General features: G+C 41.3%; 4 protein-coding genes across 7 annotated transcripts in view; 1 reads left to right on the top strand and 3 right to left on the bottom strand.

Moving 5' to 3' along the window:
• Positions 1-73,655: 73,655 nt before the first annotated feature.
• Positions 73,656-211,246, bottom strand: adck1 (aarF domain containing kinase 1). Its single transcript, XM_070978870.1, has 11 exons — positions 211,128-211,246; positions 209,128-209,267; positions 206,964-207,047; positions 154,393-154,596; positions 130,593-130,751; positions 128,498-128,656; positions 125,842-125,958; positions 103,424-103,573; positions 102,506-102,703; positions 81,969-82,162; positions 73,656-75,848 (listed from the first exon to the last, which is right to left on the bottom strand). Exons 2-11 carry the CDS (start codon positions 209,257-209,259, stop codon positions 75,689-75,691), a joined length of 1,557 nt encoding a protein of 518 aa, XP_070834971.1. The 5' UTR covers positions 209,260-209,267; positions 211,128-211,246; the 3' UTR covers positions 73,656-75,688.
• Positions 211,247-233,114: 21,868 nt separating this feature from the next.
• On the bottom strand, positions 233,115-237,673 carry slirp (SRA stem-loop interacting RNA binding protein). The gene is made up of 4 exons (XM_070979376.1): positions 237,569-237,673; positions 236,981-237,039; positions 233,745-233,852; positions 233,115-233,247 (listed from the first exon to the last, which is right to left on the bottom strand). Exons 1-4 carry the CDS (start codon positions 237,633-237,635, stop codon positions 233,179-233,181), a joined length of 303 nt encoding a protein of 100 aa, XP_070835477.1. The 5' UTR covers positions 237,636-237,673; the 3' UTR covers positions 233,115-233,178.
• A 185-nt stretch (positions 237,674-237,858) lies between these two features.
• alkbh1 (alkB homolog 1, histone H2A dioxygenase) overlaps positions 237,859-288,358 on the top strand; it is a 246,835-nt gene continuing 196,335 nt past the window's right edge. Inside the window, exons 1-7 of one of the 3 annotated variants that reach the window (XM_070978876.1) lie at positions 237,867-238,004; positions 239,986-240,094; positions 240,462-240,624; positions 248,364-248,454; positions 252,524-252,717; positions 252,931-253,347; positions 274,047-274,059. In XM_070978876.1, coding sequence (XP_070834977.1) covers positions 237,867-238,004; positions 239,986-240,094; positions 240,462-240,624; positions 248,364-248,454; positions 252,524-252,717; positions 252,931-253,345 — 1,110 coding nt within the window. In that variant the 3' untranslated portion in view covers positions 253,346-253,347; positions 274,047-274,059. Of the gene's footprint in view, positions 238,005-239,985; positions 240,095-240,461; positions 240,625-248,363; positions 248,455-252,523; positions 252,718-252,930; positions 255,349-274,046; positions 274,060-288,358 lie in introns of those variants that run through there. The other 2 variants (XR_011603029.1, XM_070978875.1) reach the window with 2 other exon arrangements.
• On the bottom strand, positions 268,935-280,772 carry ldah (lipid droplet associated hydrolase). 2 transcript variants are annotated; one of them, XM_070978877.1, is made up of 7 exons: positions 280,651-280,748; positions 279,587-279,733; positions 278,597-278,731; positions 278,018-278,187; positions 277,152-277,392; positions 270,317-270,399; positions 268,935-270,081 (listed from the first exon to the last, which is right to left on the bottom strand). In XM_070978877.1, exons 2-7 carry the CDS (start codon positions 279,723-279,725, stop codon positions 269,893-269,895), a joined length of 957 nt encoding a protein of 318 aa, XP_070834978.1. In that variant the 5' UTR covers positions 279,726-279,733; positions 280,651-280,748; the 3' UTR covers positions 268,935-269,892. The 2 variants fall into 2 exon arrangements, with proteins under 2 accessions (XP_070834978.1, XP_070834979.1); XM_070978878.1 differs by having other exon boundaries at positions 269,023-270,081; positions 280,684-280,772.

The following is a 288,358-nucleotide window of genomic DNA, read 5'->3' as shown; positions in this document are numbered from 1 at the left end:
CGACAACACCCCCCCCAAACTATAATAACCAACTAACCCTCTCTTCTTTCTGTCTCTTGCTGTTCTCTCTTCTTCACACTTTTTATTTTCTCACTCCCTTGAACAGCTTATTGCTCTGGCCCTTTTCTCTCCCCTCATACTTATGTTTCTTCCCCTCCCTCCATTAGTCTGTTTCACATTTTTATATTTTATCAGTGACGTTGTGTTGCTAAATTTTTGTTTGTCTGTTTGTTTTACAGGCACTATTCATGGGGATGGGAATACCAGCCAAAAGTCAAGTACTTTCACTGTATTTCTCCTTCTCGTCTCTTTCTCTGTCTAGACTTTCACTGTTTCACAGTTTCACAGTTTCACTGTTCACAAGCTAGACTGTTCTTCCAATGAGATGACCTTTTATTTTTGTAATCCAAATGTTTTAATGAATGTTAGTCTGCTGATGTTTTTATTAAAATGCAGTAATGTTATGGAATACATATTCTCTTGTGTTTTATACCTGGGGTTCTCAAAGCTAGTCTGATCTGATATTTATTCAAGCTCAGAGTTCAGGAATGATTGGCAATAACATTTAATCAACATTAAATCAGTTCACTTATGATTTTTCTGGGAAATGGTGTTAGTGTGAGCGCTCTGTACTCTGTCAGTTCTTGATTCTTGAAAACAGCATCAGAGTGAGTGGTCGTTGCACTATGTGTTACTCTCCTCAGTCTCCTCCACTAGCTTAACCTGCTACTTTTCTTCAGTTGGCACAGACAGACGAATAGTGGTGGATGCATGTTGCTGGATGCGTTTGTGATAGGCTAAAGGTAGAAGCACAAACACAAGAAGGTACACAATTTAAAGAAAATACAAGAAAAGTCATGTCTTGCACGTTAATAGTACTTGTGGATGTTACCTGCTGTCATGATAAACATGAGGTATGGATGGACATGGGTCCAGATTGACTTGCTGTTCAGTCCAGAATTTCAAAAGCCCTGTATGATGTTAAGCTACTTTTGCTAAGCTAATTAAGCTAATTTGTGGGGATTTATAGTAATTAAATGCAAAATAGCAGATTTAATATCCTTTGAGAATAAACTGGTGTATACTGTAAAATTACCATAACACAGTTATCCTACTGTCTTGTACTGTAATCCAAAATACAGTAGTATACTGTTAAAATAAATAACAGTAGATGTGCTGTAAAATTACAACACTGTTATCCTACGGTAATGTACTGTAATTCAATATACAGTACTATACTGTTAAAATAAATTACAGTAGGTGCACTGTAAAATAACAGTAAATTACTGGCGTCCCTGCTGCCAGTAATTTACTGTTATTTTACAGTGAAATTCTTTACAGTGTAGATAGATAGATAGATAGATAGATAGATAGATAGATAGATAGATAGATAGATAGATAGATAGATAGATAGATAGATAGATAGATAGATAGATATCTTTGTTCTGCTTTTCATTTTATGTTAATACTAAAGTTCTATTGCTGAAAAAAAAGTCTTTTTTTTTTTTTTTTTTTTACTTTCTTGAAGTAAATACGTACAGGTCGAAATTGACCTGTAACACCATAGATGTTACTATAGTTAATAATATTAAAATGAAAAAATAAATAAAACAAATTTAATTAAGAAATATGTTCTAAATCCCCTCAATGATAGGCAGGTAACACAACAACCTTTTATTTATTTATATGATTCTCTTGAGATTCATTTTACCATTTTTTAAAATTGAAATTACTACTACTAAATTACTTGAATACTGACAAAAAAAAAAAGGCCCAGAGACCCACACCAAAAATATTAAAACTCTCCAGCTCTCCTCACCAGTTTGTTCAGTCTTTTTCTGTCGCTCTCAGAACTTCCACAACCCCAGCAGACCACTGCATGGAAAACTGTAGATGCCACTGCAGAATCATAAAACGTTTTTAACAGTGTCCTATAGGGCTGGAGGATATGGCTGAAAACTGTATCACGATATAAGTGTTTTATATCAGTCAATATCGATAATTATTGATATTTTGTATTACCTATTTAAAATAAGGTCCAGGAGAAAAATACATTCAATTTAAACATTTTTATTTAAAATCTAACGTTCCTCTGATTATAATCCCCTCAGCTATCAAGGCAGAAAGGAAAGGAAATGTCAACACAACCATGGAAAACACTCAAATAATAAATGTAAAAAAAAGTGTAAAAATGTAAACAGAGAGAAACCTGAGAACTTTTTTTCTGCAGGTTTAGTGCAGAAAGTTCATAAGCTGATTCACCCTCTGGTGAATAAAATGTTTTCAAATATTTGCAGTGTTTTGGAAACATAGCAGAAACTGAGGTGGACTTAACATCTGTAACATACAAACAAACAAACAAACATGATAGACAGTACAGTAACACTGACTGAACTATAAAACCAGCCTAGACATATGAACAACTTCAGTCACTCTTCTTACTCTAAACATACAAGAACTATTCAATTATATTTTTATTGCAAGTGTGTTTAAAAAGAAAAAAAAAAGCACATGTAAGAGATTTTTAGAGCCTGGCTTCTCCTCACTGCTCAGCGGAAGCATGTCTTTAGCTATATGATATGCCACTGCCTCCGTTATATCTTTGCGCCTTTTAGATGATTTGTCATCAGGCACTGAAGCAGATACCTCTGCATGGTGGTCTGCTGCTTGTGCGGTGGTGCTGCGGTTGCAGATGTTGTTGGACCTTGGTGAATATGGCTGCGCTCCAAAGAGTGAGCGCGGCTAAGGTGGTTAAACAAGTTTGTGGTGTTACCGTTCTTGGTGAGGACGACAGTCTTGCATAAGTTACAGTCCACATTGGCCTGACTACGGTCTGATTTATAAAATTCAAAAAACTCCATACTGGCGAGCTGACTTTCCCTGTGTTATAGACAATTTCTTCACCTGCTGCAGGACTCACTCTCTATTTCTCATCTTACTCCTCCCGAAGAATCAAACATGAGACAACAAGATGGCGCAACCGAACTTGATGTTGTTATGTGATTGGCGTGTTAGCGTGTCACTCCCACTGATCAGCAATTACCCCCTATCTTGCTCGGTTACCTGAGAGCGAGTGCCTTTGTTCATGCAACCAACCTTGCTTCGCAACTGTTTCTTCTGACGAAGAAAAAAAATATTGAATGTTTTATCGAATGCATGTTTTATTGATCTTGATTACGTGTCTATCGCGAGACATATCGTTATCGTTTTATCGCCCAGCCCTAGTGTCCTACACACTTCAAAGAACCTCAGTTATCTTAGCAGGTGCAGACAACTTTGGGCCCTCCTGTACAGGACATCTGTGTTGTTTGTGCATTTTGTTGTTGAGATTACTTGTGGTTCCTAAAATTGTCCAAAAGAGTTGACATGATACCCTGAGCTATATAAAGTGATGAGTGGTAAAACAAAGATATATTTATGCAACTGAATGTATGTACACTCAAAAAAGTGAATGAGGTGGGTTGTGCACTGTATATAATTTTTATGTTTTCAGTTTACTTAAAATACATTTGTTAAGTTAACCACCACCACCACCACCACTGTCATCGGCCATGGGAGATGATGAAGGCCCCTGCCATGGCAAACATATTAGAAATCTTTGCGCATTTGGCACATTGGTTTGAAGAGCCAGCTTCTTCTTGTCTCACAGTTTTTCTGCACCTCCTCTTTCTCTCCACCTCCTTTTCTCTCCATTTTCGAAGATCCAAACAGATTATGTTACCGACATAAAAGAAGGGAAGTGTTTCATGATACGATTAGACGAGATGAGCCCCGTCACGTGTCAGTGAAGAAAGTAACCTATGGGCTGCAGACCAGCGTGTGTTGAGGGTGGAAACTCTTGCGCTGACTTTTTTTTGCCGAATGCATTACGGCGGCAGGACCAAAGTGAAAGGGGTTGGTGTTTAACGATGTGATTGGGCCGGCCCAATTGAGATTGGGCCGCTGATCAACTGTCTGGTATTATGGGCTGGTCAGACCAATCTTTAAAATAAAAAAAAAGTGGCCGACTGTCGGCCCAAATAGCATGTCGGCCCACTGGGAAAATGCCCGGTATGCCAAATGGTCAGTCCGTCCCTGCCTTTGACGCTACGTTAACGTTAGGTTGGTCTGCTTTTATCCCGCCGAGCCCCGCCAATCTGTGAACACATTAACATGTGAAACCAAAGCTTTATTCGATATGTAAATATCACTATCTAACTTAAGTCAGTTAACGTAAATGTTATAGTCTGCAGGCGATAGCAGTAATGGCAACATAACTGTTTAAAGGCAGCTCAAGTCTGCTGGTGACCACAGAGAAAGATGTTTTTTTTTTTTTTTCCCTTTTTGTGTCATAATATATTAGCTCTAAATGGGCTGCTTTTGTAACCAGGTCAGTGCGGTTTGGTGAGTTATTTTACTGTCGTGTTCCTGTCTGAATTTTCAGATATCAAGCTTTAATTTTACCGATGACTGATCCCATTATTCCTTCTAACGTCACTGATTCATATTATATATGATATGATATTATATATCATATGATCAAAGTTTCTGCTACATCATCTAATTGTGTAGAGGTAGGGTATCCTGCTGTGTACTTCATTATTTCAGAAGCCAAGGCCTGCAAAATGTCCGACCTGACTTTGTGACAAGTTAAAAATATTACATATTCATGTCTTGTTATAAATATTGTAATTCATGTTCTTTCATAATGTTAAAATGTATAGTGAGGATAAAGGCATACAGTCAAAAGCAAGAGTCACAAAGAGTGACTAGAAACCATAAAAGTCATTAAAAACAGTTAAAATCTGTTACATGGTTAAAGAAAAAAAAATGCTAAAAGCATAGTAGTTTTAAATTGTTTGCTTTCGTCTTATTGTGAAATTGAGCTAGGAGTGATCCGTTATCTACACCGTGGTCTTGATCTGTTACTCTGAGATCGATTGCTTATGGCTCCACCCACTGCCCAGGGAAATTCGCGGTATAATCCTCATTCCAGTAAAAGACTTACTGAGGAAAAGCCGTACAATCACTCTCATTATTATTTCATCCCTTCACATCTGCTGTTGAAGTCAGGTTCACAAACTGGTCAAAATCACTGTCCATGTACTGCAGTCTGAACTCTCCTTCAATTCCACTCAGATTTTGAATCTCAAATTTAAGAGAGTCCGGTATTCCAGAAGGCAAAATTAGCTTCACACAGTTATCTTGTCCTAGGACAATCAGAAGCTTTGCTGGAGTAGACATCATGTGTACCTTTGCATCCAATTCTTACCCTGAAAGAGAGAGAACATTACTGTAAAATAAAGCAGAGCACCACTACTAACAGGTATCATGACATCTTTACAAACTATACTAATTCATGAAAAACTAAGAGTAAGTAAACTAAGTTTGTGTTTCCTGTGTTGCGCTACATGAACAATAAAAAAAATGTCTTTGTTCTGCCTCCACTACTGTACAACTAAATCAACCAAAGGCTAAAAACTTTCATTAAACACTCTGATCAGGTAGATCTTTTTCAGTCCTTGCAATTTCTAAATACACACAATACACTGTAAATAAGATAACTTTAAAAACTGAGATTTATTTTTTTTACTTTGACAGAGGTATGCTACTGCCACCTATAGATTTAATGACTTTATGCCAAGCTACACAAAATCACTACGTTTACATGCAGTCAAGTAACCCTTTCATAACCGAAATATCAGCAATAACCCGGTTGCACACAGCCATGTAAACACCAATAACCCTTTTGAAAAAGGTTTTTAAAAACCTGAATATGACCCCTGGGTTACTCCTTTTCTAACCCGAATTTTTGGTCATGTATACACCTATTGGAATATCTCCATCGAACGGAACATTAATTTGTGTTCTGCACATGTTCTATTCACAAGGAATCTTGGTCTTTTGAGTGCAGGTAGCATGGATATGGATGGCACAGCTCCGGCTCAATTTCCTATTTCTTCACGTTCTCGCCTTCCATGAATGAAGAAAGTGAGACAGAATAGTGTCAAGTACTGGTGGTGGGTCAGCACCAGCCCCGGGCTGTTCATTATCTGCCGTGCTGCTGTTGTTGTTTTTGGATACAGGAAGAAGAAGCTGAAATGACGCGCATTGCGTCATGACGTTCTCTGTGTGTCGACACGTTGTCTGTGCGTCGCTGTTTTGATCGGGATATCCCAATTGATAACCCTGTTTGCTCACGCATGTAAACAGGTTATTCTGAATGTTTCAGAAACCGGAATATTTACCATAACTGGAATATTGACTGCATGTAAACGTAGTGAGTGTCAACCAGTATCAAAAGATCCAGTGGATGTAGAGAGGAGAAATGGTATCTAAACATACTGTGAAAGTTTGGGGTAGTCAGAAAAACTACATATTGCCAAAAACACCCAAGGATTCCTTTAATATTACCTGAAGAATGTAAGTATCTTTTCAATGTAACCATCCGTAGAGAGCCAACTTTGTAATCACAGAGGGGGTAACGATACACAAGTTGACTCAGTTCAATCACACAAACATCCCTTGGAGAAGGATCCAACTTGAAGGATCTGTAGTGTTCTCTGTACCATCAGCCTAATTTTTTTTTTTACGATGAAGGCAAGTCCATCTTTCAAAACACACGTGCACAATTTTGGCAAAGTCTGGCAGTCCACCAACAAATCCATGCACTACTATCATGCCACTTCTGAAGTTGATGCCATTAGCAGATACATTCTGTGCTAGATTAACAACAGTAAGATCAGGGTACTTCTGATGGAGGCTAACTGCTACCTCCTCTTTAAAGACATCAAGATGGACTGTTGAGACTTGTGCAACCTCGAGAGAGTTTTTTTCACAGCTTGATGAAAACATGCTATGGCCAATCATGAGCTGATTTTTAGTGGCAAAAGACAGTGTTATGTTTTTAAAACAATTGGTATGCCTCACAACTTGTTTAAAATAACTGTGTTTGGATTCAAACCTCTGAGTCGAGAAAGAAACAAGTGGACCATAAAGAAGGGTCAGTGCTGGATAATGCTCCAGATAGTGGTGCTTTGGTAGCTGTTAGGGATGAGCGAGTACATCACTATCTGTATCTGTATCTGTTCTTGGAGTGGGTGTGGTTTAACCTGAAATGGGTGGGGCTTAAATCGGTACATTATTTTAAGCCTGAAATTGATATGGATTGATCAGAAGTTGTTATATTTATTGTTTATTTGAAAACTATTTACAGAACAGCCTCAAAATTGAGATTCAAATCAGTGTTTTTGATCACAAAAGTAAGAGAACTATTTACAGAACAAGTTTTTTTTAAATCAGAACATGCATATTTTTAAGTGCATGAATGAATACAACACATGCAGTAGGAAACTATGAACTACTAAGTATGCATGAACAAGAGTTGTCATACTCAACACAACTTTCTTATAAGATATATATATATATATAATTTGTATGATCAAACTGTGATTTTTTTTCGATTATTTATTTATTTTTACTACCTAACGTTCTTGGCATTTTTTTTTTCCACACAAAGTTAAACAGTGTTGATTAAGGTGTGTGCATGCGTGCGTGCGTGTGTGTGTGTGAGTGTGTATGCATGCTATGTAACAGTTAAAAATATCTACTGTATTCAAAGCCTATAAAAAGCCTATATACAACGGTATATAAAGCTGAATTTGTAATATTTATAATATTATATTTATTTTTATGAACTGCAGTGAGAAAGTGTCACTGCATGCAGCCATATACAATAACAATATTAATATAGGCTACTTTGTGTGTTCCGCTATATGTGTGTACGTGTTTAAGTGGTCTGTAAGACTGCTCATTTTTTAATGATCTATGTGAACTTGGTGAGTTATGCAAACATTCAGTGATGGCAAACAGGGAAATAATAATAAAGTCAGCCTTTTTCACTGTATTCTTCTCAAAAGTACCGCGTTCAGTACGAGCAAATTTTTCCAACTGACTTAATATCGCCAGCCAAACTAAGAGCAAGCAGATAGTAATAATTAAAAAAACAAAACAAAACAAAAAAACGACCGGAGTGGAGGCAGTGACCGACGCGACACGAGCCGTTTTCAGCTCTGTCTTGTCAGATGCACCGTGTATGTTACGGAACAAGTTCACCAAGTAACTTTAAATATCATACAAAACGAAACAGAGGAGAGCTAAAGAAAACCAAAGGAGTACTAAAGAGGACAACATGAGCTAGAGTCAAGCCAAGCACTGGGAGATCAGACACTGTCCATGTGCGCGACAGTGGGGGTGTTTGTGTAGGGAGGGGCGGGTGCTGTGTATGACTGGCCAATCACAGAGCGTGAAGACAGTCAGTTACCCGATCGTACTCGTCAAAAATGCTTGACCTGATACTCGTCTGGAACGAATAGTCGGCTCAACCCTAACATTCAAGGTCGCGCTCTTGGAATTTCTCGTGAGACAATTTTTGTTGCATAGAAAGAAACACATGCTGTGATTTTGCTAGGTATTTTGATTTTCTAGTTTTGTACCTGCATATTTTATAAAACATGTAAACTTCTTTAAACTGACATCATCGAAAATTAAAAAAAGAAAAGTTACTTTGGTGTGTTCCCTTTTTATTCCTACTTAAAGAATCATCAGTGGACTTACCCTGCTGGAATTTTGCAAGCTAATCACGGAAACCATTTTTCATCTGGTGTTGTGGTGGCAAAATGCGAACTGTGACGTGTGATTTGATTTAGTGGATTTAAGTGGAAAATGAAAGGCTTCTGAGAGTCAGGACACAAATCTTTGTCTGTATTCTGTAGACAAAGAACACACACACACACACACACACACACACACACACACACACACACACACACACACACCACCCACACTCCACGGTCACAGGGGCTGAGAGAGAACTTTCACGGCAATATACAGTGACGATAATTGACAGAAATGCTACTTTTCATGCAGTGAACAAGAAACAACAGAACGGGGTTAAATAAAAAACTTACATAAAAGGACTCCTCTGTCCACACCATCCATGTCTGGACTCTCCTGTTCCTCCTCCTCCTCCTCCTCCTCTGGTAGCTGGTTTCTGTCTGGGCTCGTGATTTCCCATCTTGTTTTCTGTATTTATCTTAATTTTCCTGAAACTTGAAAGTTTTAATTTTTGGCTGAATTGGACATCTAAAGACATATTTTATGGACAAATATTTAAAAGTTGTTGATGACTCTTGCGACCTCTGATATTTCACGGATACACTCTGCACTGGCCTACTGACAGAAAAAGCCTGCTTCGGCCTACCAACAGAAAAAGCCTGCTGGCAGCTAAAGCTAATTAGCATCAAGATGCCTCTTTTCTCCACAGATGACCTCTACAAACTTCTGCAGCAGGTTGCAGTGTTGGAAACTAAGGTTCAGCGTCTGGAAATAAACGCTGAAGTGAACAGACATTGTGGAAATGACAGCACTTTGCCACTGACTCAAAACAGCGGACTGGAGAATGCTAACATCCAGCTAATTAGCTCTGATACAGCTCCCTCGAAACTAAAGGGCTGTGTACTGGGCAATAAATCTGCCAGTATTAGTCCTCCCTGGAATGCTCTCGGGGCAAAGCCCAAGAGTAAATCAGCTGATATGGGGAGACGTCCAACAGGTAGAACGCAGCGCCCAGAGATCTGTGATGCGACAGGCTGGCCTGCATTATCATCCTCCTCAACACCTGTGCAGAGTAAGACACAGCCGTGGATAAAAGCTAAAGGGAAGTTGAGCAACAAAGCTCCCAAATCAGCTAGTGTGCAGTTACAAAATCGGTTTGCTCCACTACTGCAGGACCCCGGATCTCCAACTGAAAACCTGGATAACTTCTCGGACTCACAGAGAAGGGTAAGGCCTGACAGGAAGTCAGATGATAGAAAGCTAGAAGGAAAGCTACTGACTGGTCCTGAGACTCTGGTTGTTGGTGATTCTGCTATTAAAGCTGTGGGAAGAATGTACAGCAGAAACACAAAAGTGTTGTGCTTTCCTGATGATACAGTCTCCAACATGACCGACAAAATCCTCAGTATTGTTGCAGAAATTCCAACTCTGAAATACCTTGTACTGCACACAGGGGCAAATGATATTGCGAAACGACAATCTGAAGAGAGAGAGATTTAGGTAAACTGCTAAATACAGTGAGCTCTCTGAATGCTGAAGTCTTATTCAGTGGGCCTTTACCACCAGTCAGAGGAGGAGGAGAGAGATTCAGCAGATTGTTGGCAGGAAACAGATGGCTTTCAACTGCATGTGATGTCCACTCAGTGCATTTTATTGACAATTTCAACTTTTTCTGGGACCGCAGGCATTTTTTTCAAAAGAGACGGACTTTCCCTAAACAAGTCAGGAGTAAAACTTTTTGCCTCCAACCTATCTTTCTTCCTGCGTCAGACTGTTCCCACTCCCAAGGACAAGAGACAAGAGGAATCCAAACAAAAGCAGCAAACACCAAAACATGAAGGAGAACCGACTCATCCCCCGCCTGTATGCTCTAACCATGAGGGATACCAGAGCAAAAAAGGGGATGCCTCATGTCCTCCACCAGGGGCCACTGCTCGTGAGGATTCACCGACTCCAACCACTAAAACTCCACCTAGGTCACCATCTCCAACCACTAAAACTCCACCTAGGTCACCATCTCCAACTGCCCAAACTCTATCTAGCTCATCATCTTCACTGGGTATCCCATCACCCTCCTCCCCCCTGCTGGAGTTCACTGACCAAATGAACAAACTTGTCAATGCTGGTATCAGGCTTACTCCTCACCCATCTGGGATCCTGTCCCCCCAAACCCCCCCCCCCCCCCCCCCCCCCCCCCACAACCACCACCCTGTCCCCCTCCACCACCACAGTGCCGACATCACATCATCGAATGTAACACGTATTCCATGTCAGCCACAGTATGTTCTAAAACATGGGGATGTTGGACTTTTTAGCATATTTAACTCAGCTCTTTTAAATGTTAGGTCTTTGGCAGGCAACTCATTCTTAATCAATGACTTTATCATCAAGCATAAGCTTGATTTTATGTTTTTAACTGAAACTTGGTTAGGACAAGATAACAGCACAGGAGTTCTCAATGAGTCAGCCCCTCCAAATTTCAGCTTCATAAGTGAAGTAAGAATGCATAAGAGAGGAGGTGGAGTCACCATTTTGTTTAATGATAGCATTCAATGCAAGAGAGTCTCTTATGGTCAGTTTGAAACAGAAACTGTAATAATGCCCGCACTTTGTTTTCTGCTGTGGACTGACAAACCCCACAGCATCAGTCCCTCCTGAGCTGCTATCCAACAACTCATGCGATGATTTTTGCAGCCTTTTTTACATATAAAATTTCAAGGATAAGACAGTGTGCAGTGTAACCAGGAGAAAGCCATTACTTAACGGTTATTTTATGTTCATTATTAATATAATAAAGTCCGTCAGGTTCTCGAGTGTATAACTTCTGGTCACGTAGAGCTGCATCATCACGCACGTACCTATCCCGCAGCTGTCCAATCACATCGCTTGTAGCCCCTGTTACAAGCGCTCCGCTCTGTCTCTCATTCAGAAGGTTAGGCGAGGCACGCGGAGTAGCTGCTACAGGTTGGTCTCTACAAACATATACTATCTTCACTCGTAAATTCTTGTTTATATTATTCTGAATGTCTCCGTTACATCATTCAACCCATGAGACATCAACCCGTGCCGGTGAGGGATAATTTGGTCGCGTGGTGCGGCGGATATATTTCGGGATTGGTGAGTCTGCCTGTTTGCTGTTAGCATTAGCATTAGTCATCGTCAATGCACTTATATGGATTGGCTACTGCACACCTAGCTTTTAAATGCTAAGGCTGGCTTTTGAATTCCTAATAATGGGTGTTCTGAGATTACCGTGCCACTACAGCACAATTATAGGATGTTTATTTTGATTTATGAAATGGATTATTTTGTGAATGGTTGACATGTTAATTATGAAATGATGATTGGCAGTAAGTTGGGAAAATTTGTCATGATTTATGAACTGAATTGATAATATGTTTAAGCCAAATGCACTTTATTGAGAATTGAATTTTTGAATTATGTATTAATCATTGTGTACACAGAATATAAGTAGTTGATGAAATGTTTATTGAGATATAGTCCTGCTTGCATTATACAGGCCAGGGTTCCTGTATGGACGCAGAATCGAAATGATGGCGAGCTAAGACATTGACTTGGAACCGAACAATCCCAGTTACGAGCCTCTCCTCGTTTGGTAGGAGGCTCTGGCAGCCTTGGTCCCCCTCACCTTCTTTTACACCAACACCCATGCACGCACTTGCACTTTAAGGCTTTTAGCCTATGGATAAATAACAACCTGGACTCTGCATTTGCAGTGCACATGCTGGGCCGATCTATGTGCATTTCATTCTCTATGAACCTTGTGCTGTGCGTTACTCTGCTCTCGGTGTGGACCTACTGCCATATTGAAACTGGACTCAGTTGAGGTTGAGTTTTGAATGTTGTTGATGTGTTTGAATTGTTAAGTGCACTTTAACACCTAGGTTAATTCACTCTGCAGACTGCAAATATTGGGTTTCACTGTATATACTGTCACAATCTAATATATGGTACCAATCGCATCTGCAGTACTGTTTGTGTGTTTTATTGTACCACTAGCTCAAGAACCGAACCTGCCTTCTGTAGAACTAGTCCCAACCGCTAGCTTGATGTTAATATCTTTGAAGCCATAATTTAGCTTGTGTACTTGTTACAGCAGCTTCAGCTCAGGCAAAATGATAAGTCCATCTGTGCCTTCTTGTTCTCCAGTTAATCTAGCACATTTCAACCTTTTAGATCATACAAGGCTGACAGAAACTGTATCAGTTAAAATCCACAACATGCTGCCTTGATACTCTGCCAACAAACTTTTTAAAAAATGTTTTTAATTGCATAGCTCCAGATGTGTTGCAGATAATAAATAATTCTCTTCAGTCTGGTCAGTTTCAGTAATAAAACCTCTCCTAAAAAAGACTAATCTGGATGCTTCAGTAATAAGTAACTACAGGCCAATATCAAATCTTCCCTTTCTAGGAAAAGTTATTGAAAGGGTTCTTTTTCAACAAACGCATGCTTTCATGATGCAGAGCAATCTTTTTAATGCATTTCAGTCTGGATTTCGTCCATACCACAGCACTGAGATGTACTTATCAAAGTTTTAAATGACATACATCTGAATAATGATGCTTCCAAAACCTCAGTCTTAGTATTATTAGATCTCAGTGCTGCCTTTGATACGGTTGATCATGACATACTTCTTGACAGACTGGAAAAGTGGGTGGGACTTACTGGCACTGTACTACACTGGTTCAAATCCTATTTACAAGATAGAGACTACTTTGTGTCAATTGGTGAGCATGTGTCTGAACGAAAGAAGATGATGTGTAGGGTGCCACAAGGGTCCTTTCTCGGACCACTTCTTTTCAATATCTACATGTTGCCCCTAGCTCAGATTATGGAGCATCATAATATTTCTTATCGTACTTACGCAAATTCAATTCAGTTCAGTTCAATTTAATTTTATTTGTATAGCGCCAAATCACAACAGAAGTTGTCTCAGGACACTTTCCATATAGAGCTGGTACAGACCAAGCTCTTTTATCTACAGAGAACCAACAATTCCCCCATGAGCAAGCACTTGGCGACAGTGGCGAGGAAAAACTTCCTTTTAACAGGCAGAAACCTCAGACAGAACCAGACTCTGGGTGGGCGGCCATCTGCCTCGACCGGTTGGGTGAGAGAGGGAGAGCAAGAGAGGGAGAGGGAGACAGACACAGACAGACAGACAGACAGACAGACAGACAGACAGAAATGCAGTCAGAGAGAGAGACAGAGAGACAGACATGCAATCACAGTAATAGTGACAGTGGATGTAATAATAGCAGTAGCAGTTGCAGTGGATGTCAGGCAGGGCCAAGGCAGGAGACGCAGCTGTAATCCACAATCCAGATTCAACCGCTGTGGAACCTGCAAGACGACCAAGCACAGAGACTCCGGGGAAGGAGCTAAGTTAGTAACACGCCGTGGTAGGACATGAAAGTGTGCAGATGGAGAGGGACAGAAGGACAGAGGAGCTCGGTGTATCTTTGGTGGTCCCCCGACAGTCTAATCCTATAGCAGCATAACTAGGGGCTGGTCCAGGACAAGCCTGAGCCAGCCCTAACTATAAGCTTTATCAAAAAGGAAAGTTTTAAGCCTACTCTAAAATGTAGAGACAGTGTCTGCCTCCCGGACAAAGACTGGAAGAAGCCTGCATTCTGGGAACGCAGTGTTCGAGTGGGGCAATAAGGTACTATGAGCTCTTTAAGATAAGAAGGTGCCTGGCCATTTATGGCTTTGTAAGTAAGGAGGAGAATTTTAAATTCTTATCTAAACTTTACAGGGAGCCAGTGCAGAGTGGCTACTATTGGAGAAACGTGCTGCAGCGTTCTGGAGCAACTGGAGAATATTCAGCAACGAATTTGGGCAGCCTGATAGTAAGGAATTGCAATAATCTAGCCTGGAAGTTACGAATGCATGGACTAGTTTTTCTGCATCATTTTGAGACAAAATATGCCTGATTTTTTTCAAAAACCAGGAAGAGAGATCATATTTCTCCAATACTAGCCGCTCTGCACTGGCTCCCTGTAAAGTTTAGAATAGAGTTTAAAATTCTCCTCCTTACTTACAAAGCCATAAATGGCCAGGCACCTTCTTATCTTAAAGAGCTAATAGTACCTTATTGCCCCACTCGAACACTGTGTTCCCAGAATGCAGGTCTACTTATGGTTCCTAAAGTCTCAAAAAGCAGAACAGTAGTCAGAGCATTTAGCTATCAAGCTCCTCTCCTGTGGAACCATCTTCCAGTCTTTGTCCAGGAGGCAGACACTGTCTCTACATTTAAGAGTAGGCTTAAAACTTTCCTTTTTGATAAAGCTTATAGTTAGGGCTGGCTCAGGCTTGTCCTGGACCAGCCCCTAGTTATGCTGCTATAGGATTAGACTGTCGGGGGACCTCCAAAGATACACCGAGCTCCTCTGTCCTTCTGTCCCTCTCCATCTGCACGCTTTCATGTCCTACCACGGCGTGTTACTAACTTAGCTCCTTCCCTGGAGTCTCTGTGCTTGGTCGTCTTGCAGGTTACACAGTGGCTGAATCTGGATTGTGGATTGCAACTGCGTCTCCTGCCTTGGCCCTGCCTGACATCCACTGCAACTGCTACTGCTATTATTACATCCACTGTCACTGTTACTGTGATTGCATGTCTGTCTCTCTGTCTCTCTGTCTCTCTCTCTCTCTGTCTCTCTCTCTCTCTCTCTCTGACTGCATTTCTGTCTGTCTGTCTGTCTGTCTGTCTGTCTGTCTGTCTGTCTGTCTGTCTGTCTGTCTGTCTCACTCTCCCTCTCTTGCTCTCACTTGATAAAAGAGCTTGGTTTGTACCAGCTCTATATGGAAAGTGTCCTGAGACAACTTCTGTTGTGATTTGGCACTATACAAATAAAACTGAATTGAATTGAATTAATATGAATTCAAAAGTTATTAAATGATGGTCCGATAGAAGAGGATTCTGTGAGGAGACTATTAAGTCTTCGATTTCAATGCCATATGTCAGAACAAGGTCGAGGGTGTGGTTAAGTCACAGTGAGTCGGTTCATGTACATTCTGATGGAAGCCAATTGAGTCTAATACTGAAATAAACACAGTGCTAAGGCTGTCATTATCAACGTCAACATGTACCTTAAAGTCACCTACAATAATTACTTTATCTGCTTTAAGGACTAAACCTGAAACTTAAAACTAAACTCCAAGAACTCAGCTATAAATTCGGAGTAAGGACCAGGAGAGTGGTATACTATAACAAATAAAACTGGCTGCACTGTTTTACATTTTTCATGAGAGAGTGAGAACAAGGCTTTCAAATGATTTATAGTCGAGTTTAGGTTTAGGGTTGATCAAAAGGCTTGAGTCAAAAATCCACCTCCTCTGCCGCTGCCTCGAGGAATGTGAGTATTAATATGGCTTGGAGGAGTAGCTTCATTTAGGCTCACATACTCTTCAGGACACAGCCAGGCTTCAGTCAGACAAAATAAATCAATATTATGGTCTGATATTAACTCATTTACTAGAACAGCTTTAGAGGACAGAGATCTGATGTTAAGGAGTCCACATTTAATTCTCCTATCTTGTTGTACTATTGCAGAGATTGTTTTAATTTTAATTAGATTCTTATGTTTAACTCCTCTTCTCTGTACTTTTGGTTTACTTAGTTTATGTGGTCGGGGGGCAGACACAGTCTCTATGGAGTGTTGGGTGGGTAACTGCTCTAATGGAGGCACAGAGAAGCGTGTAGGCCTGCAGCTCTGCCTCCTGGTCTCAACTCTGAGTTGTCAGGGGTTAGGTTCATAAATAAAATCGGTCAGATTTCTAGAGATGAGAGCTGCTCCCGCCAAAGTGGGATGGATGCCGTCTCTCCTAATCAGACCAGGTCTTCCCCAGAAAGTTTGCCAATTATCAATGAAGCCCACACCGTTTGCTGGACACCACCTTGACAGCCAGCGATTGAATGATGACATGCGGCTAAACATGTCATCACTGGTCAGATTGAAATGATACACAACTCTATATTTCTGTGTCATCACATGACTACAGTCACTTACTTTCACTGAGTGTATTCATCAAATCAGTGAGTGGATGTGCCAGAATTTTCTTCAGATTAATGCAGATAAGACAGAAGTGATTATATTTGGCCCCAAAATGAAAGGTCAAAGATCAGTGCTCACCTTAACTCCATGTCACTGAACAACAGATACAGCCAGTAATCTTGATGTAATTATTGATTCTGACCTGAATTTTAACAACCATTTAAAGCTGATTACCAAATCAGCCTACTACCACCTGAAAAATATAACCAGAATTAAGGGATGTCTGTCCAAAGAGGACATGGAAAAACTTGTTCATGCATTCATTTTCAGTAGGTTGGACTATTGCAATGGAGTCTTTACTGGCTTAAACAAAAATCAATTAGGCAACTACAGCTGATTCAAAATGCTGCTGCACGAGTCCTTGCAAACACCAGAAAAATGGACCATATCACACCAGTCCTCAGATCACTACTTTGGCTTCCTGTGAGTAAAAGAATAGACTTTAAAATCTTACTTTTGATCTACAAAGCATTAAATGGTCAAAGGACCAAAATATATTCTAGATTTATTAACTCCATATGAAGTATCCAGACCTCTCAGGTCATCACGGACAGGTCTATTGTGTGTTCCCAGAATCAGAACCAAAGTGAAGCAGCTTTCAATTATGCTCCTCACCTGTGGAACATTCTCCCTGCACACCTGAGGTCTGCCAGCCACTGTCAGCTCATTTAAATCAGGGTTGAAAACATTATTATTTGCTACAGCTTTTACTATATTTGCTCAATGATTTTAATCATTCTAAATGCTAAATTACTGTCTTTTATTGGCTTCTGTTTTTAATTTTCCTTTAATTGTATTTTATTTTTATTTTTCAATTCTCTTCTAATCTCTTTCTTTCTTTGAAATGTATTATTTTAATGTATTTTTATGTTTCTGTAAAGCACTTTGAATTGCAAATAAATTTGCCTTGCCTTGCCTTAAAGTGGCCATCAAATGTGACATCACCGCTTCGTTATGGGACAAGTTCAGTCTGTAAAACACAAAAAATAGGTCATGCAGAGGACTCCTCACAGAGGAGTGCCTTCTAGGGTGAACTGAAGACGACGTCCGGCCATTGTATGAAAGTTTAGCAGGACCCTAACCTAACTTTTCTGATCCATACTCCATTGATAAAATAGCGTTTCTATGCTCATAATAATACATTTTAGAGAGTTCCTGGTCACAATGTTCACAAACGCGCCGAGGTCGTTTTCTGCCGACGTCATTGCGTCAGAGGAGGCGTCCAATCATATGCGAGGTCACGCTCTCGGAATTTCTCGCAAGACACTTGTTGTTGTGTAGAAAGAAAAAAAGCTGTGATTTTGCTAGGTATTTTGATTTTCTATTTTTGTACCTGCATATTTTACAAAACGTAAACTTCTTTAAACTGTTTGACGGAGCGGAAAATGAAAAGCTTTTGAGAGTCAGGACACTTATCCTGTAATCCTGTATGTAACCTATAAAAGTATTTAAACACACTTTTAAATCCTCATGAAAAAAAATCTTTGTCTGTATTCTATAGGCACAGAACACACACACACACACACACACACACACACACACACACACACACACACACACACACACACACACACAATCCCAATTTACATTTGTATAGCTTGCAGCATTTACATTTGCATTTTAACACCTCACAGTCACAGGGGCTGAGAGAGAACTTTCAATTCAATTCAGTTTTATTTGTATAGCGCCAAATCACAACAAAAGTTGTCTCAGGACACTTTCCATACAGAGCTGGTACAGGCAGAGCTCTTTTATCTACAGATACCCAACAATTCCCTCATCAGCAACTTAGCGACAGTGGCGAGGAAAAACTTCTTTTAACAGGCAGAAACCTCAGGCAGAACCAGGCTCTGGGTGGGTGGCCATCTGCCTCGACCGGTTGGGTGAGAGAGGGAGACAAAATATGCCTTATTTTTGCAATATTACGTAGGTGAAAAAAGGCAGTCCTTGAAATTTGTTTTACATGGAAGTGAAAGGACATGTCCTGGTCAAAGATAACTCCCAGATTCTTTACAGTGGTGTTGGAGGCCAGCGCAATGCCATCCATAGCTGCTATGTCATCAGAAAGTGACTTTCTAAGATGTTTTGGGCCCACTACTATAACTTCAGTTTTGTCTGAGTTTAGCATCAGAAAATTGCAGGTCATCCAGGTCTTTATGTCATGAAGACATGCTTGTAGTCTAGTTAACTGACTGGTTTCTTCCGCCTTCATTGATAAATATAGCTGGGTATCATCTGCATAGCAATGAAAATTTGATTGCTTCCTGATAATCTTACCTAAAGGATGCATATATATGGTGAATAGAATTGGTCCAAGCACAGAACCCTGCGGAACTCCAAAGCTGACTTTAGCGCGCACAGAGGAGTCATCATTAATGTGTACAAACTGAGAGCGATCTGACAAGTAGGATTTAAACCAACTTAGCAAAGTTCCCTTAATGCCAATGAAGTGTTCCAGTCTCTGCAATAGGATGCCATGGTCAATGGTGTCAAATGCAGCACTAAGATCCAATAAGACTAGTACAGAGACAAATCCTTTATCAGATGCAATTAGAAGGTCATTTGTAACTTTAACCAGTGCTGTCTCTGTGCTATGATGCACTCTAAATCCTGACTGGAAATCCTCAAATAAACTATTATTGTTTAGGAAGTCGTAAAACTGATTGGCAGTTTTTGAGAGAAAGGGAAGGTTGGATATCGGTCTATAGTTGGCTAAAACCCCTGGATCAAGAGTAGGCTTTTTAAGTGGCGGTTCCACGGCAATATACAGTTGACAGAAATTGTACTTTTCATGCAGTGTTTGTAGGAGTTGATCTTTTAACCATTTTCAGGAGTTAAAACTGAACTCCTGTGGAGCTAAAACTATATCCCATATAGAGTAAAATAGAACTCTCACCTTGAGTTAATTCTAATGTGAACTCTTTTAAGTGTTAAGATTCAACACTCAACATTCAACATTCAAGGTATTTTTTATTTAACACTAACGTTAATATTACAAAACACTAAAAATGTTTTCGGAGAAAATGGCTGCAAAAACACAGCATAATGTTTAGTACAAATTTTTATTTCACAAATTTGCATACAGTGTGTTCAACAATCCATGCTGCATACTTACTGGTGTAACAAATCACATTTTCAAGTGCAAACAAGTGTAAACATACATTACAGCAGTGTTTCGCAATACCGGTCCTCGGGCCCCACTGCCCTGCATGTTTTAGATGTTTCCTGCTCCAACACACCTGATTCAAATGATCGTCATCAAGCTCTGCAGTGGCTTGATAATCAGCCACTCACAAGTCCAAGCCTAAACTTGTGGGCGCGGCAACAAAACTGTAGATCACTAAACACCTGAGAAGTGTTGAATCCAGCCCCTCAATACCCAGAGAATGAATCCCGAAATGTTACACTAGCAAAGAGTATCCCCAACACAAACTGTAGTTTAACTTAGAAAATAAACTCCAAAAATCTTACTCTTTCACACTTTTTTGTCTAACTCCAGATTATTCCACTCCAGAAATTTGCTGTATGCATGGTTCATGTTCCAAAGAAGAAATCTCCATCTGGCCCCAACGACTACAGACCTATTTCCCTTACATCGCTCATGATGAAGGTGCTGGAGAGGCTGGTCTTGGCCCATCTCCGACTGCAGGTGAAATCATCATTGGACCCTCTACAGTTCGCCTACCAACCCCATCTGAGTGTGGACGACACCATCATACACCTGCTCCAACATGGTCACTCCCACTTGGATTGTAGCGGCAGCACTGTGAGGATCACTTTCTTTTATTTCTCCAGTGCATTTAATACCATTCAGCCACTGTTCCTGGGTGCGAAGATGTGAGTGATGGGAGTCGATGTGCCCACAATCTCCTGGATTACTGACTACCTGACAGACAGACTGCAGTTTGTCTGACTGGGCAACGTTCTGTCTGAGACCGTGAAAAGTAGTACAGGAGCACCACAGAGGACTGTTCTGTCTCCCTTTCTCTTCACCTTGTACACATCAGACTTTCAGTACAACTCTTCATCCTGCTACCTACAGAAGTTTTCGGACAACTCAGCAGTGGTGGGGTGTATAAAGGATGGATGAGAGGAAGAATACAGAGTAGGACTGCTTCAGGAAATCATTCCTGCCACGAGCCATTACACTGTACATATATATATATATATATATATGTATTAGTGCTGTCAGGCGATTAAAAAAATTAATTAATCTAATTAATCGCATTTAAATCTCATATCTGCTAAAGGTCCCCAAATAAATAATTTGAATTCTAGGATATTACAATTCACTGACATTCACATTACAGCTGGTGAATTCTTTTCATCACTGTAGTTCTCGATGGTAGCTGGAAATTAGAGTCAGATGACGCTATCTGAAATGCCTCTTTTAGGCCCTCGTCTTCCACGATTGAAATCGGCCTGCAATCAGCAGCAACCCACTTTGCGATTGAGTTTGTCAGTTTTTCTGTCGTGGCTTTGCTCATTCGTTTTCCTAACTCAGCAAGTGTGGGTTGGCGGAGTGAGCTCACGGTAGCACTAGCGGCACTAGCAGCAACTACATGTTTACATGTAGCGTGTAAATGATAATTCAGGCTGGAGCTGCTACGGTGATAGGAAAATTCTTTTTTACACAAGGTACAAATCACTGTGTCCTTGTTAATAGTCCCGTCTTTGTTCTTTTTATAAATAAACTTGCCGTTCAAAGGTCCAAGTAGGCTTGCCTCGCTCTCCGGTGTCGCATCCATGTCTGTTGTCACCCTGCTTTTGACTAGTGGCGCAGGTAGGATGCATGCAGCCTAGGGGTCACTCAAAGGGCCAAATTTAAAATGCTTGCGCATTGACTTGCCACTCATGATTAATTGCGTTAATTTTTATAGCGCGTTAATTTGCAGCGTAATTAATTAATCTAATTAACGCGTTAAACTGACAGCCCTAATATGTATATATTTTTATTTTTATTCCTGTTTATATTTTTTGTTACTTTTTTCTAAATAATTATGTATACATTCTGTGTTTGCCTGTATGTTTAATTGCTACTGCAACAAAATAATTTCCCAAATTGGAATCAATTAGAAGCAGTCCAATCTTTCTACTGCTTCTAATTGACTTTAGACTCTAAAGTCTAAAGTCTTATTTAGCTTTGTACATGCATGAATCTTTAATTTTTGTGCAGATAACATACCACTGCAGATACTCACCCTACGGATTTCTTGCTTGGAGACCCTAGCAACGCCACTGCAGCTATGGGGGATAGAGCACTGAGCTTCATCTATAATAACCTACTTAACTTCACTGTTCATACACCATAATAAATGTAGATATAGTCAGCCAATCCCACAAATTCAGATCATATTTTCTCTTGAACATATAGCCAAGTTTTTCCTAAGCAATTACTGTATATTACACATTTATTTGCATGAAACATTTTACAGATATGCAGTAAAAATTTATTGACCGCAGTCATGAATATTTGTACATGGAAATACAGTGCTAGTGAAGGATTCACTGAATCCAATTTAGAAAATGTGAAAACAGATGTTGACATTATAGAACCTGCTGACTAATATAATGTTCAATTTTCTCAGTCATTGCAGGTTTTTAGCTTATAAGAGCTGGTGCTGGGGCTTCCTTGGGCGAAAGATCCATGTAGTCATCCCATCATGCGTAGTACTTCGGATAAGTCAGGAGTTTCCTGACGCCCAGGGAAGATACGGAGGCTTCAACCCCCCTGGCTGAATTATCTTCGGAATCTCAGCTCTGTACGATGATGTGTCGTGAGTCACCAGTATTATTTACTAGATTATTCAACAACTGTTAATATAGTGACATTTTGACTTTTGTAGTGTAAGTGTGAAGCCACACAAAAGAACACATAGACCCAAAATAACACCCCAAATCCCAGAAAAACTAAGTTTTTCATAATATGGGACCTTTAACACACACACACACACACACACACACACACACACACACACACACACACACACACACACACACACACTAAAATAATTCGCAGATTGAAAAGCATTTTGCAATTTTTTTCTCATATGTTGAAGAAGTAGTCACTGGAGGTAAGGATGTTCTTGGAACTGTCTATTTCTTTGAAAGGGCTCACTGATCCAATTTTAGCATACTCAATTAAGATTTAATTGCTTTAGTATCTGTGATGGCACTGATGGTTTTGTGTATGCTTTCATATATAATGCATGTGACAGTGTTGGTGTAGTAGCCTTTACTCTCACACCTTTGCCATGCTGTTAAAATATGGCCTCTGGGTGTCACACTGCCATGAGGTCAAAGAAAAACAGGTCAATTTTTTAACATGGCAATTCTACTTCACTTCATGTTGACTGCTTTCTACAGGTGTTAGAAAAGCAATAAAGCTGTGGACCCAATAGATGCAAATGAGTCTTGAGATGCATGTACTCTGAGAAGTGTGAGGGTCATTAGTTTCTCTTTCCTCCACAGTGACAAAATAATCTGTGGTAACCACTGAAAGACTACCAAGAATAGATTTAGTAGGATTGAGTTCCATTACTGGCCTCAAATACAATAAATGTATGCAAAATGGTCTTTGCAGCACGGACATGAAGACCTGTTGTGTAACATATTGCATTTTTTAGGGGGTGATAAGTTATATTGTGGAACACAAAACCGTGCAGATTCTTCACAATTTTACTGTTTAAAGTAAGTTCCTATTTTAAGAATACAGGGGAAAATATATCTATCATATCATCAGACTGGGAGACTGTCTTCCCATGAAAAACAACAACATCTTTTCTGCTGACGGCATCAGATCAGATGAGATCAGTTTAAAGGTCCAATATTATGAAAAACTATTTTTTCTGGGATTTAGGGTGTTATTTTTAGTCTCTGGTGCTGCCACACGCACACAAACTGTGAAATAAGACCGTCCATGTTTGTTTGAGTGAGATACGGATTTCTGAAAGTACCCTGTCTGCAGCTTCCAAACGAAGCTGCAGACAAATTCAACGCCTACACTGATGTAACAAGCAGTCACATTTGCATATTCCCACCCACCAGCCACCAGCCAACACCCCATTCCCCATCTCCCCTCCCACCAAGGTATAAGAATGGTGTCTCTCCACCTACCAGACACAGTGTTACCTTCTCAGAGATCGACTGTTTCGTTATCGAAAGCACCATGTTGAATCATCATGTCGAGGCGCCACACACAGTGTTCTGTTGGCTGTAAAGACGAGCACAAATCACTCCACGACTCCGAGCCACAGAGGACTGAAGAACCTCTGTGTCTTCGCTGGGCATCAGGAAACTCCTGGCGTGTCTGTTCTGGCAATTTTGTGTTAAAAAGCATAGTCATTCATTGTCTTTCTGGGAGTTTATTCTTACGCCTGCAGACGGACTCCTCCTTGCCGCCTCGAGTGAGATGGCAAGAAGAGAGCCCAGAACAGGGGGAGTTGTCAGGTTATATACAATACATTATCTTGTAAATGGGATGACATTACCATCAGAACAATGTGCTGATTAGTCAGGACAATGATCAATCAGCAGCTTTGATCATGCAGGATGTTCCCTTAATCAGTTCATGATTGAGGAACAGAGAAGGCGAATAATAAGAAATCGAGAAATGTTTGTGAATAAATGTGTAATATACAGTAATTGCTTAGGAAAAATTTGGCTGTATGTTCAAGAGAAAATATGATCTGAATTTGTGGCATTGGCTGACTATATTTAGTTTATTATGGTGTATGAACAGTGACGTTAAGTAGGTTATTATAGATGAAACTCACTGCTCTATCCCCCGTAGCTGTGAAGGACCGTAGTCAGCCCTGTAAATGTTGCATGTGTTCTGCAGCATGAACACATTTAGGCAAACGGGTTCTAAACCTGGATGGTCGATCATGCATGAAGGCCTTTCATCCAGCTGCTGTAGCCACCTTGTAACCTATTATGCATAACATAAGGTGAGTATCTGCAGTGGCATGTTATCTGCACAAAAATTGCATGCAATTCATACATGTAAGAAAGCTAAAGAAATAAGAAACCTTGCATACCAGTATTTGCAACCACTAATGATGACCCAGAAGGAAGTAACCCCAGAGACAGTTTATTGCATGAATAGCGATTCCAGAAACTCCTTCCTCTTTATGTAAAAAACCAGGACCTTCGGACTCTGCTTACATATGATACCAGGTTTGTGTGTTTTGCGTGACATGGTGAAATCAGCAGACGCACTAAAGTGGACATACGCTATTTTCATGTTTTGTTACACACCCATATAATTTCTTGGGGTATGAATAATGTTTCTTTTGGGTGGCAATGCTTGGTAGAGGCTTTTAGCTGAGTTTCTCCCCGTCATTCTGGTGTGCTACAAGTTAGGATTGGTGCTTCCTAGCGTGAGTATTGGCCATCTGAAATGTGCGCATCTCACGCTGCCCCCTGTACAGGCAGCGCTCGTATTGAAAAAAAAAAAAATAGAAAGACATTTTTTGACTAAGCATTCAGAAGCATCCTGCTGAATTCTCTGAGTCTGAGGTTCTGTAGGAGCCTCCACTCCTTCAGGATCAGGTTCGAACATGTATGGTTGAACTACTGAAGCACTCGATCTGTTGAGTGCCGCCATGCCTGCTACTTTCACACGGATAGCGCTACGTTAGAGTCTAAGCTCTCCCTGTTACCACACGAACACTTTATGGGTGGGGCAGCAGCAACTCATTTGCATTTAAAGCTACAGACACCAGAAACAGTGAATTCTTTTATGGAACTCATAGACCTATGTAACTTTATGTTATACTTTATAAGAGCTTTATGATATGGGACCTTTAACCCGAGTATACTCCTTACTGACATTAAAAATGGGGTATTTTCAAAACATTCTTGCTGTATCTGTACACATTTTCTCTACATGCTGACAGCAGACAATAAATGAAATTCTCTGAAAAAAACAAGAAAAAAACTTGCTATCTGTGGCTGTCGCACTGCTGTAAAAAGTCCATCCAATTCAGGCAGAATGACATGATTGGATTCAATTCAATTCAATATTCCTTTATTCGTCCCGCGAGGGGAAATTCCGATTCACAGCAGCACCAATAAAGTGGATAGAATAGTACAAGTGCATGCAAGTTAAAACACAACAATTATATACAAAAGGGTGGATAGAAAGAAAATGTCATCCTAAAAAAATTGTGAATAGTATTTACAGACTGTTGTGTACCGGTAGTATTGCACAGATTATTGCACAGGTTATTGCACATATTATTGTACTGATTACTTGGAGCAGTTTCTGTTGTACAGTCTGACGGCTGCAGGAAGGAATGACCTGCGATACTGCTCCTTCACACATTTCGGATGTAGCATCCTATCACTGATGGAACTCCTCAGTGCAATGAGTGTGTGTTGGAGGGGGTGGGAGTAATTGACTGTCATTGAGGGCAGCTTGGGTGTCATCCTCCTCTCCCTCACCTCCTCCACCTGTTCCAGAGGGCATCCCAGGACAGAGCTGGCCTTCCTGATGAGTTTGTCCAGCCTCTTCCTGTCAGCTGCTGTGATGCTGCTCCCCCAGAAGACTACACCACAGAAAATGGTAGAGGCCACATGATGGATGATTGGTCTGGATTATTGGTCTACCTGCCTGTCTACCTACGTACCTGCTTGTGCACTCTTTATGCATGACTGGAGTCTTCTACAGGGCTAGGCAGATATATTGTTCAAGCTATAACAAGCTTGTCGCACAAGAATGGCAGAGAACGTGCAGCAAAACTTTCATAATACTGACACGGCTTGACAGCTGTGAGAAATAGCAATAGCCATGTTCATTGTTTACATTCATTATGATAACCTTCAGTGGTATTATACACCCAACTGTTATCAGCATCATATAATTTCTGGACAATAGCATCCCCAGCCTGGCACCAAGCAGCAATCCATTCCAGATCTACCACTATCCATCCATCCATCTATCCATCTTCTCCAGCCAGGTCGAGGGGGCAGCAGTCTGAGAAGGGACACCCAAACTTCTCTCTCCCCGGACACTTCCTCTAGCTCTTCTGGGGGGATCCTGAGGCGTTCCCAGGTCAGCTGAGCGACATAGTCACTCCAGCGTGTCCTGGGTCTTCCTTGGGGCCTCCTCTTGGTGGGGCATGCCTGGAACACCTCTCACAAACTCACATGAACCCTCAAGCACCCTGTGGAGGGTATAGAGCTCGTCCAGTGTTCCACAGCCAGGACATAAACCGCATTGTTGCTTCTGAATCCAAGGTTCGACTATCGGCCGGATTCTCCTCTCCAGTACCCTGGAATAGACTTTTCCAAGGAGGCTGAGGAGTGTGATCCCCTGATAGTTGGAACACACCCTACGGTCCCCCTTTTTAAAAAGAGGGACCACCACCCCAGTCTGCCAGTCCAGAGGCACCGTCCCCGACTGCCACGCGAAGTTGCAGAGGCGTGTCAACCAGGACAGCCCTACAACATCCAGAGACTTGAGGTACTAAGGGCGGATCTCATCCACCCATGTACCACTATATTTTATCTATACTCTTTGGATATTAAGACAAATCATTTTCTTAAAAATACAATTTCACTTCAGCATGCACAGAAACAAACTGTCTTGCCTCAATTTACTCTTTTTGGAATAACAAACCTTTTTTTTTTAAAGGTTTTAGTATCTTCATGTAGATGGAGTTCTGCTTTCTTATGATGAATTACGTCAGAGATATCAAATCCCTAAAAACCACTTCTTTTAAAGCATTATTAAACAGTTGAAAAGTTGACATGTCATCAAGATTTGAACAGATAAGGTATATGTCACCTTTATCAGAACTTGAGAAAATACCAGCTGTAAATTTAGTGGGGAAAGGCTATATATCTAAATATTGTAGCATATTGGTTGCATGTGGTACTGAATCAACACTATATAAATTAAATGCTTGGAAAATAGATATAAAAGAAGACACTGACAAGACAGAGTGGAATGATGCCGGTTCAAAAATAGACAATAAATGCAAGGTTGAAATTACTTGAACATAAGAGGTTAATGAGAATGCACATAATTGCTGTTCATCATATGTCTCCCAATATTTCAGATCTCTGTACCAAAATGTTTGAAAAGATTTAAAAAAATGTTTGTCAAATATATTTAAGGCCAGAGTCCCTTTAAATGCCAAGCTCTGTATGTTTGGAATATATCCAAAGGACTTTATACAAACATCAAAACAGACTAAATTTCTGGGGCTGTATGTGTCAAACAATAGTGTGGGGTTCTTAGTTTTACCAGCAAAAAAAGAGAAGGTAATTCCACTATTTAAGAAACTGGACCACAGCTGCACAGATTTAAAGTATTTATTGACCCATGAACACAGGATTAGAAATAATGCACTGAGCTAAAAATAAATGAATAAATAAAAGACAGCCACTTAAAACATAATCAAATGTAATAACAGGTTAAAAAAGGGATAGATAGATAGATAGATAGATAGATAGATAGATAGATAGATAGATAGATAGATAGATAGATAGATAGATAGATAGATAGATGCTTTATTCATCCCCATGGGAAATTCACATATTCCAGCATTTTCCACAAATTTTAAGTAAAAGGCATGCAATAAATAATCTAAAAGCACAGCAAACAAAGAATTAAAAGTTAAAAGTAAAAATGTCCAAATGTCCGGTGCAAACAGAAGTAAAAGTAAAAATGTCCAGTGCAAACAGAAATAAAAGTAAAAATGTCCAGTGCAGACAGAAATAAAGTAAAAATGTTCAAAAACAGAATGCAAGTTAAGGTGCATGTTTAACAAAGTGTTGTACAGATTCCGTTCAGATACAGATTCCATTCAGAATACTTAAATAAATTGCACATACAAAAATGCTACAGAGAATGTTCAAGGATATCTAACAAATAAAGACTCAACAGCTGCTGTTTGTTACACAATTGCATTTGGTAATTTCTATCATCCTATCGTATAGTTGCATTGTACAAATACATTTTATCTGACCATGTTACTTGTGGCAGATAAATTACAACTACCACCACTACTATTATTAGGCTGTTACAAGGTGAAATAATACTACTGATTAATATTAGTAGTGTTAATGTGATGTGATTATAAAAGCAATAATTGCTAATAATCATAACAAAAACAGCAACAATAGTATTAGTTGTACTTAAAAAGTTCAGAGGGAGGCGAACATGAAGGATCTGGCGTCCTTTCTCTACCAGGTGCCGGCCTCTGCAAATATTGCCTGAGTGCATCTGGCCAATTTAAAAAACAGACAAACAAAAAAAAAACATATAGGTATATTAGTATATTCCTGGAGGGGAACTTTACAGAAGTGGGAACACCACCACCACTATCACCAAAAAAAAAAAAACCCCCACTGTGTTGCTAGTTGAGAACTCACTAAACAGAATGCCTTTTAACTATAATGAATGTGGAGACTGTAGCCTACTTTTCATAACTATTCTGAGGGTTTTCGAAACCAGAAGGCGGGGCAAAATGCAAAATGGAAGAAGGGGTCGAAGCACTGGAGATATTACTGACAGCACATTAGCTGGCAATCTAGGCTATGATTTTTTTTGGATTGTGGAAGTTGTGGAATAAGCTAAGGAGTCCACTGCCCAGAGCCATGGCTAAACTCAGGCGCAGTAACCTGCTTATGCTGGCAAAAATAGAGTTCATGTTCATGTATCTGAAACATCCTATGTGTAAGAGATAATTAAAATGAACGTTACAATGCAATCTCTCTGACTACCTGCACTATTCAAAGCATACATTATCCAGATACTTGTCTTATGGCATTTACATCTACATAGGTTATCAGTGAAGTTATGTTTGCTAACTATACGTAGCACGCTAGCAAAGTAACAGTCGCTAGCTAGCCACAGCTTAGTGACAGCAATGAAACCTTCAATATTAGGTGATGCACAATACTAACTTTATTTCGTTTGACACTTTAATGGCTGAGATGAGAAGACTTTTTATCTTCTTCCTTCTTCCATTTTCAATTCAATTTTTATTATTATTATTATTATTTATTATTATTTTATTATTTTTTCGACCCTGTGCACCAGAAAGTTTAGACTGCCAGTGGTGAAGCTTGATCAAGGCAGCAGCTGAGTGCTTGCCTAATGTAACGCAATGCAACTAGAGCGCGCACACGAACTACCCTCCACAGGAATGATTACATTGACAAGTGCGGCTGAGGGGCGCCCTACGATAGTCATGTTTCATAAACATGTTTTATTTTGCTTGTCGTTCTAATTCCATGAGTAATGGTTAAGGGTGACAAAAAGCAAGGGCGACACTTGAGGGCGCTGCCAACACATTTGTCTCTCTAGGCAATTGCCTAGATCTTTTGCCTAGTTTTTTTTTTTTTTTTTCCGTTTCTGGCGCTGTGTTAAGCGGCAGCCTGCAACAGTTGCTCTCTCTCTTTTCCGCACTTTTAGCTATTTTTTTTATTTATTTATTGTTTTGTTTAGTGTGTCTAAGTTGTGTCTAAGGTGTTGTTTTAATCGGGACAACAATGGTTAGGAACTTTATTCCGTGTTTTTTGTCAGTGTGTCTCATTCTTGGGACAATTTTTCCTGACCGCGTCGCAGTCTGGGCTCAACAATGCGGCGCATCTATTGTTTACACCCGCGATCAGCTGTTGTCGCTACAACCAGCCGCGCTGTTACGGGAGAGGCCTGAAATTCCCAGAGAACTGAGGAGGAAGTACAGGGGACGTAAGGCTGGACGAAAACACCGGGAGAAGAAGCGGAGATATAAACCATCTCTCCCTTCAATCATCATGGGGAACGTGAGGTCGCTATCTAACAAGATGGATGAGCTGGCGGGCCTGGTGAGGACTCAGCAGGTGTATCGTGAGAGCAGTGTGCTGTGTTTCAGTGAGACGTGGCTACACGAGGACATCCCGGACTCTAATGTAACAGTGGACGGCTTTCAGACTGTTCGGGCGGACAGGAGTCACCGTGAGAGTGGCAAGAGGAAAGGTGGGGGACTTGCTATTTTTATTAACAACAAGTGGTGTCATCCTGGTCATGTTACTGTGAAGGAGCGTGTGTGCAGCCCGGACATTGAACTGCTCGTCGTGAGTCTGAGGCCATATTGAGTTGAGCCGCGTGAGTTCTCACATGTGATCATCCTGGTTGTTTACATTCCTCCGGCTGCTAACGCGGCGCTCCCGAGTGACGTCATCCACACCGTCGTCGCGGGGCTCCAGACACGGCACCCAGACGCATTCATCGCGATATCTGGGGACTTCAATCACGTCACTCTGGCTGCGACACTGCCCACTTTCAAGCAGTATGTGGACTGTTCCACCAGGGAAAATAAGACACTGGACCTGCTGTATGCCAATGCTAAGGAGGCCTACAGCTCCACTGCCCTTCCTCCACTTGGAAGATCGGATCACAACCTCATCCATCTGCAGCCTCTGTATAAGCCCCAAGTCCAGCGGCTTCCTGTGACCACCAGGACTGTGAGGAGATGGTCACAGGAGACTGATGAAGCTTTGCAGGGCTGCTTCGAACTGACAGACTGGGAGCTGCTCTGTGATTCGCATGGAGAGGACCTTGATGATCTCACGGACTGCATAACAGGGTACATCAACTTGTGTGTTGTCCCTACAGTGACTGTACGCTGTTTTCCTAACAACAAGCCATGGGTCACCAGAGACATCAAGGTCCTGCTGAATGAGAAGAAGAAGGCCTTCAGAGGTGGGGACAAGGACCAGATGAGGCGGGTCCAGAGGGAGCTTAAGGAGAGGATCCAGGAGGGGAAAGACAGCTACAGGAGGAAGCTGGAGCACAAACTCCAGCAGAACAATTCAAAGGATGTTTGGAGTGGCATGAGGAGCATCACTGGCTACAAAACATCTGGCAGCCAGACAACAAGGGGCAGTACTGAACGAGCCAATGAGCTGAATCTGTTTTTCAACAGATTTGATGAAAGACTGCCCCTCCCCCAGCTCCTCAGCAACCATCCACCTCCAAACCTCCGGCCCTGCTGTCCCCCACCGACCCCCGACCCCCACCCCCACTAACACCCTCAACAACACACACAGCGCACAGACCTTCACTAAAGAGCAGGTGAGGAAGGAGCTGCGCAGACTCCGCCCAGGCAAGGCAGCAGGTCCCGACGGTGTCAGCCCGAGGGTCCTCAAAACATGTGCAGCCCAGCTGAGTGGAGTCCTGCAGTACATCTTCAACCTGAGCCTGAGTCTACAGAGGGTCCCTGTGCTGTGGAAGACATCCTGCCTGGTTCCAGAACCGAAGAAGGCGTGTCCCAGCACCCCCAACGACTACAGACCGGTGGCGCTGACATCCCACCTAATGAAGTCCTTGGAGAGGCTCGTCCTGTCACTTCTTCGGCCCCTGGTCAGCTCATCACTGGACCCTCTTCAGTTTGCCTACCAGCCGAAACTACGAGTGGAGGACGCAATCATCTTCCTGCTCCATCGCGCCGGCGCCCACCTGGACAGACCGGGAAGCACTGTGAGAATCTTGTTCTTTGACTTCTCCAGTGCATTCAACACCATCCGGCCTGCCCTGCTGGGGAGAAAGCTGGAGGCGATGCTGGTGGACCCTCCCCTGGTTTCCTGGATTACAAACTATTTGACAGATCAACCACAGTATGTCAGACTGCAGGACTGTGTGTCTGACCCTGTGGTCAGCAGCACTGGGGCTCCCCAGGGAACTGTTCTTTCGCCCTTTCTGTTCACCCTGTACACCTCGGACTTTCAGTTCCTCTCTGAGTCCTGCCACCTGCAGAAGTTTTCGGACGATTCTGCAATTGTTGGCTGTGTCAGTGAGGGGAAGGAGGAGGAGTACAGGGGCGTTGTGGACTCCTTCGTCGAGTGGTGCAAGACTAACCATCTGCATCTCAACGCCACCAAGACAAAGGAGCTGGTGGTGGATTTCCGCAGGAGGAAATCGGCCCCCACACCCATTTCCATCAACGGTGTGCCTGTGGATGTTGTGCAGGATTACAAATACCTCGGAGTACACCTGGACAATAAACTGGACTGGGCCAAGAACACTGAGGCTGTCTACAAGAAGGGCCAGAGTCGACTATTTCCTGAGGAGGCTCCGGTCATTCAATGTGTGTAACATCATGCTGAGGATGTTCTACCAGTCGGTGGTAGCCAGTGCCATCTTCTATGGTGTTGTGTGCTGGGGCAGCAGGACACCAACAGGATCAGCAGGATCATAAGGAAGGCTGGCTCTGTCTTGGGGGTACAATTGGACTCCTTGGCAGTGGTGTCTGAGAGGAGGATGCTATGTAAACTGCATAGTATCCTGGATAACAATGCTCACCCTCTCCACAAGGTGCAAACTTTGAGCAGAAGCACCTTCAGCAACAGACTCATTCCCCCCCGATGTAACACTGAACGCCAGAGGAAGTCTTTCATTCCTATGGCCATCAGTCTGTTCAACTCATCTACCTCTGGCTGCGAGAGGGACTGTGGAGACTCTGTGTCCTGAGCCAATGCAGAGACTCTGTGTCACCTGTCACCTTACCATTATCTTCACTGTCACTTTATTCAGAGACTGGGTTCATTATTGAGAATAATGACATTCTGTCTTATTGCTGCTGTATTTTATTTTTATTTATTTTTATCTACTACCATATTTATCACTGTCATCACTTTAAACAATCACTCACTCACTTTAATTCTTGCTCATCACATTACTTTATCACTTAATTTTATTCTACTGTATTTAGACTGTACTTGTTATATTTCATTTATATTCAATTCTCATATTTCAGTTTATATTTCAATTCATGCAACTACCGTCGCAGTGCGTATTGTTGTATATTATATATACCTACGTTAACTGTCTTTTGTTGCATTCAGTGTTGCATTTTAGTGTGTTTAGTTACTCCGTTATTCTTCACCTTATTCATGCTATATTATTCTAATTGTGCCTTGCACTTTGTTGCATTTAGTTGTGTGTTTTATCTATCCTCCTCTGTACTACTTCTACACTTTGTATCGCAACTGCTGCACAGCATTTTCCCTCGGGATAAATAAAGCTTCTTGAATCTTGAATCTTGAAGATCACCTATAGCAATCGCCAGCCCTGCATCTGCGTGTTCCAAAATGTCAGAGTGGGACAGTCTTTTTTAGCTTTAAGTTTTATCCACTTGATCCTATATTTGCATGTTTGTTTTACAGTTTGGGTTTTTATCTGTATCTATATTTTATACTTTGTTTATTCAGTGTGTTGCATTGTTTTATTATATGGTTTTATGGATTTGCTGTTTTTGCATTGCATGTTAAAACTAAGAATGAAGGTATGGATAAACAACTGTGGGTAATTGGACCACGCTCAGCTTTGATCAATTTCTGTGATTGCTGGCCAGCTTATATGAGTAGCTGCGTTAATTGACACAGCTCTACCGTTAACATGACTGTCCCATCAATGCAACCAACAACATAGGGGAAGCCCACTATGTCCATGAATGCCCTTTTGTGAGCCTACAAGGTGCAGACATCCAGTGGAAATTAGATGAACTGCACCACAATATGAGGCTGTGAAAGCGCTATAATTGTGTGTGTGATCACACTCACTGATGGAAGGTTGCAACAGAACTCATCAAAGAAGTCATCACTGCTGCACTGCCAAATATCTTGAAGTTGTGATTACTTTCATTTTTGTCGTTACAGTATCATTGCATTGGGTCTCTGCTCAAGACACTCTAAAGTTCCTAACAGTTTGTTATGGCCACCAATGTCCCCCCCCCCCCCTTTTTTTTTTTGTCTAACACGCCATGCTTCTGAGGAGTGTGTGTGTGCGGAGCAGGCAGAGCGGACCTCGGCGCGGCACTCCAGGCTATAAGCGGCATAGAAAATGGATGGATGGATGGATGGATGGATGGATGGGTGCTGATCTGCTGTTTTTGTTAAACTTTCGTTAAGCAGAGAGGGTTTTGTTTCTGGATTGTTTTTTTGTGTAGTTCCAGAGAGTCCTCTTTTGGTTTTGATTGTTTTTTGATTTATCAGCACTCGTAGGCCCATTTCCTTTAGAGTTGCCTCTGGTTTTTGTTTGTACATATCATTTTCCTTACCTTTAAAATAAATAACTTTGCTTTAACCAGTTACATCTGGTTTATGTTGCTTCCCTTCTTCCATCACGAGCTAGGCGTCGTAACACAGTTTCTTACCATAAAAGCTCTCTTAAGGCCTAAGACATTGAATAATTTTTATCTGTACCATGATCTAGTCTTTCCTCTAATGGGAAATTCTCATAAAACATCATAATTCTAAGAATTTTCCCCTTGTCCCCTTCCCCCTTGTCTTCCAGAAGATCCCATCTTTGTCGTCAGAGGGATGTCATCCCTTCCCGATGCCTCTCTCTACTAGAGTCTAGTACTTGAGTATTTAAGGGTTTACCATGTCACCAGGTCTGCGCCAGTGCCAATTCATCACACCGCATCCCATGGCTGAAGAAGCACAGCCTTGCACAGCTATCTCATCCTCCACCTATTTTTCTTTAAACTTCAAAAAAAAAACTTGAAGATATGCGTTCCTCCGTCCCAGCATTCTTTCCTCTTCTCTTGCATCTACCTTTCCAATCCCAATAATATTTATTCATAACATCCCAATCAATGTTTTTGTGCTCCTCTGTATATACTGCACATAGCCTCTATGGTTGATTTTATTTTGTATATTTTTTTTATTGTCTATTTCTTCTTTTTCTACCTCTCCTTTTAACAGTCACTCCCTGCCAGTTCCATAGAACTAACAGCAGTTGAATTCAAACATTAGAACATTTAGTCAGAGGCCATGCTCAACAGCTTAGCTCTGTAAACACTCTCATCATCATCATTTCCACGCCTCTCTCAGCCTTTCATTCCCTTCTCTTGATGTCCTGACTTTCTCAAGCTTCAACATACTTGCCCATTCCATTCTCCAGATTGAATCTTCCACCATACATGAGCTGAATTAACTTCATTTCACTTGTCCCTCACATCAGCATGTTAATCAATGCAAGGCCAAACCGTGTCTTACGCCAAAGTCTTTGAATCCATGTTCCTTCTGGCATTCTTTGGCTTTCTACACTGTTCAGAGGTCACCGTTACAACCCTCAACTACCAACCAACTTTTCATCCTTTCTTCTGACTCCCTTATTGACCATCTCAAATGCAGCAAGACTAACCAATCTGGTCTATGTCGACCATCTACCTCCATCAATTGGATTCTTTCTCATCCCTTGATCTTCATCCTTTCATTCCACTAACCATAATAAATAATAACTCCCTTAGTGCTGATTGCACAAGAGTGACACATTGTAATGGCAAGATGTAGTTCAGATGCTTTATTGATTTCACAGATGGAGATGCCAGGGTAACACAGGGGATTTTAAGCAATACTAAAGACTAATTGACGGACAAGCTGTTCTCTCACAGAAAGTAGAGTCTGGACAAAAACTAGACTTAAATAAAGCTGCAACAGCAATGATTGGGGTCCAAGCAGATTGCAACCATTTAGATTCTTGTTGACATGGAACACTTGAAACCACATCACATGCATGAATTGCCACATCGTTGGTAGGTATGACATGGCCAGCTGGGGATTCAAACCCTGGACCTTTGCATTCCCAGAAAAGGTGACTTGGTGACTCTGTCACTGAGAACACATGGTTTTCCATACACTTTGTCTCAAGTTGAGGCAGTGATATCACATTCAAAATTGGGTATTTTTGTTTCTTGCATTGAAAAGTGGTAGTTCATGCATCTGACAAGGATGCTTCCTGGACACCTCCATTTAGAGGTTCTTCAGGCACATTGAACAGGGACAAAACCCCAGGGCAGGCCCAGAACATGCTGCAAGGATCACATATCATACGTGGCCTGTGAAGATATTGTGATACCCCAGGAGAAGCTTGAGGGTGCAGCTGGGGGAAAAGGCATCTGGGCTACCTTGTTTAGTTTGCTGCCACAGCAGTTCATACCCAGATAAGTGGCCAAAAACAGATAGATAGATAGATAGATAGATAGATAGATAGATAGATAGATAGATAGATAGATAGATAGATAGATAGATAGATAGATAGATAGATGGGAAGTTGGGGTGCTGACCTATGGTAAAAGACCCCCTTGTAAGAGGTCTGTACACTATGTGGCTCCTTGCTCCAAGCTCATCTGGCAGTCTCCTCTCTCCTCACTTATTTTAACAATGACAGCAGAAGGAAAGCAATTGTGGTGCTGATGGATGAAGAATCTTTTACTTTAGGCACCAGATGTCAGCTTTGCAGACAAACAGTCTTGACAGTTTGAATGTGCTGAGCGCCTTCATAATCCAGACCCCACGTCTTTACCTCTTCCACCACCAACAGTACAAATCCTGATTTGAATCCCAATTAGTAAGACTCCAAGAGTAGCAAAATTATCAGAATGTTGTTTGTTCCATTCATCACAATCCACAAAATGTTTTTTGTGTGATGGTCTTAGTCCTGTGATAGACTGACAGCCTGTGCAAGTTGTTGCTTCTTTGCAAGGAATAGTTGCCATTAGAGAGAAAAATATTTTACAGCAGGAAATGGAACACAGAGACAGCAATGGTAATAAAAATAAGGTGAAATAAAGAGAGAGAAAGGGAAAGGGTGAATCTATTAGGATTTTTACTGCCCTCAAACAGTATATATCCTGAGGGCACAGGGGCACGGAGTAGTTGCCACCAAAGTGCTATTGATCACAACACTCACATCACTGTGTTATCTTCTGCACTTCAGAGTATATAAGTCATCCCTGCCTGCAGGAAGCATTTGTTTGTTTGTGTGTGTGTGTGTGTGTGTGTGTGTGTGTGTGTGTGTGTGTGTGTGTGTGTGTGTGTGTGTTATAATGGATATCAGCTGCTTGCATGTGATGGTGGTAAAACACATATTGACAGAAGCAGCTTGACTGTCAATGACCTGCAGTTTCAAGTTATTGAGCTGGTCCATAATGCAGAGTGATTACACAGCAACGTTAATTCACTTCAGTATGTCCAGTACAAACAGTGTCACCCTGGACACCTACACACACGACCTTACAATTTTTTTCCCAGTTAGCTCACTAAAGTCAAATAAGGGGGGCTGAGGCCTCAAATGCAAAATGCAGAATGTTTGGGGGTCTCCTGAAAAATCCTCATAAAATTAGTAGCTTATTATGTTCAGTATTCATTATTCAAATTGCAAAACATAAATTCACAGTGAAAATATTGTAATGTTTCCTCTTACATTGCCATTGAATACCTGGTTGTTTCTGGTAAGGCCTCCTCCCATACGTGGTGCTGTTGCAATTGGTCCTCTATTGTTCCTCCACGGTAGAAAATCTATGATTATGTTGGTCTGTGTCTTGGTCGGGTGACTAGCAGGACTGACCAATAATGGCAAGTCTTATTTCAAACATTTTATATTTTCCAAAAAAAAAAAAAAAAATGCTGTGGATGCACTCCTGGGTGGCACAGAGACATTATGGACAACAAACATTTCCTTGCCCCACCTGACAGCAGCAACGTCAGCATTCCTCCTCCTCTTTGCAATGTTTATTACCTGACTGCACTTGATTGGTTAATGCTTATGATAAACATGTTTATGTTTATCACAGTTTCTGAAATAATGTTCATGGGCCAAATCATTTATGCTTTGTTTTTTCCTAGATATAATGGAACTTACAGATGGGGTTGATGCTGAATCAATTTAGAACTCTATAATGGTGAGTCTACATAAAGGAATGGATGATGAGTTTTTGAAATATAGCCACCAATGGGGCTGGCGCAAAGAATTGGCGGTCAAAGATGTTATTAAAGAAATGAATGGCTGGAATCATTTTGAATTATTTATTTCAAAGATAAAAAAAAAAAAATAGGGCTTGACAAGCAAGTAACCGTCTCTTTGTGGAAAATTTGGCTTTCAGACTCTGTCTCTGAAGCTGCAGAGAAGAGAAATGACAATGGCAAGCATGCTGTGTGGACTCTGTTGCAAGGCATGATTGTTGCATGTTTGTGTAGTTGTGTGAGTGGTGTTACACTGGATATGTCATAGTACAGACAGAAAACATGACAGCAGCAGCATCACAGACTGTATAAAACACTGGATGTACTCTGCCTGACTCCTGGCTAATCCAAAAATAAGCAAAGAGGTGGAATGTTGCTGAGGCAGGCAGAATGATGCCCAGTTGCTGAAAACCTTGGGGGTAGCTGTCCCTCAAAGCAGTTAATTATGCCTTAAGATAATTTAATGGAGCAACTTTTCAAAAAATTCCCTCCCCAACAGGTGGAAATGGTGTCCCATGTTCTTTCAGATGTTGTGAGACAGGTTCATGGAGACAAAGGTGGATGTGTTTGCCTTGCTGGAGAATGTGCACTGTGGTTCTCCATCAATGCATTATAATTAATAATCAAAAAATGCCTGGAGAAGCTTGTTCTCAACATCACCCTTCCAACCGTCAAACCATGCTTGGACCCAAACCAGTTCGCCTACAAGGCCAAAAGACTGAAGAAAAAACTGAGGATGCAGCAGCATGTCTCCTCCGTCCCCTTCTACAACACTGGGTACACAGCTCACTCAGTGAAAGAACACAATTCGTCAAAATGGGCAGTATAACATCTTCATCCTCCATCACCAGCACTGGAGCCCCACAAGGTTTTGTCCCTCTACAGCAATGACTGTGTCAGTCACTCACCCATCATCACATACCTCAACACTGCAGTAACAGTACTCACTCTACTCAACAGTAATAACTCGGTTGCAAGCTTCCATGACTCCATTTCCCATCTCATACAGTGGTGCATGGACAGTCACCTACAGTAAAATGTCTGAACTGGTATTTAACTCCTGGAGAAGCCTACAAACCAGACTGTCTTTCCCCTGCAGTAAAACATGGGGGTGGATCGGTGATGATCTGGGGTTGTTTCAGTATGGGTAGAACAGGGCAAATGCAATTGTGTGAAGGGCGAATGAACCAGGTCATGCACAGGGCTAATCTTGAAAACAGTCTTCTTCCATCAGCTGATAAACTCTTTCCTGCCTCGAATGACTGGATTTTCCAACAAGACAATGCCCCTTGCCACACAGCAAGGTCAGTTAAAGCCTGGATGGAGAACCAGAACATTTGAACCATGCCTTGGCTTGCTTAATCACCTGGGGTCTCATTTATAAAACTTGCTTACGCACAAAACGGGGCATAAAAGTTGCGTATGCAACATCCTACGCAAAGGTTGTGATTTATAAAAATAAACTTAGCGTGAGAATGTGCGCACCGGTACACCAACTTTGATGCTTGCGTACGAACATTTTGGAGACAGGGGGAACTGGCGGTGCAGATGGTGAGGTGGTGAATCGAAGCCCTCATACATTTAATGTCATCACATATCAGACTTATAGACCCGCGTAATCATAAACACCCAAGTCTGCAGTGTTATACATGTGTTCCTTTAGTGAGCCGTTAGGCCTACTACTGTATGCACAATGTTCATATATCATACTTCCATCTTCAAATGATACAGAGCGGTGGATGGCACTGATTGATTAGTAGTAATTGTGACAAGGTGTGTAACAATCATTCAATTTGCTGAGTAAGCATATAAATAGTGCGGTGACACTCGTGCGTAATGCTGCACAATGGATGCGCTGGCACTGCTGGAAGATCACGCAAATGGTAGGATCAGGATGGAGAGAAGTTTTAGGGGCCATGGAGATTTCCTGGCCCATGATGATGACTGGCTAATAAGCCGATTTAGATTCCCTAGAGCGGTGCTCTTGGATCTATGTGCTGAACTGGGCCCAGTGTTAAATAGACCCACCCGCCGGAACCGCGCCATCCCGGTGCATATCCAGGTGCTGACCACTCTGGGGTTCCTGGCAACTGGCTCCTTTCAGCGGGAATTAGCCGACAGGTAAGTGTTTGATATGATTAATATTATATAATGTTACACTGTTTGTCTAAAGCCCCTTTTGGGTATGATATAATTCAGTTAAATTATGTCTTTAGGTCTGGGATATCGCAGCCATCCCTCAGCGCCATAATGCCAGCCGTTTTGGATGGCATTATAAAAATGACCAGTCGATACATCAGGTTTCCTTACACTGTGGGTGAACAGGCCGACATTAAAAGGCAATTTGCAGCAATGTCCGGTTTCCCAAATGTAATCGGCGCAATTGACTGTACTCACATTGCTATAAGGGCTCCGAGTGAAAATTAATTTGCTTATGTGAACCGAAAAAAGGGGCATTCACTCAATGTACAAATTATTTGTACCTCGGACATGATCTTGACGAATGTAGTGGCACGGTGGCCTGGTTCAACACATGACTCATTCATCCTGATGCACCGTAGTGTAGGGAGCAGGCTGCAGGCAGGCGCTGCGCGTGATGGCTGGCTCCTGGGTAAGTACATAAACACCATTGTATAGATTCTACCCATTAAAGCCTGATGTATAATTACTCTTCTGTTATACCTTGCAGGTGACAGTGGCTACCCCCTAAAGTGCTGGCTCCTCACCCCCTTCACCAACCCACAGAGCGCAGAGGAGGTGTGCTTCAATGTGGCACACTCTCGCGCGCGCTCCATCGTGGAGAGAGCCATCGGTCTCCTCAAAGCTCGGTGGAGGTGTTTGATGCCTCGGGGGGCAGACTGCTTTATCACCCTACAAAGGTGTGTAAAATAATACCGGCTTGTGGAGTTCTGCACAATGTGGCACTGGGGAATACTGTTCCCCTCCCGCATGGCCTCCCTCCTCCACACCACGAGGACCCGGATCCACAACCACCTCCCCAACATGAGGAATTTCAGCAGGGAGCAAGGCTCCGTGAAGGTGTCATGCGGCGTTTTAAATAAGACGGCAAGTATGTTTCATTTTTTAACAAGATCTTTAATGGAGCTGGCAATGTCAGACATGACCTCACACATGTTGCCCATCACTGTGCGTATTTGCTGGAGCTCATCACGGACTTCATTAATGGCACTGATGGTGTCCCTTTGTGTTTGAAGGACAGCGTCTGTCAGGATCCGACCACTTCTAGGTGCGCCATGCGGTCGGGACGCACTGGTGCTGGGGACAGCCAGGCCTTCAGCCACGGTGCCAGGACACGCCGTGCCCGGAACCTCCTCGTCACCCACCGCTTCCAACTCCACAATGACTGGGGACACAAGAAGAAGAAGAAGAGGAAGAAACGTACTTTATTAATCACATTGCACAAGGTGTTAGTTGCACTAGTTGCACTACACGCCATGCTTTCCGTGAAATTAGTTTTTTCCGCATTTGACCCATCCTCGATCTGTCGATCCTCCGCAGCAGACCAGGAGCAGTGGGCTGCCAGCTGCCAGGCAACGCTGACGCCCGCGCCCGGGGACCAGTACTTCTTTGTCACCATTGGTCAAGTGGTGATCTTCTTGCATGTTTTTAGTGGGGGTTATTACGGAGGAAACCCCGGGTGAACACGGGGAGAACATACAAACTCCACACAGAAAGGCCCCTTTTTCCTCGAGCAGCAGGCACCAAGGCATGGTGGAGGACACGCCACCAGCACCCACAGAGGGATTCGAAACGGGGATCTTCTAGCTGTGAGGCGACAATGTTACCACTTGTGCCACCGTGCTGACAAAGAAGTCAACTACCTTTTCACAAATCTTAAAATATTTACTTTAATAAACAGATAAAACTGTACTTTACCAGTCTCCTCTGTGGTCTCTGCTAAATCGGTGTCTCCTTCCTTCTCTGACACTATGCCATACACGCTGGCTGTACCAAGGATCGAGGCTATCTTGGTGTCCAGCAGTGTGGGCTCGGGTGCGCCCTTGTCCCCACCAGTAGCAGATGCGCTTCGACGGTGCCATGCCACTTTCTTCTTGGCCTCCACCTTCAAATCCGACCACTTCTTTTTAATTTCTGCCACAGAACGCTCTGTGGCACTGTAACTGTTCACTGCGGTGACGACGTGCTGTCACTCATTTCTTTTTATTTTATTCGTGACGCCATTACTGTGACCACCAAACAAAATATCTTTTCTGGCCTCCACCTCACCCACAAGCACCTTGATTTCACCCTCCGTAAAATTTCTTTTTCTTTTTTCTGCCATGATTGTACGTAAAATGCCATTGATCAGCAGGCATATTTATATGCAAAGACATTCATGAGGTACTTTGCATTGACCATTCATGGTAAAATGTGGGTCTGTCGGGGGCAGGATGTGAGGTCAATCCACCTGCGCAATCTTCCAGGTGGAGTGTGATTTATAAAGGGAAAATTGCGTGCAGGTGTGAGTACGCATGGTTTTATAAATCTGAATATTTTTTTGGCGTATGCCATTTCCAGCTTTTGGGCGTACGCACACTTTTAGTATGGATTCCACGCAATGTTTTATTAATGAGACCCCAGATTTAAATCCAATTGAAAACCTGTGGAACATCATCAAACTCAAAATGGAGAAACACAAGCCCAAAAACAAAGCAAATTTGTTTGAATCTTTGCAACAAGAATGGGCTGCTGTGACAGCAGAACAATGTCAGAAGCTGGTGGGGATCATGCCAAGACGCATGGCTGCAGTCATCAAAAGCAATGGTTAGGCAATCAAGTACTAACTCCTGTGTGTGTCATGTGACTAACAGACAGAAAAGAAAACATGGAATGCCTAAAGGCACTGTTTTCGGCAGTACAATGCCATAGCTATTGATGTAAGAACTTATGGTTATTATCAAGAAAATTATGGAAAATGGCTAGATATCAGCTCTTAAATTAAACTCTTATGAGCTATTGTTGTTGTTATTATTATATTTGTCCAAACAAATGTAGCTTTAATTGTACCAGGCATTAAAATGAACAAGAAATTGAAGAAAACAAGGGTGGTCTAATATTTTTTCCATGACTGTATATACATTGTACATTGTGTCCTCTGCCTCTCATCTTAACCTACCTTCAGATGTTGGTAGATAATGGTTTTGTGGAGATCTGCAGTCTCCCCTTCTTTTTCCCCTTTGTGCTCCTCTGTTTTGCCTCTCCTCTTGTCTCCTGTCTGTTTCTCCCCTGTCTGTCTTGTCTTCATCTGTGTCACAGAAGGGCACAGCCAACACGTTGGGCCAAGCCGTCTCTCTTCCTGAGCACAGCTGCGATCAATCAAGCAATCAAGACTCACCTGCCGACACAGTATATAAGCACCAGGTTTCCAGCCAGTATTCGTTGTATCGTCTGCCTACCTGCATGGTAATGACCTGGACCAAAAACAATCTCTAAGTATCTTTTTGTCCCATAAACCACAAGCAGCTTCAACGCTTCCTGGGGTTTGCCAATCTTTACCAGTGCTTTATCAGAGACTACAGCAGGGAAGTGGAGCCCTCTCCTTCATTCCTGTTTTGCTGGCTCCCAGTGGCGGATGCAGCAATCATTAAACTCAAGGCTTCACATCTCCCGCCATTCTCATCCTACCTGATCACACTCTATAATTCATAGTAGAGGTAGATGCTTTCTATAACAACATACTGGCTCAAATCAAAAACCTCATCCCTGTGCTTTCTTCTCCAGGAAATTAACCTCAGCAGAGAGAAACTTTGATGTTAGTGACAGAACTACTGGCCATTAAGTGAGCGCTAGAGGAGTGGCATCAATGGCTGGAAGGTTCTTAGCAATTGTTAGTGGTCTTGACCAAAACTAAAAATATTTGCCTACACCCAGTCAGCTAAATGGCTAAACTCCCACCAGCCACAGTGGTCAGATGTGAGAGACTGCTTAGTGGTTACAGAAGACGTTTGGTTGAAGTAATGGCTGCAAAAGGAGGAGCCACAAGCTACTAATAAAAGGGTTCACATATTTTTTGCCCAAATTTTCTATTTTTGTGAAATAAACCACCTTTGTTGAATTGAATTGTTGTGTGTGTGTGTGTGTGTGTGTGTGTGTGTGTGTGTGTGTGTGTGTGTGTGTGTGTGTGTGTGTGTGTGTGTGTGTGTGCGTGTGCTTTAAATGTCTTTGAACCAAACTGCTGGACTGACAGAGGCATGGGACCAACAGTCACTGCTGTTTGCATGGTAAACAGTAATGAACATTGATGAAAGGTTTTCAATTCAGCTGGCTTCCCAACAAGTGTCTTATTGATCAATCCTACTATAAATTTCAAATCAAACAGACTGCATCACATCTATCATGCTGTAGACCACAGTGACTGGTGTACTGGATTTTTAATGAAAGGAAAATGTCAATGTCAGTGTAATTAAGAAAACATTACATTATCAAGGCTCGAGTGAGTGAGTGAAGTTGCTGTCAAGAAAATAAAAAGGAGAAAGCCTGAGGGAGAGAGACAGGAGGAAGGATGGACCGAGGAAAAGAAACACTTACCCTGTACTTACCCCAGCAGCGAGTGTGGCAGAATGTGGTTCAGGCTGTGTCGTGAACAGCGTGGGCCAATCCACTGTGACACCTCATTTTTTATCTTGAACACACTAGAACAGAGTTACAGTGAAATTGCCGTTGCCCATGTTGCATTACAGGACACTGGCATCTTTCTTCAATACACACAGTACAACCAGATTTGGCCACTTGTTACCTGAACACTGAAAAAGAGTGATTCAACGTCACAAATACATAGACTTTGTAGTTTAACCAGAAACTTCATGTCCCACTGTTAATTAACAAAACAAATTTATTGTGAAAATATTAATCTACTGGGCATGAAAAACATAGTTTTTGTCTCTATGCTTAGAAGTGATTTATAAATCCCCTTGGGGGAGACTTTTTTCATTCCCTTATACATTTTACTCACACAGGCCCAAAATACAGAGACGCACACACAGGACCTATAGATATGCAAATGTGAAAAGAGACCTTAGAGTGATAGGCCACACAATGCCCCCCCAGGCTTGCTCAAGGGCACCTCGGCAAAGCCCAGGAGGTGTACTCTACAACCACCAGTCCACATTTGGTATTGTGGACCAAGCTGGACATAAGCTATGCACCCTCCAGTTCCCAAGACAAGTCCCCACAGACTGAACTCCTGCCACCCTAGTGACTACATCAGGGGTGCAGCCACACCCAGGCACAGGACAATTTAAATTTCTGATCAGTTCAAAAGATGTGCAACAACAGAGAGAAAAAAAAGGATGACAACATTATGGTCATGGTTAACACTATTATACCTCGACATGGGCATAAAAAACAAAACAAAGCAAAAGATTTCCCCGATTGAATGCACTAACTGGGAAGAACACCAGGTGACCCTCATTGTTGCATTGGGACTTGCCTAGCTAAAATGCTCATGTTGGATTATCCAGCCTGGACTTGTGATGTGCATGGCTTTTCTGCAATTAAAAAAAAATCCTGTCACAGTTGTGACCGCCAGCTACTATTCTCAGCTCAAAATTATAATGAGTGGATGGATCCAATTATGCACTTACTATGAAAGAGCAGAGCAGTCAGACCTAGGGCAGATTGTGGAAAAATTTATCAAGTAATTGTAAAAGAAAAAAAAAATCAAAGACCATTTGATTTATGTATCTTAATATTGCATATTGCATTCGCTGGTGTGTCCATGTTACTTTTTATTAATTGTTGGCCATTTTTATTCAGTTGCATGGGTTTTGTCCTATATTCTAGTAAGTTGTAGTATGGCTATACTCCACCATAAATGTTTGTCTAAACACATTTATGGTGGTCACTAAATTTAATGTGGAATCGGTGTGTACATATGCTAAAACGATGTCGGACTCCGTAGTTTTCTCTGGACCCCTGCCAAATCTGACCAGTGATGATATGTTTAGCCGCATGTCATCGTTCAATCGCTGGCTGTCGAGGTGGTGTCCAGCAAACGGTGTGGGCTTCATTGATAATTGGCAGACTTTCTGGGGAAGACCTGGTCTGATTAGGAGAGACGGCATCCATCCCACTTTGGAGGGAGCAGCTCTCATCTCTAGAAATCTGACCGATTTGATTTATGAACCTAACCCCTGACAACTCAGAGTTGAGACCAGGAGGCAGAGCTGCAGTCCTACACGCTTCTCTGCGCCTCCATTAGAGCAGTTACCCACCCAACACTCCATAGAGACTGTGTCTGCCCCCCGACCACGTAAACTAAGTAAACCAAAAGTACAGAGAAGAGGAGTTAAACATAAGAATCTAATTAAAATTAGAACAACCTCTGCAATAGTACAACAAGATAGGAGAATTAAATGTGGACTCCTTAACATCAGATCTCTGTCCTCTAAAGCTGTTCTAGTAAATGAGTTAATATCAGACCATATTGTTGATTTATTTTGTCTGACTGAAACCTGGCTGTGTCCTGAAGAGTATGTGAGCCTAAATGAAGCTACTCCTCCGAGCCATATTAATACCCACATTCCTCGAGGCAGCGGCAGAGGAGGTGGAGTTGCAGCCATTTTTGACTCAAGCCTTTTGATCAACCCTAAACCTAAACTCGACTATAACTCATTTGAAAGCCTTGTTCTCACTCTTTCTCATGAGAAATGGAAAACAGTGCAGCCACTTTTATTTGTTGTAGTATACCGCTCTCCTGGTCCTTACTCCGAATTTATAGCTGAGTTCTCTGAGTTTCTATCAAGTTTAGTTCTTGAAGCAGATAAAGTAATTATTGTAGGTGACTTAAATGTACATGTCGACGTTGATAATGACAGCCTTAGCACTGCGTTTATCTCAGTATTAGACTCAGTTGGCTTCCGCCAGAATGTACATGAACCGACTCACTGTTTTAACCACACCCTCGACCTTGTTCTGACATATGGCATTGAAATCGAAGACTTAATAGTCTCCTCACAGAATCCTCTTTTATCAGACCATCATTTAATAATTTTCGAATTCATATTACCAGACTACCAGCCAGTAGGCAAAAATTCTTATACCAGACTCCTGTCTGATAGTGCTGTAGCTAAATTTAAGGATATGATCCCATCAGTATTTAATTCAATGCCATGTCTCAATACAACAGAGGAGTCTTATGCTAACGTTAGTCCCTCCCAGATTGACTACCTGGTTGATGGTGCTACAGGATCGTTGCGTATGACACTTGACTCTGTTGCTCCCCTAAAAAAGAAGAAAATTAAACATAGGAGGTTAGCTCCATGGTATACTCCTCAAACCCGCAAATTAAAGCAAACTTCACGGAAAATAGAAAGGAAATGGCGTTCTACCAATTTGGAAGAATTTCGGTCCGCCTGGCAAGACAGTCTTAAAATATACAGGAAAGCCCTCCGCAGTGCCAGGGCAGCCTATTACTCTGCACTAATAGAGGAAAATAAGAACAATCCCAGGTTTCTCTTCAGCACTGTAGCCAGGCTGACAGAGAGCCATAATTCTGTTGAACCATGTATTCCTTTAGCTCTGAACAGTAATGACTTCATGAGCTTCTTTAATGATAAAATTCTAACTATTAGAGACAGAATTCATCGACTCCTGCCGTTAACAGGTACTGTTTTGTCTTCAAACGCAGAAATCGTAGAAACTGTTACTCAGTCTGTCGCAGTTTTAGACTGTTTTACTCCTGTTGACCTTCACCAACTAATTTCAATAATTTCATCATCAAAATCATCTACCTGTATTTTAGATCCTATCCCGACTAAGCTGTTTAAAGAAGTATTACCTCTAATTGACTCTTCAGTTTTAGACATGATCAATCTCTCTTTATCAACAGGCTACGTACCACAGTCCTTTAAAGTAGCTGTGATAAAACCGCTACTGAAAAAGCCTACTCTTGATCCAGGGGTTTTAGCCAACTATAGACCGATATCCAACCTTCCCTTTCTCTCAAAAACTCTTGAGAAAGCAGTTGCCAATCAGCTGTGCGACTTTCTAAACAATAATAGTTTATTCGAGGATTTCCAGTCAGGATTTAGAGTGCATCATAGCACAGAGACAGCACTGGTTAAAGTTACAAATGACCTTCTAATTGCATCTGATAAAGGATTTGTCTCTGTACTAGTCTTACTGGATCTTAGTGCTGCATTTGACACCATTGACCATGGCATCCTATTGCAGACACTGGAGCATTTCATTGGCATTAAGGGAACTGCGCTAAGCTGGTTTAAATCCTACTTGTCAGATCGCTCTCAGTTTGTACGCGTTAATGACGACTCCTCTGTGCTCACTAAAGTCAGCCATGGAGTTCCGCAGGGTTCTGTGCTTGGACCAATTCTATTCACCTTATATATGCTTCCTTTAGGTAAGATTATCAGGAAGCACTCAATAAATTTTCATTGCTATGCAGATGATACCCAGCTATATTTATCAATGAAACCGGAAGAAACCAGTCAGTTAACTAGACTACAAGCATGTCTTCATGACATAAAGACCTGGATGACCTGCAATTTTCTGATGATAAACTCGGACAAAACTGAAGTTATAGTAGTAGGCCCTAAACATCTTAGAAAGTCACTTTCTGATGACATAGCAGTTATGGATGGCATTGCGCTGGCCTCCAGCACCACTGTAAAGAATCTGGGAGTTATCTTTGACCAAGACATGTCCTTTCACTCCCATGTAAAACAAATTTCAAGGACTGCCTTTTTTCACCTACGTAATATCGCAAAAATCAGGCATATTTTGTCTCAAAATTCGTAACTTCCAGGCTGGATTATTGCAATTCTTTACTATCAGGCTGCCCAAATTCGTTGCTGAATATTCTCCAGTTGCTCCAGAACGCTGCAGCACGTGTTCTGACAAAAACCAGGAAGCGAGATCATATTTCTCCAATACTCGCCACTTTGCACTGGCTCCCTGTAAAGTTTAGAATAGAGTTTAAAATTCTCCTCCTTACTTACAAAGCCATAAATGGCCAGGCACCTTCTTATCTTAAAGAGCTCATAGTACCTTATTGCCCTACTCGAACACTGCGTTCCCAGAATGCAGGTCTACTTATGGTTCCTAAAGTCTCAAAAAGCAGAACAGGAGTCAGAGCATTTAGCTATCAAGCTCCTCTCCTGTGGAACCATCTTCCAGTCTTTGTCCGGGAGGCAGACACTGTCTCTACATTTAAGAGTAGGCTTAAAACTTTCCTTTTTGATAAAGCTTATAGTTAGGGCTGGACCAGGCTGGTCCTAGACCAGCCCCTAGTTATGCTGCTATAGGATTAGACTGTCGGGGGACATCCAAAGATACACCGAGCTCCTCCGTCCTTCTGTCCCTCTCCATCCGCACGCTCTCATGTCCTACCACGGCGTGTTACTAACTTAGCTCCTTCCCCGGAGTCTCTGTGCTTTGTCGTCTTGCAGGTTCCCATGGACAGTAGCTGAATCTGGATTGTGGATTTCAGCTGCATCTCCTGCCTTGGCCCTGTCTGACATCCACTGCAACTGCTACTGCTGTTATTACATCCACTGTCACTGTTACTGTGACTGCATGTCTGTCTCTCTCTCTCTCTCTCTGTCTGTCTCTCTCTCTGACTGCTTTTCTGTCTGTCTGTCTGTCTGTCTGTCTGTCTGTCTGTCTGTCTGTCTGTCTGTCTGTCTGTCTCACTCTCCCTCTCTTGCTCTTCCTCTCTCACCCAACCGGTCGAGGCAGATGGCCGCCCACCCAGAGTCTGGTTCTGCTCGAGGTTTCTGCCTGTTAAAAGGAAGTTTTTCCTCGCCACTGTCGCCAAGTGCTTGCTCATGGGGGAATTGTTGGTTTCTTTGTAGATAAAAGAGCTTGGTCTGTACCAGCTCTATATGGAAAGTGTCCTGAGACAACTTCTGTTGTGATTTGGCGCTATACAAATAAAATTGAATTGAATTGAATTGAATTTTTTGAAGATACTTTGACATAACATGTGAGTGTGTGACCTTTCATCCTCCTCCAGACAATTTCCCCAGAAGGAGGGTGGAGAGAGAGTTTGTCAAAGTCTTCACTCTTTCTCTTTCTGAGAGAGAAGGAGTTAGGGGCAGAAACATAGAGCTGCTCTTATTAGCCATGCCAGCCCTAGGTGGCTTTGTGTGATAAAGATGGATGGTCCTCCTGTGGCTAGTATACACAGGCACATGGGTGTATGCACTCACTAAGACTTTTCTACACTTCTGCTGCTATCACAGGCTTCATCAGACACACATATATACACACACACACACACACACACACACACACACACACACACACACACACACACACACACACACACGCCATGCTGAGAAAATACTTATTACTCTGGCAGACAGTGGAAGCCTGTTGTGTGTTGATGATGAAGAAAATGTATATTTTATCACCAAAACAGATGTAAAAAAAAAAAAAGGAAAAAGAAAAAAAAAGAAAGAAAGAAAAAACAGAAAAAACAGTAACCGTGTGTATTTTCAGTAAGCATGTAGCTTGTGCAAACCTGGTGCCGAATACACATTCACAGATTCACAACATGGTTGTCGAAAATGTGTCCCTGACATATAGAAGATAAGCCAACAAAACTGAAACTAATTTCAACTCACCTGACAGGGCATTGCAAATCCCTGTTAAAATACACTGACTCAGGTGTCCAACTTGTGTTCAAGAAATACTTTCCTCCTTTTGGTCATTTTTGCAATTATGCACCCGACTGGATGAACTGCACAGAGAGGCAAATTATCAACAGCCTGACTTGTGAGTGTGTCTGTGAGATTGGCTGCTAGGGATTATACTGTAGCATGTGAGGTTGGATACTCAAGGTCAGGGCTGAAATCCAGAAAACAAAAAGAAAGAGCACATGTTAAAAGCCATTGGTTTTATTTTGTTTATGTTTAGGTTGTCCAGAGGTTCAAATAAACTGTTTCACATTCAGTTGCAAAATCTTAAGATGGCAATGTTGGTTGCTTGAGCCTGCAGTTGAGTTCAGATTGATATATCTCAACAACAACAGCAACAACAACCCACACACAGAGTTCATGTTTTCCTCAGGATGAACTGTCATAACTTTGGTGACCCCATTTACTTACTCTGCCATCATCATGACCAAATTTTGATTTGTGCAGTATTTTTTTCTTGACCACATTCAACAAAAATATAAGTGCAAGGCCTTTGTTTCTGCTCTCATTCTTTATGAGTTGAAATAAGAGTTCTAAGACCTTTTCTGTGCACACAAAAGGCTTATTTCTCTCAAGGTTTGCCGACAAATTTGTTAAATACATTTAAGTAACCTTTTCTTCTTTGCCAAGATAATCCATCAGTTCCTGTGTGGCATATCAAGATGCTGATTAAACAGCATGATTATTACACAGGTGTGTCTTGAAAAAACACTTCAAAATGTGCATTTTTATTCATACATTCATCGTACAAAAAGACATTTGTTTGGCACTGAATTATGGATTTATGGAGCTAAACGGAGGGCCAAGGCATAGACATACACCCTGCCCGCTACGGTGATCATCACGGGGAACATGAGGTCTTTGGCAAATAGGATGGATGAGCTCGTCACGCTGGTCAGGAATCAGTGGGAATATCAACAGTGCAGTCTAATGGCCTTTACCGAGTTATGGCTTCACTCACACATCCCAGACCAGAGTGTGGAGGTACCCGGCTTCAGCTGTGCGCGGGCAGAGAAGAAAGTAGGAAGAATTGCACTATTTGTGAATGAGAAGTGGTGTTATCCTGGACATGTTAGCATTAAGAAACGTTTCTGTAGCCTGCACATTGAGCTGCTAGCTGTGCAGATGGTCTTATTATTTGCCTAAGGAGATCAAGTCCGCAATCATGATCACTGTTTACATCCCTCTGAAGGCTGATGGATAAGCAGCGCATGATATCATCCACTCCTTCAATCACAACACTTAAGACAAAACTCTGCTAACATTCCACCAATTTATTAGGACATCAACAGCCTGACAGAGTGTATCACAGAGTATATCAAATTCTGTGAACAGACCATACTGCCAACCTGGACTGTACGCTGCTTTCCCAACAACCAGCCCTGGATCACCAGTGACCTGAAAAGTCTGCTAAATAGGAAGAAACAAGCCTCCAGGTCAGGGAACAAAAAAGAACTGAGGATTGTTCAGCATGAGCTGAGGGAGAAGCTGAGATGTCTACAGGAGGAAGCTGGAAGCCATATTCCAGCAGAACAGAGTGAAGGATGTGTGGACAGGAATGAAGGCGATCACAGGGCTCAAGGCAAGAGACAGACCAGCAGCCAGCAGCCTCAAGAGGGCCAATAACCTAAACAATTTTTTAAACAGGTTTAGCTCACAGCCAGGTGTAACTTTATATTCCCCCACCCCCTCACACCTCACCACTGCCCACAACGGCCTCCATAACCCCCCTCTGCCCAAGCTTTCTTTTCTCTCTCCAACCCTCAACCTCCTCTGGTGATCCCTCCCTTAGACTCAAGTCCCACACACCTATCATCCTCCACTAGCACCATCCCCTGCCTGGCTGTGACAAGGCTGCTGGCCTTAATGGCATTAGTTCCAGAGTCCTGATGACTTTTGCCAGCCAGCTGTTTGTGATCCTGGGACACCTCTTCAACCTGAGCCTGAGCCTGCAGAGAGTCACGGTGCTGTGGAAGACATCCTGCATGGTTCCTGTTCCGAAGAAGAAGTCTCCATCTGGCCCCAACGACTACCAACCCATTGTCAATCACTCATGATGAAGGTGCCGGAGAGGCTGGTCCTGGTCCACCTACAACCACAGGTGAAATCATCACTGGACCCTCTACAGTTCACCTACCAACTCCTCATTGTGCCACCTACAGAATTTGGATGACTCAGCAGTGGTGTATAAAGGATGGACAAGAGGAGGAATACAGAGCAGTGGTAGATGATTTTGTGGAATAGTCTGGCAGAAATCACCTGCTGCTTAACGTGGCCAAGACCAAGGAGATGGTGATTGATTTCAGAAGGAACAGGACGACCATACAACCACTGTGTATTCTAGGGGAGAATGTCAAAGTGGTGGAGGATTACAAATACCTCGGAGTGCAACTTCACAACAGACTAAACTGGTAAACCAACATCAACGATGTCTACAAGAAGGGTTAGTTTTGTTCTCATCCTTATTCTTCATTATTGTATATATTTCATGTTTATGTGTATGTTTAACCTGCTGCTGCAACAAAAGAATTTCCTAAATTGGGAACAATATAGTAAAGTCTAAGTCTATGAAGAACTAAATATAAATGTGCGCACTACAAATAAAAACTATTGTACTGTCAACATATGAAAAATAAATATCTATATTTTGTATGAAAATAAAAGCTATGTGTCGTCCTTTATGAGTTTGCTGTCTGCATGTGCAATGTGGATGTCATGAGGTCACACACATGAATAATTAAATATAAACAAAACTAAGATCAGTGTAAGAGGGTTACCGACACTCGTGCAAGCTGTGTGGCAGCAGTTGCATACATCTAACTATTGCACATTAGATAAACAATATGTAACACAGTTTCTAAAAAGAAAAATATGGTTATGCATAGATTTCATATATATAAAAAAGAAACATCTAAAATTGAAGAAAATAAGTGATATTGAAGAGGATATTGCATGGATGTAATGGCAAGATGATGAAACATAAAATTCACATGGTAGTGCAAAACAGTAAGTATGTAAACACAGTGCTACATTAAACAATATTAATGTTGATCTGATCACGGTTGGGAGGAATGACCTGCGGTAGCATTCCCTCCTTACAGATTGAATGCAGCAGTCTGCTGCTGAAGGTGCTGCTTATGATGTGGGTTGTCAGGGATTGCTTGGCCAACATCCTCCTCTCATTCACCTCCTTGATGGAGTCCAGAGGGCAGTCCAGGACTGAAGCAGCTCTCCTGAGCATTTTGTTCAATCTTTGTATGTCTCTCTCAGTGTTTCTGCAGCTTCAGCATACCACAGCATAGAAAATTGCAGATGCCACCACAGAGTCATAAAATGTTTTTAGCAGTGTCCTACATACTCCAAAGGACCTCAGTCTTCTTAGCAGGTGGAGACAACTTTGGCCCTTCCTAAACAGGACATCTGTGTGGACATCTTTGTCCAGTCCAATTTGTGGTTGAGGTGAGCACCCAGGTATATACTCAGGTACCCTGCAGAGCTCCTGTGCTGCAAATTATCACATCGGACACACAGTTGTGGAGCCTCACATACTGTGGTCTGTTGGTGAGGTGTTTATGGTCCACACAGTAAGATGCCAGTCTACTCCAGCTCCTTCTAGCTTCCCCCTGAGCAATGATGGTTGAATTGTGTTGTAAGCAATAGAGAAGTCAAAAAACATGACCCTCACCATGCTCCCAGTGTTCTCCAGATGAGAAAGAGATTGGTGGAGCAAGTAGATGACTGTGTCTTCCACACCAATACCTGATTGATATGCAAACTGTAGGGGGCCCAGCTAACTGCTCACCAGGTGATGGAGGTGGTTCAGTATAATCTCCTCCATTCGTCTTCATCAGATGGAATGTTGGGGTTACCAGCCACAGTATCTGGGCTTGCTGGGATGCGCAGTCTTTGGGACTGGAACTACACAGAGTTTTCCACAGGGCTGGTACTTTCTCCAGACTGAGGCTCAATGTGAAGATGTGCAGAATGACCTCACACAGCTGATCTGCACAGTCCCTGAGCATTCTGGAGCTGATGCCATCCGGGCCTGTAGCCTTCCTCAACTTCATCCTCCTGGGGTCCTTCCTCACCTGATCTGCTGTTATGGAGAGGCTAGGGTGGGGACTGGGGGGTGGTTCCTGTAGACTGATGTGGGGGGAGGTGAATGCAGTCAAACCCCCTGCAGTCAGGGGGTTTGGAGAGGTAATGCTCTCAGGTCTGGTCTCTGGTAGGGTCGGGGGAGGAAGAGGGCTAGAATCAAATCCGTTGAAAAACAGATTCATTTAATTTGCCCATTCCCCATCTCCATATTCTGGGGCCCTCCCGTAGTTACTGCTGTGGTCTGAGATGGTTTTCAGGCCCCTCCAAACCTCTCTGGCATTGTTCCCCTGAAGGCATTACTCCAGCTTCCTTCTAGAGCTGTCTTTGTGTCTCCTTATCGCCCATTTCAGCTCCCTCTGCACTTTCCTCAGCTCATTTTTGTCCCGTGATTTAAAGACCCTCTTCTTCTCGTTCAATATGGCTCTCAGTTCCAGGGGCACCAAGGGTTTGTTGTTTTTGGAAACACCATACCTTCCTGGTAGGCACAGAGTTTTCTACAAAGAAAATGATGCTGCCCGTGATGCAGGTTGTTGTAATTAGTATTTTATTGAGTTTTGCATTTTTAAACATACATAACTTAAAAATTGGCAGACCAATGATACTAACATAAATAATAATAATAATAATAATAATAATAATAATAATAATAATAATAATAAAAATATTACTAAAAATAGCAAAAGGGAAAAAAAAAATCACTTTCACTTTTCACTTTTTTTTTTTCTTTTTTTTTTCACTTTTATAGTACACCACATCTGTCTTCGGTTCAGGTCAGGAGAGTTCATCATGTGCATATAGCATATACATATATTACTTCAGGGTCCATTCATGTTTCCAATATATTCAAGATAATCCCTCCACTTTGCCATATATTTCTCTGTTCTGTCTTTAATACTAAAGGAAATTTGCTCATAAGATGCCACTTTTGCCAATTCTGTGAGCCATTCCTTGAAGGAGGGTCCCTCTGACTTTCTCCAGTTCCTCATGATGATCTGTTTCCCGACCATTATACTGGTATGAATAAAGTCCTTGGCTTGGTCCTGAGATGTCATTCCTGGATCATTAAGAATGTAGAGCCTTGGGCTGAAATCATAGTTAGATCCGGTGATAGTCTTTATGCAATCATGAACCTTCAACCAATAGTTCTTTATCAAGGGACAGTCCCAAAGTAGATGAGTCAGCGTCCCCTCAGAGGTGCAGCATTTCCAACAATCAGACTTGTCTCTGAGTCTAAGCCTAAACATTCTAGAGGGGGTCCAGTAAAAACGATTAAGAATCTTAAACTGTATTAGTCTAATTTTAATATCTTGTGATACTTTTGTAATATTTTCATATATTTTGTCCCATTCTTTATCTGTAATATTTATATTCAAGTCAGTTGACCAAGTTGACTTAAGTGCGTAGGAAGGCTTAATTTTTTGTTTAAAGATCATTGCATAATAAATAGATGCCTCATGACCCATCCCCATTACTTTAGCAGTCTGAAGAAGATGATCTGACTGTAAGGGTGGGGTTTCTCTCCCTATAACATTAATAAGCAGATGTTGAAGTTGCAAATATTTCCATAAATTACTTCTGGACAGGTTATATTCAAGAGCCAGACTCTCAAATGTCTTCACCTTCTTCCCCTCATACAGATCTGCTAATGTTGTAATTCCTTTTTCCAGCCAATTCCTCCATACAAATGAATGTCCAGCAATTTTTAACTTTGGATTATTCCAGATACACGATTCAGAGTTCAAATGAACATTCAGATGAAACATTTGGGATATCTTCTTCCATACATTATACAGGTTGGCTATAATAAGATGAGATTGTAGTTTTGAGGATAATTTGCAAGACAGTGCATTTATAGGGGCAAGTGGGGAAAACATACTATACTCCATCTTAAACCAGGGAGGGGCCCTCTCAGGTGGCAGCATCCATTGAGCTATATGCCTTAAACAAAACGCATAATGATATAGTACTAGTTTTGGAAGGCCCATTCCACCCTTTTTAACTGGCATTTGAATCTTTTCTAACTTTAATCTAGCTCGTTTCCCATTCCATAAAAAAGTTTTACAAATATGGTCGAACTTATCAAAATATTTATGAGATATAGCAATGGGAAGACATTGAAGCAAATAATTTAACCTTGGAATTACATTCATCTTCAGAGCATTAACTTTGCCCCATAATGACAAAGACAATGATGACCATCGCTGTGTATCTAATGAGATTTTCTTTAATAAAGGGTCCAAATTTCTTTCAATTATTTTACTAATTTGATGTGGGAAAAGAATACCTAGATATCTTATACCTTCAACTGGCCGCTGAAATAAACCTGCTTGAAATAAAGTTTTTGGACAGTATGATGTCAGTGGGAGAGCCTCTGGACCAGTTAACCTTGTAACCCGATAGTTTTGAGAATGATTCAATATTGTCCAAAAGTGCTGGAACAGATCTAACTGGGTCTGATGCAATCCACAATATATCATCTGCATATAACATAAGCTTATTTATACAATCATTGATTTTAATTCCTTGAATATATGCGTTTTTGCGGATAGCCACAGCTAGAGGTTCGAGAGCTAAACAAAATAGCCCCAGTGACAATGCAGATCCTTGTCTAGTGCCTCTGCCTAGTGTAAAATAAGATGAAATAAGACCATTAGTTTGCACTGCTGCCTCTGGGTCTTTGTAAAGGATTTCTATCCATCTCATAAATGTTTGTCCAATCCCAAAAGCTCTGAGCGTATGAAACATGTACCTCCATTCTATCCTATCAAATGCCTTCTCGGTGTCAAGCGAGATGACGGCTGTTGGATCATTTGAGTCTCGTACATACCACATAATATTTATAAGCCGTCTAACATTATCGGAAGAATTTCTCTTTCTAATAAAACCTACTTGATCCGAATGAATAACTGATCCAAGTATGTTATCCAGTCTATTCAAAAGTAGTCGACAATCTACTGAGATCAAACTTATAGGTCGGTAGCTTTTACATTCAATCGGGTCTTTATCTTTTTTGAGAATCAATGTAATAATAGCTTGATTTAAGGAAGGAGGTAGTCTACCAACTTCAAATGCTTCTACCAACATCTTTTCAAATAAGGGCAATAAATCTTCGCCATAACATTTAAAGAATTCAGCTGCAAAGCCATCCTGTCCAGGAGATTTTCCTGTTGGTAGAGCCCTGATTGCATCTAATATCTCCTGAGAGCTAATAGGTGAGTCGAGGCTATCTTTTTGTGTCCTGCTGATCTTTGGAAGATTTAATTCCTCTAGAAATGTTATGATCCTGCAATCGGCTGGCAACCGGTTCAGGGTGTACCCCGCCTCTCGCCCATTGTCGCTGGGATAGGCTCCAGCCCCCCGCAACACCGAAAGGGATAGGCGGTATAGATAATGGATGGATGGATGTTATGATCTCTTGATCGGTGGCTTTGCTTTCAGATGTGTATAATTTTATATAAAATTCCCTGAATGCATCATTTATCTCCTGAGGTTTGGTTATTAAATTCCCATCTATATTCCTAACTGCTGCTACACATGTTTTAGACTCTTTCTGTTTAATATATCTCGCAAGAAATTTACCAGCTTTATCTCCTGATTCAAATATAGTTTGCCTTGCCCTAAACAGAAGAAACTCGGTTTTCTTAGAGATTATAGTATTGTACTCATACTTAAGTTGAGTTAATTCCTTTAGAACCACTTCAGATATGTTTCTTTTCAATTTGAACTCAGTGTTTTTAATTCTTCTTTCCAGATCTATAAACTTAGCAGCATTATCCTTTTTTTTTATGAGAGGCATATTGTATGACAAATCCCCTCAGAAAGGCCTTCATAGCCTCCCATGCCACTATTGCAGAGGGAGCTGTAGGTACATTAGTCTCTAAATATAATCTAATTTGTGCCCTAAGTTCCTCTTTAAACCCTGTGTCTCTTAACTTACTTACTATCAATGCAACAGGACACTGCAGCTGATATTAAAGCTCTAGAAATAAGAAAATAGTCAATTCTGGAAAAGACTTTATGAGCCGCTGAATAGAAAGTGTAATCCCTGCTGGTTGGATGGTTCAACCTCCATACATCTGTAAGGCCCAAAGAGGTGCGCATTCTCTTAAGTATCAAGGTAGAGTCAGGCACTCTAGTGAGTGTTAGCTTACTACGATCCAGGACATTATCAAGCACAATATTGAAATCCCCGCCAAGAATTATAGGATATTGACCCATGCCATGCAACTTACTTTCCAAATCTGCAAAGAATTTTGGACAATCTACATTGGGTGCATATATACTTGCCAAAATCAGGGTTTGTCTTTGTATTTCTGCCAGAATTATAATGACTCTACCCTCATCATCCTTTACCTCTTTCCTGACTTTAAACTGTAAACGTTTATTGGTTAATATAGCCACTCCCCTACTCTTAGTTGAGCCAGCACTAAAGGAAACATGTCCTACCCAATCCCTACATAATTTGGATGATTCCTGAGTAGACATATGTGTCTCCTGTAAAAACACAATATGTTGATTTTTAGCTTTTAAATGCCTCAAAATCTTTTCCCTTTTAATTGCACTCCCCAGCCCATTCACATTCCAGGTGGAATAACATAATGTCCTCCCATCGCTATTCATGGAAAATGACCGGATATTTGACCATAGGATATTTATACATCCTTCTTTTGTGATTAAGGACCCTTGGTGTACTAATGAAGTGCATAAGCAAAATCACTAAGTGACCTAGTGCAATATAAAACACATACTAAAACAACTTCAATATGAACCAAAATAAATAAATAAATAACTGAGGCCTGTACCATAAAGCTGGATTACAGCTTAGCGAGATAACTTCAGGTTTAACCCTGGCTTTTCGGTACCATAAAGGTGGCTTACTTTCTATCGGGCTACGTTGCCGTGGTAACCTATGCTGAACACCTAACCTGCTCAGTTCAGGATAAGAGCTCAGCAGGTATAAAAGCCCCACCTACTGACCAATCAGTTCTCTTGGAAAATGGCCTGTCCGTTTTATGAGAACCCGGTGGATCTTGGTGCACAGCTTGTGCGAAGAGCACTCAGGCGCAAGACAATATTTAGAGATCGCTGTAATCGGCTCAAATTGTCTGAACAATCACTGTACGAAAGGTACAGGTTTTCGGGAGAGGGGTTACAATACATCTGTCAGCTGCTGGAGCCTTACATCAGTAATGTAACGCACTGCAACCACGCCCTGACAGTGCCGCAGGCAGTGTGCATTGCACTGAGGTTTTTTGCCACAGGTAATATATTTCTTAGTGATGTTTGTAATTATTATGATGTCTTTAAATCCCTCGTTGGATGGGTTACAAGCAAGCCACAGATAAAATGCCATTAATCAATTATTTGTTTAAGTAAATCATGGATTGATTCATTCATTCATAGGTACTTTTATGTATTCTGTTGGCGATGCCGAAAACCTCGGGAAAAACACAGTATGTAGAGCTATTCATAAAGTCGTGGGGGCCCTGACTGAGCTTGTCGATGCATTCGTGGTGTTTCCCCGCCACCTGCCCACGCAATGCATCAAAGAGGGCTTTTATGACATCGCAGGTAAGCAAGGTTGATGTGTAATTTGCATAATGTAGACTAAGCCCTGGGATGTTTGCCGTTGTATATTGTATTGTATATGGCCTCCAACATGTAGGCCCACATATACATATGCTACATGTATAAGATATAGTAAGCATACTGACCACTTTGAAGTATATTTTTATACTTATGTTTGATTTGCTCCCATGTTCTCTTTGCTCCACTCGGGCTGCATCTGAAATAATAAGGCTACAATTACATGCCATAAGGAAAAATTTCATACACACATACATTTATGGAACACACAAATGCGTAGTCAGATATACAAGTGCAGTCATAGTGGGGAAGTAATATTATAATGGCACTAACTTACGCATTGACACAGTCGGCGATTTTTTGCCAGCAATCCTTGCGCCGTTTGGCAGCTGCAACTGTGTTGCTTTTTGCCTGGGTTATTGATTTGTATTCCTCGTATTTATTAATTATTATTGTTTGCTCCTCCGTAGTGAAATATGCGGCTCGGGCTTTATGGTACAGGCCTCTGGTCTGCCATGGTCAAACTAATACCCAGAAGATGTATCCTGGTATAACTTCACACTAAACCTCGTAGGTCCGTGACTCAGAGAACAAAGGGTGCCCAACAGCTGTCTGCTCTGGTTATTTATACAGGCTACTCGTTCATTTCAATTTAGGAGCCATCATCAGTACATAGAAAGCCAAACAAATAGAAGCTCCAGGTATTTAAATAAAAAAAAAAAAAAAACTTCAACTTTCATTCAAACTTTATAAACATGAGTCTTAATGCAGGGTTATGATAGAGACAATATTGTAACAAACCATAGTCCTGGTAAGGGAATAATGAAGAAGCTCCTTAATCCTGCTACATCTTACCTCCTCATCTGGAGTAATCATCTAATAGTTATCAGAGTACATCTTTCAGAGTGAAGTTGATATACCTCAGCATCCCTGAATGAAGTCCATTGCATGTTCTGGGTTATCAAACAAATGTGAGGAGTCTCCTCCAGTGGAAATCCTCAACCGTGCAGGATACAACATGCTGAATTTCATCTTACGTTGATGGAGCGCCCTCTTAAAGTCAATGAATGCCTCTCGCTTCTTCTGCGTCTCCCTGGAGTAATCTGGAAAAATCATCACTTGTTTGCCGCTCCATACCACCCGCTTCTTCTTCCGTGCTATCTCCATTACATTTTGGCAATCTTTATATCGCAGGAAGCGGGCAATAATCGTCCGGCTTCTTTGATCCCCAGCTGTTGGTCGTGTCCCGATCCTGTGGGCCCGGTCCATCTCAATTCCCCCGGGGGGTGGATCGATGTCCAGGGCTGTTGAAATAAGTTCGTTTAAGAAGGCAATAGTGTCGCCTTTCTCTGCCCCTTCTGGTATACCGACAAATCTTAGATTATTGCGCCTGGACCTGTCTTCAGCTGTAGCCAGTCTGTCAGTCAGTGTCTGTATGTCTGCTTTTGTGGCTCCAGGGTTAACCTTCATGCTAGCTTGCTCGTCTTCCAGCCTACTCACACGGTCCTCGACCTCAGTCATATGTGAAATGCGTGAGGACAATTTGGTATCCACTGAGCACAATGAGCGTCGTATTTCTTTCAGATCTGCGGTATCCTCTAATATTTTAGTCAGCATCCCGTGAATCTGAGTCATATCGTGCTCAGTGGCTTTACCTGTTGCAGGCTATTTGCTCGCTGTAGCCCCCTCTTCTTTAGCACATGCGGACACCTGGAGCTGAGTTTGTGTGGCAGAGCGGAGTTTTCTTTGTTCCATGGTACTACACGCAGCGGCACTTTTTGAATCCTCCAACATATCTTCTTGGCTCGTCTCAGCCTTTGCCCATAAAAAGAATGTTGGCTGAACGCGTTTAAGGATTATTTAAGGATATTACCGGTAGAGCAGCGTGAGCGTAATTTTCAGGCAGCCATCTTCCTCCCCTGGATCACGTGACTCTCCCATGATGCAGGTTGTTAAACTGTCATGACATTTGGACTACATAGCACTTCTCAGTCAGTGGGTTCCAAGCAGTCCCTCAGTGCTGTACTGGACTCCTTTGACCTTCTTCTCACCTACCTGATGGTTGGTGGTTGTTCATTTACCAAAGGTATGTATGCAGGGAGCAAATAAACCAGATTGTGATTGAAGTGCCTACAGTTTGGACTGTCTACAGTTCCTTCTCCTTTTATTTGCATACAGTAGGTCCAGCTTTCTATTGTCTCTGGTGTGGCATTTAACATATTGAGTCAAAGTGGCAAGCAAAACATCGCAATGCCCCCACCTTTCCTCTTACTGCTCTCTGTCACTCTCTGGTCCTGTCTCTCTGCAACTGAAGTCTGTTCAAAGCAACATGTGTCCGGCATGAATATGTTTAGCCAAGTCTCTGTGAAGCAAAAGAGACTACGCTACCAGCACTCCCTCTGCAGTCTGGTTCACGCCACTAGCTCTCCCATCTTACTGGAGACAGCTCTTACATTCCCCATAATAAGAAATGTTATGGACAGTTTGTACGGTCTTTTCTTGTCCCGGCACTTTGCCCCAGCTCTGCATCCCCTTGTCCTTCTCCTTATTTCCATGTGTAACAAGTGTAGAGTGAACCCAATTGCAGCACAAATGAACCAGGTATCAGTTTTAACAGTCTTTATTAAGCAGGTAAATGCAGGACACAGTTAACCACAAGATGCATAAGCGTAGAGCAGGCGGGTATGGCAGGATTCGAACCCAGGTCTCCCGTGTGGCAGGCAGGCAAGTTACCATGCAGTAGGAAGTTTTCCTGGAAGGTGGTTCAGATGAGATGGCACCAGAGGAGAGGGGCTGGTGAGGTGAAGCTGACGCAGTGGTTCTACAGGCTGAGCAGGAACAGGCTGAGTGCCAACCAGCCACAGGCAGACGAGGAACAGAAAGCAGGCAGGCAAAACTCGTAGTCGGGGACAGAAGGCTAGTGGATTTACTGGGGCTGAGACGTGAAGCAAAGGTTGGAGGCGAGGTGAGTCGATACCAGGTAAGCAGTCCGGGTAGAAGTGCTGGAGAGTCAGGCATGAGAGCGAAGACAATCTGGCAAAGAGTGAAGTGAAGCTGCATATAAACTGGCTTGATTGGAGATGGTGAGCAGGTGACAGCAGCAGGTGGAAGCAGTAAAGCTGATGAGGGGTGTGGCTGAGCAGCAGAGCAGGAGAGGGGGAGAGCAGACTGTGACACTGTGGGCATCTCCAGTTTTTCCACTGGGAGCATGGTCATGTTACACAGTGCTAACAGCTGTTCCCAAGTGTAAACAATAGAGCTGTGGCTGAATGGATCACTAGTCTCACCAGTTGTACATCCATAAGTGCACATGATTGACCGAGACTAGTGACGGAAAAAAGAAATCTACTAAAAGAAATCAACAAAAAAAAAACTAACACTAACATTAAACAAAGAAAGATGGTCAGAATTGCTATAACAAGCAGCCACTTGTGCTGTGCCATCTTAGACATGTTAAAGACATGATAAACTGTGGTGAGTATACAGTAGTTTTCGCATGTATGTTTAGTCTTGTGGAACTGATATGAAACCTGATACTCAACCATAAATCAAATCTTGAAGCTATCTATGGTTATGTGGAATTTGCATGTTCTCCTTGTGTTTCGTCTGGGTTCTCCAGTTGGTACTGGCCTAGAACTTGGAGTTACAAGAAGTCGGTCCCTGGGACCTGCACAATGGCTGCCCACTACTTCTAATACTTAGGACAGGTGAAATGCAAAGAATGGGTTCAGTCAATGCTCTACTGTGTATGATTGTGAATGTGACCTTAAAAGTAGATTTGATTTAATGATTAAACTTAACCAAACCGTAACCATCAGAAAACACTGAATTGTTTCCTGTAGTGGTCATATGAAATTTGGGAGGCATTGTTGCCATTTCCAGAATTGCACTGATTAACTAAAGAGAGGCACCACTGTTGCAGGTAAAAATAATCAAAGCCTGCAACCAACTTGTCAAATGACTTGATGCTACAAAACGTCAAGTTATACCAACTATCTTATTATTTGTCTTTAAACAACTATTTGATTAAAAACGAAAACTATGGAAATCATATACAATAAAAATGTAATCTGTGAGGCAGTCCTAATATCAACAGCTGTCACCCAAAGTCTGACGCCAGAAAGATGTAATAAACTGGATCACTGGTTACATGGTTAACTAACTGCATATTAGTGATGTACTATAAAGCCTCCTCTTAGGACCACTAAACCATGCCCCTATAAAGTAGGCCTGTCCATACTGTACATTGAGAATAAAAGCTGTGACCTGACAGGAAGGGAGTCATAATCCTGTCCTTTTAGAATATGAGTAAAATTAAAACATCACTAGGATTGCTTATTGCCTTTTTAAAATAATATACAGGTGATGGGTGAATAACACAGTTAGCCTCAAACATAATTGAGGCTGTACTTTTCAGTAAGAAAATACAGACCTTGGGTCTGTATTTTCTTACTGAAGTCTGCAAGTACAGTAACAGCAAATCATCAATGCCCATTACCCACAATAAAAAACAAGCCATGACAAAATGTTGCAGCTGATTCTTGGTGTGAACAGAATTGAACAAGGTAGAACATTTTAAAGAAATTCAATAGCTGATCTAAGCAGGACAAAGAGAGGACTGAAACACACTGTATATTCAGTCAAACCTGTTCCATGGATCAGCACTCTGTTCAGCTGACCAGGGAGGTCCTGATCCAGCTGTTTCCTGAAAATAACCTGCCACTCTGTTGCTTTCTTATTACTTCACTACTTTAATTTCAAAGCGAAAGTGTCCAGAAACTGGATACAATCTTTAGATGTTTAGTTTCAAACCACTCGTACTCTTCTTTGTGTTCACCTCCATATTGTTTTTGATTCTTTTTGCCTCTCTTTCATTTCCTCTCTTTCCAAGGTTTTAAAGATTAAACTTTCCTCATTATTTTCTTTCTCTGCTTCATCCCAAATCCATTCTACATACTAATTCTATAAGGTACACATACATATAGTAGGTATTCAACTGTTCTGATATGGCAGCACTAAAAAAAAGTGTCAACTTAGATTACAAGCAGAGTTTTCCCTCTGTGAGAAACAGCACTGGGATATTCTAAAATGACAAAACTCTGTCCAACAGTGAACTTCTGAGCAGCATGACTTCTCGATCATATCGGTGGATGACAACAGGGGTGCAATAAATGACACTGTACACATGATTTCTTCCGTTTTTACTTCATTTAAATGAATTCATATAAAATTATGAAACTTGCTTCCATTTTGTTTCTACCTGCTTATTCTAACACAAAGAAATAAAACAAAAGAAATAATACAGTAGAAATTATAACATGTCATCATCTTAGCAAATGTTAAAGGTAAATTGTACTATGGGAAATAAAATGAAAATAAATAAAAGCTTTTGAGTCACATCTGTGCACTCATACAGCATTTATTCCACAAGGAGAAGAGATATGGCCTCTCAGATTAGTCAAGTGTTGAACTACCTGGCACACCCAGTCATCTTTGATCATATTTATCTAGAACAACTGCTGTTGTTAAGACATGTGTGTTTTGTAGTTTCATTACACAAGATTGCACAAATTGTGTTTAGCCAAGCTTCACTAAAGACTGGAAGCAGCAGAAGAAATATTCATCTTAGTCAACAAGTAGCTTCAGCATGCAACTAAATCACAACATCCCTGTTCTTTTTCTCTTCTTTTTTTAATGACATAGTCCTGAAATGGTGCAAACAAATACATAACACACTTTTCCTGACTGAATAGACAAAACAAGTACTGAGGTATACGTACGGCTGAGGAGTAGAATCCACAGTGAATTGTCATCAAGGCAGGAACACTATCAGGACTTAAAAAAACGTCTTCTCATATTTCATCTAATTCTACTTCATATGAGGGTAGTATCTGTTTTTAGGGAGAATTTATCACCTAGTAAGCAGTGTGCCTGAATTTGACTCTTCGGTCATGAGATGGAGGTGAATTGCAACCTGTGACCACCTGTACCCCTGCCATGCTTATCAGTGTACAATGTCCCTGGACTGGACATCTGTCTTATGGCCGGATCTACTAAGATTCCAATTTGTGTGTACTAATTTGCTTGTGCAATCTAGAATTTTGCACGTGGGACTAAACCGCGGTTTGCAGGTGATTTACTGAGTGATTGCGTAAATGTCAACAGGTGCAAATGTGTTGGAGACACCCTATTTAAATGAGGGTTTTGCATATTTTATGTTTCATGGCAGCATGGCGAGTTTGGAGAGAAGAAAGCGCAAAGTGAAATTCAACCCTATGGAATTAGAAGTGTTGGTAGATGAAGCCAATAAACACTTAAATGAGCTACAGCAAAGAAATCTGACTGTCGGGCAAAGGAACGCTATATGGGAAGGAATTTGTGAAAAAGTAAATGCTGTTGGCAAAACGATGCGAACAGTGGATCAAGTGAAAAGAAGATATCAAGATATCAGAAGACGAACAAAAGAAAAATTGGCAAACAATAAAACGTCTGCAAACAAAACAGGTGGGGGCACAGTGGATGAGATGCCACTGACTAGCATTGAGGAACAGGTGCAGTACCTCCTGTGGTTATATTTTGCTGTCTTTCAAATCAAATCCCTAAACCTTAACAAAAAACATTTCTTTTTTAAATGTAGAATCTTTATCAGAAGTCCAGCCATCCCCCTCAAATCCCCCCAGAGCAGCCGCCACCCCTGCAGAACCTCGAAAGGGCCCAGAGGACATTGATCTGGAATTGCTGCAGGAACAAAAGAAACAGTCTGCAGCTCTCCAGACAATTGCACGTGAGATATGAGCAGCGTCATTGTTAGGAAAGGCGGTAAGGCGCGGCACTCTGGCCATTGCCACGCACTGCAGACAGATGGTCAGCACAGTATCTGCCCTGATGATGGCCGTCAATTCTGTGGCAAGAGGACTACGGGAATGGATGCAGGCAATGACTGCCCTAATCCAGGTGGAGAAGTGGGCTGACCAAGTCCCACAGCAACAGCTAGGCAGCCAGGGACCGGAGAGGGAGGAGAGGTGCACACGGCGGGCAAGCTCCACCTGCGTAAAAGGAAACCCAAATAATACATTCAACCATCACGTTTAAGTTGTCTTATATTGGCTGTGAATATTTATTTTGTGTAAAATGGGCTATATGATGAAGAGCTGTTTTGTTTTCATTTTTTTTTAACACCACAAATGGTATAACTATATCCTAATACATTTTCTGATTGAAGCAATGTGTCTTTAATATGATTTTGCATGGCTTAACATAATTAGACGTTAATGAGACTGAGTATTTCCATCCATCCATTTTCTATACCACCTATCCCTTTTGGGGTTGCGGGGGGGCTGGAGCCTATCCCAGCTGTCAACGGGTGAGAGGTGGGGGTACACCCTGGACTGGTCGCCAGCCAATCGCAGGGCAACATGCAAAGACAGACAACCATTCACGCTCACACTCACACCTCGGGGCAATTTTTAGTCACCAATTAACCTAATGAGCATGTTTCCTCTGTGGGAGGAAGCCAGAGTGCCCGGAGAGAACCCATGCATGCACGGGAAGAACATGCAAACTTCACACAGAAAGAAATAATATTTTGAATTTAGAAAGTCATTTCAATCATCTTTTTTTCAATAAATGTTGATTTGCTTAACTTTGCAATGCTCTGCTCTTCATTTTGTTGGGTCACACTAACCAGAGGGAATGGTTTCGCATTTGTAGTCCAATCTACCCCATGTGTTCTTGGGAACGCTTTCGTCCATTTTTTGGCCATAACTTTTACTGTTTCAGCAAATTGAATGGTTTTGAGGGAGATATCTTACTTCAACGCAAACTTTGGAAATGCGATTTAGAATTTTTCTAAAAGTCAATAATACAGCTTTGGCAAATTTACTACCCTAATATGTTTTTTTGTTTTGTTTTGTTTTTTTGGTTAAATCTGTTAATCCACTTCAGTTCTGATCGAAACTACGAAATCTTAAAAAACAAACAAACAAAAAAAACACATCAGGGGCCCGTTGCGGCCGGTGCAGTTAAGTTTATGCCTCGTGCATTACAGGCAATTATGTTTTAATTTTCTGTAATATTGTTGTCACTTTACAATCTTCCAGTATAATGTTATGTTTGTTACATGCGGTGCAGTTCATGTTCTACAATATCTGGCACTGACTGGTTGATTTGTGTTGATAGTGTGTGCTTGTTTGGTTGGATACTGGGGATGTTGTTGGGCTTAAGTTCTGTATAGCCCTAGGTTTTCTCCTGGTTGCGGACTATTTTGTTCATTGGGGAAAGGAGGGGGGCGTTGTTGAATATGTGTAATTTTTTTTTTTTTTTTGGTCCTTTTCTTTTTACCTTTGGGATTATGGCGGGTGGTTGGGTGGGACGGGCTCCTCTAGAACTTTATTGCTGCTTATTCCAGTTATTACAAACCAGATACATACTTTTATTGTTGACATCAGTTTATGACTAGATAATACACTGGTTTGGAACACAGATGGCCTTAACGCTCCACATAAACGCACTAGTGTCCTTGGCTTACTGAGGAGAAAAAAGGTAGATATAGCACTACTGAGTGAAACTCACCTGCTGAAGGCTGATGTTAAGAGACTGGCTGACAAATTCTATCATATCATAGCATCCTCCTCTGGTAGTACCAAGGTACGGGGTGTGGCCATAGTGGCTAAGCGTAGTTAAAATATTACAGTTCAGGACATATGGGCAGACTCATCAGGGAGGATAACCACTGCCAAAATTGAATTTTCTAACAGGATACCTTGATGTCACTTTATACACCTAACCAATTCGATGCAGATTTCTATAGTGTGCTCACTGACACTATGCTACAGCTTGCAGACTATATGTTTATAGTAGGGTCAGAGTTTAATGCTGTATGGGATCCAGCCATAGACAGATCAGGTACTACAGAAACACCGGCCCAGAGACAGATATCAGCGGCTTTGCAATCTTGGGCTCGCGATACTGGTCTTGTTGACATGTGGCGCATGGTCAACCCCTCTCTTAGAGATATTTCCGTCTTTTCTTCAAGACATAAGACCTTTTCTAGAATCGACTACTTATTTGCCCCCCCCCATCTTTTTGATAGCCTTGATGTGTCCATGTTACCCATTGCTTTATCTGACCATAAAGCCACCTTTCTGACTGCTTCAATTAAAAAGCTCTCCTCTCGTGCTTCTAGATGGCAATTTAATACAACATGACTGAAAAATGAGGACTTCTGCCTGAAAGTAGTTAAAAAAGAAATGAATTCTATTCTTAGACAACACTCAGAATTTTTGTTGCACAGAACAAGACAACATTATTATTTTCATGGTTATAGATCTAGCCACTTGCTGGCTATGCAAATTTATATTAATGAATAATTTGCAGATATTCCAGCCATTAAGACCCAGCAGAGGCAGATGACCACTGACCCCAAAAAGCTTAATGATACATTGAGATCTTTTTACTCTGATCTATATAGATCTGAAGTAAGTTTTAATAAAACTAAATATGAGGCATTTCTCAATGGGGTTGAATTACCATGTGTAACAGAAGACGATTCCACACAACTGGCTGAGCCTATTACTTTAGAAGAACTCAAAGCTGTGACCCTCACTACGCAGAGGGGCAAGGCACCTGGATGGGACGGCATTCCCCCTGAGGTCTATTTAACCTTCTGGGACATTCTGGGCCCTCTATTGCTCTCTATGATCCAATACTCGATTGAGCAGGGCAGATTTTCCAGGGATGTCAATATGGCTCTCATTTCCTTACTACTAAAAAAGAATAAAGAATCAACTGACTGCAGCATTTACAGACCTTCAAGCCTACTAGGTGCTGATGTTAAAATCTACGCCAAAGTCCTGGCTCGCCAATTACAGACCTGTATGACATCGTTAGTTCATTGTAACCAGAGTGGTTTTATAAAAGGTCGCTAGCCACTGATAACCTCAGATGCTTATTACACATTATTGATGCTAGCAAAGATGATGACACACCAGCAGCAGTCATGTCTTTGGATGCAATGAAAGCCTCTGACAGACTGGAATGGTCTTATTTGTGGGCTGTCATGGAGAGAATGGGACTAGGAAATGGGTTTATTCGTATGGTTAAGGTCCTTTACGCTGCTCCTTCGGCTATGATCTGGACAGGTAAAATCACCTTTTCTGGTTTGGAGATCTTCTAGACAGGGCTGCCCCTTGAGCCTGGGGCTTTTTGCCCTTTCCCTTGAACCATTAGCTCAATTTATAAGACAGTTGCAGAATATTATTCCCATACCCATCTGTGACACATCTCACCATATCTCCCTTTATGCGGATGATGTACTGATTTATATGTGTAACCCTTCCTCGTCTGTGCCTCATTTACTTAGAGTGTTTGAAAATTTTGGTTTCAGGATTAAGGATTAATTGGCTGAAATCTGTATTTCTACTTCTTAATGAGGCCGCCAAATTGGCTCATCTTCCAGCAGACATTTCCATTGTTGAACATTTCGCATATCTCGAGGTAGAAATATTCCCGACTTTAAACCGGACTGTGAAGCATAATTACACAAACACATACAATAAGGTTCTACAGGACCTTAATAGATGGTCTCGCCTGCCCAACTCTCTACAAACTCGTGTTTCAATCATCAAAATGAAAATATTACAGTGAGTTCATTTTGTCAGCTCAATGCTCTCTTTACCTCCCCCTAATGGGTACTGGAAGAAAGTCGATTCGACTATCTCTAAATTTCTTTGGAACAATAACCGGCCAAGACTTAAAATGGCTACTATTCAACAGAGGAGACTGGATGGGGGGCTGGCGGTCCCAAATTTTAAATTGTACTTTTGGTCTTTTTCATTGAGACCTTTGATTAACTGGCTCAACCCAAAGGCTGTGGTCTCCTGGCGTATGCTAGAGGAACAGCTGGTCTCCCCTTGGAGACTCCAGAATGTTATATTCACAAACATTTCTATCAAACAATGTCAGCTGAGGTTTGGTCCTCAGCTCTCACATGTAATTCAGATTTGGCGTAACTCTGAGATATCTTGTGCTATTCTTTGTCCATGGCATCTTGAGTCCCCAATATTTAATAACAGCAAAATCCTGGTAGGACGGAGGCCCATTACTTTTTCCCAGTGGGAGAAAAAAGGCATTCACACCTTAGGGGATGTTTATAATGACACTGGTCTTCGCTCATTTCAGGATCTGAAAGACTGTTATGTCCTGCCAGACTCATCTTTCTTTTTTTATCTCCAGCTTAGGGCGGCACTCAAGGCCTTCGGAGTCCCGTGGGGTCAGCCACTGAAACAACACCCCTTTTACAAACTTATTACAAGTAGAGGTATTTCCAGGGGCTTCGTTTCTACTTTTTATACTTTTCTACTGAAGTCCTCTTACAAGGACCTGTTCCTAGACAAACAGTGGAGAAGTGATGTTGCAGAACTTAGACCCGATTTTGATTGGGACACAGTCTGGTCTGACATTTTGTTGACTTAATCCAAACAACCAACAAATCCACCTGAACTATGCTCATAGAACTTACCTGACACCATGAAGACTGCACCTGATGGGTCTGGTGGCTGACTCCCAATGTAAACTGTGTTCCCTCGGGGCTCTTGGTACATTCCTTTACATGTTTTGGCAATGCCCGCCTGTTGTTTGTTTTCGGAACATTGTATCTTCTCACTTGTCAAATATATTTTCTTTGACAATTCCGGTATCAGTAACTCCTTTGCTCTTGAATGATTTATCTCAGTTTTTGATCCGTAGACACCACCAAATTAATAGCTATGAGGTGGAAACATCCCGATAAGCTGTCAGTGAACAGTTGGATCCTCACATTTCTTGATATTATTTACCTGGAGCTGTCTAATGCTCCTGTGATTGAAGTCAAGGAATCCAAGATTGACTCATGGGTCTCACTGGCAGGGAAACTAAAGGAGCGGATCTAGCCACCTAATTTTAATTTGCTTTTGGTAGCTTTTGCTTGCATTCATATCCTTTCACTTTTTCGTTTCAGGTCGGCGTTCTCCTCCGGCGTGGTGTCATGCTGCAGCCCGTGTTGCTTGACGATGTTATGTAGCGTGCAGCAGGTCACTACAATCTGGGTCACTTTTTCTGGCCTGTACAGCGGTGCTCCACCAGGGCTATCCAAACAACGGAACCTGCTCTTCAGGATTCCAAAGGTGCGCTCCACAATATTCTGTGTGTGGGTATGGGCCTCATTGTACCTTCTTTCTCTGGCAGTGGTCGGGTTGAGAACAGGTGTCAGGAGGAAGGCGTGTAGGGGGTATGCACTGCCACCTTAACAAATATATGCATCAATATGAAACATGCTCTTGTTTTTAATGTAATAAATTATTTTACAAAAGATTTTACAAATTGACTCACCTAGATGCCAGCCATCTCCCAACTCGCCATCTCACAACTTGAATAACAGAAAACTGTTTGCACATGCTCAGTATCTGCAGGGGGCACAAGCTGTACATGGGTGCAGTCAATCACTCCTATAACTCTGGGAAATCCAACTACTGCAAAAAAAAAGTCGTTTTCTTGTTTGGTCTCATTCAATGAGTGCAGAGTGCGTGGAAACCTAATGAACTCGGCCATCCAGCGCGACATGGCATTTAAGACTTCAGACAGCACATCTGAAAAACGGGAGAGCCCAGCTGTAATAGCCACCGTACGCTGGAATGACCCAGATGCAAAAAAAAAAAAAAGGTAAACTTGCAAGGAGTTTTGTCATTGCAGGTATTCCATGACTCCTTCTCGTGGCTAGTTCCAAATCCACTCTGAGTTCCACCGACAGCTCCAAAATGGCAATTGTGGATAGGCAATATGTTTTAATGAGTGTTTCCTTGTTCATTCCAAAAATGTTCACGCGAGGGTGAAAAATGCGTTCTCTGCATCTGCTTTCATTGTTTTAATGTCTCCTCCTTGCAACAATAACCGCAGCCATGTGTGCGCAATTACACATACAAACCGTTTGCACCTCTTTTTCACACGTGTTAAATACAGATACAGTTTCTATTAGCAAAATTGCTCTCAGGTTTGATAAATCACATTGCAGGTGCTAAATTAATATATTTATATTTTTTCCTCCCAACACACACAAAATAGTGTGTAAATGCCCCAAATTGCATATTCATTGGGGCAGACGTACTAACTGGGTGCAGACGCACTATTTTGCACCTTTGAAAGACGCAACCCTTAGTGCGCACTGTTAGTAAATCAGTTTGTACTGATTACTGTTTTTTTGTTTTTTTTGTTTTTTTTTATACACCCAAAATTTTAGTAGATCAGGCCCCAAGTGTATGACTTACTTACCTGTCCAGCTGTCTTACTAACTGATCTAGTATCTAGCTGCTTCACTGCTACAGTTCTGCTTGTTAACATTTATTTTTCTCTACAGGTTTATTTCAACCTCCATTGGTGCGTCAGTGTTTTTTCTGTGTTGGAGTGAATTGTATGATGGTATTTATGAGGCTAAGGAGGTAGAGCGGCTGTCCACTTATCATAAGGATATTGGTTTGATCCCTTAGCAGTCTATGTGTCGAAGTATCCTTGGACAAGATGCTGAGCCCTAAATCACTCCCGATGCTGTGTCGGTGTTAAAAGCTCGTAATGTGCAGGCCTAACTACCATTGTATGATGTGTGAGTGTGTGAGTGTGTGGGTGAATGCTAACTTGTGTTGTGAAAGCGCTTTGAGTAGTCGTCGGACTAGAAAAGCGCTACATAAAAACAGACTACAGTCCATTTATTTAGAGACGCCTAATACACCATTATGTTTAAGATTATGTTTATTATTATGTTTATAGCTGTCAAATTTTTGAAATCTATAGCCTTGGTTAAAGTTTGCACATGATAATTTGAGACCCTATTATCTCAAGGTCATGAATCTCTGAACTCCTTATAGCATTACTTTAGAGACCATGGTCCCTGGACCCTTCTCAAGTAATAATAATATGATTTAACTAAATTTAATCTGTTTGTATCTCAAATATGTTATGTCACTAAATCTGGGATATCAAACACTGTCTCCTCATGATTGTGACTAAAAGGAACAGTTCCAAATATGGGAGTTGGAATGCTTTACTTTTTTCAGAAAGTCAGATGAGAATATTACAATTACAATTAGTCATTTGGCAGACACATTTATCCAAAGTGACATACATATGAATTCACACACCGATGGCACAGCATCAGGGGCAGTTTTGGGGTTCAGTATCTTGCCCAAGGATAGGGCCATAAGGCCAGGGATCGAACCACAACCTCGTGATTGGCAGATGACTGCTCTAACACCTGAGCCAGAGCTGTCCCTGCGCCTTAGGTACAGAGCTGGAATCAGGACGTGGTTGTCTTAAATAAGAGTGAAAGCAGGGGAAACAGCTAGCCTGACTCTATCCTCTGCTTCTTTAAAATATGTCCACCATCACCTCTAAAACTCACAAATAAAAATATACCTGATTGATTTGAAACACAGTCTGTGATTCCAGAGTTATGTGCTGGAACTATTTCTTGACAATCTATAGTGTTGGTTTTTTTTTGTTTTTTTATCTGCTCAGTATTTCTCTATTGCATTTACATACAGTTATGTGAAAACTGTGAGAAAAAAGTCAAAAAGTCTATAGTTAATCTCAACACTGCCGACCGCACAAAAGGTAAAAACTGTGATTGCTAACAGGTAAAAAAAAAAAGACCAGCAGCCATATCTGCTTCTGCATATCTGCACATCAGCATATTGTGTTCTTGTATGTATCCATAGAGTTACAAATTAGATAAGTGGAACTCTTATTATTCTTATTCATGCGTGTGTTGGTGTATGGGCACATATTCAAAATGTGTTAATATGCAGTGTATTGTAAACCCCTTTAGAGCCAACAGCTGCAGCCTGTCATTCATGTTCCAGTGTAATGTCCAGATATTTCTCAGTGTAGAAATGATGACAGATCAGTGAGCCAGTGTACCAACTTGGAGCCCTTCACCCACAGAAGAAGTTCATAAATTGTGAGTCTCCACAGGTTGAAAGACTCAGCCAGCGTGATCTGCAGACGCTTCCTCCCTGACTGAGCCTTACTCCTCTTGTGCCTGTCAGCCAGAGCAGCAGAAATAAAAGGAGAGAGTCAAGGGTCAGGCACAATTTGAAGGTACTGACTTGCATCATCAATATTTCTTACAATGTTCTTAAGTTCTCCCAACAATTTGCTAATGATCCAAAACACATACAGTATGACTTTGCCACATGCTCATGAGTTTGAACAAATAACAAATTTATCACAATTTTGGAAAAGTTAAGAAGACCTGGATAGCAGAGAGCACAAAGCACAGAGCTGCTGTGAGTACAGGATGCTGAGTTGAAGGGTGAGAATGAGATAGCATTGCAGGGTCTCTTGATACTTGTAGTTGTAGGAGAACTACCTTAATTTGATGTTGCATTCGTTGATAAAATGACGGGGCACCACCTTCCTCAGCTAAGAAGGACTGCAGAAATTAACTGCTATAACGCTGATAAAATACTAACGAATGGACTAACAATAAACCAGTCCAATAATCTGAAGTGTAAACTCTGGATACAGGGATCGTATATATTCAGCTCAAAAGGACACCGTCTAACCAGGACTTAAATCAAAATCTCATTTATTAAGCAGAATTATGGATAATGAATGATATATCATGAATGGTACGACAGAAGATATGAGGTGATATGACAGAACACAAAAGAAACTTATGGCAACGCGATGACAAACAAGTTTGGCGATAGTGAGAAGTAGTTGTAAGGGGATAATAGGGACGCGAACGTAAAGTTAAGGGATTAAACGAGCAGTTGAGAGAATTTGGATAAATTAGCAGTATCTTAATCTCATGGACCAACTCTTATTCAAACCCCCTGAGCATGCCTACTGGATTGATGGCGTCCCGGTGAGTTCTGCTCCGAACTAACTCGAAGATGCCCAGGTGCTCGTCCGTGGCTCGATCTGCTCGGTGGTCCGGTGGAAGGCCCAGGCACACCAAGGTGAAGAGCTGATGTTGGACGGTGATGTCTCTCGAACTGGGTTCTACGGTGTCGGTTACAGATAAGGGACGGTTCCGGATGGTTGTTAACCCAGACCAAGGATCAACAGCTGGCTGCAGGGTTTTGGTTCGGTTGAGTCCGTGAAGGATTATTTTAGACAGATAGTAACAAAATTGATAGTCTCTTCGATGGCCGACCGAAAAGGGTCTACAAAATTATTATTAAAATCACTATTATTATTTGACTAAAATTTACAGACTAAAACAAAACGTGTGGCTTAGGAAAATGAAAGTTTACGGCAAAACTATAGAAACACGTCTTCGGAAAATTAAATCACGCTACTCGGTATGGCTTTTGCGTAGCTCGAAGACAGGAAAAACTTAAAGAGCAAAACGACTGTACAAGACTAAGACAACTAAGAAGTAACAAACAAAACTAAAACATAACATAACTTAAGACAAGACTGAGTAACGCGCACTGGATTCATGCTGCAGCTGCAGACATTTAAATCTCGCTCCGGGGCGTGTCTAATGGGCAGGCCGTCACACACGTGAGACAGTTTGTGACGCGCAATGTAATCTCGCCTCATGGAACTGGAATTAATTAGTGATTCATACGAGGGGCTCATCTGCTTCTCACTATGGTCAATCACATATATTTTGAATGGACGATTTCCAATGACATTTCAACATTGTTCACAACATGCGTTTGGCAATTCCTATGATTGGATGACAACATTAAACGATAATCATGGTGACAATTTATAATACTCGTCCTAATATGAATGATGACTCAAGGTATAACTAACACAAAATAAAGAAATAAAGAGAGGCAGACTATATTTGCCCTAGATGACTATCACTATTATGGTTACTTATTAATAAATGCATCACATCAAGCGTATTGTTATAAACCTCTAGATGGCAGTATGGTTCCATGAGAAAAATTCAGACAAACTTTATAAAACAGTTAAAACCACAACTTTGTCATACTTCAGGTCAGAGATACTGGGAAAACACCAATATTATGCGTACAATGAGTCCTGTAGGATGGAAACATCAAAAGTTAAGTTTAACATAGAAGTTTGGTTATCCTAGAGTATTGAGAAAAAGCACACAAGCACAGTTGCTTCAGGAATGTCCAATTTACAACCCATCAGCATTTGCTGATTTTTGTGGATTCCTCTGAGGCATGTCATTTGTCTCTCCAGACAGTTTTATTGTCTTGAGCCCTTAGGGCTATTGAGGAAGAATTAGCCTTAGCATGGGACATCCTGGGTAGGAGATGCCCATGAGGTAAAGGCGTTATGACCTGACCTTTCCACTCTCCCCTCTGAAAGAGTGTTGAGGAGAGTTCACTGAACCGGACATCCTGTCTCTCTCCGAAATCACATCTCCTTATAAGCAAACCAGATGGTCTATAATTCAATCGGTTAGACTGGTTTACAACTCTGTTTCTCATGAGAAGTCAGAGAGGGTAAGAGAAGGTCAGTTAGAGGCCAGTTCTGCTACATAGTACATTACTACACATGCTACTACAGTTGGTTAATATTTTATAAGATGTGCTTATTAAGACAAGCTTTACCACTGCTGGCAATATGGCACCAGGCAAGGCAGAGACCCTGTGTGTGTCCACAGTCCTGTCCTTCAGCTGAAAGCTGAAGTGACAACCCACATCTCTCCTCTCCCAACCTCTAGTATCAAAATTCAATTTCCCTTCTAAAGCCACTTTCTTGTCAGCTTAGTTTGTCTCAGTTCTGCTTAGTTCTGACACATCTCCTGGCTCACCATTCCACTATGTATGCATACATCTCAAAATCCGAAGGATAATATTCACAGTTCCTCAAGGAGGCTTGTGAAAGTATTTTATGCTTTAGTATAGACTGGAACATCATGTAATGTGTCTATAACTGTAGCACAATGATAAATTAACAATGGTCGAAAGACTATGATAAGACAAAACTACTGCCTTTTTCTGATACAATTACCACTGGTCAGACATTCAGTCAGACAAGAATGTGACTTTAACTGTTACAGTAGAAATAAAAACAATAGGTCTGCCATACACCTTAGTTTATATCCAATTTGTAAATCCACAGTCTCCAACAGGGACATGTGCAGTAGGTTGATGCATTATCCTTTGCAATTACTAATAGATTGCTTGTTTCCTCTATAGTCACCATTCAGGTTCTGAATCTCCTACTCCTGCTGACTGAAATTCATTTACAAAAATCTTTGAAGGCCTACATTTCCACAGTTTCCATAAAAAGTTTTGGTGTGGGGAAAAAAATAAAATAAAATACTGCATACCGTTTTTGTTCATTATTTTGGTTTCATTATTTTGGTTTCATTTCATTTGGTAGCATTTCTGCAAAGCAGTTTCCAGGCCACGCTCATTGCAAACAAATTCTCCTCCTAGACCAGTAATTGTAAACTGCCAGCCCATGGGCCACATCAAGGCCACCAAAGCTTCCCTTCCAGTCTGCAGAATAGGACTGAATTCAGAAAATCTGCAGATCAACAGTGTTGACTCACCAGTGGAAGAGGCCCAGTGCATCCTGAGAATAATTTGTGATTAACTTGCTAACTCTTGACAATAAACCAAAAGGTCCACAATGCATACTTTTCCCATTCCAGAAAAATCAGATTCTCCAACTCCATCCCTTTACTCTGTGGATCCACTATCAAAATGCCCAGCTTCGATGTTGGCCATTCCCTGGAGCCAACAGTAGCGCACTGGCTGGACTATGGGAGGAAACTCTGGAGTTGTCTGAGAATCACTAAGCTTGTCTATTTGAGGAGACATCTGCATTTACAGTGGTGGAAAAAAGTTTTTTGGACACCCTTAAAATTTTACACAATCTCAAATATTATCATGGGATATTTGTGGAAAAATCTTTTTTGTGTTTCAAAAGGTGTGGCTGCATTAGACAGAAACAAACAAATACAAATGATATTTTTTTTGGTTATTGTTTACAAGAAAAACTAACAAAACTAAATTCTTGACAGTTTCAATATGTCAGTTCTCAACATTGTCGGTATCAAAGTCAACAAATAACAGAGAATGTGTTCAAAACTGAACAAAAAATAAGTAAACCATCACATCATCAAATAAATATTTAGTAGTCTTGCCATTAGCACGCAGTAGAGCTCTCATCCTGGCTGGCATGTTCCCCACGAGCCTTTCACACTGTTGAGGGGTAATCTTGTCCCATTCTTCTTGAATTACTGCTTTTAATTCTTCTAAATTCTTTGGTTTACGCTTTGAAACAGACCTTTTGATAATCCACCACAGATTTTCAATGGGGCTCATGTCCGGGGATTGAGCTGGCCATTCTAAAACCTGGATACTGTGCAGCCAAGTTCTACTGGCCCTGGATGTGTGGCAAGGGGCATTATCTTGTTGAAACATCCAGTTTTAACCTCAATGGAACAGTGCACATGCAGAAGAGAACATGTGGGTTTCGAGAATGGCACAGTACTTGGCAGAGTTCAATGTGCCATCACAGACAGTGAGATGACCAACACCAGCAGCACTCATGCATCCCCAAACCATGATACTGCCTCCACCATGCTTGACAGGTACTGTACATGCTGGAGATAATGCCTCGCCTGGCCTTCTGCATATCCTCACATTAGCAGGAGGAAGATAAAGCTGGAAACTGGACTCATCTGACCACAGAATCTTCTTCCAGTTCCTGGCTGTCCACTTCTTGTGTGCTTGGGCCCAAAGACGCCGGGCTAACCCCTGTCTCTCATTGATCAGGGGCTTCTTGACAGCCTTGTAGGACCTTAAGCCATGATCTAAAAGTCGGCCACATACAGTGTGGGTGGAACACTGGACACCAATTTGGTTTGACCACTGCTGCTGAAGCTCCTGTGATGTCATTCGGTGGTTTTCCCTGCACATGCGGATCAGGATGCGGCCATTTCTTGCTGAAGAAACCCTTGGACGCCCAGATATTGGTTTGTCTTCCAAGCTGTTGGTTTGTCTGTATTTCTGCAGAGTGTATCCAACGGCTGAAGGACTGCATCTGCACTTCCTGGCTATCTGGCGGCAGCTGTACCCTTCCAGGCTGAGAATCTGTATCTTCAGGCATGTTTCCTGAATTAGGTTCGTTGTTTTAGCCACTTTTGTCTCTGAAGAACTTTCAAATATGCTGGCTTTATATAGACATGAAGCACGGCAACAAAAATTGTGTCTTTTAATAAAAAGCACGACCTTCATTAGTGGATCACTGGCACCAAAATGGCCCAATACTCAAAATTGCTTTTGTATTTTTATGGAACTATTCAATTTTTAGTTTTTAATGGCTTTTTAGGATTTGTTTAGTATTTTGGCTGTGACTGTACTAAAAGAAATTGCACTTGAAGACCTAAGAGTGATTCTTAATACAATATTTCACAAATGCATGGGGTGTCCGAAAACTTTTTTTCACCACTGTATTGTCGTTGACCAACTATTGTATTGAGTCTAAAATTGAGTATTTTTGTTTGCCTCCTGGGATTCCGAAAAGGATATTTTTTTGAGAGATAAGTAGAGATAAGTTGTTAGTTGAACTCTAGGTTTTGTATTAAGCACTGACTGCCTCCTTGGCGACTGTCTGAGAGTATTTTCTAGTAAAGTATCTAGTTATCTTTATGGATTTTCCAAGTATTTTAGGAGTCTGCCCACACAGATATATGCTTAATATTCATTTTATAAGAAAGAACACAATAGTCTAATTCTGGCATTTGGACAATCATAGTTAAGGACCCTGTCCTAGACCAACAATATGCAGATTCAAACTAAAAGCTCATATGATTATTGAAACTGGAACAATTGATCTTTCCCTACAAGGCTTACTTGGATGGCACTCCAAGTAAGCTTTGTACTTAGATTTGTTAGATTTGTACTTGAAGTTACAATCTTTAGTGCCTTTCAATGTTATGTCTGGTGTGAAATAAGAGTAGATGCTTAGTCTGGCCACACTTCCTCAATTTACAAGGTGGGTTCACCATATGTAAAGACACTAGACTAAAGTTCACTTTGCATTTTGTGAAATTGTTGTCGTAATCCACAGCAACATCTGTAATATTTTCTTCACACTGCATTTTCATGGTGAATAATATAATAAAATGTCTCATGAAGTTTGAAAAAGACAAATGAAAAAAAACCTCTAGCAACTACAGGAAAAAGACTACAATCTGTCTGACCTGGCTATGGTGCGTATGCAGCAGCGGGACATGCTGATGAAGGACGAGGAGGAGGCTCTGGTCTGTAGGGTGGTTTCAATGCCCCTCAGCAAGTCATTGGTCTTCAGCAGCAGTAGCATCTGACGGGGCACTTGGTTCAGCAGCTCACTGATTTGGGGCAGATAGAGAGCTGCATTGGTCCGTATCTCAACGTCCTGCCAAGGGACACAGACAGCAAGATATTTCTTTACTGGTTAAATTATGTACAAGTCAAAGGCCATGTACACAAACAGTGACATTTTCACTAATTTTGACTGATTACATGTTTTGTGGGTGAATGAACAGACTCAACTTCCTTTTTTAAGTCTGTTGGGCAAGACAAAATACTATGCAACTTTATTATTTTTATTAATGTATGAGGAGGAGTTTGCGCACCTCAAATAAAAGGTAAAACTTAGATAAAAGTGCTAAAACGATTCTTTACAGACAGATTTTTTTGGGGGGGGGGGTTAGCCTTTACAACAGTACAGAGTGGAAACAGGGGAGAGAGAGATGGGACAACATGCAGCAAAGTGCCACAGGTTGTATGGAAGTATGTGGAGTGAAAAAAAAATCCCACCACCCACAATAAAGATTAAATATCTGTATTTGTGAGTGAGATCTGATGCTTATTGTGATGTGCATGCATGAAAGTATAACAGACAGAGAGAGAGAGAGAGAGAGAGAGAGAGAGAGTGTGTGTGTGTGTGTGTGTGTGTGTGTGTGTGTGTGTGTGTGTGTGTGTGTGTGTGTGTGTGTGTGTGAGACCAGGTGTTTATCACATTGTGGGGACTCACCTGCCTACCTGCCTTATGGGGACAAAATGCAGGTCCCCTTAATGTAAATCAATAAATTTTAGGGTGAAGGCTGAGGATAGGGTTATGGGTTAGGTAAGGTTAGGTTAGGTATAGGGTTAGGAATAGGCAAATAGTGGTTATGGTTAGGTTTGGGTAAGAGCGCAGTGGTCCTGGGGGAGTACTGCGAGGGGCACAGGCTCTCGGGGGCTCTGGGGATCCAAGGGATTTTGGGACCCTTTTTATTTTTGGGATCAATAAATCTTTGATCTTTAAAAATTACTTAAAAGCCTGGCCGAGTGTAATGTTTAAAAGTGCCTGGTGGATTGGGCAACAGTGCGGGCCCGCAGCAGGAACTTGTATGTTTATCAACGTACCCCCTCTTTCCAGGGTCTCTGCTGTAACATTTAGGGCTGTCATTACTGAAAAAAGAGCAAGCTTTATACAATATAATAAGAGAATAAATAATAAGTGCTAGGATGTGAATGTAAGGAGTTAGACATAAAACAAGAGGGATTAGTAAAACATAAGTGCTAAAAACATGTAATAATAATTTAAAAAAGTGCCTACAAACAAGTGCTGGTAAAAATCACAATATATAAAAATATATACAAGTGCTGAAGATAAGTTAAATAAGAGAAAAGCACACAGGGTTAAAATCAGGTCATGCATAGTGTGTTGTTTTTTGTCTAAAACCTTACATTTGCAAAAATCCGATTTCAAAGTAAAAAAGCTTGTTCTTGCTAAAAAATTGTTAATAATAATAATAATGACACCAACTTCCTACAGGTTTTTTATAAAATACATTTTATTAAAAGCAAGGATTAATTGGGGCTCCGGCTGCGGTGAGAGGCCTCTTGTGAGGAAATGATAGTTTTATAAATTTATATATTATATATAATAAAGAAATAATAAAAATATATATAAAGGAAAATTAAAGCTATAATAAATGCAGAAAAAATATATATATATATACACATACACACATACATACATATATACACACATACATATGTGTGTGTATATATATACACACACACACACACACACACACACACACACACACACACACACATACACGCACACGTACACACATGTATACATACACACATATACATACATATAAATAGAATAAATATATTAATAATAAGTGATAAATAATTGAAGAGCTTAAGAGTGATTCAGGAAGTGTCTGAGAGCAACTCTGGGCAAGAAGGGTACAGAAACTTTTATCTTAGTGAGGAGGTGTGGTTGACCCCATTGCCAGGTATGACGCAGTCTTCTAAAAGCTGTGATTGGTTGTTATAAAAAGGGAAAAAGACAAAAAAAAAAGAAAAAAAAAAAGCGCTCCCCGCTCCTAGTAATGAATGGACAGTAAAATCAACCGATCATATAACTTGGACTGTATTAAGAAATGTGTAATCATGACATTAATTTTATGTCATGCTGATGAAACTCAGTAAAATTAAATTAATTGTGACAGCTTCAAAATGTTTAATTGGCATGTGTATCTTATTCACATGCCAGTTATAATGATTTGCTTATTGTCATGTTTACTGTCCATGCTGGTAATTTTACTACTTAATGTATTTGATATTAATGGTGGATGCAGACTGTCAGCAATTCCTGTGATTGCTGGCGTCCTTATAAAAAGCGGTTTGATTTGGCAGGATGACCAAAACAATGAACGAAATGGATAAAAAGAGAACAAGAAAGCCAACCTGGACACAAGAGCAGTGCCCGCTGTTGGCAGTATTAAGAGGGAAATTGGGTCCTGGGATCCCAGCCCAAGGGAAGAGGCAGACTCGGGAGCACATTGCCCAGCAGATCAATGCGTTGTTCCCTCTCCTTTTACGCACGAGCGACGAGTCTGAGAAGCCCTGGTACGTGCTGCAATCTGTTTGTTTAAGACACTCGTAGGCTTCTTAAAAGTCCTCCTCCCTCCTCCTAACAGTTTTCACCTTAGGAGCTCCTTTAAGGTCTAAGACACTTTGTGAATAACTTTTATCTTGCCAAGGGAAATTTCTAAGAAAAATCTTAGAATTCGAGGAATTCTAAGATTTTTCTAAGAATGCCGTCACTAGGAGCTTTTTTTAGCCTTAGGATGCTTTGTGAATACGGGCCCAGGGTTTCAGTCAGTCCACCTGAGATTGCTAAATACTTTTGTGTCTGATTTTTGCCTTCTGCTACCTGCCTTCCTGACTTTCCTTTTTGTGTCTGTGCTCAGGTGCCCAATCCTCACCTGTCCTCATCTGCCCCATCAGTCTGTTCTCACCAAAGAAACTGGACATTTCACTTCCCGGACTCAGTTTATTGTGGACTCTCTGCCTCATTTGGATTCATTGGTTTGCACATTCTTTGAATATCCATTAAAACTGTTACCTTTTCATCTGTCTCCTGTCTTCTCTGTTCGAGAGTGGCATTTTTGGCCCTTTAAACTCTAAAACATAACAATGCTTGTCTATTGTATGTCCTTCTCAGTAATTCTAAGCGAAAGAAAAGAATAATAATGAAGTACAGTTGTGGGATAAAGGGATTAAAGGAAGAGAATTGCCTCAGCAGAACTGACAACAAACTATAAATGCATAGAAAAAAGAAATGATAAACATGATAAACATGATAAAATGATAAACAACAGCATGAGAAAGAGAGAGATGACTATTTGTTGTCTTTGATATTGAAGACAACTGCTCGACTTTCCATGAGAGTGCCCGGTAAGAAGGTAGGAACAATACTGACTGTATGTTTTGAAGTGTTGGGCAAAAAGGAAGAAAAGGATCATGCTGGCCAGTAACACTAACAGACTTGGGGTGCTGTAGGCAGAGCATTTTTCACCATTGAACTGACCAAACTCTGCTGTAAAGTCCTTCTCAAGATCATGTGGGTATATTTCCTACAGATTTTTTTGTCATTTCTTTTCTCAAATGTAAATTGATTTGGCAAGCAGTCACAGATGACAATGCATGTCAGTCAGGAATGCATCACATCCTGAGCATCGCACCTCTGGACCTGCAGACTCACTGAACATTACTTTCTTCACTTCACTCTTTGGCTATCTGCCCTGTATACCTTGCCATGAGAGCTTTTTTCTCTGCTTTGGAGGCTTCAAAATCATTTCTGGCCTCGCCTATGATTTGTACAAGGAAATTGTAATTAATTATTTTGAAAAGGTCATCCCGCACAGCTTTGAGTGTTCCATGATCAACTGCATTGTGTCAGCTCTTGTAGATCACCTTGTGTCAAAAAGGCTCTTTAGCACATCCACATCATGAGGTGAGTTGTTAAAATCACTCACTGCCCTGTTGAAGCTGAGAAAAAGTTGTATAGACTATGAAAGAAGGCAAAACAAATTAACTGCTTCTAGGAAGACCATAGGACCTTTTCAGCGATCAACTAAATGAACTTGTTAACTGTGAACAGCACACAACATATAACTGGTATTTCCCTTGTCCTTGTTTCCATATTGGCTCGATGTTCTTAAAGCAACTAAGTAGATCCAACCAGCCCAAAAAGTTCCCATTGTGGGGAGATCCCAGAGGCTTTTCGTTGCCATGGAGGGGCAGTCCTCAGGAAGAAAGAAACTGGGTAGTCTCCACCATGTGTTTTAGAATGTTAGGCCAGTATGCTCTCTCACTTTACACTTACTATACTAAATTTGAATGTACAACCCTGATTCCAAAAATTGGGTTGTTGGGATACTATATAAAACATAAATAAAACAAGAATGTCATCATTTGCTAACCCTTTTTAACATTCATTTTTATCACTCAATTGAAAACAGCACAAAGACAATATATTTATTGTTTTACCTCATCAACGTCATTGATTTTTGTAAATATTATTCTGAATTTGATGCCAGCAACACATTTCAAACAAGTTGGGACTGGGAAAGTTGTGGAATGCTTCAAAAAACACCTGTTTGGAACATTCCACAGGTAAACAAGTTTATTCACTGCATGAAAAGTCACATTTCCGTCAATTTCCATCACTGTAAATTGCCGTGGAAGTTCTCTCTCAGCCCCTGTGACCATGAGGTGTTAAAATGCAAATGTAAATGCTGCAAAGCTATACAAATGCAAATTGGGATTTTGTGTGTGTGTGTGTGTGTGTGTGTGTGTGTGTGTGTGTGTGTGTGTGTGTGTGTGTGTGTGTGTGTGTGTGTGTGTGTTCTGTGCCTACAGAATACAAAGATTTTTTTTTTTTTTTTCATGAGGATTTAAAAGTGTGTTTAAATAATTTTATAGGTTACATACAGGATAAGTATCCTGACTCTCAAAGGTCTTTCATTTTCCACTTAAATTGCTAAATCTAATTGTGAAAATTAAAGCATCTACAGTTCTTGGACACGTCACAATTTTTCGCATTTTGCCACCACAACACCAGATGAAAAATGGTTGCGTGATTAGCTTGCAAAATTCCAGCAGGGTAAGTCCACTGATGATTCTTTAAGTAGGAATAAAAAGGGAACACACCAAAGTAACTTTTCTTTTTTTTTATTTTCAATGATGTCACTTTAAAGAAGTTTACATGTTTTATAAAATATTCAGGTACAAAAACAGAAAATCAAAGTACCTAACAAAATCACAGCATGTTTTTCATTTACACAACAAAAATGGTCTCGCGAGAAATTCCGAGAGCACGACCTCGCATATGATTGGATGCCTCCTCTGATGCAATGACGTCGGCAGAAAACGACCTCGGCGCGTCTGTGAATGCGAATCGAGCTTGGATTAGAACAGTTATGTCTCGCGTCCTGCTAAACTTTAACTCTGTTCATGCAATGGCCGGACGTTGTCTTCAGTTCATCCCAGAAGGCACTCCTCTACGACGAGTGGACGGCCTGGCTGCGGAGCGACCATATTCAGAAAATCCAAACAATTTAGAGAAAAAACTGCTGAGCGCCTTCAGTGGATTGTCTCGGCTACTAACGCAGCTGATCGCGCAGTTGGCCAGGAGAATGACCGTGATAAAAGCCAGACAGCTCGCTCTGGAGGAGCAGCCCCGACCGAACTGCAGCTGCGGAGACGAAGAGACGGGTGCATAAGTTACGTAAGTAACGTTAGCATTTAGTACCACATTGTGCAGTTTTTAAGGCGCCAAACCTTTATTATTCTTAGTGCACTACGTTCGGAATGTTTGGTAATTGTTCACGTTACATTTAACATTACAATGTATTTTGTATTTTAAAGGAAAAGGTGCGACGTCTGCACAATAGTGACGGAAACGACAGGCGATATGAACCTGAGCAGGGATAAGTTAATAAAATACACAGAAATACACAGGATACATTCTGCAGTAAATGTAAACGTTGCATGACCTACTTGTACTTTTTGTGTTTTACAGACTAAACTCGCACCACAACGAAACGGTGACGTCATATTTGATGGCGACTGTAACTGGGAGTCCAGACATGGATGGTGTGGACAGCAGTCTTTTTATGTAAGGTTTTTTTTTTTAAACCCTTTCTGTTGTTTCTTGTTGTTGTTTTTACTGAAACCTGTCTTAATTATTTCAAACGAATATATATTTTCTTCCAGCGGCCTGTAAGACATATTATGAGATGGTGTGGAGGAGCTTCAGGTATGCCCAGCCAGCTCTTTCAGACAGAGAAGGAAGCGGGTAAGAGTTACATGAATGCCGCTTTATTTTCACAACAATGTAAAAATGGGCTGAATTTTATTTATTAGCTGCATTGTTTTTGACAAACATGCTAACATATGTTATCATGTGTTATTGTTTCTTAGCAGTACTAATATTATATTCATACCTGTATTTACAGCTGCTGGAAGCAAGAAGGAGTGTCCTAGCTCTCCAAACTCTGCCAGACACTGCAAGATCGGCTGGAGAGCGACCCAAAGTATGTGGCGACACACCACAAGAGGCTTCACATCAAGTCCCCTTCAAAGCGACAGGCGCCAACTCAGTATGACCCAGAGGCAGCAACGAAGCATTTCCATAGGCCTTAGACTCTTTTTCATGCACCATGGACCAGCAGCATGGCCCAACACAGAGACTCTTATCAGTGAACCCCTCTGCACATTTCCTTGCTTTTTTTCCCCAGTAGTCACTGATTTTTCTTGGTTGATCCTTGTTAATGTGTGTGTCACGATTTCATTAAAGCCTTTTTTTCAAAATGTTTCTGTCAACTGTGTTCTTTGTGTTCTACTGTGTGGTAGTGTAGAAGGTGGATCGCCAAATAAATCAATGAATCATCAATTAAATAATATATATATATCATTTATATTTTATATATACATAAATATAACAATATAATAAATATTTTTAAATATAATAATTTCTTATATAGTATTTAATTTAATATGTATTTATTATTACTATTATTATTATTATTTGTGGTGCAAATATGATGACCAATAGCAGCAGAGTTGTCATCCAGTCACATGATCACTCACTCATGTGATTGGAGTTGCTATCCAATCACATGATGGTTTCCTTTTAAAATGCCTGTGGAATCATCCAATGGTTGTTTGTGAAGTCAGCAGGCCAGCCTGAGTAGATCAACGTCGGTAGCATTCATGTATTTAGAGCTATTAGAGCTATTAGAGCTATTAGAGCTATTAGAGCTATTAGAGCTATTCGCACCTTCGCGAAGGCGCGATTAACCACGCCCCCCGCCGACAAATGGTTCGTTTCCGACGATATTCGGAGCCGGCGAAGTTCCCCGTAAACTTGCCGTAAATCGCCGAAAATCAACGAACTTCGCGGGGATTTACGGGTCGAAAATGTGTTTTTTCATGCAGTGATTGGTAACAGGTGATTATGATTGGGTATGAAAAGGGCATCCTTGAAAGGCTCAGTTGTTCACAAGGATGCAGCAAGGATAATATTATGTGGACATGGGAACTTGGGGACCATTGCTGGTGAACACAGTTCATTTGCAAATTGGCATTGGTTTTCTTTGCTTTTTTTTCCCCGAGCATCCCAACTTTTTTGGAGTCTGGGTTGTTCACACATGAGCATCTTTATTTCCAAACTGAGCATAGCACTGTGATGGTCATAGACTTTTCATGTAAGCGACTAGAACTGTTTTTCTATTCATTAAATCCGTTGGTAAAGGCAGTGTCCCCTTTTGTGTACAACTTGCAGCGATGACAGAACACAGAGCCAGTAGACAGCAAGTATACAAAATTGGGGTGGTGGTCCCCTTGTTTAAAAAAGGGGACCAGAGAGTGTGTGCCAACTACAGGGGCATCACACTACTCATTCTCCCTGGTAAAGTCTACTCCAAGGTATTGGAAAGGAGGGTTCGGCCGATAGTCAAACCTCAGATTGAAGAGGAACAATGCAGATTCCGTCCTGGCCGTGGAAAAACGGACAAGCTCTTTACTCTTGCAAGGATCCTGGAGGGGGCCTGGGAGTATGCCCATCCGGTTTACATGTGTTTTGTGGACTTGGAGAAGGCATATGCCCGGGTCCCACGGGAGATATTGTGGGAGGTGCTGCGGGCGTAGGGGGTGAGGGGGTCACTTCTCAGGGCCATCCAATCTTTATATGCCCAAAGCAATACCTGTGTTCGGGTACTCGGCAGTAAGTCGGACTTGTTTCCGGTGGGGTTGGCCTCCGTCGGGGCTGTGCCTTGTCACCAATCTCAAGGGGATATCAAGGCGTAGTTGGGGGGAGGAGGGTCTACAGTTCGGTGTGCTGAGGGTCTCATCACTGCTTTTTGCAGATGATGTGTTCCTGTTGGCATCATCGGTCTGTGACCACCTCACTGGATTGGTTCGCAGTCGAGTGTGAAGTGGCTGGGATGAGGATCAGCACCTCTAAATCTGAAGCCATAGTTCCCAGGAGGAAACCGATGGATTGCCTACTCCGGGTAGGGAATGAGTCCTTGCCCCTAGTGAAATAGTTCAGGTACCTTGGGTCTTGTTCACGAGTGAGGGGGACAATGGAATGAGATTGGTCGGAGAATCGGAGTAGCGGGGGCAGTAGTGCATTCGCTCTATCGCACCGTTGTGACAATAAGAGAGCTGAGCCAGAAGGCAAAGCTCTTGATCTACTGGTCAATCTTCGTTCCAACTCTCATTTATGGTCATGAGGGTTGGATCACGACCGAAAGATCTAGATCGCGGGTACAAGCGGCCGAAATGGGTTTCCTCAGGAGGGTGGCTGACATCTCCCTTAGAGAAAGGGTGAGAAGCTCAGTCATCCGTGAGGGACTTGGAGTAGAGCTGCTACTCCTTTGCATTGAAAGGAGCCAGTTGAGGTGGTTCAGGCATCTGGTCCAGGCACGTCCAGCTGGGGGGAGACCACGGGGAAGACCCAGGACTAGGTGGAGAGACTATATCTCCACACTGGCCTAGGAACGCCTCGGGATCCCCCAGTCAGAGCTGGTTAATGTGGCCCGGGCAAGGGAAGTTTGGGGTCCCCTGCTGAAGCTGCTGCCCCCCTACCTGTAAGCGGTTAAGGATGAGATGAGATGAGATGAGATGAGATGAGATGAGATGAGATGAGATGAGATCACAGAGTGGTTAGGGGGTAACAGATGGATGACTTCGTAACCTTACTGCACACAGATGGTAGAATCAAGTCACGTGACTCAACTCAAGGAGAAAACTGGGAAAGATGGTGGCACATGCACAATGCGAGGCTCAGCATCTCACGAGACTTTGAGTCATAGTTGTTATTTTCCTACTGAATTCGAGTCTGTTCACTCAGTACAGCTTTGAGAACACTTCCTATAGCAGACGACAACTTTTGGATTTAAGATTTCGAAGCACAAGCAGTATATTTGACAAAATTCAGCTCCGATCACCAGAACAACAAGGCCGACCCAGCTATTCCGACCGGAAGCAACCATCAGCGACGTCGAGAAGGGAAGCACGGAGGTCTATGGACTAAGCTATGGCTAACCTCACACCGGCTATCACTACCCAGTATCTTCCTCGCCAATGTTCGGTCCTTGGTGAACAAAATGGATGAGCAACAACTTTGGATCACCCCACAGAGAGTGCTTATGGACTGCAATGTTTTTTCACTGAAATGTGGCTTAACAACAGCATCCCAGACAACGTGATAGAGTTGTAGGGACACCATGTCTTCAAAGCGGACAGAACGGCAGAGCACTCCGGTAAGACCAGGGGCGGAGGACTGTGTGTCTATGTGAATAAAACTTGGTGTACAGACTCTGTTATAACCGGGAGCCATTTTTCTGCTGATCTGGAAAATCTGATGATTAGTAGCAGGCCTTTTTTATCTGCCTAGAGAGTTTACATCCACTGTAATAACTGTAGTTTATATCCCCCTGGATGCTAATGCTAAACTACCAATGAAAGAACTGTATGCTGCTATCCACAAACAACAAACTGCACAACCTGATGGAGCCTTTACTGTTGCTGGAGACTTCAACCACTCCAACCTGAGGATTGTTCTCCCCAAATTTCACCAGATTCACCACATTTCAAAGGTTTACAAAGCCACCCCCTCTCCTATCTGGGACAGTCTGATCACCTCTCACTGTTCCCTCGGCAGCATCCCCTCCAACCCCCACCACCCTCCCATTGACATTGACACCACCTCTTATCACCTTGTGGCCCTGACTCAGGACCCAAGGGACTATAAACAAAGATGAACATTACAACTCAGCCCATGTCATACTGCACATATCACTTTATATTTTATATACACTCTATATTTCTTATACTGTTCACTTATACTTTTTACTGCACTGCCAGTTGCAAATCTAATCTAATCTAATCTAATCTAATCTAATCTAATCTAATCTAATCTAATCTAATCTAATCGATGATAAAGTTTGGGGACTTGAGACTCGCTTGACTAACACTGATAAAAGACGACTTTAATTTGTTATTCATGACTTGAGACTTGAATTCGACTTGAGACAGATGATTCAAAAAGACAAGACTATTTTTTTGATTAAATACTTGCATTTTTCTATATATTGAGAAGTTATGTTTTGTTTTTGAAACATGATTGGGTAATTTCTACTGCAATGTGCACAAACCTGGTAACCTGCAGACCAGCAGAGGCCAACACAGGAGGGAGCAATCATCATCACTTGAATGTGGATTCAACCTTTGACGGCAGAAGACAATAGCGGTTTGCAGCTCCAAAAGTATCAGGTGTCAGTCAGGTGTGGTGTGCCCAACTTAATCTGTCATGACAAACCTCATAAAGAAAGGTCAATACTAGCTGGTCAAACATTAGCTAAAGCTACTATTAAGTTTAAGATATGTTAGACTTGGCTTTGAACTGACTGCGCATTCTGTTGAGAAAATGCATTATTGCATTATGCATTATTGCATTATGCATTATAATGTCAGAGACCCATTCTCCATTGTTTGAGTGGAGTGTGATGAGCCAGCATGTTGCACTGTAGACAGTAGTTGTCACTGCAGTTTTCAATGTTGGAGATATATCCAAGTGTATAACAACAACAGTTCCTGTGGTTTAGGTTGATATATATCCATGATTTGGTCATAGTAATAGTCAATGGTGGTCATAGTAATAATCAATGGTGGAATAAGTATTCAGAACCTTTTTTTAATTAAAAGTAGCTATACCACTGTGAAAATACTCTAATACAAGTAAGATTTCTGCTTTCATACCATCTCATACCACTCATATGCTGACAATACCCAGCTCCTCCGTTCGTTCCCGCCAAATGACCCCACAGTCTCGGCTCGGATATCGGCATGCCTCGCCAATATCTCAGCATGGATGAAGGAACGACACCTTCAGCTTAACCTGTCAAAGACTGAGCTCCTTGTCATCCCAGCCAGTCCCTCTATACAACAACAGATCAGTATCTAGCTTGTCTGCTCACTCCCGCAAAATCTGCCAGAAATTTGGGTGTCTTGATTGATGACCAGCTAACTTTTAAAGAGCATGTGACCTCTATTGCTTGGTCATGCTGATTTTCCCTGTACAACATCAGGAAGATCAGACCCTACCTGTCTGAGCATGCAACACAACTCCTAGTACAAGCGCTGGTACTATCACACCTCGAATATTGTAATTCCTTACTGGCAGAGTTCCCAACATGCTTATTAAAACCTTTGCAGATGATACAGAATGCGGCGGCTCACCTGGTATTTAACCAGCCCAAATGAGTGCATGTCACTCCAATGTTCATATCCCTCCACTGGCTCCCAGTAGCTGCCCGCTTCAAGTATAAGTCCTTGATGCTTGCATACAAAATTGCCTCCGACCTACCTGAACTCCCTCATTCAGGTTTATGCTCCCTCCTGCTCACTATGCTCTGCCCAGGAACGGCACCTGGTGCTGCCACCTCCAAAAGGCCCTAAGTCTCTAGCTACTCTTTTTTTCTGTGGTTCCCAGGTGGTGAAACAAGTTACCAAACTCCATTCGTTCTGCAGAGTACCTTGCAATGTTTAGAAGAAGACTAAAGACCAAGTTCTTTACTGAACACCTTGTTCTTTAATAAAAAAAAACAACAACACTTGGTCGACTCTATGCACTTTTTGCACTACTTCGTAGCACTGTCTTGTGGTACCTATGTCCAGTTGGACCAGAAAGTTACGTACCAGAAAGGGCACTTATTCTTGTTGTTCTCTCCCATCTAGAACCTTGCCTGTGTTGTATGAAAATCTCATATGTACATCACTTTGGATAAAAGCATCTGCCAAATGACAAATTGTAATTGTAATTGTCAAAGTCTTACTTAAACAAAAGAATCTAAGTATTATCAGCAAAATTTACTCAAAAGCATCAACATTGAAGTACTTTTTATGCAGTAAAATGGTTCATGTTAGTGTTTTACTATTATGTATGATGTTTTTGGATTTATATTACTGCTGCATTTTTGTGTTGCATTTTACTTCTGTAGATGTTCATCCACCACCCTGTCCTTTACACTCTTAGTCCCACCTGGAATAGGCCTTTTTCATTCAAGACATTTTGACATGTCAAAGTAGGAAAAGCTCAGGTGTTACTAATTTCTAGAGTCTCAGTAAGTCTTGACACTGTGACAGTGAAACAGGATGCACAATACACCTACAACAATGACAAACATAATTTCCACAATACAGTAACGCAAACTGTTGGTGAAATAGTATTTGACAGACACATCCGGAGCAAAAACTGAACCGAAGAGCCGAGGGCAACTTCAGCTGCAACCTAATGCAAGGAAAAGAAATGAGTCTGGTAACAGCCATGAACTTGTCACTTATGAGCAAAATGAAAAGATCTCTAACCAGATGCTAATGTGTTGTGTATATACAGACTAGAGGCAACCACAGTAGAACTCTCTGAAAAAAATGTACTGTGCACAGCCATGGCCAAAAGATTTGAGAATGACACAAAGTCTGCTGCCTCAGTTTTTATGATGGCAATTTACATATACTACAGATTGTTATGAAGAGTGATCAGATGAATTGTAATTGATTGCAAAGCCCCTCTTTGCCATGAAAATGAACCTAATCCCCCCCCCCCCCCCCCCCCCCCCAAAAAAAAACCATTTACACTGCATTTCAGCCCTGCCACAAAAGGAATAGCTGATATGATGTCAGTGATTCTCTTGTTAATACAGGTGAGAGTGCTGATGAGGACAAGGCTGGAGATCACTCTGTCATGCTCACTGAGTTAGAATAACAGACTGGAAGCTTTCAAAGGAGGGTGGTGCTTGAAATCATTGTTCTTCCTCCGTTAACCATGTTTACCTGCAACGAAACACAAGCAATCATCACTGCTTTGCACAAAAAAGGGCTTCACAGGCAAATATATAGCTGCTAGTAAGATTGCACCTAAATCAACCATTTAACAGATCATCAAGAACTTCAAGGAGTTCAGTTGTTGTGAAGAAGGCTTCAGGGTCCCAAAGAAAGTCCAGCAAGCACCAGGACCATCTCCTAAAGTCGATTCAGCTGCGGGATTGGGGCACCATCAGTGCAGAGCTTGCTCAGGAATGGCAGCAGGCAGGTGTGAGTGCATCTGCACACATAGTGAGGGCAAGACTTTTGGAGGATGGCCTGGTGTCAAAAAGGGCCGCAAAAGAGCCACTTCTCTCCAGGAAAACATCAGGAACAGACTGGTATTCTGCAAAAGATACAGGGATTGGACTGCTAAGGACTGGGGTAAAGTCATTTGAATCCCCTTTCCAATTATTTGGGGCATCCAGAAAAAAGCTTGTCCAGAGAAGGTGAGCACTACCAGCAGTCCTGTGTCATGCTAACAGTAAAGCATCCTGAGACCATTCATGCATGGTGTTGCTTCTCAGCCAAGGGAGTGGGCTCACTCACAATTTTGCCAAAGAACACAGTCATGAATAAAGAATGGTACCAAAACATCCTCCGAGAGGAACTTCTCCCAACCATCCAAGAACAGTTAGGGGATGAAATATGCCTTTTCCAACATGATGGAGTACCTTGGATTAAGGCAAAAGTGGTAACTAAGTGGCTCTGGGAACAAAACAAAACAAAACAAAATTTTGGGTCCATGGGCAGGAAACTCCCCAGACCTTAATCCCATTGAGAACTTGTGGTCAGCTCCCAAGTGGCGAGTGGACAAACAAAAACCCACAAATTCTGACAAACTCCAAGCATTGATTATGCAGGCTGGGCTGCCATGAGTGCTGATGTGGCCTAATAGTTTACTGACAGCATGCCAGGGCGAATTGCAGAGGTCAGAAGGATTGACACTGCAAATAATGACTCTTTGCTTAAACTTAATGTAATTGTCAATAAAAACTTTTGACACTTGTGAAATACTTGCAATTATACTTCAGTATATCAAAGTAACCTCAGACAAAAAGGTCTAAAAACACTGAACCGGCAAACTTTGTGAAAACCAATACTTTTGTCATTCACAAAACTTTTGGCCATGGCTGTATGTAGAAGCTGAAAGTCTGCGTCATTGTAAGACCAAGTTTTTTCCCACTGGAAGCTTCATGATATTGAAAACTCAGGATGATCACCAGTGATTGAGACCATTGGGGAAAAAAGGGCTTACCTTATCTTAAGATGATGCTTTTTGAATGTGAGTAAACTGGAGCCCAGATTTGTTGGAGCCAGCATCTAATGGACGTTAGTAGTATTGCACATTACTGCACTTAAGCAACTGGCTTCAGCCTCCAACCACGCTGCCACTTGATTTTACTGTAAACTGCTCAGTATAAATGAGACAGTACTTCCTCTATTGGCAGTGAGTACTGCCCTTTAAAACTGCTGTCATAATTAGCTCATGCAGAACAGTTGTACCCAACATATCTTGTAGCAGACTGGGTTGTAACATAATTCCTTCCTTGCTCATTTTCCATGAATAATTTCACGCAAAAAATTCTATCTACCTTCCCAAGTCAGTTACTTCTCACTTCTCAGTTTCTTCATTTACTTTAAAAGAGTCAAAAACGAGACATAAATCCACAATATAATACCCCATCACGAACCAGTAGCCTCTCGAGTCCAATTGACAGGGGGCTGGGTGGTCTGAAGTGCTCTGCTGAGTCCTGCTTGGGGAATAACAATTAGTAGCAATTACAGGAGGTTGGTTAGCAGGCCTCGCATCTGTCAGCAGGGCACAGAGAAGGCAGCAGTGCTCTCATTTGCATCTGAAAGCTTCAATAAGGACATATTGTATTGTGAATGAGTGTGATAATAAGCCGTGCAAAAGGCAAAGGGAATGCAGTTGGGGGGAGGTGGAATCTGTGCTGGTGATTTTTCTTCCTCCCCAGGGTTGTCGGCAGGATGATTTCATACAGAAGGCATTAGAAAATGGTGGGCAGCGACACAGTGATTGAGGAGGCATGTCAGAATCAACTGCAAGATCTGCAATTATTGATACCATTTTTACTCTGCAGAGTAGGATAATGCAACTGTACTCAGAGAAGTACTAGTGATTACTAGTGATTACTTGATTACTAAGTAGTAATTTTAAGGTTTTGCTTCACTCAGAAACGTGTTGAGGTGATGTTAATAAACTGAATGTGTCCTTTGGGTAAGGTATAAGGTTGCAGGGGTTGAGGATGTTCAGCCCCATTACCGGTGTGTTGATTTTCTCAGGTAAGAATATTAACTTGCAGGGCAACATTAAACAAACATAGCTGCAGCTTGTTGGCTATGTGGTGTGCATGTGCGACAGAGACACATAGATGATATGTCATAGGCAGATGTAAGATTGTATAGTAGGTCAAGTCGGTGATCAGTACATCCATCGGTTCAATCTACAGTCTAATCATCACTGGGCTGCCCTGAGTTTTACTTTTTAACACACATACCTTATTTCATTCACTAATAAATTCCACTTGTTTCTACTTTGCATTGGAGGAAGTCTTGATGGCAGGTCAACGACTATGAAAACAAGCTGTAAAGTAAGAGAGACTGAAACTTGTGAATGACCACAGTATTTCTTTTGAAAAGAGAGCAGCAGTGTGGTGCAGAGGTCATGACACTGTTCTCGTGTTGATGTAATTAGTGCTGTGGAAATTTCCATTATTTTGAATTTTTCAAGACAACAAGGTGTGATGAGGTTGGATTAACAACAAAGGAGCACCTCAGAAAATATATGACAAAATACACTTGACTTGTGGAAGTACCACAGAGTTAAATTTATGACTAATTACTTTGTTTTCAATGTTTGGAAGAGAAACATTCATTCAAATAATAAATGTTCCTGCATGTGAGAAAAGCAGCAAAAAGCCACAGCTCTAAAAGCACTCAACATTTGCTTTGTGCATGTGATTGCATTAACACTAATGGAATGCATCATCAGTTGTTAGAAGCAGGACTTAAAAACGATGCATGCATAAGAGAGTGGATAGAGAGGAAAAATGAGGAAAGAGAGAACAAGATGGGACAGAAGAGAGAAGATGTCAGAAAGGATAAAAGATAAGCAGATGAGTGGTTGTGGCCACAGAAATGTCTCAAAATGTCTTCTTAACTGCAGAGTGCTACACAATCAAAAAATGTGTTCAAATAGGCTAGAGTGCAGTCTGCCTAATGTGTGTGTGTGTGTGTGTGTGTGTGTGTGTGTGTGTGTGTGTGTGTGTGTGTGTGTGTGTGTGTGTGTGTGTGTGTGTGCGTGCGTGCGTGTGTGTGCGTGCGTGTGTGTATGCAAAATATGGAATATAAATGACACAGACACATGGCCTAGATTGAAGGCAGTGCTTTTATCTCAGGTAAAGTCAGAGACAGAGGAACAGAGAAGAGAACACCTTACACACACACTCTCACACTGGAATTCACACACACACACAATCTTGGTCTGTTCCCTAAATAATGTACAACCCGGCAAATGAATGAGCACAAATCTACCCAGTCCTCAAAACTGTCCAGTTTCTTTGCAAAGACATGATATAATTTCTTTTTCATCTGAAGCCAAATTTTTAAGCCATTTGTCCACAGACCTGGATTTTAATATGCAGTGCCATGTCAAACCATGAACGCGTGTGTCAGTGAGCTGTGAGATGAAGAGCTGTGTCTGTGCAAACCAGCACACCCCCAGCACATCATCAAGGTAATCAAATTTTTTATCTCGCTATGCTTTCCTGTGGAAAACATTGTTACTGCACGTGCTAAATAGCAGTTACACACTGTTAAGGGATAACTCAGCCACTCATATGTACCTGAAATGGAAGTCCTCCAAATTAAACAACAAAATGCATTGTTTGTGCACGCGATCCAGGGAAACACATATGGATAGAAGTGTTTTTAATCTGATGCCACTATCAGCAGGATGATATCATTTGTCAGTGCCTTTAAAAGCAGGTAAATCACATCTCATCTGCACATCTATGGTTACACTTGGCACAAACAGCATTGGGGAAATACTGTTGTTTACATTAGATGTATCATTATTCTTCCAAGTTTAGGGACCTTCAAGGTCATGGTTAAAATAATAATCCCTTGTTTAAGGTTAGGTAATGATTATTATATCATCACCCTATTTCCTCTGCCTTGTCACGTGAACGTAAATATACGTATGTTGTTCTTTGATGTTTTCAGAAAACAATGTTGCTTTTGGTGGGACAATTTCCTTTTTGCACAAAAACTGCAGATCAATTTTACTCCTTTATCTTGCCTGGAGTTTTTAACTGCTGATTTGCAATTCTGACAACAATTTATCACTGAAACTAAAAACAATGCTGCTAATGATCACAGCCAGTACATACAATTAACTGTCTGGATATTTCATCCATTCCTACATGCCCGTGACAGACAGACAGACAGACAGACAGACAGACAGACAGACAGACAGACAGACAGATAGACAGATAGATAGATAGATAGATAGATAGATAGATAGATAGATAGATAGATAGATAGATAGATAGATAGATAGATAGATAGATAGATGGGGAAAATGGGAAATTTTGTCGTTACAGCCAGCAGGTTACAGAAACGAGGCACAGTGGCATACAAGGTCAAAAAAATAAAAAATAAAGTTTACAAGATACAGAAGAGAAAAAAACAGCTATGCATATGAACATTTTTACAGATTATAAAAAATAGTAAATGCCAAACAATCCCACTGCCATAGAGAAGTACTGTTGCTAGTAGTCTTGTGAGAAAAACTACTGACATGACATGTATTGTATTGCACTTGAGAATACTACTGTACTTGAGAAAAATACTGTTTTGCTTGAGAAATACTGGGTTTATGTATATGCACAATATATACAGTTTCTAAAAATACAATTGCCAACATTCAATTATTCGGTGCAAATTTTACTGTGTGGGACAGTAAAATGCTAAACTGAGGCTAAAGTGTCAATTTGAGATAGCTCATAGGCAAATGCCTTTGGCAGGCAGTCATTAAATGTGCTCATCACATTCCTGCTCCTCAGAAGATGAATCATTTTGATTTTAGTTTCAATGACTCCATGGCCTGTTCTCTTTCACCACACATTAGTATATTGTTTGTTCTCGTCCAACACTGTAGGCTGCAGGGGATACTAAATGGTACTTTCAACTTGAAGGCTTATAGAGACATGCTCAGAATTTACATGTTTAGCATTGAAAGTGTGATACTATGTAATGTATATGTGGTTTAATGGACTACTGTTGAATTTTGTGCCAGGTTCAGACATAGACATTTCTGTCTGAATGTAAGGTAACTTAACTTTATGATTCCCCAAAATATACTTTTCATTTTCAGACATACAAAAAAAAAGAGAATTATTTATGTATTGGTCCTAAATTCTGACTTGTATTCCCTGTCATGTGTGAGGGGGTGGCTCACTGTAGCAGATTGTTGTGTAGTACTTTTGCCAGCTTCAGAATTTTGCATAAGAGAGGTATAAATAAACTCTCTCTTGAGCACAGATGGCATTGTGGGACCCCTGTGGGTAATGGGACACTTACAAACACACAAAAACCCAGGTCCATGCTGGTGGATTCTAAAAACAATCTTATCTTGAAGAAAAGCTTAATAACTCGAATTAAAGTCATTTTAATGAGTGTTGGAGTTATTTACTAAAATAACTTTTTAAACTACATGACCAAAAGTATACAGACATTCCAAGCACATGGGCATTAACATTCTGTTACAACAGCCTCTACTCTTCAGGTTTCAGCCTTTCCAGCAGATGTTGAATCTGAATATGTTGAAAAGTGAGGTCCATCTGGCTCATAGTTGGTGAAGTTCTTCCATGCCAAACTGGGAAAACATTTCTTTATGGACCTGGCTTTGTGCACAGGGGAATTGTCATGTTGTTCACTGGGTGCATACTTTGAAAAAATCTCTGCAGGCTTCCTTATGCTTCCATGTGTTTGGGCCCATACAGCATACTCAGCAGAGTCCTTCTCCTGCTGATCCAACTAAGAGTATGTACGTCCGTGACTTCCACTGGCTGATCTAGCTAACTTCCTGTTGGCTCCCCACATTCATAAATGGGATACAATATTTGGATCATACCTCCCATATGTTACTGGACTGTGTGGATTGAATTCTGATAATAAAGAGTCATTTTGTGGGGTTTGTAATTCTCATTAAGAGTTTTACAGTTGCTTGCTTTTACAATAATTGTGTATAGGGAAGCTGATTTTTGTGTGCATCATGTGATGAATGTGGAAGATTCAACACAGAGTCCATAAATCCTAAAATTTGTCTTCCAAATGCCATTGAAACGTAAAGGGTCACTTCAACAAATTCACAAAAAATGTTTTTCCTACATTGCTGTCATAATATTTGACCATGCCGAATTTTGTTTTATAAACAGTTTTGCAGATGTTCTGCAACAGCCACCAGAAATCCTGTTTGATCACTCTGTCTACATTGGATGCATTTCAGTCGGTATGTTTCAGTCATCATCTTATGTGTGTTTGATGGAACTGATACACTTGAGTTTGAATCCGCACACGTCACTACCAGCCCTCTAGTGGCTAGTGTTGCATGTGAACTTAGTAAGTAGGTAGGTAAGTAAGTAGCTTGTAAATGTAACTGCCATCCAAAGTGTATTTTTACTGTTAAAGTTTGTTTTCTTTCAAATTGTACACATACTATAACTACATTCATCATTTTGATTGCTATGTTGATGACTTGCTGGTTTCACAAATGTAACTTGATCGTATGTTCATCAGTTCACCTTTATATAATGTGGTGACCATTCCAGGCTCTAGAGTTCTAGGCTTTAACCTTTTCTCTTAGCTTTTTTGTTTTGCTCTTTTAATGTTGCTTTTTTTATTTAGATTTTGGTGTTTTTTGCACTGCCTGCACTCTATGAACCTCTGTAAAGCTTTTAACTAAAGTTTGAATAAATACTATACAAATGTGTGTGTAAGCTCATACCTCAGAGTGTGTGACAGGCACAGAACTGATGCCAGCATTGATGGCAGTCCAGGAGCGAGCGGTGAGCACACAGGCAAACAGCGGGTACAGAGCTCCAGCTCCCAGTCTGCGGCTATAACGCTCCACCCCAGGCATGTCACCTTTAATCAGAGCCTGCCACAGCTGACAATAGTCCAACCTGAAGTCTGGCTTCAGGACCTGGAGGGGAGAGGAGGGGAGGAGAAAAAGAGTGATTAAGTGTCTTTTGTTAGGATTTTATCTACTTTACTGTGCGAATTTCCTTCATGTCACACCCTCGTGGTGTAGATCGTCACCACATATTTCAAAGATTAGAGGCACAGATGTAAAGCACAATATAAGGTGCACTAGTGTTAGGCACTAGGTTACAGTACATACTATTACCTACTAACTTCTTAACTTCTTACTAACCTTGTAATAATTTATCATAAATTTTACCTGTAATATAAATACATTTACAGTTATATGAATATATGTTCATTTGCAAGCAAAACATGAAACCAGCAGTAGAGAGAAAATCACAGTGTTTGTAGGATCAAGTGTGTTAACAATCAATGAGCATCTGTGTGTGCATTTGTGTGTCTGTGAGTGAGTAAAACATTAGAGTGCACATATGCACCCATGATTTAGGCTATGATGCACTAATCCAAACCCAGCACCCTGCACTCTGGATCAAATGAGTTGTTTATCAAAAAGCTTTTATCCTGCTGTAGCTCTACTGAAATTGTGTGTCTGCCTGTGAAAGTGTGTGTGGCAACCATGTTTTTTATGTGCATCTTGATGGTGTGTTTGTTACTCTACCTATTTGCTCAAGGCCTCAGCCAGCAGCAAGAAAAATGAACTGCAATATTCAAACAAATGGTATTTTCTTTATGTGTGGGCAACCTGGAGATTTCCCACCTGATAAAGGCCATGATCAAGCAGGACAATCTCTGTCTTCTTGCTCTGGGGACACTTTCGGACCAACACATTTCCCGGGTGCGGGTCACAGTGAACAAATCCGTGGACAAAGATCATTTCACTGTACATCTTACCTAAGTTCTCAGAGATCTGTTGAGAACACAATGGAGAAGTGTGCAGTTAAATCCAAATACATTTCACAAATGTGATGAAAAAAGATGAAAGAAAATACAAAAATTAACAATAAAATGTAGACGACCGCAGAGCTTGTTAATATCAATAAACCACTGCATATCATGAATGGTTGTTCTAATTGCAATGGTCTCAGCTTTAATAACACAATACTGGTTTATTAATGTTTTATCCACATAGTGCTGAGTATGGCCACCTCAAACAAATTTTTGTGTGGGAAAAGAATGTTACCTGTCAGCCAACCATCTCAGAGAACAAACACACTTAATTCTTTAAAAATATCAATACACGCTGACACACTTTTTGTGTACTGAAGTGTAATCGTCGTAGATGCGCATTCAAATCACTCAAATCCCCTACTGTCTACAGGTTGAGAACCTATTAACCATTAAGGCTGTCACTTATCATTTAAAATGTGTACTACTGTTCGACTGTGGGAAAAGTGAAATATTTGATCTATAATGATCTGTTTGCATTCAATGCCCTATTGTGGTATCAGTAAAAGAGACTGTTCTCTTTGGTAGCGCAAATGGCAAAAAATAGCGAGCCAAGCTGAACAGATAATAATGACAATAAAATGAGAAGAACGGTGTGGAAATATTTTGGATTCAACACCATAGATGGAAATATCATGGATAAAAGTAAGGCTTTTTCTGGTTTTATAAAATTCAACTCTTTTAGAAATTAGGTGCCAGTGGTTGCATGCATTGGGCCTCCTGGAACGTGATTGTCTGCTGCAAGGTATGTTTGTAATAAGCATTTCATTGACTGTGACATGACTGCATGGCACTAATGTTATATGGTAAGAAACAGCTTTAGCAAGATTAGCCTACTTTGCTAAATCTAGTATTAATTTGTTGCCTTGATAGCTAACCCAGGATGCTGTTGTGTCACATTACTACAGTGTCTAAATCCATATGTGCACCCAATGCCCATTGCCTAACATTTTCTAGCTGCCCAATGAGATCAGCTGGTAACATGAATATTGTGAGAATTAGGCTATGGTGAAATCCCTAGAGTGGGTAATATGGCAAAAGTTTTTGAAACATTAGCTTATACCTTTATTCAGATCTGTTGTGTTTTATGTGAATTCTCGGTTGGAATGTCGCTTTGATTAATAGTCAGCACAAAACATATACTGCTGGACAGGCTAACATGAAACCTAACAGGAAAAGAATTGTGAGTCATAATATTAGACACAATCAGGGTCTGAAAGAGAGTTTTTGTGGTCTATGCTCCTATATGAGGACAGACAATATAGGCAGCCTTCAGAATATGATGTGCTATTCCACCCATAAGTTCGCACCAAGTATGCACCTGCCATAGCCTTTCCATATCCCTTCACTCTCAGAATTTCTTTCTCATACCTTTTAACATTCTTTATAAGATTTATCAGACCACTGTGTTTTAAATGTGTTTACAAATTCACAATACAGTCAAGACTGTATACTTCCTTTACGCCTGATGTGATTTTTGCAGATGTGACTTTCAGACCATAGCCAATTGTTTCAAATAAGCAACACCAATATATTTGTGGCATATGTAATCAAACCATTTTGCGGAATTGATTGGTTGCAATTAGCCTACTTTAACAGAACTTCAGCTGATACTCCCACATTTTACTTTGTGCTGCTAGCTTTGCTGCACATTGGAAAAAAGTCTACTGTAGAAGCTTCTCTATGTGCACAGCTATTTCAGGCCGAATAACACAATCCTTTTAGGATTGTGTTATTCGGCAAAAGCACTTTTGGGGCCATTCCTGAGGATCTGGCGACCCCTGAGGTCCCAAGGGCAAGCTCCACACTACTCAAAAGGACAAGGTGTGAGGTGTCAACTGATAAGCACCATAAATTGTGCAAAGTACAAGATTTAGTTCATAATACTACTGCTGTTTCTGCTATGGTTCACAGTTTCAGACGGTGGTATACAGCAGTGGATGTCAACTGGTCTGGTTTCAGGACACACCATCATCCCTTAATGACAAGCTGTGACCAAAGCAGCTACACAAATAAACCGCACTCCACTGCATAAAAAATACCCTTCAAAGTAAAGAACACAAAATTTTTTCTTAACAGTTTTTTTTTTCCCCCACTAAAAACAGGTCGCTCACAACCCACCAGTTGAGAATCACTGCTAACAGGATGATCTCAATGTCTAAACCCTGAATGTTCACCGGTGTAGTCTGTGGCACCATCCTGTGGAAGTGTATGATCATTTCCTTTGTCCTGCTGGCGTTGATGTGCAAGTGGTTCAGTTCACACCATTTGACAAAGTTGGTGATGACTTCCCTATATTCCAGTTTGTTTCCCTGTAATACATGTCCGACAATGTCTGTATCATCAAAGAATGTATTAATGTGACAGCTGTCTGTGTTTTGTCTGAAGTCTGATGTGTAGAGGGTGAAGAAGACAGAAGAGAGCATTGTACCCTGTGGAGCCCCCACGCTGCAAACTACCACATCAGATACATAGTTGTGAAGCCTTGGTGAGGTCATTGATGGTCCATGCAGCCAGGTGGCAGTCTACTGCAGCTCCTTCCAACTTCACTCTGAGAAGTGATGTTTGGATTGTGTGAAAAGTACTGGAGTCAAAAAAAGACTTTAGAATTTAGACTTTAGACTGCTTCTTTATTGATATCCAATTTGGGAAATTATTTTGTTGTAATAACAATTAAACATACAGACAAACACAGAATGTATTGTTTAAAAAAGTAACAAAAAATATAAACAGGAATAACAGTAGTTTGTTAAAAATACAAATATAACTAAGTACAACTAAATATATAGTTATATGATATGTATTATAATGTATAATATATATTATATAATATTATAACAACATTAAAAAACAATATAATATAATAATATACCTAAGTATATAAACAAGTATTTACAGCAAACAATTTGTGCAGTTTCAGATGATAAACAAATGTAAACAGTAGACCGTATGTGCAGTATTGCAGTAGTGGAGATAATATGTAAAAGCAATATGTAAAACACAAGAGGTTGTGAGGTTGGTGGGTTAACTGTTTAAGTTGCTATTGTACAGTGTGATGCCTCGTGGCAGGAATGATTTCCTGAAGCAGTCCTTGTGACAGCGGAGCTGGAACAGTCTATTGGAGAAGGAGCTCCGCTGTCTGTCCACGAGGTGGTGAAGAAGATGTTTATGGTTATCCACCACCACCTTCTCAAAAGTGTCTAGTTTGAAGCCAATAACAGAGCCGGCCTTCCTGATCAGTTTGTTCAGTCTGTTGGTGTCGCCGGCTCTGATGCTGCTCCCCCAGCACACTGCAGTGCTGACGTGCTGACGTGCTGAGGTAAGCGTATCGTCTCACTTCCTGTTTCTGGTTGCTGCCTTACGAGTAGTGTGCGTTTGTCGCTCTTGTTCCTCTGAGTGTAATTTGCTCTGTGTTTTGTTACAGCGGCCTTTTATCCGCACTCTAGAGTAACATTAGTTCTGCTCAAGCACCCATAAGTCTGTTTATTTAGCGACCGTCAATTTTATTTGTCTACGCGCTTGTCTGCTCTGCTAGCTATACCAACTTAGCCTAGCAGCTAGCGATGGCTTCTCTCTGTCCCTCTCCAGCTCTCTCCTGCTTGGTGTGTCACATGTTTAGCTACTCCTCTGCCTCCTTTAGTGATACTGGTACGTGTAATAAATGTAGTTTATTTGGTGAGTTGGAGGCGAGGCTTAGTGAATTGGAAGCTCGGCTCCGCACCATGGAAACAAAACCATTAGCTATAGTTAGCCAGGCCCCCGTAGTCGGTGTGGACCGACCAAGTGCAGCTCTGGCTAGCCGTCCCTTGACAGCTCCCGAGCAGCCGGGAAACCAGGGAGGCTGGGTGACTATTCGAAGGAAGCATAGTCCCAAGCTGAAGCCCACGGGTCACTACCAACCGCTTCATGTTTCTAACAGGTTCTCCCCACTCGGCGACACACCCGCTGAGAAACCAACTCTGATAATTGGCAGCTCCATTTTGAGAAATGTGAAGTTAGCGACACCAGCGACCATAGTCAAATGCCTGCCGGGGGCCAGAGCGGGCGACGTCGAATCAAATTTGAAACTGCTGGCTAAGGATAAGCGTAAATACCGTAAGATTGTTATTCACGTCGGCGGTAATGACACCCGGTTACGCCAATCGGAGGTCACTAAAATTAATGTGGAATCGGTGTGTACATATGCTAAAACGATGTCGGACTCCGTAGTTTTCTCCGGACCCCTGCCAAATCTGACCAGTGATGACATGTTTAGCCGCATGTCATCGTTCAATCGCTGGCTGTCGAGGTGGTGTCCAGCAAACGGTGTGGGCTTCATTGATAATTGGCAGACTTTCTGGGGAAGACCTGGTCTGATTAGGAGAGATGGCATCCATCCCACTTTGGAGGGAGCAGCTCTCATCTCTAGAAATCTGACCGATTTTATTTATGAACCTAACCCCTGACAACTCAGAGTTGAGACCAGGAGGCAGAGCTGCAGTCCTACACGCTTCTCTGCGCCTCCATTAGAGCAGTTACCCACCCAACACTCCATAGAGACTGTGTCTGCCCCCCGACCACGTAAACTAAGTAAACCAAAAGTACAGAGAAGAGGAGTTAAACATAAGAATCTAATTAAAATTAGAACAACCTCTGCAATAGTACAACAAGATAGGAGAATTAAATGTGGACTCCTTAACATCAGATCTTTGTCCTCTAAAGCTGTTCTAGTAAATGAGTTAATATCAGACCATAATGTTGATTTATTTTGTCTGACTGAAACCTGGCTGTGTCCTGAAGAGTATGTGAGCCTAAATGAAGCTACTCCTCCGAGCCATATTAATACTCACATTCCTCGAGGCAGCGGCAGAGGAGGTGGAGTTGCAGCCATTTTTGACTCAAGCCTTTTGATCAACCCTAAACCTAAACTCGACTACAACTCATTTGAAAGCCTTGTTCTCACTCTTTCTCATGAGAAATGGAAAACAGTGCAGCCACTTTTATTTGTTGTAGTATACCGCTCTCCTGGTCCTTACTCCGAATTTATAGCTGAGTTCTCGGAGTTTCTATCAAGCTTAGTTCTTGAAGCAGATAAAGTAATTATTGTAGGTGACTTTAATGTACATGTCGACGTTGATAATGACAGCCTTAGCACTGCGTTTATCTCAGTATTAGACTCAGTTGGCTTCCGCCAGAATGTACATGAACCGACTCACTGTTTTAACCACACCCTCGACCTTGTTCTGACATATGGCATTGAAATCGAAGACTTAATAGTCTCCTCACAGAATCCTCTTTTATCAGACCATCATTTAATAACTTTCGAATTCATATTACCAGACTACCAGCCAGTAGGCAAAAATTCTTATACCAGACTCCTGTCTGATAGTGCTGTAGCTAAATTTAAGGATATGATCCCATCAGTATTTAATTCAATGCCATGTCTCAATACAACAGAGGAGTCTTATGCTAACGTTAGTCCCTCCCAGATTGACTTCCTGGTTGATAGTGCTACAGGATCGTTGCGTATGACACTTGACTCTGTTGCTCCCCTAAAAAAGAAGAAAATTAAACAGAGGAGGTTAGCTCCATGGTATACTCCTCAAACCCGCAAATTAAAGCAAACTTCACGGAAAATAGAAAGGAAATGGCGTTCTACCAAATTGGAAGAATTTCGGTCCGCCTGGCAAGACAGTCTTAAAATATACAGGAAAGCCCTCCGCAGTGCCAGGGCAGCCTATTACTCTGCACTAATAGAGGAAAATAAGAACAATCCCAGGTTTCTCTTCAGCACTGTAGCCAGGCTGACAGAGAGCCATAATTCTTGTGAACCATGTATTCCTTTAGCTCTGAACAGTAATGACTTCATGAGCTTCTTTAATGATAAAATTCTAACTATTAGAGACAGAATTCATCGACTCCTGCCGTTAACAGGTACTGTTTTGTCTTCAAACGCAGAAATCGTAGAAACTGTTACTCAGTCTGTCGCAGTTTTAGACTGTTTTACTCCTGTTGACCTTCACCAACTAATTTCAATAATTTCATCATCAAAATCATCTACCTGTATTTTAGATCCTATCCCGACTAAGCTGTTTAAAGAAGTATTACCTCTAATTGACTCTTCAGTTTTAGACATGATCAATCTCTCTTTATCAACAGGCTACGTACCACAGTCCTTTAAAGTAGCTGTGATAAAACCGCTACTGAAAAAGCCTACTCTTGATCCAGGGGTTTTAGCCAACTATAGACCGATATCCAACCTTCCCTTTCTCTCAAAAACTCTTGAGAAAGCAGTTGCCAATCAGCTGTGCGACTTTCTAAACAATAATAGTTTATTCGAGGATTTCCAGTCAGGATTTAGAGTGCATCATAGCACAGAGACAGCACTGGTTAAAGTTAAAAATGACCTTCTAATTGCATCTGATAAAGGATTTGTCTCTGTACTAGTCTTACTGGATCTTAGTGCTGCATTTGACACCATTGACCATGGCATCCTATTGCAGACACTGGAACATTTCATTGGCATTAAGGGAACTGCGCTAAGCTGGTTTAAATCCTACTTGTCAGATCGCTCTCAGTTTGTACGCGTTAATGACGACTCCTCTGTGCTCACTAAAGTCAGCTATGGAGTTCCGCAGGGTTCTGTGCTTGGACCAATTCTATTCACCTTATATATGCTTCCTTTAGGTAAGATTATCAGGAAGCACTCAATAAATTTTCATTGCTATGCAGATGATACCCAGCTATATTTATCAATGAAACCGGAAGAAACCAGTCAGTTAACTAGACTACAAGCATGTCTTCATGACATAAAGACCTGGATGACCTGCAATTTTCTGATGTTAAACTCGGACAAAACTGAAGTTATAGTAGTAGGCCCTAAACATCTTAGAAGGTCACTTTCTGATGACATAGCAGTTATGGATGGCATTGCGCTGGCCTCCAGCACCACTGTAAAGAATCTGGGAGTTATCTTTGACCAAGACATGTCCTTTCACTCCCATGTAAAACAAATTTCAAGGACTGCCTTTTTTCACCTACGTAATATCGCAAAAATCAGGCATATTTTGTCTCAAAATGATGCAGAAAAACTAGTCCATGCATTCGTAACTTCCAGGTTGGATTATTGCAATTCTTTACTATCAGGCTGCCCAAATTCGCTGCTGAATATTCTCCAGTTGCTCCAGAACGCTGCAGCACGTGTTCTGACAAAAACCAGGAAGCGAGATCATATTTCTCCAATACTCGCCACTTTGCACTGGCTCCCTGTAAAGTTTAGAATAGAGTTTAAAATTCTCCTCCTTACTTACAAAGCCATAAGTGGCCAGGCACCTTCTTATCTTAAAGAGCTCATAGTACCTTATTGCCCTACTCGAACACTGCGTTCCAAGAATGCAGGTCTACTTATGATTCCTAAAGTCTCAAAAAGCAGAACAGGAGTCAGAGCATTTAGCTATCAAGCTCCTCTCCTGTGGAACCATCTTCCAGTCTTTGTCCGGGAGGCAGACACTGTCTCTACATTTAAGAGTAGGCTTAAAACTTTCCTTTTTGATAAAGCTTATAGTTAGGGCTGGCTCAGCCTGGTCCTGGACCAGCCCCTAGTTATGCTGCTATAGGATTAGACTGTTGGGGGACATCCAAAGATACACCGAGCTCCTCCGTCCTTCTGTCCCTCTCCATCCGCACGCTCTCATGTCCTACCACGGCGTGTTACTAACTTAGCTCCTTCCCCGGAGTCTCTGTGCTTTGTCGTCTTGCAGGTTCCCATGGACAGTGGCTGAATCTGGATTGTGGATTTCAGCTGTGTCTCCTGCCTTGGCCCTGCCTGACATCCACTGCAACTGCTACTGCTATTATTACATCCACTGTCACTGTTACTGTGACTGCATGTCTGTCTCTCTGTCTCTGTCTCTCTCTCTCTCTCTCTCTCTCTGACTGCTTTTCTTTCTTTCTGTCTGTCTGTCTGTCTGTCTGTCTGTCTGTCTGTCTGTCTGTCTCACTCTCTCTCTCTTGCTCTTCCTCTCTCACCCAACCGGTCGAGGCAGATGGCCGCCCACCCAGAGTCTGGTTCTGCTCGAGGTTTCTGCCTGTTAAAAGGAAGTTTTTCCTCGCCACTGTCGCCAAGTGCTTGCTCATGGGGGAATTGTTGGTTTCTTTGTAGATAAAAGAGCTTGGTCTGTACCAGCTCTATATGGAAAGTGTCCTGAGACAACTTCTGTTGTGATTTGGCGCTATACAAATAAAATTGAATTGAAAATTAAATTGAATTGCAGCAAAGAGTGCACTGGCAACAACAGACTGGTAAAAGATCTCCAACATCTTGCTGCACACATTGAGCTCTTCAGGAAATAGAGTCTGCTCATCCCCTTCTTGCAAACAGTGTTGATGTTAGTTTACCAGTTCAGTCTGTTGTCAAGGTGCACTCTGAGGTATTTGTAATTCTCCCCCACCACTGCGACATTCTCCCCCAGAATACACAGTGGTTGTGTGGTCATCCTGTTCCTTCTGAAATCAATAACCATCTCCTTGGTCTTGACCACATTAAGCAGCAGGTGATTTCGACCAGACCATTCCACAAAATCATCCACCATTATTCTGTATTCCTCCCCTCGTCCTTCCTTTATACACCCCCCCCCCCCCCCACTGCTGAGTCGTCCAACAATGTCTGTAGGTGGCACAATGAAGAGTTGTACTGAAAGTCTGAGGTGTACAAGGTGAAGCGAAAAGGAGGTAGAATAGTCCCCTGTGGTGCTCCTGTACTACTTTCCACGGTCTCAGACAGAATGTTGCCAAGTCGGACAAACTGCCACCTGTCTATCAGGTAGTAAGTAATCCAGGAGATTGTGGGGGTGTCAACTCCCATCACTCGCAGCTTCTCACCCAGGAACAGTGGCTGAATGGTATTAAATGCACTGGAGAAATAAAAGAAAGTGACCCTCCCAGTGCTGGCGTACAATCCAGGTGGGAGTGAGCATGCTGCAGCAGGTGCATGATGGCATCATCCACACCTAGATGGTAGGCAAACTGTAGCTTTTAGTTTTTAGGTGTCCCTGCAGCTTTTAGCTGCAGCTTTTAGCTGCAGGGACACCTGGGTTTGTTATTTGGGAAACAACATACCTTCCTGTTAGGCACAGTGTTGTCCTTACAGAAGTTTATGTCGTCTGTGAAGCAGGTTCTTAAACTGTCAGTGTTCTCCCCAAGTGGACTGAACAACACTCAGTGCATGAAAAGTAGCATTTCCGTCAATCATCATCACTGTATATTGCCATGAAAGTTCTCTCTCAGTCCAGGTGACTGTGAGGTGTTAATTGCAAATGTAAATGCTGCAAGCTATGCAAATGTAAATTGGGATTGTGTGTGTGTGTGCGTGTGTGTATGCATGTGCGTGCATGTGTGTGTGTGTGTGTGTGTGTGTGTGTGTGTTCTGTGCCTACAGAATACAGACAAAGATTTTTTTTTTTCATGAGGATTTAAAAGTGTGTTTAAATAATTTTATAGGTTACATACAGGATAAGTATCCTGACTCTCAAAAACCTTTCATTTTCCACTTAAATTGCTAAATCAAATTGTGAAAATTAAAGCATCTACAATTCAATACAAGTCATAATTTTTCGCATTTTGCCACCACAACACCAGATGAAAAATGGTTGCGTGATTAGCTTGCAAAATTCCAGCAGGGTAAGTCCACTGATGATTCTTTAAGTAGGAATAAAAAGGGAATACACCAAAGTAACTTTTCTTTTTAAAAATTTCGATGATGTCAGTTTAAAGAAGTTTACATGTTTTATAAAATATGCAGGTACAAAAATAGAAAATCAAAATACCTAGCAAAATCACAGCATGTTTTTCTTTCTATGTAACAAAAATTGTCTTGCGAGAAATTCCGAGAGCCGGACCTCGCATATTATTGGACACCTCCTCTGATGCAATGACGTCGGCAGAAAACAACCTTGGCGCGTCTGTGAACGCGAATGGAGTTTGGATCAGAAAAGCTACGTTTCGGGTCCTGCTTAACTTTAACTCTGTTCATACAATGGCCGGACGTCGTCTTCAGTTCACCCCAGAAGGCACTCCTCTGCGACGAGTGGACAGCCTGGCTGCGGAGCGACCATATCCAGAAAGTCCAAACAATTTAGAGAAGAAACTGCTGAGCGCCTTCAGTGGATTGTCTTGGCTGGTGACGCAGCTGATTGCGCAATTGGCAAGGAGAATGGCCGAGATAAAAGCCAGACAGCTCGCTCTGGAGGAGCAGCCCCGACCGAACGGCAGGTGTGGAGACGAAGAGACGGGTGCATAAGTTGCAGTAAGTAACGCATTTAATACTACATTGTAATAATCATAATAATAATACATTTTATTTGAAAGCGCCTTTCAGGACACCCAAGGTCGCTGTACAGAAAATATACAGACAGTGATATAAAATACAAGATAAAAACAAGATACAATCAATAGGGACGGGGGACCGTGTGAAGCAGTTTATAGAGAGTGGGCAAGTCTGAATAAATGAGTTTTGAGTTTGGATTTGAAGATGGGCAGGGTGGCAGAGTTACGGAGGTCAGGTGGCAGTGAGTTCCAGAGTTGGGGAGCAGAGCGGCTGAAAGCTCTGCTCCCCATAGAGCTAAGACGGGCAGCGGGTACAGTGAGATGGAGGGAGGAGGAAGATCTGAGGGCACGGGATGGAGTGACAACGTGCAGGAGGTCGGAGAGGTAAGGAGGTGCGAGGTTATGGATAGCCTTGTAGGTGTACAGAAGGATTTTGTAAGTGATGAGACGGAGACAATTGATGGAGCGAAGGTGAAAGTAAGCAGACCGGGTGGTGTTATTAATGTGGGATTGAAAGGAGAGTGTACTATCGAGGATGACACCCAGACTCTTAACCTGGGGGGAGGGGAAGACTAAGGAGCTGTCGATGGAGAGAGAGAAGGTGTCAACTTTAGATAGGGTGGATTTGGTGCCAATGAGTAGGAATTCAGTTTTATTGCTATAGGATTTTATTGTGCAGTTTTTAGGCCGCCAAACCTTTATTATTCTTATTGCACTACGTTCCGGACGTTTGGTAACCGTTCACGTTACATTTAACATTAAAATGTATTTTGTATTTTAAAGGAAAAGGTGCGGCGTCTGCACAATAATGACGGAAAGGACAGGCGATATGAAGCTGAGCAGGGGTAAGTTAAAAAAATACACAGAAATACGCAGAAAATATTCTGCAGAATGTAAGTAAATGTAAACGTTGCATGACCTGTTTGTACTTTTTGTGTTTTACAGACTGAACTCGTCCCACAACGAAGCGGTGACGTCATACTTGATGGCCACTTTAACTGGGAGTCCAGACATGGATGGTGTGGACAGAGGAGTCCTTTTATGTAAGTTTTTTTTTTTTTTTAACCCCTTTCTGTTGTTTCTTGTTGTTGTTTTTACTGAAGCCTGTCTTAATTATTTCAAACGAATATATATTTTCTTCCGGCTGCCTGTAAGACATATTATGAGACGGTGCGGAGAAGCTTCAGGTATGCCCAGCCAGCTCTTTCAGGCAGCAGCTGTGAAGATTTCAGCTCGCAGCAAAGAAGGAAGCAGGTAAGAGTTACATGAATGCCGCTTTATTTTCACAACAATGTAAAAATGGGCTGAATTTTATTCATTAGCTGCATTGTTTTTGACAAACATGGTCACATACACACATGGACAAAATTGTTGGTACCCTTCGGTTAATGAAAGAAAAGCTCACAATGGTCACAGAATCTGACAAAAGTAATAATAAATAAAAAATCTATGAAATTTAACCAATGAAAGTCAGACATTGCTTTTTAACCATGCTTCAACAGAATTATTTTAAAAAAATAAACTCATGAAACAGGCCTGGACAAAAATGATGGTACCCCTAGAAAAGACTGAAAATAATGTGACCAAAGGGACATGTTAATCCAAGGTGTGTCCACTAATTAGCATCACAGGTGTCTACAATCTTGTAATCAGTCAGTGGGCCTATATATAGGGCTACAGGTAGTCACTGTGCTGTTTGGTGACATGGTGTGTATCACACTCAACATGGACCAGAGGAAGCAAAGGAAAGAATTGTCTCAGGAGATTAGAAAGAAAATTATAGACAAGCATGTTAAAGGTAAAGGCTATAAGACCATCTCCAAGCAACTTGATGTTCCTGTGACTACAGTTGCACATATTATCCAGAAATTTAAGATCCATGGGACTGTAGCCAACCTCCATGGACGTGGCCGCAGGGAGATGACCAAGGAGGACACCATTGTTGAAAACAAATCATAAAAAAGCCAGACTGGAATTTGCCAAACTACATGTTGACAAGCCACAAAGCTTCTGGGAGAATGTCCTATAGACAGATGAGACAAAAATGGAACTTTTTGCCAAGGCACATCAGCTCTATGTTCACAGACGGAAAAATGAAGCATATCAAGAAAAGAACACTGTCCCTACTGTGAAACTTGGAGGAGGCTTTGTTATGTTCTGGGGCTGCTTTGCTGCATCTGGCACAGGGTGTCTTGAATCTGTGCGGGGTACAATGAAATCTCAAGACTATCAAGGGATTCTAGCGAGAGTGCTGGCCAGTGTCAGAAAGCTTGGTCTCAGTCACAGGTAATGGGTCTTGCAACAGGACAATGACCCAAAACACACAGCTAAAAACACCCAAGAATGGCTAAGAGGAAAACATTGGGCTATTCTAAAGTGGCCTTCTATGAGCCCTGACCTAAATCCTATTGAGCATCTTTGAAAGGAGCTGAAACATGCCGTCTGGAAAAGGCACCCTTCAAACCTGAGACAACTGGAGCAGTTTGCTCATGAGGAGTGGGCCAAAATACCTGCTGAGAGGTGCAGAAGTCTTATTGACAGTTACAGGAATCGTTTGATTGCAGTGATTGCCTCAAAAGGTTGTGCAACAAGATATTAAGTTAAGGGTACCATCATTTTTGCCCAGGCCTCTTTCACGAGTTTATTTTTTAAAATAATTCTTTTGAAGCATGGTTGAAAAGCATTGTCTGACTTTCATTGGTTAAATTTCATAGAATTTTTATTTATTATTACTTTTGTCAGATTCAAGTTATTTCTGTGACCATTGTGAGTTTTTCTTTCATTAACCGAAGGGTACCAACAATTTTGTCCACGTGTGTATGTTATCATGTGTTACTGTTTCTTGGCAGTCCTAATATTATATTAATAACTGTATTTACAGCTGCTGGAAGCAAGAAGGAGCGTCCTACCTCTCCCAACTCTGCCAGACACTGCAAGAGCAGCTGGAGAGCGACCCAAAGTATGTGGCAACACACCACATGAGGCTTTGCATCGAGTCCCCTTCAAAGCGACAGGTGCCAACTCAGTATGACCCAGAGGCAGCAAAGAAGCGTTTCCAGAGGCCTTAGAACCTTTTTTCCATGCACCATGGACCAGCGGCATGGCCCAACCCAGAGACTCTTATCAGTGAACCCCTCATTTCCTTGCTTTTTTCCCCAGTATTCACTGATTTTATTTGGTTGATCCTTGTTGATGTGTGATTTCATTAAAGACTTTTTCAAAATATTTCTGTCAACTGTGTTCTTTGTGTTCTACTGTGTGGTAGTATAGTTTTCAGAAGGTGGATAGTCAAATAAATGAATCATTAAAATAAAATATATTTAGTTTTTGGGTTTTTTTGGTGCACGGATGACCAATAACAGCAGAGTTGCCATCCAATCGCATGATCACTCACTCATGTGATTGGAGTTGCTATCGAATCACATGAGGGTTTCCTTTTAAAATGCCTGAGGAATCATCCAATGGTTGTTTGTGAAGCCAGCAGGCCAGCCTGAGTAGATCAACGTCGGTAGCATTCATGTGCTAATTAGAGCTATTCACACCTTCACGGAGGCGCGAATAACCACGCCCCCCCGTCGACAGAGGGTCCATTTCCGATTTTCTGGTGTGTGCATCCAATATAAGTTCATTTTATTGCCATATTTAGTCCATCTACATCAATAAATATTAGATGAGACAGCTAATACTATACATTTTCCATTCATACTTAACTTTGAATAATGCCTGAAATAAAATAACTCAAAAGAAACATTTAGTATTGCATGCCATTCCCCAAGACAATAAACCTTCTACTTTTGGCTAACATCTAGTTTATTTAGTTTACTTGTTAGCATAAAGTGCATATTTCCTCTAAAAATAATACGGCTTTCCATTTCTTTCACACCAACTACCATCTCATACAGTGACAAGATAATGTAGTTATTCAAAAGACACCTGTGCTGTGAGATTTCTAAAACAGTCATTGGGACACACCTCTAAGAGAAACCCTCATCCATGCCTTCATCACCTCTCATCTGGACTACTGCAACAGTCTCTTCTATGGTTCATCTTCAGAAATTCTCAATAAGCTCCAATATATACAAAACTCTGCCACCAACTTGCTCACCCACTCTCGGAACTCATGACCATATCATCCCCGTCCACTACAAGCTCCACTGGCTCCCCATCCCCCAGAGAATCCATTTCAAAATCATCCTAATGAGCTACAAAGCCCTCTATAACCTGGCCCCACCCTACTTGATTGAGCTCCTCAACGAAACATTCCCACTCACACACTCCAGTCCGCTGATGTAAACCTCCTTTTCCCCTCCATCTGGACCTAGTACAAATCCTGGAGTGACAGGGCATTCTCTGTCAGCCAGTGCACTCAACGGCTATCTACTAGAATAGGGACTGTTACCTACCAGACAATGCAGTTTCTCATCCCGAAGTCATCACTCATTCCTCTCATCCTGTGGTGTCCGTGGTTACAATGTCATAACCCCCATAGATTGGACTACAGGAGTCATCCTGGGATGGAGTGCTTAATGTCACAAGATCTGCCAAGAATGCCACAACTTCTCAGCGCTTTCTCACCCCAAGCTTCATTCCTGATCTGACAGCAGTGCCACCCAAGAATCATGACTACATGGAGGTTTTCAATAAGGCTACGGCTACCTCTCTGCCTCCTCATCACCCTTATGACTGCGCCATTAACCTGCAGCCTGGCACATCTCCACCCGAGAAGTCCGTACTCCCTGTCTGCTCCAGAGAGAGAAACCATGAAAATTAATGACTCATTGCCGGATGGCATTCGTCCATCATCTTTGCCCACTGGAAGGCGGGATGGGACTCTGAGACCTTGATTACAGGGGTCTAAAGGCAATCACGGGTCGAGCTCCTCCAGGGGGCCACCGTCTTCACGAAGCTCGACATCCACAATGCATACTATCTGGATTGAATTCAGGAAGCGGTTGAGTAGACAGTCTTCAACACCCCCACCGGACACTGCGAGTATTTAGTGATGCCATGCCACTCTCACCGATGCCCCAGCGTTCCTCCAGGCGGATGAATGATGTACTTGCAGACATGCTGAACCAGTTTGTGTTTGTGTATTTGGATGACATTCTCATATTGTCCTGGTTCCGAAAGGAGCATGCCCTTCACATCCAAGCCATCCTGCAACACCTCCTAGAAAACTTACTCTTTGTCAAAGTAGAGAAATGTGAGTTCCACGCCGCTTTGGTATCTTTCCTGGAATACACCGTGACAACAGGAAACAGCCAGATGGACTCCAGCAAGGTTTCCACCATCACTTCCTGGCCCGTTCCCGATACCCACAAGAGGTTGGTGCGGTTCACAAACTTTTACAGATGCTTCATCTGCAATTACAGCACCATAGCTGCTCCCCTCACTGCTCTCACCCAAGGCAGCTTTCCGGTGGTCCACGGTGGTGGAAGAGGCTTTTCAGACTCTCAGTCCTGGTTCACATCTGCCATTCTCCAGTTGCCCAATCCTGACCATCAGTTCGTCATGGAGATGGATGCCTCAGGCATTGGGGTAGGAGCTGTTCTGTCGCAGCACTCAGTCACAGACCAGAAGATCCACCCCTCTGATTTCTTCTGACGACAACTATCACCTGCGGAGAGGAACTATGACATTGGCGAACCAGGAGCTACTGGCGGTAAAATTACCTTTGGAGGAGGTAACAAAGACACAGTTCCAGGTATGGACTGATCACTAAAACCTGGAACACATCTGCCAGCTCAGAGATTGAACTCCAGGCAAGCCAGTCTCTCTTCTTCACTTGGTTCAACTTCTCTCTTTCATATTGACCTGGATCCCACAACATCAAGCCAGACATTTTGTCAGTGCCAGGAGAGGGAGGAGAAAGCTTTGAGCTCCACACCCATCCTACCCACCTCCTTTCTAATAGCTCCTATCACCTAGGAGATTGAGGAGAGGGTAAAAGTCTGCCGTGGAGGGTTAACCTGGTCCCACCACCTGCCCCCCAGACCGGCTATGTCTTCCTTCTGCTCTGTGGTCCAATTTCCTCCAGTGGGCCTGGGCCTCCAAGCTCACCTGTCACCCCAGAATCCAGAGAACCCAAGACGTCCTTGATCAACATTGTTAATGGTCCACTATAGAGCACTATCTACCATATTTTCCAGACTATAAGTCGCACTTATTTTCAAAGTTTGGCGGATCCTGCGACTTATAGTCAGGTTAGGTCACAGTTTACGGATTACTGTCTACAGCTGCGTGAGGGCGCTCTAGGCTTGTGACAACTATATGCTGTATCTGTACCACTCCTGCACCACAAATACTGGAAAAAAAGACAACTGAGAAAGACTGAACACAAACAAAATGCCCCCCAAAAAACATCCTATACTGCATACTATGATCTAATAAATGACACATAAATTCGTGACCGACATATCACTAATTCCTCTACCTGTTCCAGTGTTATAAATGTTAGTGGCGCAACTTGGTGGGTGCTATCCCGGTAATTTATTCTTAATTCAATTTATTATTCATAATTTATTATGAATTTTTATTATTAGTATTTACAAATACAAGGTGTGGTGTGTGAGTGTGTTAACGAGTTGAAATGCGTGTGAAAGCCCTGGGCTTTCCTCTTCATGACGCATTTTTTGACTGATGCAACCGAAAAATATGGTACTCTGTGTATCTATAATATGGTAATCTCCTTGAAGCCATCGTGTTTCCATCCCAGATGGCTGTTTATAAGTGTCAAGCACATGTTAAAGTTGCCGATGCTGTGCCTAAAGACAATTCTGCTGCTAAATCTGCTGCTGTCTTACTCACTTCAGATGGACATTGACCCTACGATGCAGCCATCTTTTCTACACATTTATACTTTTTTTTACATTTATTATTTGAGTGTTTTCCATGGTTGTGTTGACATTTCCTTTCTGCCTTGATAGCTGAGGGGATTATAATCAGAGGAAGGTTAAATTTAAAATAAAAATGTTTAAATTGAATGTATTTTTCTCCTGGTCTTTATTTTAAATAGGTCATAAAAAATATCAATAATTATCGATATCGACCGATATAAAACACTTATGCCGTGATAGACTTTTCAGCCATATCGCCCAGCCCTAAAAAAAAGGATCACTCATTAATAAACTCCAGAGAAATAAACACTTGGAGTGTAAATTGTGCTGGGATATAGCAGTCTCAACCATACACTCGTTTAGAAAACATTTCCAAATGCATTATTTTCTCAAATTCCCAAAGCTTAGACCCTGCAGAGTGTCTGTGTATGTATCGCTTGACCGACCGGTTCGCTGGGTTTGCATATTCGAGACTGTGGGGACTGTGCTGATTGCTAACTAGAAGCTAGCGGTTAGCGTTAGCTTGTGCTGTGTGGCAAAACACTTTTTGCTTCGTGTAAAACTGCAAAATGAACACAGCTTAATATTTGTGAATGCTGGCATCTCCCTTGAACATGTATTAAATCATTTGCAAGATCAGAAACGTGATGTGATGTGATGTACCAAAAGCTACGGTAGCAGTGAGCTAACGTTTGATGGCTGTGGTCTCGAAGCTAGCGATTAGCCTTACATCGTTCTCAATGGCAAAACACACCAGCTACAACACGCAAGAATTCGCACTGATCTACAAAAGAAACACACAGCTAATTATTTGTATACTTACAGGTCCCTCCTCTGCAGGTATTCCATGCAAAGCTGGAAGTGAGCCCTCTTTTAGAGAAAGTCTCCAGGCTAATCCTTCCTCATAATGACCGAAGATGGAGAAACAGTCAGCCTCAAAGTGGTTAGCACACTTAAACAGGCTTTTGCCAAATGTAGTGGGGACGTTGCCTTCAAAAAATTCAATTCAAGCCTTTCTTCTGTCCTCTGCGGCTGGGAGCCGATGGAGCGATTTTTGCTCGTATTTACAGCCAACAACAGAACACTGGGTGTGGCAGCTCAACATGATGAATCCTAACATGGTGCTTTCAATAGCGGAGTGGCGGATCCGTGAGAAGGTGGCGCTGTATCTGGTGGGTGGAGAGACACCAGGGAGAGGAGTAGGGGGTGGTGGCTGGTGGGTGGGAGCATGCAAAGGTCCGGGCTTGTTGTGTAACAGTACTCCCTGAATTCGATCGGCTGGTTTGGATGGGTGCCTTCAGAAATCCGGATCAAAACAGCACGGATGGTCTTATTTCACACTTTCTATGTGTGTGGTAGCACCAAAGACACAAAATAACACCCCAAATCCCAGAAAAAGTGGGTTTTTCATAATATGGGACCTTTAAGTAATTTATGAAGCACTGAATTTCAGTCTGTCATTCAGACAAAATTTCCAATCAAATCTATTCTCCTATTTTGTTGAATAAATCATGTATTAACTAATAAGGTTATTAATAGCTAATAAATTATTAGAGACAGAATTCATCGGCTCCTGCCGTCAACAGGTACTGTTTTGTCTTCAAACACAGAAACCGTAGAAACTGTTACTCAGTCTGTCGCAGTTTTAGACTGTTTTACTCCTGTTGACCTTCACCAACTAATTTCAATAATTTCATCATCAAAATCATCAACGTGTATTTTAGATCCAATCCCAACTAAGCTGTTTAAAGAAGTATTACCTCTAATTGACTCTTCAGTATTAGACATGATCAATCTGTCTTTATCAACAGGCTACTTACCACAGTCCTTTAAAGTAGCTGTGATAAAACCGCTACTTAAAAAGCCTACTCTTGATCCAGGGGTTTTAGCCAACTATAGATCGATATCCAACCTTCCCTTTCTCTCAAAAACTCTTGAGAAAGCAGTTGCCAATCAGCTGTGTGACTTTCTAAACAATAATAGTTTATTTGAGGATTTCCAGTCAGGATTTAGAGTACATCATACAGTAGCACAGAGACAGCACTGGTTAAAGTTAAAAATGACCTTCTAATTGCATCTGATAAAGGATTTGTCTCTGTACTAGTCTTATTGGATCTTAGTGCTGCATTTGACACCATTGACCATGGCATCCTATTGCAGACACTGGAACACTTCATTGGCATTAAGGGAACTGCGCTAAGCTGGTTTAAATCCTACTTGTCAGATCGCTCTCAGTTTGTACGCGTTAATGACGACTCCTCTGTGCTCACTAAAGTCAGCTATGGAGTTCCGCAGGGTTCTGTGCTTGGACCAATTCTATTCACCTTATATATGCTTCCTTTAGGTAAGATTATCATGAAGCACTCAATAAATTTTCATTGCTATGCAGATGATACCCAGCTATATTTATCAATGAAGCCGGAAGAAACCAGTCAGTTAACTAGACTACAAGCATGTCTTCATGACATAAAGACCTGGATGACCTGCAATTTTCTGATGCTAAACTCAGACAAAACTGAAGTTATAGTAGTAGGCCCTAAACATCTTAGAAAGTCACTTTCTGATGACATAGCAGCTATGGATGGCATTGCACTGGCCTCCAGCACCACTGTAAAGAATCTGGGAGTCAACTTTGACCAAGACATGTCCTTTCACTCCCATTTAAAACAAATTTCAAGGACTGCCTTTTTTTCACCTACGTAATATCGCAAAAATCAGGCATATTTTGTCTCAAAATGATGCAGAAAAACTAGTCCATGCATTCGTAACTTCCCGGCTGGATTATTGCAATTCTTTACTATCAGGCTGCCCAAATTCGTTGTTGAATATTCTCCAGTTGCTCCAGAACGCTGCAGCACGTGTTCTGACAAAAACCAGGAGGAGAGATCATATTTCTCCAATACTAGCCACTCTGCACTGGCTCCCTGTAAAGTTTAGAATAGAGTTTAAAATTCTCCTCCTTACTTACAAAGCCATAAATGGCCAGGCATCTTCTTATCTTAAAGAGCTCATAGTACCTTATTGCCCTACTCAAACACTGCGTTTGCAGAATGCAGGTCTACTTATGGTTCCTAAAGTCTCAAAAAGCAGAACAGGAGTCAGAGCATTTAGCTATCCAGCTCCTCTCCTGTGGAACCATCTTCCAGTCTTTGTCCGGGAGGCAGACACTGTCTCTACATTTAAGAGTAGGCTTAAAGCTTTCCTTTTTGATAAAGCTTATAGTTAGGGCTGGCTCAGGCTTGTCCTGGACCAGCCCCTAGTTATGCTGCTATAGGATTAGACTGTTGGGGGACCTCCAAAGATACACCGAGCTCCTCTGTCCTTCTGTCCCTCTCCATCTGCATGCTTTCATGTCCTACCACGGCGTGTTACTAACTTAGTGCCTTCCCCGGAGTCTCTGCGCTTTGTCGTCTTGCAGGTTACACAGTGGCTGAATCTGGATTGTGGATTGCAGCTGCGTCTCCTGCCTTGGCCCTGCCTGACATCCACTGCAACTGCTACTGCTGTTATTACATCCACTGTCACTGTTACTGTGATTGCATGTCTGTCTCTCTGTCTCTCTGTCTCTCTCTCTCTGTCTCTCTCTCTCTCTGTCTCTCTCTCTCTCTCTCTCTGACTGAATTTCTGTCTGTCTGTCTGTCTGTCTGTCTGTCTGTCTGTCTGTCTGTCTGTCTGTCTGTCTGTCTGTCTGTGTCTGTCTCCCTCTCCCTCTCTTGCTCTCCCTCTCTCCCAACCGGTCGAGGTAGATGGCCGCCCACCCAGAGTCTGGTTCTGTTTGAGGTTTCTGCCTGTTAAAAGGAAGTTTTTCCTCGCCACTGTCGCCAAGTGCTTGCTCATGGGGGAATTGTTAGTTCTCTGTCGATAAAAGAGCTTGGTCTGCACCAGCTCTATATGGAAAGTGTCCTGAGACAACTTCTGTTGTGATTTGGCGCTATACAAATAAAATTGAAATTGAAATTAATAACTTAAGGAAAATGTAATTTTAAATGAAATTTTAAGTGATAACGAAAACAATCTTTTGTTGCATCCCTACCAAAAAAGCCAAACTGGGCAAATAAATAAACACAAATTTGAGTCAGTCTGTGGTTGCTACAGGTTGCAGGGCTGCATTTTAATTCCAACACTTTGGTAAAAAGTAGTGTTTAGGCAGTCAGTTACTGGCTGATTGTACTTTCTGAAGCAAAGATTCGTAAGGTCAGACAGCTACAATGCATTCATCAATTGTTTTGGCCCATATCTGGGGGCAGGCACTCCCACAGTATCTGACAGACACAGAGCCATTAGATATTATATCATTGCTTTGATTAATTATTAACTGACTGATTGTCATTCAAACTTCAGCTGCTTTATATCTTAATCGTAAAATCTTAAAATAAATATAATATTATTAGCAATTTTACTTATTAGGTAACAGAGGGAGTGATACTACAGCACAACAAAAAAAAGAAAAAAGTGCAGCTCTCAGTTTTAATGTGGATCTTTCTCTCCCTCCCACATACATGCACGTACACACACGCACACTCACACACACACAAGCTTTTAATTATTCAAAGGCTATGTGCCACAAGAACACTGAGGCATAAAACAGAAAAGGGATGAAAGAGTAGAGATTACACCTTGTGAGGACATTAGCTAGCACATAGTGGAAAAAGTTTGTGTCATTAAACCATACCTACACAGGAGGCCTTTCAGCTCCACTTTTCAGTTGTCCATCTCACAGGCATGTGATGGAACAGATAGCTTCTATTTTCGACAATACAGATGTCTCAGACTGCTTAGCAGCTTGCATTTCACTTTATGTGTGTAAATTAGACCAGGAGCATATTTTTAGGCATCAAGTTTATTTTCCTCCATTTTGTGCAAGGAATGGATGGTGTTTTGTACTCTGAGCACTGCTAATATGTTAACCTACACTCAATTCTGTGGCTGAATGCACAGCACTAATATGCGGTTTTCACTAGGTGAGCTGTGTAGACAAGATGTTAGTGTGATGGCACCTGGACTATGAGTCAAAAAAAACTTTTGGCTTCTGTATCCTAAACAAAGCCTTACAGAGAGCAGGCTGGGCAGCAGGCAGAGCAGCAGACAGTACCTCATTGACACTGATGCCCTGTTTCTTCATGTAATCCCTGTCATTGACCTGCCCTCCCTCAACAAACTCCATGGTCAGGATCCTCTTTGTGCACAGGTGCCAGTGAATAATGGGGACCTGTTGAGAGAGAGGGAGACAGTTTGAGATCATCATCATTTCTTCACTAAATTTCATTCCCCTGAGCACATGGGTGTACATTAGATTGTATGATTGGGTTCAAATATCCGGTTCTATTTTGGATCTGTTTCCATGCTGGTAAAACAAATAGATTACAGTCTATCGAATCTCTATCAAAGCTTTTATCTTCCTCTTTTTTAAAAGCAGAGCAGTAGTATACAATACTTTGAGGTAGCCTTAGCTGACTTAGGTAGAAAATATGCAAAGTATTTGGAAAAAAATTAACATTAGTATGAATTTGGTATACAACCTTAAACTGTTTTAGTTAGGAATTGAAAGTGATTTGAATTTGATTAACAGGCTGGATACTAGGTATTGATTTCATATAATGCCATTGAACCCCAAACTCATTAGACCAAATAAACTGTTAAAAAAAACGAAAGGATACAAATATAGTGCTCAAAAAAATTCCTTCTTGCACCTATGGATGTGCTCTCCTGGAGGAGCTGGACTACCTGTGCAACCTGACTGGGCTGCAGGTACTGCCTCATGCTACCAGTAGTGACAAGAACACTAACAGAATTTAAACCTAGAGAAGAATCAGTCAGGAAGGATAAGGAGAGAGCAATTGTCTATGGCCACCACATGCAAAATCGTTCCCTTTTGGGGGGTTGTATTGCTTTTGCCTCCCCATTGCACCTGTTGTCACTTTCATCTGTACCAAAGCAGGGGTAATTGAGTCACAATCACTTATGGTAAATGGACAGATTGATATCCCTGAAGTTTAACTGACTTCCTGTGTTATATAGTGATGATTAAGTGTTCCCTTAATTTTTTTGAGCAGTATAATGATAGAAATGCAAGCCAACAAGAAATTTAATGTGTGCCTTTCAACAAAAATGTTCACACACAACTATGCTCAATGATGACTTAATAACTGATTATCAGTTACCCAGACCAGTCAGATGATCTGGCAGTGAATAATTGTGAATAAAATGTAAATGTAGCAAAGGGGGTTTAAATCGATATGGCTGCAGCCTGTCAGATACCGTAAGTCTTGCCCCTCATCTCACCTCTGTTAAAGTGGGCTTCAAACAATCTTCCTCTCTCTCTGGAACTCTGATTAGTTTTTATCCACAACTCTCAGATAAGTATGTATATGGGTGTGTGTGTGTGTGTGTGTGTGTGTGTGTGTGTGTGTGTGTGTGTGTGTGTGTGTGTGTGTGTGTGTGTGTGTGTGCACCCATGTATTACTCATGTTGTGGGGACATAAATCTGGTTCACATTACAATTACAATTACAATTTGGCAGACGCTTTTATCCAAAGCGACGTATATATGAATTCACATACTGTTGGTACATTGGGGGCAGTTTTGGGGTTCAGTGTTTTGCCCAAGGATACTTTGGCATGTGGACTACCGAGGCCAGGGATGGAACCACCGACCTCCTGATTGGTGGACGACCGCTCTGCTTCCTGAGCCACAGCCGCCCCACATTGTGTGTGTGCAATAGCATCTGGATTATCATACATTCAAGACTGCCTTTTGGTATAACACTCAGACTTTCATATTCCAGTTTTACCTTTGTATTTTGTCTTCCTTTACAGTTTCACTGTTACTATTGTTCATTGTGCCTCCATCACTAGGACATACAGTCACAAGCAAATTCAAATTACTTGAATTTCATAGGGTCACCATATGCTATTGAATGATAAATAAATAAATGAACCTTTTGATAGAATTGTATTTCATATATTAACCCATAAGATAACATAACCCATAAAAATCTCTTGTCTCTCTTGATCACAGCACCTGATTAAATTGGTAAAAGACAGCTGATCTGATTTCTACATGCTCATTCTAGATGAACCGGCAATTATTTAGTAAGTAAAGATGAACAAGGGTACATCTTTACTTACTAAATGTAATGCTGATTGATGGAACAATACAAAGGTAAAAGAAAATCTAAGGTCATTAAATCTTGAAAAAAAAGAAAGTAAAAGAAAAAAATGTGGGGTTTTTTTGTCAGTACAATGCAGCAGTTATGGTCCATCAAAACTCTGGAAATCTGACTTTTTACTTATGTTAATTTTAAACTTTACTCAAGTTTTACTGGATGTACTGGAAGGCATTTGCACACAATTATTTTTCCAATATATGCCAATATATACAGTGAAAAAATGCGGAATAAAAAGAAACAAATGATAGAAAGAATACAAACCCAAAAACATTTTTGCTCTGTGTTTGAACAACGAAAAGGCTAGGAGCTAGGAAAAGTTCTCAAACCAGCTTACAGTATTAAGAAAAAGGACATGAGGAAATTAAATGATAATGGACATGAAGTCCAAGTCTGTCTAGCTAAGGAATTATGAGCATTCTGCTAACCCTTAAATTGAAGACCATTCAAGACCATGTGGGATTATTACCTGCTGCTTACTAGTATGCGTGCACACATGGGACCAACAGGATGAAAACTAAATCACATTATAAATCCCATAGGTCTGTTATTGAGAATGGAAGTGGAAAAAGTTACAACTTACCTTGAGAAAGGAGAAGTAGGCCAACATTTTGGCCACCCTCTCAGCGTTGTGTCCCTCATTAAGGAAGTCCAGCTCCAGTGGCATGTTCTTCTTAGCCTCCTCCACCAGCCACATGAAGGCAAAGCCCGGAAAGAGCCAATGGACCGCCCTCAACAACACCTTCAAATTACAAATCAAAATCAAGCTCACTTTCAAGTACAATAAAACAGGCATAAACATATAAAGTGACATTCTGTCAACGGCAGAAACACGCCAGTATAAGGGCAGCTGATGAGATTCTGTGCGGTCTTTACTGGGTAAGTCAAGTCTGAGGCTGTTAAACAGTTATATATACAGTTGATAAAAACCATCTATCAGTTATGTTCAGTTCTAGCCTGCTTCTATCAGCAACAACAAAATAGATATATTTTACTATCTGTAGAAGAAGCACTCCCAAATTGAGACCTGGATGACCTGCAATTTTCTGATGCTAAACTTGGACAAAACTGAAGTTATAGTAGTAGGCCCTAAACATCTTAGAAAGTCACTTTCTGATGACATAGCAGTTATGGATGGCATTGCGCTGGCCTCCAGCACCACTGTAAAGAATCTTGGAGTCATCTTTGACCAGGACATGTTCGTTCACTCCCATGTAAAACAAATTTCAAGGACTGCCTTTTTTCACCTACGTAATATTGCAAAATCAAGCATATTTTGTCTCAAAATGATGCAGAAAAACTAGTCCATGCATTCGTAACTTCCAGGTTGGATTATTGCAATTCTTTACTATCAGGCTGCCCAAATTCGTTGCTGAATATTCTCCAGTTGCTCCAGAACGCTGCAGCACGTGTTCTGACAAAAACCAGGAAGCGAGATCATATTTCTCCAATACTTGCCACTTTGCACTGGCTCCCTGTAAAGTTTAGAATAGAGTTTAAAATTCTCCTCCTTACTTACAAAGCCATAAAAGGCCAGGCACCTTCTTATCTTAAAGAGCTCATAGTACCTTATTGCCCTACTCGAACACTGCGTTCCCAGAATGCAGGTCTACTTATGGTTCCTAAAGTCTCAAAAAGCAGAACAGGAGTCAGAGCATTTAGCTATCAAGCTCCTCTCCTGTGGAACCATCTTCCAGTCTTTGTCCGGGAGGCAGACACTGTCTCTACATTTAAGAGTAGGCTTAAAACTTTCCTTTTTGATAAAGCTTATAGTTAGGGCTGGCTCAGGCTTGTCCTGGACCAGCCCCTAGTTATGCTGCTATAGGATTAGACTGTCGGGGGACCTCCAAAGATACACCGAGCTCCTCTGTCCTTCTGTCCCTCTCCATCTGCACACTTTCATGTCCTACCACGGCGTGTTACTAACTTAGTGCCTTCCCTGGAGTCTCTGCGCTTTGTCGTCTCGCAGGTTCCACAGTGGCTGAATCTGGATTGTAGATTGCAGCTGCGTCTCCTGCCTTGGCCCTGCCTGACATCCAGTGTCACTGTTACTGTGACTGCATGTCTGTCTGTCTCTCTGTCTCTCTCTCTCTCTCTGACTGCATTTCTGTCTCTCTCTCTCTCTGTCTGTCTGTCTCACTCTCCCTCTCTTGCTCTTCCTCTCTCACTCAACCGGTCGAGGCAGATGGCCGCCCACCCAGAGTCTGGTTCTGCTCGAGGTTTCTGCCTGTTAAAAGGAAGTTTTTCCTCGCCACTGTCGCCAAGTGCTTGCTCATGGGGGAACTATTGGATCTCTGTAGATAAAAGAGCTCGGCCTGTACCAACTCTGTATGGAAAGTGGAAAGTGACAACTTCTGTTGTGATTTACAACGCTATACAAACAAAATTGAATTGAATTGATTGTATAAAGGATATTACTACATGGGCTCTGTAACACTTCATAAAACCCCTGTCTGTAAACACAGTTTGCAAATGATTGCATTCTCTTTTTATTTATGTTTTACATCGTGTCTCACCTTCTTTGGAACTGTCATTGCGGCTAAATGTCTGTCTTCTATGTCCATGGCTGATATAGAAACCTTGTTCATACTTTTGTTTCATCCAGACTTGATCACTATAAAGTTTTGCTGTCAGTCCTGCCGCATGCTTATTTCAAAGTAGTTTACAGATAGACTCACCTCCATTACAACTATGTCCTTGGAGCTCTGTCTCTGTACTTTGGGGTGTTGGACTTTGACAGCCACTGTCTTCCCATCATGCAGCACTGCCTTGTGGACCTGGGCTAAGGACGCTGCACCCTGAGGCTTCTCCTCAAAGGAGACAAATAACTCTGACAGCTGCAGGAGAGAAATATGAATTCAAAGATCAGAGGGGAAATGAGGGACAGAGAATGATAAAGAAGACATGAAAGAAGGCGTGAAAGGTGTGGAGTTGTAAGTGGGAGAGAAGTGTTAATCATCAATCTCATCGACTCGATTTACAAGTTATTATAAGATAGTGTACAGCTGAAGGAGGCTAAAGAAATTACAGACACAGGTGTACATGTAGGTATCAATGTGATTTATTCTCTCAATTTTACTGGCAAAGTATAGATTTGTTGTATTGCATTGTGTCATGGCAATAACACCAAATCAAATGAAATGAGGTAAACTGATGTGCAATGATGTAATGAGGATGGTTGGTGTGAATCTCAGACAGAGCAGGTCAGAAAATATTGAGAAACAATCTAACACATTGTTCATTTTGGTCTTGTCATGTGATCTGGTGACAGCAACAAAATAATAAAACACTGAAAGCCATCCATCCATCCATTATCTATACCGCCTATCCCTTTCGGGGTTGCGGGGGGCTGGAGCCTATCCCAGCTACAATGGGCGAGAGGCAGGGTACACCCTGAACCGGTTGCCAGCCGATTGCAGGGCCACATGTAATGACAAACAAACATTCACACTCACACTCACACCTATGGACAATTTAGAGTCATCAATTAACCTAATGAGCATGTTTTTGGTCTGTGGGAGGAAGCCGGAGTACCCGGAGAGAACCCACGCATGCACGGGAAGAACATGCAAACTTCACACAGAAAGGCCCCGCCTGACCCGGGGACCTTCTTGCTGTGAGGCACACGCACTACCTGCTGCGCCACCGTGCAGCCACACTGAAAGCCTTATCTGTTAAACATACCGACCATTCTAAACAATCAATTGTCCTAAACTCCAATGTTCTTTTATAATGCAGAGTCTGAAAACTGTGTTGAAACCTCTTATCATCAGAAACCTTACCCAATGCAGTGTACTGACACCTACGTGCTAAATTTATGTATTATGTTGACTTTCAGGAACATTCTAATTGAATTCAATATAGAGAAACAAACCACAGAAAAATACCAGGCACAGATCGTAAGGACTGTGTGCTGTTTTTAAAGAACTGGTTTAATGACATCAGTCTCGGTACTGACAACTAAGACAACCAGAGGCTTTGATGCTGCTACTGTACAGATACTGGTTCACTGCCTTTTGTTATGCTCTGCCCAACCACAAATATTTTATCACAGGACTGACCATTTAGCACCCAGTGTGCCCTTTGAGCAGAGGTAGTCCCTCATTAGCTTCCTCTCATTTCTGTGGACACACAGAACACACACAAAAATTAGTGTGTGGGTTTGAAGGTTAAATAGGCTTCCCAAGGGACCTGGAGTCATTACAACAGACTTATCATATGCTTTGGAACCTCCACACTCCCCTGAGGCTTCCCTGCCTCACGGATGCAAACCTGTTAACTGAACAAGAGAACCAAGAGACAGTGTGCAGCATAAAGAACACAGCTTCTGCTTAGGCACAAACACCTTTAAGTGCATGAAGTAGTTGGTGTTATTCTAAGCACCAAAATGCTGTGCTAGGGCTTTCACCACACAACCTGCACAAGGGGCTCATTATTAAACACTAATGCACTACACCTCCAGAGATGCCAGAAGAATGACAGTGAGCATGGAAGCAATCCTGCAAAGGTGACTTATTTGATCAGTTTTGGACTGCGTAGCAATCTCAAACATCCACCTTTTACCACTAAAATAAAACCTAAACTACTATGAAGATAAGGGCAGATCAAAGTCAGAAGTTTGAACTGCTACCACCACCAGCATCGTATGAGAATGTCACACTGGGTGGGTTCAGTCCTGCAGCGAAAAATTACAGCAATAAAACTGTGGATCAGACAGTTCCACTTATTATCAATGTTGCCGTCTTGCTCATAGAAGACCAAAAGATGGAAAACCCATATGAAGTGTACAGAAGTGGGTGTCATGCTGAAAATTTGCCTGTTTCATGCGGCCAGCACAGCTTAGCCTGCTCCTTGTAGAATAAATAACTGGAAATAAGATGACTATATGCAAAACTCGTTGTACCTGTCGTAATTTGTATCTGGATGCAACCCACAACATTTATAAATAATGGCTAAATGGGCCGACATTTACACCACCTCCTGCGTTAGCTTTAAAGTTCATCATCTCTACCCCCCCTGAGAAGAGCTGTCAGACTCAAATACCTGGTTCTGGGGAATGACTGGGTGTCTCCACTTGGTTTTTGTTGTTATTCCTATTTAATAAATCCAAAATTAGCAATTAATGAACATTGACATATTTTTTTGAGTTGATGTGTACTGAGTCTGTAGTTTTTATCGGGGTGTAACCATGTCAAAGCAGTCAAAAATCCATTGCTTTTCAGGTTATACAGCATGTAACCTTAGGTCTTCTATACCACACAACATTTGGAACCTGTACTAACCAGAAAAAATGACAGCATAGTTCATATGAGTTGTTCTTGTAATGGCCATCTGGTTAATTTCTGAAGCACTCATAAACTACTTTATCATTGGAGGAGCTCCTGTCCACCACCATATGAAGGGTTTGTATTCATTCAATTCATGAAAAGCCAAATGTGTACAGCTTGGTGTTTACATGTGTCTTTGGAGTTATCATGCAATAAATGGCCTTCAAATATTTGATCCCACGCAGTGGACACAGGTTTATATATCTACTTGTTTATATTGACAAAACAATTCCCAGGGAATTTACATGCTCAAGCAAATGCAATTTCTGTAATATCTGAAAGCCTGACATTTTTGTTCAACATTGTCAATATATTTGCCAATGTTCAAATAAGAAAGATTCTTGCTATTTTTACTCAGCAGTGTCATGTGTGCATTGTTCAATTAAGAACTGGGGTATTCCCCTGCAGTTTGTAGCTAGTGATACATAAAAAGGGGCTAATTTGTACAGGATGTTAGCCCATCAGGTAGAGCCTGTATATGAGCCCTGTAGAAGATGCCATCGGATGCTAAATTATGTAAGCCGCATGGGATCCTGTATGAGACAAGGGTTATTTATTCATTATGCAAGTATGCTAAATGGAATGAAATTATCTGCACCCACCAGTGTCTACCCACTATGGTAATGAGCATCCACTGGGATCTGACATGCAAAGAATGCTTTTTTAAAGGGTTAAGGAAATGTGAAATTTCTCAGGTGGGTCACAAATCTGAGAAATTAAACAATTGGATTATTTTTGATCCAAATGTAAAAAAAAAGGAGGTTGGCAGTGATGGTCCAACCCCTTTCTCATGTTTGCAGTGTTCACAGTTCTAGTTTTATCACCACTGCCTGTAGAATAAGGTACAAACACGGCCTTACCACTCATTGACTGCGTATGTTAATCTCAGCTGTGAAGTTAATAAACATGGTAATGTAAGCACGTGGGACACCCTCCCAGAGGGCAGACCCGCAGAGGCCCCTTAGGCCTCATAGTTGGATAGCAACACATAAGTGTCTATGTGAACATGGCAAGGTGGCCATTTGGCTGGCCGCAAACCCCAAATGAATGAAGCAACACCAACCATTACAACACGGGGGGGGGGGGGGGGGGGGGGGGGGGGTCTGTGTATACAGACTGTAAATTCTCAGTTTCATTCACTTCAACTGCATAGGGAACTAGGCCTATTCTACAGATTCTACAGACAGACCTTTACTCACAATTTCTGCTGCTTTACACATATTCGATGATATTTTATCAATAGGCTTACTTTTTTTCTGTTATCCTGTTTTGATTTGCTGTCAATGCAAATCATGTCATACTCGGTTTTCTGAAATACTGTTTTCATTTACTATTTCCAATCTTCCATTCAAACCACATGCATTAAAACGACATTCATCAGGGGACCGGCTTGCTGTTCCTAGAGCTATAATTTGTATTTAACATTCTGATCATTTACAATCAACAACAGTAAAAAAAAAAATGTATTTCAAAATAGAAAACATTAAAATAATGTATTGTAGCCTATTCATGACACAAGAAAGTAACAGTTTATGTGATTTACCCATCCATCCCTCAATGATGAAAAATGTAAGAAATAGCTATGTGAAAAGGGAGCCAAACAATAACGTTTGGGGCTTTGACTGATTTGCCAGAGGGTATGCATTATTCCCATTTAGCTTCTGGCTGTAACACAGTGGCCCGATTAGTTATTTTTAAATTAATACTCCTAGTTGGAGGCCAGCTGGTTTCAGCTGTTACTAGAAAGGCTTCTCAGAGTTCCAAGTTGTTGACAAAGATGTAGCCAACACAAAGATTCGTGAAAAAGTTTGAAAAACATAAAGAGTCAATTATAAAATCCCATTGCCCACAAATATGAATAAAACAAGACTAATAATTTGAGCAGAATAGTCCACAAAACATAACACCATTAGCAGAATGGTTCCTACCTGATTGCCCACAGATGTCCCTACACTCATGCCACTCTGCCTTGACAAGACCCAAGTAAGTACCCATGATGCACTGTTTTCTCTTGTTACGGCTCAGCACCAACTAAGTGTAATATTCAGCCTGGGAGCAGATTCTGTTTGATAAAACAACATATTGCACAAGCTGTCCTTTCAGCAGTTTTGCTGTGGAGGGGAAATGACAGCCAGAACTAAGACAAGGCTCTCCAAATCCACGCACAGTGGGAATGCACGTCACCACCAACGGTGCTGAAAAGAGCACAGTACCACACACGCTTCTATACTCACTACTTGTATCTGAGATTATCCAACAGACGAGAGAATACATACACGTTGAAAATAAAGCACATGGAGAAATGATGCTGAAGCTGCTCCCCTGACTCCACAGCAGCCTGGCACTGCTCATCAGTGTCACTTCTTCTCCTGCCACTCCAAAAGAGAGGAGGGCTGATTCATTCTGCTGTCGCCTTTGGAGGCAGAGGAGCTATATTACTGTCTTTTCAGGGATAATGACGTGCCATACAGATACAGGAAGAAATCAAACTGAATGCACACCTAAACTGAAAAAAAAAAGAAAAAAAAAACATGAAAAAGAAAAAAGGATAGGAGAGCAATTTGAGGTTGCTATGACTGCTGCTTATACTAATTTTATTAGCACATTCCACTGGTTTCTAATTGTTTCACCAGATATAAGATGAAAATTATTTTGTAAACTTTTCAGATCATTTATGCTTTCGGTTACTTCTTTTCCCAAGAATTGTTGCAGTGTTTCACATTTTAGCATATGTTTTGCATATCCTTATCATGATCTTCCCAGTTACATTGTAGCCATGGCTTGTCCGGTTGCTGTCTGTTGGCAAAACATACCTATTTGCTGTGGGAATTGGTTAAACTGCTATTCTATTATTGTATATTTCTCTCATCATCAACAAATCCCATGAAAAGATGCAAGATGCATAAAGAACTGATGCCACTATCAAGTATTAGTTTAAGTCTTTTCATGGCATTTACTGCCAATAAAAAAATATGGAATAACACAAGGCATATAGTTGCTGAGAACCACTTAAATCCTAAAAAAATAAGGAATGTTTTCCAGCGCCTAGCCCTGGTCCAGACACCCCTTACATTCAGACAACAGCAAACACAGTGAATCCTAAAATCACCACTAGGAAACCACTTACTTTGAAATATCAGAGTAACAAGGACTGGGCCAAATCATTTGTATATTTATTGACTGCAATTAGGTATCTCCTCCCATTCGGAGAGATACTTGCACAAACTTTTAGCCTTTTTGGCAGGTACTCCATCCCTCTGTGGTTCATCCTTCTTGTTGTTGCTCAACTTCTTGTTCACTGGCAGGTGCCGTATGAGTCAAGGACTTCTCGTTACTTGATGTTAGAGTTAATGTTCTACATACTGTCACCTGCTGTACTGGAGGGGAATATAGCAAACACTTCAAATAGGAAGTTATGCATCCTGTCAACATTACAGCCAACCTTTTTTTTTTTTTTTTGAAAGTTAAAAATACAGGCACATGCGCCTTTATGGCGCATTTCCATTACACAGTTCCAGCTCTACTTGACTCGGTTCTACTCTACTCTAATTGGTTTAGTTGAGTTTCCATTACAATTGAGTACTTCATAGTACCTCCTCAACGTAGGCGGGGTCGTCATATCACGGCTGTGCGAAACTGCCATGACGTCAATTTGTACGCGATGCAAACAGAGCCGACAAACAATGGAGGACATCGAGGCGATGTATTTGCTGCTCGGTTTGTGGCTATAAAGAATAAAGTCAGCAGTTGCTGTTGCCCGGCATTACAATGGAGGGGGCAGGATTGTTTTTCCGGTGTTGGACGTCGCAGACCAATCAGTGGCCGACAGGCTGTTGACGTCACACATATAGTATCGCTTCTACTCGCTTGGAACCTCGCCAGAGCAGGTACTAAAAATAGTATGGGGTACCAGGTACTATCCCTAATGGAAACACAAAACAACCGGGTAGAGTAGAGTCGAGTCGAGTCGAGCCGCGCTAGTGGAAATGTGGCATTACAGGGAAATGTTTAAATGGGAGGACAGTGGGAGAGAAGGGTAAAAAACTGAAGAATCCCTGGGAAAAAAAATGGAGGGTTAAGAGGTCTGCACGAGTGAATCAAAATGTCTGGGAGCTGCAGTGCGATAACCATCTCTGATCATCTAAGTGAGAGCTATTTATTTTTCCATTTTATTATGAAAATGCGCCCTATCAGATATGGAGAATCACAAGCTGCTGGCGGACAGAACAGCTGAGTAGCTGAACAGCTGTACACTGAACTAAATGGCATATCAGAGAATTTAAATTACACACTGACATGACAACACAGCAGTCAATTCTGGTCTGAATGACCAAGGAGATGGTCATTGATTTCAGAAGGAACAGGACGACCACACAAACACTGTGTATTCTGGGGGAGAATGTCACAGTGGTGAAGAATTACAAATACCATGGATTGCACCTTGACAACAGACTGAACTGGAAAACTAGCATCAACGCTGTCTACAAGAAGGGGATGAGCAGACTCTATTTCCTGACGAGGCTCAGACTGTTCAACGTGTGCAGCAATGTCAATGTCAATGTCAACTTTATTTGTATAGCACATTTAAACGGCCAGTGGCCTACCAAAGTGCTTTACAGTAACGAAGCAGAAGCAATAAAAGCAATACCTTGCAATACAATAACAAACAACAACAAAAGAGACATGTAGCATATAAATATAAACAAAGTAAATATAGACCCAATAAAACTCCACCAAAAGCTAAAGTGAACAAGTGCATCTTCAGTCGGGCTTTAAAAGAGACTGTTTGCAGTGCGCACACTGAGGGGTAGTGCATTCCACCAAGTGGGAGCTGCAACCGCAAACGCTCGGTCACCTCTGGATTTTAAAAAAGTACGAGGAACATCTAAAACAACTAGGTTAGCAGACCTAAGGGCTCTGGAGGGTTGGTGTAGTTTAACAAGGTCAGCCATGTACTCCGGGGCCAGCCCATTCAGAGATTTAAAAACAAATAAAAGAATCTTAAAATCGATCCTGTACTTAACTGGAAGCCAGTGTAGAGAAGAGAGCACTGGAGTTATGTGCTCGCGTTTCTTAGAGCCAGTAAGGAGGCGAGCTGCCGCGTTCTGAACGAGCTGCAGGCAGTTAAGCTCAGACTGGTCAATGCCAAAGTATAGTGAATTACAGTAATCTAAACGAGAAGTAATAAAGGAATGGATTACTATTTCAAGGTCTCTCTTGTTGAGATATGGTTTAATCTTAGCCAAAAGCCTCAGTTGAAAGAAGCTCGCCTTGACCACAGCACTGACCTGCTTGTCCAGTTTGAAAGCACCATCAATAATAATACCAAGATTCCTGGCATGGGGTTGTATGCACGGTGCTAATGGGTGAAGGGAGCTGGCAAGGACCTGTACCAGGTCAGGACGACCTCTGTTTTGTTTTCATTTAATTTCAACAAGTTTAGGTCCATCCATGTTTTCACATCATTTAAGCAGTTCAACACAGCCTGCAGTAGGTGCTTTCACTGGCAAATACACCTGTACGTCATCCGCAAAACAATGAAAGGGCATACCGTGCTTCCTAAAAATGGACCCCAGGAGTAGCATATAGAGAGAGAACAGTAGAGGGCCCAGTACTGACCCCTGGGGGACACCGCATGTCAGAGGGGCCACGGAGGAGGAAAACTGCCCCATGTGTACAGAGAAGGATCTCCCAGAGAGGTATGATCTGAACCAACTCAGGGCAGTGCCTTTTATGCCTACACAGTGTTCAAGGCGTGATAGGAGGATTGAGTGATCCACCGTAACAAATGCCGCTGTTAGGTCGAGGAGAATTAAAACGACACAGCTACCAGAGTCAAGATTTAACAAAAGATCGTTAAAAACCTTTAAAAGAGCAGTTTCGGTGCTGTGAAGAGACTTAAAACCAGACTGAAACAATTCAGACACATTGGTCCTCTGTAAAAATTCTTGGAGTTGGTTAAAAACGACTTTCTCTAAAACCTTGGAAATAAAAGGAAGCTTAGAAATAGGCCTAAAATTAGACAAGACCAAGGGATCCAGATTTTTCTTTTTCAGGAGGGGCTGCACCATAGCATGTTTAAAAGAAGATGGAACACACCCAGAGCTGAGACACTGATTTAACAGAAGCAAAATAAAAGACTGAACTGAGGTGAAAACCTCCTTAAACAAACGTGATGGAATACTGTCAGAGGGGCAGTTAGCAGGACGTAAGTGTTCCACTATCTCAGTGATTGTGGAGAGAGTAAGAGGCTCAAACTGCTGAAAGACCGCAGAGCCTGCTGTAGGAACTGAGGGATCCTGAACAGACAGAGATAACGGGGACCGAAGAACAGCAATCTTATTAATAAAAAACTGCAGGAAATCCTCACACAGCAATGAAGAAGGCTCAACACAGGCAGCATCACACGGATTGACAAGAGCATCAAATACATTAAAAAGAACCTGTGGTTTGTGCGCATTAGCAGAAACAAGTGTGGAAAAATATTCAGCTTTTGCAGCTTTCACCGCATGCTGATAGGTTAAGAGACAGTCACGGAGGAGATCCCAATCAATTTGTAACCTGTTCTTCTTCCACTTTCTTTCTGCCTGTCTACATGCGCGTCTGAGCGCACGGGTGGACTCATTCAGCCAAGGCTCAGTCTGTGGCTTAGCACGCCTAAAAGTCATGGGAGCGATAGAGTCCAAAATCTCATTGTAGAGTGAATCAAACATAGACATACAGACATCAACACTACGATCACCAAGATCATCAAAGCAAGATGTTGGAGATCTTCTACCAGTCTGCTGTTGCCAGTGTACTCTTCTTTGCTGCAGTGTGCTGGGGGAGCAGCATCAGAGCCAGCAGACTGAACAAACTGATCAGGAATGCCAGCTCCATTATTGGCTGCAAACTAGATACTTTTGAGGAGGTGCTGGAGAGGAGGACACTGGACAGACTGTTATCCATTATGGATAACCCTGAACATCCTCTTCACCACCTCATGGACAGACAGCAGAGCTTCTTCTCCAATAGACTGCTCCAGCTCCACTGTCACAAGGACCGCTTCAGGAAATCATTCCTGCCACGAGCCATCACACTGTACAATAGTAATTTAAACAGTTAATCCACCAACCTCACAAACTCTAATATTTCAATGTTTTCATATTATTTGCACTACTGCAATATTGCTCATTACTGTTTATTGTTTACATTTATTTATCAGTTGCAACTTGCCCATATTTTTTCCAGAAATTTTCATAGTTTATAGCTGTGGCTCTCTCTCTCTTTAAGAACTGCTGTTAATCTCGACTTATATACTTAGTTCTATTGTATTTAATTATATTATATTATTATAATATATTCTATAATTTGGATTCTATATTATATAACTGTATACTTAGATTAGATTAGATTTTTTAAAGAACATTCTTTCTCTTAGTTTTATTCTCATCAAATCAAATCAAACTTTATTTATATGGCACTTTTCATACTTAAAAGAAACAAAAAACACAAAGTGCCTCACAGAGGCTAAAAACAGTAAAAAAGAAAAGGAAAAAAGAAAAGAAAAGAAAACCCAGCCCTCCCGCCCCATAAATACATAGAGACATAGATAGAGAGTCACAGACAAGGACGTATGCACACACACACCTGTATGCCCATATGGACAAGGCAGTGAATAAGCCACCTTAGGGGGCCATCCACAATGAGAGGGCCCCCAGTTCATGACTAGGGAGCGCCACCCGAGACCACCCCGACCCAGGCAGACAGGAGGCCCCACACCGAGGTGCAGAAACCTCCAGCCATCCAGGCCAGAGTCGACCCCTCGGCAGCGCCCCCATCAGTAGACCAAGAGCAGCTCCCAGTGTGGGGGGCCCCCATGAGGAAACGCCGCGGCTAAAAACCAAGGGACTAAGACATAAACATTGAATGAAATAAAATGAGTAAATGAAATAAATAGTAATTAACATGTTGTTAAAACATGCAACTAAATTAAGATACTAATAAAGATTAAATATGATATGATAAGAAGCCTGATTAAAGGAATGAGATAAATCAAACAAATCAAGTAAAAGCCTGATTAAAAAGGTGGGTCTTGAGCCTCTTTTTAAAAACATCAACGGTCTCTGCGGCCCTGATGTTCTCCGGCAGGCTGTTCCACAATCAGGGGCCATAATAATTTAAAGCCGCCTCCCCGTGTGTTTTAGTTCTTACTTTTGGTATGGTCAAGAGGCCAGTGCCGGAGGACCTCAGAGTCTGCGAGGGTTGATAGGGTAAAAGTAGGTAAGATAAATAAGAAGGCCCGAGACCGTTAAGACATTTGAAAACTAATAAAAGAACCTTAAAATCTATCCTGAAATGCACGGGGAGCCAATGCAGCGTTTTTAAAACTGGTGTAATGTGCTCCCACCCTCTGGTCCTCGTCAGCACTCGTGCGGCTGAATTCTGTAGTAGTTGAAAATTTGAGGTACTCTTTTTGGGAAGACCAGAGAGCAGGGCATTGCAGTAATTTAAGCAACAAGAGATAAAAGCATGCATCAGCACCTCCGTGCTGGCCTGAGAGAAAAACGGGCGGACTCTGGCTATATTCTTGAGATGGTAAAAACCTATCTTTGTTATGTTTTTGATATGTGGAATAAAAGTAAGCTCAGAGTCAAAATTCACGCTCAGAGTGTGATGGTTTAAGATCTTGTAGTTTTGGTAAAAGTTTCTCTCTCTGGCCTTCAGGACCAATGACTAAGACCTCTGTTTTGTCCTGATTGAGCTGAAGGAAATTTTCTGCCATCCATGACTTAATGTCTGAAATGCAGTTAAAAAGGGCATCAATTGGCCCTGTGTCATCAGGAGACACGGCAATGTACAGTTGCGTATCATCAGCATAACTATGGAAGCTGATGCCGTGCCTCCTGATGACGTCCCCAAGGGGTAGCATGTAAAGATTAAAAAAAGCTGGACCTAAAATTGACCTCTGGGGAGCCCCACACTTGATCTCACTTACAAAGAAGTGTCGGTCAGTGAGGTATGAGACGAACCAGTTAAAAGCAGTACCTGAGAGGCCGACCAGGTGCCTCAGTCTGTTTAATAAAATGTGATGGTCTACTGTATCAAAGGCAGCTGTTAGATCCAGTAGTACCAAGACTGTGAGCTTGTTTTTATCTAAGTTGTACCTGATATCATTTAGAATCTTTAATAGGGCTGTCTCTGTACTGTGGTTAATCCTAAAACCAGACTGATACCTTTCTAAAATGTTCTTTTTGTTTTTAAAAATCGTTTACTTGGTTAAAAAACAGTTTTTCTAAAATTTTACTTAAAAAAGGTAAGTTGGATACAGGTCGGTAATTACTAAGAATATTGGGGTCTAAATTGCTCTTCTTCAGAAGGGGCTTCACCACCGCCGTTTTAAAGGAGGCGGGGAAGACACCCGTCTGAAGAGAGCAATTCACCATGTATAACAGCTGTTCCTCAAAGAACCCATAGAGTGTTTTAAAAAACGGTGTGGGAATTGGATCTAAAAGGCAGGTTGTAGGGTTTACCTGGGAGAAAACTCAACCAAGTGTCCTTGCATCAACCAGGGCAAAACTCTCCAGTGTTTCCTCAGGGAAAACCTGTGATCCAGACGTATCGGTGGTTAAAACCTGTTGCGATAAAAGACTGGATCTGATGTTATCAATTTTGCGCCTGAAGTGGTCTGCAAAGTCTTTACACAGGGTATTTGTTATTGTCTTATGAGATCTGTTAAAATTACTGTTTATTAAAATCAATTGTGGAGAAGAGAAATTTGGGATTGTTTTTGTGGTCAGAGATTAGTGTTTTTGAAGTGAGAAATTCTTGCCTGTTTAATGGTGTTATTTTAAGTTTTGAGGTGATGACGTAAAATTTCATAATGGACTGTTAGTTTTGATTTACTCCATTTCCTCTCAGCACTCCTGCAATTTCCTTTCAGTTGCTTAATTTCTTAATTTCTCCACGGAGGTGTAGGTTTTTTCTTAATTGTTTTTGTTAAAAGAGGACCCACTGAGTCCAGCGTTGACTTCAGATTACTGTTAAAATTGTCAATGATAAAATCACAGGGTGCAGGTAAAATCTCTGCAGTGCTCTGTAAAATCTGGATAAAATTTGCAGCCACTTCAGGAGTTAGGGAGCATTTCCTCACTGTTCTCACTGGTGCCTCCGGCTGATTAAAATTGGTGACGTTAAAAATCACACAGAAGTGATCGGACACAGCCAGATCCACAACAGAGGACACCCCCACAGACAGGCCATAAGTTATGACCGAGTCCAGGGTGTGCCCCCTGTTGTGGGTCAGCTGCGTAACGTGCTGTTTAAAATCCAGACAGTTTAAGAGGTTTAAAAATTCTCTGGATACTGGGTCCGAGTCGTTGTCAATGTGTATATTAAAATCAGCAGTTATTAAAATCCTGTTGTAGGCGGTGTGAATGATTGATAAGAATTCAGAGAATTTGCTGATAAAAGAGGATGAATATTGGAGTGGTCTGTAGACCGTTATGCAAAAAATAGGAAGGCTGCTAAGAACAAAGGCATGGTGCTCAAATGATGTAAAACTGTTAAAAGGAACTGCATTTGCAGACATTGTAGTTCTAGTGATAGATGCAGTTCCGTCTCCTTTTTTGCCCCCCCCCCCAGTAGAGAATAAAAAGTTAAAATTGGTGGGGAAGCCTCAGTGAGAACAACAGGTGCATCAGTGCCGAGCCATGTCTCTGTAAGGAGAATACCATCTAGGTTTTTGTCTAAAATTAAATCATTTATGTTAGATTTGTTTAAAAGAGAGCGCACATTCAGCACAGCTAATTTGATAGCTGTGCTGAACGTGCACTCATCATGGTGTTTTAAAGGAATGTTAAAAAACTGTCTGTGTGAAATGATGGTTGTAATGGTGTGAATGTCCTGAGGTTTTGGTGGAGGAGAGGGGGTTACTGATGGAAATGTGTGTATTGTGTGGGTGAAACATGTAGCGGGTGAGGGTGAGTGTGGAGCAGATTGCTTGTGTGCATGAGTCATACCAGTTAGTCAGGAGGTGGCTGAAGTGCAGGACCAGACAGTGAGGTCAGTGTTGACTGATAAAAGCTGTGAACCCTCCTGGTTGGGGTGTAGATTGTCCTGTTTAAAAAGGCAGGGCCTGTTTAAAAATGCTATAAAACTGTCCACATATGGGATGTTTCTTGTCAGGCAGTACCCCTTTAACCACAGGTGCAGCTGGCGAAGCCTGCTGGTGATGACGTCACCCTAGCGTGGTGGGGGAAGCGGGCCGGAGATAATTAGTCGCTTCCCCGTGTCCAGCAGGCAGTCAATCAGCGACAGGAAATCCTTCTTCAGGACCTCCGACTGCTGATTTTTGAGATCGTTGATACCCGCCTCTAAGACCAGTGTGGAGGCTGGGCTGTGCTGCGCACACAGCTGAAGAGCGGCGGATGCAACCTCTGTGCCGCGGGCTCCAGGGTGGCAGAAGGTCCGGCCGCCAAGCACTGCCACGTGCCTGACCATGGAGGTCCCCACCACCAGCACCGAGGGGACAGTTTGCTGCACCACTGGCTCCATGAGGGTGCGGCGGGGGCAAGGTGGAGCCTGCTGGCATCGCGACGTGGTTGCTCCAGGCCGAGCTGGAGGGGAGGGACCATGCTGGACTGGCAGATCCCGGGTCTTGGACTGGTGAGAGCTACGGTCAGTTGGGTGGACAGGTCCTGGAGGCAAGCTGGGCCCGGCACCGAGAGGAGGGAAATCCTGCAGGCTTAGGATGTCGACGTCCTCCCCGGTGAAGCAGTGCGGCTCCTCAAGGCGAAGGCAGGAAGTGGAAGGTGCCGATGACTTGGGCTTGGCTCCCTGTCAGTGCCAGCGGTTCCGGTGGTGATCGAGCCGGTCCACAGCAGGGTGGTGTTGTTTGTGGCCGTCATGTTATGGTCACCAGCGCCGGATTGTCCCAGGTAGGCGATATGTTTTGCCTGGGTCGTGGCAACAGTGGAGAAATCCAGGAGGATCTTGTCTTTCTCCTTGAGGTCGGCCCACAGACCAGAGATGCTCTCCCTCAGTTTCAAGAGGGTGGGGAGGCAAGATTCACACACCGCCATCATACCTAAAGCCTCTGTAGGCTCAGACACCCCAGAACGCAGTACCACCACAGAGAGGTGAGTTTTGTTTTTTTTTCTCATCCTTATTCTTATTTATTGTGCATATTTTATGTTTATGTGTATGTTTAACCTGCTGCTGCTACAAAAAAAAATTCCCAAAATGGGATCAATAAAGTTAAGTCTAAGTCTATATTTTACCACACCATAAAGGGAAATGTCTTACACAGTCATTGAGAGAGGGTGTTCAGATCCTGTTTTATTTCAGTAGCCTTGTTCCTGTTTTATTTTGGTTGCCCTCCCTTGTGTGTCTTAGTTTTCTTTACTTCCTGTATGTTTCCCACCTTTGTTATTGTGATTGTGTCCACCTGTGTCTGATTAGTTCCCCCCACTATTTAAGTCTGTGTGTTTCTTTTGTCTTTGTGGGATCATCCCTTTGAGTGTGGTTTTCTTGTTCTCCTTGACTACAGTGGGTATTCCTGGTCTTGTCTTGGTTTCCCCATTAGTTATTAGTTTGTGGTTTTTCTAGTATCGCTTTTGGTTTTGGATTTTTGTACTTGTGGATTTTTGGTTGCCTTCTTTTGTTAATAAAGCACCTTGGAATGTTTTTGCTCAGCTTCTTTTGTCAGTCTGAACTTTTGGGTTCACACCTTGTTTTTCGTTATGACCACCATCGCAACAGAGGGACTGTCTATCATACACACATCTTTCTTTGGGAAGGCCTTAGCAGACACCAGGCTATTTAGCCAATATAACAATTTGCCAGTTACACTGACAATACGCAATATATCAATACATAAAACTGATTTAATTATTAAATCATTAATTGATTTAGTGAATTAGAAGTTTGATTTCACTAATGATAGAAATGTAGCCACTTTGTCATGCCTCTTGGCATCTCATACAGATGTACAAGGTACCCTTTAGTGCCTGTATGAGACGCATCAGCTTTCAACTAACTCCAATGTAAAGCTTTCCGTAGCAATATTAGACATCCAGTGCAACTGCTCCAGCCATCCAACTCATTCTCATTCCAGCAACACACAAAGCCATTCTGCCAAAAAGCAAAAAAAACCCACGAGTAATGTTATAAAACGGCTGGATTAGGTTTAGGCACCAAAACTGCTTGGTCAGATTTAGGCATCAAAAGTACCTGGTTACGTATAGGAAAAGATCATTTACTCCTGGTTTCACACAGTACAACCCTGGGGCCTCACATACAAAGACTTGCATGGATTTCCTACTGAGACATGGCAAACGCTCAAATCCAGAAAACGTTGTACGCACAAAAATATCCAGATGTATGAATCTGTGCGCATGCACAAATCCAAGCACATTTCCTTTGTACATCCCAATCAACGTGGAATTGAGCGCACATGTTGGAGTACCCGACCCCTCCCTGTCCACGCCCCTATTTAAATACACAAATCATATTTAAATGAGCCCTGCACCTGGGATTCCCCTCTCTGCACGATCAGAAAATCAAAAATGAATTTGACCGTAAGCGAATTGGAGGCGCTACTCGCTAAAGTGGAGGTGCGCAAAAATGTGCTCTTTGGCCTGCTGTCCTCCGGCATAAGCAACAAACGGAAGAGGAGTGAGTGGGAGAGTGTGTGAGAGACTGTCAATGGTCTTGGTCAATTGGTCAGTCTGAGGGTTGGTGAGAGGGGTCATCAGCCAGCTTTTAAGTGGGTGGCCACGGTCGCGGTCGGTTAAGACATTTCACACTTAACGTACGGGGTTATTAACATGAATACTTTGCACACAGAGACAATCAGGGGTTTGTTTGAAAGATCTTAAGCTGTAGTTTAACCAGCAAGAAACAGCAAGTCACTAACTTTAACCACTGACTAGTAATGAGGCTGTGAAGACGGGATAGAATTTGGGGGCGCACATGCTGAATGCGCATCAGGGGATTAATATTAGGACATTTACACAAATAAATTTACTCACCAAGAAGCCACCCATCGTGCACAGAGCCAGCTTGCAGTCTGTTCCCAACCATGCTGTTAATACTCAGAATGTATCGTGCGTTGAACCAGGCCACCTCGCTACGATATTGGTTAATTGCATTTGCGCATCACATATGATCTGTACATTGATTGAATGAAAATGTTTCCTGTTGACATATACAAATTCATCATGTGATGGCGCTTTTATAGCAATGTGTGTGCAGTCGATAGTTCCGATTACATTTGGAAAACCGGCTCTCGCTGCAAATTGTACTTTAATGTTGACCTGTTCAGCTGCATTGTATGGGAATTTGATATACCTGGCTGATGTAAGGGATAATGCCCGATGAGGTGTCCATTATTAGAAATGAATGGACGACGCAGAGGCGTGAACCGTCCGACGCATGGTCACTTACGAAAGAAATAACTATTAAATCAATTATTAATACGTTAATGTTGTTTTTTTACCGTTAAAATCGTAAGTTTTTCACAAGAAGCGGCTGAGTGGACTATTTAATATCTCTCATTGTGACGCGTTGCCAAGGTAACCGGCTCTGGCCACAGAACCTGCAGCTCCGTCGGCCACAGCTGTTATATTAGGCCTAATCAGTGGAGGGAAGTGAGATGATTGCTTAACGTTATGTTACATGATACATTTCAGAGGGCAAGTGTACCTCTTACCACTTGTGTGTGTCCAGAGGATGATGCGAAATTTTGTCTCAAAGAATCAAAGTCAACAGATAGTTTCCTAAATCGTTTTTATTACAAGAAATATTATCCACCATTCACTCTGATCATTAAATGTGTATCCTAAAGTCTATCCTAAATCTGTTGCCACGGTTACCAACTAACGTTTGAGCCAGCGCAATAATTTAGAACAATCAGGCTATTTGACCGGAACTTTTTTATAGGTGTCCTACAACACTTCTTAATGGACACCCTGCAGCCAATCAGAATCGAGTATTCACCCAGACCAAGGTATAAATGCGGATAATTCCGTCCCACACGGCTGGCATGGCTCAGGGTCGGCTGGCACAGTCCCGATCGGTCGGCCAGCTCCCTCTGGAATGCCCCGGTTGCTAGGAGCCGCAGTGTGGTCAGCACCGTTATGGGCACAGGCAGCACATGGCTCCTCTCTGTGTTGCGCTCCAAGGCCGGCCGCAGCTCTGCACACAGTTCCAGGAGGATTGCCCTCGGGAACCTAAAGCGGCTGATGAACCAGTTGTCATCATGTGCCAGTAAATCCTCTCTGTCTCTGAACACACGCTCTCTTCGTATTGCACCATTTGCAATATCTTCTAATACTGTTAAAGCAGCCATTGTTTTTAACGGTATTTTTTGCACCACTTTGCGCATGCTTTTATATCCACTCATGTAATTGCAGACACATGTGTTAATTGTTTATCAGTGTTACTGTAATTGTTCATGTGTCTCTGATGTGCACATCCCAGCATCACCTCTAAGTGTCGCCAAAGGATCCACAGCTGTAGAAACGTGCGTACGCCAGCCATGAAGTTGGCGTGAGGCACCGCACATTTCCATGGTCATTTCACTCTTGATACATCTGAACTTTGCCATGAAGAAGTGCGTACACCACGTTTTTGTGCGTACGCACCCTTTGTACATGAGGCCCCTGGTCTCCTGGGTCAAAGTCGTGTGTTTGTTTGGCCCGTCTATCCACCCAGCCCTCCTCCATTCATTGATTTTCTTGCTCTTTATAGTATAATATTGCCAAAAATGGCAATGGCAATGTTCATGGAGTTACCTGAAAGTCCAAGGAATCTCATACAGATGCTGAAGGGTACCTTGTGTTTCTGTATGAGGCACCACATTTGATGCATCCGTCTGTGTGCCTGTGCACATGTCAAGCAGCTCATCTCGGTCACGTGATATGGTAGGAAAAAAGTAAACCCACAAGCTAGCAAAAATGAGTAATAAACAAACCTCTTTGGAGAGCTTCTTTGGAAAGGGTCCGGCAAAACATTGCCTTTCCGCGAAACCAGTCTGTGGCACAAAAAAAGTTGGGGACCTCTGTTTTAAAAGACATTTTAAATGTTAAAATTGTAGATTTGAACTTAGTACCTGGTTTAGCGGGGATTTGTAAAGTTCTGTCTTAACTTGTCTTAAAGTTACTGAATCCAAACTGACATAAAACAAATATTCCTTTACTGATGACCTTTACACCACTATCATATCAAAGCCTTTTGACCAGTCTAAGATACAATGCACTTATTATTGAGCCTGTCTACTAGAAAAAGTCTCATGTATGTTCTTACTTCACACAGTTTCAAATGAGACAAGAGAGGTAACAAGGTACATAAATCAGAAGAAACGCACAAGAAAATGTGTGCTGGGAATGTGGCCTGCAGGCTGCCAGATGAGTATCACCTTGCTCCAGTCTGTTTTGGTGGTTTGAAACTAAAGTTGTCACATAAATCTTTCTCATTTTGGAATCGTACTCAGCAGTTATTCATATCTAATCTGGTCACTTCCTGCTTTGATCAGTGACTCTTCTCTATGCACCTTCAGTTACACACAGATGGCCTATATTCCATATCATCAAAATCTGTGATTTCCATCACTATCCAAAATGACCAATACACCCAGATGCTAAGCAGATGGAAAAATCCTGGTTGACAAATGTATTTCATCTCATGGTGTATCAACATATCACTCAAGCCTAGAATGTGTCTGTGTTATGTGGGGAGCAACATGTACACTGTTCCTGTATTTGCTAATGCTAGGTACTCAACTACCAAAGCCATTTCCTTAACACACACACACACACACACACACACACACACACACACACACAGAGAAGTGTGCAGTTGAGGGAGAAGACCAATGTACTGTATCTGAGAATAGCATTACAATTGCCTCCCCTCCAACATGCCTTATTAGGCTGCCATAACAACTAGTCTGAGAGCAAAATCTGCGCTCTGGACTAACAGCTGCATCATTGTTGTGAAATTAAATGAGACCAGAATGCCAGACATGTCCACTTCTCCTTTATTTGCCCCTTTTATATTTCCTGCAAAGTGCACATGCTGGGACAAGAAAGTGCCCTTACCTTCAGAGAGTAAGTTAGGCAATAAACTCTATCAAACAATTCAACAATTAACAGTAATTAACAATTAAACTATGAATCCAAAGAAATACATTGTAGGAAAACCCAGACCTCTAACTGACCTTTCTCCCTCGCATTCCTTCAGCAGAGCTGGGGTTGGAAAAAGATTCCAGCCACAGAGAGTAACCTATCATTTTGACTGCAGAAAGGTGCTGATGCAGAGAGACAAGATGTCTGGCCCTGAAGCTTTCCTCCCCCCCATTCCTTCAGGAGGACTGAAGACGACAGACACTCGACTACAAAGGGTTACCTATCAGTTACACTGTTTTCATTGAGAGGCTAATTCTTTCTTCATAGCTCCACACCAGACGAAGGCGTTAAAACCGTCTGAATGGACAATCCGCAGGCCTTGAGAGACCTCAAGAATCAGATAGTACTGACAAGTTGTAAATCAGACATTCCTGTAGCAAACTGTTTTGTTTGTCTGTGTGCCTTCTTTTCTACCACATCAGGATAATGCAAACGATATGTTTGATTCAACTTTGGATGTTCCCACAGCACTAAACTCATAATTTTTATAGTATCAATGCTTTTCCCGTGTTTCTAGCTTGTAATATGACAAAACTACAGTCATGAAAAAAATTATTAGACCACTCTTGTTTTCTTCAATTTCTTGTTCATTTTAATGTCTGATACCACTAAAGTTATATTACCTGAAGAATACAATGAACACAACAAAAAATGCAGCTGATTCCATAACACTTTATGTCCTATTTGACATGCTTAAGCTTAATTGTATTCCCAAGGTATATAAGAGGCCATTTCAGGTCATAAGCAGCACTGTATGCAAAGGCCTAGATGTTTTACCTGCTTACATTCAAGCCGTAGCACAACTCAGAAGTTGTCAGCTCTCACATAATGCCTAAAACAAAAGAATTATGTGAAGCCACAAAGACAGCCATCTTGGCACTACTGGAAATTGGCATGAGTGAGAGACAGGTAGCCAAAAAGATGATCTCCAGCCGTTCATTACACCAAGAAAAAGCAAGCCGAACATGGTACTACCAAATTGCTAGCTGGTCGAGGCAGGAAACGTCTTTCTACCCCACGAGAGGACCGTGCACTCATCCGTTTCTGTGTCAGGAATCATCGTCAGACCTCCAGGGACCTTAAAAATGAGTGGGCACTGTTCAGAAATGTGACTTGTTCAGCAAGGACAGTTCAAAACCGACTTCTTAGCTGGTCTGAAGTCACACAGGGCACAGAAGAAGCCCTTCATCAACGAAAGGCAGAGGAATACCCGGTTACTCTTTGCTAGGGATCACAAAGATTGGACTGTTGATGATTGGGCTAAGGTTCACTTCAGTGATCAATCCAATTTTGAGTTGATGCCCACTCCAGCCAACTTACTGGTTAGGAGGAAGCCTGGAGAAGCCTATAAACCAGACTGTCTTTCCCCTGCAGTAAAACATGGGGGTGGATCGGTGATGATCTGGGGTTGTTTCGGTATGGGTGGAACAGGGCAAATGCAATTGTGTGAAGGGCAAATGAACCAGGTCATGTACAGGGCTACTCTTGAAAACAGTCTTCTTCCATCAGCTGATAAACTCTTTCCTGCCTCGAATGACTGGACTTTCCAACAAGACAATGCCACTAACTCCTGTGTGTATCATGTGACTAACACACAGAAAAGAAAACATGGAATGCCTAAAAGCACTGTTTCTGGCAGTACAATGCCATAGCTATTGATGTAAGAAAATAAGTGATTTTGGTTATTATCAAAAAAAACGTGGGAAATGGCTAGATATCAGCTCTTAAATTAAACTCATATGAGCTATTTTTGCTGTTATCATTATATTTGTCCAAACAAATGTACCTTTAGTTGTACCAGGCATTAAAATGAACAAGAAATTGAAGAAAACAAGGGTGGTCTAATAATTTTTTCCATGACTGTATAATCTTAACTCTCGTAATCATTTTGGTCCGGGTTTTTATCATGGAACCATATTGTCATCTAGAGACTAGAAGCGGTTAGGTTTCAGATACTTGACATGAGACAATTATAATTATTAGTGCTTAATTTGGCAAATATAATCTGCCTGTCCTTGTTTCTTTGTTCTATTAGTTAGTTATACTATTAGTTATCATATACGTTAGTATTCCTGAAGAATGTTGTCATTAATCAACAAAATGTGTCTGATGTATATATATCAGTGTCAACATACCTGTTGTGAGTAATGTCGAAATGTGATTGAAAATTGAACATTTAGACTAAGTGATTGACCATAGTGAGAAGCAGATGAGTCCATCACACGGAATCATTAGTTCATGTTTTCTCTCTATAGGATAAAATCACAGCGCTCCCCTGTAAATCATTCCAAGTTCGCAAAGGTCTGTTCGTCACAGACATGCCCCAGAGCACCGGCACGTATACACCCCGCAGCGTGCGGCAAGCGCTCACTTCTTTGTCACTTCTTCACTTAAACTTCTTCTTCGACTACTTCTTTGTTTGACTTCTTTGTTACTTCTTCTTTGCTCTAGACACACTCTTGTTTTTTACTCAGGCCATTTCTTCAGCATTTTAGTTTTTCATTAGTTTTTGCAACTTCAATTTTTGCTCGTCATTGTCTTTTGCCCACATATTGCCATGTTATTTTAATCTTTTGTCTACTTTTACTCGCCATGTTAAACAGCATAACTTTTTCTACGTTAAAGCCGAACTCTTCTTTTCTTCATCCATCCAACACTGGCTCTCCACCGCGGTCAGATTGGTTCCACGCGTTGGACCACAGCGCAGATTGGAGCTGACAGTCTGGGGCCCCCCTCCCTTCGTGGCAGATCGAGACAGGCAGCCATCGGAGCGCTGCTGGCACAGATGTAGGCATTTTCCATGCTGCTTTGAATCAAGAGTTGGTGTGGTAGGCTATAACAATCTCAATTTTCATTAGACTCGTTTCAAGAAACCAACACTACATTTGCGTCCTCATTTTTCCTCAAAACTACTTCTCACAAACTCATTCCTCTTATTATTTTGCTATAGCTTCTTCATCCAGTTGTTTGTGTTACATCACATAATCTATATAATTTGTCATATTATTCATATCCATTCTCATTATTGTGTCAAATAAATAATACTTTTCATTTACCTAAGTCCTTGTCAGACAGTGTCCTTTTGAGCTGGAAATAGACAATCACCGTATCAAGAGCTTATGCTTCAGATGATGAGACTGATCTAACATTAATTCATTAATTGTTATTACATCAGCATAAAAGAAAAAAATAAATAAAATCCTTCTGATCTGATGAAGGTTGGTGCCCCTTTTACATTAACGAGTGCAAATATTAAACCCAAAGGTTTAATGACCTAATTCTCCTACAACATCAATAGATTGATTGAATAAATACAAAAAATTAAGAATTACAAATTAATGTGATGTTACAGCATATGTTTTGTCTTAGCTACAGTGGTATGGAAAAGCATCCTCTTCAAAATTTTTAGCAAGATTAAGCAAATTTTACAGGAAAGAAAGGAAAGGAGCACTATGCAAAAGTTTGGGCACCCCAGAGATTTAAGTTCTCATAACTTTTACCAAGGTCTCTTCAAATTTCAAAGGTTCCTAAATACTGTGATTCTTCAAACCTTGTCCCAACAATCAACGGTATGCGTTCCTCTGAGCTGCTGCCAAGCACTCTGGAAATTAAAATATTTGATGTCCACAAAGCAGGAGAAGGCTATAAGACATAGCAAAGCGAAAGAGAACTGCTCATAGGATTGCTAGAAAGGCTAATCAAACCACTGTTTAACTGCAAAAGACCTTCATGAAGATTTAACAGACTCTGGAGTGGTGGTACACTGTTCTGCGTGCAGCATTTGACTGGTAGTGGAAAGAATATTTAGTGAAAATTCACGTTGACAGATCTTCTTTTCTTGTAAATTAAGCCAAACATCATTCATGAATCCATGTTAATATTTTATCTTATTGTTTTTATTTATTTACTTATTTTGTGGTCACCTGAATAACAAAATGTAATCCATTAACATTATGTCAGAGATCCTGTCCATTCTGACTTACCTCCTTTCCAAGGTCCTCTCTGATGACTTGCCGAATCTCCTCCATGCTGCTCTGAGGAGCCCGGCTGTGGAGCACCTTCAGTGTGGATGTGTACTCCTCAGGGAGCAGATAGTCCAGAGCTCCGAGGTGCTGACCAACCTTAATGAAAGTACCCCGGTTGGCACAACACAGATCACGAAGACGCTCTGCCGACCGCAGATGCACCTGGTGATGGAACAGAGAAAAAAAACAAAGAAACAGTCAGAAACAGGATACAAAGTCTCAAGAACTGCATGGAAAAGCTGTGTGTGTCATTACAATCAAAACAGTTTATTTTCTGAGTGCACTGAGAAAATGTAGAGATATCTGATGTGCAATGTTCACGTTCAGATTGAACCATGGAGTCAAGCAGTGTGTCTACAAGGGTTCATCATCTTTGGATGACAGTAACTTTGACTTCAGGTTATATCTATTCAACAACCACATATCACTGGTTTCTCTCAGATGAAAACATTTTTCCTCCTATTCTTACATGGTGGCGATCTTCTCCAGACATTAACACATTTATTTTATGTGCCTAAACTGACCACATCATTCATTTTTTAGGGTGGCAGATCAGTAAGCACTTTTATCTTTAATAGCTCAACTATTCCAGTACTAACCGAGGACTAATTGTCATGTTACCAGGTCACAGACTAAAACAGTGGTCAATAGCAAAAAACAAAACAATTGTGACCTCATTGATTTTAACAACGAAAGTAATACAAACAATATAATATGTATGAAAACTAAACTAAATGAAAATAAGTAATCAGAACAGAGGTTCATAATCAAGTGAGTGACTATTTTAAATAAGGGCCCTGAATGTGGTCTGGGGTGTGTGTCTGTGTGTGTGTGTGTGTGTGTGTGTGTGTGTGTGTGTGTGTGTGTGTGTGTGTGTGTGTGTGTGTGTGTGTGGTGGTCCCATCCCGTCTGTTCCTTTTGAACCAGCTGGAAGTGATAATGCTTATAGAGAGCTCCTCTCCTGAGACCAGTGCAAATAAAAAGCCGTGAAATTAGCTCTCCTTAACCTCTGTAATCCCCACTACACACACCATGAATACAGACCAGCACACACAGACACACACGAGGGTGCACGGGCACATAAATATGTGCGCACACACACACGCACGCATGCATGCACACGCACGCACACACACACACACACACACACACACACACACACACACACACACACAGAGTCATAATCCCACAGGACCATTTGACATGAGTGTCATCTGGGCAATTATGACAAAGCAATGACAGAAACAAGTCAACAGAGATTACCAGATGAGCCTTTCTGCTGAAATTGCACAATGATATCTTTTCATATAAAAAAACATCACTACACCATCAGAACCACCTACACATGTCTGACTGCATGGAACAGTAAAGGTAAAAGCTTTAACACACAATAGGTAGTATTATTGATGTGGTTTATCACAAAAAAAAAATCACAAAGTTTTCTAAACAAACTGGATTGTTGGATTTAGTCTATAATTTCAATATAAAATTAAATGTATATATGTCTCCTCAAGCAAAACAAATGTATCTATTTTAAACTTGTTAATCCTAATATTTGAAGGATTAATATATATATATTTTTTTTTTCATTAGGGCCATGTTGGGAAAATTACTTCTTTGAGATGAATAGCTGTGATTAAATTCTAATTTCAAAATAAATCTCACAATGGTATGAATGTATAAACTTTATAAACTAAAGGAAAATGTCTCAGGACTTTAACAAATAATAAAATAATAATAATACAGACTGTTCATTCCTTTTGACTGACTTTCTATCTGACTGAATAAAATCCATTATTTGACAACAGAGATGAAATATTTTTGTAAATTCTTAATAAGATTAAGACCTGACAAAAACATTTCATTTAGCACTGATGGTCATATTATCCAAAATTGTGTTTTCCCTGTGTATTCCCCTATTCATGTATTTCTAGAAAAAAAATGAAAAGAAAGAAAGAAAGAAAGAAAGAAAGAAAGAAAGAAAGAAAGAAAGAAAGAAATGAAATGAAATGAAATGAAAAAATGAAATTGGACAAAAACTGTCTAAAAAGGCTATATAAAAAGATTTTTCATACAGACCTTTCATTTGAAAATATGCTTAAATTAAAGCTTGATATCTCATTGGTGGTCAGTGTTATATCATTTTGCTGTTAAACACTGGCTTGTTGTGCAAATAGTTCAAATCAAAGTGTAATTCAAACCAACAAAATCAGTTAGTTGTTTTTATTGTCTTCTTTAAGTAGTGTACAACAGCAGAACATAGTTTATTGCTCTGGCCATCAAGTGTTGTTTTTTTTTACATGATTTCTTGTACATTTGCCATATTGACTTAGTGACAATGAGGTCACTATAATACTTAATAGAATTAATGACAATGAGACAATGAGACCAAAATTCCATCCAAATTACACACTCTCTCTCTCTCTCTCTCTCTCTCTCTCTCTCTCTCTCTCTCTCTCTCTCTCTCTGCAGATGCACAAAAACAAAACACAGGCCTTCAGTTTGACCTTCAGATCCTTCAGTTTGAAATTTTGATGCTGCATGTTTGTTTAGAAGTGCAGAGACATCTTGAGGCTCTTAAGACTTTTTTACTCCACTGTCATGCACATGAAAGGCATGCTTGAGTACTGGTTTGTCATGTACAGGTTTTCAAAATAACATATTTTATCAATATTACTGTGCGCTTAATGTTTCACATTTCCACCGCCTTCAAACAGCCAGATCACCTGAAGTCATGTTTAAGCTATTTCTGTCAGAATGCGTTTGGAAGCTGATTTGGAGGGCAGATCAGAATCAAAATCTGGCATTAGTTTGCCCACGGCTCCGAGCCTAATCATCAGATTCATCATCACTCCTCTCTCTCAGTAATCAGTTTGCTTTGTCCAGTGGAGGTGGGCTCACAGCTAAAGGATGACATCACCATGGCAATGCTACTCACTGACAGTCTGTTACGCTGCTCAGGGATAGGCTTGTGCTGGCCTCCGCCCACCATCTCCACACATCCACCATCCAATCAAATGGACCGTTAGCGAATTAGACACATGGGTTAATTTGTGGGAAAACACAGAGACACAGGAGCTCAGTGCAGAATGCCTTTGGGTATCTCTACACTCATCCTCTTCACACAGTTGGCAAGGACAGTAAATAAAAGGCTGGAGGGTCATGTGTGTGTGTCTGTGTGTCTGCATGTGTGCGTGTGTGTGTGTGTGTGTGTGTGTGTGTGTGTGTGTGTGTGTGTGTGTGTGTGTGTGTGTGTGTGTGTGTGCGTGTGCGTGTGTGTGAGGAAATAAAGGAACTTTAAAATGCTTTTACTGAGGTATTTTAACAGGATCAACTTTTCATCAGCAGCAGTTTCTTTAACTTTCATGCTAGAATAGCAGTTATCAGTTCAGATTGAAGAATTGTGGAATTGCGTGAAGAACAATATAAGAAAAACACATAAATATAAACAGGCAACAGCAGACTTAATCAATCAATGGTGGCACAATTTGATTCAATTTTAGTCAATTACTGATTCAAAATATATCTGTAATTAAATGACAAGAAAAGGGGCACTATTTTCAGGCTCTCAAGATGAATTCTTGAATTGGGGAAAAGCAGCTTTTGAGGGCAACCATTGGCTGAAGACTAATGGGTGTACTGTAATTAAAGATGGAGGGAAAATTAAAAAAAAGTCTGTCTCTGAGTGCATCCATACAATAACAAATCATCATCATCAAGACAAAACGAAACAGAGAAAGAATGCTGGGCAAAATGCCAAAAAAGGCTATTTGAGTTTCAGTAGTGATTCAATGTCTGTAAACATCCACACTGTAGCGTGCAGGTCTTTGAAAAAAGACTTTTACCTGGTGATCAGAAATGATTTTGATCAGTATTTAGACATGAATATTAAATATTTGCAAATTGCTGTTTACCAGAAAGTTAACTGAACAAACTCCTCCAAGAATCCTTCACAGTGTAAAGCAGCATGACCAGTCTTGATTTTCTGAGCTCCACAATGAAACAAAACTGTCAGTGACCCCAACTTCATGAAGATCACTGAATGTCTGCCTGAATAAGTAAAAAAGAGACATGAACTGCAATCATTTGCAAATAACAGTCTCTGTGAGAATGATGAAATGACAGTGTACTTCACTGGCTGAAGTACAGGAAAGGCAAATGGGCAAATTCATGCCTCCCAACCATCGAAGGAGAAATCTGGTCTGGGACCATGGTTGGTTGGTGCTGCAAACCAAATGTAAACAGTCTGCCCTTGATGCAAAGCATTACTAGAGCAAGTTGTTGTACCACGTCAGTCTTCATTTGTTAACATCTGGTTCCCTATGAGATCACATGAGCCGGTACTCTGCTCCCTCTGGCACAATAATCTTAATCACATCCTGTAGTGTCTGATGTGTCATTATTTTGAAATTTATACTGTATGCAGGTTTGAGATTAGAAAGAAGAACATCAGTGAAATTTCTCCTTATCTGCATTAGGCAAAACAATTTCAAAATTGGTTTTTGAAATTCCCGTAGTGATAATTAACAACCTTTTTCCCCAACCGAGATGAGATGAAGAGAAGATGGCACCAATGTCATTAAACACTAACTGTGGTGATATAGGCTTGCAATATTTTTGACAAAAAAAACGACTAAATTGTAGTCTCAAAAAATACCTTACTAAAATCTCTCTTTGTTTTCATTGACAAAATAAAGAGGCTCTTTTCTCTTTTTTAATGCAGCAGTTCCATTTTCCGTGTTGCGTGCATACCAGGACTACACCGACACAGAACAGTCAGGACTTGCTGTGTCTGTGTAGTCCTGGTATGCACGCAACACAGAAAATGTCTGTGTGCATGTGTCTGTTGGCTGGTCAGTGTTGCAAGTATCGGATATATATTCAGAGAGTTGGTGAGGTGAAACTGTAGCAGTGCAAACTGAATGGGAAATGCTGATGCTTCAGGTAAATTGCAAGTTTATTTCAAGCAGCAGTAGCTTCAGTAGTAGCAGGAGCTTCAGTCTAAAACTTGCAAGCTGACTCATTAAGCCACATACCTTGCAATCAAAAACAACAGCCTACATGCACCAAACACCTGAGTGATGTATTTGGTAACATAACAATGCTGCTTATTTATCTTTCACATAATCATCAGTTCATTCAGTTTTGGAAAAGTGCTAATGTTCTGCTAAGGACTCTTTCAAATAGTGCTTGGCTTCTTGTTCTTTTTGTTTCTTCGGAACTGTCTCTCTTTATGTACGAATTTAAGTGTTGGCCATGTGGCCAGTTCTCTGTAGTGCAAATCTGTGGATCGCCTTCTGACGCCATTAAGCACACATAACGAATCTAATCTTTCTAGGAATCACTCATACACTCCCTTTGTGCTCTCTAATGTGTGCAAGACTTTTTTTTTTTTTTTCAATATTATTCATCAATTCTACAACACACCTGAAATTAATCTACATCATCTGCACAGTACCACAGGGGTGGCCAACAATTACTTGAAAATATCCAATTCTCAATAACTCATTATATGTAAGAAAACTAAGGCCAACTGTGACTCAAATGAGTGTAAAAGCATATTTGCTGTTGTTGTTACACCTTTATTTATAAACTTAGAATTGTGATGGAAGATAAAAAGCTTGTTATAAATCTGGAACAGTTTTATAAAAGACACAATGAAGACAATAAAGGAGAAACAGAAATTGAGATAAAGGTCATTCATTTAATACAATTTAGAAGGCATACAGTAGTGATTTAGCATCTCATTTCCATTAGATTAGGGGACTCACAAGTGACAGACTCTAAAAAAGATGGTCAAAATATGTACAGTAGAGGGAAAGATATTCCAATGTTTTGTCTCTGTGTGCGTTAAGTTATTAAAACAATGGATTTGACAATTTCCATAATGCAACTGAGTAGCATTATTAATTATATGCCACATTCACGTCATGAGGGACGAATGACAGAAATGGGAAAGATGCTCATTTTATGACTTGTGAGTGACAGAAATTACGTGAATGAAGACACAACATGTCCATTCATATTATTAAACAAATAAGTCAAAATTTTGCTAAATTTTGGGCCCTAGAAATACCAGTTAGATTATCAGATGGATACCACTCTCATGCTTTGCCACTCGCAGGTTATGCCTGGACGTTCACGTGGCACACTGTAAAGAATGAACTCTTCCCCTCATTCAGTTTTTTCCCACATTCAATTGCTTTAACTTGGTAGGATTGCTGTCAACAATATGGAAGCTGATAAAATCAGAAATGCTTAAGGTAAAGTGATCATAAGGTCAGAAAAACATTAAGAAATGTGCCATGGGGTGTAATAAGGTTGCTAAACTGCCTAGGTCTTATGGACTAACCATACTAACCAAAGTTAGCTTGCTGGATAGTATACATGCCAGCCATGTCATCACATGGTTTATTCTGAGGTTGATTGAGCTGACCCCTTTTCCATACACTAAGAGAAGGACTTGATTGAATTTTGAGACGAGATTAACCAGGCCATGGACAATATCAGAGATGACTTGACTGCAGAGTAGTGTGGAAGTGGAGCACCGTGTTGCCAAAGAGGAATGCAACCTTTAACTTAAAGAGGGACTCAGACAAACTAAACAGGCACAGGAAAATATGCAAGTAATAACAATAGACCTGGAATCATGATCTCAACAAAGTAACTGACAATACATTGGAATTTGTGGGCAAACTTCTAAAATCAGAGCTACACTGAACAACACTGATGAAAATATGAAATTGTCACAGATCTCTGGGCCTGTGGCCACTCTGGGATGTATCTGGATAGCTGTCCTAAGATCTACATTAAGAAATGGAAGAGAAGCTGCAGACAATCTGCAAAAGACCCTAGTTGCCCCCAAAGTAACAAAAACACTTGCCTTTGACAGGTGGTACCTGTTACCAATAGGCATGTCAAACTGAACTGAAACAATAAAAATGAATGTACTGCCATTGTTGCATTGTTGTTCCATTGTTGCAATTCCTTCTAAAGAATTCAGTGAATGGTGATCTCCAGATTTGTGTGGAATACTAAGAGGTACCAGATAAAATTTGAGACCCTACAACTACCTAAAGATATGGGTGGGCTTTCACTGCCATACACTGAGGACCATTACACTGCCACCCGGCTAAGACCTCTGGTATGTCAGTGCAATCCAGATCATTCAACTAAGTGGAAAGGTTTAAAATTAATAAAAAAAATGTATTTACCTGTGCCATCTCCTTTATATTTTCTAATTACAAACACCAGGATTATTATCTAAATAAACCAAATCACTTGACCAAGGGAGCTCTGAGGGTATGCTCTTAGATTGATTTCACAAGATTGCACCTTGAAATGCATGTAAGAATACTCCAATGGTTGGTTTGTGATGAAGAACTGAAGCCCTCTGAGTCCTCAGGTGACGCCAAGTCTCAGATTGCATTTGTAAAGAAATGGAGGACAGTGAACTTAATTTGGTCAATATATTCATTGATGCATATAAGATTACACATGACAAACATTAAATATCACAAATATTCAATAGAATACAAAACTTCATAAACACCACTGTCTATATCAAACAGACATGGGAGAAGGAACCAGGCCTGTAGATATCTGAAGATGATTGGAATGATACATGTTAAAGCCAGGCTAAGACTACCAACTCAAGTTCCTGGAGAGAGGTCTGCTGGAAGCATAATGCAATATTCTGCAAAACTGAAATTTATTCAAAGAGGTTAAGAGAACAGGATGAATGCTGGAGGTGATGTGGTACAAAAAAAAAAAAAAAAAGGCCGACCACTCCAATACATTTTGAGCTTGCTCTTTATTTATTTATTTTAATGCTGTCAATCGATTAAAATATTTAATCGCGATTAATCGCATAAATGTCATAGTTAACTCTGATTAATCGCAAATTAATCACACATTTTTATCTATTCTAAATGTCCCATTTATCATTTTAATAATGTTATCAACATGGAAAAGTGGATAGGCTTGCTTTGTGCAAATGTTTTTTATTGAAAACAATGTGTAGTGTTTTATTTCACACTAACATTCTCACTTTGAGCAGTCATTCACATTGGCCACAGCTTATAAAAAACTACAAGTTCACTAGGTCACAAAGAACGTTAATCGCACGAATCGATTTGCATTAATGCCTTAATAACGCGATATTTTTGACAGCACTAATTTATTTATTTTTTTTTTTTTTTTCCAATTGGCAAGAGGTTACTCAAACAAATAATGAAATTATTTACAAAAGAAATTGACTGCTCTTTTGTCGCATCATACCTGGGCAAAAATTCCAGGATAATATTTCAGGATGAATATCTGCTTAAAATACTCTGCTCGGAAGAAAGTCATCACATCACATTCTAAATTGAATGAAGAAACCGACCTCCACCTTAAGACCATGACATAATCAATTTCAAAAGACTGGAAAAAAATGTACTACACATACAGTATGTGCCTGTAATATGTATTACATTACATATGTAATTGAAAGACCCTTTTTCTGTACAAGTATGATTTTGCCTATGTCGACCCCCTCCGTCCCCCAGGTTTATGTGTGGTGAGCATTCTGGCACAAAATGGCTGGCATGAATCACCCAGGTGGGTGCTACACATTGGTGGTGGTTAAGGTGAGCTTCCTCAATTATTGAAGCACTGGTATCATGACAAGTGATATACAAATATAATCCATTTTTATTGTTTTTTCTTTGGCCCGGACACAACAGTAAAATTAAAATTACAAAAGCAAAGCAGGTTTCTCTGGTAATATTCATTCCGTCTGTTCATAATGGCATTCAATTTTATCCTTAAAAATATATATATCAAGCATCACTTCAAACAAAAAAAGAAGATTTTGAGCTAATGTGCAGTGTGTTTTTGATTCTATCATTTCTTAAGTTAATTGATATTTCAAATATACAAAAACAGATGATTAATTGTCTTATTGTGTAGCAGGACTCATAGGGGTGAGTGTGTTGTGTGCAGCTGGACGGCAGAGTGGGAACTGGGAACCCAGCTGCAGTAATTGATTTCTGCTGCCACACCAGGGCTAAATGACTGGGATTAGTGGACTATGAACAAGGCCTATTTTTTATTGGGATGCTCATGATTAGCTCGTTACTCAGCTCACTGAGGCTCATCCTGCAGCCTGTCACAGGAGGAACTGTGTGAGGATGTGTGTGTTTGTGTGCAGATTTAAGTCCATGTAGTAAATAGGCCTCGCCTCCACGTATAATAGCAGCAAAGCCTGGGGAGTTAGCAAAGACAAGAAATCCTTCAGCATTTAATACAGTGATACAGAATGTATAGTATTTCTCCTGGTCCATGTATTAAAAATGTCATTTATTTGAACAGAGCCCAACAGCAACACAACAAGGTAGGAAAAATACAAGCTATTTGTTATCTCTTACAGCCAAGTGTATATGTAAGCCTTGCCTGTGCCTCTATGATGGTGCTGTTTTCTCACACTGTGATATGAGAGGAATAGCAAAAATATGGGACTCAATGTCAAATGAGGAAAAAAAAAAAAAAAAAGAAAGAGAGAGAGAGAGAGAGAGAGAAAGAGAGGTGGTGATGATTTTTCACTGAAGGCCAAAGTTAATTTCATACACATTTTATTGTTGTGCTTCAGTAATTATGCCTCAGTGCCACATGAATAGCAGAAACACTCTGCCGCAAGCCTGTGGATACTCAGTATCAATAAGGATCAGCAGAGCTACTGTGCACTTAAGTACACAATATGCCACATGTGCACGCTTGCAAAAGTAAAGCAAATGACACTGAATCATTAGACAGGTTCAACACAAAATCTTTATATTTTTCAAAACTCAAAACCTACTTCTTGATATTCGGACAAAATCATGTAGAACCCCGATTCCAAAAAGTTGGGACACTCATTTGGAAATGATTTGAACTTACAGAGTTTACGAACATATAGAATGCAGTTTTATGAATATCCTTTATACAATCACGTTTCACAAAGTTGTGAACCTCACTCCATCCTTCTGACTTTCATACCCAATCATGATTCTATCACCTGTAACCCATGAACCTGTTTATCTGTAGAATGTTCCAAAGGCAGAAAAGGTGATTTCCTTAATGTGATCAATAGACTTCCCCAGTCTTTTGTTGCTCCTGTCCCAACTTGTTTGAAAAGTGTTGCATCAAATTCAGAATAAGCATGTATTTAGAAATATCATTGAAGTCGATGAGGTAAAACATCAAATATATTGTCTTTGTTCTGATTTCAAATGAGTATATGTCAAAAAGGAGCAGCAAATAATCACATTCTGTTTTCTTTATCTATTTAGATGCATAGATCCAACTTTCTCTCACCATAAAATGTAGATATCTCATCCTCAGTACCAATCCGATACCACTGTTGTCATTGTCACAAATCCACATAATGTTACCTCATTGTATGAAACTCACTGTGGTGATTCTGATGTAAGTTATGAGGTGTTAACTGCAACAATGAACTTCTTTACTACAAGTATTTACATTCAACTTTTTCTGCATCATATAATCATTTTGTTGACAGTTCACGACATTGTGTTGTTATAATGCATCAACAGTGAAGTGATACTTTTACCATATCCTGACCTGAGAGCAAACCAAACATCACTTAAATTTATTTAACATGTGAAACAGACTAGTAATCACAAACTAGTAATCTTAGTAAACTGAGTATGACAGTGTCACCACTTCCGGTTTTACAGTTAAGGCCTATACAGCCATCCTAGGACATGGAAGAAGTGATCAGCAGTGGTATTATGCAGCAACGTGAGCTCAGTGTAACAAATGATTGGAGCAGACAAGGAAAAAAAAAATAAAAATTTAATAAGGTTAGCATTGTGTCCAATTTATGTATCCCCATCCCCATTTAAAACAGTGACCCACAACTTAACAGTAGGGATGTCCCAATCATGTTTTTTTGCCCCCGAGTCCGAATCATTTGATTTTGAGTATCTGCCGATACCGAGTCCCGATCCGATACTCCGACGCGAATGAATGGACTTCGCTTTCATTTCTGATAATGGACACCTCAAGGGGCATTATCCTGCTTATACCATGGTCACTTACGAAATAAATAAATATTAAATCAATTATTAATATGTTAATGTTGTTTTTACCGTTAAAATCATAAGTTTTTCACAAGAAGCGGCTGAGTGGACTATTTAATATCTCTCGTTGTGACACGTTGCCAAGGTAACTGGCTCTGGCCACAGAACCTGTAGCTCGGTCGGCCGCAGCTGTTACATTAGGCCTAATCAGTGGAGGGAAGATGTGAGATGATTGCTTAACGTTTTGTTACGTGATACAAAGTATCATTTCAGAGGGCAAGTGCACCTCTTACCGCTTGTTTGTGTCCTCTACTGTGTTGCCGTTGGGAAAAATAAACGGTGAAACAACATATGTTAACGTAGTTAGTTTCTGTTGCCATTTTTATAGGTGTCCACAACACTTTTTAACGGACACCCTGCAGCCAATCAGAATCGAGCATTCACCCAGACCATGGTATAAAGACTCAATAGTCTAGTATTAAAACAAATAGCTGCTTAACTTAAAATAGGCATCAAAATATCAAATGCAAACAAATGAGCAAATAAAAGTGACTGTTATCAAGTAGCCTAAGGCCAGTATTGTGCTTTTTGGAACTGCACTCCTAACTCGTATTCTCAGTGCAGTGTATTGTAAACTGCAGTGCAGTGGATTGAGGTGTCGTATCAAGTTTGTGGTGTTAAAAGCAGCTTTGTCCTTCCCACCTCTCAAGATCCTGAGCTTCAAAACAAACTGCTGCGTGCTGTCGTGTTCCGCGCATGCGCTGTTCAGTGGCATCTGTCACAGACACAGATCGGCCTGTAAACATTGATAGTAATACATACTATTTTATTCTCATTTATTTTTAATCACTATCCCATATATTGTAAATGTGATTAAAAATAACAATAAATATACATATGTATATATATTATTTATCCCATACCTGATTGGGACAGAACGTCCAATCCGATCGAGTCTGCAGTCACGCGATCGGCCCCGATTTCCGATCACGTGATCGGATTGGGACAACCCTACTGAACAAACATGTTGACTTTCATGAATAAATAACACTGTGTTACAGTTGCATCAAGATAATACTGTGTGTATTAATATCAAAGGAATTATTTTAATATGTCTGAATTACAAATAGTTTACAGCTAACATTCCTGCCCTTTGTTTTCAAAGCACGTTGTGTTTAAAGGAGTGAATTTAGATGTGTACACAAACTGTTGGCAGAACAGTAGTGTTATCTTCCACGCCGAATTGCAATTTCATTGTTCATGGTAAATATGTGGAGGCCACAAATTGGTCACAAGCTAATCAGAGGGACAGGATGTCCTTATCTCTACATATCCCAACATCATGTGACAATCAGAGTGGACAGATTTTGGCATGACAGACTAGTATTCTAGTTAAAAGTCAAAGGGAGAAAACTGGCATGGCCTTGCAAAATTCCAATGGGATCTGAAACAAACTTTCCTGCTTACCCCAGGCTGTCAGCTCCTGAGTAGAAGCAGTAGAAGTGTCACTATGACAAACCCAAAAGCCCTATGTTGAAGCTTCAGCCCATTTGGAAAGCTATGTGTCATTGTCCTGTAACAAGATTAAATGTGGATTAGGAGTCATTAACACTTTCTTTTATTCATCTGGACACAAAACCACAGGCAAGAGACCAATAATCAAAGGATTATTTATTCACCTGGAACAAAAACTGGTGTCTTACCTTAAAGACTAAATAAACAAAGAATAAAATACAAAATCTCTCTCACTCTCTTTCCTCTTCTCTATCTGTAACCTACAGACAACCACTCCTTTGCCTCTTCCTCTCACTGATGAGAACAGATAAGAAAGGAAAGGCCTGAATCAATATAAATGAGTTGCTTAATCAGTCGGCAAACCAGTTAACATGATTCAACACATTTATCTTTATGATTAATATAACATTGATGTCCGTGCTATGTAATCTTTTTTTTTTTTTTTTTTTTTCAATTTTGAATACAATCCCTGTTATCATTACTTTAATACATTTAGTCAGAATATTGGATAATCAGCCTGAATGTGTTTAACCTGTTATCCCTTTCCTTAAAGCTGCAGTAGGTAAGATCGAGAAGAGAGCAGACTTAGCCTGAAAATTTGAACCAACACAAGTTCCACGACACTCCACCTCCCTCTCCACTGCACTCATGCCCTGCCTCCATGCCCCTCCTCCCTGCAGCATCTGCGCGGCTGCCGTGACAACCAGTAACGTACGCACTGCTGAGTGTTACTGTAACAATCACTATATTAGCTTTATGGTTATTTGTTGTCTTAGCCGTATATGCTGTTGTTGGCAGCGGCGGTATGGGCAGTTTCTGCTTTGCGGTGGCTGTTGCTCCGCCATAGCTTTCACTAGCCTCCTGACACCGATCACAGAGCTGCTTGACTGAGCGGCAGCTGGCAGCATGAGCAGAGGGAGGGGGCAGTTCGCAGCGTGTGTGAGTAATGATTGACAGATGTCAGACACTCCCTCAGATGCTCCTCTGGCTCTGATTGGTTGTTTTGTGTCGGGCATGGTGGATTCTTGCAAATCGCTGTAGGAGCAGTAGGTGGGACCAATGGAGCCGTTTTTTTCCCACATATTGCATGTTTCATGTACTGCTGTCTGAGCATAGGGACAGTTTTTTTGTACAAGTTACACACTGCAGCTTTAATTAGTAGTGGTTTTATGTTTCTGTTAGCAATAAGTGGTTGAAGATCCCCTCCAGACATGCTTTAAGATGTACACTGCTGCTCAAAAGTTTGGGATCACTTGCAAATCTCTTTGTTTTCCAAAGAAAAACACATTTTCATGCATTTCACAAACAATTTTTTCCATTTCACAAACAATTAAAATTAATCAGATGATTTTCAAAGAATGATCTACATTTTTGCATAGAGGCCTACTATCAACAACTGTCAGTCCTCTGCATCAATCTCCTGGTATGGCTGCTAATCCAAGTTAATCATTTTATAAGGCTAATTGATTATTAGAAAACCCTTTTGCAATTGTGTTGCACAGCTGAAAACCGTTGAACTAATAAGGGAGCACAAAAGGGAGCATGGCATTCTTTAGGTTAGTTTATTGTCTGAAGCATCAGCAGTTGTTTGTTTGTTTACAGGCTCGAAATGGCCAGGAAGAAAGAACTTCCTTTAGAGACCCGTCAGTCTATTGTTGTGTTTAGAAAGGAAGGCTATTCAATGCGAGAAACTGCAAAAAAACTTAAAATCTCTTACCATGCTGTTAACTACTCCCTTCAGAGAGCAGCACAAACTGGGTCTAACAAGGACAGAAAAAGGAGTGGGAGGCCCCGATGCACAACTGTGCAAGAAGACAAATATCTGAGAGTGTGTAGTTTAAGACAAAGACGCCTCACAGGTCGTCAACTGGCAGCAGCACTAAATAGTACCCGTCAAACACCAGTGTCAGTATCAACAGTGAAGCGGCGACTTCAGGATGCTGGACTTCATGGCAGGATTGCCAAGAAAAAGCCATATCTCAGACTGGCCAATAAAAAGAAAAGACTGAGATGGGCAAAAGAGCACAGGCATTGGACACTGGAAGAGTGGAAGAAGGTGTTGTGGACAGATGAGTCCAAGTTTGTGGTCTTTGGATCAAACAGAAGAACATTTGTGAGACGCAGAACAAGTGAAAAGATGCAAGAACAGTGCTTAATACCATCGGTCAAGCATGGTGGAGGCAGTGTGATGGTCTGGGGGTGCTTTGGAGGTGGTAAAATAGGAGATTTGTACAGGGTGGAAGGGACCTTGAGGAAGGAAAGCTATCACAAGATTCTGCAAAGCCATGCCATATCCTGTGGACAGCACTTGATTGGGGCCAATTTCATCCTACAACAGGATAATGACCCAAAACACACCTCCAAAATGTGTCAGCAATATTTAAAGAATAAGCAGTCAGCCAGAATTCTGACTGTAATGGAGTGGCCAGCACAGTCTCCAGATCTGAACCCTATTGAGCTGTTGTGGGAGCAGCTTGACCGTAAGGTACGGATGAAGACCCCATCAAGCCAATCCATCTTGTGGGAGATGTTCCAAGAAGCATGGGGTGAAATCTCAACAGATTACCTTGAAAAAATGACAGCTAGAATGCCTAAGGTCTGCCAGGCTGTAATTGCTGCAAAAGGTGTTTTTTTTTTTTTTGATGAAAGCAAAGTCTGAAGTACACATTCATCATTTACATTAAAATCATTATTTCTAACTCTGACAATGTCATCATGTCCTGTTCATTTGTTATATTTCCTATTCAGACTAATCTCATGTATGTTTCCATGGAAAACAAGAAAATTTCCAAGTGATCCCAAACTTTTAAGCGGTAATGTATATGGAATGGACAGTCAAATTTCAGCAGATAAATGTAAGAACAGTCTTCTAGTGTCAACCTCTGGACATACGTCACTCTGCACAGTGAAGTTCAAACATTGAACAACATGTAAGAACTAGAAAACAAATACATTTTTGAAAAAAGGGGGACTTTAAACAGTGTCTTTCATGAATGCTTTGTGTAAGCTTTGGAACATCTAATTTGATGTTTACATTTTTGTTGATTGACCACAGTGATGACAGTATGTGTCAGTTCTCTAAATAACTATCTGAACAACAATGACAGCAATGTGGTAACAGTGGAATCACTGTAGAACAAGTTCTCAAACACCAGTACAATAATAACTCAAGAGATTTATATTCAGCGAATGCTGGGAGGTTTGGGATGCTACAATATAAACGCATGCAAGCTATTAATTTCAGGTTGACTAAAATTTAAAGGAATACTTGCCCACTTGTTAGCAAACCAAAAGTAGTTAGCAAAGGAGGTACTGTGCAAAAATAGTCATGCTTTCACAATATAACACAAATATTATGAGGAAGAGCAACTGTTGTAGCGGATAAGATTGAGCCACACTATGATGAGGAGGAAATGGTGCTGAGGAAAGCTGAGTGAGGCAAGGAATAAACTAGAAGAGGGGACACAGTCGCTACATCATTGGATGAACCAGATCACCAGCCTCTGGAACCAACAGATGACAGCTGCTGGCATAACTAAGCAAGAGTGCTTTTGCCACAATGAATGGGGGATTTTGGAATTATTGTGTTTTGTAAATGGACTTATTTTTGCATATTGTACTTTAAACATGTACGTTTTCTTTTTTTTTTCAGGTCTGCAGAGCAGGAGCAGAAATGTTTAGTTTTCACGTATTAACTGATTGCACAACTATAACTCGCAGTCAGGTATGTCAGCAGCTGCATCACCAATATAAATCAGCTGTCTGTTCAGTCTACCATTAACTACATATTTGTGTGATGTATATTCATATTTGTGTTGTGTATTTGTATCGTGGCATTTCAGGGGCATCCCAGAGTTTTTTGTCTCTTGAAGACCTCAGCTACTCTCCCTGTTTCACTTTGGGATGAGTAAAGTATCTATCTATCTATCTATCTATCTATCTATCTATCTATCTATCTATCTATCTATCTATCTATCTATCCATCCATCCATCCATCCATCCATCCATCCATCCATCCATCCATCCATCCATCCATCCAACGGAATTGAAGTGCAGACTTTACGATTTAATTCAAGGGGTTGAACAAAAATATATGATTAAACATTTAGAAATTGTAGCTATTTTTATACAAACACTCCTCATTTCAGGGGCTCAAAAGTAATTAGACAAATAAACATAACCCTAAGTAAAATGTTACTTTTCAATATTTTGTTGAGAATCCTTTGCAGGCAATGACTGCCTGAAGTCTGGAACCCATGGACATCACCAAACGCTGGGTTTCTTTCTTTGTGATGCTTTGCCAGGCCTTTACTGCAGCTGTATTCAGTTGTTGCTTGCTTGTGGGTCTTTCTGCCTTAAGTTTTAAGTTTCTTGAGCAAGTGAAATGCATGCTCGATTGGGTTGAGATCTGGTGATTGACTCGGCCATTGCAGAATATTCCACTTTACTTTAAAAAACTCCTGGGTTGCTTTTGAAATATGTTTTGGATCATTGTCCATCTGTACTGTGAAGCGCCATCCAATCAACTTTGCTGCATTTGGCTGAATCTGAGCAGAAAGTATATCCCTATACACTTCAGAATTCATCCGATTGCTTCTGTCTTTTGTCACATCATCAATAAACACAAGTGACCCAGTGCCATTGGAAGCAATGCATACTCATGCCATCACACTGCCTCCACCATGTTTTACAGAAGATGTGGTGTGCTTTGGCTCATGAGCTGTTCCAATTCTTCTCCAAACTTTCTTCTTCCCATTATTCTGGTACAGCTTGATCTTAGTCTCATCTGTCCAAAGAATGCTGTTCCAGAACTGGGCTGGCTTCTTCAGGTGTTTTTTGGCAAAGTCAATTCTGGCCTTTTTATTTTTGAGGCTGATTAATGGTTTGCTCCTTGTGGTGAATCCTTTGTATTTACTCTCATGAAGTCTTCTCTTTATGGTAGACTTAGATACTTATACACCTACTTCCTGGAGAGTGTTCTTCACTTGAGTGGATGTTGTGAAGGGATTCTGTGATCATCCACCACTGTTGTCTTCCGTGGACGTCCAGGCCTTTTTGAGTTCCCAAGCTCACCAGTGCACTCTTTTTTTCTCAGAATGTACCAAACTGTTGATTTGGCCAATCCTAACATTTCTGCTATCCGGATGGATTTCTTCTTGTTTTTCAGCCTCAGGATGGTCTGTTTCACCTCCATTGAGAGCTCCTTTGACCGCATGTTGTGTGTTCAGAGCAACAGCTTCCAAATGCAAACGCCACACCTGGAATCAACTCCAGACCTTTTAACTGCTTAATTGATGACAGGTTAATGAGGGAAGAGCCCATGCAGCCTTGTTAATTTTTTTTGCAGCCCTCTGAGTCAATTGTCCAATTACTTTTGGTCTCTTGAAAAAGAGGCGGCTACATATTACAGAGCTGTAATTCCTAAACCCTTGCTCCAATTTGGATGTGAATACTCTCAAATTACAGCTGAGAGTCTGCACTTTAAGCCCATATTGATTATATAATTGTATCTTGAATATGTTTTCGTAAACAGCTAAAATAACAAAACTTGTGTCACTGTCCAAATATTTTTGGGCCTAACTCTCTCTCTCTCTCTCTATCTATCTATCTATCTATCTATCTATCTATCTATCTATCTATCTATCTATCTATCTATCTATCTATCTATCTATCTATCTGTGTCCCTCCTACTAATATGTCCTCATCCATCTGTGTTCATGCCTGGAGATCTTGCACCTGTGTTCGCACCCTGTTTCAGAAAAATAGAGCCCTGTGTGTTTCCTTCCTTTCAGACAGACACTGAATCTAATCACAGAGACTTGATACCTGCTGGAGCTTATAATACATCACACTGGACACTTCACAGACGAACCCTCATACACAGCTTTACTCCAGAACGTACTTATTGTTTTAATGATTTGGTTTGTTCAAGTAAGACATACCCATTGTCTTTGAAACTGCTGAAGCTGTCATGTTTTACGTCATGAATCCAAACAGTCAGGATTTTTCCTGCTTTTTATTTTGTTCTCCTACAGTAGTTAGGTTGGCTTACTTTTTCTTATGAAGAGCCTCAACAAATGTAAATCTGGTGATTTCACTAACCTCTGAAATTGAAAAACACACCCAGGGGTCTGTTTGTCACACACTTGGAATAATTATCTGCAAACATTTTAATTATCTACCCAAACGCCAGGCTAACTCCACGCCTACAGTATGTTCACTTTATAATGTGGGAAGTTACACTGGCTGCTGTATGCTGTGTGCTTTTTAAACACAGTTTGGCTCTGTAGACATTTATGGGGCCAGTTTCCCCACACAGAAAATCAGATGAATCCTTGATTAAAATAAAAGTCAAAGATGATCGAGAGTGGAAAATGTATTCAGTCATTAAGCCTAATTCCTTTTCTGGACATCAGTCTTCTGTGTGTTGTTTTGGCCATCTAAATATAGTCTGCAAAACTAATAGAGTGGAAAAATATTCCATGCCTGGTGCAATTGTTCTGGAATTCCTGAGAAAGGTAGAGACTGCAGACTGATGCCAGAGCTTATGGAAGCATGTTAAAGATTTTGTGCTGCAGTACAGTGATTGCCTGGTTCAGCAGTTAACATATATGTTGTGGAGGGGCACAGTGTTGGCTTGTTGCTGACACAGCTAAATAGATTAATAGGCTGAAGTGTTTATTTAATTTCATGTCAATTATTTTTCCCGAAGTATCTGTTTCACTGTACTTGTGGAAAATGTACTATGGTCAGAGTACTACTTCACTTCAACTATCCATTTTTGTCTTATGCATTCATGAAAACGTATGAGAAATATGACAGCATAGTTATTCCACTGGGAGCTGGGTGGTGCAGATAAAGCAAGGCATGGTTTCAAAATGTTATTCTTCTGCATCAGTAACTGCAGCTCAATACGTTTCACATTTTTCAAAAGCACTTCAAGTGATTGTCAGAACTGATGACAAAATGATACACAGGGCAATAGTTACAGTGTATCATACTGTAGGGTTAGAAAAACTGTGCATTAAAACTGTACTGAGTGGGGAAATGTCAAAACTATTTCAATCCCTGTGTAAGATTTTAATTTTAATAATATTCCTTTGGAGAATTGCAACCATCTGGTAGCTTCAGAATACAGTAAACCTAATGTGCTTTATACTCTTATTTAGAATTTCCAGCTTCTTCTACAATATTGCAAAAGTACGCAATGACTTATATGTCTGTTATCAATATTGCCTTTATACATTGTGAATTTCTTGTCTTTGTCTTTTTAATTCTTTTTTAATTGCTTTAATTGATATTTGTAATAACATAAATTCTACTCTAGATACTTGTGACTTTGTTAATTTTCTCATATCAGTAGGATATGGTTGTGACTGTCACACTTTGTGTCTTATGTGAGGCTCTTCTGCAAAAGGAAAGAGATTTGCAGCAATAGAACACAGTAGCCACAATATTCATAAAACATCCACACCAGGATCCACACACCCAATCCAGCACGGTGTGTCAGCACGGGAGAAAACACACCACCTCAAATTGGCGCTACTGTCAGTTTAAAACCACACTAGAGGCCTGCCACTACTACAGAGGCTCACTGCATGGAGAGAGACTGGGGTTGCACCCAAATATAGAATTGAGGTGCCTACAAGTGGTTTTGGAGAAATTGCACAACACAGTAATGTAACTCACAGGGCTCATATAACACACACAAGAGATAGTTCATATCATCACTCAGAAAGCACCGTTATTGATGTATTAAAAGTTTTGGTGGTATCTGAACCACAGTGCATGCAGGAACTCTCAGAGCTGCCCATTTCAAATATTCCTCCCATTAACCACTATCTGGTCCCCCTGGTTTCCCCTTCAGCAACACTTTACTTTCACCTTTTTCAGATGCTGGCTGTTGAGTTTCGGGCCAGACTTTGTGTTTGGGGAGAGGAGAAAAAAAAAAAAAACTACAGAAAGGATTTCTTTAGGACATTGAACATTTTAAGTCTGTTTCCAGCCACACCATGCTGGATATTTAGACTCCAATTTCATTTCAGTCAGTATGCCTCATCCAACCACAGTCTTAGGAACAACTGAACAGCATAAAATGTTAATGTTGTAACATTATGTATAGTGAAAAATAAAAGCTGCTCAATGTTTTTTAGTGAAAAATAAAAGCTGCTGTATGTTTTTTTTATGTATGACACATCATATCTGAGTGGCCACTCCATGAAAAGTATGTAATGTTCAAGTCTAACGCTTTAAGGCGCTGTGCCAGCTGCTGTTTGACTCCTGCACATTGGGTGGCACAGCAGCAGTGATGGAGGATTTGTGCTGCTACCTTTGTTCAGCTTGTCAGCAATGATCTAACTACAGCAGGAAGCTGGGAAGCCAATGTAAAACGTGCCCCCTCTTACTTACAAGGTTGCCACTGCGCTCTGTCCAGCTGGTGCATTATCCCAAGTATCTTTGTCCAACCCTGTGTTCATCAGTGTATACAAAGGCAGTGATACAAGCTCTACTTAAAGGTGCCAGGTAAGGAAACGTGAATGGAAACCCCAGTCACTGTTATTTCCCTAGAATGGAACCACATAGACTTGACAGGTAAACTTGACCATGTTGACACCTGTTTAAGTAGCTGGCAGCCAGAAGCAGAGAATGTATCCCTGCATTTGTACACACCAGTGAAGGCTGGATGGCCAAAAATGTTTGTGTCTTGCCAGGCAGATGACTTGCTTAAGTAATTAAACAATGCATTGCTGAGCGCAACCCTCTTCTCATAAATATTCCCTCCTCTCCATATTCCTCAAGTATTTTCCCACCTCAGAGTTGTTCGGCTGAAAAGCTGCTGCCATGAGCTCGCCAAGGTCAGCAGTTATCTAGCCCAACCTCAGTATTTACACAGTGTGTCCCTCAGAAGAGCCAGAGCTTGAGGACTGATGGTGGGGACTTATCTAAGAAGAGTACCCTCCCTTTTTCCTCTGGGAGAAAGTCAGTGCTGGTACACTGAGAGATGTGGTCAATGCTGACACCTGCTGGTAGAAAGGTGAGGTGGATTCTGTCTAATATTCAAATCTGTAGAACAGTGGACTTGAATGTTAACTTCAGCACATATTACTGGTTACTACAGGTGCAAATCAAGTACTTTTCCTACTGTACTGAAGTATAGTTTTTCAATTTACATTTTGACAAACTTTATAATTAACTCTGCTGCATTTACTTATATTAACAGTAACCATTTCATCATCTGGTACACAGTGGACATTTACTGTAGTCACTTATCCTTCTTCATTCCATGTTGAATCTATTAAAAGTTTTTGGTATGGTCATAGTAGACAAGGCTAAAGTTTATAATACTTTGGGGGGGGGGTAATGTTGTAATATAATAAGAAACATTTTGGCATTAAAATTTCCTCAAACAACTTGACCTATGTTGTACAGTGTTGAGTTGTGTAGTTACAATATCCCAAATGTTTCCAACAATGTTCAAACCCAGAGAAATGTGTAATTTTATTCAAAGTAACAGCGCATTTCATTTGGTACCCTGTCGATGGTGTCACATATGACCTTTACTCCCTCTAGTTGCTGTAAGTTCTGGGAACACGGAAAACACTAGATGATACATCAGAGAGAGAGGAAGAAAGTTGGCGAATGTAACTGAGCATAAGACGAATAAAACTTACTTAAAACACATTACCTCCTTCCTGAACATGATTTCTGCATGAGTCACGTCAGATAGAGCTTAATCATCAATGGCGGTTGTTTAATAATGAAGACAAAAACTTCCAGGTTCCCATGATACTTCACAATGTCATCAAACTACCTTTTTTGTTTTCATTGTTTTGATTGAGAGACCCCTGGGGGCAGAGTTTTCATACTATGCATTTTAAGTGCAGAAACTGCAGTGATGCAACAGTAATGTACCTTGTTTGAATGTGGCCAGGTACCAGTACCCACTCTGTCTTATGTTTTCTGTTGCCTCTCTACTTTATACTGCACTATCAAATGAGGGGCTAAAGTGCATAACAGGCACAACTCAATCTTGTATAAGAAACAGTTCCATTCAGTTTTTTTGTAATATTCCCATTGGGGACATCCATCCTTCCATCCATTTTCTATACCACCTATCCCTTTTGGGGTTGCGGGGGGGCTGGAGCCTATCCCAGCTGTCAACAGGTGAAAGGCGGGGTACACCCTGGACCGGTCGCCAGCCGATCGCAGGGCAACACACAAGAAACAAACACTTACACTTACAAGGCCCTGCCCGGGGATCGAACCGGCAACCGTCTTGCTGTGAGGCACACGCACTACCTGCAGCGTTGCCGTGCTACCCATTGGGGACAATTAAATGCAAGTTTAACTACATGAAGTCTAAATCTACCAGACAATCAGAGGACCGAAACTGCCAAACTCAAAAATATAGAAAGCAATAAATGATTCAATAAACAAAAGAAAATAATGACAAAGCCACAGCAACTACTCTGCATTATGTTTTCATGCTTGATCCTGAATTGGTGCCAAGTTCATTTCATCCTGCTAGTATTGCATATAATAGAACACTGATTAGTCAATTGGTATTATATAACATTCACTTGATAAAATTCATTCCACTTTGATTTAGCAAAAAAGGAGATTTCCATATATCCTTGATTAGGGAACAGTGTCAGACCTAAATGATGTTCCTGAGCATGTTTACATATATTACATCCAGATTAAACTTTAACAGCTCAGGAATGTGCAGTTGTCAGTTGTCACATTACAAATAAATGGGAGGCCTTGACAATGCACTGAGTAGTAAGGCAAATATTTCAACTTTCGAATTTATATGAATAGTCTTATGCCAGCATTCCTCTCTTAAAATAATAATAATAATCATAGTAATAATAATAACAACAATAATAAGCATATCAATTATAATAATTATCTATTATTATTGTTGTTGTTGTTAATATCATTATTATTATCAATAATAATAATAACAATTTTATTTGTGAAGCACTTTTCATATAGGAATTGCAGGTCAAAGGGCTTTACAAGAAAGAAATCATGTGCATCATGTGAGTGCTTTACACAGCAAAAAAACAAAATGGACATAAAAACAGATTTAAAAAATGTATGTAAACTAAGATGTAATAAAGGGAATGCCACACAAAACCACAGAATAAAATATAAAAAATCTAGGTAAAAATAGAGTAGAATAAGGCAAATCACAGCATAAAATCATATAATATAAATGGTATAGGTAGGTTAAAATAGATTACATAGAAGGCATAAAATTAAGTAAAATACAACATTTTAAAAGAAGTGCAGCAGTTTATAAGGGCAAAGCACAAATGTTTCGGACCTGTTTCAGGAGTTTATAGCTAGCGAAAGGCTAAGGGGAAGAAATAAGTTTTTACCTTTCTTTTGAAAATATTCAGTGAGCTGCTTCACTGATATCTAGAAGCTGTGTGTTCCAGAGCTTTAGGGCATAATGGACAAGGGTCTTGCCTTATTTGTACCAAAAGCGTTGCCTTTTGCTGCAATAATATTTTGTTTTAATTCTTCCTGGAATTTTTAAAATATATTCTTCATAGCTCTCCATTATAATGAGCTGTTCTTCATGACTGAAGTAGGTTGCATATGATCAGGTCCATTTTGTGGAGATGGCATACCAAAGGGAAAGTTAAGGGAAAGTGCACAGAGCCTGATGAAGAAAATGTGGGTTAAGAAAGGAAGTTGATAACCACTGTTGTGATACCTATTATATCTGATTGGGGTTTCAGGTTTTGTCGAGCCAGGTCACGCAAAGATGGCTATGTCGAACTTGCTTCAGAATATACCCCCCGGGTGCACCTCCTGCCTGTGTACAAACTTCTCATAGACGGGCAGCAAGCTGTAACTTGCCCAATGAAAAGATAGTCCAACTAGGCTGATGAGGCTTTCACAGGCTGTTTTGAAATGAAGAGTGTGGGAAGGACTTTTTGATGCTCATCGGAGGACACTGCGACTGCACTGTGTAATAGGGCTGTCAAAATTGTCAAGAAATTATGTTCAATTGTTCCTTCAAAAAAAAAACTTTGACTATTTGCATATTTATTTTTGTGCATTATGTCCACAAGAGGGCAAACAAATACAGCAAGAGACATAGATCCCTCTCTCACCTGGAAAAGAGTGGGAGCACTGTGAGAAAAATGTTTTGGAGCACACATGGGCAGACCACCAACTCAGAGCATGGATCATGGATTATCTCACCAACTGACCACAGAATGAGGATACAGGACTGTGAGTCTGTTGTCTGCAACGTGGAGTCCTAGATGGAAAAGTCCTGACTCCCTTCCTCCTCACCCTCTACATTTCAGATATCACACACAGATCAACTGCCTCCTCCAGTTCTCAGATGACTGCAGTCCTCTGCCTCATCACAGATGGGGACAGCAGGGAGTACAGACAAGTGTCCCCAGGCATTGGTGCCAGTAGAACCACCTCCAGATCAATGCAGAGAAAACCAAACAGCTGGTGGTGGACTTCCGGAGGTGCAAATACTCTCCTTCTAACACTAAACATCCAGGGAATGGACACTGAGTTGGTGGAATGTAGACCATTTTGGACATGGTATAATGTACAGCTAAAGATTGATGTTGATCATTGTCACCCAAAGCCCAAGATGATGTCCTGAATTGTGTTGTTTTCTCCACAAACCAAAGATATTAAGTTTACAGTCAAAGAGGAGTAAAGAAGGAGAAAATATTCAAATTCAAGAAGCAGGAATCACAAACTTTTTTCTTAAAAAATTCCTCAAACCAATGAATTAATCAAAATACTCAAATATTTTTGGAGGTTCTTTATACTTTTCAGTAGCTGAGCATTTTTTAGTCACTTAGACACTGCCACCTAGTGGATATCCCAATACACTACAAAGCAGTCATAACAAAAAATAAAATCCGTATTAGCTGCATAGCCATATGCAGCTAATACGGATTTTTTTATAGTATAGTAGGGGTGGGCGATATGAGCCAAAATTTATATCACAGAACTTTTTTATGGTGACAGTATTATATCATAGTATTTCAACCTAGAATTAAACTGTTGCAGCAGCAGGTTAAACATACACATAAACATAAAATATATACAATAAAGAAGAATTACAATGAGAATAAAACATAACTAAGTATATACACATAGAAAAAGTAAATAAACAGAATAAGTATATAAGCATAGAATAAAAGAACAGAGGAACACACTAAATCAGAAATGTCCAAACTATTCCACAAAGGGCCGTGTGGCTGCAGGTTTTTCCTCCAACCAATCAAGAGGATGCAGTCTGACCAATTAGCTGTCTGAAGACTGAGATCAGCTGATGAAATGGGTCAAGTCTGGTGTGCTGCTGCTTGGTTGGAAAGAAAACCTTCAGCCACTCGGCCCTTTGTGGAATAGTTTGGACATGCCTGCACTAAATGAACAAAAACGAACGGAAACAACAGAGTTACTGCAGGCGGCCACCTAACACAGCGCCATCTTGATATCTATTTAGAAAAATAAAAGGTATCCTCTTCTCAAAACATGATTCTACTTCTTCTCTACTAACAATGTAAGGCAGCATATTTTAGGAAAGAAAAAAAATTAAATTGATGTTTATTTTCTCCTGAAAATGAACACATGATCTACATGTGTTCTGGAAGGACTAACCTGCCCCATAATGTAGGTTACTTAGTAATGTGACTCATTCTCAGGGTTAGACAAAGGATAGAATTAGGCATCTCAATAGCATTTATTGTGGTTAAAAACCCAAAGTATATTTTTTAAGTGCAACGGTCAGTGTACCACAGGGCATGTCTATCAAGTACATTTACATACAGCAACAACAGACACCAGTGTTGGGCAAGCTACTTGAAAAGCGTGGTGAGCTAAGCTACTAGTTTCTTTACATTAAATTAAGTTTCACTACACTGAAGCTACCACCAGAGAAATGTAGCAAGCTAAGACAGCAACATGGCAAAAAATAGTTTAGTACATCAAAGTTATTTCTTTTTACATTGACCCAACTTAATTCCAAGTCAGTGCTATCTCAGTGATAAACAAAACTGTCAGACAAATAGAGAGCCAGGCAAAAAATGTGAACTTCAATTGCTAATTAAACAATAAGCTGTGCTCTCTGTTCTCACTGCTACAAAACCAATACATAATAACAAAAAGTAGGTGGTGTGTGTGTGTGTGTGTGTGTGTGTGTGTGTGTGTGTGTGTGTGTGTGTGTGTGTGTGTGTGTGTGTGTGTGAGAACATGCACCTGTGCTTGCATGGTGATGCTCAATTTAGACTTGGGGACATTTGCTGGACGAACTGCTTACTCAAAATTTAATAACTCAGCTGAAACCACTGTAGAAAAAGAATAAAAATTCTGACTCCCCAGGGAACAGTTCCTCTCCATCCTCACTCTCTGCCATATTTCCATCAAGAAAATTTAAGCTCACATATCTGTATTCCCCTGAAAGAGAGACACTGTAGGCATGAGCCCAAGAATTGTTACGTGATGTCACTGTTTAGTAGTTTAAGTAGTAGTTTAGTTTAGAAGTGCTTTATTCAGCTAAACATATACATATGTGTATGGCAGTAGTGACACTTGCTGATCCTTAGCAGTTCCATTTCAGTCTGCAGTATAAAGTTTATTACAGCACTACTTGATCAATAAAAGAGCTTAGTTACTGAAAACCTATTTGATTCATAAAACAGCGATGCTACCACCACGATACTGAGAAATGGGGTTAGAGTAGTAACGCCACAACTTTTGCTGCTACTGGTCAACACTGACAAACACAAATACCAAGATAGTACACTTTGGCAGAAAACCCAAAGTATACTATATAAGTACAACAGTCAGTGTACCACAGGACGTCAATCAAGTACATGCACATACAGCAGCAACAGATTCACTAAAGGATGCAGCACACAGCAGAGGGGGCTTTCCTGCAACAACAAAACCAGCTGAGCTTGTGACGCAGTATCATATGTGTAGATAATGTAGGTCTGGTTATTTAACTGTCTCCAGATGAGACAGTTTCTCTTAATTGTCCCTCCATATTGACTACACCAACACTGCTGCAGTGTGCGGGCCTAAAATAGATGCTACTAGCCACATTAGCCATGAAATGTACTACAGCCAAATTCAGCAGGCTAACAAACATTAGTAAAGCAAAATTAAAATGGCAAAACATCAACAACAGATAAGTTTAACTTTGAAGTTATATTCGACCCTTTCTAGACCTTCAATTTTGCAGTGAATCATGCTTTGGATTGGCCCTAAAAGCAGTTAAAAGTAAAATGATTAGTGCACAAAAGTAGCTAAAAAGACTCGCAGTTGTTGTGGGGATGTTTTCATCCCAATCAATCACTTCTTCAGATGATGGGAGTAGGTGGATACTTTTGTGATGGTTCTTGCAGCCAACAAGGAAACTGGTGTGTGATACTCGTAATATTAGCTTCCACATCTTAATGTTTGTGGGGTGTGCATTACAGAAAGGAAAATAGTTCTATTAGTACGTGCCCTCTAGCCACAGTAAAGCACATTATTTTTAACATGCTAAAACCTTTATCATGGTAATGATGGTACAGCAAAATCTGTGTCATGGCAGAAGGTGACATCAGTGACAGTGACAAAACCAGTATACTGCCAATCAGCATTCAGTATCAGCAACAAAAAGAAAAAAGTGACTGGGGCATCTATAATGGACATGGCAGATCTATGCAATTATTACTAAATAGATCCACTACAAGAGGCATGGGAAACACACTAGAGGTCTTTATGAGTCCAGGATTTTGGACATGATCCAAAACATACCCATACATAAAATCTGACTTGCATACTTAGTTTTTTGTTTTTTTGTTTTGGTTAATTTTCTAAAAGACTGAGAGATGCCAATCTGAATAGGACCCAGACAAGTCAGATCCAATTTAAATGAAATCAAAATGAAATCAAAATGTATTCATATAACACATTTTATACATGATAAAATGGAACACAAAGTGCTAACAGTTAAAAAAATTATAAAGGAAAACATAAAAACAGAGAAAAGCCATTCCTCCCACCCTCCATATATACATATGCACACCCACAACTACACACACACACACACACACACACACACACACACACACACACACACACACACACACACACACACACACAGTAGTGAGAGATGGCAAGGCACTGAGGATCGGGGAAAACACCACCTTTGGGGCCGTCCACACTGAGAGGAGTCATGGCAGACTATGACCACAGGGGGGGCCGGCACCCGGCTCCCCCGACTCCGACAGAGAGGTCGACCCCCACACCAAGGTGGGGAGCCCCCCACCCAGCCAGGCGGAAGGAACCTGGGATCAGCACCCCCAGCAGCATACCAGACACAGCTCTCAGTGTGGAGGACCCCCCCCCCCCCCCCCCCCCCCCCCCCCCCCCAAGGAAACAGGAAACATTGCAGATAAAAGGGAAAGGCATGATATAAGACAACTAAAATAAATTGAACATTTAAATAAAGAAAAATATATAAGATAAAAAATGAAGTCGATTAAATAGGATAAAATACTACAGAATGTAAAACAACAAAATTAAAGGCATCAATATAAGATAATGAAAAGAACATAAGAAGAATTTAAAGCTCAGTTTAAAGCCTGATTAAAAAGGTGTGTCTTTAACCTTCTTTTAAAAATATCAACAGTCTCTGCAGTCCTGAGGCTCTCTGGCAGGCTGCTCCACAGGTGTGGAGCATAGTGGCTAAATGCCGCCTCACCGTGGGTTTTTGTTCTGGCTTTTGGTATATCCATACAGCCAGTGCTGGAGGAACTCCGGGTCCGCAAGGGTTCATACGGTAAAAGCAGGTCAGATAACTAAGTAGGCGCAAGGCCATTAAGACGTTTAAAAACTAGTAAAAGAATCTTAAAATCGATCCTGAAGCGGACAGGGAGCCAATGCAGCAACTGTAAAACGGGTGTAATGGGGGCCCGCCCTCTGGTCTTCGTCAGCACACATGCGGCTGAGTTTTGAAGTAATTGGAGGTTTGAAATACTCTTTTTAGGAAGACCAGAGAGCAGGGCATTACAGTAATTTAAACGACAGGAAATAAAAGCATGCATTAGCACCTCTGTGTTGGCCTGAGAGAGAAATGGGCGGACTCTGGTTATGTTCTTAAGATGATGAAAGCCTATTTCTGTTATATTTTTCATATGTGGGATAAAAGTCAGCTCGGAGTCAAAAATCACGCCCAGATTTTTTACAGATTGTGTTGGTTTAAAATCTTGTAGTTTTGGTACGGCTTTCTATTTCTCATCTCACTCCTCATGGAGCATCAAACACGTGACAACGAGATGGCGCAACCGAACTTGATACTGTTACATGATTGGCGTGTTAGCGTGTCTCTCTCACTGATTAGCGATTACTCCCTACGTTGCAATCTAGACCACAACATTTTTAACAACTACAGACCTGTATCCAACTTACCATTTTTAAGTAAAATTTTAGAAAAAGCTGTTTTTAACCAAATGATTTTTTAATGAGAAACAATATTTTTGAGAAATTTCAATCTGGTTTTAGGATGAACCACAGTACTGAGACAGCACTTTTGAAGATTTTAAATGACACCAGGTGTAATTTAGATAACCAAAAACTGACAGTCTTGGTCTTACTGGATCTTAGCGCTGCCTTTGATACAGTAGACCATCACATTTTATTAAACAGACTAAAGCACCTGGTTGGCCTCTCTGGTACTGTTTTTAACTGGTTCCGCTCCTATCTCACGGATCGATCTTTCTTTGTAAGTATGGATACATGTTCCTCCAGAACACATGAAATTACATGTGGGGTCCCCCAAGGTTCAATTTTAGGCCCACTTCTTTTTAATCTCTACACGCTTCCCTTGGGGGATGTCATCAGGAGACACGGCATCAATTTCCACAGTTACGCTGATGATACGCAGCTGTACATCGCTGTGTCTCCTGATGACACAAGGCCACTTGATGCCCTTCTGAACTGCATTTTAGATATAAAGTCATGGATGGCAGATAATTTCCTCCAGCTCAACCAGGATAAAACAGAAGTTTTAGTCATTGGTCCTGAAGGCCAGAGAGAGAAACTTTTAGCAAAATTACAAGATTTTAAACCCTCACAATGTGTAAAGAACCTGGGCGTTATTTTTGACTCTGAGCTCACTTTTATTCCCCACATAAAGAATATTACGCAGATAGGTTTTTACCATCTTAAGAATATAGCCAGAGTCCGCCCGTTTCTCTCTCAGGCCAGTACGGAGGTGCTAATGCATGCTTTTATCTCGAATCGTTTAGATTATTGTAATGCCCTGCTCTCTGGTCTTTCTAAAAAGAATATCAATAGCCTACAGTACAATTATTACAGAACTCAGCCGCTCGAGTGCTGACGAGGACCAGAAGGCGGGAGCATATTACACCAGTTTTAGAATCGCTGCATTGGCTCCCCGTCCGCTTCAGGATTGATTTTAAGATTCTTTTATTGGTTTTTAAATGTCTTAAGGGTCTTGGGCCATCTTATTTATCTGACCTGCTTTTATCATATCAGCCCTCGCGGACCCTGAGGTCCTCTGGTACCGGCCTTTTAACCATTCCACGAATTAAGACAAAAACCCACGGTGAGGCTGCATTCAGCCATTATGGCCCTTATCGGTGGAACAGCCTGCCAGAGAGCCTCAGGGCCGCAGAGACCGTTGATATTTTTTTAAAAGGAGGCTCAAAACACACATTTTTAGTCTGGCGTTTAATTGACTCTATTTGTTCATTTATCTATTTATTTCATTTGTTCAGTTATCTATTTATTTTATTCTTATTTTATCAACATATTTATTCATCAGCCTAATTTATTTGACTCTTTTACTACTCCCCAATGTTTTTAACTGATTTCCATTCATTCAATTCACTTATTTTAAGTCTTTGTGCATTTTATTCCTTTGAATTATCTCAGCTCTTATTGCTTTTAGACATAACTGTTAGACTACGTTTTATTCTTTTAGTAGCTCCAGTGTCTCCTCATGAGGGCCCTCCACACCATGGCGGTGCTCCCGATGTCTGCGGACAGTGGTGCCTCTTGGTGTGGATGGCCCCTTTATGCGATTTTCCTCACCAGGATCCTCAGTACCAGGCCATGTTAAAAGCCGTGTGTGTTGTGTGTGTGTGTGTGTGTGTGTGTGTGTGTGTGTGTGTGTGTGTGTGTGTGTGTGTGAGTGGATGACTATGCAAAAGTACACGCTAAAAAAATTAACCTGAGCAGTTTTACAGATGTTTTAACATAGGTATGTCCAGGCGCTCATTTAGGCACATCTAAGCAGAGTACCGTTATCTCGTCCAAGCATACGGAGAAACTCCTCTGTGGAAAACACTTTTTCAGCCTTTTTTCTGCTTACTATTGTTCTTAGCTCTCTTAAAAAGATGAAATGCAAATAAAACAGCAAAATAAAACTTTGGGCTGCTCAGCAGAGTCCTCTCTCAGCGCTCTGCTCATTCATGAGACAGAGCAGTGAAACTAAGTGCGTGGTTAAGCCGGTCAATAGCTCAGCGACCCGCCCAAATTCACCATAGAAACACCAATGAGGATCCAGAAGGAAGTAACCCCAGAGATAGTATATTGCATGAAGACAGAATCATAGGAGGAGATATGAGCAGCATTTTTTTTCAGGCTGGAATACAATTTTTGACCACAAAACAGCAAACGTAAGACATACTGCAAAGTTTTTTTCTGACACTCTTTGGCTGCTAGCTCACAGAGTTTTTGTCGCACAGTGAGGAGGCAGACATCTTCTTTGCATGAAGTGGTGAAATCAGCAGATGCAATACTTTTGATGTGCGCTATTTTCGTTTTCATTGCGCGTATAATTTCTTGGGGTATGAATTATGTTTCTTTTGGGTGGCAATGCTTGGTAGAGGCTTTCAGCTGAGTTTCTCACCGTCATTCTGGTATGCTACAAGTTAGGATTGGTGCTTCTTAGCGTGAGCATTGACCATCTGAACTGCACTCATGTCACACTGCCCTGCAAAGTGATTTTTAATTAGTCACAGTATTACCGTATACCCCGGGAAAATGTGGGGAAGGTTTGACGGTATCAAAATTTGGATACCGCCCAACTCTAACAAACGATACACCTTCTGGTGCAACTTAATGTTGCGGTAGAAAGGCAATGTAGAGCAGAGACTGTTGATTCATGATGATGTCATGGCCCTGTCACAGGGATTCCCCCTGAGTTCCGGTGGGTCTTGTCCAGGACACCAGGATTTGGATTCAGACCAAATCTTGCACTCAGGTGTGATTTGCAAGACCAAATGAATTTTGGCACTATTCGCTCTTTGTCCTGAGATTTTTATCTGGTTTTTGGTTCTACATGAAGGACTGACTTTGTTCTCATGGTAAGGTCCCAACAGCACTCAAAAGAGTACTGGTATTAAGCACTGGTATCAGTAAGCAGTATCAACTTTGGTATTGTTAATAAAATAACAAAATCCTAAACATACCCATCCCTAGTTGTAGACAATAACAAGTGCAGTTTTCTCATAACAGGGCTTACCATTGTCCCCATTTCTCTCTTCTTTTGAGCGCTTCTTTCACATTGGCGTTACTTGTGTCTTGCTTGACCATGACTTGATTTGTCATTTTTGATGTTTAACAGCGACTCACCTCTACTTGCTTGAGTCTTGAAGAATAAGACTTGAGACTTTTATGACTTGCACATGTGGGAGTTGTCTGCATGAAATTGTGAAGAAATTGTATCATTCTTCAAAAAAAAAAAAAAAAAAATTCAATTACACACAGCATTGCTGATGTAAGATGCAGATGACCTCAGCAGCACCCTGTCAGTGAGATGCAACCATTGGAAAATTCATCTGTATTACAGTAACTGACTTTCCCTGAGTGTATCTCCATCTCATGTGTTGACCCTGTATTGACAGCATATTTAAAGCGGATGTTCAACAGTTTTTCAAATCTTGTCCTGAAGATTATAAATACATCTCTACAAATATGCATCTTCCCAAACACGTTCATAATAGCTGTTAGAAAACCCTTACTAAAGAAACCCAAGCTTGATGATAATGCACTAACCAACAATTGGTTGATATCCAACCTTTCATTCATAAGTAAGATGTTGGAAAAGACAGTTTCAGTGCATATGAACTCCTTTCTTAAAGAAAATAATCTATTGGAGAAATTCCATTCAGGCTTTCAATCTTACCATATCACTGAAACTGCTCTGACTAGAAGAATCCGCAACCTCAGACTAAATTCTGATGAAAATAAGGTCTCAATTCTTGTCTTCTTAGACCTAAAGTGCAGTAATTGATAAGACTGACCATGGTATCTTGATCAATCATCTTGAAGTTGGTTGGTCTTTCCAGCTGTGGAGTTTTACATCAGTCTTGGAGATCAGGTGTCTGAGAAACATGACATTTGTTTTGTGGTTGTACAATCGAGCTGCATTGGTCCATGACTATTTTCACTATATATGCTGCCACTTGGTGACATCATTAGAGAGCACAAAGTATGTTTCCATAGTTGCACAGATGACACACAACTTAACATCTGTGCTCAACCAAATGATGCTGCAGCTATAGACTCCATTATTAAGTGTTTTTTGTGAATAAATAAATAGATGAGCAATAGTTTCTTAAAGTTAAACTGAAATTGTACATGTCAACCCTAAAACAAAAAGGAATGCTGCTGAACAAACTTGAGGTTATCAGTCTTGGTGTTATCCAAGAATCAGACCAATGCTTCAAGTCCCTAATCAGCACGATGAGCAAAACTTTTTCCACCACAGAAAAATAGCTAAAGCATGGCCATTTATAAATCAAAAAGAAAAACTGATTCATGCCTTTATTTCAAGCCAACTTGATTACTGTAATGCACTATTGGATGGATTAAATGATCCTAACTCTCTCGAGCCTATAACACCTAATCATCTCATTCAGATGAAATCCAAGACAGCTCTTCCACCTCCAGGAAAATTTGTGAGTGAGGACATGTATGGTACAAAGCACTGGCGCCGTGTTGAATACTTGATAGAGCAGTTCTGGAGTCGGTGGAAGCAAGAGTATCTTCTTAACATTTCCACCAGGCAGAAGTGGCATATGGCCCCATTCTAAAGTAAACCCTACTGTTGTGGAAATTCCAGTTCAAAAATTAGTGTTGCTCCTTGAAAGCTAATAATGTGATAGCACTGTCTATTATGCAACCTAATGCTCAAGTTAAATAATTCAAAGATTGCGAGTTCCCTTTTGGTTTTTTTGTGTTGTTTTTTTGTTTTGTTTTTTTTTAGGCTTAGAATCATTCATAAATATGTCTGTTAGTGTCTGTTATGAATGACTGGTGGGAGTGTAAAAGGCCAAAATGTAATCTTATTATATATTAAAATGGAAAAGATTAAGGGAAGATTAAGCCAATGTGGGCAGTATCTATTGTATACATTTCTGTGAATTATTGCTTTTGTATATGTTTGACTTGGGCCGTAAATATTTAAGTTGCCCAGAGTTGACTGCCACCACTATGACGTAACACATCCGGTTGTAATCACAGCCGCCAAGGCAGCTGCGGCTGATTTGGTGTTGCATGAGCAGGGCGCCTGCTTGATGATCGCTTGCGGAGCAAATCCCATTCATGAGTTTACACAACGCATTCCTTGGAGAGTGCAGCGAGGTACGCGTTGTGTGTGAATTCAGTGTTTCCCCTACCATCGTACAGGCCTGGCGGGCCGCCAGGCCAAGGAGACCCCCGCCAGGCCAAAAAAAAAAAAAAAAAATCAATATGCCAAAAATAAGCCACTTATCCATTTATTCATAAATCAATAATCATTTACATTTAGGAGGGCCTCTGTGCAGCGCAACGTGAGTCAACCTGCTTTGTTGCCAAGAAACGATGCGAGTACCGCTGCTGAGAGCGCGGTCATATTTTATGGGATGTTTAAGGTTTGTAGCTAGCCAACTATGGTGCCGCCGAAGAAAAGAAAAAATATTGCAGGCGACAGACAACTTACCCTACGTTTACACGTAGCAGGGCATTTTGGAAAACGGATAAATACGCCGTCGAGCACATCATAACTATGCCAAACCTGTGGGAGCGAGTGTAAACATAGGTCGCTCACATGACGTTAAGTTTTCAGTCGCATGTTGTGATCTTTCAGAACCTAAAACGCCGTTTAACCCAGTTTACACACCGACAAATAACTGCCGTTTTCAGAAATCTCCACTTTGGCGGGAGTTTTTAAAAATGATCGTTTTCTGTGGAAAAAAAACTCTGTTTGCATGTAAACAAGAGGCCAAATCGCATGAAAACATATGCGTTCTCCCTAAGTGTAAATGGGGTCTTAATAAAAAGAACTTTTTCTGCCAGACTTCGGACCCAAGGAAAATAGATGAAGGGAGAGTAACAGAGGCAACTCTAAAAAAAATGACAAGTGCAGGTGAGACGGAAGCAGGGACAGAGTGACCATCTGGCATACCGGGCATTTGCCCGGTGGGCCGACGTGCTATTTGGGCCGACAGTCGGCCACTTTTTTTTTTTTTTTTCTTTAATTTTAAATATTGGTCTGACCGGCCCATACAGACAGTTGATCAGCGGCCCAATTGACACTGGGCTGGCCCAATGACATCGTTAAACACCCTTTGGTTTTGGCCCTGTGGTGTAATGCAGTCGGCAAAAATAAAAAATAAAAAAATAAATGAGCAAGAGTTTGTTCCTAAACACCGACCGGCCCTCGACACACGCAGTTCTGCTAAAGAACTTCTAAACATCCTGGAACATTTTGGCCTATCTCAGCACGTAACACATTCAACACATAACAAAGGGCATATATTAGATTTGGTTATCTCCAAAGGGCTTAATATCTCTGAGGTTATGGTGACAGATGTTGCTCTTTCTGATCATTACTGTGTGTCATTTAAAATGGCCACCCCTGCTATTCATAACAAAAGTGGAACAGAGGTAATCAAAAAGCGTTATATTAATGATAACACCTGTGCAGTCTTCACTCAGTCTTTTACACCATCACCAACACTGCCCTCAGCGTCAACTGATGACCTTGTAAATGATTTCAGTGCCAAAGTTATGACTATTATTGACTCCATCGCTCCAATTAAGACCAAAGTTTTGTCAGGAAGGAAAAAGGCACCTTGGAGAAACACCACACTGGTCAAAGTCCAGAAAAGAGTCTGCAGACAGGCAGAGCGCAGATGGCGAAAAACCAAACTCCAGGTTCATTATGAAATTTACAAAAACAGTCTCCACACCTATAACCATGAACTAAAGAAGGCAAGGCAAGCATTCTTCTCAGAGATTATCAACAGAAACTGTAAAAATGCCCGCACTTTATTTTCTGTTGTGGATAGACTGACAAACCCCACAGCATCAGTCCCTCCTGAGCTGCTGTCCAACAAGTCATGCAATGATTTTGCAGCCTTTTTTACAGATAAAATTTCAAGGATAAGACAAACAGTGTGCAGCTCCAACTCAATGATAAGTCCATCTGTGCCTTCTTGTTCTCCAGTTAATCTAGCACATTTTAACCTTCCAGACCATACAAGGCTGACAGAAACTGTGTCACAGTTAAAATCCACAACATGCTGCCTTGATACTCTGCCAACAAACTTTTTTAAAAATGTTTTTAATTGCATAGCTCCAGATGTGTTGCAGATAATAAATAATTCTCTTCAGTCCGGTCAGTTTCGCCAGGCCTTGAAAACTGCAGTAATAAAACCTCTCCTAAAAAAGACTAATCTGGATGCTTCAGTAATAAGTAACTACAGGCCAATATCAAATCTTCCCTTTTTAGGAAAAATTATTGAAAGGGTTGTTTTTCAACAAACGCATGCTTTCATGATGCAGAACAATCGTTTTAATGCATTTCAGTCTGGATTTCGTCCACACCACAGCACTGAGACTGTACTTATCAAAGTTTTAAATGACATACATCTGAATAATGATGCTTCCAAAACCTCAGTCTTAGTATTATTAGATCTCAGTGCTGCCTTTGACACGGTTGATCATGACATACTTCTTGACAGACTGGAAAAGTGGGTGGGACTTACTGGCACTGTACTACACTGGTTCAAATCCTATTTACAAGATAGAGACTACTTTGTGTCAATTGGTGAGCATGTGTCTGAACGAAAAAAGATGATGTGTGGGGTGCCACAAGGGTCCATTCTCGGACCACTTCTTTTCAATATCCAAATGTTGCCCCTAGCTCAGATTATGGAGCATCATAATATCTCTTATCATACTTACGCAGATGATACACAACTTTATATATCTGTGTCAAATCAAATCAAATCAACTTTATTTATATGGCACTTTTCATACTTAATAGTAATACAAAGTGCCTCACAGGGGTTAAAAACAACAACATTACAAAACAGTGTGACCCCAAACCTCCCACCCCCCCAAATATACACAGAGATACACAATTACATACAGTCACGCACATACATGGACAGACATACATACCCACACACACAAACTTACACACACCCACATACATACACTAACTGTCGCTGAGGAGACATGGCTGGGCACCGAGAACCGAGGTGAGGAAGAAGCTACCATTTGGGGGCCACGCACACCGAGAGGAATCATGGTCCATGACTGCGGGGGCGCTGACACAGGAACCACCCCAGCCCAGGCAGGCAGGAGGCTCCACACCAAGGTGTAAAGCTCTCTAGCTACCTGGGCCAGGGCCATCCACGGAACAGCACCCCCATCGGTGAACCAGAAACAAATCCCGGTGTGGTAGGCCCCCAGGAGGAAACACTGGAAAATGAGGGGCTAGAACACTAAAATAAGATAAAAGGTATAGAAGCTAAAACTGAGAATAAAACAATAGAATGTATAAAATAGACCATAAGTAATGACTAAAACAATTGAAATAAAACATTGAGGTAACCCAATAAAAAATAAAAATATATATAATATTAGAAAATGTAAGAATAAAGGTCAGCTTAAGAAATTATAAATAGCTAAATGAGTCAGTTAAAAGCCTGATTAAAAAGATGGGTCTTGAGCCTCTTTTTAAAAACATCAACATTCTCTGCGGCCCTGAGGCTCTCCGGCAGGCTGTTCCACAATCGGGGGCCATAATAACTGAATGCCGCCTCCCCGTGTGTTCTAGTTCTAATTTGTGGTATCGTTAAAAGGCCAGCACCGGAGGACCTCAAGGTCCGTGAGGGTTGATACAGTAAAAGTAATGCAGATAAATAAGAAGGCCCAAGATCGTTAAGACACTTAAAAACTAGTAAAAGAACCTTAAAATCGATCCTGAAGCGCACGGGGAGCCAATGCAGCGATTTTAAAACAGGTGTAATATGCTCCCGCCCTCTGGTCCTCGTCAGCACTCGTGCGGCTGAGTTTTGTAATAATTGTAAGTTATACATGCTGTTTTTGGGAAGACCAGAGAGCAGGGCATTACAGTAATCTAAACGACAAGAGAAAAGCATGCATCAGCACCTCCGTACTGGCCTGAGAGAGGAACGGGCGGACTCTGGCTATATACTTAAGATGGTAAAAACCTATCTTTGTTATGTTTTTGATGTGTGGAATAAAAGTGAGCTCAGAGTCAAAAATCACGCCCAGATTTTTTACTGATTTTGAGGGTTTAAAATCCTGTAACTTTGGTAAAAGTTTCTCTCTCTGGCCTTCAGGACCAATGACTAAAACCTCAGTTTTGTCCTGGTTGAGCTGTAGGAAGTTTGCTGCCATCCATGACTTGATTTCTAAAATACAGTTAAAAAGGGCATCAATTGGCCCTGTGTCATCAGGAGACACGGCGATGTACAGTTGCGTATCATCAGCATAACTATGGAAGTTGATGCCATGCCTCCTGATGACGTCCCCAAGGGGCAGCATGTAAAGATTAAAAAGAGTTGGACCTAAAATTGAACCTTGGGGAACCCCACACTTTATCTTATGGGTTCCTGAGGAACATATATCCCTACTAACAAAGAAACTTCGATCAGTGAGGTAGGACGCGAACCAGTTAAAAACAGTACCAGAGAGGCCGACCAGGTTCCTTAGTCTATTTAATAAAATGTGATGGTCTACTGTATCGAAGGCGGCAGTTAGATCCAGTAGAACCAAGACTGTGAGTTTATGATTATCTAAATTACACCTGATGTCGTTTAAAATCTTTAAAAGTGCTGTCTCTGTACTGTGGTTCATCCTAAAACCAGACTGATGAGTCTCTAAAATATGTTTCGAGTGTAAAAATTCATTTACTTGATGAAAAACAAGTTTTTCTAAAATTTTACTTAAAAATGGTAGGTTGGATACAGGCCGGTAGTTATTTAAAACACTGGGGTCTAAATCACTCTTCTTCAGAAGGGGCCTCACCACCGCCGTTTTAAAGGAGGTGGGGAAGACACCCGTCTGGAGAGAGCAATTGACCAAATACAGCAGCTGTTCCTCAAAGAATCCATAGAGTGTTTTAAAAAACGGTGTGGGAATTGGGTCTAAAAGGCAGGTTGTGGGCTTTACCTGGGAAAAAACTCGACTCAGTGTCCTTGCATCAACCAGGGCAAAACTCTCCAGTGTTTCCACAGGTCCAAGCAATGATCCAGGTGTTAAAAGCTGTTGAGATAAAAGACTGGATCTTATGTCATTGATTTTTCTTCTGAAATGGTCTGCAAAATCCTCGCAAAGGGCGTTATCTGGTGTCTTGGAGGATCTTCTAAAATTTTTGTTTGTTAAAAGATCAACTGTGGAGAATAAGAATTTGGGATTATTTTTATGGTCATGGATTAGGTTTTGGAAGTGAGAGATTCTTGCTTGTTTGACTGTGTTATTGTAGATTTTGAGGTGTTGACGTAGTATTTCATAGTGAACTGTCAACTTTGATTTCCTCCATCTCCTTTCAGCACTCCTGCATTCCCTTTTGAGTTTTTTAATTTCCTCAGTTCTCCATGGAGGTGTGGGTCTTGTTTTGATTGTTTTGATTACAAGTGGAGCCACTGAGTCCAATGTTGACTTTATTTTATTGTTAAAGTTGTCAGTGATAAAATCGCAGGGTGCTGGTAAAATTTCGGCAGGAGTGCTCTGTAAGATCTGGATAAAATTTGCAGCCACTTCAGAAGTTAGGTAGCGTTTCCTCACTGTTCTCACAGGGGCCTCCCGCTGATTAAAACTGGTGATTGTAAAAAACACACAGAAGTGATCAGACACAGCCAGATCCACAACAGAGGGCGCACCAACCGACAGACCATAAGATATAACAAGGTCCAAGGTGCGCCCCCTGATGTGGGTCGGCTGCGTCACGTGTTGCTTAAAATCAAGGCAGTGTAAAAGGTTTAAAAATTCTCTGGACATTGAGTCTGAGGGAAAGTCCATGTGTAGATTAAAATCACCGGATATTAAAATTCTGTTAAAAGAGGTATGAATAATTGATAAGAGCTCAGAAAACTCACTAATAAAAGAAGTAGAATACTGGGGTGGTCGGTACACAGTTATACAGAGGATCGGTGGGCTGCTAAAAACGAAGGCATGGTATTCAAATGATGAGTAGCTGTTAAAATTGACTTCGTTCATGTGCATGTTGGTTTTTGTGATTGAAGCAGTACCGCCCCCTCTTTTGCACCCCCTGGTTGAAAATTAAAAGTTAAAATTGGGTGGGGAAGCCTCGGTGAGAACAGCAGGTGCGTCAGTGCCAAGCCACGTCTCCGTAAGGAGAATGCTGTCCAGGTTATTATCTAAAATTATGTCATTTATAATAAAAGATTTGTTTAAAAGAGAGCGCACGTTCAACACAGCCATTTTAACATCTGTGATGAACTTGCGCTCATCACATTTTTCCAGTGGAATATTGAAAACACATTTTGATCTAAAAGTAGTCCTGGGTCTCCTATGTCTGTGTGAAATTATGGTTTTGATTGTGTAAAGTGAGGGAGGGGCATGTATGATGTAGGTGGGGGTGGGTGAAGGTGAGTGTGAGTGTGAGTGTGGGTGAGGTGCAGAGGGCGTGTGTATGGGTGTAGTGAGTCAGGAGGTGATTGTGGTGCAGGACCGGACTGTCAAGTCAATGTTTACTGATAAAAGCCGTGACCCCTCCTGGTTTGGGTGTAGGCCGTCTGTTTTAAAAAGGTGGGGTCTGTTTAAAAAAGCGATAAAATTGTCCACATATGGAATACTTTTTCCCAGGCAGAATCCCTTTAGCCACAGGTGCAGCTGGCGGAGGCGACTGGTGGTGATGTCACCATAGCGCGGCGGGGGAAGCGGGCCGGAAATAACCAGTCGCTTCCCCGTGACCAGCATGCGGTCCACCATGGACCTGAAATCCCGCTTGAGGATCTCGGATTTCTGGTCTCTGAGATCATTGATGCCGGCCTCCAGGACCAGCGTGGAGGCTGAGCTGTGCTGAGCACACAACTGGAGGGCGGAGGACTCAACCTCCTTGACGCGGGCTCCGGGGCGGCAGAAGGTCCGACCATCATGTACCGACACGTGTCTGACCATCGAGGTCCCGACGACCAGCACAGAGGGGGTGCGCTGCTCCACAGCTGCCTGGAGGTGCGCCGATGGCGGGGCGAGACCCAGGGTTGGTGGCGCCAGCCCGCGGTTGCTCCTGGCCGAGATGGAGAAGAGGGGCCAGGCTGGACACGCGGATCCCGGTTGCTGTGCTGGCGAGAGCCATGACCAGCTGGGTGGACAGGTCGCGGAGGCGAGCTGGAGCACGCTCCCATGGGAGGGAAATACTGCAGGCTCAGGATGTCGTACCTGTTCTCCAGCGGTAGATCCAGAGGGGGAGATGGACGGGCCCCGGCGCCCCTGGTCACCGCTGACCAGGATTCCCTCGCCTTGAGTGGCGTTGAGCTCACCGGTGCTGGAGCCGCCGCTCCATCCTCCCTGATGGAGCACTGCCACTCCGGGGGACGAAGACAGGAGGTGGAGGGTGCTGATGGCTTGGGCTTGGCGCCCTGGTAGAGCCAGCGGAGCTCGGCGAGTGCTGGTGCCGGAGATCTGGTGGTAATGGAGCCGGTCCACGGCAGGGTGGTGTTGTCCGCGGCATCATGCTCCGGTTACCAGCGCCGGATGCCCTCATGTGGGCGATAACTTTTGACTGGGTCGAGGCGACGGTGGAGAAGTCCATAAGGATTTTGTCCCTCTCCTTGAGGTCAGCCTTCAGGCTAGAGACGTTGTCCCTCAGTTTTGAGAGGGTGGGGAGACAGGACTCACAGACCGCCATCATGCTGCCGGCTGTGCCGAGGATCCGTCACCCCGGAACGCAGAACCACCACAGGGAGGAGGTGAGTTAAATCCCACTAAGTTAAAAGGTTTTATAAAAAACTTAAAATTACTATTACCTAAAATTACTGTGGGTTTAATAAACACCAGAGTCAACGCAGGAAACGAGCGTTGCGTCCTGCTGCGGCGGAGTCGCGTTTAACTCACTCGCGTTAACTGTCATCACATGACTACAGTCCCTTACTTTCACTGAGTGAGTGTATTCATCAAATCAATGAGTGGATGTGCCAAAATTTTCTTCAGCTTAATGCAGATAAGACAGAAGTGATTGTATTTGGCCCCAAAAATGAAAGGTCAAAGATCAGTGCTCAACTTAACTCCATGTCACTGACAACAACAGATAAAGCCAGAAATCTTGGTGTAATTATTGATTCGGACCTGAATTTTAACAACCATTTAAAGCTGATTACCAGATCAGCCTACTACCACCTGAAAAATATAACCAGAATCAAGGGTTGTCTGTCCAAAGAAGACATGGAAAAACTTGTTCATGCATTCATTTTCAGTAGGTTGGACTATTGCAATGGAGTCTTTACTGGCCTAAACAAAAAATCAATTAGGCAACTACAGCTGATCCAAAATGCGGCTGCACGAGTCCTTTCAAACACCAGAAAAATGGACCATATCACACCAGTCCTCAGATCACTACATTGGCTTCCTGTGAGTCAAAGAATAGACTTTAAAATCTTACTGTTGGTCTATAAAGCATTAAATGGTCAAGGACCAAAATATATTCTACATTTATTGACTCCATATGAAGTATCCAGACCTCTCAGGTCATCAGGGACAGGTCAATTGTGTGTTCCCAGAATCAGAACCAAACAAAGTGAAGCAGCTCTCAGTTATTATGCTCCTCACCTGTGGAACATTCTCCCTGCACACCTGAGGTCTGCACCAAGTGTCAGCTCATTTAAATCAGGGTTGAAAACATTATTATTTGCTACAGCTTTTACTTAAAGTAAATATATTTGCTCAATGGTTTTAATCATTTTAAATGCTAAATTATTGTCTTTTACTGGTGTCTGTTTTTAATTTTCCTTTAATTGTATTTTATTCTTATTTTATTTTTTATTTTTTGTTCTCTTCTAATCAAAATGTATGATTTTTATGCTTCTGTAAAGCACTTTGAATTGCCTAGTGTATGAATTGTGCTATACAAATAAATTTGCCTTGCCTTGCCTTGCCTTGCCTTGCCTTGCCTTGCCTTGCCTTGCCTTGCCTTCTGCTACCGATAGGTTATTTTATTCACAGACACGTGACAGGGCTCATCTCGCCCAATCATATCATGAAACACTTCCCCTCTTTTATGTCGGTAACGTAATTTGTTAGGATCTGCGAGAATGGAGAGAAAATGAAAAGGAGGTGCAGGGAAACTGCGAGAGAAAAAGGAGCTGGCTCTTCAAGTCAGTGCTGCAAAATGCACAAAAAAATTCTGATATGTTTGCCACAGCAGGGCGTTCCTCAGCTCCCATGGCCAATGACAGTGGTGGCGGCGACATTGCAAAGGGACATGCAGTAAAACCTGTGGTAAAATGGACTGCTTTCAGAACACTTGTAATGAGTAAAGCAACCCAATCCCTTGGTAAATCTGACAATGATAAAACGTCAATAACATATTTTTGGCTAATGTCCTATGGCCAGGTTAGTTTGTACTCTACACTGCATGAAAAACCACATTTTCGACCCGTAAATCCCCGCGAAGTTCGTTGATTTTCGGCGATTTACGGCAAGTTTACGAGGAACTTCGCCGGCTCCGAAAATCGTCGGAAACGAACCACCTGATTAACCACTGCGGGGGGCGTGGTTAATCGCGCCTTCGCGAAGGTGCGAATAGCTCTAATTAGCACATGAATGCTACCGACGTTGATCTGCTCAGGCTGGCCTGCTGACTTCACAAATTACCATTGGATGATTCCACAGGCATTTTAAAAGGAAACCATCATGTGATTGGATAGCAACTCCAATCACATGAGTGAGTGATTGGATGACAACTCTGCTGCTATTGGTCATCTGTGCGCCACAGATGAACACAAACAGTAGAAACAGTAGAACACAAAGAACACAGTTGACAGAAACTTTTTGAAAAAAAGTCTTTAATGAAATCGTGACACACACATTAACAAGGATCAAGCAAGGAAATTCAGTGACTACTGGGGAAAAAAAGCAAGGAAATGTGCAGAGGGGTTCACTGATAAGAGTCTCTGGGTTGGGCCATGCCGCTGGTCCATGGTGCATGAAAAAGAGTCTAAGGCCTTTGGAAATGCTTCTTTGCTGCCATGGTCATACTGAGTTGGCGCCTGTCGCTTTGAAGGGGACTCGATGCGAAGCCTCTTGCGGTGTGTCGCCACATACTTTGGGTCACTCTCCAGCCGATCTTGCAGTGTCTGGCAGAGTTTGGAGAGCTAGGACACTCCTTGCTTCCAGCAGCTGCAAATACAGGTATTAATATAATATTAGTACTGCTAAGAAACAATAACACGATAACATATGCGAGCATGTTTGTCAAAAACAATGCAGATAATAAATAAAATTCAGCCCATTTTTACATTGTTGTGAAAATAAAGCGGCATTCATGGGACTCTTACCCGCTTCCTTCTTTGTCTGCTGCGAGCTGAAATCTTCACAGTTGCTGCCTGAACTGAAAGAGCTGTCTGGGCATACCTGAAACTCCTCCACACCATCTCATAATATGTCTTACAGGCCGCTGGAAGAAAATATATATTGGTTTGAAATAATTAAGACAGGCTTCAGTAAAAACAACAAGAAACAACAGAAAGGGTTTAAAAGACTGCTGCCCACACCATCCATGTCTGGACTCCCAGTTAAAGTCACCATCAAATATGACGTCACCATTTCGTTGTGGGGCGAGTTTAGTCTGTAAAACACAAAAAGTACAGGTCATGCAACGTTTACATTTACTTATATTCTGCAGAATATTTCCTGTGTATTTTATTAACTTACCCCTGCTCAGGTTCATATCGCCTGTCGTTTCCGTCACTATTGTGCAGACGTTGCACCTTTTCCTTTAAAATACAAAATACATTGTAATGTTAAATGTAACGTGAACAATTACCAAACGTTCGGAACGTAGTGCAATAAGAATAATAAAGGTTTGGCGCCCTAAAAACTGCACAATGTGGTACTAAATGCTAACGTTACTTATGTAACTTACGCACCCGTCTCTTCATCTCCGCAGCTGCAGTTCGGTCGGGGCTGCTCCTCCAGAGCGAGCAGTCTGGCTTTTATCACGGTCATTCTCCTCGCCAACTTCACGATCAGCTGCGTTAGCAGCCGATAGAATCCACTGAAGACCCTCAGCAGTTTCTTCTCTAAATTGTTTGGACTTTTTGGATATGGTCGCTCCGCAGCCAGGCCGTCCACTCGTCGCAGAGGAGTGCCTTCTGGGATGAACTGAAGACAACGTCCGGCCATTGTATGAACAGAGTTAAAGTTTAGCAGGACACGAAACGTAACTGTTGAAATCCAAGCTCGATTCGCGTTCACAGACGCGCCGAGGTCGTTTTCTGCCGACGTCATTGCGTCAGAGGACATATGCGAGGTCGCGCTCTCGGAATTTCTCGCGAGACCATTTTTGTTGCGTAAATGAAAAACATGCTGTGATTTTGTTAGGTACTTTGATTTTCTAAATTGATTTTCTAAAGTGACATCATCGAAAATAAAAAAAAGAAAAGTTACTTCGGTGTATTCCCTTTTTATTCCTACTTAAAGAATCATCAGTTGACTGACCCTGCTGGAATTTTGCAAGCTAATCACACAAGCATTGTTCATCTGGTGTTGTGGTGGCAAAATGCAAAAAATTGTGACCAGTGTCCAAGAACTGTAGATGCTTTAATTTTCACAATTTTGATTTAGCAATTTAAGTGGAAAATTAAAGACCTTTGAGAGTCAGAACACTTATCCTGTATGTAACCTATAAAATTATTTAAACACACTTTTAAATCCTCATGAAAAAAAAAAAAATCTTTGTATTCTGTAGGCACAGAACACACACACACACACACACACACACACACACACACACACACACACACACACACACACAAAAAAAAATCCCAATTTGCATTTGTATAGCTCTGTAGCATTTATATTTGCATTTTAACACCTCATGGTCACAGTGGCTGAGGGAGAACTTCCACGGCAATTTACAGTGACGGAAATTGACGGAAATGTGACTTTTCATGCAGTGCTAGTTAGTTTGTAATACCTGTATACACAAGTTTTGTGTATGTAGCCCTCTCCCTCATTCATGTGTCATCATCCCTCTTAAGTTTTCAGTTTCTACACTGCTATTTTTATCTTGAAGATTAACCAATAATTAAATCTCTCTCTCTTGCTCTCTCAAACATACACACACAGAGTTCAAAGTTCATTCAGGAGTTCAGCTACATTCATCCTTTTGGACTCGGTAGGTTCACAATTTATTGAGTACTACTCTTGGAAGAGTTAACATCTGATCCATCATTTCTCGTCTCTATTCTTTTTTTCTTACTGCCTAAAACATATAGGTACACCCAATAGGATGAATTCTGCTTAAAGATCCATTGCTGTGATGGAGTGGTGGAGTATACTTTTTTGTAGTGTTAATAAATTACATTTACATTACATTAACATCCTTTTTGGAAGTATTTAATGTGTCCACTCTCACTGATTCCCGTTAACTCATTGCATGGCTTAAGGTACGTGGTTTTAAAGAGTTGCACGGTTGGTATACACATTCAAGAGACCGAAAGGACCAAAAAGGTGCGCATTATCTAATGTGGCGGGCCAGTCTGGTCCAAAATGTCAGGGCCGACGGAAGAAAGGGGGGCAGATTGCAGTAGAGACGGGGGCTGCTCGAGAACCATTACTGCCTACTGCCTCCAATTGCCAATCCCCTTCTGACGGGTGACCGCGGGCCCGGTCCGGTCAAAAAATAAAAAATACAGCTAAACACAGAACATCTGGCTGGGATCCCGAATGGCTTAATAACCACAAATACAGCCCTTGGTTGTACCACACTCCCCATGGTAAGTTTCCAATTTGTTGTTTAGCTTATATTTTTGTTCTGATTGAGCTTCTTTTTTATGGTAAGCAATAATGATGAAAATAACACAGACAGGCTAGTTTTCCACTAGAACCACTAAGGGGTCATTTTTCCCCAGGTATTGTCAAATGAATGTAACTCTGTTATAATAAAAGAATAAAAAACTTCTATATTTAATGTTTATTAAATGTTTAAATTATTTATAACTGATAGAATCTCAATTATTTGTAGGAAATTCCCCTACCACAATGTCTTGGTGAAGTTCTTCTCTAAACTGAGAAAAATCAAGTGCAGCACAGAACAATGCACACTGTGTGGTTGAAGTACCAATGTGTAATCAAGCATGTTCCATTTATATGCAATAAATGCACCTTATTAAGTCACCCTCTCCTTGTGATCTTGAATACAGTCTGGGTGAACAAAAATTTGAATGCAAATGTAATAATTGCAGAATTGCAGACTGCTTGCTGTGCCACCTGACTTAATCCAACTGTGCCAATACACCATCCCATGCATCTCGTCTGTTTAGGGTTTTTTCGGTGGGTGCCACTGGGCCTGAAAAAAATTCTAGGGGAAACACTGAAATTCTTATATTGTTATCATGATGTGGATATTTTTGATGCACTGTGAAATATTTATCTTGAATGTTTATTTGTATGCATCTTTTTAAAACAGATTCACTGAGCTGTAAGGAGTTCAAGATGATTAATAAAAGACCTTACACATCAGTCAACTCTCACGAATCGTCAATCCAAGGGCTGCTACACACTAGTCTTTCAAAAAAAAAAAAAAACACTGACAGACCTCAGCTCATTCACAACTCTGCAGTTTGACTATTAACCACAACTAAGAGTACAAGAGAGCACATTAGTTCAGTTTTATCTGCTCTGCACTAGCTTCCTTTAACATTTAGAACATATTTTCAGATCCTCCTCCTTCTTTACTGTACGCCCTCAAGAACACTGCGCTCATCTGCTGCTGATTTATTGGAGGTTTACAGAAACAGCCAAAAGAAAACTGGGGATGCAGCCTATGTCAATCATGCCCCAAAGCTCTGGTACACAATACCTATAGATATCAGGGGAACCAGTATACTTAATATTTTTCAAAGAAAGCTAAAAACTTGTCTTTTCACTTAAGCCTTTAAACTAGCAATGACTACCCTGATATAGGCCTTGAATTTTTATGCTTTGCCTCACACTAACGTATTGCTGCACTGCTTTTAAAATGTTGTATTTTACTTGATTTTATGCATTCTATCTATTTATACCTTTATTTTATTACTATTATTCAATGAGTTTTGTTTTCCACCTTACGCATTCTCTTTATTTTATGTTCATCCTTATTTTGTCTTATTTTTAATATTATTACCAAATGGGTTTTATTATCCATCTTATTCTGTTTTAATGTTCATTCTGTCGTTCTAATGCGAAGAACATAATGCACATGTCTTATTATTATTGCTGTTATTATCATCATTATCATTATTATTATTAACGACAGGGAAATATCAAACCGTTAAGCTCACAACAATGCAATCTTTTTGTTATCAAGACTTTGCTACATATGTTACATAGGAGTGTAATGTAGTGGAGAGCCACAGTGTGTTCCTGAGGCTGGCTTCAGACGATAAAATGCAACCCATCTGTTCTCCCACTGCATTGTATGTTCCTCCACTCATTTGGAAGACTTGAGAGCGCTCCCATGCTTGTTCTGTGATACACTCTAATTGGCTGTGAATGGCCCCTCGGTTCTCTCAGGGCAGCCTTTGATGAGCCAGGAAGACTGGCTGCTTAAGTGGCCTTTGAGTGAAGCTCTTCATGAGAGGCTGAAAGCATCCTGGCTACGCTGCTGAGAAATGAACATGACACTAACAGGATGACAGAGAAAATGAGATGCAGAAACATCAACTGTGCAGTCAAATGTGCCCCTTGTGACAAGAAAAAAACATAAAGTTGGAGGTCAGAGGGCGCTGACATGGCTTCAAGTGACACATAGGATTTCAACATTATGTCGATTCAAAGCCTGTTGCTGGTACTGATAATAGACACTCCTTTGCCAGTTTTTTAAGTCCACTTTCATGAAAGTTCTAATATTCAATTTTTAATGAAACATCATCAATCAATGTTCATTCTCTGATTGAACTTATACAACTCTAATGAAAAGCTATTACACTACTGTAGCACATTACTCAGTAATGTGTTAATGCTCAACACTGGTTCAGCTGCTTCAGAGCAAATACCAAAACATATATGAAACTATCTAAGATGATCATTACTCATGGTATACCTTGGTTAGTATAAATGGTAAATTTTGTAAATGATTAGTATAATTTTAACACATCATTACAGTGTCCATCATATGCCAAGAAAAACACTCCAGGAAAAACCAGCAGCATAAAGACACTGTGCTGCCGCCTCACCTCTACGACTTCATAATAATTTGGAGGCGAGCCTCCTCTCTGCATTAAATCAGCACCATGCATTAATTCTAATCAGCATGTGTAGCCAAGCTTGACCAGCAGGGCTCAAGGGGCTGTACCAAGTGTGTGTGTGTGTGTGTGTGTGTGTCTGTGTGTGTGTGTCTGTGCATGTGTGTCACATACACAAGGCCAGCCATGCGGAGCCAAGCTCTTCAAAGTTCACTGCAGTTGTCTTGCTGCAGCAGAGCTCTTTATGCACTAACAGAGCAGGTGGTCTCTGACCTTTCCAGCGGCAGTCTAAAGAGGAAATCGGACTGAGCTGTGGCCTTTTAATAAACACAAGCACAAAACACTGAATGCATATCAGCTGAGATTTACTGTTATTACCTTTATTCTAGTGAGATTTCCCATACATGTGATTCTGTGTGGTGGATTTGACTATGAATAATAATGTAATCTGATATCTAAACATGCATGGTGCTCAATAGTCTCATGTCTACTTAGGATTAATCTCAAACTGACCACAAATTAGACTTGATTTTATTATCAGTTCCTCTCTTTGATGTCAGTAAATGCTAGGGTTGGGTAACATTTACATTTGAACCGGTACCTGGAATTTGGTAACTCTAAGACAGAAAATATAAAACTAGGAGAGCATATTTCTCCCATATTAGCACTCCGCACTGGCTTCCTATAAAATCTATAATAGAATTTAAAACCCTCCTCCTTTCCAAGCCCTAAATGGTCAAACACCATCATATCATAAAGACACCATCATATCCTTCTTTCCCTCTCCATCCATACCGTATGTATTCATGTCCCATTAAAGCATGTCATTAACTGAGGTTCTTCACTTGGGTTTTTGTGCTTTCTCATCATGCAGGTTCCCATGGATCGTGCCAGCACCTGAATTGTGGATCATGGCTGCACCTACTGCCGTGGCCCTGCTTTACACCCAGTGCAACTAATCTATTTCTGTTATTAATAGATACATAGTATTGTTATGTACATATACTATCTTATATTAATATAGAAATATACTATACACTATATATTACACACATACACATATCATGAAGTTATATTAGCATATACTATCATATTATTAGTTATTTGTCAATTATTAAAGCTATCATTATAATAATCCTCGACTCCTCAACACTTACTTACTTTAGTGCTAAGGCAAACTGAATAATTCCTGCCGCTCCAGTTTCACATTCCAAATTATCCACACTGAACCATCTGAAGCTGGCTCCAAAATTTGCACCCGCCACTCACAAAATGCAAATAAAAAATCTCCCTCAGCAAATTAAATAAGTTAGGTCAGCAGCCATTTGCGGTTGCTTAAACAGGCCCACTTCACTACAATACATAATAATTAATCATGTTGCTGAGTCTTTTGTATCTTGAGACTGAGCTAGGGATGGGCATTGCAAATTAGCTTAGGCTATAAATGCTAAAGTGTGTGGCATTGATTTATGCTACATACTTGTGCCTATTCAAATAAACATTAAATAAATAAATGTTTTATTTTTAATGACTATGTACAACGGCGGTGACATGCAATGTATTACCATCAATAATTGTATCATAATTCTTTGACTGATCCAACATCACTACGGTTTGTACTAATTGTTAAAGACAGTTCCAAAGTATGTGGTGGCTCATTCCAGGACTAGATCAACCTAAAAGGAAAAAGGAAGCATACGGACATAAAAGAAATAATATCCGAGGCATGGCGCTTCACAGATAAATAGGTGAGGAGAGATTTTTTTTTTTATGACAGCAATGTCAATATAATTAGCTGCAGCGTTTGCCACAGGTACTTGACAATGAGCTTATGGTTTGTGTTTTTAATGACATCTTATGCCATTTTATGGTCAGCTGAAAATTATTTTGGGCATTTGTTTTTTCCAGTTTATCATCTATTGGCAGATTAATTTTGGAACATGAGCAGGGGAATTTTATTGTGAAGCAGCTACGAAATGCGATGTGTTTGTCACTGAGTTAACAGAGCTTGTTCATTAAAAATTGGTCTACACAACAAGATATGGACATATTCTGCTGTGTTTGATAAACAGGGAGAAATGTGACAAGAAACATCCACATTGGGGTGTTAGAACTGTGGTTCCCCAACTCATCATTGAGGTGAACAACCTCTTTCACCTTGCTATGGTGTGGAGAGTGCAGAACGGTATCCCCACCCCTATGAAAAACACCACAAATATTTATCTACCTTGGATTTGAGTGCCCAGTACTCCTCTGTGCCATATTCCACTTGTTTGAAAGCAGTCAGATAATCATAGCTGATGACTGCCGTCTGCAAAGAAACAGAGCAATGACAAGAGGAGTCAGCAGGTAGACTTTTCTTTTGAAAACTATTGTACAAATAAACATAAAATGAGCAAAAACAAATATATTTCAGTTCAGAAACTAACTATGCTATATCAGCTATAAAGTGTAACAACTGTTATTAATGGGATGACTTGGTTCCAAAAGGGACGAGTGACAGATTGGAGGATTGGCTAAACTATACATTAACAGCAATACCAGTGTGATGTCCATTCAGCTATTCAAAAATCACAACCACTGCAGAATACTTTTGGAAACTATATATATATATATATATGTATATATATGTATATATGTATGCATACAAACTATGGAGATTATGGAGATTCAGCGTGTTGCACTCGTGCTTATATTGATTTGTTTCATACAGTTACAAACGTTTGCAGAACTTATGAAGCATCAGAAGCGTTTGGCACAACATCGAGAATACTTTTTATGTTGTCGTCTGCCCAAATCTCCAAAAGACATTTCGTCTCCTCTTCACTCCATGTTGAGCACGACTCATTTTAAACCGATGGTCTGATAACGTGCTAATCTTTGGAGTTACCACACTAATCAAAACAAAAAACAATATTTCCAATAATACCCACAGCAATGGGAGCCTGTTGTGTCCAAAAAGGGATATAATTTTTAGGACTGGATTGGACCGAGCGCGACTGATTGCTTTCACATATCAAGCGAACCGCACCAGGGTTCGTTTGGAAGCGAACCGAGACCACCACTCCAGCTGGGTCTCGGTCTGGCTGTTTGGTCCGCACCAGAGTTCGATGGTTTGTATTCACACCAGCCCAAAAGTTCCACACCAACGATTTTTTTGGTTTGGTTCGAACCAAACAAGGCAGGTATGAATACGCCCTTAGTATCACAATGGTGATTCTGAAAAATTGCTATCATGAAGCTGGTTATCAAGTGGTTCAGCTAACTCTGGGTTTCCCAGTCCAGTTATAGGAGTGTTCATGTGACAGAGCCAGAGTTCTTAGTTACAAAGATACATAATCAGAACCATGAATGGAGTACTTAATAGGACATAACACCATTGGAGAAATTAGGTGAATTGTAAAAGCAACAGATATAACATTATCACATAAATAGAATAGAGAAAGAAACACTCAAAACAATAAGACAACAGTAAACATAAGGCTAAGGCTCCAAATAAGTACTACAAGCAGTACAGGCCATTTAAATATATCTGCAGTACTCAAAACAATGGAAATAAGTCTTGGGTGTGCTGAACTGTGTTTGTTTGTTAGAAGTTTTATTTAAACAGTGGACACACTGTTGTGAGCCCATCCTAACCAGAAAAATTACCATACAGGTCATCTTTACAGCTTGGTTATTACTACCTATATTTACATTCATTGTTAGACGATGACCTCTTGTGGCTGTAGAAATTCAAACAGGAGCAACGGAGGAAGCCAGGTGACATCTTATGAAGAGAATTTGGAGGAAGGCTCATGGATAGGTTAAACAAAAGCAAGACTTTCACCCAGGAGACCAGTTTGTGTCTCGTGTCAAACTGAAAGTCAACACTGACCCGTTTTAAGTGACATAACTTGCTTACAATATATTGTGTACATAACAATGACATGCCTATTTTCACTGAATTTAAAGTAATTTTGTTACCAAACCTGACCAGGTAGTTTTGTTGTCTGCACTTAAGAAGTTCAGTGTTTTAGGTATGTGGATATGTTGTAGGCTCCTTGTAGGAATGGCCCAATTTTTCCAGTGATCAAATTGGTCAGTAGCCAGGCTGTTGACACATTTTAATCTGGTCAGCTGATCTCTGAAGATAACCTGCTCCAGAGCAAGTGAGCCGTACAGTATAGGTTACCATGGTGATACTCCCTGCCAAACTGAGCCTGTTTCAAGGTACCTGAAAAGCCAAAAATCACTGGCTAACCTGCTGCTTACTTCATGATACACCCCTGAGCACAAAAACTAACTAACAAAACATCAGACAAAAACATAAAACATCTAAAATGAGCGGATGTATCAAATCCAGAATCCCCAAATGAAGATTGTCAGGGCAGAATTGTGCAGTAACTCACAGTGACTGCAGCTCGTCCGAAGCGGATCACACTTAGGTCATTGAGGTCCAGTTGTCTGTTGTAGAAGTAAAACCCAGAGGAGGCTAACACTGCTGTTGCCAGAGAGGAGACTTTGAGGAGTTGACCAGCCATCAGAGGCACTGTGGGAGAAGAAATGAGGAATAAGTCCTCATAGACTTCATAAAGTATGGAGATTATGAAAAAGTTGTAAAGCGCAGAAATGAGGTGAAAGTAGAAAAGACAGAAGCATTTGATCATTTCTTTTCAGAAAGCAGTCATGGGCTCATCTTTGGCTACCACCACTCACATAGACATAACACTTTGTCTGTACTTTCATGCACATCACAGCTAAATCATCAATTTCACAGTTCTGATAAATGCATTAGAAAAAATATTTCTAGAACTTTAGTTCAACAAATGTTTTAACATTATCCAGTCTTGCAACACCAGAGGCATATGGGGGGAGCAAGACTGTGGTCTGGTGAAAGCATCATAAGCACAGTGCTCAGCAGACTGTTTTCCGCTCCTGATTTTTAAACTGGGAAATATACCACTTTTGGAATAAATCTGAGAATTATGCTTCAATTTATATCGTGATAGATCAGCATTATAATCAGGTAATTATTTCTCACTACTAAGAGACAATCATAGCAACTTTTTAAGAGGCAGCTTGACAGACTTCATGTCTTGTTGATTTAAGAGACTAAAGATGTGAAAGTGGCCGGAGTATGAAGACCCTTAATTTACAATGCTGTAATGTTTAAAGGGACAGAGGAAACCAGAACTCCCACACTAGTCAAGTCAACTTTATTGCCAGTGCTGCTATGTGCACAGGACATGCACAGAATTGACATATTGTTTCCTTCAAATCCTTGGTGCAAACAGCAATAAACATGAAATATAAAATGCAACAGAAAATATAAAATAAAAAATATAAAAGAAATCTACACAACAACACCACTTCCAGTAAAACATATAATCTCTTTATTTGCTAGACCAGAAGTGGTAGTGTTACCTGTCCATAGTTCCAGGGCCATAGCCAGGATTTTAGAAATACTAAGGTCATAAGTGAAAGGCCAACATTTCCAGAGAAACTGAAGACATGTCCGCGGCATCCCCAATTGTAGCTCCAGCCCAACACAGCTCAAACTCTGAATTTAAGTGGTGTGAGGCATCCACAGGTATCTGTCTGGTCTTCCTAACTACTGCCCTGTTAAATACCTCACAGATTTGTCGCTGTGGCTGACCAACCACCTTCCGTGCAACATTGACAATTGTGTAAAGCTTGTTTTTCTGCTTCACACTCAAATTGCCATACCAGGTAGCTATGTTGAACTGTAAAATACTTTCAACAAGGCCTCTGGATGTCATTTCCAGCATGTGTTGAAGCTCTTCAGCTCTACTAGCTCCCTTAGGTTTTGTTTGTATTATAAGTTCTTTTGCACCAATATCACTGTACATCACACAAACTAGCTAACATGAGTTGATCTGAAGCTACAGGCAGGGCTGCCAGGCAAAGTGCCTTGTCCTGACAGTTAAATTATCACACATTTTGCTTTTATTTGATGGGGGTACTTCTGGTTCACCAGCTCCATTGATTTTAGCCACCTGTGGTTTTCAATTTTCCACTTTGTTCCACTTGATTTTCAAAGTTCTTCGAAGGTTAAAAAAAAAAAAAAGGATAATGATCTGATTTCTCGTTTGCGGTTTAGAAGGGGGAAAGGCTCGTTTTCTCGTTGAAGCTTTTGACGGGAAAACGTTACATTACACAACAGTACAGCGACCTCTCACGTTAAAACTCATTTTCAGAACAGAACGTTAAGGGTACACGGCGACTGTTACCTAAGGGACACACTGTGTATTATGCAGATTGGCTGCGTTTTGCAACACGCGTGTTGAAGAGCAGATAAACACAGTCACGCCGCCGCATACATCTACACTGAACCATCAAATGTCAAAAATAACATTTCATTTAGAACAACAACCAAATGTTTCCTTACCCGTGTGTCCTCACGCTTTGCTTATCTTTCAGTTGCCGGTTTTGTTTTCACCTCTTTGCCACTTGTTCGAGCGAAGAATTCTGGTTAACGTAGTGCTATAAGAGTTGAAGCCTGCTAAATTTTAATTTGCTACCACACTAACGCGACAATGAGATATAGAGATATTACCTTTACTGTGCCCATGAATACGACCCGACTGTATAAAATAATATCGCAAAATTGTAAGATTCAACTCTTGCTGTTCATAGTAGATTAAAACTACACCTCGGGCGAACACAATGTCGCCGCTCATATACGTCACACAGGGTCAGCTGCATACGCTTCCTCTCCTCGCGTCTTAGGGTGCTTTTCATTACATAAATTGGTCTCCTCGTCTCCTTCATTCGCTTCCTCTCCTCGCGTCTTAGCTCCGCCCAGCGAGGACATGAAAGAGGGATGCGAGGAAGGGACGTGAGGACGGAGGAAACGAAACTGGATAATGAAAAATCCTCGCTCCACAGCGTCAGTCCGAAGCGACGTCAATTACTGATGACGTTTGCACAGCTGTAAAAGCTGTAAAACGTGATATTATGGTCAGATCTGCAGTCAGACTGTTCTACTCCTGATTGCTATTGATGAGGTTTCAATTATATGCCGTTAGAGGCATAACAGAGGACGGGTGTGTGGTAGATTAAACCAACAGCCTTGTAGCCTTGCTTTAAAAAACCGTAAATATATACCAAGAATTTTCATTAATTTCTTGGTGACAGATACAATTGTTAAAAGGACACAGTTGAAGTTACGTTTAATTGTGCCTCCTCGTCTCCTCTCTCCTTCGTCGACCCGGAAGTCATTTCCCCTCTGCCATGATGAAGGATCTTCCAATTGCTTAAATGCACCTGAAGGAGCCGAGGAGCGAGGAGAGAGGAGGCTTCTGAAGGAGATCAGAGTGAGGATACACCGGTGTAGCCTACGCGGAAGTCTTTTATTATTTAAGGGGCGTGTCGTATGTGGCACACGTTTGAATCATGGCGGGAGCATTGTCTTCACAAATGTAATCTTGATTCTTGTTTCAACTGTGTCCTTTTAACAATTGTATCTGTCACCAAGAAATTAATGAAAATTCTTGGTATATATTTACGTTTTTTTAAAGCAAGGCTACAAGGCCTTGGTTTAATCTACCACACAGCCGTCCTCTGTTATGCCTCTAACGGCATATAATTGAAACCTCATCAATAGCAATCAGGAGTAGAACAGTCTGACTGCAGATCTGACCATAATATCACGTTTTACAGCTTTTACAGCTGTGCAAACGTCATCAGTAATTGACGTCGCTTCGGACTGACGCTGTGGAGCGAGGATTTTTCATTATCCAGTTTCGTTTCCTCCGTCCTCATGTCCCTTCCTCGCATCCCTCTTTCATGTCCTCGCTGGGCGGAGCTAAGACGTGAGGAGAGGAAGCGAGTGGAGGAGACGAGGAGACCAATTTATGTAATGAAAAGCACCCGTAGGAAGGGTCCTCTGAAGGATTCAGCCCCTGAATTGGGACATAGCCTGCATCGAGCGTCAACATTGCCGCCATATTGAATGTGGCAAGAGTGAGCAGAGAAGATGCCACATTCTTGTGCAGCGTGGAATTGTACCAACAGGTTTACACTCCAAACTCGATCGCAAGGGATTACCTTTCACAGGTGAGAATAAAAAAAACGTTCGATTGTATGTGGCCATTATAACATAACTTTACATACAGAATATGCAGACAGAAAAGATGTTACGCACTGTCACTGAGTGATGTAATGATGTACCATTTTCATCCTTGTTTGTACTAGGACCACTCCTATGCTCTGCCTTCATCATAAGATGATCTGAGAGCCAGACTCAGGGAAGTCGTGAATAGGATGGAGAGTCTGGAAAAAGAGAGGAGGAATGCAAACTGCTTTTGAGTCTTCTCCAGCAGCAGAAGAAACGGAAGAGCTTCCATCCCCTTTTGTGAACATTCCTGCCTTAGTGTGCCACCATATCTACCTACCTACCCGCTTCGGTGGTCTTGTGGATAATGCATTAGTGTGCATTTCAGGGTTTGTTGTGCGCCAAATTCTGAAAAAGTTGTCATGTGTGCCGTGGTAGCTTGGTAACTGATTCGTTACTCGCATCATTTGATCAGAGCTACTACTTGCTCACACTGAAAAACAAAGGAGGGCTGATGATCCCTTCTAAGGGTATAGTAAAGGTGGTCAGATCATCTGAGCGGTTTAAAAAGTCAATGCCAGGGCAAGCTGTCAAATCGGCCTTGATCAGTCAGTTTGTCCGGGCTGAGATTGGTTCTGAGGATGTGTTTTCTCTGGGGGGGCCCATTCAAGATACACAGTTTGGGATTGATAACCACCATTTTGCGCTGATGTCATTTGTCGTGTCTGTCTTCCATAAACTAAGGCTGCACCACATTGCCAAAATGAACACTCTTCAGTTGCAGAGAGGCAACACACGGAAAAAGCTTTGCAAGATCATTCTTTTCCAAGGCTTTTAGCTTACGCACACACACAGGCAGTACACACACAGAGACTAGTTGTATAAATGTATAGATTGATAGATATAGATATATGTATGTGTATATGTTCAGCAATCATTGAATATGAAAATGATAAATCAAAATCAGTGAAAATTTTGTGCTCTTTATTCAGAAAACCTACATGTCACTTCTAAAATTCAGGATCTGGTTATTATAAACATCTATCCATCCATCCATTTTCTATACCGCCTATCCCTTTTGGGGTTGTGGGGGGCCTATCCCAGCCATCAACGGGCGAGAGGCGGGGTACACCCTGGACCGGTCGCCAGTCGATTGCAGGGCAACATATACGCAGACAACCATTCACACACACACACTCACACCTAGGGGCAATTTAGAGTCACCAATTAACCTAATGAGCATGTTTTTGGTCTGTGGGAGGAAGCCAGAGTGCCCGGAGAGAACCCACGCATGCACGGGAAGAACATGCAAACTTCACACAGAAAGGCCCCACCCCGGGATCAAACCGGCAACCGTCTTGCTGTGAGGCACGCGCACTACCTGCTGTTATAAACAGATGTTTAATATTTCAATATTTATCATCACAATCTGACATCTGGCTCTCGCTTTTTCTCTCACTCCCTCCATGCCCTTATCTGCCCTGCTGCTGCTCTTTGTCTTCAATTCAATTCAATTAAATTTTATTTGTATAGCGCCAAATCACAACAGAAGTTGTCTCAGGACACTTTCCATACAGAGCTGGTGCAGACCAAGCTCTTTTATCTACAGAGAACCAACAATTCCCCCATGAACAAGCACTTGGTGACAGTGGCGAGGAAAAACTTCCTTTTAACAGGCAGAAACCTCGAGCAGAACCAGACTCTGAGTGGGCGGCCATCTGCCTCGACCGGTTGGGTGAGAGAGGGAGAGCAAATGCAGTCAGAGAGAGAGACAGAGAGACAGAGAGACAGACATGCAATCACAGTAACAGTGACAGTGGATGTAATAACAGCAGTAGCAGTTGCAGTGGATGTCAGGCAGGGCCAAGGCAGGAGACGCAGCTGCAATCCACAATCCAGATTCAGCGACTGTGTAACCTGCAAGACGACAAAGCACAGAGAATCCGGGGAAGGAGCTAAGTTAGTAACACACCGTGGTAGGACATGAAAGTGTGCAGATGGAGAGGGACAGAAGGACAGAGGAGCTCGGTGTATCTTTGGAGGTCCCCCGACAGTCTAATCCTATAGCAGCATAACTAGGGGCTGGTCCAGGACAAGCCTGAGCCAGCCCTAACTATAAGCTTTATCAAAAAGGAAAGTTTTAAGCCTACTCTTAAATGTAGAGACAGTGTCTGCCTCCCGGACAAAGACTGGAAGATGGTTCCACAGGAGAGGAGCTTGATAACTAAATGCTCTGACTCCTGTTCTGCTTTTTGAGACTTTAGGAACCATAAGTAGACCTGCATTCTGCAAACGCAGTGTTTGAGTGGGGCAATAAGGTACTATGAGCTCTTTAAGATAAGAAGGTGCCTAGCCATTTATGGCTTTGTAAGTAAGGAGGAGAATTTTAAACTCTATTCTAAACTTTACAGGGAGCCAGTGCAGAGTGGCTAGTATTGGAGAAATATGATCTCTCCTCCTGGTTTTTGTCAGAACACGTGCTGCAGCGTTCTGGAGCAACTGGAGAATATTCAACAACGAATTTGGGCAACCTGATAGTAAAGAATTGCAATAATCCAGCCTGGAAGTTACGAATGCATGGACTAGTTTTTCTGCATCATTTTGAGACAAAATATGCCTGATTTTTGCGATATTACGTAGGTGAAAAAAAGGCAGTCCTTGAAATTTGTTTTACATGGGAGTGAAAGGACATGTCTTGGTCAAAGATGACTCCCAGATTCTTTACAGTGGTGTTGGAGGCCAGTGCAATGCCATCCATAACTGCTATGTCATCAGAAAGTGAGTTTCTAAAATGTTTAGGGCCTACTACTATAACTTCAGTTTTGTCTGAGTTTAGCATCAGAAAATTGCAGGTCATCCAGGTCTTTATGTCATGAAGACATGCTTGTAGTCTAGTTAACTGACTGGTTTCTTCCGGCTTCATTGATAAATATAGCTGGGTATCATCTGCATAGCAATGAAAATTTATTGAGTGCTTCCTGATAATCTTACCTAAAAGAAGCATATATAAGGTGAATAGAATTGGTCCAAGCACAGAACCCTGCGGAACTCCATAGCTGACTTTAGGGAGCACAGAGGAGTCGTCATTAACGCGTACAAACTGAGAGCGATCTGACAAGTAGGATTTAAACCAGCTTAGCGCAGTTCCCTTAATGCCAATGAAGTGTTCCAGTGTCTGCAATAGGATGCCATGGTCAATGGTGTCAAATGCAGCACTAAGATCCAATAAGACTAGCACAGAGACAAATCCTTTATCAGATGCAATTAGAAGGCCATTTGTAACTTTAACCAGTGCTGTCTCTGTGCTATGATGTACTCTAAATCCTGACTGGAAATCCTCAAATAAACTATTATTGTTTAGAAAGTCGCACAGCTGATTGGCAACTGCTTTCTCAAGAGTTTTTGAGAGAAAGGGAAGGTTGGATATCGGTCTATAGTTGGCTAAAACCCCTGGATCAAGAGTAGGCTTTTTAAGTAGCGGTTTTATCACAGCTACTTTAAAGGACTGTGGTACGTAGCCTGTTGATAAAGACAAATTGATCATGTCTAATACTGAAGAGTCAATTAGAGGTAATACTTCTTTAAACAGCTTAGTCGGGATTGGATCTAAAATACAGGTTGATGATTTTGATGATGAAATTATTGAAATTAGTTGGTGAAGGTCAACAGGAGTAAAACAGTCTAAAGACTGAGTAACAGTTTCTACGGTTTCTGTGTTTGAAGACAAAACAGTACCTGTTGACGGCAGGAGCCGATGAATTCTGTCTCTAATAGTTAGAATTTTATCATTAAAGAAGCTCATGAAGTCATTACTGTTCAGAGCTAAAGGAATATATGGTTCAACAGAATTATGGCTCTCTGTCAGCCTGGCTACAGTACTGAAGAGAAACCTGGGATTGTTCTTATTTTCCTCTATTAGTGCAGAGTAATAGGCTGCCCTGGCACTGCGGAGGGCTTTCCTATATATTTTAAGACTGTCTTGCCAGGCGGACCGAAATTCTTCCAAATTGGTAGAACGCCATTTCCTTTCTATTTTCCGTGAAGTTTGCTTTAATTTGCGGGTTTGAGGAGTATACCATGGAGCTAACCTCCTCTGTTTAATTTTCTTCTTTTTTAGGGGAGCAACAGAGTCAAGTGTCATACGCAATGAACCTGTAGCACCATCAACCAGGTAGTCAATCTGGGAGGGACTAACGTTAGCATAGGAATCCTTTGTTGTATTGAAACATAGCATTGAATTAAATACTGATGGGATCATATCCTTAAATTTAGCTACAGCACTATCAGACAGGAGTCTGGTATAAGAATTTTTGCCTACTGGCTGGTAGTCTGGTAATATGAATTCAAAAGTTATCAAATGATGGTCCGATAAAAGAGGATTCTGTGAGGAGACTATTAAGTCTTCGATTTCAATGCCATATGTCAGAACAAGGTCGAGGGTGCGGTTAAGTCACAGTGAGTCGGTTCATGTACATTCTGATGGAAGCCAACTGAGTCTAATACTGAGATAAACGCAGTGCTAAGGCTGTCATTATCAACGTCGACATGTACATTAAAGTCACCTACAATAATTACTTTATCTGCTTTAAGGACTAAGCCTGATAGAAAGTCCAAGAACTCAGCTATAAATTCAGAGTAAGGACCAGGAGAGCGGTATACTATAACAAATAAAACTGGCTGCACTGTTTTCCATTTTTCATGAGAAGGAGTGAGAACAAGGCTTTCAAATTAGTTATAGTCAAGTTTAGGTTTAGGGTTGATCAAAAGGCTTGAGTCAAAAATGGCTGCAACTCCACCTCCTCTGCCGCTGCCTCGAGGAATGTGAGTATTAATATGGCTCGGAGGAGTAGCTTCATTTAGGCTCACATACTCTTCAGGACACAGCCAGGTTTCAGTCAGACAAAATAAATCAATATTTTGGTCTGATATTAACTCATTTACTAGAACAGCTTTAGAGGACAGAGATCTGATGTTAAGGAGTCCACATTTAATTCTCCTATCTTGTTGTACTATTGTAGTGGTTGTTTTAATTTTAATTAGATTCTTATGTTAAACTCCTCTTCTCTGTACTTTTGGTTTACTTAGTTTGCGTGGTCGGGGGGCAGACACAGTCTCTATGGAGTGTTGGGTGGTTAATTGGGTGGTAATTGCTCTAATGGAGGCGCAGGGAAGCGTGTAGGACTGCAGCTCTGCCTCCTGGTCTCAACTCTGAGTTGTCAGGGGTTAGTTTCATAAATAAAATCGATCAGATTTCTAGAGATGAGAGCTGCTCCCTCCAAAGTGGGATGGATGCCGTCTCTCCTAATCAGACCAGGTCTTCCCCAGAAAGTCTGCCAATTATCAATGAAGCCCACACCATTTGATGGACACCACCTCGACAGCCAGCGATTGAATGATGACATGCGGCTAAACATATCATCACTGGTCAGATTTGGCAGGGGTCCAGAGAAAACTACGGAGTCCGACATCGTTTTAGCATATGTACACACCGATTCCACATCAATTTTAGTGACCTCCGATTGGCGTGTCATTACCGCCGACGTGAATAACAATCTTACGATATTTACGCTTATCCTTAGCGAGCAGTTTCAAATTTGATTCGACGTCGCCCGCTCTGGCCCCTGGCAGGCATTTGACTATGGTCGCTGGTGTCGCTAACTTCACGTTTCTCAAAATGGAGCTGCCAATAATCAGAGTTTTTTTCTCAGCGGGTGTGTCGGAGAGTGGGGAGAACCTGTTAGAAACATGAAGCGGTTGGTGGTGACCCGTGGGCTTCAGCTTGGGACTATGCTTCCTTCGAACAGTCACCCAGCCTCCCTGGTTTCCCGGCTGCTTGGGAGCTATCGAGGGACGGCTAGCAGGAGCTGCACCTGGTCGGTCCGCACCGGCTACGGGGGCCTGGCTAACTATAGCTAATGGTTTGGTTTCCATGGTGCGGAGCCGAGCTTCCAATCCACTAAGCCTCGCCTTCAACTCACCAAATAAACTACATTTATTACACGCACCAGTATCACTAAAGGAGGCAGAGGAGTAGCTAAACATGTGACACACCAAGCAGGAGAGAGCTGGAGAGGGACAGAGAGAAGCCATCGCTAGCTGCTAGGCTAAGCTGGTGTAGCTAGCAGAGCAGACAAGCGCGTAGACAAATAAAATTGACGGTCGCTAAATAAACAGACTTATGGGTACTTGAGCAGAACTAATGTTACTTTAGAGCGCGGACAAAAGGCCGCTGTAACAAAACACAGAGCAAATTACACTCAGAGGAACAAGAGCGACAAACGCACGCTACTCCTAAGGCAGCAACCACAAACAGGAAGTGAGACGTTACGCTTACCTCAGCACGTCAGCACGTGCTTCTCTTTTTTCTCCCCAAATATTGAACAGATATTCACATTGTCTTGTGCTGTCTGTGTCTGATCTATTGGAGCCTCTCTCTGCATTCTCTCCGAAAACCTAAAATCATGGATTTGATTAGCTGGTCTCTCGATGCAATCGACCAAATTTTCTCAACAAAGAGACTGGGTCAAGGTGAGCCCTCCTGCCCTGACGGAGCAGCAGGATACACGATGAACTCCTGGGAGAGGTGGAGGATTGTGTGCCTGTCAATCCTGTCAGTCCGTTGAGGATGTTGAAGATGTCTACACATTTGGATTTATGATAACAGGCTTTCTGCTGTCTGGAGTTAGCAGCTTCCTGATATATCACAAAGTTCGGAAGTTGATGGCAGGACACTTGGCTACCGAGAGGCTGCCCATCATGGTTGAGGGAATGTGCAGGGCTGTCAACACTCAGACTCAAGTGACAAGTGAGATCGGTCGCAAACTGGATGCGATTCTTGATCAAAATCGCAGGCTGGATGCGAATTCTGAACTCCTTCACAGGGTGGATTCCAACTTGGAGGAGTTGTCAGCTCAGCTCGGATCAAATTGACCACCGAATTTGGATGTATTTGAATTACAGTCACCGGGAGACTCAGAAAGACTCAAGGCAGACGAAAATTGCAGTGTTGGCCTAACCCAAACAAATTGTTATCTTTATTGGCTCCCTGAGATAACCGGCCTTCCCAAGGTCGGTATCTCTCCACTCTCCTGGATGTTATGCAGACAAGACGCTCTGGCGCTATCTCCTCCCCCCAAAATCCTCTACTCCCGTGAATTTTGTTTCTGGATCAGAACTCTCCAAGGTCGTCTCCACCCTTGTTGCAATGTAGCACGGAGGGTTGCTGTGAGGCGCCGTAATGTGGCTGCATGCATGCCCCTTCAGTGTCTGTGCTGCGACACCTACCCCCCCCCCCCCAACACCTTCACCCGCTCCCACATGTGCAAGTCTTGAGTTTTGTTGTAATGTCTTACTATGTTGCTTGTGTGCTGAGGTGTTTTTTTTTCCTAATCCCACACTGTGCCCTCCCTAGCCTATGTGTAGAATGTGTATTATAGAAGAGAAACACACATTTCACAATCACTATTTTTTTTTTCCACCATGAGATTGTGTTAGCTTGTATGTTTATATAAAATACACTGAGTAGGCCTAGATGACACATCTTCTCCTACTTTTTTGACATTGTTTAGGGATTTTTTTTAATTATTTTTTTCTTCAATAAAACTAATTATGTTTTCCCTTTAATTTCCCTTTTTTGTTTTCAGTGAACAATGGCATGCAGTGGTAACATTCGCAAGAGGGCCCTTAAAAGAGCTGATGTTCTGCTTAGCTCTTTGGAAAATGAAATGACTGGAAATTCTGAACAAGCTCAGGACAATGATGTGGCAAACTGCACAGATGACAATTCTCACTGTATTATGGACATGTCTGAGGAGGAGGATTTTAGCAGTGAAGTGGGAAGTGATGAAAGTTTTGATGATGACAATGTTTCCTATCCAAGCTTGGCATCTGTGTTATCAGACTGGGCCATTAAATATGGTGTCCCTTTAGTTGCTCTCTCAGCACTGCTGTCCATTCTCAGGGTTTACCATCCTAGCCTTCCAAAGGACGGTCGGTCTGCTGAAAACTAAGACACATCATGTGGTAGAAAATCTAGCAGGTTGCTTTTTCTACTATTTTGGCGTCATGAATGCACCTTGGAAAAGTAAAGTCCAAAGACAGACAGACAGACAGACAGACAGACAGACAGACAGACAGACAGACAGACAGACAGAGACAAAAAAACAGACACAGACAGACCGACAGAGACATAGACAGAAAAACAGACATAGACCGACAGACAGACAGACAGACAGACAGACAGACAGGCAGACAGGCAGGCAGGCAGACAGACAGACAGACAGACAGACAGACAGACAGACAGACAGACAGACAGACAGAGACATAGACAGAAAAACAGACATAGACAGACAGACAGACAGACAGACAGACAGACAGACAGAGACATAGACAGAAAAACAGACATAGATGAGCAGACAGACAGACATAGACAGACACACATGCACAAAAACATTATTTTTTATGAAATATTGGATATACACAGTCAATGATTACTTTGCCAAAGCAATGAGCATGTTCAAATATGTTTAGCTGTACTTGTTTAAACTTATTTCTTTGTCCTCTGTTGTATTGTATTTATTGTGTTTGTCCCCAAAGGCCACCTAGGCATATGGACATGTATGAAAGTGAGGAGGATACCTTTGTCCCAAAAAAGAGGGCACTTCTGAAAGCCCCCAAGTCATTTCAAAGATACACGATTTGCCCGTCCAGTGATACAGTGGAGTGCATTATACTCACCCAGGGTCATCAGATGGAAGATCTACCAAGATTTCAGAATACCAGGTAGAAGCGCAGATTTCACAATTTCATTCAATTTCAGTTCTTGGTGTTACAATTATTTTTCATATCTATGTGAAATGAGAAGTAATTCAGATGTCTACATTAGTGATATTTAAGGATTTAAATCATGACTGAATACCCCATGCCTCGGATGAAACCCCCCTCAAGTCATCACTTCACCAGGCCATTGAGGTGGCAAATTATATTGAGCCTCAGCCAGCAAACAGCCCCAGTCATCGAGGCCAGACTGTAAGGGTGTGTCCTGAAACCCAGGCAGCTCCAATCTGGGAGCAGCAAAATGTCTCATCGAGGCAACAACTCAAAAATTCAACTCTCTGCAGTCAGATGTGTGGATGTAAGAATGACCTTTCCAGGCTCCATTTGTTACACATTATTTGACAGACAGACAGACAGACAGACAGACAGACAGACAGACAGACAGACAGACAGACAGACAGACAGACTGACTGACACGCACGCACGCACGCACGCACGCACAGACTGACAGACAGACTGACAGACAGACTGACGGACAGACACGCACGCACAGACTGACAGACAGACTGACAGACAGACTGATGGACAGACATGCACGCACGCACGCACGCACAGTCAGACAGACAGACAGACAGACACACACACACACACACACACACACACACACACACACACAGACACGCACACACGCACAGACAGACAGACAGACAGACAGACACGCACGCGCGCGCACACACTCACACACACACACACACACACACACACACACACACACACACACACAGACAGACATAGACAAATGTTTGAACTTATCTCTTGCTTATTTCTCTCATATTCAGCTTTGCTTTATGACTTGCTGGTGAAGCAAGAAATCATAATTGAGCAGCAGCACAATATAATAAGGATGGTGCAAGACCTTCATGCAGTCATGCACAGCATGACGAACCCGTCACCTAGCATGGAAAGGCACAATTCGTATTTCCCCCTCTGCAATATCGAGCAGCTTATGGCCCTGGAAGGAGACCTCCAGTCTCTTCCCGGATTAAAACAGGAATTGGTGAGCTGCCTTTGATTCATTAGGGTAATGTAATGGTAGTTCAATGCAAATTAACGTAGGTAATTCTCTTTGCTATTTTCAGGTTACCTCTCTAGGACTTACTGGGGGTGCCACTGTGAAAGAAACCGTTTGGGGCATCCTCAAACGAACTATTAGAAATGATTTGGCTCTAAAAGTAACCTGGTGGCCTAAATGGAAAGCTGGCCTTTGAGCGGCTTCATCTAAAAGTGGTGGTAGTGGGTAAGTTTTATAACTGTATTAAAGCTTTTAAAGATGAACTATGCAGGATTTGTGGCTTAACTGTGCTACATTTTTACCTTAATTAAACAGCTTTGGAGTAATTGTGATGGTTAACTTGTTAAGGGGAGAATGGAGGCTCTCTGCCTTCCACTTGTGTGTCACTTATTGCATCTCTTAGCTGAAAAACAACTTTGCAAGATCAGGGCTGCCACCCTGGTGTCCCAGTGCTCCTCTCTGTGCACTGCAGCTCAAACATGCCCCGTAACATGCAATCTCTTGTTTGCAACATTTAACTGCACAAATGTACACATTGTACCATTGTATATGATATATAACATTTGTTGTAAACAAATGCACATGGCCAGGACGAGGGTTAGCAAAACAGCGGAAAAGCACCCGGACTTGCAAAGTTCCTCTTTAATGAAGCATTCCAAGGTTATAGTAGATTCAGTAAGTCTGTTTGTTTGTCTTTGTTTATATGCTATCACTTTTAGATGCTGTGCAAAGAAACCCTGTCTGCTCTTCAGCCACCGATAATGAGATTGCAACAGCAATCAAGAAGTGGTTTTACTGGGCTGGGGATAGAGACGGTGGAAGGAAGAAGCGCCAGCCTGTTAAAAGAGCCGGAATTCCCATTACTATAACATAGACCTTATCAATTTTGGCGAAGTGGTGATCAGGCCCACCCGGACTTAATCCATGCCTGCCCATCCGTCACGTTCTGCATCCGCCACTGCTCTTTATGCAGCTTTTTCCCCACCAAATAACTTTTGTCACTGATCGCTGCCCTACTTTCGCCCTACTTTCTACGGCTCCTCATTGGTGTCAGGCTATGGCTCGAAGCAGGACTCAGATGCAGAGACTCGTGTACACAATTTCAGCCTTTATTAAAGAAGTCTGAAAATCCTCTTGGCAGAGTGTGAAACGAAAAGGCTATGAAACTTTCCTGACGAGTGATCCTCCCTACAGGAAATCACCCAGCTATGAAACATATACAAAGAAAAAAGAAAACAAAAACAGGCTATGAAAATATTACAAACTGAAATCGCTCAAAAGGGAGAAATATCTATAACTAACTAGATTAATAAAACAAAGAACAGAAAATCACTCCAAAGGAGGAAAAAACAGATCCAACAAAACAATTTAAACTACAACCAAAATCACTCTTAATGAGGGAAAACCCAAGTCTATATCTACAAGAAAACTATACTGATCTATAAAAAGTACAACGAAAAATCACTCTTAACAGAGGAAGACAACAAGACTTCAAACGTGGATCTATGGCTGTGGCGAAGAATGCTGGCCTGATCATACAGAGACGAAACACACTGGCACAAGACAAGGGAAACGCAGACTACTTGAACACATGAGGGTAATGGGAAACAGGTGGAAACAATCAGGTAATCGGGAAGACAATCCGACTGGAGACATGAGGAAAAGCAAGTGACCTGAAACGAGAGGAGAGATACTTTTCAAAATAAAACAGGAAAAGACGAGACAAAAACCCCAAAACAAGACAATACCTCACCGCGGTGTGACAATTGGCCTGTCTTACTTTGGCCAAAGTCCAATCAGTGGCTCCAGAGTGATTTACTGTTCACGGTGTTTCATTTCATAGTGTCTTGTTACGTTATATTCTTTCATGACAGCCACACAGACTGTCTCCGCACAGAAGACAAACAGCTTTGTCCTTCATATCTGCAAACACATACTCTACCTCCCACCTGCCTTGAAAACCCCTGTTTTCAAAGTCCACCGTCCGTTTAGCCATTTTTCGGGGAGAGGGTAGCTGGAAGTTGACCACAGACAACAAGCTCAATCAGGCTGCTGATGGACGAGTGGGGCAGGGACTCAAGCTCGCGGGCCTTTGATTAACGCACTGGCAGTGTATTGTGGGACTTGTAGCACTAGTGGTGCGTGCAATATATCGGCGGGCCAGCTCTAATAATAATTAGATATTATCATGCGGGCAAAAGAGAATTCCATCACTGGTTTTGGCCCGTGGGGCTTGAGTTTGACATATGTGCATTAAGAGGAGATACTGTAGCATCTCCCGAGATCTGTCTGTCCAGTCCAGTCGTTCTTAGAAAACGGAAAATCCATTTCCTCTCATGCTCATTGTCCCCACAGTCTAATATATTTTTAATGTTGTCCTCCACCTGCCTTATTTTCTGTAGCTGTGTCATCATAACTTGTCTCTGGTGTGTGAATATCCTGCATGACATGAAAATATGGACAGTCTCAGCCTCATGAGTCATGACACTGATCACAAATGCCTGTTGGATGTTTTCCCATGATGAAGAGTGTGCTGCTAAGGTTGCTATGGCCAATTTTCAGTCTGCTTAGTGTGACTTGTTCTTCCTCTTGTGTCCCCTACTTCTTGTAATACCCACTCCGTTTTGTATTGCATGTAGATATCTCCCTTTTGCTGCACTGTCCCAAAACTGTTGCCACTGTTGTTTCATTTTCCTCCACACTATGCTTTTCCCTTCTAGTTTTGACAATTTAATACAGACTTCAACCATTTCTTTTTTGACTGCTTCTTTCGCTAGTTTGTCTACTCTCTTGTTTCCCTGGACACCTGAGTGTGATGGAACCCACATGAATGTTACATTTATCCTTTTTCTCACTATTCATGAGTTGGTGCTCAAGGCTTCATAGAGCAGACCCTCCTGACTTCTGGATGCCCTGATAAAATGCTTGCCCAACGTCCTTTGGAATGGACATGACATATTTCTGTCTCTAAACCAATAAATACCCTGTAATTGAATGATGTCAGTAATGCTGGTTACTGATTGGATCCTGATTATCCAATCACAATCATGTCATGACTTTGAGCACACTCAGAGAGAGTGACGGACATCAGACAAGACAAGCATGGAGGAGCTACTGCAGAGAGGGAGGAGTAAGTGCTCATTTTCAGTCAAAAATATAAATTTATGTTCATGCTGGCCACACAAATTTGCTGTCAGCATAATTGTAACTGTTACAAGTTATAATATTTCGAAGTTATTTTGAACATATATCATATCAATAATTTACAGGATTTTTTTCAAAGTCTGATATCCACTGCAGAGTTTAGCTAACACTCACATGTTTAGGGTCAGTATATAAAGAAACAAAATACCTGTAAGTGTTCCATAGGTAAAGTATGGTGTCACAGTTTATTTATTCATGATAAATTCATGACAAATTTTTGAATATATATATATATATATTTTGTACATAATGTTTTTGTAGAATATCAAGTCAAAGACTTCCTTGAACGTCTCGTAAATGGAGAGTTATCTGAACTGGACTCCTTGAATTCAGGAGATGAGGAGGATGGGACCAGGACTGAGATAGGTGGTAAGTTTAGAAAATAAGAGTGTTATTAATTCTTTCTACCTTGATGTGGTTTTCATCAATATAATGTCTTATATGTAAGATCTAAATGGAATGCATAATAGTTCAAGAGTGAGAATACATAAAATGAGTTAAAATGTGATTGCTTTGTTATTAGATTCAGAGAGGGACAGTGGAGAGGTTACATACATGCCAGATGAACTTGATGTGGCAGATGAGATTGAGATAGAGGAGACAGACAGTGCAGGGACAGAGGAGGACAGCAGGAGGACAGAGGAGGACAGGAGGAGATGACAGTAACCAGGAAGGAAGAAATCAAGTGGCGTCACAGGCTGTTCACTATAATCATTGACACTTCCTTTGAGAATCCTCCATTTCATGAGGATCATCCCATGAGACCCTATGAATACTTTGAACAGTATATACCAGATGAAATCTTCAATTTGATGGCTGACAACAAAGATTTTTATGCCTTGTGATGTGGTACACTAAGTTTCAAACCAACAAGTTCAGGAGAGATCAGAACCCTAATCGGTCTCCACCTTGCTGTGGGAGTGATGAAAATGCCAAGAGTCTCCATGTACTGGGAAGCTGGGATGGACATTGGTATTTTTCAAAACACCATGCCCCATGACAGATTCCTCCAGCTCCAGTCACATTTGCATTTGGTCAACAATTTGGAGAAGCCAGCTGAGGTACGTCCCTTCTATGATGCCATACGCAATGGGGAGCGTTGATCTGCTTGATCAACTTGTCAGTCTGTACTTTACAGTAATTCAGTCAAAAAAGTGGACCCTGAGAATGATAACATATGCTTTTGACATGGCCGTGGTCAACAGTTGGCTGGAGTACAGGCTGGTTGCCAAGAGGGTCAATACCCAGACCAAAGACATCCAGGATCTCCTCCATTTCGAGATGAATGTGGCCCAGTGTCTAGTGAGAGTCCATAAAACAGTGGCAGCCAAACGTGGAAGACCTAGTATGTCTCCCCCAGAGACCAGTTCACAGACCATTTCTGGATGTAAGGCCTCTACCTGAAGTGCAGTATAACATGGTTGATCAAATGCCAAATTATGAAAAGAAAGAGGCTACCAGATGCAAGCTGCCAAACTGTACAGGAAAAACATGTGTCTTTTGTGACAAGTGCAACATCCACTTGTGCTTTGTGCCACAACGAAAGTGCTTCAAGGCTGCTCATCGAAAATGAGAATACATGAAAACATCCACAAGCTGATGTCTTCTCAAGTTCAGGTTCCAGTTTTATTCCAAGTTAACATGTTATCAGTTCATTATCCTACTATAAAAAGTATGGTTATGTGTTGGAAGTTCCATGATAGTTCACTGAAGGCAAAACTGATTTCAGGTAATCTTGTCTACAATCATACATCTTGTGTTAACGTGCATGTTCAGATTGCATTATTTCCCTCTCTTCTTGCAGGCTCCGGGTTTTCCTGCTGATGACCTCACCGCTGTTCCCTACCCATACTGTGATACACCTATCAAGTTCATGTGCATGTTCAGAACTGTGCACAGACTCAAACACATGCAAACATCCAGTTCCAGATGTTTAGGTCATACCTGATTGATTACTATGTGGAAAAACGTATTTTTCTTAAGTTTTTATGACATTTTACACCCATTGTGTTGTGGCGTCCATTGGAATGGACATGAGTTAGCAAAAATGTGTTTTTTCTTACTTTGTTTTTATGTTGGAGAGGAGTCAGAATCAGTTTAAAAATTTTTTTTTGCCCAGCAGAAAAAATGAAAAAATAATCTGACGTTCTCTTGTTGAATCCTAGTTTGTAAAAGGGTACAACAACTGCAGACCCTGTTGCATTTGTTTGAGGATCCTTTGATTCATCTGTAAAAACCTGAACCCATTCTTTATATTTCTGGTCTTTGTAACTATAATATTTATTAATTAAATCTGTATTCTTATTACAGAGCTTAATTCTGAGTAGTTCTAGGGAAACACAGGGGTTTTCTAATATCCATACGGGTCTAACTGGCCACACAATAGTATTCTCAATCTCCTTATCATATACTCCTCCATCTCTTGTGACTTCATTTCCCTTCCAACCAAAACTTTCTTTCTATTTTGTAGCTGATCCGTATACAATGATTCCATGATCTAATTGCAATGTCACAAGGGTGACATATATGCGTTTCAATGATGCAAAGTCTCCGCATTCCAATCCTGCCAGACATCTCATGACATCTATTACTTTTTTACATTTATTAGATACATAACTAATGTGCTCTCTCCATGTTAATCTCTGATCAACAATCATCCATCCATTGTCAATACCCGACTATCCCTTTCAGGGTTGCGGGGGGGCTGGAGCCTATCCCAGCTGTCATTGGGTGACAGGCAGGGTACACCCTGAACCGGTCGCCAGTCGATTGCAGGGCAACATACAGAGACAAACAACCATTCACGCTCACACTCACACCTAGGGGCAATTTTAGAGTCACCAATCAACCTAATGAGCATGTTTTTGGTCTGTGGGAGGAAGCCGGAGTACCCGGAGAGAACCCACGCATGCATGGGAAGAACATGCATACTTCAGACAGAAAGGCCCCGCCCGACCCGGGGATCAAACCAGCGACCTTCTTGCTGTGAGGCACACGCACTACCTGCTGCCCCACCGCGCAGCCCTGATCAAAAAACACTCCCAGAAAACAAAAACTCTCAACTCTCTCTATGTTTTCTCCATAGAAATTCACACTACCTTCCCTGAGTTTCTTCCTTGTGAAGAGCATACAGTAACTTAAGTTTTTTCCACCGAAAATGTAAATCTCCATTTTGTTTCCCATTTTTCTTCTTGGTTAATTCCATACTGAATTTTCTTAACTAGGTGATCAACATTTCTTCCTCTTGTCCACAGAGCCCCGTCGTCTGCAAACAGATATTTCTAAATATACACTGCTCAAAAAAATAAAGGGAACACTTCAACACAATGTAACTCCAAGTCAATCACACTTCTGTGAAATCAAACTGTCCTCTTAGGAAGCAACACTGATTTGACAATCAATTTCACATGCTGTGGAATAGACAACAGGTGGAAATTATAAGCAGTTAGCAAGACACCCCCAATAAAGGAGTGGTTCTGCAGGTGGTGACCACAGACCACTTCTTAGTTCCTATGCTTTCTGGTGGATGTTTTGGTCACTTTTGAATGCTGGCGGTGCTTTCACTCTAGTGGTAGCATGAGACGGAGTCTACAACCCACACAAGTGGCTCAGGTAGTGCAGCTCATCCAGGATGGCACATCAATGCGAGCTGTGGCAAGAAGGTTTGCTGTGTCTGTCAGCGTAGTGTCCAGAGCATGGAGGCGCTAACAGGAGACAGGCCAGTACATCAGGAGACGTGGAGGAGGCCGTAGGAGGGCAACAACCCAGCAGCAGGACCGCTACCTCCGCCTTTGTGCAAGGAAGAACAGGAGGAGCACTGACAGAGCCCTGCAAAATGACCTCCAGCAGTCCACAAATGTGCATGTGTCTGTGTGTCTGCTCAAATGGTCAGAAACAGACTGCATGAGGGTGGTATTAGGGCCCGACGTCCACACGTGGGGGTTTTGCTTACAGCCCATCACCGTGCAGGATGTTTGCCATTTGCCAGAGAACACCAAGATTGGCAAATTCACCACTGGCGCCCTGTGCTCTTCACAGATGAAAGCAGGTTCACACTGAGCACATGTGACAGACGTTACAGATTCTGGAGACGCCGTGGAGAACGTTCTGCTGCCTGCAACATCCTCCAGCATGACCGGTTTGGCAGTGGATCAGTAATGGTGTGGGGTGGCATTTCTTTGGGGGGCCGCACAGCCCCCCATGTGCTTGCCAGAGGTGGCCTGACTGCCATTAGGTACCGAGATGAGATCCTCAGACCCCTTGTGAGACCATATGCTGGTGCGGTTGGCCCTGGGTTTCTCCTAATGCAAGACAATGCTAGACCTCATGTGGCTGGAGTGTGTCAGCAGTTCCTGCAAGACGAAGGCATTGATGCTATGGACTGGCCCACCCGTTCCCCAGACCTGAATCCAGTGGAGCACATCTGGGATATCATGTCTCACTCCATCCACACCACGTTGCACCACAGACTGTCCAGGAGTTGGCGGATGCTTTAGTCCAGGTCTGGGAGGAGATCCCTCAGGGGACCATCCACCACCTCATCAGGAGCATGCCCAGGCGTTATAGGGAGGTCATACAGGCACGTGGAGGCCACACACACTACTGAGCCTCATTTTGACTTGTTTTAAGGACATTACGTCAATGTTGGATCAGCCTGTAGTGTGTTTTTCCACTTTAATTTTGAGTGACTCCAAATCCAGACTTTCATGGGTTAATTTGATTTCCATTGATAATTTTTGTGTGATTTTGTTGTCAGCACATTCAACTATGTAAAGAACAAAGTATTTAATAAGAATATTTCATTCATTCAGATCTAGGATGTATTATTTTAGTGTTCCCTTTTGAGCAGTGTATCATTTATCATAATGGAAAACAAGGTTGGACTAACAACAATCCCCTGTGGCATCCTGTTTTCTATTATATATAGATCTGATACCTCTGATCCTATCGTCAAATAGTTCTTCCACCTAGGAAATCCATAATCCAGTTGAACATTTTCCCTTTGATTCCAAGTGAATGCAGTTTAATCAGAAGTCCCTCTTTCCACAACATGTCATAGGCTTTCTCAACAACAAAAAACACTGCAGCCACTGTTTCCTGATTTACTTGTGCTTTCCTTATTTCATCTACTAAACACACTCTTGGATCCATTGTGCTCATTCCTTTCCTAAATCCACACTGATATGTAGCCACCATACCTCTACTTTCTAAAACATACTTAAATCTTTCATTGATCATCCATCCATCCATCCATTATCTATACCGCCTATCCCTTTCGGGGTTGCGGGGGGCTGGAGCCTATCCCAGCTACAATGGGCGAGAGGCGGGGTACACCCTGAACCGGTCGCCAGCCGATTGCAGGGCTTCATTGATCATACACTCCATTAATTTACAAATATGTGATGTCAACCCAAACCCTAACCCACACTTTGTTGTACAGTATTAACAATTTCTCCAGACTTCTTACGCTAAGATGTTTTATCATGCTGTAACAGATTTCATCTTTACCTGGTGAAGTCTTTCCTGTTTTGTCAGTGCCTTTCTTAATTCCCTCATGTTGAAATGGATATTTTTTTGTAAATCTGCCATCATTTAGGCACACAAAATGCTTTTCATCGAGCAGCTCTTCTGTTACCTGGCCATTACTGTCCGTCCCTCCACTCCCCCATAAAGTGTCCACTGAAATCACTACACCAGACAATATTACTGTTATTTTGACCTTCTATCTCTTCAGTCTTGTTTAGCTCCAGTCTTGCATGGCTCATAATAAAAAAACACAAACATGTCACCAATTTACCACTCAACGTGCTTGGGAAACACTGGTAATGAATGGTTCTTCAGTGTTGGAGCTACTCAGTGTTCTCATGACACACATTTGTGAATTTCCCTTAAGGGATGAATAAAGTATCGATAGATTAGAGCAATTTACTACACCCAACTTCTTTTCTGAACACAATCAAACAACTTTCCTATGGAAAGGATGAACATATTTTGGTGTAAAACAAGATGCAGCAAAACACAATAAAGATTTGTCAGTGGTGGCTGATGCTGAAAAAGCATTTGATTGGCCTTTTTTGTTTAAAGTTTTAGAGAATTTTTATTTTCCTGTTTGGATCATAGACTTAAAACAAAGGTGGATTCAGGTTGAATGCACAAGTCTATCCTCAGAACCTCTTTACATATATGCTCAGGATAAAAATACATTCTCTCAAGTTTAACCTGGCAGCAACATGGAAAAAAAGGAGAGTATTCTGAGTGAGCTGATATCAGTTCCAAAAACACAACCATCCTTGGATAGCTCTGTAAATTGTTCCATGAAGTCTAAGACAAACTTTGATGTATATTTATTAGGACAGCAGAGAATTTTAGAGGAAATTATAGGCTATTTGATGAAGAAACAGATAAACTAACAAATAAGGTGGAGGGAATGCTGGAATTTAACAAGTTATTTTAGTCAACAAAAATGTGTGTAATCCTGTGTAAAATAATGTACAGCATTTACTGTACAGAAGATAAAGTTAATGAATATGGTGTGTGTGTATATATATATATATATATATATATATATATATATATATATATATGTGTGTGTGTGTGTGTGTGTGTGTGTAAATATGTGTATATTCCAAGATATAACACAGGGTACGGTGAGGTATCTGTGGAGTTGGATTATTCTTTTTCCATCAATTGTATTTAACATGCATTACTAGAAATTGCTTTAGATGATAAATAGACAAACTTTTTTTAACTGCCTATTTCTCTCTAACAGTGGCACAAGGTAACCTGCAAGAGTTTACTGCCCCCCGGTGCTCAAGGGTTTAACCAGCCTCAGCATACTGCAACCCAAGGTTTAGCATTGTCCATATACAGGGGTGAAGGAAGATCCTTTATTGAAGTAAAATAAGTAAAACTACAAGATAAAATACTACATTACAACTAAAACATTAATCTAATAACATAACACACAATGGAATTCAATGCTGTTTTTATTGCCATACACTGGAAAATAACAGTGTTTCATAAACCTTACAAGTTAGCATGAACTGGGATGTTATAAGATTGTTACAGGAGGTATTAACACAATGACTGACAATAAATAAAGACATTGCTACTGGACAACCCATTACAACAATGACAATGACACTAAAGCTGAACCAAAGTGGGGAACGCTCTTGGACCTTACAGAGACCTTACACCAACCCTTGTGTACTGCTGTTTTCTTATGGCCTAAACAGAACTGCAAAAATGTCAAATATCAAGCTGTGGAGGCAGTGAGAGCAAAACACAATAGCATGTTAGTCTGTCTCATCCTCAGAGAAGTCCCACAGAACTTCAGTTATATTCACTGTCTTTGTCCAACTTCTGTCCTTCAAATGGGCGTCTGTTCCTCTGAACCTGGAGCTGAAAACAAACAACAGGGGAGAAAGATTGGAACATGAGACACACATAGTGTCAATATTTTCAGGTTTTGCTTCATGTCATTTTGAAACTGTATCATGTAAGGTACAATTTCTAAAAAAAAAAAAAAAAGCAAAAACAAAAAAACATGATTTAGCCTTCGTTTTATTCATAACATTTGATGCATCTTTCCTGCTTATCGTTAAAAAAAAAAAAAAAAAAAAAATCCACTAATCCCCTTTATCCACTTTGATCAAATCCTGCAAAAAAAAATAAAAATAAACAAAACCAACATTTCAAGGGGGTGATTAATATTAATATAATACAGGACTTTGATGATTTGGAAAGTGAACGCATTTGTTTTTCTGTTGTGGAAACTCAACTTGTGTTGTTGTGTTGTGTTGTTCATAGTGTTGGGATGACAGCACTCAAAGTTTCTGTTGTGTTAATGAAGATTCCAATACTCTCTTGCTTGCTGATGGAGATAATTTTACTTTTACCTTGGCTCCCTCCAGCATGTGTGGGTCTTTCTCAAGTGCATTGTTCAGTCCTTCCTCTGTTGTGAATCCCACCCAGCAGAAGCCTCTGTGGAAGCCTGTTTCTTTATCCTGGTGCAACACACAGCACACAATCAAATGCACAAACGACTCAAGATTGAGGCAAAATTTTGCAGGTTTGGCAAGAATAAAAGCAAACAAGTTGTTCATTTGGATAGATAATTCAAGAAATTTTGAGTCTCCGTATATAGCTTTTTATATCATACTCAAAAAAGGAAAGCAGTGACTGCCTGGATGAAATCTACACTCTGATATGTATAAGAATTAATGAAGAGGAATGAATTGGAAAATTGTCATCAGTAACAAAAAGTTTTATATTCTTCATTCAGAGTGTAATAGTCATTTAGATTATATTCATCTTGATTGTCACTGCACACACTACAGACCTCAAAACAGAAAGCAGTACTGCATCCAACTCCTGCAAACAGTATAACTAAAGTGCACACAGACCTACCGTACTGTGCAAAAGTTTTGGGTAGGTTTGAAAAATGCTGTAAACTAAGAATGCTTTCAAAAATGTCAGTGTTAATAGTTTATTTTTATTATCAAAATGTAGTGAATCAAAAGAAGAGAAATCTAAATCAAATCAATATTTGGTGTGACCACCCTTTGCCTTCAAAACAGCATCAATTCTCCTAGGTACACTTGCACACAGTTTTTGAAGGAACTCGGCCTGTAGGTTGTTCCAAACATCTTGGAGAACTAAACACAGATCTTCTGTGGATGTAGGCATCCTCAAATCCCTCTGTCTCTTCATGTAATCCCAGACAGACTAGATGATGTTGAGATCAGGGCTCTATAAGGGCCATAACATTACTTCCACGACTTCTTGTTCTTCTTTACACTGAAGATAGTTCTTAATGACACAGGCTGTATGTTTGGGGTTGTTGTCCTGCTGCAGAATAAATTTGGGGCCAATTATATGCCTCCCTGATACTACCTGTACTGCATGATGAATAAATATCTGTCGCTCAGCATTGAGGATACCATTAATCCTGACCAAATGTCCAACTCCATTTGCAGAAATGCAGCCCCAAACTTGCAAATAACCCCCGCCATTCTTCATTGTTGCCTCCAGACACACTATTGTACCGGTCTTGGTCTTTTGAGTGCAGGTAGCATGGATATGGACGGCACAGCTCCGGCTCCATTTCCTGTTTCTTCATGTTCTCGCCTTCCATGAATAAAGAAAGTGAGACAGAATAGTGTCAAGTACTGGTGGTGGGTCAGCACCAGCAGCAAAGCACAAATGAAGGCGACTACTACCGCCCCGGGCTGCTGTTGTTGTTGTTGTTTTTGGATACAGGAAGAAGAAGCTGAAATGATGCGTGTTGCGTCATGACGTTCTCCGTGTGTCGACACGTTGTCCGTGCGTCGCTGTTTTGATCGGGATATCCCAATTGATAACCCTGTTTGCTCACGCATGTAAACAGGTTATTCCGAATGTTTCAGAAACTGGAATATTGACCATAACCCAAATTTTCAAGCTACATGTGAAATCGATGATCCTTAACACCTGTCTGGTATAATTGGTTGATCATAGCCCTGACTGTAATCCTACAAAATGCATGACTTTGTGTAAGTGTACCTAATATAATTGATGCTGGTTTGAAGGCAAAGGGTAGTAACACCAAATACTGATTTGATTTAGATTTTTCTAGTGTTCGCTCACTTTGCATTTTGTAGATTGGTAAAAAATAAACAATTTTTTATATATTTTTTATATATTTCATATAGGGCTGGGCAATAAAAACGATAGCGATATGTCTCGCGATAGACGCATCATCAATATCAATAAAAAATGAGTTCGATAAAACATTCGCTAATTTTATTTCTTAGTTGGAAGAAACCTGAAGCTGCGAAGCGAGGTTGGTTGCATGAACAAAGGCTCTCGCTCTCAGGTAGCCGAGCAACATAGTGAGTAATCGCTAATCAGTGAGAGAGACACGCTAACACGCCAATCATGTAACAGTATCAGGTTCAGTTGCGCCATCTCGTTGTCTCGTGTTTGTTGCTTCGCGAGGAGTGAGATGAGAAATAGAAAGTGAGCGCTGCAGCGAGCGAAGAAATTGTCGATAAAACAGGGAAAGTCAGCTCGCCAGTATGGAGTTTTTTGGATTTTATAAGTCGGACCGTAGTCAGACCAATGTGGTCTGTAACTTATGCAAGACTGTCGTCCCCACCAAGACTGGTAATACCACAAACTTATTTAACCACCTTAGCCGCGCTCACTCTTTGGAGCGAACAAGCAGCTGACCACCATGCAGAGGTATCTGCTTCAGTGCCTGATGACAAATCATCTAAAAGGCACTAAGACATAACAGAGGCAGCAGCATATCATATAGCTAAAGACATGCTTCACTGAGCACTGTGGAGAAGCCAGGTTACAAGCATCTCTTACACGTGCTTTTTTTTTCTTTTTAAACACACTCGCAATAAAATATAATTGAATAGTTCATGTATGTTTAGAGTAAGAAGAGTGACTAAAGTTGTTCATATGTCTAGGCTGGTTTTATAGTTCAGTCAAGTCCACCTCAGTTTCTGCTATGTTTCCAAAACACTGCACATATCTGAAAACATTTTATTCAGCAGAAGGTGAATCAGCTTGTGAACTTTCTGCACTAAACCTGCAGAAAAAAAGTTCTCAGGTTTCTCTCTGTTTACATTTTTACACTTTTTTTTTACATTTATTATTTGAGTGTTTTCATGCTTGTGTTGACATTTCCTTTCCTTTCTGACTTGATAGCTGAGGGGATTATAATCAGAAGAAGGTTCAATTTAAAATAAAAATGTTTAAATTGAATGTATTTTTCTCCCGGTCCTTATTTTAAATAGATCATAAAAAATATCAATAATTATCGATAGCGAACGATATAAAACACTTATATCGCAATAGAGTTTTCAGCCATATCGCCCAGCCCTGATTTCATATATATTATATATAAAGCATTCTTAGTTTACAGCATTTTTTCACACCTTCCTAAAACCTTTACACAGTACTGTATATAAATTAATTAATGGCCAGAATTAACAATAAACCAGAGGGGTGGAATATTAAGAGGGGGTGTAGCTGGTATGAACACAAAACTACAATTTGTACAAAATGGAAAGAAGCAATATATCATATACTGTGTAAAACAGGATGAGTTATTCAGTCATTCTCATGCTGTGACACTCACAAATGGTAGGAGACACTTCTTCACTGTGCCAAATTGTCCAAAGTACTCCCTCATCTCCTCTGAAAACAAACAAACAACGTCTCGATCCAACTTTTGACTCAGTAAATCATGTTAGCATTGTTAGCATGCATTATTAATGTTTACTTACACACACAGTTCCCCGTTTATGTGGTACACCCGGCTGCAACTATTGTAACCTCAAACAACACTCGTGCAATAAATCTTCCCTTCGTGAAGCTGCCATGTTCTCTTATTGTTAAAGCTGCTCACCTCATCACGACACATTAATTACCTGGCAACTGAGTAGGCGGAGCTTGGTATTTAAATAGAGATTCATAAAAGTTTGAAAATCGTTTCTCTATCAATCAAGAAAGCTTTGATAGATCTGCTAAGTTGATATTTGCTTGTATTACAGTTTCCTCTTCAGCGGGAAAAGCTGTGTCTTAGCTAACATCAACGTTACCCAAAGGGGTGGTGTGACAGTGCTGGTAAAGCTGTGTGCTGCATAGAACGAGATACAAATTAAAGTGAGTGGCTCAAAACGCATATCTTCCTGCCACTATACAGGAATCAACTTAGTTAACTTACTGCTGGCCAGAGTCCATGGTATTTTAGACACGAACACCTCGAACACTTTCTTAGACGGCGCTGCCATGTTTCGCCCTTGGTATCACACTCTGACCTATGACGTATAATCAATCACGTGACGCAAACGTCCGGATATATATTACAGAACGATATGTTGAAAGTAAACTTTAGGCTTAGTGTCGATAAATGTCCCTACACTATCTTTATTGAATTAATATACATTGCTAACATTTGTTAAAATAATTTAGCTAGTCGGAAAAATTCCGGAACTGACTTAAGTTGAAAGGTCAGTTACGCCATGGCCAAGATGGCAGCCTCCATGGCGGGGAGTGGAGAAGATACATTTAGAAAAATATTCAAGTTTTACAAGAGAAGAAACCCTCCGCCAGATTTCAGCGATGTCATTGACTTCTCCAAATTTGTACCGAGTGACAAGGTGAGGTAAATGTGAAGAAATGGTAAGAAAAAAGAACAATTCACAAGATTCACGTGATAGAACCTGAGCCTTACTAACAGGTTAGCTTGCGCATGAAAATGTCTAATGGGCTTTTGGGTTGAGGGGGCGTTAGAAATGAGGATTTACGAAACCGAGACCTCCGGAAATGATTCATTGGATGCCAACTTGGTGTTAACAGTAGTGGAAAGAGTACTCACACCATTTAGCTATTTATTCAAAGTAGTGAAACACCGTAATGAAAAATAGTAACACAATAACTGTCTTTCAGAGGATGGATGGATGGATGGATGGATGGATGGATGGATGGATGGATGGATAGATATTAACTAGCAAGAATAATGGTCCACAGTCCATGAAAATATGAAAAACACAACAAGAAAAGATTCTGATTTTCATTTTATCCCTCTTTCTGAAAAGCTAGCACTGTACCAATGGATGCCTTTGGCCGTCTAGTTTCATGTAATGCCAGTATATTCAATCTAGCTTTAAAACTCAGCCGTGTACAGCCTCTGAAAGAGTAATGTTAATTGCATTACATTTTAAAGAAATGATGTGCGAATGAATATATAAGAAATATTTTTTCACACATCATTTCTTTAAAACTAAAAATTAAATGACACATTAAATACAGACACACACACACATATATGTAATGTATCATTTAATTTGTGATTTATTTATTTATGATGACAATGTATTTTTTTATTTATTTAAGTATTCACAGATAGATAGATAGATAGATAGATAGATAGATAGATAGATAGATAGGAATAGATAGATAGTTTCAGCCCTTAAAACTGTCCATAGATGATGTGAGTGTGGTCATTTTTGCAGAAAGAGGTCAGGAGATATTCTGTCTTCAGTTAAGGATATTTATTAACACACTGATAACAGAGAACATGTACATGGATCTCAGTCTTATGGGAAATTGCAGTCTGCAAGCAGTTAGCTGCAACCACCCGCCAGAATGAGAATGCCTGACTTACGATTATACAGAGTTTTAAAAAGAAATGTGCAGCTATCTGATTGGTCAAAACAGGTGGTGATCATCGTGGTTTAGAGTTTAGTGCTCCCTCCTTGGTCCACAGGCTGGTCCCAGCCTGTTGGCACACGACCCATCCAATCCATAGGAGACAGCGCCCTGAAAGAGAAGATAGCTAGACCCCCCTCCATATGTAAATAATGTGTTACCTGACACGAGATATCTTAAGTTTCGTTTTCTGTGTTTTCTGAGGTTACTGAAGGTCACATTGCCTGTGTGGCTATGTGTGTGCAGCTTATAGTTACTGGAGGGCATGTTGATTGTATTACTATGTGTATGTAGCTTATTAAGAGATGAGAGTAAATATGTAACTCTAACAGTGACACAATGAAAGAAGTATTGCACATTCAAACAAACAATACAAATGCAGATTTATCATCAAAAAAGTGCTTAATTTCTAAGCCTTTGTTTAAAAGGTTCTATTGATAAAACATTTAAGATATGGTAATACCAGTAACCATAGACCAGATTATTAATTAGTGTCACTGTATGACAGCAGACATGACTTTTAGGATAACTGTAAATGCATCCATAATAAAATGAGCATTTCCTCACATGTCCTCTTCAGCCAAAGAGATAAGATAAAGGAGATAGGGAAGGAAGCACTTAATTTATAGTTAAGTTAAGAACAAAGTTAAGTCAACATCCCTGACAGACTCTGTAACTTTTTTTAGATCTTAAGTTCCATGAATGAAGAAAAACAGTTGTTGCATTAGATCTCACAGGGGTCTCTATTTTTCTGGCAGACAACTCTACATAGCCTGTACTTCATAAAGGTTTGACTGGAAGTAAAAGCTGTGGCTTGACTCAATATTTACATCAGCCACTTCAGCAGAGCTGATGATTGATGTTCCTTTGTGTGTTTGTGTGTACGTGTATGCTTGCATGCATGCGTCTATGTGTGCATGTGATTGATAGATACTTCCAGCTAAACTGGACCCCCTTGCAGTGAGTGATCAGCAGGCTGCAAGAGTTGGATTACAGCCTGTCCGACACTGGAGAGCCTTTGGGCTGCAGGGCTACCCAGGTAAACACAGGGCACATGGAGAGTTCTTTATCCAAATAAAGCTTAAATATAAAGAGTTCAGCACACTCTCAGACCAAAACTTAATTTTCAATGCATCTTAAAGTCTTTCAGTAACGTGTTGTTTCCCTAGGATTCTCCAGAACAGCTTCAGCTGTCCATGTTATACATTCTCAAAGTGCGTGGAACTGAACTGAAGGGATGAACAACATTCTTCCAAAAGATGTTCCCTTAATTGGTGTTTTGATGTCACGTGACACCAAAATGCCCCAGATTTGCTGTTAAATTTGGTTGACGTCAGATTACTGCGAAGGCCCTTTTTCATTTTCCATTTCTATAACCCAATACTGTACCTTTGTGTGTTGTTTAGGATTCATCTTCATCCCCAACCCGTTCTTGCTGGGCTCCCAACAGTTCTGGGTCAGACAGTGTCTGAAGACCTACCCTCAGAAGCCCAACATCTGCAACCTGGATGTGCACATGTCTCCCTCTGACACCCAGGACATTTGGGGCAAGAGTGTACATGGCCTCAGGTGAGACCAGCTGTCGCTCATTCCCTCCCGACAGCCCCAAACTAGGGCTAGGTCATTGTTACCTTATACGCGACAGCATTCTAATTAAAAGCAGGGAGAAACTGCTTGCCTAGCTCAGGCAAATTTTTTTTCATTCTTGATCAAGCTAGATGATCAGTCTCCCTCTGCTTCCAGATTTTGTGCTAAGCTAGTTTCAGTTCATCACAGATCTACATGACACACAGATAAAATTGAGTAATAGTGGTCTTGTGCAGTTCTTCAGCTTCAGGAAGTCTGACTGCCACTGTTTCATTATCAGCCTAGATGGAGTCAATCTACTGCCTGCACTCTGCTCAACTGGTTTTTCCCTTGCTGCTGTGCAACATGTAGCCACTTAGGACTAATCAAATAATCACAGAAAAGTCAGTAACCATTGCAAATAGAGCCCAACAAATATGAAAAAAATGATGCAAATTCCTCATAGCTCAATGAAGAGAACTGCGGATGGGTGGGAGTGGTGTTCAGTAGCTGGTCAATAGTGGAGAATAATATTCTACAGCATTCCAGCATTCGCTGTAATAATCTTGGAAAAGTAATCCTTGACATGGTGTTGTTGAAATGTTCAACCATGTCATTTAAAAAACAGTCATAGCTGTATGACTCAAATGACCTCATAATATTACAGAACTTCTCTTCGGCCTTGTCATTAAGGAATCGGTTTTGAACCAGAAACTCCCTTTTAGTCTTTGTTAAGATTAGGATGGCATCAAACATCACACAGTGATGGTCAGAAATAGACAATTCTAATACTGAAACATTGTCAAAGTTCAACCCTGTTGTTATTACCAAGTCCAGAATTCAGGATATATATATGTGTGTGTGTGTGTGTGTGTGTGTGTGTGTGTGTGTGTGTGTGTGTGTGTGTGTGTGTGTGTGTATCTGTGTATGTATGTATGTATGTATGTATGTATGTGTGTATGTATATATGTATATATATGTGTATATATATGTATGTATATATATGTGTGTGTGTGTGTGTGTGTGTGTGTGTATATATATATGTGTATATATAATGGAATGGAAAGCTGCAAATTCATTCATAAGAAATTGATTATGAATTGATTATGAAGCAACTGATTTTGCATTTATTTAATGATTAATATTGTTTTATTAGCAGTAACTTACAGGCTGTGTTAGTTCCAAGTTTAATATGTGCAATAAGGTCATTTCAATCAGTTTTCAATAAACATTGAACCAGTCCAGCCCTTGACTTGGAACAATGTTTTTTAATTTTGGCCCTCTGTATATTTGAGTTTGACACCCCTGATTTACATGTTGGTTAATTTTAAAGCTGTCCAGTAAATTCACAAGCACCAAAGCTTTGGAGTAGAGTTGGGTGGTATCGAAACATAATTCATACCCGAAGAAATTATATGCACATGTAACGAAAACACAAAAATAGCGCACATCAGCGGTACTGCATCTGCTAATTTAACCACTTCGCGCAAACCACAAAAGCCCAATATCATATGAAAGCAGAGAGTTTGATGATCACGCAGATGTCTGCCTCCTCACTGTGCGACGAAAACTTGGTGAGCTAGCAGCCAAAGAGTAGCAGAAAAAAACTTTGCTAAATCATAAAGTATGTTTTACCTTTGCTGTTTTGTGGTCAAAAGTTATATTCCAGCCCGAAAAAACGCTGCTCATGTCTCCTCCTATGACTCTGCGTTAGTTTGAGATCAATCACTGGTTGTTTACATAAACAGGGGGTTACTAGAATGGAGGGAGCACTCTTCATGCAATGACCTATCTCTGGCCTTACTGTCTCCTGGATCGTCATTGGTGAATTTGGGCGGGTCGCTGAGCTGTTGATCAGCATAACCACGCAGGACTCCGCTGAGCAGCCGAAGTGTTATTTTACTGTTTTATTTCCATTTCGTCCTTTTATGAGAGCTAAGAACAATAGCAAGCAGAAAAAGGCTGAAAATGTGTTTTCAACAGAGGAGTTTCTCCGTATGCTTGGACAAGATACAAATACTCTGCCCAGATGCGCCTAAATGAGCTTATGGACATACCTGTGTTAAAAGATCTGTAAAACTGCTCAGGTTCATTTTATAGCATGTACTTTTGCACAGCCTTTTTCTCAAGTAAAAATTCAACCAGATACATTGAACAGAGTGGACTTCATTTTAGTTATGACGATGCTACAATTATGGTAGGTCCCTATAGACCTATATGCGCAGCATTGTTTTTTTAAAATTAAGATTAAGATTACTTTATTGATCCCTGCACACACTTGCTACAGGGAGGAGACTGCACACACGCCATGCTTCGTGAAATTATTTTCTTTGCATTTAACCCATCCTGGTAAGTCTTCCTCCGTGGCAGACCAGGAGCGGTGGGCTGCCAGCCGACGGCGGCACCCAGGGACCCAGTTCCTTTCCGTCACCATTGGTCAGGTGGTGATCTTCTTGCGTGTTTTTTAGTTTGGGTTTTTTATGGAGGATACCCCAAGTGAACACGGGGAGAACATGCAAAGTTCACACAGAAAGGTCCCTTTTTCCTCGAGCAGCAGGCACCGAGGGCATGGTGGAGGACACGCCCCACTGCGCCCTAGGCAAGAATCGAACCCGGGACCTTCTAGCTATGAGGCGACAGTGTTACCACTTGTCCCACCGTGCCACCAAATGATGACGGTAATGAAACTGATACCGTTGCTATTTGTAGATACTGCAGGATACCTTATTACTGGAATACCGCCCAACCCTACTTTGGAGTCACTCTTTTTGTTGATATGAATATTCATGTCTCCATTTGAGATTCATCTATCATATATAGTGATATTAAGTATGATATGGTCTGAGAATTTCTGCATGAACAGCAATGAATAGGCTTTGTGGTCTATGTTGTGTAATGATGATTGTGCTTTGAGCTCAAGACCAAGACATACAAATGATGTAAATTCACCCAGGTCAATGCCATTACACACAAACTTTGTAGAAAAAATGATGGCAGTTCCTCCTCCTTTTCTGTTTTTCTGACGGACAGGCTCAAAGGCTGTCTACTTGTGTGTGCTGTCCTGTGTTGGTACAGCAGGCCAAGACCATGGCACAGGTTGGCGCTGAGCATTCTGCAGCCAGTGATGTTTGGATGCATCCCATTGGGCTGAAAGTGTTGTGAACTAGGATTGGGCGGTAATCCGGTAATAAAGTATCCTGTGGTATCTAAAAATAGCAACGGTATCAGTTTCATTACCGTCATCATTTGGTGGCACGGTGGGACAAGTGGTAACACTGTCACCTCAAAAAAATGCTGCGCATATAAGTCTATAGGGATCTAACATAACTGTAGCATCGTCATAACAAAAATGAAGTCCACTCCGTTCAGTGTATCTGGTTGAATTTTTACTCGAGAAAAAGGTGACTGTGCAAAAGTACATGCTACAAAAAGAACCTGAGCAGTTTTACAGGTGTTTTAACACAGGTATGTCCAGGTGCTCATATGGGCGCGTCTGTGCAGAGTACCATTATCTCGTCCAAGCACACGGAGAAACTCCTCTGTTGAAAGCTTCAGGGCATTCAATCGATCGCAACTGGACTTTGTCAGTTTGTCTTGGAAGACGTTTCGCCTCTCATCCGAGCAGGCTTCATCAGTTCATGCGCACCGGACTAGATAGGACAGCTCTAGTCCAATGAAATGGTGTTAGGTTCTAGTATTTATCCTCTGATTGAGGCCAAACCCCCAAAACCAAGGATGGTATCACTCTATTGTGAGGCAAACGATCCCCCATTAAGGCGGGATAGGGTGCGACCCTTGGGTGTCAACGACAGTCGTCTGCCTCGTTAGTGTCCCATTCTTGTCATTGGGAGGCTCCTTGAGCCATGTGTGAATGGCTTGTTGTTTATTTTCAGAGGCTAAGTTTTTGAATCTCTTTGGAAGAGATGAAAGGACAGCATTGTATGTGGGAGATAGGTGGTGTCTCAGGCCTCCCCCTCTGTTCAGAGATGGTTTTTCAACCTTGACATGGATGGCTTCTCTCACTCCTCTTTCAAACCATCTGTCTTCTCTGTCCAGAATATGCACATTTTTATCCTCAAAGGAGTGTGCTTCCTCCTTGAGATGCACAAACTTATGTCATCACTATCTGAAGATATCTGTAAGAAAGTCATAGAATTCACATTGAAAGCCCAACTTGCCCAGCACAACAAAACTAAAGACAGACAAACAAAGAAATTTCAGAACTTGCAGTCAAGACACAACACTTCCAACATACAACTGCTCACCTGGAGGCAAAAAAGTGAAGACTCAACACAAAATGAGTTACAGAATAGATGGGTTAAGAATCTGTCTGACAGAGTACTTACCCAGCCGGAGAAGGAGGTTTTAGCTAGAGGACTGAATTTTGCCATGACATTACAACAAGTCCCAATAGTTGATCTGATCACGGCAACAGAATCAGCTATAAAGAAAAACAACCTAACAGAAACAGAAGGTGAACAGCTCAGGTTGAAAGTGTCGGCAGCTCTCTCCAATGCTAAACCTCCCCCTTCAAACCTCACCTATGAGGAAAGAAAAGCCGTGGCATCATTCAGCAAGGACGAAAACATCACAATCTTGCCAGCAGACAAAGGGAGATGCACGGTAATTCTAAACACAAATGATTACCAAGACAAGATTCTTTCACTACTCAATGACAGTAACACATATGAATGCCTGAAACGAGACCCAACCAGTGGGTACAAGAGAACAATCATAGAATATCTGCAAAGTTTACAGAAAGACGGAGCCATTGACCGTTTGCAATATCACAGGTTATACCCACAAGAGTCCATCCCAGGCATCTACAGACTCCCAAAAATACACAAAGAAGGAGCGCCTCTCAGACCTATTGTCAGCAGCATCAACTCTGTGACATACAACATTGCTAAGTTTGTGGCCAACATCTTAGCACCACTGGTTGGCAGTATGCCACACCACATCCAGAATTCTATGGACTTTGTAAATAAGGTCCGGGACTTAAAACTAGACCCATCAGAAACAATGGTTTCCTTCGATGTCACATCGTTGTTCACATGCATTCCAACTCAGGAAGCAGTGGAAACAGTGAGGCGGCAGTTGTTACAAGACAACACTTTGCAGAACAAAACTACTCTTAACCCAGAGCAAATATGCAATTTACTGGAACTCTGCTTAAAAACCACCTATTTTCAATTTAGGGGGAGGTTTTACAGGCAAAAACATGGGTGTGCGATGGGTTCACCAGTATCCCCCATTGTGGCTAATCTGTACATGGAGAACATGGAAAGAACGGCCCTGAACTCTTTCAAAGGAACAACACCAAGTCATTGGTACAGATATGTGGGTGACACATGGGTAAAAATCCAAAGCCAAGAAGTGCAAGCCTTCACCGAGCACATTAACTCAGTGGACAAGAACATCAAATTCACTCAAGAGGATGTCAAGGACATGAGTTTGCCTTTTTTGGACTGTGATGTCCACATTGGAGAGAACAGGAGCCTCCATATTGGGGTTTACAGAAAACCTACTCACACAGACCAGTACCTCCTTTTTGACTCACATCACCCACTGGAACACAAACTAGGTGTTATCAGAACTCTCCAGCACAGAGCTGATAATGTTCCAACCAGCCAACAGGCCAGAGACAAGGAACACAAACACCTGAGGGATACTCTCAAAACTTGTGGTTATCCCAGCTGGTCTTTTGTGAAAAGTTCAGCCGCTTCCAGAAAGAACAGGGTGACAGAGGAAGAAAAGAGAGACAGACGGCATAACATTGTCATTCCATATGTGTCTGGTGTATCAGAGAAACTCAGGCGAATCTTTAACAAACACAACATCCCGGTACATTTCAAACCTGGGAACACTCTCAGACAAAGGCTGGTGCATCCCAAAGACCGGACACCTCATACTCAGAAGAACAATCTGGTGTATGCAGTCCAGTGCAGTGAGGAATGCACAGACTTATATATTGGGGAAACAAAACAGCCACTGAGCAGACGCATGGCACAACACAGAAGAGCTAACTCTTCAGGTTTAGACTCAGCTGTTTACCTGCATCTCAAGGAGGAAGCACACTCCTTTGAGGATAAAAATGTGCATATTCTGGACAGAGAAGACAGATGGTTTGAAAGAGGAGTGAGAGAAGCCATCCATGTCAAGGTTGAAAAACCATCTCTGAACAGAGGGGGAGGCCTGAGACACCACCTATCTCCCACATACAATGCTGTCCTGTCATTGCCCAGCTTACAATGACCTGGATGAATGAGAATATTCACAGGCATGTCCTCTGTTGAAAACACTTTTTCAGCCCTTTTTCTGCTTGCTATTGTTCTTAGCTCTCGTAAAAGGACGGAATGCAAATAAAACAGTAAAATAACACTTTGGGCTGCTCAGCAGAGTCCTCTGTGACCGCTCTGCTCATGCATGAGACCGAGCGGTGAAGCTAACTGCGTGGTTAAGTTGGTCAATAGCTCAGCGACCTGCCCAAATTCACCATAGAAACACCAATGACGATCCAGAAGGAAGTAAGCCCAGAGATAGGTTATTGCATGAGGAGCGCTCCCTCCACTCTAGAAACCTCCTCCTTTTTATGTGAACAAGCAGGACCTTTGTGATGGATCTCAAACTAACACAGAGTCATAGGAGGAGACATTAGCAGCGTTTTTCGGGCTGGAATAAAGCTTTTGACCACAAAAAAAACAAAGGTAAAACATACTTTTTTAGCGAAGTTGCTACTCTTTGGCTGCTAGCTCGCCGAGTTTCCGTCGCACAGTGAGGAGGCATCTTCGTGGTCATCAGACTCTCTGCTTTCATATGATACCAAGCCTTTGAGGTTTGCGTGATGCCGTACCTTTGACGTGCGCTATTTTCGTGCTTTTGTTACGTGCACATATAATTACACATATTGCACATATTTCGTGGGGTATGAATTATGTTTCGTTTGGGTGGCAATGCTTGGTAGAGGCTTTAAACTGAGTTTCTCCCCGTCATTCTGGTATGCTACAAGTTAGGACTGGTGCTTCTTCGCATGAGCATTGACCATCTGAACTGCGCGCATGTCACGCTGCCCTGCAAAGCGATTTTTAATTAGTCACGGTAATACCATATACCCCGGAAAAATGTGGGGAAAGTTTGACGGTATCAAAATTTGGATACCGCCCAACTCTAGTGTGAACAGTTCCAAAATTTATATTGTAAATAAAACTAAATAAACTTTCTAATTTCACATATCCCATGGTTGAGGCATGCCACTGTCAGCCATGTATTCAGGGCAAGGAGTCTGCTGAACAGTCAAATGTCTTTTTTTCAGGACCTCAGAGCCAGTTTTCCTTTGAAGAATGTCAAAAGATCCAGCATGAATAATAATCTGCCTTTCACTTGGATGTGTATGGAGGATAGCAATTCTGTTAGCTTCCCTGTCAGAAGTGTCATTCATAGTTAGATTGTCAGTCTTTGCCATTCTTACATATTGGTATTGGTGCCCTCTTATTTAATTTCTTGATTTTGTGGCAAAAAATGTCCACCCAAATCCCAGCTGGAGTGGATGCTCTTGGTCTGGCGCCGGAGCTGTGCCAGTAAGAAGCATCATTAGGGAAGGCTGGTTTGGGAGCCTCAACAGCTGATCTAATGGCTTTAGGACAAGTTTGAAAATGAACGTCTACTCTTCATCTTTGCTTGTGGCTCGAGATTACATTAACCACTATTGCCATAACACAGAATGTGTTTGATCCTCTCCACAGTTTGCCTCTTTCTGGAAATAGAGAACCAAAGACTCTTCTGGAGAGGCTGCGCTGGGTCACTCTGGGGTATCATTACAACTGGGATACCAAGGTAAGGAACACACCCTGCTTTGTTAGAGGATTGTTGTAATTGATGTGGAATTGTAGAGTTGTAAGTGCAAATATGAACTGCAATATGCTGATCATAAATCAATATCAGTATATTTACATTACTATTAGTATATTTGCACCACTTGCATTTTTAACACCTCACTGAAGACATGTCACGTGCCAGCCAAACCCAAACCAGTTCCATACCACTGTGTAACGAGCGTAGGTGCAGGCGGAGAGGCTAGCAGGATTAGCAGTTAGCGGAGGCTCAGGTTGGTGAGTTAGCTCAGAGAGTCGACAGGCGGAGAAGTTGGGAATTCACTTAACAGTTTTATTCTGTAATATGGAACATCGACCTTACAAAGCCAGGTCTCCACGGCGCTAAACATACATGTGTTGTAAGACGTAGACACCATGACCAGCACCAACTCATTACTCATTACTCGCTCTCATTAGCGATAGCCATGTTGCTGCTGTGTGTGTGTGCATTTCTGCAAAAGAAACAAAAGGGGAGAGGGGAGGGAGCTCCTGGCTATGGAAACTCCTGGGGGGCAAAAGGCGCGTCGTAGCAAGAGAAGAAAAACTCGAATTTATTATTTTTTTAAATCGCCCACAGCAAAAATTCAAATTATTCAAAAAAATCGATATATCGCCCAGGCCTACTTCAACCATCATCCCATTTCCCAAGAAGCCAAGGACCACAGGACTTTACGACTCCAGACCCATCGCCCTGACCTCTGTGGTCATGAAATCGTGTGAGCGCCTTGTGCTCTTACACCTCAAGGACATCACCTACCCTCTCCTGGACCCCCTGCAGTTTGCCTACAGAGCCAACAGGTCTGTAGACGATGCAGTCAACTTCCTCTCCACTTCCTCCTCCAGCACCTGGACTCCAAGGGAACCTACGCCAGGATCCTGTTTGTGGATTTCAGCTCTGCTTTTAACACCATCATCCCAACCCTGGTTCATGGGAAAGCTCTCCCAGCTGAGCGTGCCTGACTCCACCTGCAGGTGGATTACAGACTTCCTGTCTGACAGGAAACAGTGCGTGAAGCTGGGGAAACACGTCTCCGACTCAAAGACCCCCAGCACCAGATCCCCTCAGGGCTGCGTTCTTTCTCCTCTGCTCTTCTCCCTGTATATGAACAGTTCCAACTACAGTCACAGTCCGTCAAGCTCCTGAAGTTTGCGGACGACACCACCCTCATCGGACCGTCAGCAGGTGAAAGGTTGACCATCTGGCGACCTGGTGCAACCAGAACAGCCTAGAACGCAACACTCTAAAGACAGTGGAGATGGTTGTGGACTTCAGGAAGATCTCAGCCTCACCTGCCCCCATCACCCTCTGTGACTCCACTATTGACACTGTGGAGTCTTTACGCTTCCTGGGAACTATTATATCCCAGGACCTCAAGTGGGAGTCGAACATCAGCTCCCTCATCAAGAAAGAGGATCAGAGGATGGCTATGGCAGTTGAAGAAATTCAATCTGCCAAAGACAATGATGGTGCACTTCTGCACAGCCATCATTGAGTCCATCCTCACCTCCTCCATCACCATCTGGTACACTGCTGCCACCGCCAAGGACAAGGGCAGACTGCAGAGGGTCATTAGGTCTGCAGAGAAGGTGATCGACTGCATCTCCCGTCTCTTCAGGACCTGTACACCTCTAGGACCCCAAGGCATGCAGGAAAGATTGTGGCTGATCCCTCTCACCCCGGACATAAACTCTTTGAGACACTCCCCTCTGGCAGGATGCTCCGGTCCATCAGGACAAAAACCTCACGCCACAAAAACATTTTTTTTCCCGTCTGCTGTCAGCATTATTAACAGGGCCCGGAAGCCCCCCTGACACTCTTCACACTCCACCTCTGCCTCTACTTGTCACATTGACATTGCCATAACTCTACGCGTTACATTAACGCTCCCCTTGGATTTCCTTGTCCTCATTTGCACATTTGGCAGCTGTACTGCTCTTTTTATTCTGAAAAAACAGATTGTGTCTACATATTTATATTGTTATATTTTTTACTTTTTAATAGTTTATTTTTCGAAGATTTGTCATGCATCAACATCACCAAAACAAATTCCTTGTATTTGTAAAATCGTACTTGGCAATAAAGTTTTTTCTGATTCTGACATTACTCTTTATCACAAAATATTAATTCCTTCACATTTCTCAAACAGTTATGTTATTTCTTATCAGGATGTGAAGTCCTCTGACCACACAGGTATGCATCCTTTGACATGAAAAAATTAGATATTGATGGTGAAGGTCAAAGAACAAGATCACTGTGACCTCACATCTGTCCCATTCTCGTGAGCACAATTTAACAGGAGTATCTTGAGGGAATTTCTTCAAATTTGGCACAAATGTCTATTTGAGGATAAACTGATTAGGTCATAGGTATAGGTCATTGTGAACACATAAAAATTATGACAAAGTTTCACAAAAATGTCCCATAGGATAAAATTATAGTGATGACATTTTATATCCAAATGGTCAACGGTCAGCTTCACTGTGACATCACTATGTTCTGCAACAGGGGTGTCAAACTCAAATACACAGTGGACCAAAATTTAAAAAAATTGTTCCAAGTCAAGGGCTGGACTGGTTCAATGTTTATTGAAAACTGATTGAAATGACCTTATTGCACATATTGAACCTGGAACTAACACAGCCTGTTAGTTACTGCCAACAAAACAATATTAATCATTAAATAAATGAAAAATCAGTTGCATTCATTTCTTATGAATGAATCTGCAGCTCCCACAGGCTAACAACAGCCAAAAAATAATTTCCTTCAAAGAAAAACCAAAAATGCCCAAAGAGTGCAAAAAGTCAACATATATTAAACCTGAGTGTGCTGCTCTCTGATGCGCACTAGTTTAAACCAGATACTTGAACCTGGAACTAACACAGCATATGACACCGTTTTTATCTATAAACAACATTGAACATTGAATACAAGAAAATTCATTTCTTCTGGCTCTTTATGCAGCTTTTCCAGAGTGATTTACCTTTCATGGTGTTTCGTTTCAAAGGGTCTTCTTACATTATATTCTTTCATGACAGCCACGCAGACTATCTCCGCACAGAAGACAAACAGCTTTGTTCTTCATATCTGCAAACACATACTCTGCCTCCCACCTGCCTTGAAAACCCGTTTTCAAAGTCCACCGCCTGTTTAGCCATTTTTCAGGGAGAGGGTAGCTGAAAGTTGACCACAGGTATCGAGCTCCATCAGGCTGCTGATGGACGAGTGGGGCAGGGACTCGCGCTCGCAGGTTTTGAATGACGTGCCAACGCATTGGCAGTGCATTGTGGGATTTGTAGTACTAGTGGTGTGTGCAATATACAGGCGGGCCAGATCTAATAATAATTAGATATTATCATGAGGGCCAAAGATAATTCCATCACTGGTTTTGGCCCCCGGACCTTGCTCTGGCTATTATTCCACACCATAACCCAGGAACAGAAGGGGAGATTGTGACCATATTTCACATTTGGTCAGACACAGAATTGGTGACACTAATCTTGGAAGCCCACTTTGAAACTGTGGTGCTCATATAGACCTTCTGTGCTGCTGGGTTGAAGATTTTTGTGAAGCATCCACATTTTACAATTTATAGTTTCTTTGCAGCAACATCCATCTTTGAAGTATTGTGGTTCACCGCAAGCTCATTGGTTTTGCTGATATTGGGCTGCAGATTATTGTCCTTTCACCATGTGAAAAAGGTCTCTATTAGCCATCTGTATTCCCCTGTAAAAATGGTATCTAAGTGAAGACAGCATTTTTCTCATTGGACATTTTTCTCTGCAATCATACATATATGCTACCAGGTGGTAATTCTAATTTTAGCCCATTTACAGTTTTTGAGAGGCTGTTTTTGGAAAGATTTGGCCTAATGTCTTGCTGTTGCAAAGACTTCTGGTTGTCTGTTTTGTTTGTAAAAATATATTGAAAGAAAATCATGTTAGTTAACATATGACACCTGTTACAACATATCTTTTCATGATGCTCTTTTCTTGTAATGCACCAAATGTTTCCTTTGTTGTCCCTTTCACAGACTTACTCTGCCAACCATTACACTCCTTTTCCAGCTGATCTCCACTTGCTGTCCCTCCAAGTAACAGCTGCATGTGGGTTCCCAGGGTTCAACACAGAAGCTGCAATCCTCAACTACTACCGATCTGATTCATCTCTGGGAATCCATGTGGATGAATCTGAACTAGATCACAGCCGTCCTCTGCTGTCATTCAGGTGAGAGAGGAGAGTAATCTTAAAGTGAACACTGCTGAAAGAAAGGGATTCTTCAACACATCACAGGTTTTAGGATGCCAATGCAGATATTTGTTTTATTAAACCTGCAATTCAGACACTTGTAATATGGCGAAAAAAAGTCTTCATTGCCTGGTTAACTACGGAAAAATATTCCAACCCCCTCACTATATGTCTTGTTGTCTGTTTTTATAGTTTTGGGCAGTCAGCCATCTTCCTTCTGGGAGGCATCTGCAGACAGGACCCCCCCACAGCTATGTACATGCACAGTGGGGACATCATGGTGATGTCTGGACAGAGCCGCCTCCTTTACCATGCTGTTCCACGCATTGTTCCAGCACCCCAGGGACATACAGCTTCAGAGATGGGAGGCTGCAGCCTGGCCTCACCTCTTCAGGACAGCACTGTGGTGGAGCCAGTGTCAGAGGAGGACTGGGTGGTATGCTCCAGGTACATCCAGAGCTCCAGAGTGAATGTGACTGTCAGGCAGGTGCTGGAGAATGGCCAGAGCTTCCCAGAAACACCCTCTTCTCATCAAAGGACTGATGCAGGCAATACAGTATGGTACCATGATGGACCAGCAGATGGAGAGAGTGGGAAATGGAAGTAGTAGTAGCTGTGACTGTTGATACTGTAGAGACATGAAACAGACCATCTTGCTGTAACACTTGAAGAAATTATGTTGCTTTGCAGTGATATTGCATTACTTTACTAAAAGGCAGAAGCCACTCAAGTCTGATGTGCTCTTAATACCTTGGCTAGGTCAGATGTTTTTATTTATCCATACAAACTGTTCGCTGACTTGGGCCTGTCTTGGGTGACAAAGAGATTATCCCCAAGAAGAAGGCAAAACCAAAACTCTGGCGCTAGCCTACCTAAACAGTCAAGCCCCTACAACTTTATACTGATTTGTAGTGGATATCCCAAAAACTTGGGATGCTGTGTAAAACACAAAACATTATCTGATAATTTGCTAATTCTTTTTGACATATACTCAGTTGAAAAACACACAAAGACAATATAATGAATGTTTTACCTCAACAACTTCATTTAATTTTGTAAATATATGGTTACTTTGAATTGAATTCCAAAAATTCATGTGAAGTTGGGACATGGGTAACAAAAGAGTAGGAAGGTAGTGTAATGCCCAAAAAACACCTGTTTGAAACATTCCACAGGTAAAGAGGTTAACTGCTAACAGGTGATGACTGCTGTTGTCACTGTGTTCTCTCACACATTGAAGCAGACATGAAACAAAGCCCTTGAAATTAAAATGTTTTTTTGTTTGAAGGATGTTTGATGGTGTTCACATCCATGCTCGATGTTCAGATGGAGTATTTACACATAGTCCTCCAGTTTTAGGACAATTGCCCCAAACATACAGCTTGTTTGTTGCAGTTCCTTTAATGCCAATTAAATGTTGCAGTCTCTGCCATAAGATATGATGGTCAGTGATGTCAAATGCAACACTAAGATCTAACAAGTACAGAGACAAGTCCTTTGTCTGATGCAATTGAAAGGTCATTTGTAACATTGAGCAGCACTGTCTCTGTGCTATGACACACTCTAAATTCTGACTGAAAAGCCTCCAATAAACTATTGTTGTATATAAAGTCACACAACTGGTTTCTCAAAGATTTTAGAGAGTAAGAGGTTAGAGGTCTGTAGTTGGTCTCAAAACAATGCAGAAAAAGTAGTCCATGCATTTGTTACTTCCAGGCTGGATTATTGCAGTTCCTTATCAGGCTGCTCCAATATATCCCTTGAGACTCTCAAGATGATCCAGAATGCTGTGGCATGTGTTATGTTGTTATGTTATGCTGTTATAGAATTAGACTGCCAGGGTACTTCCAATGATACACAGGGCTCTATTTTCGATTCTGCCGCCAGCGCAGTACAGGGGTGGCGCAAAGTCAGGTCCACTTCGCCAATGGGGCGTGGCGGGGCAGACTTTGGTATTTTCGTGCACTGCACTACCGATGCAACTACTCCCCCTTCTCATCTCAGTCCCACCCAGCGGTGCAACTCGGAAGGAGGGAGGGGAGAAGGCATGGAGTGGGTTTGACACAGCCGAGTCCAACCTTTAAAAACGCCGCTGGCGAGGCGCATGGCAAGTTTCGAGGATGACTGAGCCCACGCAGGAAAGTGTCCGGTGCCCAAACTTCTCCCAGAAGGAAACCCCAAAACCCAACCAGTCGAGGCAGATGGCCGCCAACCCAGAGCCTTGTTCAGCTTGAGGTCTCTGCCTGTTACAAGATAGTTTGTCTTCAACTTCATTCAACTTGCAAGAAAAAATTCACAGAATACAGAGAGAAGTTCAGAATATATTGATATTAATATAATCAATATTGACCAAGAGTGCGTTACACCATGTAGTGTACTTAGTCTTACTTGATGTTAACACCAATGCTAATTACAGCAACATTGACTCTAGGCTCAGAAAGCTGGATACCTGTAATTATTTGAACTTTTCACTTAGGAGATGGTGGATGTAAAGTTGAACTGTGACAATTTTTATTGCCCAACAGCAATTATTTAACAACTCTAGATCAGTGTATAAAAATAGATCACAACAACAAAACCCTTTCAAACTAATAAACAAAATAAAAGTGCAAATGAAAGTGTCCCTTCTTTTGGGTAAAAGCAGAGTTCAGTTCTTTGTGAAATTCTCTTTTGAGAAAAGGAGATCAAAGTTCCCTTTAAATTGTGTGTGCACACTGCTCTTATGACTACCCGGGTAGGTTTTTAAAGTGTGTTGTGTTTTATCTTGTCGCAAATACACCACCGTCACGTCTCCACCTTCACATACGAGTCGGATGTTAATTCCTCGCGAGAGCGTGGCCTTGAAAGTGACATCACTTCTAGCACCCAGGCACCAGGTCAGAGAGTCAGAGGAGTGTCGTCTTGGAAAATAGGGCAGCGACTTACCGGACAAAAGGTAGACTTCTTCGCTTAAGATAACTCATAATGGATTTTACAAGTTAAATTTTACTAGTTAAAAAATATTGATGGCCAGCTAACGTTCTGGGGCCTCATTTATAAAACTTGCCTACGCACAAACCGGGGCTTGAAAGTTGCGTACGCAACTTCCTACGCAAAGGTTGTGATTTATAAAAATAAACTTAGCGTGAGAATGTGTGCACCGGTACACCAACTTTTATGCTTGCGTACAAACATTTTGGAGACAGGGGGAACTGGCGGTGCAGATGGTGAGGTGGTGAATTGAAGCCAGATTGATCTCATACATTTAATGTCATCACATATCAGACTTATAGACCCGCGTAATCATAAACACCCAAGTCTGCAGTGTTATAGATGTGTTCCTTTAGTGAGCCGTTAGGCCTACTACTGAATGCACAATGTTCATATATCATACTTCCATCTTCAAATGATACAGAGTGGTGGATGGCACTGATGGATTAGTATTAAATGTGACAAGGTGTGTAACAATCATTCAATTTGCTGAGTAAGCATATAAATAGTGCAGTGACACTCATGCGTAATGCTGCACAATGGATGCGCTGGCACTGCTGGAAGATCACGCAAATGGTAGGATCAGGATGGAGAGAAGTTTTAGGGACCATGGAGATTTCCTGGCCCATGATGATGACTGGCTAATAAGCCGATTTAGATTCCCTAGAGCTGTGCTCTTGGATCTGTGTGCTGAACTGGGCCCAGTGTTAGATAGACCCACCCGCCGGAACCGCGCCATCCCGTACCAAGGATCGAGGCTATCTTGGTGTCCAGCGGTGTGGGCTCGTGTGCTCCCTTGCCCCCACCAATAGCAGATGCGCTTCGACGGTGCCATGCCACTTTCTTTTCTTTTCTTAAGTTTATTTAAAGAGGACAGCGCACATCAATCATACATTACTGTAAATGTGCCAGTGTTAGCCAAAGGCTAGTTTCCAACTGTAGTCCTCCGGCATGGTGTTAAGGGCCATTGAGGCATACAAGGGTCATAATACATAATAAAAACAAAACAAAACAGAAAACAAGTACATAGGAGAGATAGAATTTGAGGTCAAAATACAACATATCAAGGTACTGAGAGAGAGACAATCAATACAAAACTACCGGGACAGATACAACAGACAGTTATACATAACAAAAACCATTATGTGCGGTGCCATTAAAAACAAGATGAAGGGATGAGTAATTGAGATGAAGGTGCAGCAGTGCAAAGACCAGAGCAGGGTTTCTTGTTGGAGTTGTGCTAAGATGGGTTGAGAGACATAACGAAACCATAAAGTGCTATAGTGCTCATGGAAAGTGCTGCAGTGCTCTGCTTGTAGAAATTGTTGGAGTCAGGGTTAGCTGTCAGATGTGAGTAAATAGAATAGAGGTGCAACAATGCAAAGACCAGAACATGGGTTATTGTTGGGAGTTATGCAAGATGAGTTATGAAGAAGTAGTACATATCTAAAGTGCTGCAGTGCTAAAGTGACTTGAGAAGTGTTGCAGTGCTTCTTATGGTTTACCCATGTCACTGCGTATGTCTGTGAGGGAACATGCGCAGCGGCATGGGAAGCTAGGTACATACAGTTAACAATGATTACAGGTCTGGCTGGACTTGAGCCAGTCTTTTAAATGCCTTTTAAATATAAGAAAAGAACAGCAGTCTCTTACGGAAGTTGGCAGGCCATTCCAGATTTTGCTGCCTCTGACTGACAGAGCAGACTGTGAGAAGGAGGTGCGCCTAAATGGAATTGCGCAGTCTCCTCTTGTAGTAGCTCTAGTGTTGGTACCGTTGGTGAATTTATGTTCAAAAAACTGACTCAGGGGTGGAGGTGCCAATCCGTTCACAATCTTATACACACAACATGCAAGTTTAAGCGTGATAAGACTGTCAAAGCTCAGTAGATTATGGCGCGTAAGGATGTCACAGTGATGATAAGAGAATGATTTTTTGTCAAAAATTTTCAGGGTTTTTTTTATAGAGAGATTCAATTGGTTTAAGTATGGTTTTTCCCGTAAAAGACCAACTTGTGAGACAATACTCAATATGTGAGAATATCATAGAGTGCATGAATATTTTTGCTGCTTCTTCAGTTAATGAAGATCTTATTTGTCTGAAATTGCTCAGATTAAGATTAATTGTTTTGCTTACTTTTTTCACATGCTTTTCGTAGGATAGGGTCGGTTCTAGAATGACTCTGAGGTACTTAAACTCTCTCACCAAACTGAGTTCCTCCCCTCTCAGAAATACATTGGAGTTTTGCAGAACAACAGGTCTTTTAGAAAAAGCCATACAAACAGTTTTTTTTGCGTATTTAGGTACAGACATGAGGCAGTGAGCCATTCTTGAACACTGGACATGACAGATGTTAGTGTCTTAGACACCTCACTATAGCTTTTACCATGAGTGAGGACAACGGCATCATCTGCATACATCTGGAAATGGACATTATTACACACATCTGGCAAATCATTTATATACAAAGAGAACAATAATGGCCCAAGTATGGAACCCTGCGGAACTCCAACAGAACAACTGAGATAGGGGGATTTAACATTACTGACACAGACACATTGTTTTCTATTTGATAGGTAGGATCTGAACCACTGAATAGCTTCTATAGAGAAGTTAAGGTGGGATAGTTTAGACAGGAGGATCTGGTGATCCACCGTATCAAAAGCTCTTTTTAGGTCAAGAAATACTGCCATGGCACAGGGACTGCTGTCTAATAAATGCCTCACTTTTTCAGTGAGCATGCAGGTGGCTGTTTCTGTTGAATGCAGGGCTCGAAAACCAAACTGCATGGGGTGCAGAGGGGTGTGACCTTTATCCAGGTGTTTAGTGATTAAACTGACAATCCACTTCTCAGCCACCTTAGAAATAATGGGGAGAATGCTTATGGGCCTGTAGTTTTCCATATCAGTTTTGGCACCCGATTTAAAGATAGGTGTAACCATAGCAACCTTCCATTGTGGTGGGACGGTGCATTGACTGATTGACAGGTTGATCAGATGTGTGAGTGGTTTTATGAAATGGTTGGCATTTGTTTTTAGAAAGTTACTATCCAGCCCATAAGCATCTTTGGCTTTTGAGGATTTAAGAGATCTAATTATCTTTCCCACCTCTGCTTCAGTGATTTCCTCTAACCTAAAAATAGGGAGGTCATTTTTGATAGGACACGGTGTGTATGTAGAAGGTCTAAACAGTTGCACAATTTGGGTGACAGAACTTATGAAGTATGCATTTAGTGTTTTAGCAAAAGTGAGGGGATCTTTCACCAGAGCATTATTAATTTTCAATCCAAGGGAATTGTTGGTTTTATTATTTAATCTGCCTGTGAGTTTATTAATACAGTCCCAGACCTTTTTTCCATTACCTTTGTGACTCACTTTTTATGTAAAATTTGGCTTTTGCCTTATGTAGGGTTTGAGTTACTAGGTTTCTAGCATGAGAGAATTGTTGCCTGTCCGTGGTCAACCCCGATTTTAGTGACTTTTTGAGCAGTTGGTCTCTTTTTTTCATTAAGTTTCTACAGTTTTCATCCATCCATGGTAGGGTTACCCTTTGCCCTTTTCTATAACTCCCTCTTCTGGTGAAAGCTTCCATCACTTCGCTGATTTTGGAGAGGAAGACAGAGCAGCCAGACTCAATGTCATCACACAAAAAGATTTCATCCCACTCAAGGCGCTTTAGAGCCATAAAATATTGTTGAAGATTTTTTGGAATAAAACTAGCAAATGGTTGGGGCCTGAGAGGTCTGTTTAAGCGTTTTTTAGATAATTTTCTGGAGAAAAATATTATGTTGTGATCTGACATTCCAGTTAGAAAATTATAGGTTTTTGTGATCCTTGCTGCTCTGTTGGAGAATAACAGATCTATTCTGGTTCTAGAGTGACTGGTGACCCTTGTAGGTTGCTCTATTAATTGTGAGAGATTAAAATGATCTGTTATTTGCTTGAGATTTTTCCTGCCCTTTTTATCATCCCAGTTTACATTCAGGTCACCCATAATGATTACTTCCTTATTTAGATTGCAGGTGTTTAAAATAGTTTTTAATTGCTCATAGTACTCTACTTTAGCAGAGGGATGGCGGTAAACAAAGCAAAGTGAAGGACATCTCTGCTGACAGGGTGATATTTACTCCAACACACTCAGCCTGAATCTCATTCGGCCATTTGATCTGTTCACAGTCCAGTGTGTTCTTAACATATAACAGGGCCCCGCCACCTTTCCCTTTTACTCGATCATTTCTGAAGACATTATAGCCTAGCATGCTCACTAGAGCTTCAGGGGATAGTGGCTTAAGCCAAGTTTCAGTTAGACCCAGATAGTCAATGTTCGAGTGCATAAGTAGATCTTCCAGCTGTTCACGCTTATTGGTCATACTGCGGATATTTAGATGGCCACAAAACAGTCCTTTCACTTTGCATCGTGGATCCCATACAGTTTTTGCCTGCTTGAGTGTCTGAAAGAGTTTTGTAGCTCGATGCTTTTTGTAGATGGTGTTTCTGGGTTTTACCTTGTTGAGCTGCTGGGCTGTTGGGTGAGCTGCTGCGCTGATAGTGCTTGGATGTAACAGGTGAGCCGCAGCTGCGGTGACGGTGTGAGGATGGTGAGCGCCTCCGTCAGCTCCCACCTGCTGGACCGTCTGCCCTCGGCGCGGCCCCGGTGGAGTGACGGTGTCAAGATGGTGGATGCTGCCGTCCGCTCCCAGCTGCTGGGTCGTCTGCCCTCGGCGCGGCCTCGCTGGGTTAGCTGCTGCTGAGTCAATGGCGTCGGGGTGGTGGATGCCGCTGTCAGCTCCCAGCTGCTGGGCCGTTTGCCCTCGGCGCGGCCCCGTTGGGTTAGCCGCTGCTGGAGTGATGGCGTCGGGGTGGTAGATGCCGCCGTCAGCTCCCAGCTGCTGGGCCGTTTGCCCTTGGCGGGGTCCCGCTGGAGTGATGGTGTCGCAATGATGGATGCCGCCCGCTGGGAGAGCTGCCACTGCTGGAGTGATGGCGTCGGGCTGGTGGATGCCGCCGTCAGCTCCCAGCTGCTGGGCCGTCTGCCCTCGGCGTGGCCCCGCTGGGTTAGCTGCTGCTGAGGCGGTGGTTTTGGGATGGTAGACGCCTCCATCAGGTCTGTGAGCAGCACGGCGGACTGCGGCAGTAACAGCAGGGAGATAGTACCAAAACATCGGAGGGGGTAGGTGAAGCAGAGCCAGCAGTTCGTGAGTCTGGCTAGTTGTTAACTCTGCTGGATAGGCGGCTGTCGTGCTGCTGGTGGCTGGGTGTACCAGGCTATTGTTAGCCTCTAGGTGCTGTCTCAGGCCTAGCCTTTGTGGGCCAGGATTTACCTCCACATCGCCTGCTAGAAGTGCCATGATTGTCAGGAAAAGCAGTCCTCGTGTCGTATTTGCTGGAGTTGTTGTATCCTTTTTCGTGGGGGTGGAGGGTGCCCTGGCTCATTCGTCATGTAGGACTACCGAGTACAGTAAATGCTGACTTCCAGGTGCCGGTGAGAAAGCGTTGTCTTTGTTATTTTCGATTGTTAGTCGCTGCTGTGTTGATAGTGAAAACAAGCATATAGCAAAGACGACACTCGGTATCCAACTAATTGACGCTTTTGGCACAAACGCAGTACCTGCCACCCTCTGTGTGTGCTTGGCAGCCATCTTGGCTTACCAAGGCCTCCACCTTCACATCCCACCACCTCTTTTTAATTTCTGCCACAGAACACTCTGTGGCACTGGAACTATTCCCTGCGGTGAGGACGTGCTGCCACTCATTTTTTTTATTTTATTCGTGACGCCATTACTGTGACCACCAAACAAAATATCCTTTCTGGCCTCCACCTCACCCACAAGCTCCTCGATTTCAGCAACTGCAACTTGGAAAGAAGGAGGGGAGAAGGCGTGGAGTGGGTTTGACACAGCCGAGTCAAATTTTCACCAATCACAGCAGCTCCTCGCATCACCTTTAAGAACGCTGCTGGCGAGGCGCATGGCAAGTTTCGAGGATGACTGAGCCCGCGCAGGAAAGTGTCTGACGCCCAAACTTCTCCCAGGAGGAGACTGACGTCACTCATGTCTCATGACATGCGTTTGTATTACTTTGCACACCCGTTTGTATATATTGTTTATTTTTTCTCAGTATATATATATGTATATATTGTTTTATATTCTGTTCAATATTTTGTGGTATATTTTGTTTATATCTATATATTCTCAATATAAATATTTTGTTTTTATATTTGCTTTTTTTATATATAGTTCTCTCTCTTTTTTTTCAAATTTTTTTCTAATTCTATTCTTGTAAGGAGCACTGCAACAAAAACAATTTCCCCTCGGGGATAAATAAAGAATTTCTGATTCTGATTGTGATGTCTAAATATGAGGTCCTTAGATGGTAAATCCTCGGCCTCCTCCTCATCCTCCTCAAAGCAATGATGTACTTCATCTTTGCAGATAACGTTAAGCATTACAATGATAACATTTGTATTTGGAATGAAATGATGTGGGTAATAACGATCATCACTTACGTTTTTTTCCATGTGTCTGTCTCTCTCTGTCTCTCGAGTGCTCTGAAATAGGTGCAGTATGCTCTGTAGGATGTCACGGCTGTTTCTGGTTGGCACAGCGACGTTAATTGATTAGTTTGCATCCCCGTTTCACCTGTGTATATTCCGTTAGGGTAAGTGACCATTACGCGTGCCAAATGCACTTGCGATGTGGTCAGATGAGATGCTGATCAAAATATATAAATTTAGGTCTGACTGTATGTGCTGACTCAGATAGTTGCATTGAATCGTGGCTGTTGCTAATCATTGATCGCAGTGTGCGTTCGATGACTGACCGAGCACTGCTGAAAACAGAGTTAAAACCACGCTGCCGTCTTGTTGATGATGTGATATATGCCGTCATCAACCACGTTTTCAGTGGATAGCCGTTATCACCTAGCAGCCACCCATCCAGAGAGGTGTCCCCCTGAAAGACTGTATGGATGCTAGAATTCGCCGGGATGAATGACTCATGTGCCGACCCGGGGAAAGTGGCATATACGTTTGTCACCAGGCAATTTTAGTCACAGATCACCAGACATCCCTGTTTCACCTGTGTACATTTGGTCAGGTTGAGTGACCATTACGCATGCTGAGCGCGCTTTCGATGTGGTCAGGTGAGATACGGATCAAAATATATACATTTAGGTCTGACTGTATGTGCTGACACAGATACTTGCATTGGATTGCGGCTGTTGCTAATTATTGATCGCGGAGAAATGCCAGACACTGTGGAAACCTGCCTGTGAGGTGTTGGTGACGTGAGCGCACGACTCCGCTGGTTTATGAAAATCCACTTGCCCGACGGTGCGCCGCTGGTGCACAGAGTTGACCAGGTCTGAGGTGGCGAGCTTTCAGCGCACTTTTACGCCGCAAACCTAGATGGTCACAAATCCCAATGTGCCGGCTCATTATGCCAACACCTCCCCCCTACTGCGTCACAACGCCCATCCTGGCGCACCTCTGTACGCCCTGGTTTACCAAAATACCAAGTGCGCCGTGCGCCTGCCTGCCTGCGCCGCGCCGGAGGCAGAGTCGAAAATAGAGCCCTATGTAACATATCCGTAGCTTAAGCTAATTGGGCCTTTGCCAACTGAGTGTCGCTAACGTGAGTAAATTAATTGATAGCGTTAAGCTAATATCTACACGCCATGATGTAACTACTGACTGCATTTCCAGATGAGCTTGTTCAAATATTTCTCTAAGAAGAGAAAGACAGCTGATGAAGATGATGCTAGTCAGTAGTCAGTGGCAGCTGGCCAATAGAGGGCGCTCGGGCGCTGCCCCCCTGTGTTTTTGATTTTTCATTTTTAAAATAAATATTTTTAAAATAAACAATAATCACTTATTTTGAGCACCATGTGTGTTTAAATTCACAATGACATGTCACATACAAAATATAAATCATAATTTTTGGGGAAAATAGTTTCCTGCTCATCTCTGCTGAGTTGCTGGGGCGATAGAAAAATTGCCCTGCCAGTGTGGCAGAGCAGCCAATTACCGACAAGAGTTTCGACATAGCAACAGGAATTTATCCAATCAGCCTCATCAAATCTGATGCCCAAAGGCGTATTTAAACATATCAGACCAAGCTAAGTGCGCCTGTGGGAGTACCTTGGATATGTGATGACAATGATGGACTGCTGGATGCAACCATGTAAATGCTTTATATTGCTTCCCGTGTTTGCTCTTCAAAACGGCTGGGACAGATACGGCATGGACTGTTACAGGAGTAAGGGATATGAAACATTTATCTGAGAAGATAAAGAAACACAAGAGTACAAGGGCACATATGGAGAACACGGTCAAGCTAACGATGCTAGGCAGAGCTAACATCGTGACGCAATTGGATGAAGGGCACAGGCTTGGTGTGAGGAAGCACAATGAAGAGGTGGACAGGAACCGGCACATTTTGTCGAAGATAAGAGACTCTATTAAATTCTGTGGGGCGTTTGAGCTGGCTTTGCACGGCCACGATGAGACGGAATCTTCAGACAACCCTGGTGTGTTTAGGGGCTTAGTCGATCTGGTCGCATAGCTTGATACCATGCTGGAGGAGCACCTGAAGACAGCGACAGTTTTCAAAGGCAACTCAAAGACTGTGCAGAATGAACTGCTGGACTGCATGTTGTCAGTACTCAAGACCCACATTCTCGAGGAAGCAACAAGTGCGGATTATCTCGCTATTTAGGCTGATGAGACAACTGACATTTCCACCCACTGCCAGTTGGTGCTTGTGCTAAGGTACATTGACACTCGTCACACCATTCAAGAGCGTTTTTTCAAGTTCATCCCTCTTCAGAATGCTGCTGCTGACACACACACTACCTTCACTGCTATGCCCATCAGCTCAACCTCATCATGCAGCAGGCAACATCACACATCCCCAGAGTCAGGTTTTTTTTTTTTTTTTTCAGACCTTGGTGTGTTTGCTGCATCCTTCTCCCGCTCTTTCAAATGAACCACTGTGCTTGACCAAATTGTGGCTCACAGACTTCCGGGGACTTCAACAACCAGATGGAACTTTCATAGCCGTGCTGTTAACACAGTGTTTGAACACAAGGATGACCTCATCAAGTGTTTCCAAACTATCAGTGACTCTGATGACTTTGATCCAATCACTGTCACAGAGGCAGGGGGCTTTGTGAGAATGCTGGAGGAAGAAGATTTCTGCTTTCTCCTGGCCTTGTTTCACAAGATCCTGCCACATGTGGACATGCTGTTTAACCAGCTGCAGAAGAGGAACATCGACTCTGTCTACATCACAGGAGTCATCCAGATGTTCACCAACAGCATGCAAAAGATCAGGTGAAAAATTAGTTATCATTATTGTAATAAAAGTCTCCAGTATGTTAGTTTTTGAAAGAGTGATTGTGGATGCTAACCCGTGTTTCTGATTAGGGACTCCATTCCTTCTCTGAGTGAGGAATACAGTGCATCTGTGCAGCAGCACTCCACAAAGACAAGGAGGAAATTTGGACAGGGAGAACGACAGCAGTTGGCTTCAGAGGTAAGCTGCAATATTACAGTCCTGTTTACAAGAGTAATAAGAGTTACATATTTGTTTTTATTATGCTACATTCTAATCACTGTGCAGCCACTGAGGAAGGCAGACACTGATCTCATCTTGTAAGAGAATACTGATGACATTATTTACTATGTGAGGTTTGCTGTGTGTACTTACCTTTTTTATTATTTATGTATCATGTCATAGGTATGTGGTACCATTCTGAGCCATGCCAAAGAGCGGTTCTTATTCACCAAGCACCTCATCAGTGCCACTCTGCTACATGGAGACTTGTTTGTGCAACACAATGCACAGTTCCCAGATGCAGCACTGGAAACTACCGTTGAGGCCTACCCCATGTTGAACAAAGCCAAGCTGAGAACAGAACTATCCCTCATCTATGAGAACGACAAATTCAAGGCCTGCAGTGGTGCACTGACTCTGTTCCAGTTTTTCTTGGAGAACAACCTTCAGGACACGTTCACTGAGACTGTAAGTCTTCTCAAGATTCTCATCACCACACCCATGACAACAGCAAAATCAGAAAGATGCTTCTCTACTTTGAAGAGAATCAAAACTTTCCTGAGGAACACCATGATGCAGGATTGCCTGAATGCTCTGGCCATGCGCTCCATGGAGAAAAAACTTGTCAGATCAGTCATAAAAAATGGAAAAAAAAAAAAAAAAAAGATGAAAAATGAAGCATACAAAGAGAAGACACACTGTACCTACTGTGAAACATGGATCAGGCTTGGTTCTTTTCTGGGGCTGCTTTGCTGCACCTGGCACAGTGTGTCTTGAATCTGTGCAGGGCTCAATGAAATCTCAAGACAATCAAGGCATTCTGGAGCCAAATGTGCTGCCCAGTGTCAGAAAGCCTGGTCTAGGTAACAGGTCAGGGGTCGTCACATAGGGTAATGACCTGAAACACAGTTACACACTGGAGAATGGCTAAGAACAACACAACGGACTGTTCTGAAGTGGCCTCCAATGAGCTCTGATCTGAATCCTACTGAACATCTGTGGAAGGAGCTGGAACATGCAGTCTGGAGGACAGCCTTCACGCCTGAGACAGCTGGAGCAGTTTGCTCACCAGGAGTCAACACGTGCAGAAGTCTCACTGCGAGTTACAGAAATCATCTGACTGCAGTGATTGGCTCAAAAGGTTGTGCAACAAAATATCAAGTTAAGGGTACCATCATTTTTGTCCAGGCCAGTTTCATATTCATACAAAGTACTCTTCAACAGAAGAGAACTGTCTGTCTGTATACACACACATTCAGTCCCTTGACCAGATTTTTCTTTGTATAAAGTTGACCTTAGCACAGCACATCATCCAGCAATGTATTGCACTTAAGAAATTTCTGATATTTTGTCTAAATAGTGTGTGTTTGCTTATATTATTGTATGTGTAATCTGCTCATCATTTTCTGGATTGTTCACTCAAATGTTGAAATTATCAAAATTGATGCAGATTGTATTTTTCTTGATCTGCTGATTGAAAAGTCAGTTAACTGTTGCAGTTCTGATCATATTAGTAACATTTAGCTTTATCATAGATTACTGTACAGTATTTTTCTATTCCAGTATTAATTTCTTAATATACTTAAAACATAATACTTGTGTCGTCGATTTACCACTAATGCACTGTTTCATGTGCTCAGCTGTATATAAAAAGGTAGTAAGTAATTTATTGCCAAAATTGTGGTTGTGCAATATGTTGTTTACGCTTTGTGCAAAAATGCCTCAAGTTATTAATATTGGCATTAAATAATTATTATTTCACAGAGCACTGATATAATGCCGTTTCTGTTCAGTTGTATTGGGATGGTTACTGAAACTGACTTGATATGGCACAGCCCCACCTAGAATATTTTCCACCTGTGTCTGTCGCGAACGAAACGGCTCTCCTGCCTGGGAGCCGGAGCCCCTTTGTTTTTCTTGTTTTTTTTTCTCGACATTTTTTTTCCATTCAAGCTGCACGTGATTAGTCAACTAAATGATGCGTGGTGGCTTCAGTGTGTACGCACTGAGCAGGAGGGGGAGGAGCGGGGGTTACAGACACAGCGCGCGCGCACACACACACACACACACACACACACACACACATTCAGCCTTTAAAAAGCAATTTTCAACTGGCCATTCAATAAATAGGTTGTAAAAATAAAATCTACAGTCAAGTGTCATTTATTTATGCCACCACAGCTCCCTGGAGAGCCTGCCCCCACTGCTGAAAAAAATCCTAGAGGAAACACTGTGGTCTGAACTTTGCTGAGGTGGAACCCATGGCTGGCCACACATTCACTACATTTACATGCAGTCACGTAACCCTTCATAACCGGAATATCAGCGATAACCCGGTTGCGCACGGCCATGTAATCACCAATAACCCTTTTGAAAAATCAGAATATGTTCATATTCCGGTTTTTAAAAACCTGTATATGACCCCTGGGTTACTCCTTTTCGAACCCGAATATTTGGTCATGTATACGCATATCGGAATATCTCCATCGAACAGAACATTAATTTGTGTTCTGCACATCTTCTATTCGCAAGGAATCTTGGTCTTTTGAGTGCAGGTAGCATGGATATGGATGGCACAGCTCCGGCTCCATTTCCTATTTCTTCATGTCCTCGCCTTCCATGAATGAAGAAAGTGAGACAGAATAGTGTCAAGTACTGGTGGTGGGTCAGGACCAGCACCAAAGCGCAAACGAAAGCGACTGCTACCTGCCCTGGGCTGTTCATTATCCGCCGTACTGCTGTTGTTGTTTTTGAAATGACGCGCATTGCGTCATAACGTTGTCCGTGCGTCGCTGATCGGGATATCCCAATTGATTCCGAATGTTTCAGAAACTGGAATATTGACCATAACCCAAATAGTGACTGCATATAAACGTAGTGACTGTCCGGTAAGTCCACAGTCAGCTCTCTGGTTCTGGCTCGCCAGATCGCCGGAACAGACTAATCAATTCCTAGTCCATAAAAAAAAAAAAAAAAAACTATAGATACAATGTAGAATATATACATTACTACCTCTTATTACAATTTTTCTGTTTACCAAATGACCTCAAATTATTTTCATGTCTCAACATATCTTTCCAGAAAAAATAAACTACACATTGCTTCAATCATTGTGAAATGAAATGAAAGCGGCTCACGCAAACCAAGCAGGGAGGGAAACTTGACAGAAGAGAGACAGAGCAAGCTGGATTACCAGGCGTCCGTCTTCTTTTCACCAAGTTTTCGCGTCTTAATTTGAAATGGGAGGAGAGACGACTGACGAGGAAGGAGAAGGAGCAAATTCATGTAAGCCACTGGCATGAAAAAAAACAATATACTCGTTACAATCCTCATTGGGCACTTTCAGAGTTTGAATGGGTACGGCTGACCCAGGTAGACCATTTTTCCGCCACTTGTGTTTTGTGCCCGGCAAAAATCTCCGTAAAATATGAAGAAAAAAACGCTTTGGAAATCCACGCGAAAACAAAAAAGCATCAAGTTGTGGTATCAAACAAACAAAACCAAGCAGCCATTGTAACTCTTATGACCAAAAAAGCTTCACCAGAAGAAGACAAGATTGCAGTGGCAGAGCTTAGCAGTGTGTACCACGGAGTGAAACACGGCTGTGATGTCTCTCTTCACATTGAAGTACAGAGCGGGTGCGCCACCATCTGGTGGGCATGGAACTACACTTCTAAACTACATATATGGGTTTAATAACCATATTTTTTATGTGGGTTACAACCATAACAAATAAAACTGGCTGTTGGTGACACAATCACATTAATTTTGTCCATTGTTTATTAGACCCAGATTATAGATTATTGTTCAGCAGATTATACAAAGCAATAACAAAAGCAGTGTTGCATTTCCAATTTAGCCCAGTGCATCATCAAAGGCATATTTTAGATCATTTTATTTGTCCACAAGTAACCACTCTGGAAGTAAAGTAATTTAATAATTGCTTGAGTCTTGCTTTGTGAACCAAACATAAGCTTCACTTGATCTGGAGATCAGGCGTATGTGTGTATTCTGTTGTGTTAAATGTTACATAACTTTCTCAGATTCCATTGCAATCATAGGCAGTTCTGATGTTCCACAGCACAGTAGCATTGACAGAAGTCAACCAATGAAAATTACAATAGATGAAAAATAAAAGGCATGTAAGATGAATTCCCATATACTGCATATGCTGTTCAAGTCATCATGCATGGAAATGTGAAAATTATTACTGTGTATGTGAAAAACAATGTAAAATAATTTTGGTGTAAGTGCAAAATGGCAATATAAAAGACCTTAAATAATCACCATGAGAAATGCTACAGTAGTGCCTTGATGGTTTTCCATTTCATCTTGCTGGCTGAATATATAATGCAACATTCTGTTAAGCATTTTTGTAAAATATGTTTTAGGTTGATTAGATTTTACATTGTTTCTTAGATGTGAGTAATACCACTATATATCTGCTGTCAGGTCTCATTTGTTTTTTTTTGTTTTTTTTATAAATAAAATTTAAATTAACATCTGGTATTTCTTCAGCACTGAATTTCCATGCTTTCTACCAATAAAACCTCACTGCCTGGTCTGGACAATGAGTGCTGTCATCAGTGTTTCATGTCAGACACAGACAATGGATGATAAGAGAAGAATGAATCTATGTCCTCAAATCTCCAATGATCCATTCGACCACCATTTTGCCAACTTCTCTTCCTGCATCAAGGACGAAGGCATGGCGGAACCCTTGTTCACACAGTCTTAAATCTCCATGTGGGAAGTCCTGTTTGATGTCATGATAATATTGAACAGGGCACCAGTGGTCTGTAGCTCCATAATAAAATATAAGCTGAAAATGGGAACACATAGATGGTATTGATTTCTAGATTTAATACAGAATAACAGCTATAACAGCAGAACATGTCACAAGTAAACCATGACCTCATCATTCAAGCAAACACGCTTCATGTTTCAAATGCTTGTCTTTATGTCTCATGTGGTTTTTATGTCATCAAAAATAGACTAGGAGCTATTACGTGCAGCGAAATATCACAATGCAATAAAATGGGTACTCTTTTTCTTACCTTTTCAAGATTTTTCTTGATGGTTATGTTGTCTCTTTCCAGAACTTTTCTCATTTCCTGACCTCCCATGTACATAGCATTGGCTAAAAAGAAAAACAAAATCACACTGATCTAGTCATTGCTTTATTTCATACATGCTAGAAATATTAACTGAGCAAATCAAAAGCAGATTCCTATTTGTAACAAAAAAAACTTTTGAATGTTGCATGCGTTGGTTTGACTGGTTCTTCGATCAGTGCAGCAGCTTCCTGCTGCCTGAAGATGTCTGTGTTAGTGTCTATACTCCATACTAATGCAGATGCACTCTCTTCCTCAATTAGAAAAACTGTTTCTTTTTAATCTCAAACCACCTATAAATGTCTGAATGTGATTTACAAAATGTGTTATAATGTATTTTCTACTGTATAAAAAATAAGCATGTGGGGAGAGCAAATGATGTATTGTGGAGGGTAGACGCACCGCGGTCGGTCTCCGCACTGGATTTAAATTAAATAACATTTCTCAGTTTATCCGTTGCTGAAACTACGGTGAAACTATCCCTAAACCTACAGAGACGTTGGACATGTTGCTGGACAACTTTTTCACCAAGCCAAAAAAAAGAGACACTCGAAAAAAGAACAGCAAGCAGATGGCTAGTGAACCGCTAGCTAACCCAGATGATGACACAGAGCCAGAGCTAGCTAATGAAGAAGAGCTAGGCCGTTTCTCAATACTAAGTACGCCAAGTTCGGACTTACGAACTTGGTAGTTCGGACTTAGCAAGTTCGACTTGGGAGTACAGCCTCTCCAGGACGGGAGGATGCAGGACCGTCATTCTGCAATTGGGACAGCAGCGTACTTGATGACGTTAGCAGGACGACACATCTCCGAAAACTTTGGAGCAAATTTTAAACTACGCGCTATCGTGATGAATCGACCACAGATATTAAGTTTTAACATCCACTTTCTCACATAAAATAATCTTAAAACCACATTCCGTACTACTAAAACAGCAGTATTTCGAAACTTGTAACTTGTAGCTGTGAGTCCTCTCCTCCGGCATCGTTGCGACGAAATGCATTCTGGGATACGTGGTTGCCCCAAGTCCGCACAAGTCACCATCCGATGCATACTCGATAAAGTGGGAGGGGCAAGAACACATCCGGGTATTTGAGTGTACTTGTCGAGATGCGGACTTTTGAATTGGAACAGTACTTGGACTCAGAGTGATGACGTTTCTCAAGTACACGAGAACACAAGTACAGAGAAGAACGCATTGAGAAACGGCCCTAGAGTCTTGCACCGAGCCAAGACCGGAGCTCTGCAACCCCACTAACGATGACACAGTGGTTCAACAGGTGACGCGTAACATTAAGGAGATGCTAGACACTACACTCGCTAATATTCTGAAACCAGTCACAGAGATGTCAGAAAAACTAGACAAAATAGTAGACAGACTGGGGATGATGGTCTCCGACTTGGAGGACAACGCAGCGGCTAATACACCACGGCTTGAATCGTTAGAGGCAACGCTAAAAAAAGCAATGGAGAAACTCGAGAATTTTGAGAACCAGAGTCGACGACAAAACGTCAGAATTACTGGGCTCAAAGAAGGAACCGAAGGCAAAAATCCACCCATGTTCTTTGAGAAATGGATACCAGAGGTCTTGAACATGGACATGCAAGGGGAGCGGCTGAAAATAGAACGAGCTCACCGTGTGGGACCTCCTGTGGAGTCCACCGATAGACGCGGTCCCCAAGCAGTCCTGGTGAGCCTTCACGACTACACGGACAAGCAGAGGATCCTGCGCGCAGCAAGAAACAAGGGCAGAGTTTCCATTGACGGCCAAGTAGTGTCTTTCTACCAGGACTTTTCTGCGGAGATCGTAAAACGGAGGCAAGAATCCGCAGACGCGCGCAGAAGGCTCCGGGAAGCGGGGATCAAATATGCCTTTTCGTATCCAGCTGTAATTAAGGTTCTCCCTCCAAATGGGAAACCTATCTCTCTTCCCACAATGAAGGAAATTAACGACTACGTGAAGACACTCCCGACCCAGTGACTCTATCAGTCCATCAGTAATCAGGGAAACAATATCGTCCGCATCTATATCTTATCGTAGATAAGTGCAGAGAACAGACTCTATAAGGGACAGTGAGTACTATATAAAACAATAAGTTAATCTTTGTTCACTGTTAATTTAAATGCCCTTATACATGCAAACTTTTCAGTTTATTTGAATCGTTGTATATCACTATTATTTACACAGTCGTCGACGAGCTGGCATTATGGTGAAGATATAATCCAGATTGAGAGACCTGACATACCTTTTTTTTTCTTCTTTTTTTTCTCTCTCACTTAGTTTCATTTGCCCCTCAGCTGTACTACTACAGCTAGTCAGACAAGGGTTTTTTTTTTCTTTTCTCTTTTTCTTGGTTTGTTTGTTTTCTTGGCTTTGTTTTTAGCCATGTTAGGTAGACAGTATCCAAGCTTTAGTTGGTAATAGGTGGTGACTTTAACAGTTATCTCTCTCCCTCTTTAGATAAAGCCCCCCCTCATAAAGATCTGAGAAGATCTGAAGATAAAGTCTGGTAGAACACTACAAATTTTTCTTGAAATATTGAACTTGGTAGATGGTTGGAGATACATGAATCCTAAAACCAAAAATTATACATTTTACTCTCCACCTCATTTATCATTCTCACAAATTGACTATATATTTATATCTGGACACCTAACCCACTTAGTAGAACAGTCTGACATTGGTCCCGTTGCCCTGTCAGATCATGTGCCTGTCACTTTGGAAATGCAGCCTCTTAGGCCAGCAGAGCGATCATTCTCTTGGAAAATTAATGCTTCACTGTTTCACGACAATAACTTTATCAAGTTCTTGGAAACACAATCAGATCTATATTTAGATGTAAATGATCGCAATGACTCTGATCCAAGATTGGTGTGGGAGGCTTATAAAGCTTACATGCGAGGCATGATCATATCATACTCAAGCAAGAAGAAAAAAGAACGTATGCAGGAACAATCACGAATTGAGGATAGAATCAAAAAATTAGAGGAAGATTTTCACAGATCCAAATCAGATGGGGTGCTCAAAGAACTAAAGGAGACAAGACTACTGTTGACTAGCTTATTAATAAAGAAGGCTGAGTCTGATATCCTGTTTGCTAGACAAAGAATGTTTGAATTTGGTAATAAGCCAAATAAGTTCTTAGCTCGTCTTGCAAGAAACTCTCCCCAAAAGACTTTTATTTCTGCAATATCTGATGAGGGTCAAGTTCGTCAAACAAATAATACAAAGATTAATGAATGTTTTCAAAAATTTTATGAGAAGTTGTATACCTCAGAACTGGACAATGATGCACTTACCAGTAGTACATTTTTAGACAGTTACCAGATGCCTCAGCTCACATACGTACGAGCTGCACTACTGGAAGGACCTATTACAGTGGCAGAAATTGATAAAGCAATCTCTTCACTCCAGCCAGATAAAAGTCCAGGGGCTGATGGATTCTGTGCTCAGTTTTATAAAAAGATGAAAAGTAAGATTATCAAACTACTACAACGGGTGTTTAACAAATCTTTTGAAGAGGGTGAACTCCCAAAAATCGATGTACTTAGCACATATTATAGTTGTCCCCAAAAAAGGGAAGGATCCAGAACTATGTGCCTGTTATCGCCCCATTAGTCTACTTGGAGTGGATGTAAAAATTATTTCGAAAATAGTGGCTAATAGATTAGAAGGAGTTGTGACTGATATAGTAAATGCAGACCAAACAGGGTTTATAGGAGGCCACACTTCGTCTAATAACACAAGACGTTTGATTGACATTATTTACTACCTTAATCTTCATCAAACCCCTAGTGCTATAGTAACAATGGATGCAGAGAAAGCATTTGATCGTATTGAGCGTAAGTACATGGTAGAGGTGTTAAGAAGCTTTAAATGGGATTTTGTCCAATGGGTACGACTTCTATATAAAATACCCACTGCCTCAGTTTTAACAAATGGTTTAATTTCTGCCCAGTTTGAACTTAACAGAGGTACAGCTCAAGGATCACCACTATCACCTCTGCTGTTTTCCTTAGCTATAGAGCCGTTAGCAATTGCTGTCCAGCAAAACCCCAATATCCAAGGAATGATGATCGGCGCAACACAACACAAAATTCTGCTGTACGCGGATGATTTCCTCTTGACATTAACGGACCCACAAAACTCAGTACCGGCACTAATCCAATGTGTGAAAGAGTTCAATCACATTTCTGGATACATGGTTAATTTTACAAAATCTGAAATCATGCCTCTCTCTCGGTTTTTCATGTGAATATGAACCTGACTTTGTAAAACCCTTCCGATGGGCACCAGATGGATTCACATACCTGGGGGTTACAATAACACCTAAAATTAGTCAACTATACGGAAAATGTTAACCCCATGATAAAACACATTTAAGAGAAGATGTTGAGCTGGAAGAGGCTTCCTGTAACCTTTCTTGGCAGAGTCAATCTTATCAAGATGACAATTCTCCCCAAAATTATTTACCCTCTATCTATGCTATTCATATCTTTGAAGAGAAACAACATTAAAGACATAAATAGAGCTCTCTCTGATTTTATATGGGCTGGCAGGAAACCTAAAATTAAATTAGATACTTTGCAGCTACCAAAAGAACAAGGCGGATGGGGCCTCTCCAACATTACAAACTACACAATTGCAATGCAAGCCAGAATTATCTCAATATGGGCAAATACCAAACTGAAGCCGCCATGGTTTGAAATCGAAGCAACCTTCACTGAACCGTATTCTCCTGTCAACCTGCTTGATAAACAGAGGAGCGAATTACCAATTATGGCGAAGAACAACTTCTTAATTACTAATGTGTGTAATACTTGGAAGTCCTTACGAAGATTATTTGGGTCTACACATAAATTGAGTTGCTTAAAAACATTGACTGATAATCCTGAATTAACAAGGGGGGGGGCAATGGACCTTACTTGGACAACTGGTATGAAGGAATTTACCATATTCATGACCTTTGGGATAGAGGAAAATTTAAAACATTTGAAGCATTACAGGCTACATACAAACTACCAACAAAAGAATTTTACAAATACCTACAGGTCAGACACTATGTCTAAACCAAAATGGAAACTCTCAACCTTGCAGATGACTTCAACTCACTAGAAAAGACTCTTTTAGATCTTAAACAACGTCACTTTGTCTCCAAACTTTACTCCAGATTGCAATATTTGAAAACAGACAGACTATCATTCCTACGGAGAATGTGGGAGACCCAGTTGGAAATGACAACAGACATTGAAATATGGGAGGAAATTGTACTTCTGCCATCAAAAATTTCCATATGTAATAGATTCAGAGAAATGCAATATAATATTTTACAAAATGTTTATATATCTCCATACATGTATAGTAAATACACAGCAGGGGCCTCTCCAAACTGCCCAAAGTGTAAGACTATGCTAGGGACAAGAATTCACTGCCTCTGGGAATGTGAAAAGATTCAACGGTTTTGGCAAAGTATATGTGACAAGGTTAGTGTGATCATTCAACAGCAACTACAGCCTAATCCAATATTATGCTTATTGGGATATATCCATGATTCATTCAGATCCCATAAGAATACTATACATTTTTTGCTTATGTTGGGCCGAAAAGCTGTTATGAATAAATGGGTAGGAGAGGAACCCCCATCACTACATCTGTGGAAATCTTTGATAGCAGACTATATCCCTCTGGAAAAATTAAGATTTCGTATTAATGGTCAGAATGACCTTTTTGCAGCAAAGTTTGACAAAGTGCAAAGATACCTGGAAACTCAGACTACAACTGCCTAAAGAGCAAGGCCTAACAAGGACTTTTGAGATAATTGCTGTGGATGTATTCTGGATTTGCTACATCTGTCTTATAATCTGTATGTATTGTACTGGACTGTTATAATTCTGAAAATGTTCAATAAAAAAAAAAAAGTATGTGGTGGGAATCAAATAGCAATACTGATTATATAATACTGAGTGGAATACTTTAGGCCCACTGCAGGAAAAATTTTGTATACAACCCTTGGCCAAATTACCAGGGCCCTGACACACCAGGCCCAGCATAGGTGTGATTCATTTTGCCAGAAACATACAGTGTATTTATCAAACAGATGCACCAGCTGTATGTGGCATTTCTCATAACAGAGACTGATCATGTATTCTGCTGAATTTAGTGAAGTCATGCAATTTGCCACGGTCAGTTTTACAGGAAAAATTCTCCACATCTGAAGGTCAGGTGTAAACACAGCGGATTAACAAAAGCCACAAGGAAGGTTATAGTGGGAAAGAAATGTGAATTGAATAAGGCCTATTAGTTGTAGCTATTAGTTCAGTTCTTAGAAAGAGAAACACTGATTATCAACAAATAAAATTTCTGCACTCTAACAGTAGAGTGATAACAGTTGAGTCTGAGTCCCCTTGATATGCATCCATGTCTGGAGGTCAGTCCTAGGATCAGTCATGAGCTGCCTGCGTACTTAGCTGCAGCCTTAGTGTATCAGGAGCCATGAAAATACATTTATCCTTATCTGGTACCTCTTATTTAAACATTTGGACATCTACACACCATGGCTGACCACTGCTTATTCTACAATTATGTTACAGGAAACTCCTGTATAAAAGGGAGGTATTATATGTCTGGAATACAAGTTATCTGAGAAAAAAGCTTAAAACTGGCCCTGTGTCAGTGCACTAGTCTTAACAGAGTTGATTTAATATCACTATAACAAATTATTGATAAAATGTGAACATTTTAAGCATGACAGGAGTAAAGAACAAAGCTCAACCAACCTGCACAGTCTCCACTGAGTAGACCTACAGTAGGTTGGACTACAGTGTGGTCCAAAGAGCAGATACCACCAAACACCAATTTGATCAGGCTGGCCTTAAGTCCCTCAGGTAGCAAGGAGAGTAGAAAGAGAGGCAGATAGGCCAAATAACGCATGTGACACAGCAAAGGGGTCATGACCTTCCCCTGAGGAGTCTGAGCCATGCGCTCAATAGTGGGAAACAGCATGATGGCCTTTATAATCTGTATTTAAAAAAAAAAGAGGTTACAAAAGACATTTTTCAGTGTTGTGAAAAAATCCCAAAAGTAAACAGACAAATTATAGAGGAGATAAAAAAAATCACTCTGAGATAAGAACTTGTATGTTATGGAAACCCTAAATATGAAACAGTACTTTTTCATGCCATTCCTCTTAGCAGGTTGACCAGTCAGAGGGGTCATGTTTTAAGAATATCTGGCAGACAGCTATGTTATTTGTAATAGTCTGCAAAAACAATTTACAATCTAGAATTTAAGATAATGTTTATTTTTATTACACTTTTTTTAATATACTTATTGTTTTTACTCTATCTATCTATCTAATCTACCTTTTACTGGTGCTGCTGTAAATTGTAATTTCCCCTTGCGAGACTAATAAAGGGATATTGAATTGAATTGAATTGAATTGAATTGAATTGAATTGAATTGAATTGAACTGAATTGAATTGAATTGAATTGAATTGAATGTTAAGACTTTTCTAGCCACAGATGTCATTAACTACTCTTCAGTGTGCCATCTTGTGGACAGACAGCTGATTTTTGCTGCCCCCCCCCCCAAAAAAGTGATGAATTTCCCCAAAAAGAAAGATAGTAAGATATCGTGACTAACCTTGAGTTCAGGATTTCTCTTCATCACTTCCAGAATAATGTAGCAGCCAATGGAGTGTCCCACCAGGACCAGGCTGGTGTCTCTGGGAACATGTTTCGTTAGAAAGGCCAGCTTGTGTTCAATCTGCCCGTTCAGACCAAACACGTCACCCTCTGCTGCTGAGGACACATCTGGAAAATAAAGTTATAAAAATCAAATCAAAACTTGTAGTCTGGACCATATATCCACTGAACTTAAGTCCCACTTAGGTTCGTGAGTGTGTTTGTGAATGCAGTGTGCTAATCTTTCCATATTCTGGATAACATGTTCAGATGTGCTGGAAATACAACACACAGCATCAGAGGATCATTGTTTTCAAGATCCTCGGATATGAAGCTATACAAAACAAATTCCTGTCTACGTTCCTTGATGTCCATGTTCAACTTCCCTGAATTATTTATTATTATTCACTCCCCATTTTTGTTAGGGTTTGTTAGGTGTGCTGAACATTTCTACCTCAACTGTTCATGCTCTCTCCTCCAATGTCCTTAGGTCAGTGTGGGAACATTGAAGTGTAAAGAACTTGAGAGTAATCCGTACCTTCTACCATATCCAGGGAGTCTGGTGGTACACAGTGGCCAGCATGACTTACCGCCCACACTGGGTGGCGGTATCCCAGCGTACAGTGAAGTGTTTGCATGAAGGTCTGGTAGAAGCCCACTACACCTGGGTTACCTGCATGGAAGACAGCAGATCAGTATATTCACCCACATAACAAAAGGTGGGGAAAGTGATATTTTCTAATATAATTCAAGGGTCTTCAGCCAGCAAGCATGTTTCTCTGACTTTCAAGCTTTCATGATACCTTTCATTCTCAAAAACAATTCCCCTCCTCATACAGTAGATCTCAATATTATATCACTATAACGTGGCAAAAACAACGAAAATCAACACTGACTGCAGTTGAATGGGCACAGTTACATCAATGACAGTGTACATTTGTATCTAATTACATACAAGTCTGTTTACAAAAGAGCTGGGATGCGTAAAACAGAAATAAAACAGAATGTGATAAATTGCTCATCCTTTCTGACATATACACAACTGAAAATAGTACAAAGACAGTGCATTAAATGTTTTACCTCATCAACTTTATTGATTTTTCTAATTATATACTTATTCTGAATCTTATGCCAGCAGTACGTTTCAAACAAGATGGACTGTAGCAAGAACTGACTGGGAAAGTTATGGAATGCTCCATACACAACTGTTTGGAACATTCCACAGGTAAAAAGGTTCATTGGTAACAGGTGAACAGGTCATCCTAGAGAGGATCAGTCATTCACAAGCAAGGATGGAGCCAGGTTCACCATTTTCTGTAACTGTATACAACACAGTACTTCATGGGCTTGGGAAAACTTTGGCAAACATTGTTGGTGAATGCAGTTTGTTTATAAATAATTGCATTCCATTTTTATTTGTTCCCCACAGTCCAAAGCTTTTTGGAATCAGGATTGTAAAATATATGAACGAGAACATGGTTTAAGAGTGACCTGAAAATTATGAATACAGAACAGCAGTCCAACTCACCTGGAATGATGAGAACAAGAATTTTGTGTCCGGAGTGTAAATGACAGGGGCCAAATTTAAGAACCTCTGTGATGGCTCCACAGCAGTAGATGAAGTCTGTCTGTGGTTCATTTCTCCTGTCTGTCATCATGCAGTCCATCTCATTTGCTTTGAGGAAAAAAAAGAGAAAACTATAAATGCCAATTGCAATTTTTTATTATTACTCAGTAAGTCACATCTTATACACCCTTTGAGTGCCTTTGATTTAGTCAATCACATGGTAAAAACATTCATACAGATATATTGCAGATGTGCAACTGTATTGTAGCTGGCTCTAACTGTGGATACAGTTTATCAGCAGGGTCCAAAGGGTTCGCACTCCATCCGTCTCAAAGGTCAAAAGTCCTGCATGGTGCAACTGTGCGTTGCTCACACGTCAAATCTGAACATGAGTTTGCATGTTCTCCCCGTGTTCACCTGGGGTATCCTCCATAAAAAAAAAATAAAAAAAAAACGCTAAAAACATGCAAGAAGATCACCACCTGACCAGTGGTGACAACAAAAGAATTGGGTCGCTGTCAGCTGGCAGCCCACCGGTCTGCAGCGGAGGAAGGACTGCCAGGATGGGTTAAATGCGGAGAAAGAATATCACTTGCATGGCATGTGCAGTTCCCTCCCTGTAACTCTCTGTGTGCTGTGTTTCTTCTTCTTCTCTTCTTCTTCAAATCATTTAAAAAAAAGAAAGAAAGAAAGTTTCCACCAGAACAGCCTACAATAGTTTCAAGTGAAAAAAAAAAAAAAAACAGTGTGAAGGCGAACAACTAATCTACAATAATGAAAGTTGGCATTGCAGTTTGAGTGATACTGCTGCGGATTTGTTGATGCCGAGTAAGATAATGCATAATATAATACCATTTTTTTGTTCGTTTTTTGTTTTTTGTTTTACTTAGCGGTTTTCAGGAAACATACACCTCTACCAAGGTTAAGCTATATGAAATCAACGTATTTTGAATGCAGTTTGGTTTAAGCGCGACACTACAAACGACAGTAGCTTAAATTAGTTAAAATTACAAGAGGGAAGGTACCTAGAGTCCTACAGGTTGGTTTTCCGACGCTACCTGAAAAATGGACTGTGTGGCAGTTATTGTTGACATATCTTCCCCATCGCTCGCCGTCTCCTGTTTGCTGTGAAAAGACTTCCGCCTTCACACACTCCTGGATTCTGATTGGTCAGTTTAGCGGCCGTCCCACAATACCCTTCTTCTTTCTTTCTTTTTTTTCACCACGCACCATATTTACAAATAAATACATAATATATACACTAATTACAAAAAAAAGAATATTCAGGGGTATTTCAAGTTAGTTCAGTTCATAATTCATACAATTCCAAAGGCTTTACACATTTGCACCGTTTTGACTGCTTTTTGGTTCTTGAGTCCTGTCAATGTTTCAATATAATGTCCAACTTCCATTTTAAATTGCTGAATTCGTGTTTTTTTCCCACTCCATTTTGATTTATGTATGTGGAATTTTCCAAATAATATAAAAAGGTTTAACAAAAATGTTTCTTTGCCTTCAAAGTTTCTTTCAGTATACAGAATAATGTCCTTTATATTTAGGCAAATATCAAGTCCCATTCGGTCTTTAACAAACCTTTCCATTTCTATCCCAAACAGTTTAACATAAGGATAATAATAAAACAAATGTCGTTAGAGGCAGAGGTTGGAGCATAGACATAATATACGTAGACGCCTCATTGACTGACGCTCCGCGCGGCCGCCATCTTGGATGAGTCTCCCATGCGTCCCCAGTGCCTTTATTTCTACGGAGGAAGGTGTATGTCCAGCTACGATAATCATCACAACTCCTCTAATTTTTACCCGATTTTCACACGGTTTGGTTTGTTACAAATGTCAGAGATGTATTTATGATACGGGACGGTGTCACACATTAAAAACAAATCCTTTCATGCTGAAATACTTTGTCTTTGTTAAAGAGCATAATACAGACATATGGTATGGCATATTAATAAATGTACAAATGAATTTATTTTAGATTTTAATAAAGAAACAGTTTGATCGTTCATTTGTAATGTGATTATTATCACAGTTGTGATACAGTTAAATGCACTCTGGTACACATAATATGGGCAATTTGCTCATCATATTGTGTATCATGCCTTAGTTTTATTTTTTTTACTGATGCTTCTTACTACTACAGTATTCCGTTAGCTGTTGTAACACTGCAAATTACCCCACTGTGTAATTAATAAAGGATTATCAGAATTTTTCGTAACTGTCACAGAGTTTTGTTTTGTTTTTTTTGGAGGAAAAAAAGAAGACTTTATTTTACTATAGTTAGGTTCTGTTACCCGGTAATTGTTTCTCAGTGAAAAACTGTATTGAGAGTTGTTTGATGTAATTTACATGTGATTGACAACAACTCAATAATATTGACTGGGCAAAATAAAGTATCAACAAAATTAAATACATAATTGATACTGCAATTGTAATTGGAAGTATCTCTACTGCCTGCACCAAGGTCTTTTTTTGTTAGTTAGTTAGTTAGTTTTTTTGTTTGTTTGTTTGTTTGGTCAGTCTGGACTCAAGAGCACAGAAGCTGTATTGTTATTTCTCCTTTGTTATTCTTATTTTATTCTTTTTTTTCTTTTTCTCAGAAGATGACTGACATGCAGGTCGATGCTCTGGACAGCAAACTGGACTGGACCAGGAACTCGGCGTCTCTCTACAAAAAGGGCCAGAGTAAGCTCTATTTCCTGCAGACACCTGTTGCTGCAGCTCTTCGGCCATGCCCATACCTGCTCATCTGCATACCTATAATAGTATAGACAGACAGTTTCATGGAGGGTATTTAAGCAGCGCTGGCATTCTTTCTGGTTGCCAGATTGTCTATGCACCAGACTATCCAGCATTCCTTGTCAACTTGATCTCGTTTTTTATCTCGGTTTTTGACATTGCCTGTTCCTGACTACTCCGTCCATCAAATCCCTGTGTCTGCAGGTGTGCATATAAAAAAAAACCCACCAAAACTCCCCCCAGCCCAATCAGCCATACCAGTCACACAAATGTCCCGCTCAAAGTGGTCTACAAAAAAGCCTCTTGGACCGTAAAAATATTTCGTGATGGATTTTTTGCCATTTTGAAATTTTTAAAAACAATAATACAGATAGACCTTTTTTTGGTTTGTTTTTTGGTTTGTTTTTGTATCAGCACCAAGGGGTGGGTGTCTTAGCAGCAAAATGGACATAACTCATTAACAATTTGTTCAGTCATCATAAATCTTGGTACACGTCTTCAGGGCATGATTGACTAATATCAGAGAAATATGATCTCTCTTCCTTGTTTTTGTCAGAAGACATGCTGTAGCGTTCTGGAGCAACTGGAGAATCTTCAATAATTAATTTGGGCAGCCTGATAGTAAGGAATTGCAATAATCCAACTTGGACATAACGAATACATGGACTTGTTTTTCTGCATTATTTTGGGACAGGATGTGCCTGATTTTTGCAATGTTATGCAAGTGAAGAAAAGCAGTCCTTGAAATTTGTTTGACATGGGAGTTAAACGACATATCCTGATCAAAGATAGCTCCCAGATTCTTTACAGTAGTTCTGGATGCCAGCGCAATGCTATCCATCATTGATATATCATCAGAAAGTGATTTTCTAAGGTGTTTAGGACCTAGTATCAAATAGTAATCATAGTTTTATCCGAATATAGCAACAAAAAAATTACAGGTCATCCAGATCCAGATCTTATGTCATGCTTGGAGTCTAGTTAACTGGTTGGTTTCTTCTGGCTTCATTGATAAATATAGCTAGGTATAACCTGCGGAACTCCATGACTGGCACAGAGTGCACAGAGGAGTCATCATTAACTTGTACAAACTGAGATTGCTCTGAAAAGTAGGATTTAAACCAGTTTTGTGCCGTTCCCTAAATGCCAATGAAGTGGTCCAGTCTCTGCAATAGGATACCATGGTAAATGGTATCCAATGCAGCACTAAAATCTAAGACTAGTACAAGTCCTTTGTCTGATGCAATTAGAAGGTCATTTATAACTTTAACCAGTGCCGTCTGACTGGGTGGAAATCCTCAAATCAACTATTGTTGTGTAGAAAGTCGCACAGCTGATTGGCAACTGCTTTCTCAAGAATTTCTGAGAGAAAGGGGAGGTTGGATATCGGTCTATAGTTGGCTCTGGATCAAGAGTAGGCTTTTTAAATAGAGGTTTTATTACAGCTACTTTAAAGGACTGTGGTACATAGCCTGTTGATAAAGACAGATTGATCATGTCTAATAAAGAAGAGCCAACTAAGGGTAAAACTTCTTGAAGCAGCATTGTTGAAATTACTGAAATTAATTGGTGAAGAGTGTCTAAAAATATGACAGGTTTATTAACTATTTCTGTAGTTTCTGTGTTTAAAATAAATCAGCACATATTGAGAACAGGAGGTGATGAAACAGCTCATGAAATCTTACCACTGAGGGCTAAAGGAATGGTTCAATGGAATTATGACTCTGTCAGCCTGGCTGAAGAGTAATAGGCTGCTTTAGCACTGCAGAGGGCTTCTCTGTATGTTTTAAGACTGTCTTGCCAGGTGAAATTAAATTCTTCCAAATTGGTGGATTTGCAGGTTTGGGGGGGTATACCATGGAGCCAACCTCCTCTTTTTTTTCTTTTTTTTTTAGAGGGGCAACAGAGTCAAGTGTCATACATGATGAACCTGTCGCACAATCAACCAGGTTGTGAGTTTGGGAGGGACTAAAGTTAGCATAGGACTCCTCTATTGTATTGAGACATGGCATTTGCTTAAATGCTGATGGGATTATATACTTACATTTTGCTACAGCTATCAGATAGAAATCTGGTGTAGGAATTTTTTCCTAATGGTGGGTAGGTAATTGGAATTCAAAAGGTCCAATAAAAGAGGATTCTGTGAGTGTTCAATTTCAATGCCATATGTCAGAACAAGGTTGAGAGTATGGTTAAAACAGTGATTAGGTTCATGTACATTCTGATGGAAGCCAACTGAGTCTAATAACAAGATAAATTCAGTACTACGGCTGTCATTATCAATGTCGACATGTACATTAAAATCACCTACAATAATTACTTAATCTGTTTTAAGCACTGTTTTAAGCCATACACAGAAGAAGAAGGCCATGGCCAGAGAAAAGAGGGAAAAGACCACAGCAGAGAGTCTTTTGGGGGATTTGAGGGAGAGGAACCTCATTTATGAAGAGCTCAAAGAGAGGCTTGAATTCTACTCATGTAAAACAAAATTATCACTTTCAAATTCATGTACATGTTATTCTTACACTCTTCATTAAACTCCTTAGTTATTATCTGAACGGGACTTATTCATTTTTGCTCATAATATTTCAGATCTTCAGACAGACTTCATGGCAAAGCAGGGCCTTGAGTATACAAAAGACTACAGGGAGATTGCGCTCACGCTCCATCTACATGGTCCAAAGGCATACAAGTACCTCAGAGAGACTCAACATTTTCCCCTCCCACATCCACATACATTACAAAGGTAGTCTTAATGATGTTCAATTGAATTTTTGGCTGCATTCTGGTGAAGAATTGGTGATTACACATTACCGATGGATCTGATGGAAAATTCACTGTATTGCTTTGAATGTACAAAATTACATGGTGCTTTCTTGTAAAGTAAAGTAATAAAACTTTTTTCTTTTGCAGGTACTTGTCTGTCATCAGATTTGTCATCAGTATTGACACATTGATGCTGATGATTCCTGAACTGGGGTTGCACGGTGCCGCAGCAGGTAGTGCGCGTGCCTCACAGCAAGAAGGTTGCCGGTTCGATCCCCGGGTCAGGCGGGGCCTTTCTGTGTGAAGTTTGCATGTTCTTCCCGTGCATGCGTGGGTTCTCTCCGGGAACTCCGGCTTCCTCCCACAGACCAAAAACATGCTCATTAGGTTAATTGATGACTCTAAATTGTCCGTAGGTGTGAATGTGAGTGTGAATGTTTGTTTGGCCCTGCAATCGGCTGGCGACCGGTTCAGGGTGTACCCTGCCTCTCGCCCATTGTACTGTAGCTGGGATAGGCTCCAGCCCCCCGCAACCCCGAAAGGGACATAGGGGTATAGATGATGGATGGATTCCTGAACTGCTCCAAGTTCAGCGGTATGTGCTCACCTACAGGTTCAGCCAGGATCACTTGGAGCTCCTATTTAATTCAGTCAGAGTGTCAGGTAGGGTTGATGTTATTTTAATTACGATAAATTCTGAAAATATACTTAATTAATATCTTTATATGTTATATCTTGGGGGTAATTATGTATTATGTGCCTGTTTTCCATACAAGGCTGGCACAGTCCTGCACAGCACTTACCTGTGCTGCAGCTCTTCAGCCACACCCTATACCTGCCCATCTGCCCACCTAGCCTATTAGGTTCATCATTCATTTTGTTTTTACCAGTACGTGATGAACAAGACCTTTGGAATCCATCTTTGCCTGTACTACTCTCCCAAGCAGCCAGGAATTTCTTGGTGCATTTTCATCCAAAATCATGACATTGTCTCAAAGCTGAAGATTTTCGTTGATCTTGTTCCACTTCTGGCGCTCCTGCAGGTTTGAAAGGTACTCCTTTATCCATCTTTTCCAAAACAAATCTGCCATGTACTGAGTTTGTTTCCATCTTCGGCGTGAGTAGCAATCATCTTTACTGAACAGCCCAGACGGAAGCAATGGCTTTTTCTTAAGCAACAACAGATGGTTTGGTGTTAATGTTTCAAGGGCGTTGGGGTCATTGGATGACGCTGTTATTGGTCTATCATTGATGATAGCTTCAACCTCACAGAGAAGGGTTTGCAGACACCCATCAGCTATTGTTTGTTCATGAAGCAAAGATTTTAAAATCCTCTTTACCATCCTTACTTGCCTCTCCCATATACGACCAAAGTGTGGTCCAGCAGGTGGATTGAAAATCCATTGGATCCCTCTTTCTGCTAGAATGTTTTGTATTTTGGTTTGATCCACTTCCTGTAGAGAAGCTCTTAATTCTCTTTCAACTCCGACTAAGTTTGTGCCATTGTCGGATCTGATAAGAGTCACTTGTCCTCTTCTACACATGAAGCATCAGATGGCATTTTTACAGGAATGCGTGTCCAGTGTGTGTGAGACTTCAATGTGCAGAGCATGTGTTGTTAGACAAGCAAACAACACACCATATCTTTTGATGATACTGCAACCTCTTTTGACCTCTATAGGACCAAAATAATTGAGCCCTACATCAGTAAAGGGGGGTTTGTCAGGGAGCAGACTGTCCACTGGCAGGTCTGCCATTTTCTGAACTTGAGCTTTTGCATGATGTTTTCTGCACACAACACGAGACAGAACTTTTCTCACTGCTGCATTAGCTGAGGGAATCCCATATCGCTGACAAAAACGAGAGAGCATGAAATTTGTGCCAGAATGCCCAGTCTTTTCATGTATGTCTTTTAACAGCAGGTTCATGGCATGAACATCCTTTGGCAGAGTTATTGGATGTTTTGATTCTTCTGGCATAGCAGATCTATTTAATCATCCACCAACTCTCAATATTCCATCTTGAAGATATGGGTCAAGCCTGTAGACTGGACTTTTCCTCTTCGGCATCTGTTTTCCTCCTTCTAAAGCTGAAATCTCAGCTTGGAACCTGCAACGCTGGCAATACTGAACAACCTCCATTTCTTGTTCAACTCTTCCACAGTCAGAGGTCCTTGGTATGATGAAGCCTGAGCATCACCCTTTTCTTCAGGTGACCTTTAATAATATATTATTATTATTATTATTATTATTATTATTATTATTATTATTATTATTATTATTATTATAAGGTGCTGAGAGCTGCAGAGTGGGTGATTCCCCAAGCTTCAACAAAGCAAAAGGTGTCAACAGTCACACCCATAGTCCAGGAGGAGATTGGAATGGAGGGTGTTTTTCTGCTTGTGGAACACATTGAGGAGACACAGTTTGGCATTGACAGCCATCATTCCAACTTGTTGTCACTGGTTGTGTCTGTGTTTCTCAAGAAATGGCTGCACCACATTGCCAAACTCACCTCTCTTGACCTGCAGAAAGGGAGCATGAGAAAGAAGCTCTGCAAAACAGTCCTCTTTCAGGGGTTTTAGCTGTAAAACTTTCATGGGCAAATTTGTATGTGTGTAAATATGGTTTGGGGCAGGGATGTCATGTTCTTGTGTTAACTAGTGTTAACTTGAGAACTTACATTTACATAACATTTTATTCTCTCTCTGCTTTGCACAGCCTTGGAACTCTCTTTCTCTCTCTGACCTGATATGAAGTATATTGATACTCCATATGATTTATATATATATATATTATCATTTTTTGATATATAACTTTATATGTATTTATATGTGTGTGTGTGTGCGTGTGTGTGTATGTATATTGGTGCTGTCAATCGATTAAAATATTTAATCACGATTAATCCCATAAGTGTCATAGTAAACTCGTGATTAATTGCAAATTAATCGCACATTTTTATTTTTATTATTTTATCATTTTAATACTGTTATCAACATAGAAAAGTGGATAGGCTTGCTTTGTGCAAATGTTTTTTATTGAAAACAACAATGTGATTTGTTATATTTCACACTAACATATAATGCTCTTCTTTTTATCCACCAGAGGCTTATCAACCCAGCCTCTTATTTCTCTCCAGAAAGAATGAACATTACTTGGCTATGCCTGCAGTAGGCTTGTTCTTAGTTGCGGTATCTATATGCCTCTGTTGA

The sequence above is a fragment of the Chaetodon trifascialis genome, chromosome 14, assembly GCF_039877785.1.
Source record: "Chaetodon trifascialis isolate fChaTrf1 chromosome 14, fChaTrf1.hap1, whole genome shotgun sequence".
In the NCBI taxonomy this organism is placed as follows: Eukaryota; Metazoa; Chordata; class Actinopteri; order Chaetodontiformes; family Chaetodontidae; genus Chaetodon; species Chaetodon trifascialis.
This window is presented reverse-complemented; position numbering and strand designations above follow the sequence as displayed.

What these genes read in the sequence shown, in the direction of transcription:
- adck1 (XM_070978870.1), bottom strand. Translation starts at nt 209,259, where the DNA reads ATGGCTGGTCAACTCCTCAAAGTCTCCTCTCTGGCAACAGCAGTGTTA. An exon ending in AGGGCATCAGTGTCAATGAG is followed by an intron (nt 103,574 to 125,841) that starts GTACTGTCTGCT and finishes TGTTCTCAACAG; the next exon opens with ATCTCTGAGAACTTAGGTAA. An exon ending in TGCCTGTCACACACTCTGAG is followed by an intron (nt 82,163 to 102,505) that starts GTATGAGCTTAC and finishes GTCCCTTGGCAG; the next exon opens with GACGTTGAGATACGGACCAA.
- slirp (XM_070979376.1), bottom strand. Translation starts at nt 237,635, where the DNA reads ATGGCAGCGCCGTCTAAGAAAGTGTTCGAGGTGTTCGTGTCTAAAATA. An exon ending in ACCATGGACTCTGGCCAGCA is followed by an intron (nt 237,040 to 237,568) that starts GTAAGTTAACTA and finishes GTTTGTTTTCAG; the next exon opens with AGGAGATGAGGGAGTACTTT. An exon ending in ACATGCTGGAGGGAGCCAAG is followed by an intron (nt 233,248 to 233,744) that starts GTAAAAGTAAAA and finishes GTTTGTTTTCAG; the next exon opens with CTCCAGGTTCAGAGGAACAG.
- ldah (XM_070978878.1), bottom strand. Translation starts at nt 279,725, where the DNA reads ATGGACTGCATGATGACAGACAGGAGAAATGAACCACAGACAGACTTC. An exon ending in TCTTGTTCTCATCATTCCAG is followed by an intron (nt 278,732 to 279,586) that starts GTGAGTTGGACT and finishes TCTTCCATGCAG; the next exon opens with GTAACCCAGGTGTAGTGGGC. An exon ending in CTCCCTGGATATGGTAGAAG is followed by an intron (nt 278,188 to 278,596) that starts GTACGGATTACT and finishes TTTATTTTCCAG; the next exon opens with ATGTGTCCTCAGCAGCAGAG.